At 41.7% G+C, this 288,358-nt stretch overlaps 11 protein-coding genes and 1 pseudogene across 31 annotated transcripts; 5 read left to right on the top strand and 7 right to left on the bottom strand.

Moving 5' to 3' along the window:
• The first annotated feature begins 56,722 nt into the window (after positions 1-56,722).
• prr35 (proline rich 35) lies at positions 56,723-61,610 on the top strand. The gene is made up of 3 exons (XM_034214332.1): positions 56,723-56,760; positions 58,795-60,276; positions 60,440-61,610. Exons 2-3 carry the CDS (start codon positions 58,940-58,942, stop codon positions 61,242-61,244), a joined length of 2,142 nt encoding a protein of 713 aa, XP_034070223.1. The 5' UTR covers positions 56,723-56,760; positions 58,795-58,939; the 3' UTR covers positions 61,245-61,610.
• A 1,310-nt stretch (positions 61,611-62,920) lies between these two features.
• LOC117545065 (toll-like receptor 13) lies at positions 62,921-67,725 on the top strand. The gene is made up of 7 exons (XM_034214731.1): positions 62,921-62,957; positions 63,688-64,535; positions 64,620-65,182; positions 65,263-65,410; positions 65,505-65,872; positions 66,278-66,371; positions 66,446-67,725. Exons 2-7 carry the CDS (start codon positions 63,714-63,716, stop codon positions 67,181-67,183), a joined length of 2,733 nt encoding a protein of 910 aa, XP_034070622.1. The 5' UTR covers positions 62,921-62,957; positions 63,688-63,713; the 3' UTR covers positions 67,184-67,725.
• A 109-nt stretch (positions 67,726-67,834) lies between these two features.
• si:ch73-103b11.2 (myosin phosphatase Rho-interacting protein) lies at positions 67,835-123,222 on the bottom strand. Of its 13 annotated transcripts, none has more exons than XR_004568764.1 (27): positions 122,431-123,221; positions 119,785-119,877; positions 117,767-117,832; positions 98,653-98,804; positions 96,240-96,324; positions 93,853-93,906; positions 92,776-92,998; positions 91,462-92,020; positions 89,035-89,176; positions 88,841-88,957; positions 87,582-87,638; positions 87,421-87,489; positions 87,239-87,328; positions 84,367-84,476; positions 84,175-84,213; positions 82,198-82,978; positions 81,989-82,105; positions 77,416-81,144; positions 76,222-76,369; positions 76,028-76,133; positions 75,536-75,695; positions 75,347-75,454; positions 75,181-75,267; positions 74,937-75,099; positions 74,371-74,456; positions 74,050-74,135; positions 67,835-69,201 (listed from the first exon to the last, which is right to left on the bottom strand). XR_004568764.1 is itself a non-coding variant. In XM_034214704.1 (27 exons), exons 1-26 carry the CDS (start codon positions 122,548-122,550, stop codon positions 74,103-74,105), a joined length of 7,494 nt encoding a protein of 2,497 aa, XP_034070595.1. In that variant the 5' UTR covers positions 122,551-123,221; the 3' UTR covers positions 67,835-69,201; positions 74,054-74,102. The 13 variants fall into 13 exon arrangements, 12 of the variants coding, with proteins under 12 accessions (XP_034070595.1, XP_034070593.1, XP_034070599.1 ...); XM_034214704.1 differs by having other exon boundaries at positions 74,054-74,135; XM_034214702.1 differs by lacking the exon at positions 74,050-74,135 and having other exon boundaries at positions 122,431-123,222.
• A 1,183-nt stretch (positions 123,223-124,405) lies between these two features.
• On the bottom strand, positions 124,406-138,798 carry LOC117545121 (annotated as a pseudogene).
• A 2,854-nt stretch (positions 138,799-141,652) lies between these two features.
• Positions 141,653-146,508, bottom strand: mfsd1l (major facilitator superfamily domain containing 1-like). 2 transcript variants are annotated; one of them, XM_034214758.1, is made up of 13 exons: positions 146,122-146,508; positions 145,294-145,394; positions 145,031-145,140; positions 144,884-144,939; positions 144,279-144,422; positions 144,027-144,185; positions 143,811-143,926; positions 143,607-143,707; positions 143,364-143,475; positions 143,144-143,281; positions 142,660-142,799; positions 142,460-142,571; positions 141,653-142,350 (listed from the first exon to the last, which is right to left on the bottom strand). In XM_034214758.1, the coding sequence occupies exons 1-13, from the start codon at positions 146,141-146,143 to the stop codon at positions 142,204-142,206; spliced, it is 1,458 nt and encodes a 485-aa protein (XP_034070649.1). In that variant the 5' UTR covers positions 146,144-146,508; the 3' UTR covers positions 141,653-142,203. The 2 variants fall into 2 exon arrangements, with proteins under 2 accessions (XP_034070649.1, XP_034070650.1); XM_034214759.1 differs by lacking the exon at positions 146,122-146,508 and adding an exon at positions 145,952-146,072.
• A 40-nt stretch (positions 146,509-146,548) lies between these two features.
• LOC117545081 (probable crossover junction endonuclease EME2) lies at positions 146,549-150,675 on the top strand. 3 transcript variants are annotated; one of them, XR_004568766.1, is made up of 8 exons: positions 146,549-147,762; positions 148,367-148,488; positions 148,568-148,657; positions 148,744-148,868; positions 149,023-149,095; positions 149,242-149,357; positions 149,438-149,715; positions 150,224-150,342. XR_004568766.1 is itself a non-coding variant. In XM_034214761.1 (8 exons), the coding sequence occupies exons 1-8, from the start codon at positions 147,309-147,311 to the stop codon at positions 150,377-150,379; spliced, it is 1,314 nt and encodes a 437-aa protein (XP_034070652.1). In that variant the 5' UTR covers positions 146,553-147,308; the 3' UTR covers positions 150,380-150,675. The 3 variants fall into 3 exon arrangements, 2 of the variants coding, with proteins under 2 accessions (XP_034070652.1, XP_034070651.1); XM_034214761.1 differs by having other exon boundaries at positions 146,553-147,762; positions 148,571-148,657; positions 149,438-149,618; positions 150,224-150,675; XM_034214760.1 differs by having other exon boundaries at positions 146,565-147,762; positions 149,438-149,618; positions 150,224-150,675.
• LOC117545086 (SPRY domain-containing SOCS box protein 3-like) lies at positions 150,669-156,951 on the bottom strand. 2 transcript variants are annotated; one of them, XM_034214766.1, is made up of 7 exons: positions 156,824-156,951; positions 154,347-154,490; positions 153,684-153,864; positions 152,860-153,047; positions 152,623-152,725; positions 152,209-152,334; positions 150,669-152,097 (listed from the first exon to the last, which is right to left on the bottom strand). In XM_034214766.1, the coding sequence occupies exons 2-7, from the start codon at positions 154,473-154,475 to the stop codon at positions 151,565-151,567; spliced, it is 1,260 nt and encodes a 419-aa protein (XP_034070657.1). In that variant the 5' UTR covers positions 154,476-154,490; positions 156,824-156,951; the 3' UTR covers positions 150,669-151,564. The 2 variants fall into 2 exon arrangements, with proteins under 2 accessions (XP_034070657.1, XP_034070658.1); XM_034214767.1 differs by lacking the exon at positions 156,824-156,951 and having other exon boundaries at positions 154,347-154,818.
• A 265-nt stretch (positions 156,952-157,216) lies between these two features.
• Positions 157,217-160,017, top strand: nubp2 (nucleotide binding protein 2 (MinD homolog, E. coli)). The gene is made up of 7 exons (XM_034214786.1): positions 157,217-157,300; positions 157,741-157,856; positions 158,088-158,286; positions 158,407-158,561; positions 158,820-158,930; positions 159,155-159,224; positions 159,725-160,017. The coding sequence occupies exons 1-7, from the start codon at positions 157,267-157,269 to the stop codon at positions 159,862-159,864; spliced, it is 825 nt and encodes a 274-aa protein (XP_034070677.1). The 5' UTR covers positions 157,217-157,266; the 3' UTR covers positions 159,865-160,017.
• Positions 160,018-160,700: 683 nt separating this feature from the next.
• On the bottom strand, positions 160,701-168,060 carry atp6v0cb (ATPase H+ transporting V0 subunit cb). The gene is made up of 3 exons (XM_034214799.1): positions 167,771-168,060; positions 162,585-162,768; positions 160,701-161,708 (listed from the first exon to the last, which is right to left on the bottom strand). The coding sequence occupies exons 1-3, from the start codon at positions 167,841-167,843 to the stop codon at positions 161,504-161,506; spliced, it is 462 nt and encodes a 153-aa protein (XP_034070690.1). The 5' UTR covers positions 167,844-168,060; the 3' UTR covers positions 160,701-161,503.
• On the bottom strand, positions 162,788-180,661 carry tbc1d24 (TBC1 domain family, member 24). Of its 4 annotated transcripts, none has more exons than XR_004568765.1 (9): positions 180,579-180,661; positions 177,160-178,269; positions 176,869-176,874; positions 176,442-176,600; positions 176,040-176,103; positions 175,527-175,622; positions 173,211-173,457; positions 172,252-172,457; positions 162,788-163,713 (listed from the first exon to the last, which is right to left on the bottom strand). XR_004568765.1 is itself a non-coding variant. In XM_034214752.1 (9 exons), the coding sequence occupies exons 3-9, from the start codon at positions 178,143-178,145 to the stop codon at positions 172,303-172,305; spliced, it is 1,713 nt and encodes a 570-aa protein (XP_034070643.1). In that variant the 5' UTR covers positions 178,146-178,269; positions 180,385-180,442; positions 180,579-180,635; the 3' UTR covers positions 171,198-172,302. The 4 variants fall into 4 exon arrangements, 3 of the variants coding, with proteins under 3 accessions (XP_034070643.1, XP_034070642.1, XP_034070644.1); XM_034214752.1 differs by lacking the exon at positions 162,788-163,713 and adding an exon at positions 180,385-180,442 and having other exon boundaries at positions 171,198-172,457; positions 180,579-180,635; XM_034214751.1 differs by lacking the exon at positions 162,788-163,713 and having other exon boundaries at positions 171,198-172,457.
• A 5,009-nt stretch (positions 180,662-185,670) lies between these two features.
• On the top strand, positions 185,671-205,434 carry LOC117545070 (alpha-1,6-mannosylglycoprotein 6-beta-N-acetylglucosaminyltransferase B-like). Its single transcript, XM_034214743.1, has 18 exons — positions 185,671-185,828; positions 186,263-186,318; positions 187,653-187,768; positions 191,431-191,560; positions 191,652-191,782; positions 198,140-198,204; positions 198,586-198,759; positions 199,061-199,228; positions 199,666-199,835; positions 199,925-200,056; positions 200,377-200,510; positions 201,886-202,025; positions 202,204-202,359; positions 202,442-202,588; positions 202,678-202,794; positions 202,913-202,987; positions 203,197-203,357; positions 203,632-205,434. The coding sequence occupies exons 2-18, from the start codon at positions 186,293-186,295 to the stop codon at positions 203,831-203,833; spliced, it is 2,244 nt and encodes a 747-aa protein (XP_034070634.1). The 5' UTR covers positions 185,671-185,828; positions 186,263-186,292; the 3' UTR covers positions 203,834-205,434.
• A 32,552-nt stretch (positions 205,435-237,986) lies between these two features.
• On the bottom strand, positions 237,987-281,573 carry ntn2 (netrin 2). Of its 2 annotated transcripts, none has more exons than XM_034214749.1 (7): positions 281,450-281,573; positions 267,280-268,544; positions 255,836-256,024; positions 249,708-249,857; positions 247,371-247,424; positions 242,711-242,785; positions 237,987-242,618 (listed from the first exon to the last, which is right to left on the bottom strand). In XM_034214749.1, the coding sequence occupies exons 2-7, from the start codon at positions 268,316-268,318 to the stop codon at positions 242,233-242,235; spliced, it is 1,893 nt and encodes a 630-aa protein (XP_034070640.1). In that variant the 5' UTR covers positions 268,319-268,544; positions 281,450-281,573; the 3' UTR covers positions 237,987-242,232. The 2 variants fall into 2 exon arrangements, with proteins under 2 accessions (XP_034070640.1, XP_034070639.1); XM_034214748.1 differs by lacking the exon at positions 281,450-281,573 and adding an exon at positions 278,662-278,953.
• Positions 281,574-288,358: the final 6,785 nt, after the last annotated feature.

Here is a 288,358-nt window from a genome sequence, read left to right as displayed (position 1 = left end):
TTTTACGACACATTTTTTTTTTGACTTGCAAAATTATCTTTTAAATTGACAAACATCATATGTGTAATTCGTGGCACAATTAGAATGGGATCGAAAGATAATCTTTCTCTCTCCATTGACTTCAATACATAATATTTTCGAAATAAGGTCCCATGGAGGTCCACCGGAAGGGGAGGGACTTCGCCAGTCTATAGAGATGTACCAAGCCCCCAGGAAGTGCGCCAGACTCTGAGGTAAATATTCGTTGTGGCCAAATGGCGGTACTACACTTCCTTTAGGTTGCTGGGCCCGGAAACACTTTTTCCCATTGACTTACATTGGGAAAGAGTGGTCTGTAAATCGTTGGATATTTTTTTTTAAACTAAATAAACTACCCAGTATGAACACTTGTATAGCCTTTATTAAAAACATTCGGTCTTCAAGTTGTAAAATGTGCTAATAACGTTATCCTGAGTTATTTTCCTCTGCATTATGAACGTGCATCTAACCCACGGGACCGCGCCGCCCGGCACGTTCATGTTACGTGTTCAGTACTACATGCGTTTTACCTTTTTGTGTGTGTGTGCCCAGGCTGAGTTCCGCCGTGTCTCGCTGTCTCGCCGACCCCACACCAGTGAGCCAGCTCACAGTGTCCCGCTCCTCGCAGCAGCGAGCCTCGCAACGTCCCGCCGAGTGTGTGTGTGAGGAAGTCCGCGGATTGGTCCAAACTTAACGTTAAGTCACTATACCCGAAATTTCTGGTATTTTCTGTGTTAGAGTTTTACTCAGGGTGTACTTTGAGGGTTTGTGACCGTTTACATGCACAAAAAGCTACATAAAACACAAGGGGACGGGTAATAACCAGAAAAGCATGACACAAGCTTAATGAAGGAAATAAAATTGCAAATACAAACATGCATATTTATAGCACTTGTTGTTTTATTATTTGGGTCACTTTTCAGTTTCTTCGTTACTCCAGTGGCCATTTCATTATGCATGGTATAGATGACTTTCCAAAAAGCTCAAAAAGAATATGCATGGAGTTCAACATATTGTTACCAGATACATGCTGGTAGTGTGATGCAAAGCCATTGATTGCCGGAGTCGCCACTTTTAGCTTCACAGCAGTTCCTCAGATCCTTATTTGGTTTGTGCAAAGAACCTTCTTTTGGTTTATAAGGCGTTAAAATTAATGCTGTCAAAATTATCACGTTAACGGCGGTAATTAATGTTTTGAATTAATTGCGTTAAAATATTTAACGCATTTAACGTGCAGAATGGCCCGCCTCATACATCCCACCAGCGCCAGGGTATGGCTGGGGTAGGCTACACCCATACCAAGAAATGGCTTAGCCCCACCATGAAAAAGGATGTTAAAGTAAGCAAAAATAAAGTCCGCCAACTCGCGCCGAGAATTGCACAGACGGCAGTTAGTAAGATTGATTTCAGTAGCCACTTGTCTGGAAATACCGAAGACCAGAAACGGTTTTGAAAACTTTTGTCACGTAGTGATCGTCTTCTCAATAGAACATCTTTGATAATGTCTTCTGGCCAATCAGAATCAAGATAACGGCGTGGTGTTGTTGCAGGAAGTCCCGACGGAGAATACTTTTGCTGTAGTACAGGGGTGCACATAACTGGTAGGTTATGTGCGTAATCTGAAATGCGTACCGTCACTTGTGTCACAAAGCGCATTTGCGTACCGACGTACTTGTGAAGCTTTTCCAGAAGGCGGTTAGATCACCGGACGACAGAGTCGGTCTCCGTGTGCACAGACGGGCTGCTGCTAACGTCGGTCTGTACAACGGAATTGTGCCAAAACTACGCCAACCGGCTGCGGAGCGAGACTCCCCCCCCTTCACTGGAGAACTGCGCAAAACAGCTGATCACAACGTTCACAGTCTGTGGTCACGAAGTACTCCACTTGCCCCCCCCCCCCCCCCCCCCCGACTTTCCTGAAGTACTCCCCCGTTGATAGAAATCAACACGTAATGTTTAAGACCCCACGGTTTGATGATTGATAGGTGTGTGGGCTGTCTTTCATTTTGACACACAGAAAAATGTTATAATTCATACATACTGTATATTAAATGGATATATCCGCCTTCTTTTATTTATCTTTCCATTCCCACAACAATATACATAAAGAAATGGCATATTTTGGACATAGTTCGAATGGTGATTAATCATGATTAATTAATTTTTAAGCTGTGATTAATCTGATTAAAAATTGTAATCGTTTGACAGCCCTAGTTAAAATACATCCCAAAAATTGCCATAGCAACTAAATGGCTCTGCTCTTTTTGGCCCTACTCCACACCCTTTCTGCTTTTCTGCTATAAAGAGAGACTTGGCCTTTATAATTTGGAATTGAAATTTGCCCGACAGTCTTTCTTCTCTGATATCATTGCCAAAAACAAAAACAACGCACGTGCCTTGTTCGCTACCGTCGACAGACTAACTAACCCCCCAGTGTCAGTAGCCTCTGAATTTCTATCCACCAGGGCGTGCAATGATTTTGCCTCCTTCTTCACTGTCACAATTCAGAAAATCAGACAAGCAGTCAGTGCCTCTGCATCAGGAACAGCAAATGTTTTGTCTCTGTGTCCACCTAATATCAATTCAGACATCATGACATCAGATTAATGATAAAAACCTAGAGGACATTATACAACTTCTGAAATCCTCCTCTTGCTGCCTTGATATTATTCCAACAGGATTTTTCAAAAATGTTTTTCCTTGCATGGCCTCAGATCTACTTCATATAGTAAACAAGTCTCTTCACTGTTTTTCCACAGGCCCTGAAAACTGCAGTCATTAAACCGCTCTTAAAAAAGCATAATCTAGACGCTTCAGTAATGAACAATTACAGGCCCATATCAAACCTGCCATTTCTAGGTAAAATCATTGAAAAAGTAGTCTTTCAACAGTTGAGTAATTTCTTGCATTTAAATAGCCGGTTGGATGTGTTCCAGTCAGGATTTCGTCCAAACCACAGCACTGAGACTGCTCTTGTAAAGGTCTTCAATGACATCCACGTAAACACAGACAGTGGCAGAACTTCAGTGTTAGTATTATTAGATCTCAGTGCTGCGTTTGACACTGTTGACCACAACATATTACTAGACCGACTAGAAAATTGGGTGGGACTTTCGGAAACAGTTCTAAATTGGTTTGAATCCTACTTAAAGGACAGAAACAACTTTGTTTCTATAGGTAAATACACATCTGAGTTGACAAATATGACATGTGGGGTTCCTCAAGGCTCCATCTTGGGGCCTCTTCTCTTTAACATCTACATGCTACCACTGGCTCCGATAATGAAAAACAACAAAATAAGTTACCATAGCTATGCGGATGACACACACATTTACATGACCATTTCACCAGGAGACTATTCTCCAGTTAAAACACTGAGTAAGTGCATTGAACAAATCAATGACTGGATGTGTCAGAACTTTCTCCAATTAAACAAAGACAAAACTGAGGTAATGGTCTTTGGAGCCAAGGCAGAACGTATAAAAGTTAGCGCTGAGCTTCAGTCTGCAATGTTCAAAACAACAGATAAAGCCAGAAATCTAGGTGTAGTCATGGACTCTGACCTTAGTTTCAACAGTCACATTAAAACAGTTACTAAATCAGCCTACTATCAACTAAAGAATATATCTAGGATTAAAAGACTAATGTCACAGCAGGATTTGGAAAAACTTGTCCATGCTTTTATCTTCAGTAGACTGGACTACTGTAATGGTGTCTTCACAGGTCTCACTAACAAATCTATTAGAAAGCTGCAGCTGATTCAAAACGCCGCTGCTCGAGTCCTCACTAACACTAAGAAAGTGGATCACATCACTCCTGTTCTGAAGTCTTTACACTAGTGCTGTAGCGACGCGTCGACGACGTCGACTTCAAAATATCGTCGACGACATATTTCCGCGTCGACGCGTCGCCACCATAGACTGTATATATGGTCGCCACACACACGTGGGTCACCCAAAGCAACAAGCAGTTCGCAATCGCACTTCTAACACAATGGAGACTGAAACGGCTATCACCTCCTCCTCACAGGATTGCGCACGAAGCCCCCAAACGAAAACATCTCGCCCTAGGTCTTCAAAAGCATGGGAATATTTTAAAGTTAGTCCAAAACGCAAATATATTTATATATTTATATCTCACTGAGACTGCTGCTTGACCGGAAGCAGCAGCTAGCTGTGGTGGCAACCATTAGCAGCTAGCATTTGCTCTCCGATTTTTACATAAAAATGGAATTATGGATTATAAATTCAATAATTTGTTTATACATAGACGTTAAAAACCTATGGATTAACCGATTCAGCCGCGTTTTTTCTCATTTTAATGCCATTGAACACATATTTTGATCAGATTGACAGCTACGGCGGTGAGACGATCTCCCTAGAAGCTCTGTGAAGGTACGTGTTGTGATGACTGTATTTGCTTCCCCTGTCGCGAGTCCGGATCACTCAGTGATGATACTATGTACCTACATAATCTGTGGAGTCTCAGCTTTAATCGGATATCTTGTATGTGCAGCTACGATAAGTAATAAGGGTACTTTTATCTTGAGTTCTGTGCCAATGTCCGTTAGCATTTTTCGCTCAGGGGTCATTTAGATAGCATTTTAGTTTGCTTCTTATGAGACTTGTGTTTTGTTTTGTGTTGGTAAACATGGTTTGTATCGTCAGTTAGCTGAGATTATTTCCGTTAATCTGGTATAACACATTAATAGGTTCTTAAATATTAAGATCCCCTGAGACACAGTATCGCGAAAAACATTTTTTTTACATTACGTTTTTTTTACATTACGTTTTTTATGAATTGAACAACAGAAAAATAATCGTTCGATTAGTCGACTAATCGATCAAATAATCGCCCGATTAATCGTTTTCAAAATAATCGTTTCCCCCCAGCACTACTTTACACTGGCTTCCTGTGTGTCAAAGAATAGATTTCAAAATACTACTGCTGGTTTATAAAGCACTGAATGTTTTAGGCCCAAAATACATTTCTGATTTTCTGCTAAATTATGAACCATCCAGATCTCTCAGGTCTTCAGGGACTGGTCAGCTTTCTGTCCCCAGAGTCAGAACTAAACATGGAAAAGCAGCGTTTAGTTACTATGCTCCAAATATCTGGAACAAACTCCCAGAAACCTGCAGGTCTGCTGCAACTCTGACTACTTTTAAATCCAGGCTGAAGACTTATCTATTTGTCGCTGCTTTTAATTGAAACTGAGCCGTTGTGTTCATCAGTAAAGTGGAACTTCTGTGTGAACTATTCATATCTTAAACTGCACTGTAACTTTTTATTCATGTACTTTTTATTCATGTATTTTTTATTTTAATGTTTCTTTTATTATCTTTTACTGTTTTTAAATGCCTTTGTCTGAATGTCTTTCATTTTTGTAAAGCACCTTGAATTGCCTTGTGTTGAAAGGTGCTATATAAATAAACTTGCCTTGCCTTTCTCTCCCCACCCTGTCACATTCTTCTAACATTCTGCCCCTTATTTCGCTACATTGTTTAAGATTTGTAATTGTTCTCTCTATGTACTATACATTTATATTCCTAAGCTATCTCCCCTACTTTCACAATACCCTTTCCAGATCCTCTGTGTCCAAGTTCCTCATAATTTTCTCATGCCTTTCATTTAGCTTCTCTTCTGCATACTCATTCTTTCTGAGCTCCCTTCGGTCAAATGCTGCATATCGTGGTACTTGGACATCCTGTGTGACCTTTTCCTCTGTCCCATCTGTCTGTCTTCACATTCTCCCACCTATCATTGCCTTTTTATTAATTGCCTGCTCTATAAACAGGGCTGCACATAACTGGTGTGCAGGTGCGCATGCGCACCTCCGCCAAAAAAAGAGCACCGGGTCATTTGAAAAAAGGCGCATTTGCGTACCAACATTGAGAGAGGGAGAGAGAGAAGAGAGAGAGATATTTGCGAGTTGCATATGAACTCAGGGCCGGCCCGTAGCACTGGCTAGATGTTCGCCTAGGGCGCCATATCTGGGGAGGCACTGCGCTGGCAGTTCTGGGAGGGAAAAAAACATTTTTGACCGTTGGTGCTCATCCTAATTTTCTGTCCTGATGTAACAATATTCACAATTAAGTAAATGTAACACCCTTTTCACCCCGGTTACACGTTTCATTTGCCCTGTACGATGGGCACTGTAAGTGATGAAAATGGGGGATGTTGGCTTATCTGGCGCCCGCAGCTCACAGCCAAAATGCGAGTGAGGGAGAGAGAGAAGGGCGCACCGCCCGGTACCGGCGCTGTTGTTATTAGAATCTGGTGCTAGCTGCTCTAACGGATATAAGAAGAAGATGTTTCTCCAATAATGTGGAGGGAGAGTCCTCTCCAGTCAGACTGATAACTACAGCTCAGTGAGGTAAAGGACTCTTAGTCTAAGTTCAATCGGTTTGGTCACAATGTATGTAAACACATATTTCCAAGGCACTCCTTTATAATTATTGGGATGAACAGGTTTTAAATCATTCCAATGTATACTATAGGACAGTAACCAAAAATATCCTTTAAAACTGGAGAGATAAAAAAAATGCATAAATAAATAAATGTTAAGGTAAAATAAGATATGAATGAACAACACAAATAAAATAAGTTACATTCATTTGTTATTGGCTATGGTAGGTTATTGGTTATGTTCACATACTTATTTGATTACATCCACTTGTCTAAGATGACAACAGAGACTTTCGACCCAAAACCAGCTGTTGACTTGTGGATGCAAGCAGCTAATCACAGACTCAACCAGAGAGAAAGTAGTAGGCCTACATCATCAGCTACCATGTCTGACAGAGAGGAAGACAGTGAGGAGAACAGTCAGGAGGGTAGTGATGACAGCTTGTAGGATTACTGGTCGTGCTAATGTTGTCTTGTGTTCACCTCTGCATGTGTGTTCTGTGTTCACCTCTGCATGTGTGTTCAGTGCCATGTGTCTGGCAAATAAAGTCAAGACCCCCTCAAAAGTTACGGTTTATTTCATTTTAAGGATGAGCACCAAGCAACATCTCCAGGTGCTCCTTTGAGAACCAGGGCAAAAAAGTGATGTGCACCCCTGTCTATAAACATATTTTACATCTTTCATGTGTGCTAGTATACACTTATTCCTCCAATTACTTCCTCTATAATCTGTGTGTGTGTACATGTGCAGGTATTGGTGTGTGTGTGTGTGTGTGTGTGTGTGTGTGTGTGTGTGTGTGTGTGTGTGTGTGTGTGTGTGTGTGTGTGTGTGTGTGTGTGTGTACATGTGCAGGTATTGGTGTGTGTGTGTGTGTGTGTATGTGTGTGTGACATTGACATGCTTGATATAAAAGGGGAAACTACATGTGTCCGGCTTGTTTTTCTAATGATGCCTCGTTCTGCTGATCTGACTTGTCGATTCTACTGTTTGTCTCGTATGTCTGACGTGTGTCTGTGCGTAATACTTGCATTTGTTTCTGTGAACACATCTCTTTGTTTGTTCTGTCTCTATTATTCCGAGTATCTTGTCATACTGTGCAATCTGAACAATGTGTTTGCCCAGCTACTTCCTGTAATTAAAAACCTCTATATCCTGGTGATTCATTTACATAGCACCTTAGTTAGAGGCAGTCAAATCAGCCAGAAATTGTTTTGGCCACAGACTGACAGTTTTCCATAAGCAGTGGCGGTGCCAGGGTATGGCTGGGGTAGGCTACAGCCATACCAAGAAATGGCTTAGCCCCACCATGAAAAGTTATGTTAAAGTAAGCTAAATAAAGTCGGCCAACTCGCGGAGTAAATTGCACAGACAGCAGTTAGTAAGATTGATTTCAGTAGCCACTTGTCTGGAAATACCAAAGACTAGAAACGGTTTTGAAAACTTTTGTCTCGTAGTGATCGTCTTCTCAATAGAACATCTTTGATAATGTCTTCTGGCCAATCAGAATCAAGATAACGGCGTGGTGTTGTTGCAGGAAGTCCCGACGGAGAATACTTTTGCTGTAGTACATCCAGTACGATTTAGCTTAGGAACCTTCCTAACGGAGTGAAATGACCCGGAAGTCCCTCAGTGGCAGCCATGATAAGTGCCGTTCGAATTCTCTAGATGATAGGAAAGGAGGTTTCAAACTTCCTTTATAACCTCCTTTAGCTTAGGAACCACTGGACCTCCCCAGAGCCATATGGCTCTGGACCTCCCTTGACGAAAGGAGAGGAGAAAATGCTGCCCCACAATGCCTTGCAGCCGCAGCATTTGCCGTCACGGAAACAACCGATTATGACCGAGAAATTATGTCATGAAAGTTACGGTGCTTATTAAGCTTTTTAAAACGTCTGTGGTAACTTACCAAAGTGCTTTGTTTTGAACGTTCATCAGTATTATAATCAAAAAGAGAAATATGAACAATAGTTTTTACTGAAATGATCAAATAAAGTCAACATTTCACAGTCTTTACTGAGCTGTGTGGGGGTTGTTCAACTTTTAAAAGATGTTTGAATGGTAGTGCTGGGGGGAAACGATTATTTTGAAAACGATTAATCGGGCGATTATTTTATCGATTAGTCGACTAATCTAACGATTATTTTTCTGTTGTTCGATTCATAAAAAACGTAATGTATCTCAAATAAATACCAAAAAATTCTTAATAATAGTTTTTTTTTTTTCAATGAGCGCCCCAAAAAACAACACAGCCGTTAGCTCTTAGCACTCAGAGCTCACAGCTCTTCATATCTGTTCAGAAACTAGACAAAAGTTAAACAAGTACAAACCACAGACTGCCTGTGTCATGGCGAATACAGTCGCTGGTTTGTTTATGTCTGTATAGGCTGTTGTTGTGAGTGTGGACGGTCGGAGCATATATAACGTTAGCTTAGCCAAGCTACATTTAGAAAACACGCATTTTAAAAAGGGTTTTTCGCCTGCCGTCTGTCTGCAGACTTGTCAACGCATTAATTCATGGTTTTTACTAACCGGTATCAGTATGTTGTTACTTCGGCATCATTTTGAAACGTGTATTACAATTAAATCACGGTCAAATATGTTCATCTTGTTGTAGTTGTTGCCCCCTTGCCATCGATTCTCTCTCTAGTTTAGCATAATCAGCCCGACTCAGCCTGGTTGTTCCTGGCCCTAGAACCACGATTTAGTCGGGCCAGAAAAAAGGTGAAAAAGTAGCCCCGGGCCAAAACTAGTCCAAGTGGAAGCGCAACCAAAAACGGGCCCCGCACGCTTAAAGCGAGCTACCCGCTGCAGTGGAAACGCGCCATTACTAACGCCGCTGACTAACGTTAGTCTAATGTTATGTTTGACTCGTAAATGACCCATGTTGCCAACTTGGCGATTTTCTCGTTAAATTTGGCAGCTTTCCAAACCCTCCGGCTACTTATTTGTGTCAAAAGCGACTAACGACTAATCTAACGATTTATAATGGTGTTATTAGGGACTTTTCTGGTGTTTGGAGACTCACGTATTGTTCTGCAGTTAACGAGCCGCGGGTGCTGCCGTGAGCCCCGCCTCCCTCCCATAGTACAGTTGCCTGGCCGCAGCAGAGCTGCTGCTGCAGTCAGAGCAGAGAGGAGACAACCACACTCCCCCGCGTCGAGACTACAAATGAATTGCGCATGCGCCAACTGCCAACCCGTCCTGGTTTTGAGCGGGATTTAAATGTAAAATGTAAATGTTTCTTCACTCACTTTCACACTATAATAAATAACTGCCTTTGCTTTGCTTTGCCTCACACAGCCTCAGTCACTCAATCACCTCGTCCACTGTGTGTGTGCCTCTCTGTGACAAGCTAAACATCATGGCACAGTCTAAATTGTATTCTCAAAAATACAGAAAGGAGTGGGAATCAAACCCTGAGTATAAAGGATGGTTGAAGCCATTTATTGGAGATGACACACGGGCATACTGCCTTTATTGTAAGGGGGATTTATATGCCAAACGGTCTGACATCAAGAAGCATGTTAAAACCCAAAAACATACTCAAAAGGCCTCTACCATTCCTGCCAATCACACACATATGTTTTGGTCATGCCCCAGCCTGAATGCCTTCTGGTCTAGTATTTTCAAAACCCTTGAGCAGGCCCTTAACACACCCATACCCCGTAACCCTCTAACTGCCTTGTTCGGCGTCCCCCCAACACAGAACATGCCCACCACGACTCAGCGGGTCATCGCCTTCACAACCCTGCTGGCCAGGCGTTCCATTCTTCTTAAGTGGAAGCACGTCTCCCCACCCACACATGACAGGTGGATACAGGAACTATTACAGTGTATTAATCTCGAAAATATACGATTTTCACTACAAGGATCCCTGACACTCTTTCATAAGACCTGGACTCCCTTACTACTGCTAATCAATGACCTTACAATCAACCCTGATGCTGATGAGGTGTGAGTGAACCCGGTGGGGGGGAGGAGAGACCTTCACTTCCCCCTTTCCTTATCTCCCTAATACATTGACCATTACTTTTTTTGTCTTCTCTGTTTCCTCATGTAACTTGCAGTACCGTTATTTCCCTGGTATTTATTTTTACTGACTATTAACATGAAGAAGCACCTGTATTTTTATGTAATTTTCAGTTATTGGTCTTTGTATTTCATGTAATTTCTACCCCTCTTCTTTTTTGTTATGCTGGTGTTTTATGTTTTGTAACTTTTTGATTTATGTCTTGTTTATAATGTGATCATAGCCCATAGGGGTGAGGGGTGGGAGGGAGGGGTGAGGTAACTATTTAATTTTCCTACAGACCATCTTCTATACATGTGTACCTACTGTATTGCCATTGTGATGTCTGTCAAAAAGCCAATAAAAAGATACAAAATAAATTAAAAAAAAGGCCTCTACCATGCTCTCTCCTACAGCCGCCATTACATTATATGCAAATTAGGCGATGACGTCATTTAGCGACTTCTGGAGTTGGCAACACTGAAAGGACCACAACATGAGTTAGCTCTCTGTGCAGTTAGTTCGTTCCGGGTTAGTAGTGGCTAGATAGCGGTGTACTGCAGACGTAAACTAGCTACCATTCCAGCCAACATTAAATGCTGACAAACGTTAACTAACACACAGCTGGCGCCGCTAGCTAGGTAGCTAACATGAACTACTAACCAACCAAGCACGAACAAACCGCACGGAGAGCTATAAGATAGTTAGCACTACCGAAGTGCACAGAACTCAAGCTGCACAACACACTACACAAACGTGGAATTAATTTAGCCAAAGTTAGTACTTACTTATCATTGTTCCCTTCACGAGAGACAAGGGGGTGCCTCCGCTTTAAATGCTCCAACATAGCTGTTGTGCTAGTGTGGTATGCCAACTCCATTTGGCAAAGACTGCAAACAGGGCCGCCCCTCCTACAGGCCAATCACGCAGGCTGCATGGGGCCCCGCCTTGCGCAGGGGGCCCCGCCCAGAGGGCCTCAGCTGCTGTGCGCAGTTCTCCGCTCAGTTCTCCGCGCACCTCCCGCGAGAGTGAGAGTGAGAGGTGACAAGAGGCGCATGTCTGTAACCCGACACCGTTGCAATGAATCGACATCTGACCAATCACGGCTTTGATACGGCCACTAGTGCAGGTGAAGAGATGTCGGTGAAAAGACAGTTTCAGTCCGGCGCAAAAAACAAAACATAAAGAAACTAGAGCATCACTCGAAGGTGGGTTATTGTATGAGTCAAATGTACAACTTACGAATGTTGTATAAGTCAAATTGCCAATTGCCATATTAAAACATCAACTGCAATTCACGACATGAAGAAGGCAGTCTCTGCAGAGCATATAGGCTAATGGAGATGCAGTTATTTCCAGTATTCTTTATTTACCATTCATTCATTATGTTATGCCTTTTATCTGCTAATGTACAGGAGGAAGAGTGATAAACTGTCTGTCTAGTTGGCTTACATAACAGTTAAAGTTTACAGCCTAAAAAACATGGAGCATTTGTTCCCCTTTTATTCATTTGTATGTCCATTTGCACATTTCATGGTGATGCTCAGCCTCTCCCCTTAACTCCTAACAGTCATCATCATGTCAACCACAACACAGAGAAATACTGATAGAAATGTGTGTGTAGTTGTTGATACATTGCTGACAGAGGGAACTATATACAGATTTAAGAAATATCAGTTTTTGAGCATGTCATAAGCATGTTTTGTCTTGACTATATTACAACTATATTATAATAAAACAATATAGTATTTTTATTATTGAATTGATTATCATTATTATTATTAGTAGAAGTATTTACTTGCATTAATTATGTTTTTATCTTTTTGAGGCTAGTATTTGGCAGGAAATGCAAAATTCACCTGTAAACCCATACTGAGCGACATACATGCACATTTACCATTTACCTCACTGTATAAAAAAGTAACCGTTGATAATAATAATAAACAGGAATTATATTTGCAAAGTAGCCTACTTTGTTTCCAAAAAAAAAATGTTCACTCCTGTCGGTTGGGGGGGGGGCCTCATCTCACAATGTCGCTTGGGGCCCCAAGTTGGCCAGGGGCGGCCCTGCTTGCGTCGTTTCCCTGCGACTAGTCCCTCCCACCAGGGAAGCATGGAGAGACGCAAGGAAACCACGAGAAGCAGGGAAATTAGTTTTAAGAGCAATGGGACGTCCTTTCTTCCAGAGCATCACGTGAAGCGACGTCCGTTTGAGATGACGTCGCACAGCTGATGTCTTACAGCAGGGTTGCGGTCGGATAATCCAAAAATCAGCTCCTAACGTCTAACCCTATCGTCTATTCCTTGACCTCTGAGTGAAACGTCACGGGGTTAAGGGATAGTGGATAGGAGAATTCAAAAGGACTTAGGAGAAGAGACTGCGGTACTTTAGAGAATCCGACTGCACTTTCACTATCCGACGTGTTTATGATGCGCCAGTGGAGGTCATAAATGTGCGTCTGCTGCTGTGGGGAAACTACAGTTTTCTATACAGCGGACTACAACATGGATGTACACTGAACAAAAATATAAATGCAACACTTTTGTTTTTGCTTCCATTTTTCATGAGATGAACTCAAAGATCTAAAACATTTTATACACAAAATAACCATTTCTCTCAAATATTGTTCACAAATCTGAAAACATCTGTGATAGTGAGCACTTCTCCTTTGCCGAGATAATCCATCCCACCTCACAGGTGTGGCATATCAAGATGCTGATTAGACAGCATGATTATTGCACAGGTGTGCCTTAGGCTGGCCACAATAAAAGGCCACTCTAAAATGTTCAGTTTTATCACACAGCACAATGCCACAGATGTCGCACGTTTTGAGGGAGCGTGCAATTGGCATGCTGACAGCAGGAATGTCCACCAGAGCTGTTGCCCGTGAATTGAATGTTAATTTCTCTACCATAAGCCGTCTCCAAAGACGTTTCAGAGAATTTGGCAGTACATCCAACCGGCCTCACAACCGCAGACCACGTGTAATCACACCAGCCCAGGACCTCCACATCCAGCATGTTCACCTCCAAGATCGTCTGAGACCAGCCACTCTGACAGCTGCTGCAACAATCGGTTTGCATAACCAAAGAATTTCTGCACAAACTGTCAGAAACCGTCTCAGGGAAGCTCATCTGCATGCTCGTCGTCCTCATCGGGGTCTTGACCTGACTCCGGTTCGTCGTCGTAACCGACTTGAGTGGGCAAATGCTCACATTTGATGGCGTCTGGCACGTTGGAGAGGTGTTCTCTTCACGGATGAATCCCGGTTTTCACTGTTCAGGGCAGATGGCAGACAGCGTGTGTGGCGTCGTGTGGGTGAGCGGTTTTCTGATGTCAATGTTGTGAATCGAGTGGCAGTAGTTATACACATACCACTTTCGTCTCATTAGTATGCATAGAAAGTGACAGGTCACACCTCTCCCTACTTATTAAGCCCCGCCCACTTCCGGCTAAACCCCGCCCACTTCCGGCTAAGCCCCGCCCACTTCCACCGGAAGTCCCGCCCACTTCCACCGGAAGTCCCGCCCCTCCATAAGCCCCCCCCCCTTCCGCCGGAAGTCCCGCCCCCACTTCCGGTTTTTCAAAAAATAAAATTAAAAAATATTTTAAAAATGATAAAAATAAAAATGCTGCCCCTACCGGTCACCCCCACTTCCGGTTTTTCAAAATAAAATTAAAAAATATTTTAAAAATAAAATTAAAAAATATTTTAAAAATGATAAAAATAAAAATGCTGCCCCTACCGGTCGCCCCCGCTTCCGGTTTTCAAAATAAAATAACATGAAATGTAACAACCATATATTTTAAAAGTAATGTCTCAACTCTAAAGAGCAAGGCCCCGCCACCTAACCACTTCCTGTGCCCCTGTATACAGCAGTATTGACTGTAACTTACAAATACTTGCAAATAACATGAAATATACAACCATATATTTTAAAAGTAATGTCTCAACTCTAAAGAGCAAGGCCCCGCCACCTAACCACTTCCTGTGCCCCTGTATACAGCAGTATTGACTGTAACTTACAAATACTTGCAATAACATGAAATATACAACCATATATTTGTAAAAGTACTGTCAATCTCACTAACTCTCTCTCTCTCTCTCTCTCTCTCTCTGCTATTCTCTGCCGTGAAAAGTTTGATGAACAGTCAAGACAGGTGTGGGGACCATAAAACCCCCAGACATCCTCTGCGGGGCAAATGGTGTGTGTGTGTGTGTGTGTGTGTGTGTGTGTGTGTGTGTGTGTGTGTGTGTGTGTGTGTGTGTGTGTGTGTGTGTGTGTGTGTGTGTGTGTGTGTGTGTGTGTGTGTGTGTGTGTGTGTGTGTGTGTGTGTGTGTGTGTGTGTGTGTGTGTGTGTGTGTGTGTGTGTGTGTGTGTGTGTGTGTGTGTGTGTGTGTGTGTGTGTGTGTGTGTGAGAGGAGACGGTCTGAGACTGCTAATTACAAAAGTCTCCGAATTCAGGACAGATGGTCAGAGCAAAACAGAGAAAGCAGTTACATTATTTTCTCATGTAACTATCTACATGTTTTTTTGTAATGTGTATGCGTATATATGTATATATATAAATATATATATATATATATATATATATATATACACGCATACATATATACAGGAGAATAGCCTAAAATAAAAAAGTATTTGCTCTACCATAAAAAACCAAATACAATATAATGCTAATTTGTTAAACAATCAGGAATAACCCCATTGGTTGTTTTTAGAATCATTTACATATAGCGGTCTATAAGTAACCCCGAAAACATCTAGGCAGCCTCTCTTCGCTTTTCCCCGTCAAGGCCCAGATATTTTGAAAATATATGGTAAGTACTTTTATTTGTTATGTTATAATAGCATATAGTTAGTTAATGCTGCTTGATGTGTGTGTGTGTGTGTGTGTGTGTGTGTGTGTGTGTGTGTGTGTGTGTGTGTGTGTGTGTGTGTGTGTGTGTGTTAAATAACCTCTATGCATCTGTGTTTTTCTATTATGTAATTATTTAGAAGCTTTAATGAAGTATCGTTCTAAGTACAAATAATGTGGTGTACATTTTTTTACTATAAGTGTATTTAGCTATATTTCTTAAAAATTAAATATGTTCTTTCAGGTGTAAGTATCCAGAATAACGTACTCACTTGTTCTAAAAAGGTGGTGAACCCCCTCCGGCGGCCTGCATGGTCTCAGCTCAGCGCAGATCTGTTCAACAAGTCATCTCAACACAGACGGTGTTTTTGACAATTCAAACCTACCAGGTAAAAAATGCTTTTTTAGGTGTGCTTATACAAAAGATGATAGCTAAATGATTTTGTTTTGGAGTATTTTAAAAAACATGCTTATACCCTCTTCTTTTCTTTTCTTTTATAGAGCAATTGAAGGGGAGGACCCCGTTATCAAAAGGACAAACGCTGTTTGTTAAGGTCTGCTTTAAGGCCACACCATCTGAATAAGCTACACGTAGATCACATGTAAAACTGTTATTGATGTATCCGCCAGGTATGTTGACTTTACGTCCATGAATGTAGAAGCAAAGTGAAATGTTTCTTCAGCGGTGCCACTGATTTTTTTTGTTTTTATGTTTTTTTTTTTTTTGCGGGGGTGATTTCTTAAAAACGGTCAAGCATGGATGATTTAAAAGACGACGAAAAGTCCTTCATCGAGGGTTTACCTGATGTAAATGAACTATGCAGTGGTGAGGGCTTTGTGTACGAAGACATGTCATTTCCACAGTGGTCAGACAGTAACAGTGAGCTAAATGACACAATAACAGATGTACGCGAGCCTACGCCCTTGACAGAAACAAGCCCCTATACAGATGGAGAAAGGTCCTTTCTGCATGTATTACCGGATGTAAACGAATTGTGCAGTGATGATGATGATGAATTCAGATATAGGGACCTGTCATTTCCGCAGTGTTCAGGCAGCAACAGTGAGTTAAATGACGAGGGGTCAGCTGTAAACGAGCCCGCGGCCTTGTCAGAAACAAATTCAAGCAGTCCAACAAAAACATTAGGCGGTGCCTTGGATTGGGTGATAGACTGCTATGCAGACCGAGGGCTTTTAGAGCAGCCTCTAGACAATGCCCGCCGTCTGGATGGACAAAATAGCGAAGCTTCGCCCCACGCCTGCCTCCCCGTTTCCAGCATGCAAGATGACGGGTGTGTTAATGACAGCTCGAATGACTCAGAATCACCCGCTTGCTCCATGCAAAGTAACAGACATGTTGATCAGAATGACACCCCGAATGCTTCGGAATCACCGGGCCCCCTGTCACAGTATGGAGGAGGAGGCACTAGCAGAGATGCCGAGCCAAGTGTTATCTCTCGACCTGTATTCGGTAACATAGAAATGAGACAGTCTCTAGTCCTACCGCCTATTGGGGGTGAAGCAGACTTTGGAGTCTATTTTCAGGGTCTGATGAACAATGTGCATAACATGCGTGCACATGCTTTGCACGGGCAGAAAGAGAAGATATCATACAAATTGAGTTACGTGGTGAAGAACTAAGGTTTAATGTATCAGCCATTTTAAATGGTCCCGATGATAATCTGGATGATTTTGAGGAGGGGCTGTTCAAAGCCATGCAATCGAATATCATGGTAATGGCAGAAGGCAACATGGAGCTCGTGGTTCAAATTGTTCAGGCCCCCCGTGGGGGGGTTCAGGGTAAACGGATGATTAGTAAAATGTTAGACAGTGAGATTGTTAAAAAGAAGGCGCGTTTTCTTTACGTTGTTCAGAACTCCTCCAACCAGCTGTGTTTTGCTATTAATTTAGCACTGTTGTTACACGATAACCTCACTGATAATGAGGGGGTCAAGCGCGGTAAAGAGATCCAGAATATGGCGGGTTTGACAGCTCATACAGCTGTGACATTCAGCGACATTGATAAATTCGAAGACAGCTTAAACTGTAAGATAGTGGTTTTTTACCCAAACGGTGACGACCGAACCCTTTGTAAATTTCAGACAGACGCCCCCAAACGAGACAAAACTGTGTTTCTGTTCCTCCTACACAACCATTACTATGGTGTGAAGAACTTGAAGGGGTTTTTAGGCTCTCCGTATGTCTGTGAGCATTGCTATACAGGGTACAGTTCTCAATGGAGTCACTCCTGTACTGGGCATTGCTATGTCTGCCTTGACCCTGCATGCACCCTGGCAGAGTTTAAACCCATCTTTTGTAAAGACTGCAACAAAACATGCCGTACAGTCGGCTGTCATTCTCGACATAAAGAGCAGAAACAGAGATCAACAGACATTGCCAGTAACTGTGATTTACACAAAAAGTGTGCAGATTGCCAACTTTCTTACTACACCCCCAAGAGTAAAGCAGATAAAACACACAAGTGTGTGACGAAAAAATGTAGGACATGCAAGGAAAAATTACCATCTACTTCTACGCTCGGGTGTGAAAAACATTTGTGTTACATAGGAGTGCAGCCTAAAGAGACAGAACACAATGACAACATTGTGTTTTATGATTTTGAAACAATGGCGGGGGCAGATGGGGTACATATACCTTTCTTGGTTTGTACAAAAACCTTGGGGGGTGAAATTTGGGTCGGCGAAGGAATCGACTGTGCACGGCAGTTTCTGGCACACTTTAGGAGCCCAAAGTTCAAGAATGCAACATTCATCGCGCACAATGCTAAGGGTTTTGACAGCTATTTCATTATCAACGCAATGGTTGCACAGGGGCTAAAGCCCCCGTTAACAATGCAGGGAAGTAAAGTGATCTCTTTTACTGACGAGGATTTCGGCCACAGGTACATAGACTCACTGTCTTATCTGTCTATGCGTTTAGCAGACATGCCAAAAGCTTTGGGGTTTGGAGATAAAATCAAGGGGTACTTCCCTCACGGTTTCAGCTCCGAGGCTAACCTGAGTTATATAGGCCCTTATCCACCCGCACGCTGTTATGGGGTTGAACGCATGACAACTGGTGAAAAGAGTGACTTTCTCACGTGGTATGAGACGGTACGCCGGGGCATTTTTGACTTTAGAGAGCAGGCATTGCTTTACTGCAAAAACGATGTGGCCATTCTTGCCCAGGGGGCCTCATTATTTCGGAAAGGTTTTCTCGGGGAGACAGGAGTTGATCCTTTTAGTCGTGCGACTATAGCTTCTGCCTGTATGAAAGTTTTTACCACAAACTTTCTAACGCCCAAAACATTGGCAATCCCCCCACCCGACGACTACCGCTGTGAAAACAAGACGTACTCAGACGCAGGTATTCAGTGGCTGGAGTGGGTAGCTCAGACTGCAGGTGTTTTTATTCAACATGCGTTGAATGAAGGAGAGAAACGAGTGGGACGTTTCGTCGTAGACGGGTTTGCCGAAGTTACCGGGGAAAAGATTGTCTGGGAATTTCTAGGTTGTTTCTATCACGGCTGCCCCTCTTGCTATAAGGGGCATGAGAAAAACCCCTTGATAGGTCACACATTTGAGCATCTCCATGCTGTTAGCGAGGCAAAACTGCATGAGCTAGAGGCTGTCCATGGGGCCAAAGTGAACGTTATGCGTGAGCATACATGGGTTGAGATGAAAAAATCCAATCAAGATTTGAAGGCTTTCCTCAAGGTATACAATGCACCAGAACCGCTGACCCCCCGCGATGCTTTATACGGGGGAAGGACATGTGCAGTAAAGTTGAGGCACACAGCAGCGGTGGATGAATCGGTTCATTACTGCGATTTCACCTCACTCTATCCTTTTGTAAACTGCACAGGCCTATATCCACTTGGACACCCTCAGATCATATTCCGAGATTTCAAAGACCCTCGCAGTTATTTCGGGTTAATCAAAGCCACAGTAGAACCTCCTAGAGGTCTGTACTTTCCTGTCCTGCCCTACCGAACTGCAGCTGGTAAACTGGTGTTCACTCTATGCCGCACATGCGCAGAGCTTAACAACCAACAGGGGGCCTGCTTGCATAGCAAAGAGGAAAGAGCATTAACAGGGGTTTGGGTGACCCCGGAATTCACCAAAGCTCTGGATATGGGTTACAAGATGACTCAGATCACAGAGGTGTGGCATTTTGAGAAGAAAAGTGACAGCATTTTTGTAGACTATATACACACCTTTTTGAAGGGTAAACAAGAAGCATCAGGTTACCCTTCAGAGGCCTCAGATGATGAGAGCAGACAAAAGTATGTGGCAGACTATCATGCTAAGCAGGGCATCTTGCTGGATGCAGATAAAATCAAATCAAACCCTGCCAAAAGACAAGTGGCAAAACTATGTCTCAACAGTTTCTGGGGTAAATTTGCCCAGAGAAGCAATCTGACTCAGACTAAGATTGTGACCAAAGCCGAAGAATTTCTTAACCTCTTGTTTTCAGCTAAACATAAGGTTACGTATTTCTCATTCCTCAACCCCCGAACGGCTCTAGTTCAGTGGTGCTACGGGGAAAATTGTTACTCTACTCCCAACAAGGTGGATAACATATTCATCGCCGCCTTTACCACAGCGTATGCCAGGCTGAAACTGTACAGTGAATTGGAGAAATTACAGCGCAGAGTATTCTACTACGACACAGATAGCATAATCTATGTGACAAGACAAGGAGAGAGCCCTCTACCTATGGGTGTGTATCTGGGGGACCTGACAGACGAGCTGGGGGGCGATACGATTAAAGAGTTTGTTTCAGCAGGCCCTAAAAGTTATGCTTATCAGACCAAAAATCAAAAAAAAGTTGTGATGCGCGTGAAAGGCATCACACAAACGCATGAATGTTGCAAACGAGTGAACTTTGACAGTCTGGCCGACCTGGTGGAGGGCTACGTTCAAAACTCTGAGAGGGGGAAGGGTAATTGAGGTCCCTCAGCACAGCATTGTAAGGAATAAAGAGGTTTTCGCTTTGAGAAATGTGTCATTCACCAAAAAGTTCCGAGTTGTGTTTGACAAGAGACGTTTGTTAGCCGGGGGAAATACTTTGCCTTTTGGGTATTGAGAAAATAATTGACGACATGTTTTCACCAAGTCAAATTGATTTTGACCCCCGACTGCGTGTTCCTTTTTCCTGTCTAGTAGTGGGCCCTAGTGGTTGTGGAAAAACTTTTTTTGTCAAGAATGTATTGCAAAATTGTATTCACGTAATGGATGTACAGCCTCAAAATATTGTGTGGATTTATACTTCTTTCCAGCCCATGTATGCTGAACTGCAGGAAAAGAATAAAAATATAAAATTCGTCAAGGGTCTGCCTGAATCATTTGAAGATGAATCGCTATTTCCTCCTGACCAAAGTCATCTGATTATATTAGACGATGTTATATTTCAGGCCTCTGAACATCCGGAAGTAGTCAGACTGTTCACCCAATACCGTCATCATAGAAATATGAGCGTTATCATGCTTACCCAAAATGTTTTTCACCAAGGAAAAAACAGTCGCACAATTAGTTTGAATACTAATTACATGGTCTTGTTTAAAAACCCCAGAGACAGACTACAAATGAACATACTTGCTCAACAAATACACCCTGGTAATAAATCATTTTTCCTACAAAGTTTTGAAGACGCCACCACGGAACCTCACGGTTACTTAATCGTAGACATGACCCCCACCTGTCCAGACATCTACAGGCTTAGATCGGGAGCACTACCTAATCAATGGCTAGTTGTTTATGTACCAAAAACGAAGACTTGAGAAAAAACAGTATGTCGGCCCGTTTAAAAAGAAACATGCCTCTGTTGAGGGCCTTATGTCAAGCCCCGCCTTCAAAGCGCAAGGATATTCTCGAGAACTGCTCCACGGATTTTCTTCAATCACTCTGTGAACTGTCTCTAAATCTTTTAAAAGGTAACATCCCCCTGTCAGGCATTCAGTATAAGAAGCTTAAGAAGCAAAAGAAATTTTTCAAACTCTTGGCCAATAAAAAGACCAACTTAAAAACTAAATTCAAGGCCTTAAGAAAGCAATCTGGAGGTTTCCTACTGCCGCTACTCGGCGCGTTGATCCCCATTTTAGGCCAACTTTTAGGAGGGCTAGCTCGACCATGAGTCAAAAGATGTTTCTGCTAACACCTCACCAGTTTAATCAGCTCAATCAGAATGGTGTAACTAACCCTCACAGTAAGGAAACAATTAGACGCACTGCAGAAGATGTTCTGGATGAAAAAATGAGAGCCACCTTAAACGAACCAGGATTACCCCCTTATGAAAAAATCATAAAATACAACACCTTGTTACAAAGATATCTCACCCTACTCAAACAAGACGGGCTTGAGGAGAGACATATTACTCTGACTCTACCTGAAGACACGGGGGTGGTAAAAGGAGCAGAAAATGATGGCACGTCCGATGATAAAATAAAAAACGATGTTCTACTGCACCTCCCTAAGCGTTACCACAAGAATGCCGAGTACATTATGAGGAAATTAACCACGAGTACAGCTGGATGGACACCAGCGGGGGAATTTATAGACAAGGGGGTTGCCGTTAAAGGCTCCCACGTTTTAGATTTATTTAAACATTTATCCTGCGCGTATAAAACAAATGTCCAGGAGCCTAAGGGCTGGCGGGGTTTTTTAAATAGTCTGAGTGAGATCAACATTCCCTTAACAGCTTTTCAAAACCTTCACGCTCGTGAACAATATCGCATAATCAAAGAGGGTAAACTAAATCGAGAAAATATCCCCCGAAAAAGAAGAAGAAAAACATCTCCCGTTACTACTGGGTGGGACACTTTAGGAACAGCTGTAGAACCTCAGAATGCCCTGCTTAAGAAGAAGAAGAAGAGGATAAGGCAAGACAGAGTATTAAGCCCCAGATGGTTACATTTAACCCCTTAAGTTGTATTATATTTCATGATTTCCTAATAAAGACAGAGTCACCTGAATTAATTTTGTCTTCAGACCTTTTTTATTTCTACATTTTATAACAATCTTTAAACATTTGTAGCGAACAGACACTGTGATTAAAATGAGTGTCTTTATGACGTCTCTCACACCTCTGGTATTTTTTCACAAAATTCGTTACAGCAGCATCATTTTTTATCACATCATCTTGGTATAAAGATAACACATTTTCGTAAGACAACCCGGACGCTCTTTTGCATAGATAAAAAACACAGTGTTGACCACAGGCTGTAGACATGACATTCTGAAGTTGCCGGTTATGGTATAAAATAGTTGCACATTGTGTTTCTAGAAATTGCAGGATGCTTTTAGGATAATGACTAAAATCGGGGGGAAATCCGAAAGAATCAAAAAAAGTTCCTTCCCCAGCCTCTAAAGTCACTGCTAGCCAGTGTTCTCCGGGCATGTGGGAGGGGTGGGTGTTGACAATCATGTATACAGGGCATCTAAATAATTGTTTTACTCGGGGTAGCTGGTCTGAGGCCCATACCCCCCCAAAAGAACCACCTAACATATTCTGCATGAGACTATCCAGTTGGTGATTATTCATGTTGTAGTCTTCTTCTTAGTAATAATCTACCAGCACTTGTCGTTTTGAATTAATCTCCAGAATCGAATCAAAACAAGAATATACGATTAAAGTGGTAGTCTGTGGCAGCGGTACTCTGAACCTCATTTCCAATCTTAAACTACCGCTGGTGATGGGGGATAAGGCATCGGCATCTTCAGCAGCAGTTAAATTAAACACAAATAAAGAGTATCCTTGTTCGAAATCATCTCTGTCTATACTTAGAGGCAAGTCTTTCATGTGTCTCCCTGTAGCAGTTAACATGTTGTAAAACTCTCTGACTGACGACCCCCGGTTAAATTGGGGTTGAAATGCTTTGGCTGGTACTTGTCTCCCGTCCTGACATAAAGCCAGGTACTCTATGTCGTTATGAATGAAATTAAACGGTGAAAGCTCTCTCCTGCCGGTGAAGGCTTCGTGATGTACCATACCCAATACTAGGTACTTGGGCATATTACCCAAAAAGAGATTTTCTTGGTTGCATATTCTAGAATTAACCGGTATACTATATGTCTTTAGATTCACCCGTGACAGGGGGTAGAGGGCGTTACCTCTCAGCAGAGCCGCAGCATGCCCCAAACGCACCGCAGGAGTGATTGTGGCTTTTTTGATAAAAAGTGAAGCCCCCAGTATTTTTAGACGGTATGTAGAGTCATTTGCACACATGAGAGTAAAGGCATCGTTAGATCTGGTGAGTTTGATTCTCAAATCTACAGAGTTCAGGAGAAGCCTCTCGCTGAAGAATATATCCGTGTGTAAAGCACCCATCAAATGGAGCTCCCTAGATTCTGCTGTGAATGAGGCCCTCTTTACCAGCCCCTTATTTGGTCCATTGGCTGTGACTATAGAGTCCATAGACCCCGCGGTGTCTTTATAAAATAAGCCGGCTGTGAACTGAGTTTTTAAAGTAGAATCAGAGTAATTCAATAGCGTTTCAATAATAGCCCTGTAAGGATGAGTCGAACTGGATTGAGAAATTAGTCTGTCCCCTAGAATAACGTCGCATTGACTAAAAATTGTATTCAGAGGGTAATTAACTAGGGCCACGGGGGCATCAGCTGCCAGATTAGTCCCATCTGCGTTGGTTATTTTGATCCTGAGATGTATCAAGGTGTCATTCATATCCAGGTATTTATCTCCGTCCCCGGGTATAAAAAATTCTATGGGTCCGTCCTCTGTAATGGCCGACAGTGGAAGGACCTCTGTGTAGTGTTTTTCGTCGATAGAGAGTTGTGTCATCGGAGCTGAAAATAAATCCAGCTCTGCCATGCTGCATTCAGCAGATTTGTGATGTAAAAGGGCCATATTTAACACGCTAAAATATATCTCTCCCCAATACGTTCCTTCTCCGAGGGTGTTTTTTCCCTAATGATTTTCTTTTGACTGTGTGTTTTCCTTTCTTGACACCCCTCGGAACCCGTTTGCCTGGAGGTCTCTTCCGGGGCCTTCTTGCCAAAACCATCAGACCACCTGATCCTTCTTGAGATCCGGGGTCTGATTGGGGGCCGAATCTATGGACAGCCTTACTGATAACATCTGATGCAATATTTTTGGCCGCCGATTTCAGATGAGGTTTAGCTATGGCGAACCCTTTTCTCACCAGGGGGGCGACAAAACGAAATAATCTGGAAAATATAGAGCCAATGCCTCGCCCGTACATTACCGGGGCACCATAAAAACCAGGCAGGGATCCCCCCGCTTGATTTTCATAGTAACTCACAAAACGTTGGGGGTCTTGATGAATCATCGTTTTGAGGGGCGGAAATGAAGTTTCACTACACTTTTTCCGTAGGTGAACTTTACTGGTTTGTTCTGGTCGTTTTTTATTTCTATCTGTATATTCTCGATGTGTGTTTTTGTTACCGGCAAGTAGTATGCAGGATTAAAATACTGAGTTACTGTATCGCCGAATGTTCCTCTTATATCTACGGTTCTCAAGAGAGGAGCAAAAGCGTCACCTACCCGCTGGTGACTGACCACATTGCTATAGCAGTATAGATGTGTTGAGCCAGCATTTATATCCGTTGGATAGGCAGCTGATTTATTATCAAATTTGAGCCACTGGTCTGGTTGTATTCCAAGCATATAGGCGACGGTTTTTGGAAAGCGGAAGCGATATTGAGCCCCTCCTAGAAATTCGATTTTCCTGTTAATTGGACTATAGTGTAAACTGACATCGGGGTCAATTTTTTTAAAACAGGACTCAAGTTCCTCTATGAGCTGAGTTATGCTACTATAGTAACCAGCTCTAAACATATGAAGCCTTAACTTGCTCGTTGGGGATGTGTCAGGGAGTTTTGCTTTCTTTATCCACTCAAAAAAGGCTGCTTCCGTAGGTACGTTATACCAGGTGTGGGGGTATGATATTTCTGTCAGGGCGACCTGCCACGAACCATCCAAGTGTAAAGGTTGTGCTAGGTTCACCTGATAGCTAGAGCTTGTATTGTTTTGAAATACCTCCAGGCTGGCATTAGACGGCAGCGTAATGTAGAACCCTTCATTTATCTCCATGGTTGTAATGAAGGACTGAGCTTGATTCTGATTGCTTTTATACATCTTGGATTTCGCCAGCATCAACCCAGCTGTTGAATTTTTCGGGCCAATTACGCCAAGATACAAACATTTGTTTTTTCCCCCTCACCACACGCCTTTTTAGAATTTTCTCGACTTGAAAAGCCTTGTCATTAGTTATCTTAACTTTTTGTAACTCTTTCTCATAAAAAGTACCCTTGATCTCTTCTCCATCATAATCTTTGAGCTTATAAACAGGTGGCTGTCGAGGTAAGCCTTCAGACACCGTAAATATTTCGTTCGTATAACTCTGCTCATATTTTTTATCGAATACTCCTCTCAATTTGGATATCCTTACAAGCTCCCCCTCCTTAAAGTTCATTTTGACAGCAGCTTTTTTACGAAGGCTGGAGGGGTTATATAGATTCCGAAACACTTGAGCCGCATTTTCCTTGGTTACCTGCATTGGCGTCATTTTAATACTTCGGTGATAACTATTATTGTAACTTTCAAGTAGTTCGGGTAAGACGTCTATATATCTATGAGTGTTTTTAGCTGTAAAATACCTCCACATTTTAGTTTTCAGCGTACGGTTAAATCTCTCTACCACGCATGCCTTCATATCACTGGCGGTTGCATAATGGGCTATACCTCTTTTCTTCAATAAGTTTTGAAAAACTTTATTAAAGAATTCTTTCCCCGCATCTGTTTGTATCTTTTTAGGGATCTCACTGTGTGTTAAAATTGTATCAAAGGCTTTGGCAACATCTATACCCGTCTTCTTCTTTAAGGCCTGAGCATAGGCTTTTTTCGAAAATACATCTACGACTGTTAACAAATAATTAAAACCATCATTATATTCGGACAGCGACTGCATATCGCAGAGATCTGCTTGAAATTGCTGCAGCGGTCTGAGTACGAAAACTCTGTTTCTTACAAAATGCACCCGAGCCGGCTTGTGCAAAGTATATGCGTCCTGCCCCGATAAATATTCCCTGACTTTCTCTACATTTATTTGTTTACCCATTTCATTCTGTACAGCTCTATGGAGTTTGTCCACACCTCCTAAACTCCCTGGATTAGAGGGTGTGTAATACACTTTATGCATCGCACGTTTCTCAGACATGTTTCCTGTTACACACCGTTGAGGTAATGAGTACAAAAGTTTTTCTTGCAAATCATTTTATTGATATGTCACACATGTATCAAAAAACATGTTAAAAGAAGTAAAATATAAAACATACTTTAACGAAAAAGTATCAAATTTGTTTTTGTTTGTCCTACTGCTGCCAAAAGACCCAGGCTGCTCTTATGGTCTTCAGACGGTTCTCGTCGTTGTCTATCAACTGGTCGTAAATTTTCTCCATTTTAGCTTCAAAGAGTCTGGTGTTTCTGAGATTGTGCAGAATCGCCTCGGTAGCTCCAAGGACTCTCCTCTCTGACACATGAAGCTGGCTTTTGTGCAGAGCATCCCGAATGGCTGGAATGAAACGAACGGTCCACAGTCTCTTTAACACCTCGTCATAATTGATGTTCAGAAAGTAATCTCGGGTCGGCAACAAACACTCGTGCTGCCTCTGACTGGGGTGAGCGATTTGACATCCATTGCATGTTTCCTCTTTATAGAGTTGCACGACCCTATCCAGCAGATGGGCTACAACAGCTTTTACCGTATTCAGGAATGATGAAGTCCTTCCACGTTCTGTATCAGGAACCACTGGAACACACGTATAGCATATGTCAACGCCTTCTGCTGCACATTCCCCTGGAGAGTCGGATGGAGGTTGAGGCATATCCATCCATCCCGTGATATCGATGCCCGCCATATAGTTGTCGAGATCTGGTGTCCAAATTGTTGGTGAGGATGGTGGTCCTGGAGGCGTCTGATCCAGGCTGCAGCTCGCGGTGATGGAGTTGTTGTTTTTCAGATCCATGGCTGTTGTTGATCACAGACCGTTCTTGATGGGTCCTTCGTTTTAAATGATCTGGTGAGGTGGGGGTGGGACTTGTTATGCTGTTTGGGGGGCGGGGTCGTCTGCATAAGCGAGGGTCCTTTTCAGCAGTATAATGTCGATCGATGTCTGACTCTGTTTAAAAAGTTCTTTAAGCTTTACAGATTTCTCATCAATCATTTTCAACCAAGCAGTCAGAGGCACACGTAGGGCTGTCTGGAAAACCCCGCATGTAGAGTTGAAATACTCCAAAACAAAATCATCCGAGGGGTGCTTACCCAACGTCACCACATGGCTTGAGCGGTAATACCAACGCCCAGAGGGTCCGCTTTTAGTTTCCCATACGGTGCTTGACAGGATTCTTTTCACTTCTGGCTGCGGGGAAATATCTCCTTCTGGCTGCGGGGAAATATCTCCTTCCTCTTCCTCCAGCTTGATGGGCAACGGTGCAACCTCTTTTTTGATCTCGCCTGCTGTCTGCGTTTCTTGACTTTTCACTGCAAAAATCTTGTACACCGCTGGTTCCCTTATGCTTTCTTGATGCACTCCTTCTGCCTTCAATCCAGTGGTGGGGTGGGGGAGCTCTCTGGCAGACACCAGAGTTAACACAGTCCAATCTGTCGAGGTTAGCGTCGCATTAGCACTCTGTGGTCCGTACATTTCCCCCTTCTTTAAGTTGTAGAAATGCAATTCATTCGCCACATAGTTGAAGGCATAACCCCAGACGTCGCCATTTTCCAGAGTCCATTCTCCCTGAAGTTCTTCTTCGGTTGGAGGCGTTTGGACACGGCATACAAACCGCAATCTTTTCTTGATTGGAGCACCCAGCGGATGGCTGTAGGTTGTCACAGGTGTCTCGCAGATTACACCCATATCAAGACGTCTCTTGGCCATTTCTCTCGACTTGAGAAAATATTGAAGAGTGAGAAAGACGAATGGCTCTTATTTATCTAACCCTAACGGAAGAGGGGTGAGTGGTGGGGGGTGTGTGTGTGTGTGTGTGTGTGTGTGTGTGTGTGTGTGTGTGTGTGTGTGTGTGTGTGTGTGTCCCCTCCCCATCGCCCCACCATTTGCCCCGCAGAGGATGTCGGGGGGTTTTATGGTCCCCACACCTGTCTTGACTGTTCATCAAACTTTTCACGGCAGAGAATAGCAGAGAGAGAGAGAGAGAGAGAGAGAGAGAGAGAGAGTTAGTGAGATTGACAGTACTTTTACAAATATATGGTTGTATATTTCATGTTATTTGCAAGTATTTGTAAGTTACAGTCAATACTGCTGTATACAGGGGCACAGGAAGTGGTTAGGTGGCGGGGCCTTGCTCTTTAGAGTTGAGACATTACTTTTAAAATATATGGTTGTTACATTTCATGTTATTTTATTTTGAAAACCGGAAGCGGGGGCGACCGGTAGGGGCAGCATTTTTATTTTTATCATTTTTAAAATATTTTTTAATTTTATTTTGAAAAACCGGAAGTGGGGGTGACCGGTAGGGGCAGCATTTTTATTTTTATCATTTTTAAAATATTTTTTAATTTTATTTTGAAAAACCGGAAGTGGGGGCGGGACTTCCGGCGGAAGGGGCGGGGCTTATGGAGGGGCGGGACTTCCGGTGGAAGTGGGCGGGACTTCCGGTGGAAGTGGGCGGGGCTTAGCCGGAAGTGGGCGGGGTTTAGCCGGAAGTGGGCGGGGCTTAATAAGTAGGGAGAGGTGTGACCTGTCACTTTCTATGCATACTAATGAGACGAAAGTGGTATGTGTATAACTACTAGTGGCCCATGGTGGTGGTGGGGTTATTGTATGGGCAGGCGTATGTTATGGACGACGAACACAGGTGCATTTTATTGATGGCATTGTGAATGCACAGAGATACCGTGACAAGATCCTGAGGCCCATTGTTGTGCCATTCATCCACGACCATCACCTCATGTTGCAGCATGATAATGCACGGCCCCATGTTGCAAGGATCTGTACACAATTCCTGGAGGCTGAAAACATCCCAGTTCTTGCATGGCCAGCATACTCACCGGACATGTCACCCATTGAGCATGTTTGGGATGCTCTGGATCGGCGTATACGACAGCGTGTTCCAGTTCCTGCCAATATCCAGCAACTTCGCACAGCCATTGAAGAGGAGTGGACCAACATTCCACAGGCCACAATCAACAACCTGATCAACTTTATGCGAAGGAGATGTGTTTCACTGCGTGAGGCAAATGGTGGTCACACCAGATACTGACTGGTTTTCGGACCCCCCCAGACCCCCCCCAATAAAGCAAAACTGCATGTTTCAGAGTGGCCTTTTATTGTGGCCAGCCTAAGGCACACCTGTGCAATAATCATGCTGTCTAATCAGCATCTTGATATGCCACACCTGTGAGGTGGGATGGATTATCTCGGCAAAGGAGAAGTGCTCACTATCACAGATTTTTTCAGATTTGTGAACAATATTTGAGAGAAATGGTTATTTTGTGTATATAGAAAATGTTTTAGATCTTTGAGTTCATCTCATGAAAAATGGGAGCAAAAACAAAAGTGTTGCATTTATATTTTTGTTCAGTGTATAATAAGAACGAGGGACTACTGTAAACTCATCTAGAGACTCTGCACCGTGCTCTGATGCTGTTGTTTTATGCTTTATGAATGTGGACAACAGAGAAACATATTCTTCATGACCAAAGTTGGAATTGAAATAAAAAAGGAAAGTGAAACGTATGCTCGTCACCCTCTCCCTCCGGTCCACATTAATACAAATGATCCCAATACGTATGATTGTATGAACTATGAAAAGATCTTAAAATAAATACAAATGTGTTTATTATAAACGTTAGTCCTTAACATATCACTGTGTATATCACCATTCATAGTGCTGTAGCGACGCGTCGACTTCAAAATCTCGTCGATGACAGATTTCCTCGTCGACGCATCGCCACACACACGTGGGTCACCCAAAGCAACAAGCAGTTCGCAATCACACTTCAAACACAATGGAGACTGAAACGGCTACCACCTCCTCCTCACAGGATTGCGCACGAAGCCCTGCAAAAAGCCCCCAAACAAAAACATCTCGCCCTAGGTCTTCAAAAGCATGGGAATACTTTAAATGTAGTCCAAAACGCAAAGGCATTGTTATTTGCAGTCAGGGCCGCCCCTGGCCAACTTGGGGCCCCAAGCGACATTGTGAGATGAGGCCCCCCCCCCCCAACCGACAGGAGTGAACTTTTTTTTTTTGGAAACAAAGTAGGCTACTTTGCAAATATAATTCCTGTTTATTATTATTATCAACGGTTACTTTTTTATACAGTGAGGTAAATGGTAAATGTGCATGTATGTCGCTCAGTATGGGTTTACAGGTGAATTTTGCATTTCCTGCCAAATACTAGCCTCAAAAAGATAAAAACATAATTAATGCAAATAAACTACTTCTACTAATAATAATAATGATAATCAATTCAATAATAAAAATACTATATTGTTTTATTATAATATAGTTGTAATATAGTCAAGACAAAACATGCTTATGACATGCTCAAAAACTGATATTTCTTAAATCTGTATATAGTTCCCTCTGTCAGCAATGTATCAACAACTACACACACATTTCTATCAGTATTTCTCTGTGTTGTGGTTGACATGATGATGACTGTTAGGAGTTAAGGGGAGAGGCTGAGCATCACCATGAAATGTGCAAATGGACATACAAATGAATAAAAGGGGAACAAATGCTCCATGTTTTTTAGGCTGTAAACTTTAACTGTTATGTAAGCCAACTAGACAGACAGTTTATCAATCTTCCTCCTGTACATTAGCAGATAAAAGGCATAACATAATGAATGAATGGTAAATAAAGAATACTGGAAATAACTGCATCTCCATTAGCCTATATGCTCTGCAGAGACTGCCTTCTTCATGTCGTGAATTGCAGTTGATGTTTTAATATGGCAATTGGCAATTTGACTTATACAACATTCGTAAGTTGTACATTTGACTCATACAATAACCCACCTTCGAGTGATGCTCTAGTTTCTCTATGTTTTGTTTTTTGCGCCGGACTGAAACTGTCTTTTCACCGACATCTCTTCACCTGCACTAGTGGCCGTATCAAAGCCGTGATTGGTCAGATGTCGATTCATTGCAATGGTGTCGGGTTACAGACATGCGCCTCTTGTCACCTCTCACTCTCACTCTCGCGGGGGGTGCGCGGAGAACTGAGCGGAGAACTGCGCACAGCAGCTGAGGCCCTCTGGGCGGGGCCCCCTGCGCAAGGCGGGGCCCCATGCAGCCTGCGTGATTGGCCTGTAGGGAGGGGCGGCCCTGGACGCAAGTGAGGGACGCAAGGAATCCATTTAACCGAAGTGAAACGCACCCATGGCCCAAACGCAGAGACGCGAGGTGACGCAACAGTCGGTTCCATCTGTGTCAGTTATTTGTTGTCAGATTTGTGTGCCCTGCGAAAGGAAATGATACAAAAATAATATTTGAGCAGGGTTTTAAACAAGCATTTGTCAATAATGACCTGCATATAAGGATAAAAGGATTCAGATCGGAACTATTTCCAGTGTGCTGGAGAGCTTCCAGGTAGTCTGTTCTCTGATCAGCTTCATTGTTCCTTTTATTTTCGATTTGTAATTATATCAGTAACAAAATTAACTAAATAAAGTATCACTTTACATTTCGGAATGGTAACAGCAAATGAATAATCGTATAATCCATCCATCCATCCATCTTCTTCCGCTTATCCGTGGTCGGGTCGCGGGGGTAGCAGTTCCAGCAGAGAGCCCCAAACTTTCTTTTCCCCTTTCGTATAATAGTATAAAATAAATTACCCAAAAATAGGTTGTAAGAACTGTATTTGCAGGTAGAAATGTGAGATAATCCTCAAGATTCTTGTATATATAGATATGCATAATTTAGTGAAAGAGAGAAAAACGTTTTATTTCAATTGTTAAAATAATGATATATAAATACTAATGTTTATGTTTATGTTACCAATTTTCTTTACCAATTTATCAATATAACATGTTGGTGGTCATCAGAGATGGGGTCGTTACTAAAAAAAAGTAATATATTACATATTACATATTACTTTTTAAAAAAGTAATATATTACACTACTTCGTTACTCTCTACATAAAGTAACTCGTTACTTTACTCGTTACTTTACTCGTTACTTTACTCGCAGGGCCGGTGTCAGTACCAGATATGTACGGGCTACCAGATATGTTCGGTTGTATTTCCGTCGCATCCGTCATCCGTCATATTCGTCATATTTTACGGCAACTCAAGAGGGCCATCACGGTCAAATTCCGAACATTTAAACATAGCCGACACTTCATTCTTTACTTTGTCCGTTATTATATGTAGAAGATTATACTTTTTCTCCGTCATGTTGTTTCCTTAGCAACAACTTCAAACAGGCATAGCCTACACTTCATTCTTTACTTTGTCCGTTATTATATGTAGAAGATATTAATTTTTTCTCCGTCATGTTGTTTCCATAGCAACAACTTCAAACAATAACAACTAACCGCTAGCCGCAAAGCTAGCTTCACAGCCACTGCTCCGTTTTCGGAGACTTTGCACACGTTTTTCACAAACATTTTCACACGCTAGGAGTACTTCCACTAGCTTCGTCTTGATCTGTAGATGTGATTTGATGTGTCGTGTGTCCCCCAACTCCTCTCCAAAGTTCAGATATTTAATAAAATACTCAGGGGAGTTTCCTGAATTGTCATGCCCAAAGCCAAGCACTAAGCCCTGGGTAATTAAGAGGCTGATCCCGGGCACTTTTGTCCACTTTCCCTGGTGGTCGAAACTCAAGCCAGACATCCCTGGAATCGTCTCAGAGAGTAGATGATCAGTGGGGCCTTGTTTTTACTGAATGATGTGTTTTTTTATGATGAATTCAAATATGAGCTTATTTTTAGGATTTTCGGAGACTTTGCACACGTTTTCACAAACATTTTCACGCTAGGAGTATGGGAGTACTTCCATTCGCTTCGCCTTGATCTGTAGATGTGATTTGATGTGTCGTGTGTCTCCCAACTCCTCTCCAAAGTTCAGATACTATATAAAAATACTAAAAGGTAAATAAAACATTAAACATAATGACAAAATAACAACCTGAAGTATATGTATTCTATCTACACATTTCGTAATTATCTAATCTAGTGGAGTACTTGTGACCACAGAGTGTGAACGTTGTGATCAGCTGTTTTAGCGCAGTTCTCCAGTGAAGGGGGGGAGTCTCCCTCCGCAGCCGGTTGGTGTAGTTTTGGCACAATTCCGTTGTACAGACCGACGTTAACAGCAGCCCTGTCTGTGCACATGGAGACCGACTCTGTCGTCCGGTGATCTAACCGCCTTCTGGAAAAGCTTCACAAGTACGTCGGTACGCAAATGCGCTTTGTGACACAAGTGCTGGTACGTATTTCAGATTACGCACATAACCTGCGTACAGTTGTGTGTTACCTGTACTACAGCAAAAGTATTCTCCGTCGGGACTTCCTGCAACAACCAGTAGCGTGGCGTGGGAAAAAAATTAGGGGAAGCCAATAATACGTCCTTTCTTTTGGGTCGGGGGTGTGGTGGTCAATGTAATAACGTAACCAGATCAGTGATTACAGCACCCAGTATCATTTTACACACATTTGTATCATACAGATGCAGGACTTACACATGCCTGTTATCTAACCGACAGGTCCGCACGCACTCTCCAGCCAAAACTCTAATAAGCATTCATTCACAAACAATACAATTATTTTTTTATTAAATACTCCACATCTCCACCCTCCATAATTGCACTTGCTTCAGTTGCTTGCTACTTTCTAACGGCGGTGAGAGTGGTGCAGTGACGCTATCTATCTTCTATCGATTAGATTTATGATTCGAAAATTATAAAAGTAGGGTAGACACATGTGGATATTATCCGACTGAACAAAACATGCATTTATCTAACAGGTTCGTTTTCCACAGACCTTATTTCGAGCTATTTTCCAAAATCCTATGGAGAAATCCCATTGCTTTTTTGTGGAGGGAAACCGAGCGCAGCTTACTTCCGGGTTTTAGGACGCATCACTGCAACACTAAATTGATGCGATTTGATTGGATTGTGAGGCAAGGGAAGCCAGCCGCCTCTGGCTTCCCTTGGCATGGCCCTGACTAATCACAGGTTGGCAGGGGCATGACGTGAGCCTTGTCTGATTGGTAAATCTCTCAAATTTTTTTCACCAAGGGAAGCCAATTTCGGTTGGCCTCCTCTCGCAACAGAGAGTGCAATCTACTGTTTCACCATAACATCTAGAGGGGCGCTGTTTAATCGGTGACCGATGTGGGTTCGGAGAAAAGGTTTTCAACCACTGTGTCAGAAGTTGACAGACAATTTTACTGTAAAGTCAGTAACAGATACGGAACCCAGAACTCATCCATCACTCAGATAGACGTACAATGTAAGTCTGATTCAAAAAACAGTCAGACAGATGATAAATAGTGACCAGCTATATTTAAAAATATATTTATTTTTGTTTTATTTAGTTCCTCCCAAGGAAACTACAATAATCATTGAGCCTAAATGTCCACTTTTGGAGGGCAGCTCTGTTTCTCTGCTTTGTAAAAGCCGGGCCAACCCACCTGTGACCAACTACACCTGGTACAATGTCGATGAAGAGGAAAAGGATGCTGGATCAATCTTGATTTTAAACAATGTCAAACCAAGCAACAGTGGTGACTACTACTGTGTAGCAAAAAATGAGCATGGGGACCAAAATTAAACACTGATTCGGCTGGACATTCAGTGTAAGTTGATTTTCACAGTAAATACATTGATTTACACTGTCAACAGACTGAATATTGCTCTGGTGAATCTGAAAACTGCAGACTTGATTATTTGCTGGAAAAAATGGACACCAACCACTTTTGAAATGTTTACTAACATTTAAAGTCATTTATGTGCTGACTTACTATAGTTTATTCTTATTCATATTATTTAAAGGGGATTTTCACATTTTGGCAACACAAAAGTTGGTAAGACTTGTTATTGATTCATGAAACCATCAAATTCCTTTAAAATGAACAACCTTAGTGTACACAAGAGGGTGTTTTTTACATTGGCATGTAGTATCTCTTTTTGACAAGTGCTAGTATGAGAAAATGAGTTTCCCTCTCACATTTGTCTATGAAAAATGTAACTACAGCCAGATGCTGGTTGGCGTAGCACAGCACAAAGACTGGCAACAAGTGAGAAAACTAGCCTGGCTCTGTCTAAAGGTAACAAAAACAGCTTACTAGATTTTCAATCATCTCTTCCAGATCCTCCAACAAACACATCAGTCAGCTACTCTGCTACAGTAAAAGAGGGCAGCTTGGTGAATCTGACCTGCAACGGCAATGCCAATCCAGCTATGTACACTTGGTACAAAGTGAATGGAGGTCAGGTGACCGATGTGGGTTCGGAGAAAAGGTTTTCAACCACTGTGTCAGAAGTTGACAGACAATTTTACTGTAAAGTCAGTAACAGATACGGAACCCAGAACTCATCCATCACTCAGATAGACGTACAATGTAAGTCGGATTCAAAAAACAGTCAGACAAATGATAAATAGTGACCAGCGATATTTAAAAATATATTTATTTTTGTTTTATTTAGTTCCTCCCAAGGAAACTACAATAATCATTGAGCCTAAATGTCCACTTTTGGAGGGCAGCTCTGTTTCTCTGCTTTTTAAAAGCCGGGCCAACCTACCTGTGACCAACTACACCTGGTACAATGTCGATGAAGAGGAAAAGGATGCTGGATCAATCTTGATTTTAAACAATGTCAAACCAAGCAACAGTGGTGACTACTACTGTATAGCAAAAAATGAGCATGGGGACCAAAATTCATCACTGATTCGGCTGGACATTCAGTGTAAGTTGATTTTCACAGTAAATACATTGATTTACCAGATAAGGTCAGAAGAGCTTTATTTAACAGCGGGTCTTATGTTTGTGACCCCTCCTGTTGTTAATTGATAAGCCTGAAACATGCACTTGTCAAGGTTCAGAGGCACATTTTGCAAATATGGCAGTAGCCATCGATCATCTTAAGATAAGATATACTTTATTGATCCCAAGTTGGAAACATTTGCGTTACTTCAGCATGTGTAACAGTTGTAAATATGCAGTGGTGTTTATTTGTAAATCATTTAGTATAATCACACAAATTCTGTATTTTATATTTAATAATTCTGTGTTCTTTATTTATTGATTGTTCAATACCTGACAAGATGAAAAACTTGAGTCGCAGGTTCCATTTCTTATACTATCTACATACATCTTATAAGAGTATAATACATATGTATAATATCAGTTAAAATAAGTGCTTCAACATACAGTTGCAAGAAAAAGTATGTGAACCCTTTGGAATTACCTGGATTTCTGCATAAGTTGGTCATAAAATGTGTTCTGATCTTCATCTAAGTCACAACAATAGACAAACACAGTCTGCTTAAACTAATACCACACAAACAATTATATGTTTTCATGTTTTCATTGAACACACCATGTAAACATTCACAGTGCAGGGTGGAAAAAGTATGTGAACCCCTAGGCTAAAGACTTCTTCAAGAGCTAATTGGAGTCAGGAGTCAGCCAACCTGGAGTCCAATCAATGAGACGAGATTGGAGGTGTTGGTTTAAAGCTGCCCTGCCCTATAAAAAATACACACCAGTTTTGAATTTGCTATTCTTAAGAAGCATTGCCAGATGTGAACCATGCCTCGCACAAAAGAGCTCTCAGAAGACCTACGATTAAGAATTGTTGACTTGCATAAAGCTGGAAAGGGTTACAAAAGTATCTCTAAAAGCCTTGATGGTCATCAGTCCACGGTAAGACAAATTGTCTATAAATGGAGAAAGTTCAGCACTGTTGCTACTCTCCCTAGGAGTGGCCGTCCTGTAAAGATGACTGCAAGAGCACAGCGCAGAATGCTCAATGAGGTGAAGAAGAATCCTAGAGTGTCAGCTAGAGACTTAAAGAAATCTCTGGCACATGCTAACATCTCTGTTGACGAATCTACGATACGTAAAACACTGAACAAGAATGGAGTTCATGGGAGGACACCACGGAGGAAGCCACTGCTGTCCAGAAAAAACATTGCTGCACGTTTGAAGTTTGCAAAAGAGCACCTGGATGTTCCACTACTGGCAAAATATTCTGTGGACAGATGAAACCAAAGTTGAGTTGTTTGGAAGGAACACACAACGCTATGTGTGGAGAATCCAAAGGGTTCACATACTTTTTCTTGCAACTGTAGGCTAGCCTAGATGAAGGTATGGAAACACACCATGACAAATGGACATAGTGGTTTTTACAATGTTTTAAAAACAAACTAAGAAAAAAACAAATGTGTTCCCCTTAACTCAACAATTAAAATGTGCAATCTTGAAAATGAAATGTAACACCCTGGGTGACTGATAATTAAATGGTGGTTACTGGTGATGGTGTTCGTTATATTTAACATGTTAACCTCAATACATATTGTGTATATGGTGATGGTTTCAGCTTGTGGTCCTGTTTGTTTCCAAGAGAAAAGCCTTTAAGAAAGCTCTAATGTCTACCTGGTCTAAGAATCTGGTATTGTGTGATTTCTAATTTTTCATTGGCTTGTTTCATATGTTTGATTCACTGTGTACTCCAATTGCAAAACATCAAATAAATGTTTCTTTTGAACTCCATTCACCACGGTTTTTCTTTCTCCAAAGAAAGGACACAAATCACTTGTTTGTCCAAATTCTCTTTTTTTAAATGGTTATCAATCAATAGACTTAAAAGCAAATACATCAAAAATGTGTATTCTGTCAAAAAAAATGTGGGGTACAGAATTTTTTACGGTTATGGCATTACGACCTGGTATTGGCATTGCGACTCAAGTGATCCAAATGCAAGACGGACTCTACATATTCTTCTTCTTCCTTTTTGTGATACATCATTAAAACATTTAAAGTACTTTGCTGTTATTGTCAATAGATGATGTTACATTTCAAAGACACACTGTTTTTCGTTAATTCTGGCTCATTAGACCTTTCGGTACCACTTTACAATAAGACTACCCTTATAAAGGGTTTACGAATAGTTTGTAATTCATTTATGAATTAGGTTGTGAACACTTTATAAATCATTAATACGATTTTATAAGACATGAGATAAACAGGGCAACTGTGACCAGTTGCTTGCATAGCCCACATTTATCTGTCCTGCTAAGCCTTATATTGGCTACCTATCATCAGCCAGCATCCTTGCTATCTGTTGTTCACTGATACACATGTATATTTAAACATACAAGCTTTTCTCAGACATAAATGAAAGACTTGGTAAGACATAATGGTACTCAGACTGGAAAGGCTTTGTGTATATCCTTGAACAAGCTGTCCATCAGGGTCTGGGGGTCTGGGGGTTCGCAAACCACCTGCTGTGGTTTATGGTGTAGTGGTTGTACCCCATGTTACTCAGCACTCTCCCGTATGCCCTCCACTCATCACTAATGCTACTTCCTGACTTAACATGCCGTCTAATCAGAGGGACAAGGTGGCATCTTGATCGTTTCTCCACTAGTTTCAACACTGTCTCCACCTTTTGTCTTTAACTCCCATCATTCCGAAGACCCATTTATTCCTTCTCCAGGTATGTCCAAAGCGTCCAGGTGCATACTAACAAAAAAATAAATCACAACATCATCTTAGTTAACAACAAAATGCACACAAATTACAGTAACAATTGTTGCACATCATGTTTCAAAATGCCATACTTGTTTATTAGGTGCATTGTATAACATAATTTAAGGATAATTATACAGTAATGGTCCATATTGATTTATTTATTTATTTTGTATTCTCTTGTACAATAAAACCCAGTCTATAACTGCCGAACATAGGAACTGGGTACAGTACCCCAGTACTCCCAAACACAAATACTCAAATAAAATAGTTTACTTTATCAGCATTGGTATTACCAATGCTTACTATTTATTTGATAGTGGAGCTAACTGCGCCGCATAAGCGCATAGGTGCGCCGCATTTGCGACCCAGTTGAGGCTCCCTCCGCGAGGTGAGGCCCCCTCCGCGAGGTGAGGCCCCACGCAGTCTGCGTGATCTGCCTGTAGGGAGGGGCGGCCCTGTACACACATCTTATTGTGAGGTTAATTTCTTCAACACTACTTTGACGTTAGCTTGTATACATAATCGAGCATAGCGAATTTAAATTAACCTTAGCAATGCATAAAGTAACCTACCTAATAAAATATGTCTCTAACTTACAAGGATGACCTTATTTTACCAACCTCAAACAGAAGCCGTTTATTCTACAGTATTATCCAACCCAGTCTCACGGCATTTCGTGTTATAGTCACGAAATATAATCTATTGATTCGTGCTCACCAACACGATTTTCCCCTTTTTTTCGTGTCACACAGAACGATTTCAATGTATTTCTATTGTCAGGTCATTGAAGACCGGAAGCTGTTTGGTTCATAAAAACATTTTCTTACTCAATATCAAGGATATGAGGAAAATAAATGGGGCTCAGAATAGCCTACTGAAAGCTGCATTTTTGTAATCTTTTTTTCCTTCTAATTTGTTATTCTTTTCTAAATAACACACTGTTATTTACTCAACAATGACACACAATTTTACTTGTTTTTATTTATTTGTTTAATTCTATAGTGTTGGGCTTTTTTGCCGTCCATCAGGAACTGAATTTCAAAATAAAGTCATTAATAAAATGATGTATGAAATTATTCTGTCTATTAACTAGAGTGCCGGGTCATGTTATGACCGTCTGTTCTATGTTGCTGTGGAGTTTTTCCATCGGTTTGGGCTTTTAAATATAAAAACAGTAATGACTAATAAGCCAATAACTACTTCTCCTTCCCAGAGCCAGTCCCTTCCTTCAGCTTCTTTGCAGTCAAGCAATAGGGTTTTGAGATATGTACCTTGACCCTGACCAAACATAACATGCTTTGTATGTGAAATTACATAAGCTGAATATTATACTTTATGCGAAACAATTGTAATCATTTGGACACGGTGCAGAAGCCAGGACAATAATTTGACTCATGTTCCAAAATGATTTCAGTTCTTGCTTTTTTAGGCATTCATGTTTTTGTATTTGAGCAAAGCTAAAATCTCGCCTAGGGCAGCAAATTGGTCAGAACCGGATCTCTGGTTTCAGACAGAGGGTGAAAAGAGGTGCTGTAGCACAGGCAGTATGAGAAAAATAAAGAGCTTTTTGAACATTAAAGCATGGAAAACAGTCACAGTAGAGGCACAAAATACAAATAGGAAACCTGATCATTAGCATAATAGGGCCCCTTTAAAATGTTTTTAGCAAATGTGCATGGTAAGCCGGACAGAGGGTGAGGAAGTGACCTGATTGCCAGGTTACTCCTCGCTCTGCTGCTCTCTTCCTCTCTCTCTCTTCGAGGTTATAATTTGCTAGTATGGCCGCTCGTCCTTCCCCTCTGGGCTGTATGAAAAATTCACCAGGCCTTCCCATTAGAGTCAGTCTGAATCAGGGAGCAGGCGTTACAATGGCCACACACATGACACATTTTTATCACTCGACACTTAGCAACGCAAATGTTATGTTTATGAAACACAAAATCACAGCAGCTGCCCTTTTTTTTTTTTTTTTGCTGCAGGTCAGGTCAAGTACATAGTGTATGTACTGTACACATAAATGCACTCACACAAGCATCTGCAGTCCAGAATTGTTAAAAACAGACGGACTCTACCCTTTTCAGGTCGGGCTTTTCACACTGATGGTGCGACACCTGACCTTTAACATGTGGGAGTGTGAGAGCAGCCGCTTTCTGGGGCTACACCTCCAGACAGGAGCACTAACGCTGCCCTATCTACCTCTGAGGAGACACCTTCTACTGTCCAAACGCCTCATACTGAAAAACAAAAGTAGTGAGGCTGTACAATGGCCAGAATAACAGGAACACCTGCAAAACAATAGCCTTGCAAAAACCTTTGTGAGAGATGAAATGTTAAGGTTTTGTTTATTTTCTGTCATTTAAAAATGTGTTACAATAATTGTAGTGCTCAAACAATAAGTAAACAAGTTGTATTACTCCTATAATTGTACATTTAAATTCAATTTATCATACAAAAAGTTCTGTAGTATTATATCATTTGTCAAGTGAAAAAAAGCAAGTTTATATTGTATATGAGAACAAACAAGCACTCAGTGGCATGATAAAAACACAACAAGGATTCTGCTCTGATCCTTCTGCTGCATATTTTCTGCATTCGACACATCCCCTTGGTTTTTTCTTGCAACCATTTCAGGAAACCTTGCATTGACATGTGACTTTTTCAATCAGAAACCCTGTGTCACAAACTGAGTTGTGGCATTTCAAAGTTGTTTTTGCAAGGCCTGCATCATTGAAACTGTAGGATCTGGTGTTTTTGGAGGTTTGCTCACATTAGGGACTTAAAGTCAGAATATCTCGGAATCTGCTGCATTGATTACACAGTTTTTCCAATAATCTGTCTCCTGTGAGACCCCCTTACTTAATGTAAGTGAAAAACAAGATTACTGGAGTGTGCCTTTCATTCGTTTTTAAGTGATTTATTAAGTACAATTGCCAAAGATTGTCTGGTTCCTGATTTTCTTTTCTTTTTTATTAACATGATAAATAATATCTCACATTTTTGAAATTTTTTAAGACAAAAAAGCCTTTTAAAGATGCCACTTTGGGCTCTGACAACAACAATAAATGTATACATAAAAATATCAAGTAACAAAATATATAAATTATCTGAATTAAAATGGAAATGGTTCGTGTTATTTTGTCAGTTCCCTGCAGGACCCTCTTATTTTGGATGTGATGTAGTATGATGTACAGTTGATTAATTTATAATGTCCATAATATATTCATAAGACAGCAATGCAATCAGCAGAGTCTTGACAGATGAGTGTCTGTCCAAACAGGGAAAGCAGACGAAATCTAAGCAGTAAACCTCTCAAAAACACTCCCAAACAGCTCAAATCCAAGCTCTTCACACCCTTCCAGTGCCGATCTATCTTGGTGCTTCCCTGTTTCCCCCAACCCAAAAGATCTTGGCCTCCAATAGTGGAGTAGAGGAGGGTCTGTGGTTGAATGCGTTGCGGCTTTTAGCAGCGAATTCCCCCCCGTTGCCTCTGGGCTGGCCTCTCCTGTGAACATATGAGCCGTGCCACAGCGTGGGGCGCTGGGAGACGTCCAGGGCCTCCTGATTAAATATTACAGCCCTCTAAATGGATGGAGATTAGCCTCTGTGGGAATGTTAGGGCTTAATTTACCCCCCGGCCAGATGTGAGTGTATGAGAGTGAGTGTGTGTGGATATGAAAGGGAAAGCAGGGAGGGAAAGGGTTGTTGTACATGTGCCCCGGTGTAAGTGGATTGCATGTTTCGGGGAGTAGGTCAGTGGAGGATGTTCTGTGGTTTCTCAGGGTGAGAGTTCTGCTGTACAGCATCAGCTCTGATGAAACTGTTTCATACTGTATTACACGTCAGCTGTTGGTAAATTCTGCTGTTATTAAAAAATAACTTGTGCTCAGAGAGAGAAGAGAAGGATTTACAGCTCATTGGATTTGTGTATTGAGCATGAATACCTTGTCTAACAGACTTGGTTCTAACCCGCACATATTACCTGTACTATAACTTCACTCAGTCCTTTTGTTTCTTAGTGTTTTCTGTATTATAATGCATGTGTTGGATGGAACAACAGATTTGATATCAAAAGAGAATTGCTAAAACCGTGTTATGTATTTAATCCTATCCAATCCAACTTTATTTATATAGCACATTTAAAAACAAGTGCCGAGGGGAATGGGGTAACAGAACATAGATTATATTTGTATTCTAGTCTTACATTCCAGCAGTATACATTCAAAACCAGTGATGGTTGTTTATTTCTTACTCTGACATTTTAATTTGTTAATAAATATAAAAGTAAAAATAATGCACTAATTCTGGAATGAATGGTCTACAAGTAATTACACATATTGAGAGTTAAACAAAAGTGAATAATCCATTGATAAGGTGATCATTCAAGCTATAGTGAAAGATATTTGTGTATGTGGAGTTTATACATGCAGGCCATACTGTATATTGTCTCGTTTAAAACCACAATTGCAATGTCAACTTATAGTATTATCACACTTAAATAACAATTAGATTTTCTCCAAAGCTTTATTAAAAGGTAAGATTTCTCTGCATTAAAGAGTCATTCTGGCTTCTTCATTTCAGGCGACTTTCAGTTTCCTTCCATAACCAAGTTGCAAAAAATATGTTCTAAATCCGCTCTGTGTGTCCGCAGGAGGTGTTAGCCGTAGTAAAGAAATGCTTTAATTCACACATATTGAACAAATGACCGTCATCTTAATTGCAGGCTGTTTTCTGTGTTCTGTTATGCCATCTCGACATCGGCTCTGAATTATTGATCGGTTGGTTTTGTAGTTCACCGCGTTTAAAATGCTTTTAAGGATGTGAGTGCGTGTTTTGAGGTCTTTGCATGAAAACCCTGAACTTTATTATTTATAAACACACATAACCATTATGAAAAGGGGAGGGGAATCTATTCAATCACACTCACCTTTATCGAGATGATGGTGTCTGATGAACATGTGTTCTCCTCTGTTTTCTGCAGAAGCGTGCATCAGATGTATCACTGCGAGGCCTTAATTCTCTGTTTATTCCCCTCGTAATGGACAAACACATCCATCAAACACACTCCACATATGTGTACAGCATCCGCAGACAATGACTGTTCAACATTAACACACACACACAGACAGCAAAACACCATCTCACACACGCACACGCACACGCACGCGCACACACACACACACACACACACACACAACACACACACACACACACACACACACACACACACACATGCACACACACACACACACACACACACACACACACACACACACACACACACACACACATGCACGCACGCACACACACACACACACACACACACACACACACACACACACACACACACACACACACACACACACACACACACACACAGCACTCTGCGCCACTGGGCAGGGACTAGCCTGAAAGATTGAAAGCAATTAAAACTATCATCTGCAGTGGCTCTGGCGGGCCTGTGGCTGCGGGGGGGAGCTGCCACACTGCATCAGCCTCTCAGTCTCAGCAACGCGCAGCGACATGAGAGGGAGACTCGCAACCCTCTCCCAAACACACAGGCACTGCCACGGCTCCCCTTGTTGCGTACACACATGTATTCTGGTACAGGGCTTTGTCATACAACTGCCATAATCCTGCTGCTGATCTCTCACCTGTGTTTCAGCGTCTTCCTCTGAGGGCTGAACACACGATGAGATCGAGCATCCCAACAAACTCTGGGTGAAGTTCTACAACTCTGTTATGAGCTTGTCGCGTCAACATTTAGGCAATATTGTTGAGAATTAGGGCAGGTACGCAGTGCGGGACTTCGTAATGGCCTGGCCTGAAGCACGGTGTGTCTCCAGAGGTGAAGCAACACAAACAGTGACGAGTGGAAAAGTTAGGATGCAGTGATAAGAGAAGATTGGGCAAGATGCCTTCGGTGCTCAGATACATGCTTGTTTTGTTTTCATGTGAATGTCTTACACAAAACGTCTGCCGACAGAGGAAATAGTTATTGTTCAAGTAAATACTTTTGTGGTTTTGGATGCTTCATTGGAACACACACACACACACACACACACACACACACACACACACACACACACACACACACACACACACACACACACACACACACACACACACACACACACACACACACACACACACACACACACACACACACACACACACACACACACACACACACACACACACACACACACACAGAGATAAGCCCTCTCAGACTCGGCTGCTCCACTATGGGTACATCATCAAACAAAACAGCGCACTCAGCAGCCACCTCTGTGACGACTGCAGTCATGGCTGTGAGTGGCAGGCGCAGTCATTAGATCCCTGGATCCCCCCACTGGCTGCTCTTTTTACCCTCTTTTGAGTGTGTGTCTGTGTGTGTGTGGGGGGGGGAGGGCGCAGTGACGGGTGTCAGTACTGAGGCTGGGTCCAGTCTGCTGTGGCCTGGTGTGACAGCACTCCTGCCTGACCGTCCCACCCCTGACCCCCTCTCCTCGGTCTGCATCGCCCCGAGAGACGTGGAGGGTGATGGGGACTGGCACCGCGGGGGCCACCCTGGCTGGTGCCTTTGCTGGTGGTCTCCGTGGCCTATTAGTGTCTTGCTATGGGCCTGTCAGACTGACAAAACAGGGGCCTGTCAAATTAAGTAGGGGCTGAATATCGGAGATATGTATTCAAACGCACCAAGGGGAGATGGTGGCAGGGAGGGGTGAAGAGGACCAGGATGAGGAAACCACCGGTGCTAATGTCGACGCTAAGTGAGAGTGACAGGTTGAGAGCTGATCGGAGGGAGAGGACGGAGAGAGAGAACAGTAACAGTGGTTGATAATGGTGGCGTGGGTGTCCTGAGGAGACTTGTTAAGGGCCGGTCCAGACAGAGCCAGACAGCCACCATTCCCCAGGATCTGATCGCAGGTAAACTGCTCCAAGTTTGTCCCAAACAGCTTGGAGATACAGCACTTCCACTTAATGAGATCAGACTGATGAGGCCTGTGTGTGCAGGTGTGTGTGTGTGTGTGTGTGTGTGTGTGTGTGTGTGTGTGTGTGTGTTTGTGTTTCCCTTTAGGCCGCCTGTCTCACTCATTGTGACCTGCTAAACTCTGATCATACTTAATTGGTGGCCAGTGGTGGGAGACCTCTGAATTTCGAGACAGTGGCTCTTCTTTTGTTTGTTTCAGAGACAGGTGAAGGGGGGAGTCCCAAATAGACTGATGCTGGTGGCCCCCGATGGCGATGTTGGTCTGTTGCCCTACCACTTTGGTTCAGACTGAAATATTTAAACAACTGTCGGATTGATTGTTGTCAATATGTGTACGAAGAGACAACACTAGTGCTTGTGTCCTAATATTTGTGTTCCAATACAAGAAACATTCATTGTCAATTATTTTTCGAAGGAACACTTTTTTGTTTTCCGCGTTTTCGTGGAAATCCAGTAAACTGCTGTTCGTGTCCCGTCTGAAAAGTCACTTTTTCGACTCTTTAAAAGGTATGTCCGTAAGATAAATAACGCAACAAACATACTTTTTTAAAAGCCAGATCATGATCTTTTTTCATAACCAACCAAGTAGATTTGTTGTGTTTTGTCTTGTTTTAATTCAATTACAATGCCAGCCACAAGTGTATGGATATGTTGTCCTTGAAATGTGAATTGAGCATGCAGTTTAGTTGTATGGGAATGTAACTTTCAAAGAGATCGAGCTTTCGAGGTTTTGTTTTCTGGGCAATCACGTGTTCAATGTAAACCATTCTGCAGAAGTGTCTTTTAAAAAAAATCGATTTGAACATCTACAAATCTATAACACAACTTGATGAAACTCCAGACAGCTAATAAATACACTTTGTGGTGAGGCTGTTTTCTGAACTACTGTCAAAACTCATTCAGTTCCAAATAAGAGGGAATCAATATATATCAAAAAATATATGATTAATGACATTTTAAATGTAAAGTATTTGTTATTGCAGACTTCCTGGAGGCACAAGGTCAAAGGATTAAAGAGAAAAAGTCCTAAATGATTTAGTCAGTAAGGAACATTCTGGATCTCCTTTTCTTTGATTCAGACTGTTAGCAGGCGCTGTGATATAAAGAGTGGTGGGACAGGAGCCAGAGAATTGGGGTCTGCTGGGGGACTCCCGGGGTCTTTGGTGTAGTGAATTATTAAGGTTTACTAATACTTCATAAATCTCCTCTTTGTCCTGTCCATTACCGGCCTGTCACATCCTCTCGCCACTCGTAGACTGACTCACTTGCTTCATCTGAATGACAGAAGTTAAACTGTGTTCCAGAGGAGATGGGGGGTGAGGGGGGGGGGGGGGGGGGGAAGGAGTTGAGGGGCCAACAGCACTCTGCAAGTAGGCCCCAGGGCTGGATGGATGGTGAGGGTGCACGTCAGTTCAGATTGTGCATGTGTGTGTGTGTGTGTGTGTGTGTGTGTGTGTGTGTGTGTGTGTGTGTGTGAGTGTGTGTGTGTGCGTGTGTGTGTGTTGCTACTCCTGCATGTGTGTTTTCTCCTTGAAATTAAAGTATAAATGTGCACTTGAAGACTGATCAAAAGAGGATGCCAGTGTGTATAATTTCTCAGATCCATGCTTCCTTATAATCTTCCCATGCATCCACACCACCAGCTCGCTCCCTGTCTCCCCCCCGCTCCTCCCCTCCTCCATCTCTCCTCCTCCATCTCTCCTCCTCCCAAAACAGCAAACCTTGCCTCAGTGCGTGCCTGGCGGACTCTCTCCGCGGTCTCGACAGCCGAGCTGGTCGTTGCCCCGAGCGCTGAGGAGCTGTCGCCTCTCGTTAGTGTCGCCGTGCCGACCCAGAGTCCTGCCTGCTCCTTGATTAGAGAGTGAGGTGGATGGAGAGTGTGTGTGTGTGTGTGTGTGTGTGTGTGTGTGTGTGTGTGTGTGTGTGTGTGTGTGTGTGTGTGTGTGTGTGTGTGTGTGGGGGGGGGGGGGGGGGTTTAGTAGAGGAGATGGGATGCTACTCAACCCCCCTCCTGCCCACAGAGCTACTTTTAAAGATCAGTGATTTGGTCAATTGGCCTGGCAACTCCAATCCCACGGAAGGTCATTGATGACTCAATGGACCAGTCAGTGAGGCAGGCTGTCATGTCACTACGCTGTTCAAGTGTGTGTGTGTGTGTGTGTGTGTGTGTTTGTGTGTGTGTTCATGTTTACAAGTTACCAAGCCCCTGACAAAATCAATGAGGACAAAATCTATAAAGATGGGATCATGAGGTCAGAAATTCCACAAGATCTTCCAGGCTTGTTCTAATTCAAAATCATTCTCAAAAGACTGTACCATGGACATTCATATGCTCATCTTTCTTCTTCCTGTTGCTGTTCACTTGTCTTATTTTGTTACAATGTTTTATTATATCGATTCATGAATAATAAGGTGCTTTATATGGAGTCCTGACTGTAACATGAAGCTGCAACATTACCGTTTTAAATCTGACCAAATACCTTTATTTGATTTATGTATTTGATATAGTCCACCATATCACTGAAACATTTTGAAACATTTGAAATTGATTTTCATGCAATGTAAAATGTGATAATGTTTGTCTGTGAATGTGGCTGTCTATGCTTGAACTATATGTGTATTTGTTTAATTTGTATTTCTGCATCTTGAACACAGGTCTTGTTGAGATCCCAGTGTCAGCAAGACAACATGTTTAAACATAGAATTAAATAAAAAACCTTCTTTTTATACGGTGAACTTTACAATAAAGGTAAAAATGCTCCTCAGAAGTGCCATAATGGCGCCATACAAATAAACAGTTCAGAGTGATATCAATGTAATATAACTAAAATAACATGTCACTGACACCGTCCACTACAGTATGTTTAGTACGGGAAGTGAGGAAAAGGAAGTGTAGATTTGTTAAACAGAACAATGCTTTTAGTCCTATCGAATTTTGTAACTTAAAACTGCGGTGGATGGTGGCTGACCTTGTGAAAACTTTGGACGGCCAACTGTCTGCCTGCCTGTCTGCGGCTGGATGGCCAGGTCAGTGAGTCTCTACCCCCCGAGGGAGCCATAAATACTGCGTGTGATTTCATTTCCTATATGCCCTGCCCTGGGCACAGCTGTCCATCTCTGGACATTTTCTCTGCCCAAAGGGAGGGCTGACTGGCTCCACGGCCTTGAACACAAGCAGCCCATCTGTTTGGGCCTGTCTTTCATTCACCCCCTGGAAAACCCAATCAGACAACTTGGTATATTTGGAATAAAAAAAAAAAAATGTAGTCATTGAGATTCAGTGTAACTGGAGGGACTGCAGAGGGTTACTTTCTCAAATTAGCATTATTTATCAAATTTATAATATGTCCCAAAAAAACATGATAAAAAAACTGTCATAGTATATATTTTCTGATATAGCCAGTCAGAAAATATATATATAACGTCATGGTATAATAGGTCCAACATATCAGAAAAAAGGTCATAGTACAGTATATGTCGAAATTACATTTTATAGCATAATATAGTTTAGTATAAACATTGGTTTTCAAAATCATTCACCAAAAATTGAAGCCTGAAAAAAGTATTTCTTTCTGTGTAAAAAAATGCAGAAATCCATAGAAAAGCAGGAACTCAAAAATAAAGACGCTTTACAATGACACAACAATAAATAACGTTTTGCTTCAAATTGTTGGATGTGGGAGCAGAGAGTCTGCAAGTGGCAGTAAGAATATGCGAAAACGACAGCCAGTGAGAGGGAAACAAGACTTCCCTCTAGCTATGGCTTCCTGACTTGTTTATTTGCTAACTGGGTGGGGGGGTTGGGTTGGGGAGAGGGTGAACATATGGTTTGCTAAAACATGGACTTGTAGTTGGGAGACCGAGGCCCCCTAAGGGATGGAGCTGACGGGCTTTGGTCCCTGTCTCCCTCAATTTCTCCCGCTTGGACAGTCAGAGCTGAACAGCCGTCCTCCAGGAGTTAGCAGCCTCTCGCTCCCTCTCTCTCCCTGCTGCTGCACACACCCCCACACCCATCCTCAGCTCAGTCAAACCCTGAGATGGTGAAGAAGGAAGGAGGGGGGGCACTGGCTTTGGGGTGTACATGGGGGTTGGCTGCAGCTGGGAAACTGACTGACACCATCATCTTGTCCCCGGTCCCCAGAGTGTGAGCCCTGTTGCTGAGGGAATAAAAGCTCTGGTCCCGGCATAAAGACATGCTGGTACTTTGGTCCCAACACATGGGTATTTCCTGAGCATCAGCTTTCAGATTTTGCACGCATTTGTCCTGTAACGGATACTGTCTTCTCTGGGAATTTGTTAGAAGTCAAAGTGAGGATACTGTGTAAGGTCAGGAGCTTTGGTTTTCAGGAGTGGAGCATGGTTGTCAACGACCTACCAGCTACTGCAGCTATCTTACACAGATCACTGCACTGAGATAGATGCACACACTCGTACACACACCCTCAAGGTCTATGTGTTTACGGACACACTCGCGATCAAGGCGCTAATGTACACACATGATCTCACATACCCTGCATTGATGAACAAACATATGCACACACTCACATAAACTCCCTGTGGGTCAGTGACTTAATATGCACTTACACACACACTGGGTCAGTTGTTGATAGACTTACACATGCACACACCCACACACACACCCTGAAGGTCAACAGAGTGATGGACAGCAGTCCTGATGTGCTCTGACAGACTCGGCTGCTTCCTTTCATTTCCACTTGCTTTTCCCCCATCAGGTGACACCCACAGGTGCCTTGGCGAGAGAGACCCGCCTCCTGCGGGTGCGTTTGGGGGCAGCTGGTGAAAACGGGAGGGCGGAGACCAAGACGGAAACCGAGGCACCAGCTGCTTCCTGTCAGTGACCCACAGCACGGTGTGAACTCCACTCACACTCTCAGATATGAGTGATATACAGTAAATGTGAGGCATCAGCTGCATCTCTTTCCAAATGAATGCCTCTGACAGACTGATAGTTAGGAGCTCCTCGCACCTACTGATACTGCTGCATTCCTATTTGAAGCTAAGACTGAGAGAAGGGCCTAAATATGTGCAGAGAAATATCCAGCGAGTCATATACATTCAGGGCTAATCTTGTCATCTGCCCTTTTCAGATATCAGCCCGGCTCACATTGACGGCTGAGTTTTCACCTTGGAAAATAGCCAGCGTTTGTCCGGCCTTCTTCTGTATGATTTTGTGTGTTCATTTAAGTGTGACGCTGAAAATGTCTCATTGTGTGCTCCCAGCGCTGTTCCCTGACATACTGTTGGGGCAGTTCACCTCTTAAAAGGACACTCGTCTGTCTTATCAGGATGTTGTTAAGCGGGTCTAATAGCTTAAAAAACATTAATGACCTTTGAAAAGACTTCCTACTTCCTTCTACTTTACTAAACAAGACACTTGGGTGTTTTTTTGTCAAAAGTTAGATAAGAAGATCAATACTAGGCATGTCTGTAGTTAAATATGAAGGTAGTCAGCAGCCCTTTAGCTTAGCTTAGCATAACGCCTACAAACAGGGGGGAACAGCTATAGCTCCAAAGGTAACATAAACCACCTTTCAGCACTTCTAAAGCTTGCCAACTTTTGAGGTGCTGAACCCACAATAAAATTACAATATAATTCACGTTACGCTTCGTTTTTTATACTTAAATTGCATTCTGAAAGTCGGCCAATGCCACCCACAATCCCGTGCGTCTCACAGAAATGAGCCATACTTTGGAGCGTTATTTTCAAGCTAGCAGGAAATGAAAAGTGCTTATTGATTGATTTCCCTGACTTTAAAGTTTCATATCATATAAGCATCCATCTACTAGCTTAAACTAATTACAGTCGGTGTAACGTGAGCTTTACTGGGGTGGGCAGGTGATCTTTTTCTACCACTGGTCTAAGCCAATTTAGCTGTTTCCATCATTTGACGTCGTTATGCTATAAGCTTAGCCATCCGCAAGAATACTAAGAGGCATATTTCCTTATAATCTTCAGATATTCCTCCTAAAATGTTTATGTTTGCAAGGCAATGATAGTCCATTATTATATAAGTTTCAAACAGGCCAAACTGTTTGAGAAACTGTTCCTAAGCCTCATTTGGTTAGTGTCTATCCTGAAGTGTCCTTGAGCGAAACACCGAAGCTCCACTTGGGAATTCTAAAGTGCCTCGAAGGAAAAGCAAAAACACAAAAAAAATTCTATTTATTCTCCAAGATTTTGAAATATTATCTCAATTACACATGGAGAAGCTGAGTGTGTACACTTTATTGTTGCAACAGTGATGTAAGACAGCTCTTAGCATGTTAAAGAATATTTTTTAGGATAATAATGGTAATTTGAATTCATAAACCAAACTCAAAGAAAGGAAGTCACTAAAGGCATGAGGTTATTTAGTCACTGTGGCTGTGTGTGGGTAAAGCTGCTGGAGATATTCTCCTTTGAAAACGAGGGGAAGCAGAGAAATGGGGAGGGGGATGGTGAATAATTGATAGTGGCTGAGAGCGATATGAGTTTAGTTAATGTGCCCAGCAGCACAGACTAAGAGAGGAGCTGTTAGCTATTCCACCTCAGGCCTAAAACTCAGGCAGCGGAAAGACCCACCCTGGGTTAGAGGTCGCTGTTTAGTCACCTATCTTCCCATCTTTCTATAACTCCATAGTCCATCTTGATTTTTTTTCTTTCTTAATTTGCATGGGCTGTGGTTGTGTGTGTGTGTGTGTGTGTGTGTGTGTGTGTGTGTGTTTGGAGGCATCGGCACAGCTGGATGGCGCTGGTAGCAGTGTTGTTGCAGCCCTCAGGTTCCTTTCTCTGAGTGGTAATAGAGTGCTCCTGTCAGCCTCCCCAGATGCGCTCCATAAGGACCCTCAACTCTCTTAACTCGCCAGGAGACTTCTGTGCTCACACTGCAAGTCTCCGCTTCTTCACATTCCTACTTTTTCCAATTGAAGGTACAACATTTTTTTTGTGTGTGAAGTATAAAAAGAAGTTAATGCAAGAAATGAATAACAGGTCTGATTAAATTAGAGCTCTGTGTAATACCCTCCTTCATACACAACTGCTTACAGAGAACATTAATCATTTGCCACAAAGTATTGATTAATTAAATCATTAAATGCATGGTTAAGTGCTTGGATTCCTCAGATAATAAATACCCTTTATACATAACTACATTAAGAAGAGTACCATTAACCAATAAACACAGACTTTTGTTCTAATTATTTTGTGTTAGTGGATTTTACAGAGAAGCAAAGAAGATTAAAACTCTCGGCCACAATGAACTCAATATTATTAAGTAAGAACCTAACATTTCTTTAGCTGAATGATACCCGAAGTGGGGAATGAAGGTCTATTATTGACTGTATAAGTATAGATCAACCCATTTAGATAAACTTTACAACGCAGGATGCACTTTTTCTCTCTTTATCACAAGCAATCCAGTAAAAATGTTATGTATTATCACTATATTGCTTAAGTGGGAAACCATCACACAACACTAACGTATCCCATTTAACTCTAACATTTCCTTTGCTTTGGATAAGTACTGTTAGTTTTATGTTCAAAACACACCTGGTGTCCTTGTACTAAGTTATCAAACCTTCACGCATAGCTGTATCAATCATATAAAAAAACATAAGCTCCTTTTACTCTGTATTGTATTTTATTCCTAGTGATTTCTGCATGACTTATGTGGTATACCTCTGTAAGAGTTTGAAAAAATCAATGTAGAGACACTGTGGGCTCCAATCAAGATTGTTAGACCGTGTACAGACTAAAGCATTTGGCATCTTTAATACCAAACATCTCCTAAAGAGGCTGAAGGAAGTGGCAGCACTGAAGGAGACAGTCCTCATGTAACACACATACACGTAACAGGAGACACTGCCTCCGAAGTATCTCTGGATAGTAGGAAAGAACCAGTGACTCTCTTTGAGAAACAACTGACATCACCTCTCATGTGACCGCGCTTTAAGAAGTGGAGGATGTTGCTTCTCTACTCCCTCCTCCATGTCATAGTGCAGTCCTGTCGTTCCTCCCGATTTACCAGACATCCTCTTTCCCCTGCTGTCACATTTGGTACAGATGGTTAGGCTCTATGGAGCGGCCTGTCAGTCTCCATTTAGCCGCCTCGGTGTGACAGCGGGTCTGATGGCTCGTGAAGGGCCCCCGACTTTCCCAGCACATGGACACTGACATTTCTCAAAGAGGGCTCGCATGCGCTCATCCCACCCAGCCAGAGGAGAGAAATTAAGAACCTGGAGTTGACCCAAAGCCCGCCACAGGCTAAGAGAGCAGATGGATAAAGAGGCAGGGAGAGGAAGTGGAGATTGAGAGGTTGGAGTTGATTTAGAAAAGAAGACAAATGAGGATTGAGACAGGGGGGTGAATAAGAAGGGCAGGTAAAGAAAGAGTTGAGAATGATTGCCACAAAATATCAAAAGGTGGCACAACACAATATGAAACGGAAAACAAACTCTAACGAAGGGTGGGATCATATGGAAAAAGAAATATACTTGACATTAGTTTGTGTTTTTAGTTGTTGGATGTATTGAGCCTTCAACCTAGTTATCTGAAGTGTCGAAGCAATCCTATTGATTGTTTCTTTGTCTTTTTTTTATCTAATGAGTGTTATTACTGTCATTTCATTTTAGTATTGTATTTGACTTTTTTAGATGGGAATGTCATCTTCCCCACACTGTTGTTGTGTAAAAAGTTTAAACTGTCAGAAGACACACATGTCAGTCATCGCCTGTGGTTGTGATCTTACAGCTCATGTCAGTAACCCATCCAGTGCCCTGTACCACTGCACTAATAACCCCCCCCCCCACACACACACACACACACACACACACACACACACACACACACACACACACACACACACACACACACACACACCACACACACACACACACACACACACACACACACACACACACACACACACACACACACACACACACACACACACAAACACCTTCAACTACATCCCTGTTGTTGGTGATGCAGGTGAAGTGAAGTGGAAAGCACCCCCAGCCTCCCCAAAAACACACTGATACTGACCGTGTGAGACAGTGGAGAGCACACACACATCACAGAAACACACGAGCACGGAAATGAACGGGTCTGTGTAGTTGCTATTAATATAATGCATTCAGAGAAAGTTCAGGAAAAAAACTGATGGTGTATAGGGTCATTTCAAATCCTTAAAAAAGTATTTCAGAGCAGAAGAAGCCATAGATGCACTCCCATATGAAAATGCAACGTAAACCTAAACAATAGTTGTGTTTTTATCTTTTTACCTGCTGGAAATTTGCTTTATCTGATATAATTACTGTCATGAGGTATTTTATTTTGAACAATTAAAACAAGAAATTGTTACAATAAATAAATAAATCGTTTTTGGTAATCTCCCAAATGTTGTGTGTGTCACTATTGTGTTCATTTTGCTTTTGATTGTTACAGTACTTTAAAAAAAATATATATATATAGGCTATATATATATATATATATATATAAAAGAGAATGAGAGCGGAAACAAATATTGTTTTTCAGACTTTTTTTCAGTTATGATTGTTGAGATTTTAACATAATAAGTCAGATTCAAGGTCTTGCATCTGCTAAATGATTTTCCCTGTATAATCTTTTTGTCTCCAAATGTAGTTCAAAATGGTTTAAATCATGTATAAAATCAGGTAACAGCGGACAATCAGACAACCACAAAACATATTTAAAACATGTAATAGTTTAATATTTCAGTGAAAAGCATTTGGTTTAAAAACACCCATGAAGCTACCTTAAAAAAGAAATACAAATTGAGAAATTCACCCAGACGCCAAATGGCACGTCACACTCCGTTTTAACGAGGAGCCATCACCAAACTGTAACCTTTGCCAATATTGTTTAAGTTGTTATGTTGCATCCTGGCTGCAAGGTAGAGACCACATTTGACAATCCATGGGGGAGAGGAGGGAGGGGGGAGCTGCTGTATTGTAGTGCCTGCGGGCAATGCTCCCAGTCAATATATATGAGCAGAGTCGCTGCTGCGCGCCTGTTAGCGCGCGCTGCCCTCTCAGTGCAGACAGACCGGGACGCTCTCCAGGTACGGTACATTCATTTCTTTATCACTCTAAAACAGCTTGTGACATGCAAGCAGGTTAGTTTAGAAGGATTAAGTTATCTTTTATAAAGTTACTTAGGCCTGGTGCATGGTGTTTTTGCACGCATTGAGAAAACGTTTTTAAAGTGCACGACTTTTATTTTGTAGTTTTAAGTGCGAGGTTTTAATACGAGATTCATTGACTGTTAATGGAGTTAGATGGTTCATTTTTAAGACGGAATTTGTCTATTTAAAAATTTAATTCCGTTTTTTAATTTCCGTGTATGCAAATGTTAAGTTAAAATAATGCAATGCATTGCCACTTCATTTTGAAATAATAAAACAATGATTATAAAATGTTATTTTAATGCATTTACTGTTGAAAAAGAATGATTAAAACCTTTGAAGTATAAATTCATTAAATATCTGCAGCATCATGTGAGGTTTTCCTATCAAATATACATTTCCCTTAATAATATGTGTCTATTAATACAATTATTTAATTTATTGTGTTTAAAAATATGATTTTTAAAAAAAAGTTTAATTGTAATTGTTAAATTGATCACAACAGTTGTTATTATATTGAAAAAGAAACTGAGATTCATATGATTTATGACAATTTTGTAATCTTTCTTCTTTTCCAGACAACCAACTCATCACTCTGACAACCCTTCAAGGTAAAGACTATAACTTAAAGTATGCATTTAAAGCTTTAAAAACTATTTCAGTTTGAGTCATGCATTTACTTATTGTACAAACAGCCCGTCCCATAGGCGGTCAGTGGTGTGGTTGCTGTTGCATGTCAAAGCTTTTAGTGTGGTGAACCTCTTTGATTGGAACAATAGATGTTGAAGCGGTTAGGCTTGTTTGATCAGCCCTAAAAGCTTAAAACAAGACCGCAGGGTTTGGATATGGGGCGGCGGGGGGCCAAAGTGCACATTCAGTGGAGAGGCGAGCGGATAGCAGTGGCCAGGAGAGGGGCAACAACTACTGTACAAATGATTTTTATTGATTGGATGCAGCAGCAGCTGTTAGGCCCCATTATGAGCTCAAAGCTCAGGTCAGAGCCCCGGGGCGGACAAGTGAGCCAATCAAATGGTCAGCCACAAAACGGGCCAATTCTTAGGGTCCAATTGGGAGAGCAGTTTGTAACCGCCTGCCATCCTGAGTTAGTCTCACGGTGTCTTCCATCATCAGCCTGCGTGCTGCGGCTTTATAGATGAGCTTGTCTGCTGTCTCTCAATATCACAGAGCATCCATCACCTGTGTTTGCTTCACTGGTCTTTATATCAAAACTTTGTCATGAGCCATGAGTTTATCTTTACTTCAGTTTGGACCCTGAACGTCACACAGACTTTCATCTTTAAATGACCTGGGGGAAAAAAAGACAAAATAAGAGCCTCAGAGAAAGAGTGTTTTAAAGTGAGGAGCACACTCCTCCTCACATCTTTTTCACCGCAGGGTTTACCCAACAGCCTGGCTTAAAGTATAAAAAGATCACAAAGTTTCTGTAATCTAACAGATGAAAACACATTTATTAAAATGTATTTTAGGGGGTGAGAAATGAATTAAAAGAATGCCAATAGATGACGAAGGAGAGAAGTTATGAAAAGAGAGATTATGAGTGTGAGACTTTCTGTTATGTATGTACTTAATTTAGTTTTATTGATATTGTAGATTGTCAAAAATATGATCTTTTAATGTCCTTTAAGAGGATCCTAAATAAAGTAATATATAAAATAAAGAGAGCCAGCGAACACTTAACATGAATCAATCTTAAGGTACAAATACTCGCTTTGTTTAAATCTCTGAATTTCAGATGAACAAGCTGTTTGCTTTACATTTCAAAGATGGAAGAAAGACAAAATAAAAGAATTTAATTAAAAGAATAAATGGAGAATGTCTGCATTAGATGTATCGCTGCTTGTACGACACAACAACTTTTAAAATAGTTACAATCACAATAACTAATGTTTTAAAATTGAAGTTGTCTACAATCTATATCTTATAATTAAATGGTATTCTCTTATAAAACATTTTAATATAGCTAATTGAGTATAATAAAGTATGACCCAACTTTACATGCAGAGTACAGGAGAGCAGTTGAACTTGTGCACCGTGTCCTGACCCAGATCCCCGTCCTGGCACTAATGACGCCCTTTAGGCACGACGCCAGGCTCTCATTAGGAACCAGGCCTCAAACCCCCGACTCCTCTCCCCTCCATACCTGCAGCCCCTCAGCCTGGCCACACTGCGCCTGTAGCCGGCCTCCGAGGGTCCGGCCTTAAGCTCAAGCGCGCCTGTTAGTGTTTTGAGGGCCCGACGCACAGGTGCAGAGACCCCCTGTTTTGCCCCCCAGCCCCGTACCCTGCTAGCGCCTGGTGCTGCACTGGAACTAATGAGTAGTGGCAGGTACAGTGAGAACGGAGCAGCTAGGCCTCCCTGCAGTTAGGTTAGTGGCAACGCTCAGCGCAGGCAGACAACAAATGTGCTCTCTTAATACACATATGTGCATAATGATATATAGCACCCTTCAGTGCACAAATAACTTTATTGTGGATATTTATATTCCTTACAAATCTGCATTCCTGCAAGCTGTTCCTTTTTCTCAGAACAAATACATAGGTTAACATGTTATTTTGGTGCTTCTGATCTGCTGATGTTTTTGAAATATCATTTTATTCATACAAAACTGTCTTATGTGTTCGCAGGTTCAAGAAATGCTCTTTTTCATCGACCCAACAGAAGGATAAACAATGAAATGAACCCTGGCACGAAAGACATACAATCGTAAAATCTGTCTTGAATCATCACCATTTTATTACAATTTAATCTTTAAAAAATCAAGACTCAATCATGTCCAAGGACGACGCTTGTAAAGTGACGTCCATCAGCAAACACAAGGAACGCAAGCCTAAGAAGCCTCACTACATTCCCCGGCCATGGGGCAAACCATACAACTACAAATGCTTCCAGTGCCCGTTCACCTGCATGGAGAAGTCCCACCTGTACAACCACATGAAGTACAGCCTGTGCAAGAACTCCCTGTCCCTGCTCATAGAGTCCGACTGGCCGTATAAAAAGGGCAACATCCTGCACCCAGAACAGCTACGACCCCTTCAGCAGGCACATGGCAAAAATGGCATAGAAATGACACACACTGAGGAACGAAAGTCCTTGGAGGAGGAAGGTGAGGACAGGGAAAGCCAGGGAGCAGAAGATGAGGAAGAAGGAGGACGAGGAGAGCGATTAGAGGTCACTGGGTTGAGGAAAGAGAGAGGAGACGCTGCAGAGTGCACTACCAAGAAAATCAAACAGCCAGAGTCTGAGCTTCTGATGGCCGACATGCTCTCCCTGGAAGATCAGCTTTTAAGAGCGCGCTCAGTAGAAGTAGAAGCCCAGCTGAAACACTACAAGCTATCCAAGGCATATCTGACTGCTCCCAGTCTGCTGTCGGAGCAGTGGCGGCTGTTGGCGTCCAGCCAAACGAAGGCCAAAGGGGAAGGTAGTTCAATCCCCTGTTACCCTCCTCCGCCAAACCTGATGGATTACCAGGATCCCACTGGACTCAACCTGTCATTGCTCGGGATGGGTTACCCGATCACCCCCAGCCTCTTCTCCTACATGAACTCCGCTATTCCCGCTGCCGCCACCGCCGCCCAGACCCACGCTCAGCTCGCCCAGCTTCCCTTCCTGGCGTCGGCCGCTCAGCTGATGCACCCGGCCTCGAGCACCCACACAGACAGAGCTCTTATCCCCCCTCGCCTCTACTACCCCTTCCTGTGTGAGCACGCGTTCGGACCGGTCTTGGGTCAAAGCGACGCCAGCAAAGCGCTCAAGACGTCCACAAACAGTCTAGAAGCGAGTCCCTCGTCTGGTTTTCAGCCTAAAGTAAATCTGTGGAAAGTGCCTGCTCTGCGGCCAGGGACAGCCGCTGTCTCCCCTGCTGGCTGGGTGTCGCCTCAGAGGGACTCCCACGAACACGGGTACAGGTTGGCCGATAAACTGCAGGCTACAGCCAAGGAGGGCAAAGCAAATTGGTGCCTCAAAAGGACAGGGGTCCCAATTGGGAACCATGAGGCACCTGTGGAGAAGAAGCCGAACATGGGTGGTTTTGCTTTGGACCTTCTGAAGAATATTCAGACTGCATCAAATCTGAACATGACAGCAGACAAACTTCTCTTCCATGGAAGGTAAGGATTTCAAGTCAATACAATTTCCTTATTTTATCAAGTCGCAGTACAAATGTCACTTTTATCCATCATTATCTAAAGTCAATAACGCAAATGGTTGATTTGTAGTTTTAAATGTTACATATCTAAAAATGCAAAAGTCCTAAACCTTTCGTATCCTCAGTTTACAGGATGCTCAGCTGCCGACCCGGCATACTGATCTGTGGTACAGCGAACATCTCACCAGTCCCAGCAGTGAAACATCCTCTCAGTCTACCTGTGGGGGTCCCAACAGACAGGACCCGAATGCTGCTAGAACAATAGGGGAGGGGGCTTCAGAGTCTGTGGCTGCGCTCCTCAGTGACCTCTCCAAGGCCTTGCAGGAGTACCAGGAGGCTGAGCGCAAGATCTCCCACCTGGAGAAAGAGGACATTCCCGCCCAGCGTCACCTCTGGGAACACCTGGGAAAAATACGCAGCGAGCTTTCCCACATCCACACGGCTCTGGAGAGGTCTTCTCGCCAGAGCGACGGACCCCTCGACCTGTCGGTGAAGAGGCACCAGACGGATGTGGTTGGAGATCGCAGCACAAGAGAGGACGGTAAAGACAACGCCACAGAGACAGAAGAGGAGGATGAGGAAATGGAAGAGAAAAAGGAGGAAGAAGAGAATGAGAGGAAGGCGATGAAGGCGTCGCTGGAGAGTCGTAAGCAGTCTTTGGACATGCTGATCAAGATGAGTCAGGCGTCGGCAGTGAACTCAGAGGATCTCTCTCCCGGTGGTCTCGGCATGAGGCCCAGTTCTGCTGAGGCTTTGTGGCCGAGCAGAACCACCAAGTGTGAGGCGGACTCCAGCGTATTGCTTTGCCCCGACGGACGATCAGTGGTGTTCACCGATATCCCTTCCTCCGCCAAAACCCCAAAGAGGCCCCTGTCTATACAGCGACTAGAAGCCCATCCTCCGAGCCCTTTGACGGCTACTGACAATTGAACTATTGATCCTCTGACTGTATTATAAGTGACTCGAATACAGATGTTTAAATGCCATTTATTACTGGCATGCCTTCACATTTCACTGGCTTTGAAAAGGACTGCCACTTATCCTCAGTTTAACGTCAAAAAGACCTCAAACATGTTGCACCTTATAAGACAAATCGGGAATGAATTTTGAAAAGAAGTCTTACAAAATGCACTACATTGATTGTTACAATAAGATTATCCTAAAAAATATTTTGAGGTAATGTCAGCACTTAACAGTAACTTCCATGAACTGTTAAGTGCATGAAAATCACTCTGAGAGACAATTCTTTGAATGAATGTGTAAATATTGTAATATAATAAATGTAAGTAAAATGTTAAAAAGGGTAAATGTTTTTTATATGGATGATGTCATGTTGGACTCCATTATTTCACTTCATGACACTAAATTGTATTATACACACTGTATTTCTTTGAATAAAATAAGTAAAAAAACAAAGGGTTTCATTATTTCTTATGAACAAATAAAGGAAAAATGGGAATGGAGTACATTGTATAAATGTATAGGCTATTTTAACCTTATTTATTTGACTATAAGGCTGTCATCACGATCGTTTAAAGTCTAAATAAGAGACTAACAGACTCATACTGGCAGCTCAGCCTGTGTGCTAAAGGTGAAGCAGCTCCTTTAGCTAAATCTCCATCAGTGGGGTCACCTGTGCCTCTGCTCGTGGATCAAGGAGCCTCGTTGGAAAGGTCAGGGCCCCTGGGCCAAGCTCCACGCGGACTAAACGGCGGACTACCTGTCGCCCCCAGGGCTGACCCACGTCCACTGGCCCCTTCCCCGCCCTCACACCCACTGCACAGAGGCAAAGGTCAGCCGCCAGGACCAGAGGAGCCCACGGTGGATGTTCAGCATGAAGAGGTCAACATGCCTGTCTCATCGAACAGTTATCTATTGAGTTTTTATATTGGTTGAATGTCTTGAATTAAATCTGTTTGTAATTTTACTGGCTATATTCTATAAAAACAAAGCCATTTTCCTAACAAATAGTACCAAAAAGTAATTTACGTCATGCATATATGTATTAAAAATATTCAAGCATCACATAGGACGACAAAACGCCCACGGGCAATTCGATTTAACAATTATCTTTATTCTCACCAAATAATAAAGTTAATGTTTTGTTTTCATTTGCCTACTTATCTGAAGTTGTACAGTAGTTGTGGGTAAAGGTGACACAACAGAACAGTTTAGTATCACTTAGGGTCTCTTAAAAGGTAAGTCTTCCCAAAACAATTACAATCTAAATGCTGGCACAGTGTCTCTGACTGGTTTAAGGGTTTTTGCTAAATGCCAATATGGACATTTTATACATTTAAAGTATTGACGCACCATGTTTGATGTGCCTTCACTAGATGCAGGATCCAGGTAGATAGCTCCCTCTTGTGGAAAACATGATTTAAAGCCTTTTCTTAGTTAATATGAAACAAAGACAGAATAATCAGTATATCTTTAAATAATATCTACAATGACTCACCATTTCACAACCTAGATGTGTGAAAATGCTGGGTATACACATAGACTGTGGTATACACATATCTAAACAATAACATCCTTCCTCAAAATGATTAGGGTTTATTTAGAGATGCAAAGAGAACTGAAGCCAGTTAAAATAGGAAGTGCAGTTAGGTAAAGTAAAGCAGCATAAGAAGAACGACAAGGGTACGTTTACATTTTCTAATTGTTTAGGCTGCAACATGCTGTATATTATTACATTTTGAAGGAAATCAAAGTTTATTTACATATTAAGATAGTAAGAAGAAGTAACCCTGTACTCTAAGTAAGAAGAACAACAAAGTAATAGAAGTAAAAAGGTATTTTAGATTGAACTTTAAAGTGTCACATGAATATTAGTGTTTTCTCCCCCATACAGAAATGAAGGGCATATTTTTTATGAAAAAATAATGTCACGGTAAAATGCCTATAGTTCGGGCTACAAATATTAATTATTTTCATGAAAACCTTTCTGCCATTCCAGTTTCTCAATGTCAAGTATTTGTCTTTAAATGTCTTGTTTTATCAGTCCAAAAACCCTTACCCTTCTACAATTAAGAAAGTCAATCGGGAAATCTCCAAACTTGAGGGGCTAAAAATCAGCATTTTTCCACATGTTTCATGCAACATGTATTTATAGATTTATCGATTTTAATAATATTTGCCAATTACTTGGCTGTTGCAGCAAAAAAAAACAAACACAAATCAAGAACTTACATATTACAATTTTTTTTTATGATTTCTCAAAATGTAAAGAACATTAATTGATTAAATCCACTCGTATTTAAGAGAGCGCATTTCGTTGTCCCCAACAAGCAAAGATTATGAGATTATGGTTTGTTTAACCCATGACGCATTTATGAACTAATATTTTTTATATTTCACATCCTTGTTGCAGTCAGCAAACAGAGCCTTCAGGGAAAGATGGTGCGAACTGCCCTCTTCCTTCTGCTGCTCAACACCTCGGGCTGCTGTGGTTTTGGCTTTAAAAGCTGCTTCATGTTCTACCCCGGGACTGGCAACATGTGGTGCCGCAACCAGAACATAGCTAACCTCACTGACGTCCTGAGCAAGATCCCAGATAACACAACCAAACTAAACCTGTCCAAGAACAAGATCATTGTCATCCCACCTGGATCATGGAGTCATCTGTCTGGGCTTAAATACCTGGACATGAGCCAGAACAAGCTGGCCTATCTGAAAGGAGGAGCATTCAGAGGCCTGGGTGTCCTGAAATTACTCAACCTTACCAGAAACAACATCTCACACATCAACTCTAGTAGCTTTGATGGGCTAAGTATGCTACAAACCCTGCTTCTGAATCGAAACAAACTTGGCACAATCTCTCCGGTTATCTTTAACTCCCTACCAGCGATTCAACATGTCGATCTGTCCAATAACATTCTCCAGAGTCTCAGCTGTGGAGACTCTGGTGGATCTTCTACTCTTCAGCGTCTTGATCTTTTCTCAAACAGCATCCGGATGATAAATCTGAGCTGTTTTCCTGCCCTGCAGCACATCACTCTGTCCTTCAACCCAAAGCTGGAGCTACAGTCTGACGTTTTTGCCTCCAACCCCGGGCTGAAAAATCTGCTTTGCGAGGGAGTAAAAGCCGAAGTGCTGATGGGACTCTCGGCAGAGACAAAAAGGAATCTCTCTTGGGTCTCATTTTCTCTGTCTTTGGAAGAATCTCCATTGACCATATGCAGGCTGCTGAAAGGAATGGAACAGCTTGATAGAGTTGAGGTTTGTGCTCTTGATTCTAATGAAAAATCTACATATTTGTTTAATGTCTTTAAAAAAACATTGTGTACATTTAAATGAATGCAGGTCGACTTGAAAAGATCCAGGTTACCAGAGACAAACTCCAGCCTCATGGACTGTAACACTCCAAGTATGGTGGTAATTAATAATGCAAACCTCGAACATGTTACCCAGTTATCATTGGGCAGGGGTAATACGAGCAAACTTTACCTAAACAACTGTGGTTTGAAGCAGATATCTCGTACTACATTTGATGGTTACCCAGGACTGAGAACACTGCAGCTAAATAGAAATGCACCCGACATTCAGCGAGATACATTCCTAGGACTGAACCACCTTACGAGTTTAGGCGTGGACAGCTGCAGAGTTCGTGACATTGACCCCAACTGGTTTGTCGCTCTGAAGAAGCTGACTCGCCTGTCTCTTATTAAAAATGATATCAGTTGGTTGAGAAAGAATGTATTCAGCAAACTTAATAAACTTGAGGAGCTCTACCTGCAGTTCAACATGCTGAAATACATCATCAATAAGCCCTTCAGTAAGTTGCGGAGGCTAATAAAGCTCAACCTCAGCTCGAACATCATTATTTTCATCAAACACCACACCTTTGAAGACCTTATCAACCTCAGGTAAGGAGTTTGCTTTTGTGTTCAACTTCTCTTAACTTTCCTCACTGTCCACTCATGTAACACATCCATCTGTACTTTAGATCTTTGAGCTTAAATGGGAACCGCATAAAGATGCTGTCAACAGATATTCTGTCTGGCCTGACAAATTTGAGGAAAATGGTTTTGTACAACAACCGCCTCCATTTTAAGCACAATGAAGCCCCTTTCATCAACCTTACTTCCCTTGAGGTATGACATTTTATTCAAGAGTAATATATTAAGAGTGTTTATTGTTCAATCTGATGATCTCTTTATCCGTCTAACTTCCATGTCAAATCTTTAGTTTCTGGACATGCGGTACCAGGGGCCCGGACGTGAATGCATTGGTGTCATTGGACCAAATTTCTTCAAAGGTCAAAGCCGACTTCTCGCATTCAAGATTGGACAAAGCAGAATGTTAGAATTCCACCCGGACGCCTTTGTTCCTCTGATCAATTTGCAAAACTTGTTCATAGTCGGAGTGGCTATGAAAAAGACCAACCTGAGCGCAGCATTCTCCCCTCTGAAAAGTCTGAAACAACTGACCCTCAGAGCAGACCTCGATGTTCTCCCCGCTAACCTGCTGCCTCCAGATAACTCACTGGAGTATATCAAAGTTTGGTCAAACCACCTTCACACTGTGGACAAAAACATGCTGGATGCTCTGCCAAGGTGATGAGATAATAAAATGTCAATGCAAGCAACTCATGAAAGGATATTTAAACATTTGTAACATAACCCTTATTTGTATTCTTGCCAAGAGTTGGAGCGAGGATGGCTCATTCAGTCTGAAGGCAAATCTGATAGATATATATGCTTTTCAAATGAGATTTTTCATAGTTGTTTTATTGATTTGAAAGGACTAGTATGTCCAGACATAACAAACCTATCTGCATGATAGCTTTCTACCAAAACAAATTCAATACAGTAAGGGTTTTAAACATGCAAGTGTGTAAGCAAACCATTTTAATGTAGGAACTGCTACTGTGTTCACTTATAGGCTAGGCGGAGAGGTACTTGGGGTAAATTCGAATTTAATAAAACTGTCAAACTTTGTGTTTACCCGTGTGTTTCCAGATTGCTTGTATTGGACATTTCAGATAACCCGATCAGCTGTAACTGTGATAATGCCTGGTTCAAGAACTGGGCCATCCACAACACTCAAACAAGGGTAAAAGAAGCTGCTGACATTCTCAAAAAAGTATTAATAAGCTGTAGATTTATTTTATTGTGTTCCCCTTGTAGGTGTCCTTCCTGTACGACCTTCGGTGTGACAAGGAAAGGAAATCTCCCTTTCTTTGGCAGTTTGACGAAAAGGCTTGCTCCTTTGAATATGTTTCCTTCATCCTCTTCATCGCCTGCTCTGTTGTGGACATTTTGTTTCTATGTGTGTGTCTGGCCTGGCACACACAGGGCCCCACTGTGCGCTACCTGCTGCTCGTCCTCAGGGCCAAACTACGTGGACGTAGAAGTGCCAAATTCCAGTATGATGCATTCATCTCCTACAGCTCTAAGGATGAGGCATGGGTGATGAAGCAGCTGGTTCCCAACCTGGAGAGGCCTGCTGCAGGTGCACCCCCCCTCCGACTGTGCCTCCACCACAGAGACTTCCGACCCGGCGCTGCTGTCCTGGAGAACATCGAGGCCGCCATTTACGGTTCTCGCCACACCATCTGTGTGGTGACGCGTAATTTCCTGCAAAGCGAGTGGTGCTCCGTGGAGTTTCAGCTGGCCAGTCTGAGGCTTTTATACGATGGCAGTGACGTCCTGCTGCTGGTGTTTCTGGAGGAGATACCTGAACGCTGCTTGTCTCCCTACACACGTTTATGCAAGATTGTTCGCAAGAAGACCTACCTGCTGTGGCCGGAGGAACCACAGGAGCAGGACACCTTCTGGGTCAGACTGGTCGATGCTTTGAAGGACAAAGAGGAGGAGGAGGGAGAAGGAGGTGGAGAACATGATATGGCACGTCTAATTGGCTAGAACGAATGCTACATATTCAACCTATCCCTAATTCAATGTTCACAGTCTGATGCATTGATGCAATCCAACATAATATGGCAATTTGTTGTTACTCGAGTTAAACGTTTTGTTTTCATTTAGTTGTGTGGCTCACTTCTTGTTGACATCATTGCTGCCTAGTAAAAAGTGGAACATGCTCACAGCAGGGTACTTTCCGGAGAAGATTATAATAGTCTGTTAATAATAGTGTGCATTAAGTCTTGATATATGAAGTTGGTTTCCACATAAAAAGTGAGGACTTGGAAAGTTCTATAATTTCACTGTAATTACCTCTTTTTTTTGGTTTTTAAAGTTTTGTGTGCGCTGTTTTTATGAAATGTTCTTAAACGTGTTTTGTTTTATGTATTTTCTCATGAGAAAAAGGAGAAATATGTAGCAAGAAAATTCACTGTAAGGGCAGTTAAGTCCATTTTACATTTCAAGCATTCTGTAGGCTGAACCAATCTGTTTAAACAAAAAAAGGATTAAAAGGTCATTTTATACCATAAAAGCTAGCATTAAAAATAAAAATATATTCATTTGTTCTATTGCTTTAACATTACTGTTGTGTTGGAAAAAATGCTAAATCTATGACAGTTGACTGTCTAAAAAATAAAGATATAACTCCAAAACTTCCAAACACTTCATTTATTTGACGTTATACATTCAAATGAAAATAAAAAATATTCATATATATTTAATATAGAGCTAGTGAGCAAGGTCCAAGTTTTAAACAACACACAGAAGTCTTCCGTGTAGCATATATATATATACAAGGCATGGTTTGAATACTATACAGTGTGTATCCATAGCTGCACAGGTTTCATGGATGTTTATATTCTTCACTCAGTTGAGGCACGACTAGATTTCAGTGAGAGGTCAGGGATTGGGCCGAGTGCTTCAAGACTGCCGCTTACAGTAAAACATTTCAATCTCAACACCTAAACAGTAGGACTTGCAAAGCAAAGCTTAGTAGTGTTAAAGAGTTCCACACTGAAGCAAAAAAGTAGGAAAAAGAGGCAACATGACCATTCTGCAATTCAAAAAGGTACTGTACAGTCATGCAACGTCCTAAACAGTTCCTGTTTTCTGAGATGATATTGTCACGCTAATCAAAACTGAGCAAACACAAATCCAGGTTCAAAGAAAAAAAAGTCCAGTCACGGTTTTCCACTAAATTTGACAGAAGTTAGGGTGTTTGGTTGCACTGCAATAAATGACTTGAAGTCACTACACCAGTTTGAGACAAATAAAACAAAGCTCCCTCAAGTAGTCAAGTGATAAGTGCAATCCCACCCCTCTATATCCCCCTTCACACACAGACACTCAATTTTTATAAAACTCTCATACATTAGCAAGTTAGCATCACATTGTTTTCCACTATCAATCAAACCATAGTTATAGTACAGCAGATGCCCCAACAATCAATAGCAAACCTTACTCTAACATATATCCAGTAGTTATGTACAACAGAACTGGTGCAACATTAAACACATACAAAATTATTAGATATAGAAACTGTAACAATAATAAAATACAGCAGATACTTAATTCATATTGGGAAATATATATTATTTATACTGTGTATTGCTGTCGTTTTGGCATTATAGAGGATCAATAAAAAGGCTGTCATGTATTCCTCTCACAGCTTATTTGACACATCTCCATGTTGGACAGATTATACGTCTATGGATTCTTAAAAAGAAAAATTACACAGGATTGATTCAATGAAAGTGTTTCACCTAAAAAAAAATCTAACAAAAATATGACCACTAATAAGAGGGATGGAAGCAGCAGGTCTTGGTTTTGACCATTACAGATTTTTTTCCATTTCCTATACAAGTCTTCAGCAAATGCTGGCATGGCCGTACCATCTGACCGAAAACTGAGGTCAGGAAGAAAAACTGAAACTGCAAATTCTTAAAAATTTAAATCTTTTTGGAATCTTTTGCCTCAAAAAGCTTCATACGCTCCTGCACCGTAAGTCCCTCTTTCAGGCTCTGTAGAAGAAGAGAAAAGAAGGTTATTTTATTCTTCATAGTTGACAAACGCATGTGTGCAGAAAACAAGACACATGCACAGACATCACAAAACAGTTGTGTTTGTCAACTTTTTCTGATATGGACAGCACACTATATTTTAATGTGCGATCTACGAAAAAAAGTGGTTATGCTGGAATAGGTTCACTCCACACAGAGTGCACACAATGCACACATACATTCAAAACTCACAAACAGACATAGACAACAATTACAGACAAGGTTTTCACAATAAAAGTGTCAGTTTGACAGTAAATACACAGGTTACATCATTAAATACAATATATATGTAACCTAAAACTCTATATCCTTAATAGTTCGATTTATAAAGTGACACCTAGGCCCTTTCTCATTTCATCAAATCCCCCTCCTCGACTCCTCTGGTAGTGACCCGGAAATGAATTTTAGCACGCCATGTTGAAGGACATCTAATTTCTCTAAATGCACTTCGAGGACCGAGGATCGAGCGTCGAGGAGGCTCTCTGGAGGAGCTCTAACCGAGGATACACTGATGGGTCCTCCACGGCTCCTTCGTGGATGCATTTCTGGGAACAGAGATGTTTCAAAGCGTCGTGACGCACGGCCGGACTTATCTCAGCCAATGACAGCTCTGCATGCATCCCCTGGATATTATTTTATTAACTGCTCTCATCGTTCGCAACACGATGTTTACAGAAGAACAGCTGTGAGATCCGTGCAGAAAGCAGAGCAGTGTGTAAAATATATCAGTAACAGGCCTACACTACTCTCTGTATTTGCTTTAGTTTAGTAGATATCTACAAACAAAGAGTTTAGTGCTTCACATAATAAAATACACAACGGCTGTAGCCTGATTATGCTTTAGGAGCTGTAGGTGCGTGTAGTACAGTGTGTAGGTGTGTGTGTGTGTGTGTTGTACCAACCCAGTCTCACGGCATTTCGTGTTCACCAACACGATTTTTAATCTATTGATTCGTGTTCACCAACACGATTTGCCCCTTTTTTTCGTGTTACACAGCACGATTTTAAAAGCAATGTATTTCTACTGCCTGCAGCACGTCTTTTTCTCCGGTCGAGGAAGACCGGAAGCTGTGTGGTTCATAAAAACATGTTCTTACTCAATATCAAGCCACAGTTATTGCTTTTATTTGAAATCGTATAATTTCGGACTTTTGTTGCCGTCTGTGAGGAAAATAAATGGGGCTCAGAGCCTCAGGATACTGAAATCTGTATTTTTTAAATCTTTTTTTCCTTCTAATTTGTTATTCTTTTCAAATAACACACTGTTATTTACTCACCAATAACACACAATTATCCTTGCTTTTATTTATTGGTTTAATTCCATAATCTCGGGCTTTTTTGGCGTCCGTCAGGAACTGAATTTCAAAATAAAAATAACCGGAAACAGACGTAGGCATTTCGAGCGATTACCCAAGATCCTCAGCTATGGTTTTAAGATCGCTTATTGGATGTTTTAGCCGCAATGCATGCTGGGATTTGGTGTTTATATGATATGAAATCCGGAAAACATTTTAAAATAATAAAATAATACTTAATTCCGAGCGCTCTTGCTTTTCTCTTTGAAAGTCATCACATAACGGCATTGTAATACACGGTTCGGCTGCATTGTATATTACAGATCTGCCGTAGTTCTTTATTTATAGAGCCCTGATGAGAAGACCTTTGGAAAAACTGAGAAAATGCCGCCGAAACTGAATACTTGACGTGGATCATAAATATATTCAACAATTAAACAACATCTTCAATTTCTCTTCAGACAATACGTCTCCTTGCAGTATCAACACTAATTCGGCTGACTTTTACATTTGATCTAATTCACAGATTCACAGTTATATTTACACCATAACGGTGCACAGCTGATATAAAAGGACTGTAGTTTTTAAAGATATTACTGATTTTCTTTGAATGTAAGAATGTAAATACTGAGTCTGAAATAGTATAGCAATATGCTGTAAAATTATGTGAAAGCATGCATAAAACTACACATCTTCAGATGTTGTACGAAAACAAAAGTGTCCTACACTAATAATACAAAGTTATTATGGCTGTGTGTACCTTGTGTGCACCTCCTAGTGGTTAAAGCACGTTATTGAATTATTGTGTTTTATTTGATTAAAAAAATATTAAGAGTACATACTTTCATAGGGGGAAAGTATAAATATATAATATAAAAAATCAAGAAGATACTATAAGTGATCTCTACAATAAAACAGTTTAGTGCAGAATGTACAAAGATATTAATAGGAGGAGGTGCAAAACAGAAAAACGAATGAACCTTTATTTAAACATTAAATAACAGATTAAGGTCTTCTTTTAAATAAGAAAAAAACTTTGGGAGTATCTATCTACAGATAAATATTAAGCTTGACAAAGTACTTAACGTCTAATATATTGCTTTCCTGCAATGTTAACTATGTTGAAGCACTTATTTTAACTGATATTATACATATGAATTATACTCTTATGTATGTAGATAGAATAAGAAATGTGCAGAATATGACAGTTTAATGGTGGAGGTACACACATATTGATAGATGTCTTGCAATGCACTGTTGAGGAACCTGTGACCCAAGTGTTTCATTCATTGCATAACTACACCGTAGTTGTGTATATGATATGTCAATACACCTTTGAACATCTTGAAAGGGATGTGCAAAATAGTCATAATATACAGTCTTTAATGAACTATTAGTAGAGAATAACGAGTAATGAATATACTTTATTACTCGTTTCCATTCATGTCAATTGCAGATACATGTTTAGTCTTCTCAAGCACCAACTATCAAATATCTCTCCTGATTGTTGGCACTTGACAATCACCTTACCTGAATTTTACTCAGGTGTAACTAAAGTCTGATTTAAGGGTTGTTTATATTTCACATAATTAATCAGAATCTGCAAAGTAACTAAAATAAATGCAGTGGAGTAAAAATACCAGGTTAACTTCTGAATTGTAGTGGAGTAGAATTACAAAGTAACAATGAGCTGTCATGTGGGTATTAATGCTGCGCATTATGGACACAAGCGATTTTCACCCATTTATTAATTAGATGTTTTACATTTGATAACACCAATGTGTTTAATACTGGCAACTTCTAATTGTGGGAAAAACGAAAACGTTCAGTAGAGACGTCCCATAGAACATTTTGCGAAACACAATAGCCAGCATGTGTAGTTCTGGGGGGCGTTCGATTCCAGTTTTGGATAGTCTGGCATGGTTTCGTTCCATTTCACACAGCTGTTTGACGCTCTGCGTAACCTTACGGGGACTGTAGTCCTAAACGATAGCTGGGGATTATGGGTAGTGTAGTGTCTTCGGCCATCCTAAACTCAGAAATGTTGACAATTGCAATGATGCTCGAAATGTCCCTTATAGGCCTACGTCTGTTTCCGGTTATTTTTATTTTGAAATTCAGTTCCTGACGGACGCCAAAAAAGACCGAGATTATGGAATTAAACCAATAAATAAAAGCAAGGATAATTGTGTGTTATTGGTGAGTAAATAACAGTGTGTTATTTTGAAAAGAATAACGAATTAGAAGGAAACAAATATTTAAAAATACAGATTTCAGTATTCTGAGGCTCTGAGCCCCATTTATTTTCCTGACAGACGGCAACAAAAGTCGAAATTATAGGATTTAAATTATAGGATTTAAAATAAAAGCAATAATTGTGGCTTGATATTGAGTAAGAACATGTTTTTATGAACCACACAGCTTCCGGTCTCCCACGACCCGACCGGAGAAAAAGACGTGCTGCAGGCAGTAGAAATACATTGCTTTTAAAATCGTGCTTTGCAACACGAAAAAAAGGGGCAAATCGTGTTGGTGAACACGAATCAATAGATTAAAAATCGTGTTGGTGAACACGAAATGCCGTGAGACTGGGTTGGTTGTACAGTGCGTAGATGCAGCGGACAGCCAGGTCTCAGTTGGTTTGGTGTCCTCTGCTTACTTTTAATACTTGTAAATAAAACGTTTGGCCCGTAATTTATTTCCCTCATTGTAGCGACCAGAGAGGGGGGGGATATATCCAGTCTCTGATAGTGTTACGTTATTATGAGAGTGCTCTGTTTGATTCTGAAATTGTATATATTTATATAAATATATACATATGTGTGTGTGTGTGTGTGTGTGTGTGTGTGTGTGTGTGTGTGTGTCCATCAGACAGAGGGCTGCAGTGCCTCCTGTCATCATTAATGGACGTCTCTTTAAAATGACCGCTCAGAGGAGAGGAGTTCTCATTTCTCTAACCGCCTGCTGCTTCCCCTCCTCTCTCCTCGGTTCCCCTCCTCGACTCCTCCGTTCGCATCTCCTGTGGGCGGGACTAAGTCTCGAGGATAGGAATCGAGGAGGGGAGTCGAGGAGGGGAGTTAGAGAAATGAGAAAGGGCCCTAGACTGGCTTGGTCCAAAAACAACAACACACAATCCGCCAACATGCCCCTTTAAAGCTCACTACCTAGCACAATTAGATTTTTTGTTTGATGTGTATGTTAAACTTCAGTGTGTGTACCAATTATACAAGTGAGATCATGTTTTCATTTGTGAGCTTTAAAAGGGGTTTGTCAGCATATTAGTTTTCACCTGGCTACAGAGGTTTCCCTTTCCCCCAGTCATTATGCTAAGCTAAGCTAATCAGCAGGCTGTAGCTTTACATTCACCTGATTTTGAGCAGTATCAAAAAGGTTTTTCAAAAACTTCTAGCTTGCTAATGCTCAAGGTCTGTGATACGGCGGGTTGGTTAAGGGGGAGGGAGGGGAGATCATGCGAGGGTGGTAGGGGCATGCTTTGGGCTACATCATGCTATACCTACAGAACATCTTGGGGCAGGGGTTGGGGGGAATCACCCCACAATGGGAGTGTCAGCTGTCCCATGATGCCTGTTCAATGACAGACTGATAGACAAAATAGACAAGATGACAAAACTTACAGGACAAGAGACTTTCAGTAAAAATGTCCTGAGCAACTGTGCAACACAGTGTGTGGTGGAACGATTGACAGTGATGAAGTCTACACAACAACTTTACAATACACAGCAACTCAAGTGGCAGCTTAAAAGTGTGTGGATTTACTGAATTTGGGACAGATGCCTGTAAATAAGGGACATTTTATATTGAACTTGACACTTACCTTTGACCTTAGGCCTCTTGATTGCTTGGCGGCGTTTGATCGTTCCTTTTTCAGGAATTCTGGATTACTTTTTGATTTCATGATATCTAAAAAAAAAAGCACTACAGTTTAGCCAAAATAGTTTAATATGAACCTTATAGAGGTTCAGTGCACCTGGGGTTCTCTATACAGGGATAGGAATGAAAAACATGCATTTAAGGGTTAATGATGCGGACCTCAAAATGAGCTTCACCTTTATGTCGTTGTAAAGTGTTTTTATTGTAAAGTGTTTTTATTGTGTCTTTTAAAAATGTGCTATATAAATAAAACTTGATTTGATTTGATATGTCAAATCCAAATATATCATAATAAATTACATGGAGCATGATACAGTTAACCATGTCCTGTATATGCACACCATTTTAAAATGTATATTTAAACATTGTTTACATTTCCCTATCTCGTGAAAAATTATAATACAGTATTTTCCCCCTGACTGGCTAAATTATTTATCAAGCTTTAGAAATGGTTAGAAATGTTTTGGTAAATCCAATGGGATGTAAAATAAGGTTAAACTTCGTATCTACCGTATCCAGGTGTGACTGTTCCATCGACGTTCCTCTCTCCTAAAGCTTCTGTTGCAATGAGCAGCTTCTCCTTCAGTTTGCTGATGTCACAGTCAGCCTTTGCTTTCACAATGCTGAGCTCTGTGTAGATGTCTTTATATTTTTCTGTGGCATACTTCTTGTCCTGTTGAAAAGTCATCAATGCAGCATTACTAAAATACACAAACATGAATATGTAATCTATCTAAAGATTGGTTTTGCTTACCCTTAAAGCAGACTGCAGTTCATCTTTCAAAGAGTGGATCTCCTGCTTAAGATACTGGATCTCTGACTCCTTAATTCGTAGCAACACCTACAAGATGGGCAGAACGGTCATACGGCAAAAGTTCCAATCCTTACTGCATGTGTGCATTGTTTGTGTTTAGACATACCTCAAGTTCATACACATCTTTTCCCTGGGTAAGTGGTGACATTGCTGTTTCTCCACTGAAGCAGGAGCGCATCCGAGTGATCTCTGTAGTCAGTCGGTTGTTTAGTTCCTGTTGGAGAGAATAAAGTTGAGTTTAAATCCATGGACAGAAATGATTTGTATAGGTACATGTGCATGTGTGCAATCCAACCTGGTTGTGAGCATTGAGCTCCTGGTTCTCTCTCTGACACTGCCTGAGGGCCTGCCTCTCGGCCTCCAGGGCCTGGGCCAGGTGAGCGTTCTCCAGACATTTCTGAGAGTACTGCTCCGACAGCACCTCCAGTTCTCTGTGGATCGACTGCAGCTCCTCCCTGGACAGGCACGTCATCACAATATTAACCACAGTTCTCATTTGATGTTGACCAAAGAAGTCTAGAATGAGGTGGACCTAATCATAAAAAAGGGATTTTCCTTAAAAGCTTTTATTTTCTCCAGTTTTTCAGCCGCTGACAAGCTGCCAAATTCTTATAATTGCCAATCCTGCAACAACATAAGGATTATCTAAAAATCCACCGAAGTAGTACTATTAACACAAACACTTGTTTAAACCTCAGGGCTCTAAAACCTAAATAGAGATTTAATTTTTTTTATATTTAACTCTTTAACATGGAATATCTTAATAGTTTTCGTATTCAAAACATACTCGTATTGTAAGCGCAGTTCATCAATGTCAGCGTTCAGTCCGCTCAGTTGGGAACGATGGGTCTTGTTCAGTTCCTCCTTGTGTGCATTCTTCATTGCTTCAATAGCTACATTTAAAAAGGAATCACATTTAATTATTGTACGCTGGTTTTGTTTAAAGTTTAGAAATCACGGGTGAAAAAACGGTTTAATTACCAGCAATTGTGGCAGCAGTCTCCTCAGCCAAAAGTCTCTCTCTCTCTTCCATAAGTTTTGCGATCTCCCTCTGATGCTGCCTCTGGAGGTCATTTATTACCTTGTGGTGTGTGTCTTCCATTGTTGCAAAGCCACGTTCACACGTAGCCTAGAGGAAGAACGGATAAAGAATATGTTATTGCAAAATGACCTTTGCATTTACCAGCTACAGTATAATCTAATGTGTGACTATTCATGAAGTCCAATACCTTTTATATATATTATATATAATATTAATCATTCACTAGGCTACATGGTGTCATGCAAAATCAGTGATAGCATCCATGCAAGCTTTAATGATGTGAAGCCCAGCTATGTAAGAGAGTGAGGTAAAGCTGTGACATTTTAATCCATCATAGACTGCATTTGTCATTAATAGACTGCACCTCCTTCTATAATTGAATGTAGGAAATAGTTTGTCTGTTAATGCCCAAATCAAGAAGCAATGTTTATGGCAATCGAGCCATGTTACAATTTTAATATTCAGGATTGTACTTAAGAAGAAACAACCTTCAACATATTTCCTTGCTTTATTATGTAAAACTACCAGGGATGTCCCACCCTGATCCAGCACTTTTGACGTGCATCGGTTTGGTCTATATAATGCCAAACTTGTATTTCCATGAGTTCTGCACCAACTACAGAGAGCATTAAAGCCTGCAGTTTCAAGTTAGTTTTGCAGGTATTTGGTCATAAAATGATGTGTTGGACAAATTGACAATTCATCCAAACGTTTATGAGACAACAGGATGATTCAGGGCGTCACCACAGTCATTCGGGTTCATCACCTGGGTACCATGGATGGCTGTGGAAAATGTCATACCAATCACAATAAAATGATGATACTCTTGACTGGCTATTGGCTGTAAATCTAAAGTCAGGGTAGCCAAATGGGTGGATAAAAGCGCCTAACCTTACAAACCCTAGAAACATGCAGCTAGTATGGCTCTAGCGATGTAAGCAAACTGATGCCATCTATGATGCAAGATTCAGAGATTTACAAACAATCTCGAAAGAAGCCAATTCAATCGCTCTGTGCATATTAGTAGATATGGACAAAAGCAGCTCGTTATTATGCTATCTTACCTTCAATCTAATACACTCACTTATGTACAACCAAAAAAAATCACTACAGTATAATGAAAGAGCAAAAACCTTAAGACTCTCAAAGTCTCTCTGGTATTTCTCTCTCAGGCTGGCCACATCTCCTTCTAGGTGCTTGTTCTCCAGTTCGTCCTTCATGGTGCTCATCTGAGCCTCCAGCTCCTGGATCCGGTCCTTCAGAACCAGCATGGAGTCCACCTCTGACCTGGTATGTGCATCCTCCCCCTTCCCCTGCTCCTCCTCATCCATTGGTGTAGGGGCCTCGTCACAAGGAGGCGAGTGGGAAACCTCAAGACCTTTATTGTGCTGTTGGATACATTGAACGTTTTCCATATACTGGGAATGTAACTTTTCAATCTCCTCTTTGTGGATTTGCTGGAGCTCACAGATCCGCTGTTCAAACTGCTCTTCCAGTTTCCTCACGTGACCCTCGTGCCGCCCCTCCATGGTTTCCATGTCCACCAGCAGGACTTCTAGCTTTTGCTGACTGTCAGCTGTAGTGTCCATGAGGGCCAGCTCTGTGGAGGCACGGCCTTTCTCAGCTTGGCTTAGCTCTTGCTTATGCCTCTGTTTTAGCTCTTCAGTGTCCTTCTGGAAACGTTCCTCCAGGAGAGCCAGTTGGTCCTGCTGCTGTGAAAGCTGGTTCACACGTTTGCTGATCTCACTCTTAAGCGTATGGTTCTCCTTCTTGAGAGTGGAAACTGCTTGTGTTAAATTCAGGCGCTCCTCCTTTAATGATGCTTCATAATTTTCTTGGATTGCGTTGACCTTTCGGGCGTGCTGTTGGACAAGAGCATCCATGTTTTGACCTGTCTGTTTGCACCAGCCCAAGTCTTGTTCATGCATGGCCTGTAACCTGCATGCCACATAAGCTACCTGAGCCTGGATTAGGGCGTCGCGCATACAGACAGAGGTACTTGTTAAACCATGTGAGGTTTGGTGGCCCAGAAGACCGTGGATCATTTTAGCCAGTCTAGGATGGTTTCCACCATTTTCTATCTCTTGAGCAAACTTATGGAGGATTTTTGCTTGTCTTTGAAGCTCAGTGGCCAAGTTGTCATGTGCATGTTGCAGCGATTCAATAGAATTAATACCACAAGATGGCATTTCTCTAGCCAAATGTCTGTCTACGACTTCCTCAGCCAAGTCTCTAGCCTCTTCCATTTCAATTTGCTCCATGTAGGGAGCTAGTTCAGGGGGGGAAATGTCTGCTAACTTTTGTTCACCAAACTCAAAGTTATTTTTGACTTCTTTTATTACATTTATCAAATCAGGCCTTTTGGAAGCTTCAATAATTGTTTTCAAGGCCATTTCCCTTTGATGCAGGTTATCATGAGCCTCAGTTATCTCCCTTTTCAGTATTTTGAATTTCTCTTCATAGCACATTTTAAGGTTTTGAATAGTGTAGGCTAGCTCAGCTTTAATTAAAGTGTTAAAGATAACTGTGGAATCAACATCAGCTGAAACACTTTCCTCTTTGGATTTAGCAACATCCGTCTCAGCTTTCTCCAATTCTTTCCAGAATGAACTTTCTAACATCAACTTCCTGGTCAAGACATCAGCATACACTATAGCCAAGCATTCTTTGTCACCTCTTTGAATGTTCTCCAAGTCTTCCCATATCTCGGCAAGAGATTGTAGGAGGTCAGACTTTGATGTCTGTAATAACAAGGCCATTTTATTCAGAACAACCGCCTCAAACGATAACGTTTTGGCAAAGAGGTGCAAAGCTTCTTTATCTAGAGTCTCTGGGGTTGTGTTTGCATGGACAACTGGTGATTGCTCCTCAGTCGTTTGTCCTTGTCTGATGAACAGTGATGCATTGAACAAATGGTTCTCTATCTCTGACAATGAGTGCAGCTGTGAACCGGTGGTAACATGAGAGCCATTAAGAATAGTCCTGACTTTCTCTCGACTGCTTTCCACACACAACAGGGCCTTGGCATAATGCTTATTGGCAGCACTACTCTGTGTCCCACTTCCATTACTAAACTCCTTATTGGGGTTAGGATTTGTGTCCGTCATCTTTAGATCATCCTTAGACGCATCTTCTGCTTGGTTGGATTGCTCTCCTACATTTTGTGTGAGGTTTCTGAGTGTATCCTCTGTGGCTAGCAGCTTAGTCTCTAGGGCGTGTATGATAGAAATGAACTTCTCTGGGTCACTACTGTGAGAGAAAGTAATATCAGAGATGTTCCCTTTACTAAAATCGGTATCTTCCTTAACATCCTCGTTTACATTTTGTGTTGTGTCTGCAAACGCAGTGCTCGCATTGATAGTGTCCATGCCCTCGAGACTTATGTATTTCTGGCACTGAATTGTGGAAAAACGTATCCTTGGTCTCTTAGCTTGAGACTCCTTATCATCTTGGGAGTTCTCCGTCTTGGATGAATTGTCATAGGTAAGTAAGAGATCTGTGTTTGCTGCTAAGGAGGCTGATGTTTGAAGCCTTGCCTTCTTGCTCTTGTCTGGGATTTGCTGCCTTTCCATACGTAGGTCAGCATAGCCCAGCTGCAGGGCATTAAGATGCTGCTCAAGTTCTGCTATGCGATCCTCTGCAACAACAAGCTTGGCCTGCAGATCCTTCTCAGCACTACAGGGTTCAACTTTATCCAAGAGATTTTGACTCATATGACAAAGAAGCTCCTCCTTAGCTTGCAACTTCTGTTCAGTTTCCTCCAAGCTGTTGCCAAGTGCAGCCATTTTAATAAGGGCTTCTTTCAAATCCTCTTCCTTGCGTACCATCAGCCTCTCATACATTTCCTTAGTCTGCCGGATCTCCTCCTCTTTTTCTCGTAGGAACTGGCTCATTTTCTGAAACTCTTGAGTAGCCCTCTCATATGAGTGCTCTAGGGTGTAGTAATCAGCTTCTTCTGTTTCGAGACGATTGCGAAGCTTGTTCACCTCACGGTCTGCTTCTGCTATCTGGTTAAGAAGCTCCTGACAGCGGCAGGTGAGATGGCCTTTCTCTTCTTCTAGCCTGCGCACACTCTCCCTTAGTGACTCCACCATGTCAGTCTTCTGGGCCAGTTCCTCTTGCAACTTCAGCATTTCCTCCCTGCTTTCTTTTGCCCCAGAAGCCTGCCTGCCTCTTAACAAGGCATCCACCTGCTGCTCAGCCTCTAGCACACGGACCTCCATCTCTTTCTGTGCAGTTTCAGCCTCAGCTAATTTTCTACACAGATTCTGTCTTTCCTTCTCATGACTCTCTTGCAGGCTATGCTGATCCTTCCTCAGGCGCTCTTCCTTTAGTGCTTGACCCTCTTCGGTCACATTTATCCTAGCAGTGACCTCTTGCAGCCGCTCCTGGAGCCGTTGAATCTCTCTAACATGGTCTCGTTGCAGGGCCTGCTGGCGCTCCAGGTGCCTGAGGGCCTGGTTTCTCTCCAAGAGGCTGGCTTCTACTTCACGGAGTCTATCTTCACTGTCCTTTAGCTGGGCACGTAGTGTGGCCTCACCGCGACCAAATTCATCTTCTTGTTCCTTTGAACGTTTCTGCTCTAGCTTGAGCTCATTGCGCATTCTGGCAACAGCCTGTTCACTTGCCCAGATTTCAGCCATTGCAGATGCTAGTTTAGTCTGCAGAGCCTGAATACCAGACTCATGGTGGTCTACCGCATCCTGTGCTTCTGTGTAGCTTCTCTTTAGTGTCCGAATCTGCTGCTGAGCAAGATCCTGCTTTTGCTTTTGGGTTTCCAACTCGCCCTGCAAATCTTCATTAAGCGCGTGCAGGCGCTGCCACGGCACTCTTTGCGGTGAAGAGGAAGGGGATGTTGCACTCTTGAAAAAGATTGATGAAACAATTTCATTAATGACATCCTTATTTCACCTACCATATACGGAGAACCACATCTCGGGGGGAACCAGGAAAATAAGTTTTCCTCTCTTGATTTGAAGCTTTCTTTTGAAGCTTTTCCCAAGCTTCCACTGTGCTTTTTCAGAGGTGACTTGAAAATGGAAAGGTGCGAATGAAACCCCCCCCTTCCAAAAAAACAAAAACCTTGCTGGGTCACTGCTATAATGATTTATAACAAATAAATAAAAAGCAGACCACCTACTTAACTTTCGCAAAGTTAAGTAGCTTTATTCAACAAAAAACGACATTCTGATTCTATGACAAATAGTAGTAACTTAAAAATGCACAATGTAAAAAAGCAGTTAAAGTATGCAATTCTGAAACACCAATAAGCATGCAGAAATCAAGCTTGGAAAGGGTGCACAGACAAAGAGAGAAAAAGCACAGCGCAAGGCTCCTTGATCAAGTTTCTTACCTCAAGCATATCGGATCAAATCAATTATTTCCCAGGAGATGTGAAACTCCGTAAAAGACAGTTAATGAAAACTCATGCTAAGAACACCTCAACCATGCGTATCAGTTTCAGAGATAAAAGCACCCACACCTGTTAGTAGAATATTATATAAGTTACAGTAGCCATACATAATACATCTGATATATCATGAGCTAGTATACCTTATAACAAAAATATAATCTATACAGGTTCAAACTTTTACTGTGCCACGTTTGACTCAGGATTGATTTCTCTTAATAAATGTTGGAATGCTATTTGTACATGTTGTCGATAAACCAATACTGATCCTGCAGTATGGATGGTGAGTGTAGTACCTGCAGCACATAGCCCTGTCTGGCACTGTGTTCCCTCCCAAGTGCATCCTCCAGGTGCTCTTTTAAAACATTGTTTTGCTTCTGCAGTCGGTCCAGCTCCTGCTGCTTCTCTCCCAACTGGGCAAAAAGAAAGAAATTGAAGAAACAATGAATGACAAGATGCTCCAATACCATTAAGATGTAAATATGACCATAGTGAAGAAACGCACCTCTTTGTCTAGCAGCACAGCAAGCTCATCAGCCGGCAATCTGTCAGAGTTACTAGAGTTTCCTGAAGCTGTGTTGATGGCAACTTGCTTCTCTTCTCTTAACGGCGTCGTCTCCACCTGATGCCACCGCTGCTCGATCTCTTGATGGACATCCGGGTTTTTATTTTTCTTCTTATCTTCACTAGCAGGATGCATCGCTGCTGGGTGGTCTACTTCCATCTTTCCTTGCTCATGGCATTCAGGTATCGATGGCGGTACTGGTGATGTCGTGTTAAGCGTGGAAGTCATAGTGACGGTAACAGTATTTGGCATGTGCGGGGCACTGGTTGTGCCATGTGGGAGGACGCCCCTCCTAACACTCTCCTTTTCTGCTTCTGGGGTCATAGAAGGTGGGTGAGCACCTGACAGAGAGGAGGTTTGGAGGGAGGAGGTAGAGATAGGAGAGGACGCTAATGAGGAAGGCGAAGAGGAGGTAGAGCAAAATGAGGACGTTGTAGAGAAAGATGAAGTGAGGTCCACTGTATCCGCTCGCTCCTTTGCTCGCTTTTCTGTCTGCTCCATTTTAAACTCGGACCAGTCAAAAGTCTTGGAGCGACCCTCTCGTCTGCGCTCACGGACTCGGCTTTTACGTTGCTCGGAGAGAGGGCCAGAGGCGTTGCTTCCAGATGTCTGTGTGTGGACGAAGGACTTTGGGGCTTCAGGACTTGTGCTCAGCTCAGGTGAGGACTGTGGACACGGCTCTAACATCACGTTGGCTTTTGCCTTCTCTTCAGGGAGGGATCTGTATGAACAAAGGAAAAATATACGTAAGAGGATGTTACCAGAAAAAGATGAGGAATTTTACACATATATCAGCTCAAGCTCCAATACACTTATATAAAGCTTTGCCGGACAGACAAAAATGCATATATTCGTTGCAGAGCAGCATCATTATGATTATATTATATGATTCTGTTTTCTTCAAGGTTGTGTCTTCCTGGTCGAATGTACTTATTGTAAGTCGCTTTGGATAAAAGCGTCAGCTAAATGCAATGTAATGTAATGTAATGTAATCATTAAATTGTGCATTAAAAGCATGGTAATCAGTAAAATGCCTCAAAGTCAAACCATTAACAACAAAATGCTTATATGGCACTCTGCAACAGACTGAAAGCAGCTTCGGTTTTAACAGTCATGATCTGGGGTAAGCCTGATGGCAGACGTCGCCTTTAGCTGCTATGCTAATGCTATTTGTATACAGTAGTGGCTTAATGTTAAGAATGTGTTGATGGGCACTTGGTGGTGTTGAGGGGCAAAGTGACCTGACGGAATAATCTATTTTTGCCACGTTGTGTGTGGAGGTGTCAGGGAGGTATGAGTAAGGGGAAAATGAGAAGGGACAGGGCTCAAGAATGAGAAAGAGGTGTCTCCGAGGCGTCTTTGCAAAAATACCAAAAATAACACACATTCTCCGCTTGGAGAGAGTTGCCTAAGATACACTGGCAGAATGTTTAAATCTGTGAAAGCGGGTCATAGTGTGTATTCAGTGTCTTGTGACGAGCCGTCTGAAAAGCAATACATGGCTTTTGAAAGCACAAACATAAATGCTTAGGTAGACACAAACATATCCTCAGGAGAACAGTTTTTGAGCAATTACAAGAAAAAAATAGACCCTCTTCTCCCTATTCACTAAAGGCCTTTTCTATCTCCTCTATATTGTTGTCGTTTTGTGATAATCTTCCAAAGATACCGAGTGGACCGTCACACTACAAGGATTATCAAACGCTCTGCTGTTGATCAACAGAAGGTCAGGTAGGTTATTCTTGTATGTTGATGTGATTGAAGTGTGTGTCTCTACAGTGGCACGACTGACAAGGAGACGTTACTCAACAATCACATGACATAGGGCGGGACGACAAACACGCTGGGACTGACATTGCCGAGCAATTACATCACTGTTCGAGGAGGGGGAGATATTCAACACACAAGCACTCCAACCTGGGCTTCAGAACGGACAGTTTCAGTGAGATGTTTTTCCTGGAAGCAGGTTGGAAATACCGGTTGAAGGGGGGGAGGAGAGAGAAGGGAAAGAGAGGGTGAGGAGGAGAGAGGGTTTTAAATAAAATGAGTGAGAAAAAGCAGTAGTTTTATCTCCCAGTGGTTTAAGGGTTAATCCTCTTTGGGTATTACCGAGTGACATCAGGGGCAATAGTGGGCCGCACATTCGTCATGATGGCCTGAATCCAGTTGCGACGGATTCCAGAGGTCATGGCAGACAGGGTGCACGCTCCCTCCTTACACTGAAAACAGAAAGGCATTTCATTTACATGAGTGACAGGGAAGTGACAACACGCCGATTAAAATACCTTTGAAACGAAGCCCTTGTTTTTGCACAAGCCTCAAATAGAAGAAATGTGGCGTTGCCTAGACGATGTAAGGCTTTTTTTGTTTCAGGGGCTAGACTCATTTGTTGCTACTGGTGGGTAGACAAATTATAATTACTGCATTAGATGACGTTCAGTAGCTTCTTACGAAGGATGATTTTTTAAAAAGCAGCTCTCATGCAGAACACTTCCTACTCTAAGGAGTACATCTAAACCTCTACGTTCTCTCTTGGTTCTCCGAACTCAGGTTCCCTGCTCATAGCTCAGTTCTTTTTAACAGTTTAACAAATGGCAAGAAAACTGCAAAAGAGAACAAAAACACTGGCCTCACTTCTCTTTTACTCTACATTGTTGTGCTGTTAGACTACACTGAGCTCATGTTTATGAAGCTTAAAGCAGAACATCACACTGACAGAAAGCTAAGAAAAGCATGTTTTTCTACTCTATCACTACACCATCTAGACTAGCGACAGAAGTAAAACGGGACGTTTTGATTATGTCATGTATGTTTGCCGCTCCCTTTCTTCAAAGTAATTGTAACAAATAGAGTTTTGAAAGTCCGAAAGAGGCCCACATATTGCACTAAAGACACAGTGCACCCTACCCTGCAGAGCTGTTGCTTTGTCATAAATTAAGGACACTTCTGGGCAGTTTAGGACGTGTGGGAAACTGCTTTATACAAAACTGCTGCTTATCTATTACAGTGACTGACATTGTAATCATTTATGGGCAACCTTTAGTTTTGGGGTTTTCTAATAATACCATATCATGTTAATAGTCTCTAGAATAAAAAAAATGAGCTGAGGCAAATAAAACACTGTTACATACAGTACAATTACACATAGTTGTTTCCCTGTGCCATTAAGCAAAGGATATCCACATTTAGAAAATGGATGAGGAAATATTCATTTAAACTGAGGAATCCTTTGCTTAATGGCTTTAGTTTTTCAGCATGACTTTGTATGTAATACATGTACAGGACCTCTAGTGGAAGTTAAGTGATTTCATTATATTCATTAAAGCTTCTAAGGACACAATAATGGGGTTTGAGAAACAGGGTACTTTATTTCACTGCTTTAACGGTAATGACAGAACAACAGCCTCTTCCAGTCTGACCGTGCAGCAGAGGCAGTGGACATAAATACTGAGGTTATTCATTTCTCGTCACCAAACCCATGTTGTTCTCAGCCAAAGAGACAACGATCCCTTCCACTTTTCTATTTCGGAATTCCCCCAGAGAAAAATAGCTGGGAAAGCTGCTTCAAGCAAAAGTAAACAAAATAAGTGACCTTGCAGCTCTCTGTTTCTCTATCTGATACAGTTTGAATCTATATGTAGCAGGAACAAAACCCACACTGACATCAAATGGATAACGATTCAACTGCATTGCAACTATATGCGTCTGGTTAGTATTTTGCCAGCAACAAGTGCTAAAAATGTTTAATGGCATGGTGAAACGATTATATGACGAAAGTGTTCTGTCCTAGGATTCACAGCAGCATCCTCAGAACTGCACAACAGTTGTGCAATTACACTTCAGAGTGAAATTACCAAACTGTTTTTAAAGCGTGAGTGTTGTTGAATAAATGTGGACAACGAGGAGGTCCCGCAGCCTGAGGTCGAGCACAACCAGACTAAAGAACAGTTTTTTACACCAGGCTGTCAGGAGGCTGAACTCTCTCCCCCCCTCCCCTCTCTCCCCCTCCTCCCCTCCCCTCTCTCCCCTGCCCCCACTGGACTATAACGGCCCGTCCACACAGCGGCTTTGGAAGCTTCTTCCAACGCTTCTGCCCATTCACTTTGAATGGGGTGACGTCACTTTTCACCAAACTGCATTGTGGGAAGCAGAGCGGAGCTTTCCTGGCGTTTCAGGCTGCAAAAGTTGAGCAATGTTCAACTTTTGAAGCTTCTGAAGCTTCGACGGAAGCGTCAGCCAATCAAATCGTATGCCAGTACAAGCTCTAGCTAATCAAACCGTTGCTTGTGTGTCAGGGGCGGGAGATTCATGTGATTGGTTGTTGGTCGAGCTTCAGACACGCCCGCCGGCAAGCTTTTTCCAAAGCCGCTGTGTGGACGGGCCGTAACTCCCCACACACACACACACACACTCAAATCCAGCACAATTGACACTTTATTTTATGCTGCTATGGACAATCTGCAGCAAATGCACATTTTATGGACAATCTTGCACCAAAGATATTGATATTGAAGTGACTGTTATTTGTATTTGTATATATTGTGTTTTTTTTTTATCTTAATGTGTGCATGTGTAAATGTGTCTGTTGATTGTGTATATAGGATATACATATTTTATACATATCTGTGTACTGTATAATTTTACATTCGGGATTGTTGGAAACGTCATTTCGATCTCTCTGTCTGTAAACACAAACTGAGTAAGATTGACATTGAAGTTGACTTTGACTTGAATGCAAGAGGAAGGTAAAAATATTGTGAAGGATGTGGATTTAGACCGCAATGATGTCAGCCTCTCGCAGAGATGACAAGTCAAGTGGCATCCGTCAAGCAAGACAAATAATCGTTTCGGAAAGACCAAACATGATACCTACATATGCCTCACATGTTGTCAAATGGCTGTTAATAGACTGGCTGGAGACAGCAGAGATGACGTGACAGAGATGTCCCGGCACAAGATGACGTGAAGAATCAAAACTCACCAGGATTTGGAAGCCGTAGTTCCTCTGGACCGGGAACTCTTTGACATCATAACAAGTGGAGAGGTCGATCTCACCATCCATTAATGAAGCCTAGGGAAAAAGACAAATTACAACAAAAAGCCTTTTTATTTGCATATTTATTCAAAAATAAAAGCACACAGTCTCTGGAAAATGTGTTTTACCTCCTCGGCTATTGAGTCCTTGTAGTATCGCAAATTCTGATCAGTCAGGACAAACCAGTGTTTCTTCCACTAAAGGGGAAAAGACAACATAAATTGGATGAGTATATGGTTTATCCAGTAGAAGCCAATGTAATTCAATCCCTCAAATAAAAGTAAAATACCATCCCATCTTCGTACAGCTTTGTCATCCATCCTTTTTTGAAGTTCAGCAGATCTGGCTGCAATGAAGACAGAATAGAGTGATGTGATATTATGTGATGCTACTACATGAACTCATTGAAAGTAAAAGGAAATTCAGCCACCACTTAGAAGCCATCTTTGATTAAATATCAACCACATTGATACAAAAAGGATTGAAATAAAGTATATTTTGCTTAAGCATTTTTGCACATTTAAGTTAAAGCCTTTTATTGTCATTATACACAGAGTATAACGAGTGTCACTATATTTAAAGTCCTTACTAAGAGCTTTTATCACTGATGTAACTAGAATACATAACCAACATCTCCATATGCACCACTGCAATTATATGCATTTGTTTACACATAGGTCACCACCTCAGCCTAAAGAAGAAAAAGTGCAGATACGTGGCTCCAGCTAAAAAGACCGACTGGCGGGAGCTGGACTTTCCCTGTGAAACACAAACTGCTGCACATTGAAACCAAGCTCAAGTCTGTTTATAGACTCTAAAGTCAAATCACTGGTCCAAAAGCCTGGCCTCTGCTCACTCAACAGTACCTTGTTTTTGCTGAGCTTCATCAGGTGTGGAGTCACAGCCTGGCAGAGAGTCATTCTGATGGCTAACTGCCTTCACTGCATATGTTGACAATCTGTGTCTTTCCTTCTGTCCCGGGGACATACACACGACTGAGGCTGCCTCTGTGTCGGCTATTTATAATTATCAATAGTGTGTGCGACCGTGGTGTGTACATGAATGTGTGTGTGTTTGAGTGGGCGGGGGTTCGGGCAGCTGCAGCTCGACCACACACTGACTGGATCACCCCTGCAGCACTGAGCAGACCTAGGATCAGTGTGTCAGACTGTGAGTCAGACGTCAAGAAGATACCAGAGCAACCTTAGGCAACTTTAGTTTTTTTTTAATCTCACTAGGGAAGACTTTGCTAATATAATATTATGTATGCGGACATGGACGATGTTTGAGGATATGGATACTTCAAGTTTCAAGTAACTACACGGACCATGTCAATAAAATACGATTAAGCAGTGCAGATGCAGAGAAAACAACCAAAAAAAGCTTCGTATTATGGGTTCAATCTTTGCTGCAGCACTTCTGATTGGCAGTTTCCATTGGGAAGGTATCTGTGCATCCCAAACTTTAAATCACAAAGCACTTTAAGGGGACCCTGACATGATTTCGTAGTCCCCTTGTTGACATTTGAGATGTGTGATCAGTACTTACAGTCATGGAGGACTCGGTGACTCTGCGGTCCAGGGACTTGGCTCTTCTTAAGTTAGCAAAAGTGGAGCTGGACACATCAGGGACTGAACGGTCCTTTCCTGCATCCAGGGACAGGTCCTTTAAAGATAAAATGTGTATTAGAAATGAGAAGCACTCACCATTCACCAAATTATTTTAAAAAGAGAAATGCATACATGTTTACTAGCCAGATAGCGCCTCTCGCTGCGCCCTTGTCTCTGGATTAGCGTGGGGTTAGCCGAGGGATCATTGGAGCCGCTTGTGTCCATGTGCTCTTCAGACTGACCTTCCTCGAATCGGCCAATGACTTGAGAACGTCTAAGAAACACAAAAGGACCATATTGTTACAAAGACTTACTCAAAACACAACAGTAAACAAAATCTTACTCAACATAAAAGTATTGTCGGGCAATAAGTGAAATATCATTACATAGTGCAGCATAAAAAAATAACAGTTCGTAAAAACCACAGCCAAATGGTGGCAGAATCAGCATAAGATCAAGACCATAAGCATGATAAAAAAGTTAATTTGAGTCAAAAACAATCTCCGCAATTGATCATTTTTTGTTAATTGTGCAGAATGAAATGCAGCCATTACTGCCAAACAGGTAGATACAACACGTAGGAAGTTTGGACATCATTTTAGACTCAAAGTCCCCTTCATATATTACAATGTGCAATGTAGAGATAACATTCCAAAAGAGAACAATCCAGAAATACATAAATGAATAAAGATTAGGTGTTATATGATGAGATTAAAAAAGGGAAAATGACTAGGATGGTAGATTAAACAAATTGCAGAAGTAGAAGCAGTGGCCACAAAGTCGGTGTTACCTTAAGACTCTGCACGTGTTATTATGTATGTTGAGTGTGTGTGTGTGCACCAGAAAGATAAAGATCAGACTGTATGTAAACCTGCAGTACCAACCACCAGTATGCTTGTGTACAGTATACATAAATCATATATATAAACAGTGTGTGTGTGCTCCCAGGCAGTGCAGAGATGAAATGATAGAAAGCAGGAATCAGCGGTGACCAGCAGGGAACAGCTGTGGGACAGGGGTGGAGGGGTTGGTTGAGCATTTGCTCTGAGAAGCTCAGTTCAGTAGCCTCCTGGAAAAGATTGAAACGACAAAAGAAACTAGGAAAGTAGCAAGAGCAGAAGGTAAAAGATCAATAGAAAATAAAATAAAACATGCATATGCATCCCTAAATCATTAATGGAAAACCACTGTTAAGCTAGTTGAAGCAGAGATAGCAAAAGATGCTCAAGATATAAGAAAGTCTCAAGGACAGCAGCCACAGGGTGGTGCTAAAAACTGAAACGCTGAATGCATGAGATTCAGATTATAAATTAAATGCTATCTAGATGTTTTAAAGGTCACCTATTATGCAAAATCCACTTCTCCATGTCTTTTATACATCAACATGTGTCCCCTCTGAAAGTTTCAGAAAAAAAGATTTGCTCTCTTTTTGTCCTGATCCATTTATATAAAATCCAGTCTGAAAATGAGCTGATCAGATTTTGGCCACTTTATGATGTCATAAGGTTTTTTGGGGGTTTTGTAACCATTAGCCAATCACCAACAAAGGTAACCCCGCCCACCTTATCACCTGAACCTCCTCCTAGAGCACCATTGTGTTATTTTTAACCAAATATCTCTCAGAGGGGCGTGGGGAGGGGCTCCTTATTTTCATCTAAAGCACATGTGTCAAACTCAAGGCCCGGGGGCCAAATCAGGCCCTTGGTGGATTTCATTTCGGCCCGCAGGATAATTTCTAATTACTATTAGATCTGGCCCGCCGGTACATTGCACGCACACCTTCACTCAATCCTGAGGGTTTCCTCAGCTCAGAGCCTGAGCCCAAACGTTGATGAACTTGCACCCAAGATGAGATGCCAAGTATCTGGCTTGAACTAGCATCACCGAGCAGCAAGCTGAGTTTAATGGATGTTTCCTTCTGCACTTTTTTTTCTCACAACAACAGGGCATGTTTGGTTTTTTCTTTGAGGGGAATTGTTTTTTTTGAAGCTGTTGTTGGCCTGTGGAAAAATGTAATCATAAGAAATGACTCCGGAAAAGCTGCAGATAGAGCCATAAGAAATGAATGCAACTGATTATTTAATGTTGTTTTTATAGGCAATAATTTAAGCTTTGTTAGTTCCAGGTTTAATATGTGCAATACGTTTATTTCAATATGTTTTGCAATAAACATTGAACCAGTCCGGCTCTCGACGAGTACCGATTTTTTTAATTTTGGCCCACTGTGTATTTGAGTTTGACACCCCTGATCTAAAGTAACAGACAGAGAATCAGCACTTTTGAAACAGGGCTGAAACAGAGGGGGATTATGGGTAATGCTGCAATGATCTGTTTGGTATTTCAGCCAAATACTTCAGAGACATGTTTTGTATATATCTGAGACCTATAATATATTGATGAAAAACAGTATAATAGGAGACCTTTAAGGCAACCAGTGGCTCATTAATGATTACTAATCATGATTCGCTGCCATTTTTATCACAAATGAATCTGCATATATGTTTTCCATGCTAAATGCAACTTATTGATTGTGCAGAGCATGACACTGATCCCTCTTACCTGCGCTCCTGCCCAAACAGCCGAGCCACCTCCTCTCTGCCGGGACTCCGTGTCCGTGCCCTCAGCTCTTGTCGCTTTTTCTCTGAGCGGAAAGCTTCACGGTAGCTCATTCTGCGAGCTCGAGGCACATCAGACAGCGCAGTGTACTCCCTGCCAGGCCGCCCCACTCTGCCTCCTCCACCACCCACACTCCCGGTGCTGCCTCCACCACCACAGCGTCCCTCCCAGGTGGGTATACTCCCGCTGGGCTCAGAGTCCAGCGAGCTCTGGGAGGAGCTGATGGTGGAGTAGCTGGGGGAAACAAGCGCACCTGGAGAAGGGAGAGGATCTTGGGAGGGAGGATAAGGGGATGTTAGGGAGTCTGACTCTGAGATGTACCTGGGACTGAGAGCTCCTAAAGAGGAGGACGAGGCTGAAGAGGACAGCGGCAGGTGCTGGGGCGGCTGCACAGACTGTGGGGACAGGGCAAACTGAGGGGAGGGCTCCGACTTGGTCTTCTCCAGGGAGAAGTAACCGCTCTCCACTCGTACCTTGCGTCCAGTGCTCATGGATCCGGTATCTGAAGTAAAGACACAGTTCAACTGATATGGATCACCCAGAACAGACACATATATGGTGTCAAAATGTGTTCATGCTTTAAAATATATCTGTTGTATACTGCAAAAGAGTAAGGCATGTCACTTTTTTCCCAAAACAATAAAGATCGAAAAAGAAAAGGCTGATGGTCAAGTTTTCCCTCTGACCTTTTGTGTCTTTTATTAATCTACATTTGTTTGGCGTAAATTGCCAAGTGTTGGAGATAAATACTACAGAGATGTCTGCTTTTTCTCTAATATTATGGAACAAGATGGCACTTTTTGTGGTGCTCAGAGCTCCTTAAAAATACATTTGAAAAACTCAACAGCAAAGTCTCTCTTCAGCAATCCTGACCAGCTACTTAACATACTCCACGGACCTTGCTTCGAGTTGTTTTATGTACAATACCTACATGAAACAGCTCACAACAAGGTCTGTGGATCTTTTTTGCTTAATAAGGTTATGTATTTTTGAAGAACAATTGATGTAAAGTTTTAATAAAGGTTATTTAGGCGATCATTTTGGGTTGAACTGTCCCTTAAAGCCCAGGTCTGCAGCTTTTACATCATGCTGAGCTGGTAACTAAAAGAGATACAGTATGTGCCAATGTCTTTATGTTAGTCGTGACCAGCACATTTTCAAACCTCCTTTTTGTTGACCTGTTTTTCATTATGTAAGTGAAACTATAACTGAAGCATAGGTGCAGGATGTTGAGGAATTTGTCATCGTTGCCCTCACCGTCCTGAGTATTGACACTGGACTCCGGTTGGCTCTGGCCCAGCTGGCTGAGGCAGGAGGCGCTGCGGCTGCAGGGGATGGAGGCGCGGCTCCAGCGGCTCTCCTCCTGCCACAGAGTGGTGCGGCTCATCGGGACCCTCACAGCGCCGGCGATGCTGCTGGGCAGGCAGGGGATGCTGCCCCCCCCGCTGCTTGTTACCGTCACCTTGGCAGGGCCGGGCTCCTGGGTGAGGGTTTGGGAGGGGAGGAGGGGGAGGGAAGAGGAAATTACATGATGGGAGGCAAGGTTACAGATAGACTACGGAAAAGGAATACGAGGAAGGAAAAGGATTGAAGAGAAATTAAACACTGGAAAGTAAATGCGAAAACTCAAAGCAAATATATTTTCTTTAAATCAAGGCTTAATTTAAAAAAAATATTTGGACATCAGCTCAATTTAATGCTTCATCTGAAGTGCACTAGGGTCCAATATTGAGCCAATTCAGACACTACTGTATCATTAAAGCAGTTAATGTCACTTATTAGTTATTATAAGTGATCTGCAAAGCCCAGTTACCTCCTATCCCCACACTTTTTCCATTTATTTCTCCTTTTGTAACCAATATCAAAGTGTCATTACAATACAAATGTAATTATAGGTAACAATAACAAATGCTCTGGAGCGAGAAGGAAGATATGTGGAGATAAAAAGTGATTGACAGCTTAACAAAGAAAATGGATTAATTCTGGCAAACACATCAGTATTATTGGAGAATTTCTGTCGATGCAGATTTGATTTAATAAGATTTCATTGCCTCAATTATTGTTAATTTCAAAGCTTGTACAAAAAAAGAGGCCCTTTTTGGAATCAGAATTTACAACAAGAGAAAGCAAGATTTCCAAAGAAAAGCGGCCCTCAAACATAGCCTACTTAAAATCACCATAAACATGCCGTTGTAACGAGAATCACCCGTTCAGTATTGGCGAGAGAATCATAAAAGCCTTTCCTTCACCTGGATTGATAGTGATTATAAAAGTAAAAATGTATTCGGGGATTCAAAAGAATGAAGCTAAAATGTTCGGCCGAGCTGAACTCACTGGGTGTCCATTCATGTCTTCAGAGGAAAAACACTGGCTTGCATTTCTTCCACCCTGCCAATCACAAAAGCCTTTGATGTTAATGCTACGTCCTGCTGATTTATTATCAATCCAAGAACAGCCAACAATACTTCTCTATTATTTTATAGTTTTTGTATTATTTGGACGATGGCGTTTCGTTTTATTGTGGTTTAGGGCCAAATTCATACATATTTAAGAGATAAAAACACATGTGTTTATTGAGAGTAACACAAGAAAGTAAAAACTCCTTTCAGTTACAATAGTATGTTTCCCATCATGGAATTTGTTTGAAAGGTCAGGTGCTTCAATTTAGGGGCACGACCCAGTAGGTAAACATTTTCTTTGCTAGTATTTACACCTAGCATTTGTCTCTAGTAACTTCAGTGGGAGGAAAGCTCTTATGCAGAAATGTGAGCCGTAAGTAAACTGTGGGTATTTATCCGTGACACGCTATATCACATTTCCACCCCCAAACAACCCCTGAGACGATGATAGAAACTGAAAAAGACAAGCAGTAATGGCATAATCACACTAGCAGCCCTAATTGTGTCACTTGGCCTTGACTGCTTGAGTGTTATTTCACAAAAGATAGAATATTTGGTTAAGAGCGTACAATTTATTGTTTTTTAAAGCTCATATCAGACGTTAATGGAGCTTGAATGCGATCCTAGTGTAGAGAGGGTATATTCATTTAAACAGAAAAAGTATTTTGGATGCCACATGGGAGTTAAGGTCATCCCTGTGTCACTTCGTCCCGCTGCAAATGAGCCCGTCAGTGTCCCAGCAAGGTCACAGTCGGATTCAGGGCGCCGTCATTAGAGGAGCCAGACAATGAACTTCAGAGAGAACTTTCTGTGCACCCACCACACATTTGGCCTTGCATCAGAAAGGAGGATGGGAAGGGGGGAGAGCTGTATCCGACCCACGGTAGGTGGTCTGAAACTCCTGTATTTCATCTCGCTATTAAAACTGTTTTCATAGTAATAGAGCTTTACCCTTGTCTAATATGGAGAAATCTGACTGAAGTTTGCATTGTGATTTCATAGAAAATTCTGAACTTTGTATTATTTACTTATTTATAGAATCCTTCTAGACACATTGTTCTTCGAGGGTAGCTGTCATTCAGGGTCCCTGCGCAGTGTGGTCAATAACGAACAGCACTACAGCAGATTCAAGTCCTAATGTCCAGCTTTACAGACACACAGACTTTGACATGAATTCTCAGGAAATGTGCAAGAGCTCAGGCTGTCGATGTGTAATCAGAACGTTTAGGATCCTCAATGAACATTTTTAGCTGATTTGAGGATTCTTCTAACAATTCACAGCATTGTAACGTTTGAAACAGGAGGGAAACAAGATCATCGGAATGTACTTCTATAAGGTATGGCAACAGAAATACCTTTTCTTCAGGTGAAGTGATCTAACAATATTTCACAATGGCACACAGGTGATGTAAAATAAAGAAAGGGCTTTAGACTGCATTGGTTTGGGCTTTTTGTACAGACCTCAACTTGTAAGTCTTGAATCGGACTAATAATGTCAAATGAAAATATGAGAACTGAGGAGGTAGGAGTCGGGGGTCTTGCAGATAAAAGAAAAGCTGATGGACACAACTTTGTAACAGCACAGAGCGCAAGGGAGAACTGAGAGGAGAGCGGATCATGGTCACATTGCTGAATGTTATTTTAGCAGGCAGCTGTCGTCCTCATCCTTGGATGTTTGCTCAGGAATATTTTGATAGCTCAACAATGTTTGCTGCCTTCTTACCAGGTGGCTCTATAAATTAAAAGTACGTCACCCGTTCTGCATCTTTATAAGAGATACATTGTTAAAGAACATAAATGCTGGTATAACTGGCAGAATTTGTACCACTGTGCTATGAACACAGTGGTACAAATTAATTTAAAGAGTATGTGGCACGCAGTGAGACGGCCGCATCACGGGACTCAAGAATGCAAATATGCAAAGCACAAACTGTTCATCATGTTGCCGGCAGAAAAACAATACATCTCTCTATCTCTGGAGGGAAAACAGCTGGTGTAGACTGAGTGGAATGAGGAGCCTCCATGCTGCATATTTCCCAGGCACATTGTCCTTAAATATGTTCTTTCTTAGCTGTAGGAATGGCACAATCACTCTATGTGGATGATTTATAATGCTCACTTTAGCTCAGTGCTGATGTATGGGGGTAGCCACCTTTAAAGTGTGAACAAGAAACACTTTAAAGTTTCTTTTTTACTGGGAGCCCGAATGTTGTCTTTTATTTAGAAATACTTGTACTTTTGTCTCAAACCCTTAGACCTAGTTTTTCAGTGACGCTACCTCAGTGTGAGCAAGATAAGTCACTTTGCCCAGGAGTGTGTTACCTGGTGACAGGGTGGGTCCACTTTGCGTTTCTTCTTCTGGTTCTGCTTGTTGGTCCGGGGGTAAACAGTCAGAGCCTCCTGCCACCTACGAATAGTGAAACAGTCAAGTATTGTTCCTGTGACAATGAATGCAGACTATACATACCCTGCACCTGTACTCGATCAAAATATGACACGGAAAAGTTCTCTGCAGGAAAAGGAAACCATTATAAAAGCAAAAACAAGCATTTGTACAACCTAATACTGAAATAGGAAAATATAAAACTACACTTCTACTTCTTAAACAAACACTGAGCTAAATGCAGAAAATAAAACATGTAGTAACTTTTAATCCTCTAGGTGGCAACACAACGCATCTTAAAGCTTGGTTACTCTACATCTGATTTGCCTTTATAATTTATGTCTGTTTTTTGGCACCGTTTGTGTGCTCTTTACTGAAAAGGCAATTCATAAGGAAACTATTATCTTATTAGCCGGGGTGGATTTAGTCAAGCATTGTATTTTAAAGCATAAATACATTATGTACTGCACAAATAATACTCCCACACTCAGAGATGCTCAATCCCCCTTCCACACAAGGTAATCAATGCGTATCCTCAGTAGAAATCATTTGAATAAATAACCCGGGAGCAGTCTGCTGAAGGTTTAGCATACTCAATTTAACAAAACAAAGAATGAAGGATAAAATATAACGGAAAAAACGAAATGTTCCCTATCTGCAATACAGAAAACCCTGGCTTTTTAATGATTAGAATAATCATGTTAAGTACTTTGGTAGGCAACAATCATGTATTATCAAATATCTTCGGCTGCACCCACTTTGTAAAGTGTGTCACACTGTGAATACAAACATGTGACTCTGTATGAGTAACAATGCAGCCTTGTTTTTATACTGTAATGTAATCAAATATCAAATGTAAGGAGATTGAAAACAATACAAATGTTTTTTAAATCCAGCTTGTTACATCGCTATCAGTGAACAGCAGCCTTGGCAAGGGTTAATATGATTGTGTGATAGCTCGGAACGAACACATGGGAGCCAGATGATAGCGGGTGGGAGGTGTGCAGAGATGGAGCAGGTAGCATAACGGAGAGTAGGTGTTGTGAGTCACAGTCCCCTCAGAATAGCCATATAATGTACGCTACATTCAGGGAGGGAGCGTACAGTGCAGAAACACACAGGAAAAGCAGACGATAGCAAACCGAATAAACCGAAGCTCGTGTGTTGGGCTCTGAGTCCAGGCATATGGGGGGGGGGAGGTTTGTGGACACAGGGAGAGAGAACAGTTCAAGAATGTGCACTGTCACTGCAGTGTGGATTACTAGGCTCTGAAACGCACAGTGCAACAGAGACAGCAGGGGGCAGAGCAGTTTGGCAGCAAAGGCAGCTGCGCACAAATACTCTCCCTTTCCCAAACCTCTGTCATCCCTGAACACTAAAACAAAATACAGAGCAACAAAAACCGTGCTGAGGCAGTTATAATGCCTTATAGGAAAATACAGCTGATTATACATTTGTATTTACTACACAGTGGGGCAAGAAGTACTCAGGTTCTTAACAAAGTAGAAATAATACAGTCTACTCGAATGTGAGTAAAAGGCCCAAATATAGAATGTTACTCAAGTAAAAGTACAGAAGTAAATAAGCTTAATTTACTTTTAGTAAAAGTCATGTGATGCAGAAAGGATCTTTCCACAGTAGTATTATATTATTTAGTTTTGATCAAATTCAGAGAGGCTGTATGGCATTACCCAATCAAAACACAGTATTTCTATAGCAAATTGTAAAAGACGGTGCAACAGCAAAACATTAAAAAACCATGTTAACAATATTATGTAATGTCAAATCAGCCAATGAAAGAAGATAACCATAAATGAAGGATATCATGAACAATATCAACATGTAATGATAATACAAACAAGAGTAATGTAATGTACATATGATTGTGTATACTGTGTTCTTTAGTAGTACAGTACTGAATCATATCAGCATAGCATGTAAGTAACTAGTAACTATTAGTGTTAATAAATGTAATGGAGGAAGAAGTGGGATATTTGACGTGGAAGTGTAAAGTAGCAGTACATTCAAGTACAAAGTTTGACAAAATAGTAATTAATTCCAGTACTTGAGTAAATGTACTTAGTAATGGGGGGCCATATTATGATTTTGGGGGTTTTCCCTTTCCTGTAGTGTGTTATTTAGGTTTGCGTGCATGTAAATGGTTCGCAAAGGCTAAAATCCCAAAGTTCAGACAGAGGGTGAAAAGAGGTGCTGCGACACAGGCAGTATGAGAAGACCTTTTTGAAGATTAAAGTCACAGTCACAGTAGTGAAACAAAATACAAATATGAGCCTGAAAATGAGCAGAATATGTCCTCTTTAACCGTTCAAAGTCCTGGTTATTATCTCTTACCCGTTGATAATTTCTTTGCACTCAGCGCGTATAAAGTGCTCTTTCTCCGGGGTCAGGATGCACAGCGAGTTCTTCTGCCCCGTCCTGGACTCTCCGTTGATGACGTCGGAGCACTGGTTCATATTGATCGTCCCCTGTGGCAGGGTGCTGGGCTGCATTACACAAGAGGGGCACACAGAGAAAGTGTTAAGTGGGGAAGAGAACAGACGTGCCCACGTATCCCTCCACATGGTCTATTCACACAACCCACCCCAGCATCAATTTTCCTGCCAAGCTTGGCACACCACGAGCTGATATAATCACAGTCTGTGCACATCGAATGTTCCTGTTAGCGCTCGTTGTGATATTTCTGTTTCTTGCGTTGTGTATTTCAGCACTTTAAAAAAGGACACCAATTACATAATGGCATCGCATATGCAGCTCTTTACTTTACAAGCTCCATTTGTAAAAGAAAGTGACACATAGGCTGATTTTAGATGGGGAAAATAGGTTGTTGTTTACAACTCTGATGGACGTGGCATTGCATTATAGCAGTTGTGTAATAGTCACTACACAATCTAGGATAAGTGCATAACAGTCATGCAGTTGTAGTAGCTTTTAAAGAATGGTTGTTTTTAGAACAAGCTGCATACAAAAACAGCATTAAATCACTCATTTACATTATTTAGAACATTAAATAGACCGTTTTACTTCGCATTGACCTTACAGTGTTGGTAATGCTCAAATCTTCACAGCGCTGTTGTATATTGCGGCGCTTTAAAGAGCCTGAAAGGACCTGTGAACAGGACTGTCTGTTCCATTTTTAAAACCGTGCTGGTTCATGGGTTCACCGAGAGGTTTTGAGATTAATCTGTCTGATGCTTAGCTGTGAGGTGTAAACCCGACTATGTACATGGATACCATTCGACCGCCATAAATAACATGACCACAGGACTTCCACACTAATACTACTTTGTTTAAAAAGGTTTTCACATGCAAGTTTATATAAGCACACAGTGGCTTTGTTTGTAAGCACGGCTCATTTACAATGAATGGAGACATGCTAGCTTAACTTTCAATAGATAAGATCATCTATTTATAGTCTATTGCACAGCAAGTGAACCTTTTGTGCTAATCATGCATTTTGGCAAATCAAATAAATACATTTCTACTTTTCTAAGTGTAAAATACTTGTGCAGATGAATTCTTTGAAAGACAGTAGCAATTTGCAGAAGGAAAGTATTTGCACACAAATATTGCTTTTTCAGAAAACTGACTTTTGCTTTGTCTGACCTCCAAATGACTTACACTAGCAACGGGAGAAGCCATGATAATCTTATGTTGACCAAGGGATTTATATTTGCTCAATGAAGTAAGCGAGTACTGCATAACTAAGCACAATGGGCATGTGTGGCTGTTTGAACAGCTTCAGGGCCCTACCTTCACTTCACTAAACATATAGGCAGAATTATAGACACCAAAATACCACGGTGGTTCCAAGCTTTAAGTACCAGGAAGCCACAGATGATAAATTACAGTCTGCTGCAAGATCGGAATATATTAGGGGACAGAGCTGGACACTAAATTAAAAAGGTATCACGTTCATGTTTGCTAGTGACCAGATACATCTAAGACAAGCACACCATTTGTGCAGCATAACCATAGCCTGCCAGCACTGGAAGGCTCTAATGTGGACAGAGAAATCAATAGTTAATAGTTAGTGGTAATCCAACCCTGAGGGCAGATGAGAGGCCTTGTTGACTTTGTTACTGTTAAATGTCACTTTACTCTTTTACCACAGTCTACAAGTTTGGCTAAGCATATTTTAAGCAAAAACAGTGATAGGGTTAAACTAAGTGTCAAAACGGAGGAAGCATGAAACAACATAACCTTTACATTCTTTGTGTTCTAGAGTCAAACAAATGTGCCACAGAGGCAGTAAGTCTACATCATTTGGTTCAACTTATGCTTTAAAAATGAAGGGCTCTTGACATTAAGGTGAGAGGCCAGGGCAACAGCCGGGCTTGACAGACAGAAAGACAGTCGGACAAATAGACCGTGGGACAGGACAGCTGGAAGAGGGCCCACGCCTGCTTCAGACTGACCAGAGAGACGGGTGTCAGCTTGACCTGAGACCCTGTCACACTCAGACATGGAGAGAGGAAGGACTTTTTGGGACAGAGGGGGAGAGAAAAAGGGAGATTAAGTCTCAAACTGGTGGTCAACAGGCACAGCAGTGCAGCAGGGGAAAAAAAGGGTTTTGTGGACTCTGACTTTGGACCGCAAGGCCATCTGTCTGAGTAAACAAATCTCCACACATGTCCTAGAGCTCGAGTCAGAGGAGGATAAACAGCAACATATTTCAAATTCTGGGAACAGTTGTACAAGCAGCTTAACCCCCCCCCACAGTTTTATAATCACATCGGATTCTCAGCAGATGATAAATCTGAGACTGACAACAGCTCTGATTGAAAAACCTATTTTCATAAAAGGGCTTCACATCTGAGAGAGATTGGAGTGCTTACACAAAGTAGGTGGACATGTGGGAGTTCAGTAAATGTACAGAAGCAGCACACGTGTGCACCCTCCCTGCCTCAGCACTTTCCGGGGACAAGCACCAATAGACGTCTCTAACTTGGACCTGGCCCCCAGACCCAGGCCCCCTGAACCCACACCTCTCTGTCACCTAGCCTGGACCCGGTCCCCTCTTCCCGGGCCACCGCTCTCCACAATGGGCCCTTTGTGAAGCAGCAGCAGTTCACACAATGTGGGATTGTCAGCCGCCACAGTCCACAGAGCCACTCCTCCCCTTAACCCTCAACAAGGAAATGACCGAGAGACAAGGGGCACAAACAAGTGTCCTTTTGTTGATCGGAGCATGGACATTTTGAAACGAGCATAAACTTATTCTAGTCTTTCAAGTTGTTCAGACAATAATATGAATACTGTCTGGATGGGAGACATGGAGCGGAGTCTCAAGGGGAGACGGGGACAAATCGGAAAGAGATTGGGTTTCTCTATGTCAGTGTGTGATAGATGGAGAGGCAGGTGGACGTCTTGGATCAGCACCAATATTTATGGGATATACATCTGTGAAAACACTAACTAAAAGGTAGAGGACATTTGTGTAATGTAAGCTGTCATACAATATATTGACCTGAATATTGCGTTTCTAACTAAGGCAGAAGTGTATTGAAAGGTTATAGAATTTAAATTTGAAATGTGTAAATAATCGTGTTGGATTTAATAGCAAACATCAAATAGAAATGTTTGAGTGCATGACAATGACTTAATTAAAAACACATCATTCATAAACTATTAAGATTCCTATAAGAACCTATAGTTCTGAGAATCGAAGCCAACACTAGAGTGCCAACAATACAAAATAAAAGCAATTTTAAAGCTACAACACAGCTTCATGGGATTTACTACTGCCTAAAGTAAAACAATGAAATGTCTTTCGCCATGCGATACCAGTAAACGAGACACTTTTCCTAGTTTTCCCACTGGGGAATATAACTGCTCGGTTTAGGCCCTTTTCTCCTCTCCTTACCATATAGTATTCATAGGTCTTGTGATCTTGGGTCATATGGTGTGTGTCATTACAACAGTGTTCATTAGGAACCAACTCTCTGTTTGGAAAATGGTAATTAGCATGCCTTTGCGCCGTTGGCTTCCTTCACTCTTGGCGATTCTGCAGCTAAGCAAAACATCCCATTCTCCCTCATGACACAGCGAGAGAAATATTTGCTTCTTTTGGCAGCCGGCAGATCGTTGACTCTCAATTTTGGTTGAGAAGCAAATTCTCTTCCTCTGCCATCAACATTTTTGGGTTTGACGGACTCATTTCTAGTCATGGAAATCCAGAGTTCAGATAAAATGACTCAGTTAAGAGGATCGTGAGGGAATGATATTGCAACATCTTGCAAAAGAAAGACATTCTCCCCATTATTCATTCACTTTCTATCAGTATGAACACACCTAAATGATTGCTCAATGTCAAAGTTTGTTATGAACACCTGTAAGTTGATCAGCAACATCTGTTGTTTGGTATTAGGTGCCTGTTTGTCTGCCAAAATGTGTGGTGACAAATTCAAAAGCTGAAACTTCCCTCGTTAAGTTACATTACTCTGTATTAAACGTGTAACAGCAGGATCTTTGAGTGTGTCACCCTGCATCCAAAGCTCTTTAACTTTGATCATTGAAGACATGGAAGCCCAAAGGAAAGCTGATGAACTGGCAGCGTCTCGACCTGACTCACCAACATGGCCTGGAATCAGGTCTCTTCAGGGTCCAACATCCTCTGCTCATTACCGATAACAGCCATTATGCAATACATCTTTCCTTAGCAACTTAAGACAACAGAGGTAAACACAAATTGTGATACCAATGAGCATGCCAACAACCAGCTGCGGGGGAAATATCCTCAGGTGCCAGACGGATGGAGTCACCTCTGGACTTGCTATGTAGAAGAATCAAACCACCATCTCTCTTTTCCTTCCACTAGATCATACATTGCAATCAGACCAGGAACTAGATTGGTCATGGACGAGATTACAATCATCACTGCTCCAGAGTCCTTACAGTCCTATAATTTGATCCCAATATTGAGACGTTAAGCCAGCACAATCACACGTGGTATTTACCTTAGCCTCCGTTATAATGCCAACCCTAACCCCTGTCTGTACTTTGTAACATAAAGAAATCAGACTAAACCATATGGTGGGTATCTGACATCTCTGTTGCAGGGCCAAGTACTGTACTTCAGGCATTTTCAGATACACCTCACTCCACTGGTATGCATTCAAGACGTTCAGATGAATGCTACGGTAAGGGCATCCGCTATAAGCCACAGCACCGCAGTGAAGGCTAACGGCAAAAGCAGGTTAAAGACGAGATATTTGAAAAGAAAAATATCCCAACACCACGCATCTCACACATTTTGTACCAGATATTTCAGAGAGGAGAGTGGGTGGAAGCAGCGCTGCTCCTCTTACGGAGACCGGTGAGAGGATGTGGGTGGTTTAATGCAGTGTTAGGAGGCCAGCAGCTGACAAATGCAGAGGAGGAGGAAGAGGAGGGAGAGTTGGAGGATGAAGATGGTTTGCTCTGCTATAGTACAGCAGGTCATTTTCCAATAAAGGGTAGAATCGTTCAATCTGATGCAACTGTACGAAAGCTAGAGATATTTGGCGAGCCCAGATAACTAAATCACTGAAAAAATACAACAATTTATCTGCGCGGTACATTATTTTGTAATCCTACTTCATAGAGCATTGTAATTAAAGCTTTATCGCGTATATGTGTGTGTGATGTATACAATGACAGTGTGAGAAGCAGTCAGTTTATGTCTGGGTGCTGACAGAGTAGATGGGCCGGCTGGAGAAACAGGTGCTCGGATCGAGTTGTGTCACGTTGCGTTGGCAGCTCAGATGCAGACCAAGGAGAATTATTGAGAGTGTGTGTGGCTTTCCAGACTGGAAACATTTTCCTTTCTCCGCTTTCCAACTCTCTGCACACTTATGACTTATAATAGACCGTCCCTAATTAAATTACTGTGTTTAAATGTGTGAACGTGCTTGTTCTTATGGTGGTTTTCTTTCCCCCTCATCTGTGATGAATGACAACTGTGTTATGTCTTTGCTTGTTGGTTCAGATGTTACACTACACAATATTCAGTATTAACTAGGGCTGAGCAATGTGTTTACTAATTGTATTAAATGAACTTAAATCTTTTTGTAGATGTATTTTAAATTGTTAAAACAGAGTTATTTCATAGTGATAGCTAAAGGTTTAAAGTCGGAGGATAAAGGGTTTTTCCAAATACTGTACTCCATTTAACTTTCAACTACATGAATGTAAAATTATATTTAATCCAATATTTTGTCTTGGCAAGAACTTTAAAAAAAAAAAAAAAAAAGGATACCCAGGATCCACAGAAGCGTCTTTAAGAGGCATGAATTGAGGCAGAAGTGATTTTTAACATCATAGTTGCTTAATTATACCAAAATTGTCAATCCAAAGGTAAATGGATTCAAGCTGCAACTTCTTAAATCAGTTATTACAGTTTATTGGTTGTTGATTGGCTATCTCTAAAGGGTTTAGACAGATTAGGTGTCACACATCCCAGTCAGGGTAGTGAACCATGGAGGAAGTGAAGTGTGACTTATCTCAATCCTTTGCCTTGGCGCAACATTCACAAATGCACGTTACACTGACAACATGATTAGGTCATAATAAAACACCTCCATTATCATATACATCAATATCCGCTCATTGAAACTGCTACTCTTCCAAGGCCAATAATGATGACATCTAGATAACCTGCACATTGGACTGTTCTTTATCAAGTGTCTTAATGTTCTTTACAATAAACCCCTGTTCAATCACTGACTTCTAGAGCAGTAAATCCTCGAGAGTTGTAGCTCTAGGATCAGCTTTTTGTTTCCACAGCAAAAAACAATTGCTGCAAGATCACAGAGTGCCCCAAAACAGCAGCGTCCCACACTGTGCTCTGACACAGCACCTTGCAAAGTAGGCCAGGATGACTAGGCACCAATTATATGCTGTTGTAAAGTTGTAGGGTCTAAATGAAAAGTGTTCTTATCAAAATAAAAGAGGCACAGAATTATATTTACTCCTTTAACTCAATTAACAAAGAACTCGTTTCTGCTACTCCGCCTACATTGTGTGAAGAAATTACATAAGACCTGCAGTCAGGCTTGAACTACCTCTTTGATTATGACTGCAAATCTGCCAAAGCTTTGCTAAGTCAACGCAAATTAGCCCATCAGGCAGAAAGGAAGGGGAAATGTGGGAGGGATTGGAAAAATGTTCCTTTGGGTATTCAGCTTATACCTCAGATTTGGAGCTAGACATTTTTCCACAGAGCTGAAGAGCAGATTCCTACAGTCACACGTCTGGTGGTTAACAGTTAACCTAAACATTACTGACAGCAGATAACTTCAGAGGATAAGAGAAGACTCATCAGGTAACAAAAGGCTTGCAGCAAATTACATTCCTAGATGTGTGGTATGTTCAAAGAATCGTTAAAATTCAAAATGTCAGTCAATACAGTATGTACGCTATAGCACTTACAGTTGCCACCGCTCCTTAGGATAAATATGTTTTCGACAAAGACATTTGATAGCTTTACAAAATAGGCCAAACCTTTTGTATAAATCATAACACGGACAACTAAAACTTTTCCAAATATAATACTGTAAGTTATTGAAAAATGTAAAGTTAAACCAGAAAATGTTTAACCAAACAATAATTAAACAAGACTAAAAAATTGTTTTATTTTAGATGATATAGATCAGGGGTGTCAAACTCAAGGCCCGGGGGCCAAATCTGGCCCGCGACCTAATTTTATGTGGCCCGCAAGAGCTTGCAAAGAACATAATATACAATACAATTGGTGTAATTGTTGAATATTTACTTTCAATTATTTGCCCTAGATTTCTGCTTTCAGACATAGTTATCTAGGAAGATATTACCAGAACTGATAATAATCCAATGCAGGGCCAACAATGTAATAGAATACATTATTTCATATATATTATATATTTACATATGTATATTTATATATCACCAACCCTATACAATTACAACCGGCCCTTTGAGTGCAACCATAATGCTGATGTGGCCCGGGATGAAATTGAGTTTGACACCCCTGATATAGATAATAAGGTTCTCCAATATATCAAAGTATCAGCCAATAGCTAGCTATACACGATAATATACTGAATATAGACAGACAAATAGCTTGCTTTTTAATTTGTATCTGTCTTTCCTATTGATCTTTTTTCTTTAAAAGTCTTTTTTTGGTAGTGCTTTATTTTAAAATTGCATAGAATATCAATGTTTCAGCATTTGTTCCTTTACTCAGAAGGTAGTAGTTTCTAAGACCTGTAGTTTTGTTTAGTTTTTCATAGGGGGGGCTGTTGTTGTTGTTGCTCTCTCTTTAAAGCCTTGGGAAAGCACAGAGGAGAGATCACTAAGCTGATTAGGTGCCGAGTCTGGAGGCAGGCCAGGGCTGCTTGAAATGGTAATTTCTGTCCAGTCCCGAGGAAGCTGGAGTGGTTTATTAAAGAGCGAGAGGCTCACCCAACAACAATTAACAACAAGCCAACATTTTGTGATGCAGGTTGTGTGGATTTCACAAGCAAGACCTACCAATGAAACAAGGCCCGGGAATTTTCTACTGGGAGTTATTTTGGCAGGATATCAAATATCTCTATCAACATTTGTCTACCATGACATATATGTTACATCCGCGTTTATTGTATTCACAAGAAACATCACCCGGCCTATCTCCAAGACCCCACTTTCTTTCTTGCTATAAATAGCTTGGCAGCAAAGCCCCAACCTTAACAGGTGGTTGGATTGGCAGGTCACCAAGCTGAGGTGAAAGGTCATCCAATACACCTGCACCTGTTGTAGATCGGAAAAACAGTCAACTGCAGCTGTGGCTTCTGCAGGCTGTCGTAAGGCAACAGTCTAATGAGGCTCTATTTGAGCATAAACGTTAGCATACTGGTTACTTCAAATGGGATTTTTTTATTTGATTGAGGATAAAAGCAGAACAAAGGTGGGAAACAAATGTGAAGGATACTTTTAAATATGGTTCAGCCAGACAAACTTTAAAAACAAACACTATTTTTAGGACTTTTGAGGTGTAAATTGCATGAAAGTGCTAAAATGTTAACTCACTTCCACGTTTTAGGACTCACTCCTGCAGCGCAGAGTGTCTTTCTAGGTTACACCTTCACTTTGTCCAACTAAGACTTAATGCTGCAGGGATGCAAATATCATCTCTGACATCAGTCCCCACAACCTAAAAACATCCCTACAAGTTTAAAATCACACATGTTTTTGCTTGTAAGTATAAATTGCGAAGTTGAATTTGAATTTATTTTTACCACAATAACCTTGTGGGCTACAGTAATGTGTGTCTGGTAATTCACAACAGCAGTATTTTTACTTTGATAAGTCCCATTGTCCAGAGATGTTCACAAGTCTTTTTTTGCAAGTCCAAGTCAAGTCTCAAGTCTTTGGTCACAAGTCCAAGTCAAGTCTCAAGTCTTTGTGGGGTGAGACTTGATCAAGTCTCAAGTCTTTGGTCACGAGTCCAAGTCAAGTCTCAAGTCTCTAAAAAATCAAAGTCTCATGTCTCTTCTGGTTGTAATAAGCCTTCTATTGTCTGCTGCTATCCAGTCTGTAAAGAATACTGCACAGCTATATCTAAGAAATTCAAAGCATTTACTGTATTATTATCACTCCTATATCTATTAGCATACAGTATCAGTACTGATTAGTTGTTATATGATCACTTTAAACAGGCTATTGCAATGCAATATGAGGACAAACATCACACTTTAGCTAAATGCAAACAACTTATAAGCAAAACACTTCAGAATCAGAAATCAGTATCACAAATACTTTATTAATCCCCCGCAGGGAAACTGTTAAAAGTACTTAAAAGTAAACATTTGTTCTGTGCCATTTGCAACTAAAAAACTATTGCTGCAATATTATCTGAAATATACTGAACTGGTGATATTAAAACATGACCTGTTCCAAAAGAGATATCTACCATTAACACCATTTACCAGCCAAATGCTGGTAAATCATGCAAGTGGCTGGTACTGTATGTTGCACGCACCAGCCACAAATAACAATGGCAATCTATTGAGTGGCTGGTAAAATGTCAACATTCACTAGGCTAGCCATTTGGCCAGTGGACAAACATGTTAAAATTTGACCTCTGCAACCGTATTGTTTAATTACACTGGGTCTCTAATGACATCTTTTAAGTCTACTATAAATACACATATTCCTCTATCCTCTCACTCAAACCCAGTGTAATGGTAACCTGATAAACCTGTAACATTAACGTTACGTGGTCAACAATAAACCTGTAACCTGCCTATAAACCGACAGATGTATTTATGTATGTAACTATGTATTTTTCTACGTTTAACGTTAGCCAGTAGATGGTGGCAGCGGAACGTAATGATTAACGTTACCGACCTTTTTTATGTCATGTCAAGAGTTGGATGTCAACGCCACTCAACGCAAACAAGTGTGACAAGCAAACATTCACTCATCTTTTCAAATATTCAGTTACAAAGCTAGTAGCAAGCTAAGTTAACATTACATAGCTGATGCTGAGCTAAACATGTTTGCTAACCGTCCATATGTGTTAATGTGACTGACCTCTCCGGGTGAGTTTTAAATTGCCTGATGACATTTGACGTTGTTGCACCAGCATCCTTGATTTTAATATTGCAGACTTTGCAGTGTGCGCTCCTTTTGTTGGTGCCGCCGGCGTTTTATTCGAAGTTGTTATAGTTGAACCTAATTACAAGTGGTACAGCTGCAGGTGTGCCGCCGGTCGCCATGGTGCTACCATAATGTTAATGTTAATGTTAAAGGTGGGGTAGGTAAGTTTGAGAAACCGGCTCGAGATACACTTTTTGTTATATTCCATGGAATGCTCTTAACATCCCGATCGCCGGCCCGGCTAAAATAACTGGATGGCCTACCTGCCTGTCAGCCTGCCATCGGGGCACAAACTTATCTCGTGCCCTCATTGGTCATGTGCGCGTTCGTGTGTGTTGGAGGAGGGGCTCTGTGAGGAAGTGGCAGATTTTCTCCGGTTGTGTATTTTCAAATTCTAGCGATCTCGAGCCGGTTTCTCAAACTTACCTACCCCACCTTTAATACGCCAAAAATAGAAAACACAATGATTGTTCACGAGTCCCAAAACTCGAGTCCAAGTCGAGTCCGAAGTCTTTTGAGCAGGAGTCCAAGTCAAGTCTGAAGTCTCTGTGTGTGCGACTTAAGTGCGACTCGAGTCCGAGTCACAGACTCGAGTCCCCATCTCTGCCATTGTCTCTACACCCCTATTGACGCACATGCAGACACCTACCCCACTGTTTTATTAGTGCTCGTCTCAGAGCTGGCTAACCTCTTGCCCTGATGCTTTAAATCAGGGATCTCAAACTCAAGGCCCGGGGGCCAAATCCGGCCCGCGACTACATTTTATGTGGCCCCGCAAGAGCTTGCAAAGAATATAATACGTTTATTATACGGTTACGTGCCACTTTACAGAAGCAGGTTGCCCATAAACTACATGGCCCACAATGCATCTCGTTTTGTGACATGTGCACTGAAGAGACTTGCAATTATTTACCCTGGACTTCTGCTTTCAGACGTAGTTAATTGCCAAGTTATTATCCTATCCGATAATAATCCAATTCAGAGGCAATAATGTAATATAATACATTATTTTATATATATATATATATATATATATATATATATATATATATATATTATATTTATATAGTTACAACCGGCCCTTTGAGTGCAACCTTTATGCGAATGTGGCCCGCGATGAAATTGAGTTTGACACCCCTGCTTTAAATGAAACCCTTTGTCAGGGTCCTGGTTTAGTGTTGAGAACAAACTGAGCGAGCAGTCAGTCCGGCCATGTTTGGTTTTATAGACAAGAGAGGGTTTGGAGGGAGAGAAGTTACACAATACTACTGGCTGCTCTCTACAACACAAATGATTTATTGGCCACGGAGAGCTGGAATGAAAGCCAGAGATGCGAGAGAGTGGCAGAATAGGAGAAAGTGAGGAGGTAAAGGGAAGGGAAAGTGAATTGAAATGAGTAATGGGAAAGTTAAAGTGGGGCCATGGAAGTGAGAGTGGACACCGATTTAGCCAAAGCCTCCTGGAACCAGCCTTTCTCTGGATAATGAATGGCTGGAAATCATTAAAAAAGAATACAAAAATGAAGGAGGTTACAAAGGAAAGGATGGTTGAAAGACATCCTTAATAAAAGAGTATTTTAAGCAATTCTCACCATGGTGCAACATTGGGCCGCCATCAAATAATTGGCTCAGATAAACAAGGCAATCAGATTCTCCAAGAACATTTTTAAAGAGAGTTCGCCATCAACTAGAGTCCCACAAAAACAGAAAATGGATACCTTATGAGAAACTATTTGCAAGGAGCAGCACTATTTTTCTAGAGGTGCTGATAGACCTAGTGCCCTGTGTTAAATGAACCTGTCCACAGGCTCATGCAACGGTGAACACCAATATAATATTAGACCACAGGGTTGAACACGAGGACTGTCTCCACAGTCTCCATGAGTTGAAGTCTAACATTTAGGTAGAACTTTATAATTAAATCTGCAGTAAAGAGTTAAACATAAAGCACCAAAATGTGGTTCATTGTTGTGCATAAGTTTAAATGTGTTGGTAAGAGAAGATAAAGGCATACTTAACGATGTGGTGTGACTTGCACCAATTTGTCTATGTGTTTCCAGGTCAATACATGTCAATGAATTCAGCCCCGTTTCAATAGGAGCACTTCTTGCTCATTCAATCAAAGAGGTACAGCTTAGCCCCTGTTTCTGTGTGTTTGAGGGAGCAAGCTAGAGAACAATGCTGTTGAACTATAATTTCAATTGAATCAGTAATTCAAAGCCACTATTTATAGCCTCATTAGGGCTTTTTGGCTAAAGCACACACATACACAAAGGCAACATGTAGGATGGGTAAGGGGGAGGTCAGTTGGAACGCTTGAAAATGTCTCCCTGTCTTTCACATTTAATCCTTGAGTGTTGTGAACATTTGAAAAATAACACACTTAAGTTTGGTCTCCAAGCAGGTTGTTTGGGTAATGCTTTGTGTGTGTCTGTACACTATTAACAATAAGTCACTTTTAAAGAAAAAAAAAATAACGGCCGAGCTTCAACGCTTCTGCCCATTCACTTTGAATGGGGTGACGTCACGTTTGGCCGAACTGCATTGTGGGAGCGAAGCGTAGCTTCAAAAGCGTTGCTCGCTGCAAAAGTTGAGCAATGTTCAACTTTTGAAGCTTCGGCGGAAGCGTCAGCCAATCGAATCATATGCCAGTACAAGCTCTAGCCAATCAAACCGCATGCTTGTGTGTCCGGGGCGGGAGATTCATGTGATTGGTTGTTGGTCGAGTTTCAGCCCCCCTCGCCGGCAAGCTTCAACGCACGCCGCTGTGCGGACGGGCCGTAAAAGTGACTAAAGTGTTGCCATATACAGTAGAACAGCATTTGCCATCCAGGCAAAACACAGGAGTTTAATGTTTATAGAGTAGATTTGGTCCTGAGCCAGACAGGGTTACTGTACGTCTGACTTAAGTAGTTCAAAGAGTGAAAAATTGGAGATAAGATTGTTATCTTTGCCGCATCCGGAATGATGTAGTGACTAAAGCCGAGGCAAAGACTAAAGAGCACAGATAAGACAACACTGGAAAGTCAAACCGAAAGGCCAACAGAGGGCCAGAATGGTCATTGATCAAGTGAAAATACAACTTAGCCCAATGTCTGTCAGACCTTTTTTTTTGTATTCATCTTAACCAGACTCTCCTGGTTTTGGTTAACTCATGTCTCTTCAGAAAGCATAGCACTTAGTTGGGAAGTGGAGATGTATTGCGGGTCAGCAAGGCCTTTGATAAGCAATCAATGTGAGCTGATGAATTCAAATCTCTGCTTAAGCAGGGATAATCAATCCTTTCATAGACTACCAAATGCTTTAGGTAGCTCTCTTGTAGTTTGTTGTTTGCCTTGTCAAGTTGATCAACTGTCATGAGATCAAAGTGAGAGTAAAGTGGACTACGAGGCTTGGATCTGACAGGAAGACTGAGGCTGAAATACATGTTGCTTTGTTTGGGTAGACAAAACCTAGCCAAGTTGTATAGACATGTAGGGAAAAAAGCTAAATATAGTCCTGTCTTAAGTTGCAAGGCTTCAAATGATAAGCACTTACGAGGATGACACTTCCACATAAAAGTGCCTGTTTCCTGATAAAAGTATCTATTTTAAACAGGAAAGCAGTGGGTGTGGTACAGTATTTTTGTTTCCATGAAATGATCTGTTCACACAGGATCTTCTCCGCATGAGGTGGCCTTGTGTATCAGCTCAGAGAACTGTCAAGAATCATCAAAATTGGGGATTTTATTTGTATTTTATTCCCAATTCCCTATGCACAGCAGTCCTTGTGACGGACAAATAGTTTCGAGGCCTGGAGTTGGTTTAGACTGAAACCCGGTAGTCACAGTCTTGCAACCTCCCCCAGTTTACTTTTTGAGTTCTAATAATAATAATGAAGTTAGGGAATTACAATCAGTCAATTAGACGTGGTTTGGTTTGCTCAACCATAACATTTACAAGACTTTTGTTTCAAAACAACAGCGTTTGTGGGCGGGAAAGCTGGTGAGGTTTCCCGCAATTGTCAATGCACTTTCGACTCCTACTAGTTGGATGTGCTACCTGCACAGTGGCTGCTCAAAACTGGAGAGGATAATGGCTTGCGTGTTGCAGACTCTTTGCGGTCAGCCTCCCCAGCCAGCAGCTTGGGATTTCCTGGGATAAAACAGCAACAAGAATCCACAAAAATTCCCTATTTCTGTACATGAAAACAAAAACATGGGAATGTTCTTTTATAAATATAGTTAACTGGACTACAGCTTTGGGACGTTGGGTTGAGTGGCAGTTACAGTGTTGTAGACCCTGATGATTACAAGCTGTATGAATGGCTGTTCCCAAGGTTTTTGTGGCTTTGTGCAATGGGAACAGTGACCCCACTGTAATCCATGGCTGTTTACATTCCAGCAGATCAGTTCCTACTAGAACCATGGGGAAGGAAGGGCAGGGGTTAAAGAAGACTCTTACACACCATATCTCTGCAAAACCAACATACGCCTTACCCTGGACCCACACTTAGTAAACAACGCACAATAATCCAATATGGAGGATTTACACAGTCACAAGCTTTGACTGACTTCTCATTTGTTATTTACCCTCTAAATCAGCTGCTTCTTTCGCTCTTGAACTGATCTTTCCTTAATGAACTGTAACACAAGTGTGTGTACTCCAAGCAGTCTATACTTCCCTCTCCACTCCGTTTCCCATGGCTTGCTGCGAGTACAAGACTTGGAGCTCCCCTATAAGTATCCCTAATTTGATGGGGTGGGGTGGTCAGCCTCCACTTATTCCCTGCATAGAGAGCCTGAAGGCAACAACACAGCAAAGAGGCCCTGCCCACTCATCCATTCCCTAGAAAGCTCCCCTCATTTTCAAACCAACTCAAGAGGAAAGCTACTCAAAATCAGTTACAAATAGTCCTGAATTTCATTTTTTCACTGAGAAGGCAGAGAGTTTATGCATGTTTCAGCATGAAAACTGTCTTACAAGCCTGACATGCCAACATTGCTCATTGGGTTGTATATGCTCATGTCTGGAAGATTCAGGGGAGAGGCAGCAGAATGGTGTGCCTCAAGTTAAAAGAATGCACAAATGTGTTGGAAATGAAGGAAAGTTTCTCAAAACTCGCAGTTCGTGGACAGTGCTACTGGGTCCACTACTTCAATTCCAGTAAACACAGGAAATTAATTGAGCTAAGATTAAATGAAAATGACTTGACAGCTAAGACGTCATGAGAACATCATGTTCTCCTTTTTACAAGGAATATGGCTGTGGTGCAGGCAGTCAACTGCACTCAATGCAGTCTAAAGGCAAAGTGCAATTCAAGGTTCTCTGAATGGGTCTTTTGTGCAGTGCAACTCAATAGGTAGCCTCACTTTATTTGCAGGTATACTCTGCTTCTACTATCTGGACTAAAATGCATTAATCGACAAGAATGTGAACAACAAAATGCACTTTCTTTCCTATGGCCTCATAATAATGAGGAAATATGGAACACAATGCACTGACAACAATAATAGAGTTTCATTGCAAAATAAACAGATCTTGAGACATTGCAAAGAAAAATATTTCAGCCGAGATCATATGATGTGGTGTGTGCGTCTGGTGTGTGTGTGTGTGTGTGTGTGTCAGTATGAAAAGGCTACAATTAGGTCAACACAAGGTCAATGGGAGCTAGGTGTTGTGTGGTGTATTTCTGACCACATAGCAAAGCAGTTATTAGAGTGTGGGTGTTGGATCGTTTTAACTTGCACTCATGTCATTAAAGTGTAGCTGGATAGTTCTTTACACCAACATAGCTGCCCTCACCACGACGTGATAATGGATTTTTTGTGTGTATGTGTGTTTCTTACATCACTTAAAACAGCTTATTCTCACCGTCGTGTTAAGGTGGCCTCTGTTCAGGTTGTACATCTGTCTTTTCCTTACCTATAAATTAGTACATGAGTCCAATTTCTCTCAACAGTGCTTAGTCTGATGGTTTCTCAAACCCTGCAACACCTGTTCATGACACGGCCTCTGCAGTCAAGCACCGTCATTCCCAGGTGCCGTCTGATCCAGCCTTGCACATTGGTTTCGATGATGTGTCTGATGATTTTTTTTTCCTACAGCAACTGTAGAAAGGCTTGCTCACCATAAGACTGAGCCTGGAGAAAACCTCAGCCCACACACTCGTGCTCTCATTCCAGAGCGTTCTGTCCTGTATCCCTACAGTCAGGATAGAGACAGCCAGAGCCCTCCACAAAACAGAGAATAACCCAGACCATGTCACACATGCCATGGTCAATGGTTGCTGGACAAAAGGGACAAAACCTGTTGCCTTGACAACGTTCCCTTTAAATAACTGCGTTGGGTTTTCTCTAGGAGAATCTAGCTTGTACATTCAGCAGATACTAGACCCTGTTTGACAGCAGACTTTGGGAGTAGAGTTATGTCATTTATTATTCAAAGTTAGTGAATTATCTTGGTCACAACAACCTTTAACTCCCTTCTTTGGAAGCCTACTGTATGCCAAGAATGAGCTATGAAAGCTGTACTAAAACATTAGCCTTGCATGGCTGCACATGTTCATTGCAGGCCAACATTTACAGCTATTCACCGTCTACATGCTTCCTCTCAGAAGACATTTTCTCACAATCTTGCTCTTACTGAAGCTACGTTTTCTACACCACTTGTCTCTTGCACATAACGGCTCTTCAAAGTCATAGCTGCTTTAGCATGAAATGATGGCAGTAGTGCATCGTGTTGGGTGTTCCACTTAGGTGGGCAACCCTAAATCGATGGCTGTAGGAACTATGATCTCTCCCAGGCCTCTGCTAACCCATTCCTTTCCCCCAGAGCCGTGCCACATCCTGCAAGTTGGGACCGCAGTGCATCTGGGTTTGGTTACAGCCAAGACACAAGAGTCATAAAACTGGGCTGGGAGGAAAACAGAGGGGCACCTCCTCATCTACAACCCCAACTAGTGCTCTCAGATGGAGGCTCTGATGTGGTCTGGAGCGATGTTATACTGGTGAAAGCTGGCAGTGTTTAGATTTGACCTAATGTCATTCATAATACACCATTTAAACCAATCTTAAAGTTGGTCTCTGTTATTGTATCGTATGTTGATTTTAACAATCTGAAGCATTAAATGGCATTTAACAAGTTAACTGTATGCATACTACATAGCTGGGTATCACATTTCTAATAGCCATCATCCAGAATGGACACTTGCACATCAATGCTGCAAAAAAGTGTTTCAAATGTTCGTATAAAATAAAATAAAAACAGTCACACACTCAAAGTGCTGCACCAAAGTATTTTACGTCATTAGGTTTAAAGTCCTTCAATAAAGGTATAGAGTTTATAAAAAACCATAAATGCCACTCACAGTTACTAACCATACCAATTCAATTCAGTTCACCTCTTTGTCCGTGGAAAACGAGTGCCGGATACGTATGCCCATTAGCCAACTTTGTGCATGCTGTATTCAACACTAAACAATTATTCTAATGCGTTTGGTTTGACAAGAGAGCTTCTATATTTAGTGTCACTTGATATTTCCAGCTCTAGACCCTTGCAACCCCCGTCTCCTTTTGATCCTGCATTCAGAGCGGGGATGAAAAGATGAAGAGTGACATGGAAGGAGCGAGATGAATGGAAGGAGGACATCCGCCACTTTCCTTTGTCCCCCTCAGTAAACAACCCATCATCCATGCTTCTTCTGCTGTCATTATTCCCCAGTGCATTCAGTTTGAAGCTGAAATTCAGGCCAGAACAGTATTTTAGCTTGTTACGTTCAATAATATCTTCAGATAAGAAAACACACCATTGGATGCACTGTGCAAATACTAACCTTGCCATTCAGATTACTTTAGGAGGGTGTAATGACCCTGAAGGTTGTGTAATGAATACAATCTACACGGCAGCCTATCTCCTGCTGCTTCTATAACATAAACCCTCTCAGCATCTCTCTCCTCTGCCAGAGAATGCCACATACAGTATGAAAGAGCCAAAAGCAACAAAGCAAGTGCTGCATCCACTACTCCTGCTTTCAGCTCATTATAAAGCACCATCCACATATAGAACAAAAAATGGAGAGGGTCAATCAATATCCAGCGTGCCTATATGCTGCAGTACATATAGAACCGACAAACTATATAGCCTAGTGTTTAAACCTACAAGAACAGTCAGTCATTTTACATATATAACTATTGATATCAGACTGCATTAATGTTCACTAAAGACATCCGTGTTCCTGACATCAAGTGGATTTTCCAGTTTTTCTGAACAGGAAGTAAGCACGGGGCTCTTACACAATAACAAAAACAAACACAAAAAGCTCAGCACATGACTTTTATTATCAACACCATATGGTGTCACTTCATTCCTTTTGACACCGCTGTGCTAGTTGGCTTAAAGTTTAACACATTCACAAAATTCTCTTTTGTATGAGAGAAAGCGTTGGTGTTAACGGTGTGGCCATCGCCTGGTGAGACCATCACATGCTCCAGGTATTCCTCAGAAAAACACCAAATGCTTAGTGACAAAATAACTACACTTTAACCATAACTATCAAACAATTCCAGTGTTTAAAGTATATCATGAAAAACGCTTTCACTTGGAGCAAAATCTGTTCATGAACAGACATTATGACATTGGGAATAATTATAAGTTTAATTGGTAAAAACTGTAGTTGTGCCAATGTGCCATTTAAGGCTGTGTAGATGCACGGGAATTGATGATGATTTGACCATTCAAACCATCATAGCCATCATTTACTAGACCAAGCCAACAGCTAGTATGTAAAAGCAGGCCATTATTCAAATTTCATTTTAAAATAAAAATTGTTTCAAAGCAAACCAAACTCAGGAGCTGTCAGGGTTCACTTACCATTTCGTCCAGAGCGTAGCGCAGTAAGCCATGCTCGTAAAGGATGAAGAACCTCCTCTGCCATTTCTGCATTACACAAAAAAATAAATGCTAGAATTACTCACATGATCACATCACAGATATCATAACAGCAAGCCACATCCAATTACATAAATAACAAAGCACTTAAGAAATGTGCAAACATTTAGCACTGTGTTTTAAAGCCGTTACTTATTATACATCAGATAATTCTAGCCAGGAAAGTTTGACAAAGTGTTACAAGAATGGACAGATATTTATAAAGCCAGGTGTTATTAATTGGATTAGTAAATTAATCTGTAAATGTTCCAATGAAGTTCTTGCAAATGACAATGCTAATGTTATATACTGTACTCCTCAGGGTATAAAGACTTGGCCGCTATACTGGTGCACACACAAACAGTAAATACATAAGTGCGGGTGAGCCTTTGAGAAACAGTTGCTATGCAGTGGCATCCAAGTTCTTGGCACACATTCAGCATTTACCACATCACATGCTTTTCAGGCTTTCTGGAACTCAAGATGAATCTTTCTTTAAAAATGTATGAGGAAATAAAAGACAATAGACAGAATACAGCAAGTAAAAGCCCCGTTTAGTTTTACTGTCTCAGCGGATTGAATCTGTCTTACAGGATGGTGTTAATGCAAACAACATTGAACTATTATCCGACTAGTATCAGTATCAGTGTTTGCCTAAAACACATTTAATGGAACCAATCTTACTGAGGTGAAGCCTGTTATATTGTGTAAACCACATACTCAAATTGACCAAATAAGGAGTCATTTTATTTCTTGGATACAATTCTGCTGATATTCGTGCCAATGATAAGATGTTATTGATCTCCTCTCCTTCTTTGGCTTGATGATCTCTCCACTGCTCCCCACTTATCCTAACTCACCGCTTTGTCTCAGTATTAAATATCCCTGGATCCGATTCCAACTGAGGCTAATCCATGAAATATTAAGAAGTGTTTTGTAACCTAAAAGGCATCTGAAGGTCTCAATAGGGCGGCTGATAGGCGCCACAAGGGATGTTAAAAGGGTCACTGCAGCCATTTCCAGTGATATATATGTGTCACACTGTGTTTTTCATAGACATTTACAACCACAGGCCCACAAACTGTGCTCCTAAAACATGACTCAGCCAACACGTCAGCTCTTTTTCCTCTGTTATTTGTTTGTTGGTCAGTCAAAACATGGTCCAGCCTGCTCACCTCAGCACAACAGGTCACCAATTATACACAGCGGGGAAAAGCTGATTGTAAGAATAGGCAGAACACATCAGTGGTATGTCAAAGCAGCGGCAGCCTGTTGACAGTAGTTGAGTGGAAGGGTCCAGAGGTGCTTTTCCCAAAACCCCATATGGAAGCCATCAGTGTGGCTGTGAGAACTGGGACCTCTCCTTCCTTCTCCTCCCCCACATTCCCACTACTCCTCTTTGGGATGCACCACCACAGTATAATCTGGGAGCTGATAAAGGAAGCAGTGCAACAGAGCACGTCTCCCATTACATGATGTTTGGGGGGGCCAAGGATTCATGAAATAAAGTCAATATAAGGCTCATTATTGCTGGATAGTGTGGATTCTTCTGATAGGGGGGGACGAGCCTCCCACAGGAAGCTGCTGAGACAGCTACAGGAGCCACAATAACCAGACCTCCCGTTTGTTGGATGTCAAAATAGTAGCAAAACGGATAACAGAATTAAAAGAAGGGCTGGAGAGCAGACTGCCTTTTTCCCCTTGTGTGGCCTTTTGAGAAGCCTTAATATTCTGAATATCAGGCATTTTGTACTAAAAGATGTACAACACAAAATCCTAAGTACTGAACTGAGCAAAAGCTATAGACATTGGGTCAAATAAGGTTGTTTTTCTTTTGAAGAATACTCTTTTGTTTTCCTGAAGCACCAAATGTTTATTATGATTAGGTCAAAAAGAGCTGATGAAACATTTTTTCCCTTCTAACCATAATCAATTTCAAGTCCAGCAAAGGCACCACTTACCCGAGATCTGTGTAACGGATTGTCAAAATTCGTTCCCTCTGGAGCCAGCAGCAACCATCCTCCATATATAGGTTTTGCCTGATGACAGAAAAACTTTAAAACAACACCAAAACAGCCACTTTAACATATTGATTATCTGTTTAATTGTGCACATTTGAACAGTTTGTAGCTGAAACTGGAGGATAATAGTTGAGGCTTTATATTGTGCCCAGTATCAGACAGGATTACACACACACAGAGATTTTAGTTCAACGAAGGTGTGTATTAGTCACTAGCTCTCTTAAGCAGGCTACATTCTCCAGCTGGCTTTATTCCAGAGCGCCATGCTTCCCTGGGAAGGAAAAAAAAGAAAGGAAAGGCTAACACATGATTTTCCCTCTGATCCTCTAAGTGGGTGGACTGGTGGGTGGAGGGGGCAGCGAAGAGGCAGAAGTTAGCAAGGAAAACAGTGGAGGAGAAACAGGAGAGAGAAGCAGAGCCTGAGAGCTTTTGTGGCTCCAGATTTGCAATTCAAACTGAGAAATGCAAGTTGGCCAGGTAGTCTTTCTTAAATTGTTCTGGTGCGTTCTTGAACACTCGCCATTGTAGTAGTCAGCATTTGTTTGTCTGCAACACCACTGCAGGGGTTTTGTTTACAGGGGCAATCCACTAAATATGTGTATGCACAAATCTCACCTACACCTAAAGAGCTTAACAAATTAAGTACCTTACGTAATCCAACTGCACACCCAAGTCTGTGGAACAACAGTCTATAAAATCAATTTGGAAAAGCTCTGACATTTACAGCCGCCTGGCACCTCTCTGTCGTTCTATCAGTGGTTTTGATTACAGTCATAACTCCATGCATGTAAAGCCAAGTATAATCCACCATTAAATCCCATTTCGCTTTGATTGTAGGAGGCACAGCACATTTCTCAGCTCAATGACTTTGTAAACAAAATGACATAATAGGAAATTTCAATCAGGAGTCTCAACCTGTAACCTTGGTGAGTCAAGAGTGTGTGCAGACTTGAAAGAGAAACAACATCTAACTTTTGGAAGACAACCAGAGGTGACGCACAATACAGGGATAACGATTCAATGTGTTACTGTAGGCAAGGGAATGTATTGCATTTTTTAACTCTAATTTTAGAAAAAGTGTCCTTATATATAGAACACACAACCATTTACGCCTCTTCGTTTCTCAGTGTGGAAGAGTCAAATGGATGGACTTCCTCTATCACTGGCATTTAGCAGATGGGGGTTTGAACACACCACAAAATAGGCCACTGTCTTCTCACTTCTTTGCATTTGGACCAATTATTAGAAATCTGGGATTGATATAGTATACATCACAAAACTCAATATTTCTTTGCACCCCTAAGAATCGCAGCTCATCGAATAGACTTAGATATGGGACAAGGAGAAAGAACAGTAAGTGTTCAAAGGGATTCACACAAATACTGGGACACTAGCTTCTTCAAAGTAGAAACTCTGAGACCAAGTGTCCCATCTCCCCTCACATGACCTGACAGCAACCCCAATGGAAAGTCCTCTCAAGAGAGAAAAGACAAGATGAATTTAGGTCATTTTTAACCCTTCAATGCTTCAGTGGGTTAAACGGAGCCATTTGAGTGTGTTCATTTGGAAATGACCCTTCAACGTCTTATTACCCCACATCATAAATGACTGTAAAACTGCACCAAAAGCAATGTGCATTGAGTGGTGTATTGGTGGGGAGAGGCAAAACTAATGCTGGAAATATGCAAAGGAAAAATGCACACGCCTTCAGTATCTTATCGACACTGAACACAAACGATGAATAACTTGGCTAAAACATCCTGGGTTTTCAGTGTCTGACCGCTGATGATAACCTTTCACTGGGTGCGGTCACCAAAGGATAAAGTTGATAGACAGTGGGTCAGAAATAACCCCCGAGAGTAATTCCATCCCAACAGAGGAACCATTAGTCACGAGGGAGGAAATTACGGGAAATGTAGTACAATGTCGGCTTGATGTTAGTCATCAACCAGCCAATTGAAGAAGCATCAGGGGTGTCATCACACAAACTGCCTGGATAATGGGGACTCTTGATCTGTCCCGTTAACAGCTTACCAAGAGGCAATAACCACAATAAAAGCCAACAGAGTTCAACTGCCCTGATGCCAACTTTCACAACCTGCCAATGTCAACAACGCATGCCAGTATATGAAGCATTACTGGAACAGCTTCATGTTGGATTAATAGTGCAAAGATTATATCAGCCTCATACTGGAGTCTCCAATTATATTTGAACTAGCATTGGACATTGGAAATTAGGATAATACACATAGGATTGGACATTATACGAACTTTAAAGAGGGAAATATAAAAACAACAACTGAGATATGATTGTAACTGAAACTAGTCAACAGAAGCAGCTGATAGAAGCTACTGTGTGGAAAGCATGGAGCTGGGTGGAGCCATATCGGCATGAATTGAGGTCAATATGCGCCCTTGGGCTGGAAACTAATTATGTCCAATTAACCTAACCTTTGCACTTCATGGTCACATGACAAACCATTTGAAATGTGCCCATCAAACGGAGTGATCCAAACAGGGTTTCACTGCATCACTAATATAGCTTACACAGACAGTAATTACAAGTATGACATGTTATTTGTTCACCTGATTTAAGTCTTCGTCGTTCAGCAAATGTGATTCTCTGGGCTTGAAGCAGTTCTGGCATTTGCTTTTGTTGAAAATGTTGGCTTGAAATTTCCGACAAGCATTGTCTTTGAGTGACATGGTTGACTCTTGGTGAGTAAAAAACACAACTTAAAAAAAAACCTGCTGAATTCTCGCAGTCAAATGAGTTGGTGTGACTTTTAAAAAGTGTGTAGTCCGTTTTAAAGAGTAACGTTGTTCACCTGTCCTGTGTTACCTGAGGCGGTGAGTAACCTCTCGCTAAGTGATATCTATGATAGTCATCTTGTGCAGGGGGGGTTCGCCTCCCGCAGCTAACTTTTGTTGTTGTGCTCACTAAGAACTTGTCTAGTAAGTCCTCGAAAGCGCAGACAGGTGTGCACGGTCTTGTCCTTAATTGCGTCCTGCAACGAGGTGTTTCTCAGGTGACCCTCCGGGCCTCGAACTCGCTGCAAAGGTCCCGTCAGCCTCCATCGGGCGGAAGGCATCTACCGAGGGAGGGATAGTCCACTTTGGCCCCTCTCTATCTTACAAGTGATACCGCATTCATTGCTGTTGAATCCTTTTAACGCCTCTAGACACCAACTTTAAAAAACGCCATGGAGTCGGCTGTCATGCTGTTGGGTCCATAGCGTCGGTTCTCCGTTCGTCGTAGCACCGTTTCCCCCCGGCTCTGGTACGCAGTCTGCAGTGGATGTTTTCGATGAAAATCCTCGCCTGGGCCAGTCGGTGGAGAGACGGGGAGGTGCTCAGGAGAGAGTGGAGTGGTGAGTGCCAGCAACGTCGACCAATCACAAACGCCCACAACCGGGCGTGTGCGTTAACTGACCAATAGAAAGCCTCGTAATCCTCCAATGCTTTCGCTCAAACTAGGTGGGCTTTAAAGAGCCCATGATAACAAAAACAACAACTTCAGTGTGAAACCGTGATGTTATCAAGGTTAGCCTGAGATAATATTGTTCAGTCCCCACTGAAAAGACATACATTTATTCAGGTTGCCTTTTTCAGGAGTAATAATGTTTTGTTTGCTGGTATTTTGCATGTTTTTTGCAACAGAACTAAAAAAGCAGAACAATTATTTGACAAAAAATGTATCTTTCTTTCACTTCCATACTGTACATTGGATACTGTTGCCTCAGATGAAAAGTATGCATTATGGATTGAGACTTTACTATTGACTTTTTTTTTAAATAAACATGATAACACTGTATGACTATGTTTATTTGATCTTTCTTGCGATGTGTGCATGCAAAAGTCTAAAGCCATAAAATACACATAGGCTAGTTGTCCTAGCCTACCAGCCTTTACATAAAATATTGTCTAAACTCTTAATATTTTTCCCTTTGAAATTGCACTTTAAAACCATTCGATTAGGACAGATGAGTAAATGACTGATAAAAAGCAGGAATGTAGTTCACTTTATGATGATTTAATCTGCTTTCATTATCCCATGTGTCCTGTTACTCATGGTTCTAGTAAGCTACTATGGAAGGGACTATGATTGAAGCCATTTTTACACTATAAACACTACATTTTGGTAGATGCAAGTAAAGAAAATAATTTCGCAAATATAATGCTTTAAAAAAAAAGCTTGACAAATGTTCATTATTAACATGCAAAGCAATGATGAAGTGGTGTTTTGATTTCAGGCTCCATGGCACCATCTGTTGGTTTAAGACTGAATAACATTAAGAGAAATAGAAAAAACAAATAGCTTTTATGAATACAAATGTAAAGTGCTCCGTAATTTTGTGATGTGATTTACATGGTATCATAATTTACCGTGCTTGATATCTTATTACGGATTTTGACTGTCTCTTCTTTTTTTTTTAAATTGGTGATCCAGACTGTTAGATTCTCCTGGGAGATGCTAAACAAAAAAAAAACTGAAATCATGTGCAAAAATATGGCCTCACCAACCTCATTCTGTCAATAAAGAAACATTCATTTGCTCAACTTAAGTAAGAAGGGCAAGACTTTATTTAGGGCGCTTGAGGTGGTGTGATGGGAGGTAACACATACAGTAAAAAGTCAGGGGAAAACATTAAAAAAAAAGTTTCAAATGACCCTAATCGTTCAAAGTCCGATTAGGCACATTTCAGTGAGCCTTTACTCACGCAAAACGGTTTATTTTAAGCTATAGCTAAGCAATTGTGTATTCAGGAGACAACCAAGTGTGAGTAAATAAATAAAAAGAACTAAAACAGTATATTTCTTCAGTATACATCAGGTATCATGACATGTTTTTCAGATAGGGTACAATAATGATCTACAAAGGCTTTTAATGAGGACAAGTTCACTTTAGCTAGCTTCACAGCCTGTAAATACCCTAGCCACTTTTTTTCTAAATGTATTGCTTGGTCTATACAAATTCAGAAAAAAGTGAAAATGCCAAACCCATACTTTAAAAATGTTGTCACTGATCATAAACCAGCGTAATGCACAATCAACACTAAATGAAATATGAGCAATTTGCTATCGAGTTGAACTCAACAACTGTACATTGTTTAAAGTTAAGTCAATGAAAATCTCAGAGGTTAAGATTAGGTTAGGTTGTCTGCATGGAAAAAAGTGTTGCTTTGAAACAATTACCTGTCTCTTCTTCCCATGTTTGCCACAAAAAAGCCACAATTCCTGTTGCATTTATGATAATTGGAGATTGTAAACAGCTGTATCGTTGAATATAAACATATTCCCTAATGAGCTGGGGCTGACTTTGAAAATATAAAATAATAATGGCTATTTATTAGCGAAGGCCTTATAGTAAGTTGAGTTCTCACGTTCATTTTTGATTTGAGTTATTATACATATGAACAATATTCAAAACAATAACCCACATAAAGTAACTGTGCCTAGTTTTTAGAAATACACTGAAGGGGTCTTCAGAACACAATATATACTGCATATTAACAATGAGTCAAAGCATGCATCAGGCAGCATTCAGAAGAGATTTGCCCGCTTCTTCATGTTGTTTCGCTTCCACAGTGGAAGCACGTTAAATTCTTGAAAGCCCATGCCAAAGACCTCAAAGAATGACTCCGGGGATAGGTGACGCTGCAAAGGAAAGCAGTAAAGAATAACATGGACTGTTGAAACGCTGCACAGATCATCTGTTTGGTGCATTTCTTATTCTAAAATAAAACTCTACTGTACGTTTAACTGAAACAACTAATGTCTTCAACTGGTTTTTCAGAAAAATATTTCAGCAGATGATGTGACTGTAGAGGAATGTATTAACATCTATGAAGGTGTAAGGCATGGTGTGTGTAGTATTGACACAAGGCCAGGCATTTATTAGAAGGTAAAATTAAGAATATTAAAGAGATATTTTGCCCTTTCGGCAAATGTGAAGGTCTTTTAATACAGATAACAAATAATGCTAAGCAGCATGTTTATCCACTTTAATAATAATAATAATGCTTCTCAAGTTACTTTACCTCGAGTTTTGTTCTGTCAACATCCTTGGGAAGCTTCACTCGGCCTCGACTACCAACTGAGAGCAGCTCATACGGGTAGACCTTGACAAAACAAAGGCTGGTTGAGAATCCTTTCATAGTCGATTCTTGCAGAAGCTACACCTAAACACAATCGTTTGTGTGGTTTCCCTACCAGCCATTGAGATACCAGATGGAGTTAGAACATCACGTCCCATGCAAATATGCATCCTGTATAACCACCGCACTGTTGTCATGCATAATAGTTAAATAGTACGGTGGCCCCTGAGTGTTAAAACACCATCCCAGAAATAAAACATATTGACAAAAATGAGATCATTTACTGAAATATTGTTGTGTTTTAGGCAATGTGTTTGTGTTTGGACCCTCATGGCCACCATTAACTAAAATTATTAAAAACAATTCCTAAAATGTTTTTTCTGAGATAGTGTTGTGTTTTCTATTATAATGTGTATTGTATATGTTGTTGTGTTCTGACCCTCAAGGCCACCGTCATATAGTATCTATAGTAACTATGCCTCAGTCTTTAGGGTGATGCTATTATAGTGAAAGGATAATAATAATGACGTTGTCCTTGAAACATGTATTCTGTTATCTGTATGTATTATTTTTACTGAAGGTGCAGAACATGATACATCGTTGCAGGGAAAACTCTTGTATAGCACACAAGAATATACAAACAATACTTGCTTTCAGTTCCAACAAATTAGGCATGGACACTCCTCTGTCCATTCGTGCTAATGGATGTTGACCGTCATGGATGAGCTACAGAATGAAGCAAACACGTGCAATGGGAAAATGTCATGATAGGATTAATCACTTCAATTATAAAACCCAAACGGCCAAATTACTGCTAGTAAGATATATTTGTAAAATGTGAGGTAAGAGTTAGTTATGTAATACGTGCAATATACATATTAATGAAGAGTTCTGCAAGATGTAGCCACTGCTATAGAATTACAGATTTGAATTCAATTGAGTTACTTGATAAAACATGCTCATGCAGACTGTGGTGAGGCCAGTACTTTAGACATGCAGAAAACAAAAAAGGAAAGCAAAGAAAGCAAAAGCAGGGATTTAAAGTATTTTCACGTACCTTAAAGTCTGGAAGGCGGGGGGGGGGGGGGGGGGGGGGGGGGGGGGGGGGGAAGAGACAAAGCCACACGAATTCATATTCCAAAATAATTATAGTGATTACTAAAGTCCATGATAAAATAAAGATGTCTAAATACTTACCTTTAAATCTGTCACTGCTGTAATGTGAGTAATCAGCTGACCGTGGCTTGTATTAGAAGAACCGACAGGGGGCAGACAGAGGAAACAACAATCATTCATTCATTTTAGTGAACTGCTATAAATTGGACATAAATTGTTTCTAGAGCTACCAATTCCCACCTACAGAATCAAAGGTCACCCAGTAGCCTTACGCAATAGTTTCAAACAGACGGATTACGTATCAGTGATGTTGCTCTTACCGGATTGAGGCCATTGCGACCATATCCAGGCAAGAGGCTGTTTGCGATTGTGGAGGAATTTGGCTCTATGTGAAAGTGAAACAGACAGATTAGCTCCTCATGAGACGATTTTTAGAACCAGACTCGGCTCTTTGTTGCAAATAAGATCCGATTTTACTCATTCAGATATACTTGCCCTGGTTCTGTTTTTAGCCTTTTGCTAATTGATCTGTAAAACACACTTCTCAGTACTGCTCTATTTTTAGATTTACAACTCAATTATATAATAAGGTATTGTCCAGGCGATTAAAATACCTCTATGTTGTGAAATGAAACACCACGAAGATTATAATCAGAGGCTTTAAAAGATTCAAGCAGCATTTTAACTGACTTTGAAAAAGGACAAAAAGATAAAAAGGGTCATATCATACCTTGCTGTTTATAAATTGGCGGGTCGTCTGTACATATTAAAGCCTTCGTCTGCTGATAGAAGAAAATGCAACGTTAGCAGATGATTCGTTGTTAAATATCACACAGTAGAACAAAAATAAATGAACATTGGAAGTAAGAACCTGCTGTAGTGCATTTTTCCTTTTTCAATGTCTAAATATGGTATGTATATGTATATTCTATGGTATGGTATGTATATGTAACTACTTGTAGTTTGGAGGACATTCTATGAAAAGGACTGGAACCAGAATTAGCATAATGTACATCTACAATCATTTTAATGACTTTTACAACATAAAAAGACGGCCAGAACTGCCAAAAGCTTAAGCAATAATGACATTTACATTTGCAAACAAAAACCTCTTTGTAGATGTTTCTTAAATGTAATTTCATGTTATTGTACAGATTCAGAAGACATCAACGAGAATATTTTAAGGATCTAATGTTTCTTATTACTGAATATAAAGACAATACACCGATCCTTATACAAAATCAAGGCCGTGTAGTTTGTGAGGGATTTTCATCTCCCACAAAAAACACATGCCAGCGATTAGCGGTCAGAGCTTGTCATATTTCATACACACACACATGATAAAACAGGCTTCACAGCACTTCTATAAATAGGCACGGCTTTAGAGGAATGTGTGAGTGATGTCGGGAACAGGCACAGGAATATTTACTTATTTAATCAATCAAACCAGTTTTATAAATACCTACTTTGATGTAGATTTGAAAGGATTCTTTCTTTCAGGGGAAGAAGTTAGAGAGGTGGCAGAACAGTATATTTATATATAAGTATAAGTAGGGTCAAGTCAAATATGCAAATTGGGAAAAAAAAGGGATGATCAGTGGGCGACCACTAGATGGCTCAGCCTTCCTAACAATAAAATACATCACATCTCTGTGCCATCCGTCCTAAAATAAATCCATCTTTGAACCTTGTTTTTAGAACTTTTGTCGTCTTAAATTATCGTTTTATCAAACGTACCATAGTCCCTTTAGAACATAAAATGGTGGGTTAGGTATTAAATACAAGTGTTTGATAGGAAATATAAAATAAAGCAAAAAGGTAAGGCAATACCAGGAGGGGGGAAGGGATGCAGTAAAGGTGGCAGAAGAGCAGGGGTTCTTACCTTTAGTGTGAGGGAGAAAGTTGTGACATAAAGGGGGAGTGGGGCATGTGTCATGGTTGCCAGGTAATAAAGAGGAAGAAAGCATCAATCCTGTGTGTTATTCCACGAAAGCAGCGGAAGGAGGAGTTGTGGAAGCAGAGCAGATAAGGGAAGGTGGTAAAACAAAAGAATACGTGAGCAGAGGTGGGCTAATATCTATGAAAAGGTGATAAGAAGATCCAGATCATTTTATTTGTGTGTGTTTTCCTCACCTGGCCGGTGGAAGTGCTGCGGTGATCTGGACAGAGTTGGAGTGTAGCTGTGACGATTGTGCAGTGAATGAACCCCGAACGATCCCTGGCTGGCAGATGTTGGCATGGACTTTCTGATTTCAAAACTCTCCTTGAAAGAAGATGGACACAAAACGAGTGTGAATGCACAACAAATCAACATTATTTTGTGTGTTAAATACGTCTGCTCTTATTAAAACAAATATTCACCTCTGTGTTTACAGATACGCTTCCTGGTGACTAAATCAAAACCAGAAATAAACATACACATTAGACACTTTAGATAAAAGCCTTGTATATCTAACAAGTCTGATATGAAAAAGGAAAAACACATATCATATACAGTATATAACAAATATACCCTAACCAACATGCATCTTTTAAATGCATCTTTTATATTATGTTCCTTTTCCCATTTCATAATTTGTGGCATGTTTTCATGTTTTACTGTTGAAAAAGCTCTTTATGGTTCTCATACTGCCTGTGCTGCAGCACCTCTTTTCACCCTCTGTCTGAAACCAGAGCCCAGTCTGCTCTGATTGGTTAGCTAGCCGGCTCTGTTGTGATTGGTCAACCACTTAGAGATCCCCCGCCTCTTAGCCTATCACGTACAATGTGTTGGAGTGCTAGCCAATAGAAGCGCAAGTGTTACATGATGCCACTATGTTACAGAAGTAAACAAAGGAGTCCATTTCAGGCGTTTCAGGCATACAAAAATCAGACACATTACAGAAAAGGGAAAACCCTAAAAAGCATAATAGGGTCTCTTTCAAATGTTTTATAAGAGGAAGTCATCAGTAAAATTATCAAATCAGGAATAAGAAAAATTACTAAAGGTTTGAATTCTTAGGTTTCCACATGAAACCAAGAAACCAACACCAAAACAATGAGACACAAACATCTGGCCGGTGAAAACGTTACCTCTGCACAGCTTTGCCTGTCCTGTCTGTTGCCTTTGTAGTCCAAAGCAGAGGAGTTGTCGTTCACATGTTCATAAGACATCATATCAGGATGCTCTATTTCATATATAGCCTTGACTCTGGGAATGGCTGCTAAATCTCGGTAATCAATGATCTCATTATCTACTTTTGCCTGGGACCAGGAAGAGGGAGGAGAGAGGAGGACGGGGGTGAGGGGAAGGAAGGACAAGGAAGGAGCAGACAGCATGGGTTACGTCAGGTGAAAGGTCAGAGGTGGCTTATTACAAGACTTCGAGGAATGAAACTTTAATCCCACCAAAACTGTTTTTGGCACATGAGCTGGACAGATTAACACTGTAATCTGTGACTAGGAGCTCTTTTGTTTTACACTCTATTTCTCTGTCTTTTAAATCTAAGTAAGGTAGGTTGTTTCTGGCTCATATCATGTTTTGATAGGGGGAAAGTTTATTCCTCACAAAGTAATTACAGTCTATGGAACATAATAAACTGGATGGAGGAAACTAAAGGATACCAAAAGCAACAAGTTGTTTTGTAATCAAATTCAGAATTGCCATTGAATTCAAATAGATTCTAAATTCCTTTTCAACATGTGGTTGATTTTTTGTCAACCACAATTGAAATCAATTTGTTTTCCTCTGGCATTAAAACTCTTTCCGATCAGTCAAGGTAAAATTGAAAAACTATGCTTAAATATTCTTTTTTCCACATTGGCTATTTTCCTAAAATGTTTGTCTTCATTGACATGAAGAAAAACCTTGCAAGAGAGACACCTTATCCACGCGACTCGCCTGTACAAATAAATGATAAATCAAATGTCAAATCAAGCCACGTGAATTGTGTAAAGCAGATGTCGTCACCAGAACTTACACAGATGGTTCGTCCAGGACTCCCGGGGTGCAGGAGCCCGGCCGGGAACTGGAGCTTTCTGATGAGGATCTAGTGGGCTAAAAAAAAAAAAATCGCTGTTAGTTTCACTCATAGGATGCTCAGGCAATTTCTCGAGTCGTCACACAACTTGGTCCTTAGATCTCAACTAGAAGCAGTGGGCCTGGCATCATGCAGTTTATGTGCAATGCTCCAAATTGTAATATGCTTAATAATAAAACACCTTTATCCGTGGCTAACATTATCAGACAGGATTTTCTTTTGCATATTACATAATCACATATTGGTGTATATTTATCAGGAAATAAAATAGCCAAGCATGCACCATTCTACAGCTAACATGGTTTTAAAATGTTTTGTATGAAATGTAATAAATATTGGACCAACGTTATACTTTACAGCTGCTACACATTTATAGGCTGAATTGACTAATAATAGTAGGCAAAAATGTAACTTTTAAGAAGTCATATTTTTGCTGCCTTGAACTAACACACTTGAAGCCTGGTGAGCAAAGTGATGCAAGTGAAACAAGCGAGTGCAGTTCATCTCAAAGCGTGAGACTACAGCCTGCTCACTCTAGAAAAGCATCGCTGCAAACGGCAGGTCTGCTCACGATATTAACCTTCATTTTTTGATGAGGGAAAAAGAAATCAAGACAAGGTGTTTTTGGTCTGCTGACCTGGGAAGGAAGAGAACATGTGAGGACAGCGACGTGGAAAGATATCACACTCGCTTCCTCCTTTTAACAGCAATTACACCTGCTGGGTATTATCCAGTATTCGGAGATATTTTTGATATGAGTTATATAACATGCTTCACTGTAGACGTGTTAAGTTAAGGTGGTTTTACCATGTAACTGTCATCTGTTCTGCTGTTGCTTCTGCAGTTTGGGTGCCAAACAGTTGATCCTGTGAAGGCAGGGACACAAAGGCAAAACAAATACAGTATTTCAAAATAAATTCACAGTTAGACACTGAAAATCTAGACTGCATTAGACAACCTTTTTTAATATATGTATCCATCACAGGCTTAAATCCCCATTCTCACGATAGAAACATGCACACCCACATCAGGTATTTCTCACACTGACCTTGCAGAAACATTTCTTCGCCTTCTCTGAACATTTTGTCACATCGACTGCATCTTGCACAGCTGGGGTGATAATGTTTCTCCCCTGCCTGTAGGTTGATGATGAGGAAGGCAAAAGCTTCAGACTTAGACATTATCACATAGACCAACAATGAACATACAACACTCTTAATCTTCTGAATGTACTTTAAAATATCTCCTCAAATCAAGTTGAAGATATACAAATTGTTTTCTAATAATTTGTCTGATATATTTGTTTCACATTGAACAGTTCAGAAACAATTTATAAGCAAAATAGGTTGGATAAAACATGTATTGAGTAGAAGGGGCCAACAAACAAATACACTCAAGATAAGATGTCATAATAAAAATAAGAATAAGTAAAAAAAAGTCAGTGTTTTGCAAAAAATGCCAATGTTATGTTAATCATGCAACCAGGAGAAACAATAAATAAATAAAGCTGTCTCACCTCTAGGACTTTTCCTGTGATAAACCTCTGACACGCGTCACATTGTACCCCAAACTGAATCTGGTAGTCCCTCTCACAATAGGCAACGCCATCTCTGAAAGAAAAGACGCTTGACATTAAAATCATATATTCTTTAATGTGTCTAAGTTATACATTTTGCTAACATATTTTCTAATTCCAACCTTATTTTGTTAGAAAAAATAAACTTCATTGAGAAAATATTTTTAAATGACATATTTGTATTTACTTGCTGATATATTCTCCGCTCAGCACCTTCCTGCAGGCTTTACACTTGAAGCAGCCGAGGTGCCACTGCCCCCCCAGCGCTAACAGAGCCTGGCCGTTCTTGATGGATCTGCCACAGCCAGAGCAGTCTGAAAACACATACAGGACATATCCAGTAAGAGTCCAAGGGATGGATGACAAGTGTTGCCGAATGATTATACATAGTTGGGGCAATACCATAGAGGAGGGTATTTATTAAATTATACCAAAGCAAATTCCTCGTATGTGTAAACCTACTTGGTAATAAAACCGATTGTGATTGTGATTTATGAGGGTATTTCCTATAGTAGATGGTGGTTAGCAAGCCCCAGGTAACTGTAATCTAGGATCCCTTCAAAGCAACCAGACTCCATGGCAGGAAACAGTCATTGTACAGGGGTTGCTGTTGTTATGGTGTTATTTTGGTGTTATAAAGGATGGTTCAGAATCACCAAAGTCACACAATAACAAAAACAAACTAACCGATCGAGGCATCAGAAGACTAGCAACTCCCATTATCCCTATGGTATATAAGTAGTCTACTATAGCTTTGAAAAGACCATAGATGACAGCTTCAGTCACCTGTCAAAAATGTGTCTGAAAGCAAGGTAAAGCAGTGTGAAGGTAAGTATAATTAATTACAGCAGACACTCTTATTGATATAGATATTTTTAGGTGGCTAGCACATGTTTTCTGATGCCTCCATCCACCGCAGTACATTCCTGAGCTTCCTTAGGTAATACACTTACTGGGAATAAGAGTCTCATATAATCCCACTTTAAAAAATCCCAACTATCCTTTTAACGCTTGACACCTAAATAGGCTCATGCGTTTTGTTTAAATTGAATTAAATGTACACATTGAACTTAATGGACTTAGTCTACTTGATCTGGGGAAACATTAGGAAACAACTCAGTTCTTTGATATGATTTCTGGATATACATGAATACAATTTGAGTGTCTATGTTGTTTCCTTTAGATTTGTTTTAATAAACCCCTTTATTTAAAGTATTTAAGAGAGAGCTACTTAATCCAAAGGTATTAAGAGTCTGAATCCTATTGATCTCTGCCCTATATATAGTTGTCAGCTAGATAAGGTCAAGTGAGTCATTCACCTTGCAGGATCCCAGGGGGATTGTGGGGATTTTTAAGGTAATGTAAACTCAGTGTTATGGCCACAGCGGACCATTGTTAAATACTTAATCCTCTGTCTGATTATGTCCACATGGGATCAGAGTCTCGGGTCTGTTTTAAAGCTTCGTTAATCAATATGTTTGATGTCAACACTGGATCAAATGGAATTAATGCTCAGAGAATCAATAGTTCAAAAGTTCACTTACTATTTGAAGAACTGACATCTTTAGCACTAAGAACTGGAGACACGGGTCGGATACAGCGCTGACAGAGGCAGTCCTTTCCACTGAAGGTGACGCAGTCCCCAGCAGGAAATGGCTGTCTAGGAAACAGAGAAAGAGACAAGTGTTTACCTCGCAAGAAAAATAATTGTTCTGCATCCAAACTCCCATGATTCTGTTTTCTTAATTACTTGCAACCGGTGCACACAAAGCAGGCTGGGTGATAGGTCTTCCCCAATACTGTGACCACCTGTCCCTCCACAAACTCCCCACAGTTGTTGCAGAGCGTGCCGTGAATCCTCTGGAAGTCCAGCGGGCAGTAGTAGTCACTGTTCTTCATGAAGAAGCCACTCTGGGCCAGGTCACAGCCACACACTGCACACAGACATACAGGGAGAGACAGATGACAACAGAAAACATTAAAGCTACATTCATTTTTCTTTTAATTATCTTTGGATCAATGGATTAATGTGAAAAATGCATTGTCCCTCTCCTACAGTTACGTATCAGACTACTTGGTCAGCTAATACTGCTAGATAAGACTAAACCACATATGTTTTTAACTTGTTTGTCTTTTATAAAAGGCAGAACTCCTTCTTGATTTGTTTTCCTATATGTATTGGTTTGCTCAGGTTGACTTTTGACTGACATTTTAATTTTGATGTGTTTAATTATTAAAAAAAGAAGAGCTTTGGGAATTGTATTAAATTAAATGCACGTTTTCATAGTTGTAAGTACACAGCAACTATGTAATCCATGAAAGATGTAATTTCGGCTGTCTGACCTAATCAATCAATCAATGTTTATTTATATAATGATTCTGCCAGAGTTTTTAAAGTGTTCATGTGTTTGGCATGTTATTGACAGTGAGGCAGTGTTTCCTCCGTGCTTTGTTTGGAGACATTTGATACCACGCAACCCAAATACGAAACTGTGCCTCTGAACCTGCCACCTCAGGAATGCCAAGGGCATTACTGCACAGCTCTATTCCTGTCCTGTAGCTATGCATTTACAACTTACATGTTTTGTTTTTCGTTTTATTTTTAAATACAATTTTGTATCTGCATAATACACACATGAATACACATGATGAAGCCCACTGAGCCCTAGACCGGTGCCCAGGTCTTCTCACTGTACACTACTACAGGACTCTCTGTTCTAAAAGTCTCTTTGTTTCCTCTGTGCTCTAAACACCGTCACATGGGATGAAAGGGCAACAACACAAGAAGCTTGTCAGGTTTAATTAATGGGGACAATAGCCTGATGAGAAAATATGTTTTCCACAAAACAAAGTAACTTTAATGAATCTGAGTCTGACAACCCAGTAGGTTCTCACAACAGCCATGCAGAATATTTTCTATGAAATTGAATTTGATGGCACAAAAAATTACATGCAAATTCAACTCAATTGAAAACTAACTTTCTGAAAATAAAAGGTTTTAATGCTAAAGGCTCAAATGACTATATTCCTAATCTGTGATTGCAGGACGTCAAATAGTGCACTTATTGATGGTACTCACCCTTGCAGGTAAAGCAGTTTATGTGGAAGTGGTTGTTCTGGACTCGCAGCACCTGTCCCTTGCATGAATCCCCACACCTGAAGCACGGGATGATCCGCTTCCCCCCCAGAGAGCCCGGGTCATCCTGAGCAGCTAGCCCTAAAAAAGAGGGAGGAATTCATGAAACATGAGAAATGCATTATCATTGTTACCTATCAGAAAGCTTAACATCTCATCTTACAGTCCCTAAAAATGCAAAATAGCCTATTGTTTTTAACCTCTTAAGCCCTGAGCCTGTTTTTAAGGTTTCAGGCTCGAAAATGCTATGCCCAAAACAAATGACTATAACTTAACTTCTAAAAGGGTTATATGAATAATTTCTTTTATCAAAGCAAGGTTACATCTGTGAGTTGGATGTAGAAGTGTCAGAATCAATATAGATATTTCTCAGTCAGAGTAAATTCAGATGGAACATAGTAAAAAAAGGTAAATTCTTACCCCCGCCTAAAAAAAAACCATTACTTATAGTGAAAACTACCCTTGAATGATGGGATAGTAGACTAAAAGCTTTAGGAATCCAAAGTATAACATATAATAAGTACCCTGTATCAAGATTGAGGCAAAACAAGTTAAATTTGACCTTTTTAGAGAGGTTTAGCTAAAAGTAGTCCAGGCGGACTGACCTTTGGGCACATTTGGGCACATTTGGATACCATCAGTGCCATTTGACCTTTTTCAGGTACCATACTGTAAAAAATATTTTATTATCACTACAGGTAATCATTCCATCCAAATACAAGTGTTATCCATGCTGTAGCGTTTTCTGAAATGCTGTTGAGTTTTGTGAAATGCTGTTGCGTTTTCTGAAATGCTGTAGCGTTTTGTGAAATGATGTGGCGTTTTGTGAAATGCTGTTGAGTTTTGTGAAATGCTGTGGTGTCTTGCACTTCAGAGCCACCATAGATTTGCTTTGGCCAAGAGCTACACAGAGCACTAAACTAGAGTGCTTTAAAATATAGACAGGAGTTCAGTTAGAAGCCATTACTTCTCCCAACAACATTAGCTTTATGAGGAGCTTGTGTGCCAAACGTAGTCTCTTACTTTTGCAAGAACCTCATTCCTTCTGCTTTTGTCTCTTTCATGTCTATAAGGCGGCAGAAGCAGTGGATGCCTGTAGAATCTAATCACAGCCCCACTTGAGAGGTCTTGAATGTGATTAGCAGAGGAGAGAGGGGAAAGAATGTGGCACGGTGAGAGCGCTGTGTGGACACCCAGCTACATAAACAGACACATGAGCTTCGTCTTCTCTTTTTACATATATCGTTTTTCCACATAAATCATAACAAGTTTATTTTTTAACCAGATAACAGGGACATCAGTTAATCTGCACTAACTCTGACATTCTTTCGACTACACCAAAAATATGTCCTTACACATAGCCTACAGCTAGAATTTGTTCCCAACTCAATATGAAGACAATTGAGTCAAGCACCATCGGTATGTGGCCCCATGACAGAGAGATTTGTCCCTATGGTAACAAGAATGAAGTAACAAACTAGATTAAGAGACCATGCTTCCCATAATTAATAAAAACCCACTGTAAGTGGCTATAATCTCCTGTTAAATCTAATAAATAATAAATGAATAAATATGTAAACAACTTGACCTTCAGCTTCAAAGAAGACTTGTGATATATGAAGTCAACAAAGGATACAAAACATACTGTGTCTTTTCATTAAACTAAAAAGTAGAGGACCTATCTGCAAATTTGGCATAATCCCATTGGGAATGTGACCCGTTCTTTTGACCATGGCACCCTAACAATGAATTCATCCAAACCAGCCTTTGTGCGATTACACCTCAGATATTTGTTAATGACAGAGCTGTGATGCCAACACAACAACAGGAAATACTCCTGATTAGAAATGTAGTTGTTTTTCTGCCAGTAGAACACATTGTATTGCGCTTATGTAACAGAATGATATACAGTATCTGTGGGGTATTATCCTATATATAAAGTATATCCTTTGTCTGCTTTTAGTTTTTACTCTTTCTTCATTTAGAAATATTTTAGGAGTCCAAAATGACGTCCGCTCTTTCTTGATCTCTTCCAGAATGTGAAGCTGATATGGTGTCAAGTATTAGCAAATGGTAGATTTAGAAAGACAGCAAATGGAGAGAAACCTGAGAACGACGGCTAATCACACAATCCACTATCTCCAGCTATGAAAATCTACATCCGTGTGCAAGGAGGTAGGGAGTTTCTATTTTCAGAATCTTTATAGATGTTTAAATATACCTCATTCTCATTCTACGTAAAGTACAAAGTACCAAAATACTAGCTAAGCCTAATACAGTACACTGTAGGTTATACAAATACTTTTGTATTGCAAACAAAATGTCTTTGAGTAATAGCATTGAGTGGTTACTGTGGTCACTTAATGATTAATGACATAATATGGAAATCAAAAGGAAAACAAGGCTCAATTCAGAGGTCATTCTAAAAATCACATGCTGGTTAACCCACCATGATGCTCTACGATAGCTATGCTTGCACTTTTCCCCACTTGGCAACAACAGTATTAAAGCTTTTACACAGCCAAACATCAGGATTGGTTAAAACATTGATAACAAAAACCATCCAAGAAAAGTCATCAGCAATTTTCGTTTTGACCTTTAACACAATTAAATGCCGCCTCAAGCAAAATCACAATAGTCAACTCAAAACAATCACATTTGTGAAGTAATTAAGTTAGCAAAGTAATGTGTCCCATTGACATTGTTAACTTTCTTGGAGACAAATGTAATTACTTAGCTGCAAGACTGTTTGATATGACCAAAATGCTAAATAACAAGTTTTAAACCAGTGACAAGTAGGAAAAGACTAACAGAAAACCCAAGCTGTCACACTCCCTTTTTTCACCTCCTTCAACACACACTCTCACACACACACATCCACAAACACACACACATAAAAATTTCTACCTTTCTCTTTCATGACAGTTGGTTTCTGCTCGTCAGTGGGAGCTCACTGCAGCGGATCAGAGTGAGGAGAGGAACTAACAGGACTGCTGGTGAAGGGGGTGGTCCAAAACACAGAGGGCAGGACTGTGTGTGTGTGTGTGTGTGTGTGTGTGTGTGTGTGTGTGTGTGTGTGTGTGTGTGTGTTTGACATTCAATCCTGGAAACATTATCAATTCTTTAAAATAACTTCAAGTGTTCTGTTACCTTCCACGTAGAACAAAAAAAAAGAGATTGAAGTCTGCAGTTAAAATGTTCCTATTTGATCAATTACAGGGCTGTCCAACTTGGAGTAAAATGTTTGCATTTTTTTTTTTTTCCTTTATTACATTACATTGCATTTAGCTGACGCTTTTATCCAAAGCGACTTACAATAAGTACATTCGACCAGGAAGACGGTTGTCTGTATTGTATCAGAAACATTTCAAATCCAGGCTCTAGTCTAAATCTCTTTTTCATTCTCTGTGTGCATTCACACTATTAGCTTATTTTCTCCTGGCTACAGCACCAGAGAAGAATACAAACAAAGGAACGTTTTTTTTTTTTTAAAGCAGCCGAATGTTTGAAAAATGCTCACTGCAGAAAATGTGATTGTTTCGTTGTTCACTTCAGATGATTCTGTGATTATAATACAAGTTGATATTTGTAGACATTATTTTGTGAATATTTGAGTTGCCTTCTTTACACACAGGCTTCTTTAATCTACATAGTGATTTCATTAACCAAATTAGATACATTGACGATACATGCAACTAAAAATGCTAGTTAATATGAAAAAGATCAAATGTTGTTGCAAAAATACATTTTGTACTTTTAATTTAACAGAGGCAGATGGTGTTTTGGACGCAAACAAAATGAATGTTTGTTTATGTACACGGAGCAGACAATGTCAAAGGGTTGAAACAAATGTTAACATGTGAAACTCACATGTCAATTTTGTAGACCAAAAACCTTCAATATAATATCATATAAAAGGATGAATGATGGTATATAAGCCTGTTAACAGCAACAATAATACAACCTGTGAGCAACATAGGGTTCATAATAACTTGACTTCTTTTAACAACATAAATGCATTAAGTAATAAGAAAAGACAGAAGATGTTCAATCTAATCATCATTTAGCATTTTCTGATGTAAATCAATGTCATATGATCCATAACAAACAATGGCCAAATTATATACTGTAATGACAAGTCAATAAAACAACAACTTATCAACATTACTACATAGGGAAGTAAACAATTCAATACCTGCCATATCTGCAGAACTAAACAATTTCTCACACAGGATGTAGTCGTCAGGGTTGATGAAGGGCAGCTGCTCCATCATGGACTGTTTAGGAATAAGGTAAAGGACCTCTGCAAGTTCACCATCTTCAATAATTGACATGCGCCTGACGGAGTTCTTCCTCTTGACCCTGTCCAGAACTACCATATCATTGCTGGATCCGCAGATCCGGCCCAGGCTGCGGAGGTTGAGGATGCCCGACATGCTGCTGTCGTCGAGGCCGTCGTCCGAACAGATCAGACTGCAGAGTGACACCAGGTGAGAAACCATAAAGCAGGTCTCAGGATGCTAAAGCCCCTTGTTTAAAGTCAGGCGTTATGTTGCTCTCTAAGACTCTGAGACTGACTCAGCGTGTGTGTGTAAGTTGTCCATCAGGCAGGCAAAGACGCAGGCCTGCCACACACTAAGCAGATTAAGTGAGGTGTATTTTTAGAGTTTATCTCCGTGGTAAACACGGGATGTGAGCTCAAGGACAGGTAAAAAAATATTCCGGTGACCTTTCAGATGCATTCTTCTAATAATCTGGTAATTGGGGCACAATTCTACGAAGATTATAAACTGTGTCAGATCATTCAGTTATGTAAACCTTTATCATTTCTTTACAAATCAGTGTTCTGTCTGATCCTTGGTCGAATTATGACTGAATAGAAGGACCAGCTGGACACAAATATTAATTTTCAGGTACATTTCATTACCCTGCGTCTGCAAGCATTTGATTGTTTTGTTTTCCTCCTCGGTAATCTACTGGAGTGCAGTCTTTAGGACGCTTACCACATTGAACCTGGAACAGGGTCAGGGCAGGAGGTGATGAACCCTGAACGGTGAACTTTAGAGTACTGAAGTATTTGCAGAGCACAACATGATTGAAGAGCAGACAGGGCAGTCTGGATCAGTTTAGGCAGTCTAATCTGCATTTAATCAAATTGTAATAATAAAACTCAGGCGCACAAGCTCTAACCGAAGCCTCTCTGTGTAAATATACTCGAATACCCCAACTATAGCTATACAGGCTACCGGATAAATGCTAGTGTTAAAATGACTAAAGTAGCGATTAACATCACCATAAATGATACAGCAATGAATCCGAATAGACATACAAAATAAAGGACAATTAGTGTACTGTACGTTTAAAATGATATTAACTTTTGGATATTTGCCTTTAGCTATTTTAAAACAGCCTACATTCTTGCAGTTGTTGACAGGATGAGGGATGTGATGTGAAGCATTGGTAACTTGACTAGCTCTCCCCCAAATAACCAACCTGGCTCACAAAAAGGTTACTGATAAACCAAATATTATCAATTCGGTTAACTTTGCTACTACATGAGCTTTAGTCTTTCCATAACAAACAGATATATGAAAACAGCTCCACCTACTGACCGTAATGTGAAATTACAATGCTGGTCAAGGCGATATAGCAAGATAAGAGCTAAAAGGGAAGAGCTCCATGATGTTCTAACTCTATCTGTCTTTTAGGGCTAAACAGGTATTACCATTTTTTTTTTTTTTAAACTTTTAAAATAAAAACAAAGCTATGAAAGTGAACCTAAAAACTTAAGTTGTTTCCAGAAAGCAAAACAATTAGCTGGAACTCCTTAAAAAGCCTTAGGGAAGCTGCACATGGTACCAAGCCAATTACACTTTTTGTTTTATTTTTATTAGACATGTAAAACAGATTTGGCTTTTAAAAAAATTGAACAGCCCTTTTGCTGTTTTGGTAGTGTAAAATAAATCAAACTCCCTTCTTTTAAGGACAAGGTAAAATCTATAACTATACAATTACAGAGAGGAGGTAGGTACAAATATTTTAATTTTCCATCAGAAAGTCATAAAAAAACTAAAAGTTACATATTGACATGCGTGGTAAATTGATATTAAAATTATTTAGTGATCTCTGTAACGTTGACATTTTCACTTATGGTTTTACAGTTGATAGCTATTGTTTGACTGTATAACTGAAAAATCCGCAATAGCTAGTTAACATTTAATAAAATGTATTGATACTATTTGGTTAAAGTAAATAATACTGTAAAAACAAGGTTTCATTTGTTGGCTATCATTAAAATGTTCATCATCCACTGTTACATGACACAGTGTGGAGAAGAAATATGGTTGTGCAATAAAACCATTATTAAAAGTGGTAAATTTTAATAACGCATATAAAAAAGAGAAATGTTCAAATTTAAGAGTTGATAGAAGGAGATCTAACCGCCTCGCCTCCCTCTTCCTCCTCCTCTCCTTGCTCCTCCTCTCCCTGGGTGAGGGGCTCTCTGTCCGACTCCCCCTCCGCCTGCTGCGACTTCTTGGTTGTCTTGTTCAGGGTCCCGCCCTGCAGGTAAACAAATTTTTACTGAGCACATTGTATCCTGTGGTGAAGATGGCTGGCAATATACACACACAGTACAAATAGAGACCGATGAACAGGCTGTGTGTCTGACCTGTCTGCGGTCGACAACGTTGAGCACCACTGAGGTGACGATGCAGCCGATGGTGTTGGCCAACATGAAGATCATCATCCTCTGCCAGCGCCACAGAGGTATTTTAGTTTCACTGGAAAGGAAAAGAGCAGCTAAGTTAAAATGCAGAAAGGACAATGAAGTGGTCTACCAATATGTTCCTGATCTCAAGTAATTCCTACCTCGACTTGGAGCCCAAAATCTGCCCAACGACCAGATTGGATACACCGATCCCGACCATCTGTACGGAGGTGGCCAGACCCATGGCTGTTCCCAGAGTCGCCTGAGGCACCACGAGGGGGATCGACGGCCACATGCTGGCCTGGAAAACAGCACAGATTGTCATTTAATTTTTGTTGGATTTATTTCTAGGTTTTGTTGTTAGCTTAGTCCTTTCTTATTACTGTTTTGTTCTTTTCTGTTTTGTCCTTAAGTTGAGGAAAGTCCATTGTTTAAACCAGTGGCTCCCGATACATTTCTTCTTTGTTTTCTTGGGATTGGATATGGTCATGTGTGCTCAAAAAATAAACAAAACCTGAGAAACAAAATGTTTTTCACAAGAAAAATCTCTGCTTTGAGAAGATTAAGCTTTGAGAAGACAATCAATTACTAACATAAACTGGCCGCCACTATAATTTGCAATAATTTCTTTTGAGGTAAACTCACAGCAGCGAATGAGTAGGTGACTCCGAGCCATATAGTGGAGACCAGAGGAGGGACAAAGGTGAAGGCCAGCAGTCCGAACACAGGCAGCGTGAAGATGGCACAGGCCAGAGCAAAAATGCCCCGCAGACCCACAAAATCCTGGAAGAAAAACACAAGAGCCTCTTGTTTTATGTTGCTTTTTATGACAGACTTGTACCAGGCTAAGGTTACAGATACTTACTATGAGGATGCCCACGCTGGCTGAGAGGACCAGTGAGCTGTCATAAACAGCGCCGGCGATATAAGCCGCCTCCTTCTGACTGTAGCCATCGTACTTATCCTGAATGAATTTACTGGACAGGTAGAAAAACAGCTGTTTGTTAAATTAGTTTACAGCATACTGGCATTCAAAACCCATTTTAAATCTGAGAAACATGCATGTGTGTGTGTGTGTGTGTGTGTGTGTGTGTGTTGACATCTCTACCTGGCATCTGCAATGAACGGGAAGATGCCGTTATAGAAGAACATGATGGTGAGAACCAGCAGCCAATATCTTAGAGACAGGAGCTTCACATCCTGAATCCTCTACACATACACAGAAACACACATTACTTAGGAGTTAATGAACATTCAAAATGTGTACTTGGTGTGGAAAGCACGTTTTTTTGTTAAAATATATTGTTCGTACCACTTTGCGGGACTCCTCTTGGATGGCGCCATCAAGTCCCAGCTGCTTCATTCCTATCTTATCCAGGGCGCTGACAAGGATGGCGGAAACAAAGCCCAGCACACACAGGAGTGTACCTAGAAAGCATGAGAAAAATACTCTTACTTAAGCACTGTGTTATTATTCACTCAGGTCATAAACATGGTGTTTATATCCCCTTGTTTTATTAGTACCTACCACCCCAGAGTGTCCACTGCATGCCATATTGTTCCTCAAACTTCTGTGTGAGGAAGAAGTTCAGGACTGAGCCGAGGCGAGAGAAAGCCAGCGTCAGACCGAACGCCAGGGCCAGCTCCTTCCCTCTGAACCAGAACGCTGTGATGCGGTTCTGAACAACTGATGAAGACAAGAAGAGCAGTTTAATAGGAACAGTCCTCTGAGTTGAAATCCAGAAAGAGTATGATTGTGACTTTAGGAAATTGGCCTTACTGGTCAGAGATCCATTTCCTGATCCAAACAGCAGTCGGCCTGTGAGCATCAGTGGCAGCAGATAGGGGGTTCCCTTGAAGTGGGAACCCAATGCAAACAGTGAAGAGCCCAAAACACACAGGAAGGAGAACAGAAATACTCCAACTGCAGAGAGGACGAAAAGGGAATGAATTCACCGTGAGTTACCATAAAGTTATATCATTATCAGTTATAGATTTAGCAGATATTTGTTGATGTAATGGCAATTGTAATGGTCCAATGTCCTATATCCTTTTGCCATTACTTCACAGGAGGGCTGGAGAGTGATCCAGACGCAGACACAAAAGGATTTCCGGTCCTTTGGTGCAGTTGATAATGATGTTTATTTAGCGTTTTACACACCAAGGTTTAATTATACAGTTTAATGGTTGTGGTGAGCATCTGCCGGGCTGGTGGAATCGGTATGCTCTTTCCTCCTGTGTCCTCGTCACCTATGACCCTTTTTATACACCCAGTGCAGCTAACCCCCGCCACCAAGTGTCCAAAATAATATTGCAGTATAAATATAAATAAAGTAAACTGACACACCAACAACACCCATACAATGGCTCCTACAGTTGACTTACAGCGGTTTCCTAGTTTGTCAATCAGGAAGCCGGCCATGATCACAACGACTGCATTCCTGTTGATAGGAGACAAAATAATCCATTGTAGTTTTCTGATAAGCCACTCAGCAGTGTAATACAGTAGGGTCAATGTGCATGTGAACTTACGTCCAAGCGTAGATGGCGTAAAGAAGATTGTACTGCTGAGGGTTCATCCCCAGTCCCTCCACACAGTCCACTGTGCCGTTGATCACCGTCGCATTGGAACATGTCAGGTTCTGTCAGATGAGTGGAAGCCAGTGATTTAGTTATAATCATACTAGCCACAAACGAAGGACAGACTTCGTCATTAGTACTACAATGATCCTGTTGAGTTCATTTGGGGAAATCATCCTTTAATACTGATTATATCTTTTAGACCTATTGCTTACCCCCTGGAACTGATCCTGTAAAACACTGGGGATGTCGAAGCAGAAGTAGGAGCCAAATGTCAGCAGACAGTTGAAAAACAGCACCAAAAAGCGGTAATACGCTGTAAAGAAATAACAAGAATAATGTATTATTGTTTATTTTAACGTAAGAGTCAAACTTCAATTGCAATGAACGCAAATGCAACATCCTAGTTTACTACTGCTTCTTTTTTTAATCTCACCTGAAATTAATATACAATATATATATTCCAACCAAGCTTCAATACATCTCTTATTAATTGTGTTTTTTGAAGACAGTGCTTTTGAAGATTAAAGCTACCCTCCAAACATATTTAAAAAGTATTCTGCTTCGAATAATAACTAGTTCAAGTATTTCGCACAGAAAAAGGGGAATCCTCCAGGTAGTTTAAGAATCTATTAATGATGTATAGTGATTGAAGGACACACATTCAAGTGAAGCAACAATAAGAAGTGCATTTAGTGGAAGGAGGCTTTAGGAAAAATCTGGTATTGTACATTTCCTTTAACTCAGCCCAATGGGGATTTGGTGTTTACTTCACTGAGAAAACAAACTGTGTAAAACAACTGCAGCATTAGCTTGAATTAGCTTCAAATTGTTTGTAGTATGCCCATGAGGAAGCAAAACGTTTTTGCTGACCTCACGGTTTTGGCAACTTCCAGATGAATCACATGCGTTTTAGCAGAAAGTGCTGAGTTGTTGTTCCAGTGGCCCAGATTTTCATTAGGGAGGGTTACGACAGAAGTCTGGTCACTGGGTTATGCTGAATGTGGCTATTCTTTGGAAAGTAAAACTATAGACAGACGTACCTTTCTCCGCCGGCTGCGCCATGGTGAGCAAAAAGTGAAATGGTTATAAAATAAAACTTCCAAATCACATTCTTCAGTGTTGTTTACATGAGCAGCTGGTTAGAAAGCTTTAAAACTCTTCTTCGTGGAATTCAGCAGACTAGACGCTGTAATGGCGCCCTCTAACGTTACTGTTAGTTATCCTAAAGTCCAAAATATAGTCCACAACTTTGCAGATATTAGGTCAGTTTTCTTATTTGTAGTCCAGTTTTCCAGGTTTTGTAATGTTCAAAGAGTAAAAACAATTTCTCCAGTTACTTCCAGGTCTCTGCTCAACCTCCTCTGAAGAGAGTCATTCTTGCACAGGATGAGATAAGTCTCCTCTACACATCAGGGTGTTTCCCTATCAGAGCCAGCCCCCTCTAACATACAATGCCCCCTCCTAAAGTACTGTGAACCTTTGCATATCCCTTTGTAAATATTGCACGTTTTTGCCCACCAACATTACTATTCAGAATGCACAGCTCTCCCACTTTTAATTCGATATTGAGTGAATTGTCCAACACTTTTTTTGCTGATTGTAATGTTTCACTTTCTTGAACACAATTTCTGATTTCTATGTACTTTATCAAATTATTTTGGATGCACAAATAACATCAATTCAGTATTTTTCTTTGTAAAACAAAATCCCTCTTTCGACCTCCCTAATTAAAATGTCCAATTGTTCCAATCATAAACCTTAATGGAATACAAATTATAAACCTCAAGCATCAAATTAACTACTATTGGCTACAACTGTAGTCTGAATTTGCATATATATTATAAAACAACAACTGCATCCATTATATATTCAGGTTATATATATTAAATAAATATTTTAGCCAAATAATAGCCAACTGTGCTACAAAACTGTCATCCCGATCATTCACTCAGTGTTTTATCTTTGGGTTATGAGATTTAATCCAATCAAACGAATAACGTTAAATGTATCAACCATAGACAGCTAGTGCCTCTCCTGTCTTTCGTTGTTTTCGACCAAAGACAAAACACTTTCCCCAATAATTTATTCATAAAAACTCGAATATAGGAAGCGCGTTTTCTCTCTTTTGTCCCTCAGCGCACACCGTCGAGTTTATACTCGCTGAAAGGGGTTACATAATGCGTTCAAGGAATTTAGCAGATTTTTGATTATGTTTTAAACATGCGAAATGTCTGTGTTGCGCAGAGCTAAAACATGGGAAGTATCTGACTCCGAGGACAGCGACGCTGAGAAAAAAACATTGAAAAAACATGATTCAAACCTCGATGAGAGAAGTCAAACAATAACAGTGAGCGAAGAAGATGAGGCTCCAGACAACAAAGTCAACACCCTCCAATCTTCACCCATACAAACAGAGCCCCGTCAGACTTCAGCTTTGTCTCCTCCACGACAACATGCAACCCCGAGTCCTGCAAGAAAACGCCGCAACAAAGAGGAGGTGGAGGCGGACAGAGAGGCAGCTAGGGAGAGGAGGGAGGAGAGGGAGAGGGTGAGGACAGCCAGGACCCGGGAGAAGGAGGAGAGGAAGCAGGAGCAGCAGAGGAGGAGAGAGGCGGCAGAGAACCTGAAGAGTCTCCGGCCCGAAAACTGCCTCAAGAGTCTGACAGTGCGCATAGATCCAGGTACACCGTGCTGCCTTCAGGTGCTGTGGGAATTCATTTTTCCGTCGATTATATTGGGACTGCTGTTCAACAGTGAAGACAGTTTGATAACTTTTTTATAATTGATGCTTCAAAATACATATAGGCCTATAGCAATACTGATATATATATAAACAAATAATTATATTATGATTACAATTATTACTAAACTTTTTTGCTAAAAGTCAGTCCAAATACCACATACATATTGCAATATAAAGGTATTTTATTATGCTGAAATGTTTGTTTGTTTCAATAAATATAAAAGTGCAGTCTGTCTTTAATTCAAAAATAAATGTATTAAGGAAAAATGTGCTTTATTTAGTGCTATTTCTTTATTTGTTTTCTTTTAATCAGTTCCATTATCAAATATTGTGCATTTTGTTGTTCTCAGTTTAGCTTTTTATCATCTACTTCTGTGGGTACTCTTAGTAATCTAATAATAATAATAATATGTATTTACAACCTACAAGCATCAAGGTGGAAGCCAACAAGGACCAAGCATTGGACCATGTTGTTATTTTCACAAAGAGAACAGGCTAAAATGCTGATATACCTATAACCTTGTGTGTGTGCTATATTCCAGCTCTTCTGCAAGACGGTGGCTCAGACATCTTGCTGGACACCCTGGCTACCTTTGATTGGAGGTTCAGCATTGAGAGCCATCAGCTCCCACACAGCATCACCTGGACGAGAGATTTACCTCAGGTTACCCCCCTCTCTCTGTACTTAAATATTCTTACAATCTCTGCTTTCTGCAGTGTGATCATTACTGCTCTGTCTATAGCAGGGAGAAGACAGCTTACTGGAGGAGGAGCAAGTGGTTCTGGTGCTGGGTCTGACAGACTTCATGGACACGGTGGTCTCTGTGAAGAAAGTGAGCAACCTTTGAAGTTGAAATATTTAACTTTGATGGCAACATACATGCTGACCCTCCTCTATATTATTTTGTTGTCACGGCAGATGCTTGACAGTAACGAGGAGCAGACAGGGGCAGGGTCTTTCCTCTCTCCAATTTTGGAGTGTCTCAACAGGGATGCCAAAAAGGTGGTCACCCTCTTAGTGACAGACCCTCAGCAGGATTACAGGTAAGTGTACGTCAATAGGACCTCTTATAGACAGACACAATCATTAACTTTCTTATATGCTAATTGTATTACTCTCTGGTGAGATAACACACATATTCTGTGTTGGCTTTCATGCCCACATTGTGACTTGAATTGTTGGTTTGCTTACCAATAGGGCTGATGCAGTCCCTTTACTGGATGAGACTCTACAATCCAAACTGGGGATGGAGAACTTGGACGTGGAGGAGGTCAATTTACTTTAAATCTGATGAAGTCAATCTTGCATGTTCTTTTTGCAACCTAGTTGTATAGTTTAGAAGGTAAAAATCAGCAAAAATGTACATATAACTGATTTGCACACTGCACACTTAATACTGCTGTTATTTTTCTCCAGGTTCTCGTGTACCTGCAACTCTGCAAGAATATCTCTCTGGTCTTCCTTGATGGCTGGCAGGAAGTCACCAACCATGTGTGTGCCGTCACTAAGGCCTTATCAAAACGCCCTTTCAAGTAGGCAGCCACTCGAGTCATTTCCATAATAAAAGAGAAGGAACATTCCCCTGTTAAGATGTCTTTCCATGTCTTTCCAGACTGCTGACGGAGCTGCCCTTCTGTGTGGACGGTTCCTGGGCCAGCGGGGTCCGGGTGGAGAGGGACGGCTCGGGGCTGATCCAGGTGTGGAGCAGGCAGGTCCAGCAGCTGAACAGAGTCAGCCCCACCGTGGCCTCCACTGTGATCGCTGCCTACCCGTCTCCTCAGCTGCTGCTGCAGGTACAGCTGCCTCAGGGTGGTGCTGTAGAGCTCAGTGCATAGAGGACACTGCTGCCAGCGTTCTATTGCTTTGACAATATACTTTTAGCATTCACTGGTAGGTTTTGAACCGATTTAAGTTAATGAATGCAATAAGATCATAGACTTTAAACCAATACTTCATCCACAAAGCCATTATTTGTAAATGTAATTATCACCTTGTGGAATTGTTGAAGATGCTGTTTCTTGCATGGTGAACAAAGAATTCAAAAACAGAGAAAAATCTTGATGATTTGAAGTAAATACGGTCTGCTGTTAACGACAGCAAAACTATATCAAAACCTCTGTTTGCAAACCTCTCACAAAAGTTGTACAGCCTAATCCAAGACTCATTTATCCAGTTGTTTGCTCACTTTGTTCCAAACACATAGCATTTAAAATGTACAGTCTTACGCTGTGTGGCCCAAGTGTTTTAAATAGCAAGGATTTTAGCTAAATGTGCTGAGAGGATGACTGGATAAATGAGACTTAGATTATACTCCACAAGTTGCGTATATATTTTATACTAAAATTGAGTTCAGGAAATTACAAATACAAACATGTACATTCTCTATGTTGTTTTTTAGGCGTACCAGAGCTTGGATTCAGAGGAGGACAGAAAGAGTCTGCTGGCTGGTCTCTTGGTGAAGAGCGGAGGTAAAGAGAGACGTATCGGCCCAGAGATATCGGCCAGAGTTTACCGCTGCCTCACAGCCCAGAACCCCCAGCTGGTCCTGGACTGATCTACTTGAAAACGTTAGCGAGGATTAAATCCGGCTCTGATTTCACGTTGTCACCACTTGGCTGCTAATGTGTTCATGTTGATGTTTACAAGCTACAAATATGCCTTAGATATCATGTGCACCTTATTATTTATACTTCAACAGATTTAAGCAGCATTATGTTTCGTAAAATATGGAAGAAAATCATGTGTAAACATTATTCTGTTTACATGCAAGATGTAATGTCAAAGGGACATTATACTACATGATATGTTTTGTTTGTGTGAAATGGCTTATAAAAAATTGTGGCAACCAAACTTCATTTGTTATAGTTTTAAATAATTTCTTGAGTAATGGACTGTACTTATATAGCGCTTTATCCAGTCTTTAAGACCCCTCAAAGCGCTTTACATACTACATGTCGTTCACCCATCCACACAGAGCAGTGTATGTTACTCTAGGAACTAACATTCACACACCGTTGGCCATCGGGAACAACTGAGGGTTAAGTATCTTGCCCAAGGATACATCGATATGTTGACTGCATGGGCTGAGATCGAACCCACAACCTTCTGGTTGAAAGACGACCGCACTCCCTCGCAGCCACAGTCGTGAGTAAGAAAGTTAATAAACAAACTGTAAATAGAAAAGCAAATTCTCTTGTAAAGCAAAAACACATCCACCGTTGATATTCAATCAAAATGCTGATACAAAACACATTTACAAAAAGTCATTTCCACAGTATCAAAAAGCCGTTTCCCCGGAGTATTCCCCAGAGAACAACAAGTGTACACTTTCACATTATTCTTAGTCAGATGGTAAAACATTGGGCCTTCCATAAAGTAATTTAAGATTATTATTATAAATGTGTATTATTAATGATTATTATTCTGATAATTATTCAGAATATACTTATTATTAATCCAGGTATTATTATTAAAACATTGGCTAAAATGCAGTTGAATGACCCATATGTCACTATCAAATCTCCACTTCTCACATTCACATTGACAAAGTTGTTGATTCAGTAGCTGAATTGGTGTTGAATGTCACATACTCTTAATAAAGAGAAGTACAAATCCCCTCAAAAAGTAGAAATATTGGCTCAAAGATGAGGTTGCACTTATAATTTCCAACAGGAGATGTTGATGGCAATCGTAGAATAGCTGTTCGCCAAACACTTACAGACACGTTTTGGCTAACGGGTCATGTCCAGCGGCATCTTTTGCTTTGGTAATCCTCAGGTTCAGAGCAGCAGCTGTCGTATTCGCTGCTGGGAGGAGTGGGAGGGCAGTGGCAAGTGCATGGCTGAGTTTGAGGTGATGTTGGACAGGAGCACTGGTAGGGGACCGTGTCGAGGAAGGGGCTGGTGCAGGGGCTGGGGGAGGGGCAGGCACTCAGGGTGGAGACTGGGCTCGGGATGGGGCTGGAAGGCAGACTAATTTCTTCTTGGAAATCATCAAACAAGTCCTCGTTCTGCTCCGAGGCTTCGGGGCTGCTGCTGAGCGTGAAGACCCAGCCGAGCTGCAGGTGGAGCTGGGAGCGGAGGCCGGGGGGCAGATCCACAGCACCGACGACGTCCGGGCAGTCGGGCAATATTTGGCGGAGCCGGGTGCAGCAAAGGTACTGCAGGGAGGTGGGGGTGTAGCAGGCACGGATCACCTTCATACTGCTTTTAGCTGCCGTGGAGCAAACCATGGGGTAGAACTTCTTGTTCTGCAGCCTTGTGGAAGCAACACCTGTAAAAGAGAAGAAGAACATATCAGGGTGAAAAACAAGGCAGTCATAGCTACATTGAAATGTTCCTGGGTATTATGGCGCTCACTCCTGAATTAGAGAGAAACTCTCACCTATGCAGTGCCGGTTCTTGTAGAAAGTCAGGGTGCCATGCCAGGTGTCGAGGTGCACTCCTATGATGGAGCCCTGGCCAAACCGAGAGGAGAACCTCACTTTGTCCCCTTTGTGCTGGAGGAAACCTTCAAACAATTGTGATAGTAACTAGTATTTAATTTGTATTCTCTGTGGTGTAACAAGTTCTCAGAATTGCTTATAATACAATTATTTTAAAAGCATTGACTTAAATCCTAGGGGAAGTTCAAAGAGGGAATGTCTCTTTGGTGGAAATGCTCACTACTCAAATTTCACAACTCGTATGTAACAACCGGTAACAACAAGGGTCCAATCTGGAACACTTCAAAATACTCAAGTAAAAGCACCTCAACATTGTATTTAAGCACAGAGCTTTCCTGTATTAACCCTCTCACCTGTGTAGGAGAGCCCCCAGCTATCTTCATCATTTCCCAGCAGGCTGCCAAAGCTGAATTTGAACTTCTCCAGGTTCACCTCTGAAGTCCCAATGCCCACCATCTACACAGACAAAATGATCAAAACAGAATCAAACAGGTTGACTAGTTCTATCTCTTCACTAGAAGATGTGAAGAGAGCATCTCCAGGCCACTTATCATATGACTTCCAGAATTTGTAAAATGTTTGCTACCCACCATATCAGTTCCATAGATGGGAGAGGTCATCTTCACTTCCCAGAAGTGTTGTCCCTCTGCGAGCTCCTTGGTGCCGCGGATAGCCGCTGTGCCGCAGCTGTAGTCTGTGTGAAAGCTCACCTTCCTGTTGTCACAGCTGAGGAAGGCTCCGGATGAGTTGAAGCGCTCGTCCCACTCCCAGTCAAAACCTGGGAACAAAAACGTATATATATATATATATATATTAGCTGGATGATTAAGATTTGAACTTTTTACAATCTAACTATTGTATTCAGCCAAGCCTTTAATGCAAATTATTTGTAGACATTTCTTACATAATTTATTCACTTATTTCATTTAAGTTGTAAAATTGTATTCTATTTCATTGTTGTTTTATTCAATACTTTTTAAAAGTTTTTTAAAAAAAATCTATTTCATTGTGCTTTTATTTAATACCTATTTTGTTTTAAAAGTGTATTCTATTTTATACTAAATGTTTCTATTTATTTAGTAGTTTATTCCACACCGATTTACTGCTAAAACAATTATCATGGATTCAAATGGATTTTATTACATTCATATCGTCTATCATGCATTGGTATCAAATAGTTAAATAGTTAAAGTAATTTATAACCGTGTCTTTATATTCCACTAGTGTTCTGTCTTTTTTTGACTTTCCAGTCAGCTGTGAAGTAGGAACATCTCGTGAAATAATCACAAAAAGCAAATAATAGTATTTGTATTTTATACTTAGTGAGAAAAGCCATATCTGCCCAGATTCAACACTACTCTAATAAACAGTATACTCTGCTTTGTTCATTAGTTTAGTACTGTGATTTGCTCACCCTGATCCTCCTCCCCACAGAGGCAGTCAGCGCTGACGCTGAGGCCCAGGCTGAGCTCTTCCTGTCGGTCACACTGGCAGAAAGACTCCCCGATCACCGGTTCTGTACCAGGCAAGGCCACCACCTCAGACATGGCCTGAGAACTCTCCAGGTAATCCACTTCAAGCTCCATGTTGCTGATCTGATTGAGACAAACAGCATCTTGTAAGTCTGAACACATGGCCATGGTCCAGGGCTTGGTAGCGGGAGAAGGAATTAGATCTCTATGAAGAGCGAAATGAGAAGCATGTTTGAAAGACTGAAAAGTATTTTCCCTAAAAGCTGTTCCTATTGGTTACACAAGTCATGTGTGCCTGTAAGTAAAATGAGACCCCCTTCCAAAAATACTAAACTTGCTTTCCTTGCCTTTGAAGAGCTGACTGTCTTACACACAGCCCTTTCAGAGAGGGGACAGTCCCAGTGGAAAACTACTGGCCCTCAGGCTGAAATAGCATCTGTCATAAAGTCACACCAAACTATATATTTAATATCCCCTGGAAAGCGTCTCTCTCTATTCAGTAATATACATAGATTTGATCTCCAACACCTTTAAAATGCAATCTTTTCAGCCCACACTTTGATCCACTTTCTTTTTGTTACACTCTATATTCCCTAATGTCTCACCTGTGTCGTTACCTGGCCTTCCAACCCCCCTCTGTCTGACGTCTGGATCACTGCCATGGCATCTGTTTCTTTCCGTGTTTCACTCCAGGCTGAATGGCGAGCCCGTCCGCTCCTGCTTCTTCTCAGCATGGCAGCTCTGTGGATCTAACAACTCCTCAATCAGCTGCCTTGTGTACAGTAAGCTATGGACCGTGCTGAACTCCTGGTTCCTCGGTTAATTTCCAAATACTTTACACTTCTTTTAGCTGACACTTGTATCCAAAGCAACTTACAATAAGTGCATTCAACCATGAATGCAGACTCTCTGATGTCCTGATATCAATTGGGAGCTCGTTCCACCATTTTGGAGCCAGGATAGCAAACAGGGGTGTATTTGTTTTTTGAGTTCAAATATTGTCTTGACACATGTAGAGTATGTACAGGCTGTGTTTGAAGAACAAAGACAGACATGACTCCCTATTTCGGACTGAATAGCGCATTCGTGGAATAACAGCTTATAGATGGAATCTACAACGAAGAATAATTGTTGTTGTTGACTAGTGTGTTAATGATTTCCTCTACTAAACACTACGTTTTTTGGTATATATAAATTCAGAATATGGTAAAGATGTGTTAATCAGTGTTTCTCAAAGCGTAAGATGACATCCTCAGATGTCTTGATTTGTCCAGAACTCATATTAAGTTGACTGTCTTAAAGAAAGCAGAATAAATTCACGTTAAAAAGCAGGAATCAGAAAATATTTGCTTTTCTTTAAAAAAAATATATCTGTCAAACCCTTTGATCAATTATTCAAATATTTGATGATTAATTTTGACAGCCATCTATTATATTAGATAATTCATCTTTGAATATGCTGAATATGAGTTTGACCGCAACATAAGGGACTAAAGAGATGAAAACATTAGTTCAATTATTTTACATGTTTATGCTGCTGTGGTATTACTCATAAATTGGTGGAATGTGTTTTTCTCTTGTATTTCAATAATCTTTCTTTCAATGTTTCACAAACTAGTGGGACACCTACATTTGAAAGATCAAACATCCTCTCTCAGCTTCCCTCAGTTCAGCAGTTTGTTAACTAACCTTTACTCTCCTTACAGTCGGTGTAAACCTGCATAATATTTAGAAAAGGAAACAGGTCTGGTCCCGTACTGACTGGTGCGCTACAGCTCACCTATTTCTATCCAGCCCATATGCCGCAGTTGGCCGCAGGAAGTGTTTCCACGCACTTGTTTAACCTTTAAACCAAGCCCTCTGTTTTGCCACTGTAGCAGCACGCAGCTACCTTTCTCTGCAGATAGGTCACCTCAACCTTGGGACTACAATGTGTACCAGTCATAAATCAGTGATCACAGATTGTAATATCCTTGTGTTTTCACGGATGCTACAGTATTGACTTTTACAAAATGATGCAGCACTTCAATTAACAATATTAGAGAAGTGTAGATGCAAAGCTAATAGCATTACATTTGGAACTGACTTATATTTACGGATAGAAGAAGACAAATTAAAATGCAGCATAACCTCCACTTTTGAGGAAACCCAAAGTTTGATCCAGCGTGCAACAGAACTAACATCGAAAACTGATTCAATTCCAATGACAAAAACATTATTCTGCCTCTCTCCAGTGTGTATTCATGAAGATAGGTATGGCACATGCATACTTTTTGAGTGATAACTTATAACTTTACCGGTTCATGTTTCCAGATGTATTGAACCCCAAACAACAATGACTGATATGTTTGTAAAATGTTTTTATACCCAGTAATCATAAATGTAATTTCCTCAATTGCAGTGTTTTGGTTTTTCTGAGTAGTATCCTTGTTTACATTACCCACATTTTAATGTATCCTCTTTTATAGGTGCTCATTTTTTATTGTATTACAAAGTATTTTTTTCTATACCATGATAACATTTACACCAAGAGTGTTTTTTTTTAACTAAACGCAGTAGCCAAACCTGATAGCATGTTGCGGTCCATGCCACCACTGAACACAGCAGCTGGTGACTGCTTTGGAAGCAGGTGCAGGAGATAACTGCCATTAATTTAGATTAGTTAGTCTGGAGCTAGTCTCACTTTAATTGGGCTTTACCCTACTTATGCACATGTAATGACATTCCAGAGAAGACAACCCACAGTAGCTTTCAGGGCAAGTGTTTGACTGAGGACAGGGACAAGTTTGCATGTTTCAGATATTAAAATGACTGAAAACCACACCACTGTCCATGTCCTGCCAATACTTCCTGTTCAGACACAGCAATCCACTCCAAATCAGTGCACCAAGAGTATCTCAGATTGAGATTCTCACTGCAAGTCAAGATAATAGCATCTGCTGGATGTTTAAATCAAAGCACAAACTGTTGTTGTATTCTGTACCACTACATCTGATGTTTTGCTGTTATGTATCTTCATCTGAACTCAGATACTAAACAAAGTAAACCACAATACAGCCTGAATACATTTTAGCATTCTTACCTTACAGTAGTCGTCCTATTCACCGTCTTGCAGTGGCTCATGTGAATGCCAGTGTGTTTCTCAGTATGCTACAGTGTGACAGGTGCAATTTACACTCTGTCCCACTTCGCAGCAAGCCAGAAGTAAACATTACTTCTCCACGCCCTCATCGTGTACTTATTGGATAAGAGGGAGGAGTTTATTTACATGTTCTTATCTAACTGTATATTCGCATCCAATGCAAATAGTTCTCACTTTATCACGACATCTAAACATTCTGCTGACAGAAACACTAAAACTCGTTATTCCATATATTGAGAGCTCTTGCAGTGTGAGTAAATGCTCCATGCTGCGCACCAACAGCCCATTGGTGGTGGTGGAAAAGGGGCTGGACTTATCTGTAACAGGGGCTGTGTGATTGGCTAGGTGGCACGGGGTTATACGGAAGTAGTTGAATTCGGTACATGCATCAAATCCAAAACATGGAACAAAATAATGGTAAGTCAAAGTTACCCGTCAACAAAGTTCATCAGAAGGTTACATTCCTATATTTAGGTCGTAACATTGTTCTTTATTGATAGCAGCTGTTATAAACTGCCGACTGTTGTATATTAGTTACGCATTTATAGCTTAGCTAACCGGCTAGCGGGAGCTAATTAGAAATAGGCTTACGTTTGAAAGATTCAGCTCTTTGAGCTGCTAAATAGGAGCTTACCAAAATACTTCTATATCCTCGGAGAAGCTAAACTTAATACAAAAAGTTATTATATAGTTTATAATGTTATGCATATCGAACTCTCACCAACTTTACGTTGAACTTCTGAACTCAGGTGATGAAACGTGCTCCCTTTCATAACTGCGACATAACTTTAGTACTAACTTTACATGTATCTGCTGCGTTCATGACGTAATAAACCTAATTTTCCTTTTCATGTGAGACGGGGGCATGTCCCAGGTCCGGCATGTTGTGTTGGTGCTGTCGGGGAAAGGAGGAGTGGGAAAGAGCACCATCACCACAGAGTTAGCCCTGGCTCTCAGGCATGCTGGCAACAAGGTGAGTTCAAAGACCTGTTGAGTGTATGTGCAGCAGAGTGTCATTTAACACTGTACACGTGGTTGTAATGCATGCAAGAACACATAATAAACTGTCAGTATGTTGCTCCCCATTATTTAATTGCAATGTGACTACCAGTAATAATCAGTTTATACCTGTACGCAATACATAGTTTTAGGGAAAAGTAAGCATAAGTAAATGGACTTACTAATATTACTCTGTGTTCATCAGGTTGGCATCCTGGATATTGACCTCTGTGGCCCCAGTATCCCCCGCATGCTGAATGTGGGACGGACTGACGTGCACCAGTGTGACTCAGGATGGGTGCCGGTCTACACTGATGCAGAGAAGAGCCTCGCCCTCATGTCCATCGGCTTCCTGCTGGAGGACCCAGACGAAGCAGTGGTGTGGAGGGGGCCCAAGAAAACAGGTAAACTATAATCCTATTCTTCTGTGTCTCAAGAAAAAACGTGTGGGGCATGGTTTAAACACGGTTCTAACACCTTCCTCTTCCAATATCCTCTCCTTCTCTGAATGCCCCGTCTCACAGCTTTGATTGGCCAGTTTGTGTCGGATGTAGCGTGGGGAGAGCTGGATGTGCTGCTCATCGACACCCCGCCAGGCACGTCTGACGAGCATTTGGCGGTGTTGGACAACCTTAAAAAACACAGATTGGATGGAGCTGTTTTGGTCACCACACCTCAGGTATATGCAGAGATCTTACAGTCCATAATAGGAGTTAGAAGACCAACTAAAACTGGCAAATGTAACTGTGCAACAACATACAATTATATGGTTTTACATGTCTGTTTAAAAGTCAATTTAAAGAGTAGCGTGAAGGGCACTGTGGCTCACTTGTCTATGTGAGCCAGTTGAGCAGCTTTGTTCAAGATTTATTGAACTATAAACAAGACCCTATGATATCCAATGATGATTGTTCTTCCTGTTATGTGTTGGTTACAGGCAGTTTCTACAGGAGATGTGAGGAGAGAGATCACCTTCTGTAAGAAAACAGGGGTACGGATCCTGGGCATCATTGAGAACATGAGCGGGTTTGTTTGTCCACACTGCTCAGTAAGTAAACCTTTGTACAGTTCAGAAATGAAATATCAATAATTCCTAATGAAGTTGTAGTTACAGTAATGTGCATCAAAGTCAGACAATGAAGGACAGAAAAAACCTCTAGAATAAATTGCTGTATTACCTGTTTTAAATATGTACTCAATTTAGATCTCCCAAGAAATACTTGAATCATTTCGTTTTTTCTGTCATTTTTAACAAATATTCTCTCTTTTCAGGAGTGCAGCAACATATTCTCAAAAGGTGGAGGTGAAGAGTTGGCCAAACTGACCGGGTCAAAATTCCTCGGTGAGTCCAGTGGGGTTGAATCAAATGTAATGCTAGCTTCCAGCCACAGGGTGTCGCACCACACTGTGACATCCCCCTCACCCTCCATTCATGATTTCGAAAGCATTTTACATCACTGTCATGTCTGCTAAAATGGTCGATCGGGATCTCAGATTTTCACAGCAGGTTTAAAAATACCTCAGTGAGGGCTTGATGCATACTCATCAATAGGTCTGGGTCAAATTAATAGATCATTTAATGGTTGCCCTAAGGGATTATCGGCCTTGTATGCAGATCAATCTCTTGAGTAATGATGCAGCTAATTCAGATCACCCTGTGGCAAGCCAGCTGTGTCTGTGCTGCTTTACACAGGGAAGTATTTGATTAGTGAATATCCCTTAACATCCACTTGACTCTCGCTATTTATCATGAATTACTGAATCCCTTGGGAGTGGTACTTTTAAGGCATAACGTCGTGTGGTTAATCAACAGTTATCAACATCATGTTTTGTCCATTTCAGGCTCTGTGCCCTTGGATCCTCTGCTCAGCACCAGCCTAGAGGAGGGCAAAGACTTCATGCAGTTGTTTCCCGACAGTGCCACCTTCAGTGCCATCAGCAGCATCGCTCAGACTCTGCTCAGCAGCCTCCAAACATCTTGAACCAAGATTATATTTGCTCAAAATGGTTTACGTTTGAACAGAGGCTCTGTAAAATGTACATTGTAATACATAAATGTTAGTGATTGTTCGGATGATTTCCATGTTGCATTTTTGTCCTGTACAGTTTAACAATATTAAACTATTTGCTAATTATCTGCTTTTTAACTATTTTCTTAAACCTTTTATACCTAATGTCAGTATCTGCCAAATGTACAGAGCAGGCTTTGTGTGAACTAATGTCAGTGTTAAGTCACATCTGTTGATGTGTTAACCACATTTACAAGTGTAACAGGAAGACATGAAACTAATGATACTACTAAAAGTGCAAGTCATGCTTCCTGTGTAAGTGTCACTGTAGAATATACATGCATTATGCGTTTGAAGCCAGTCACATCTAAGTTGGAATCTTCTTTAATTCGATTGTGACACGTCGACACATCAGGATAACTTCAATATCAGTGGTAATACAGGATTGTAGATTGGCTCTTTAGTTAAAGCGTCAGCAGCAGTTCCACTTTCAGAAAACAAACCCCAGATCAAATTGGACCGGCTCTGAGTGAAACTAGGCCAAACTTTGAACACCCATCTCACTGGGTTCTGCCGCATGCTACAAACACCAAGTCTTTGTGTCATTTAAACTTGATTATTTTTTATAAAACAGGAAGTAGTTTCTTTTATTTTTGATCTGGATTAAATCTTCTGAAACTAGCCTGCTCTTCCGCTTCATATCCAACAGCAACAAAACACTGAAACCCATGCAGGATCTTAATGGCTGGAATGTGGAAGAGATGGAGTTACAGCCACAGATGAGGGAGGTGAATAAGATGGAGATGACATTTGGAAATTACACATTGTGAGACCCATCACGGGGCACACACACCTTTAATGCAAACAGCAGTACTACAGGAAAACACTGACGTTTGAGAATGTTTGCGTAATGATTAGAATACAGCTACACAGAAAACCCCAACATACTAAAGGCAATCTTAATTATTAAACCATGAGTTACATCCAGAAGGAATTCCAACCACTTATCACAATTAACCCAGAGTGCATTAAATCTATGTAGATATTTATATATGTCTGTATATATGTATAATATCTCCTGGGGAATTAAAGACTTTTGCTGCATTAAACAGTTCAATGAACAATTTCTTATAAATAAAATCAGTTGAAAAATTTTTTCGTAAGTCCATATACATTTCTCTTTACAAATAGATCCTCAAGATTAATGCAGAAATTGTGTCAACTCCCAGGTGTGTGGGGAGGAGGAGAAGCTGTGCGGCCTGTGGTCAGCTCTCTGAGACCAGACAAGCTGCCTTGGCTTGTCTCAAGGCCTGAAATAAGTGGAGGGAAAAAAGGAATCTTCATCATACAGTTTTGAAACACACACACACACTCACACACAACAGACGAATCACTACATTGCGCATTTACAAGTTGACTATCAAATTGGGACAACTGTACACATTGTTGAGATAAGACCATATTTATGGAGCCATTTTAATTCATTTTTTCCCCGCCTTCACTTCTTTCATCTCGAGCGGCAGACTTTTTTACAATTTTTTCCCCCATTTTACACTTATTCTCCAACAGCAACATAAAGGACAGATCTTTGTAGTAGAGATGTTTGGGTTGTTTATTTCGTGGAGAGGATCAGGGCGACGATGAGACCGTAGAGACCCAAGACCTCTGCGAAAATCAAGATGAGGATCATGCCCACGAAGAGCCTCGGCTGCTGAGCTGTTCCCCTCACGCCCGCGTCGCCCACGATGCCGATTGCGAAGCCTGCTGCCAGCCCGCTGAGGCCCACGCTCAGCCCCGCGCCCAGGTGGAGGAAACTCCTGAACACACAGAAAAGAGTCAGTCAGCATGAGGGACGTTGGTGATCTGAGATAACACTTGGAGCGATTGAAGACATTTTGACTCAGAGCCTGATATGCATTCTTGGAGCAAAAGGCAGTACAGAAAACACTGTTTAGTTGATAAGGTGTTAAAGGTTCGTGTTAGGTAGAAAATAATGCGTCTGCTGCTGAAATAATCGAACCCAACAGGCTTTTCTTGTTTTACTGTTCCTACCTTGCAAGTTTTTAAAATGATCAAACAAACAAAAAAGCCTGTGAAGAATAAATACATCAATCTTTCTCCAAAATATGAAAATGAGAGCACAGACAACTCATTGTAGATTTGCTCAAATATTTATAAAATAAATACAATTTAAAGGATTAAGCTGGAGTTATTGTCTTTTTAAAATCATGCCATATTTTACTTTCCATATCATGAAAAGGATAAATGTCAAAAATATAGCACGTTTATGGATTTCAATGAAAATATATCATCAAATCTATATTAAATAACCCCATGGTAACCCCTATGTTTTGACTGCAGTGTGAAGAGTTGTACGGCTGCATTGGGAGGAACTGTTTCAATTGTAGTCATACTTGTTTAATACCCTGGCTGTGTAAGAATGTTATTGGTGCAACAATTTGGCTTGTATGCATCAAATATGAATAATATGTAGAGCTATAATACAATGTTAGGATCAGTGTTATATTTGACTGTTTATGACAAGAAGCAGAGCCACATCAGTATTGCCTTATAGACTTAATGAGACCTTCCTAGTATATTTTGCCTTAGAATGAAACAAATGTATTTTTGACATCTCCCAAATAATGGAGAAATGGAGACAACACAAAGTATGACTGTTCAGCTGCACTCACTTGTAGAGGGTGACCTTCTCTGAGATGTTGTTGGCAATCAGCACCGCCACTACCAGGCCGTAGATGGCTATGATACCCGCCATGACCACTGGGATGATGGACTTCATGATGAGCTCCGGCCTCATCACGGACATGGCGGCGATGCCTGTCCCACTCTTGGCTGTTCCATAGGCTGCTCCCAGGGCTGGACGGGAAGAGAGGGGGGGAAATGATTTTAGCTAAACAAACAAGATGGCGCACACTCCAAAGCAAGTGACTAAAGGTTAGTGTATGGATGACGGCAACCAGAGGGAACAGCTGAATATTAAAACAGAAGTGAAATCAGAAATGGATAAGCATTATGAAAATCTTTTAGTTTCTGTTCCCCTTAAAAATCCAACATGGCTCCATGAGGGGAATTTTTACAATTGTTTTAAAACGGGAAATAACCAATCACTGTCGCAGAAATATGAAACTGAACATCTGCTTTTCGTCTCATCTCCTCGTGCTTCAGCTCTTGTAATTTCGGAATGGACCCTGACACACTGCTGCAGAGTCGTAAATCACTCTCTGAATGAAAAGGCTGAGGGAATTGCTGCCATTATAAGAGAAGCAGGATGCCTCATCCCCAGAGAGAGAGCATCAGTACAGGAGAGGAAACCAGCAGGACACACACTGACATCTGCAGTGTGGCGTCTCCAGTCCACACTCTGGCAAACATCACTGTATTGTATCGGGGAGGGGGGGAGAACAAAAAGCTCCATCAGCAAATTATCTACGTCAGACTGTGACTGAGGAGGAAGCATTTACGTCACAACTGGGGCTGACTGCAGAAAATCAATAATCTTTTAAATCAAATGAGAAATATATAGAACCGCAAGCACCCAATACAAACAAAGAAGAATGAAAAAGCTTCCAGGTGAGAGAAGTCAGTCAATTGAATTTGCATATATCACAGATTTGTCTCTATCCTTAGCTTCAATAAGGATTAGAAAAACAAATCTTAGAAATAAAGCAACAGAAGGCCAGGAGGGACGGACAATGAATGTGAATCTAACAAAGCCTGTCGGAGCAGGGCAGTGTCAGAGACAGGCTGGTTGGACAAGATTTCCCACGTCACACAGGAGAGTGTGTGTGTGTGTGTGTGTGTCCTCATACACAGCAGAAGCAAGATAAACAGCACTGACCAGCTGTGTTCGACATATTTCCATGTAATTATTGCGAAACATGTTTGTAATCTTTATTGATGCCCTCTGTGGGTTCTCTTGACTCAACAAAACAAGCCAGTTGTTGCCTGAATGCAATTAGCAAACAGATGTCAAAATGGCTGCCAGTAAATATGATGTGACTTGGTAAAACATCAACTATGGTGCAATGCTATATCATGAAGTAAGCAAACATGCTTTATTATTGTGCTAACCTTGTTATAATGTTGGTGTACAACAAGGACCTGGCAAAGTAATGGTTTTTCCATTTCCAACACACTGATGATGACATATGAAAAGGCTCTGGAGATATAATCTTGGACAGCCTTGTAATGTGCCCGGCTCTCTGTTAAATTATTTTCTTAAGTCGGTGTTGAGCAAGCATGGAGATAGTTTGGTTAACTCGGAGACTAGCTGCGAGGCTTTCTGGCAAATGGATTTAGAAAGGCAGACGGGAAGATGACGCTTGACAATCTTCAAATGAGCACATAGCAGCCGGCCACTGCCTCGACACATCACCAGAATGATGCTGTCGATACAAGGTTAAATCACTCATGGCCGTCTATATAGATTTGTCTGATTATAACTGGACACTGTTGTTGCAAGCAGTCAGAGAAACACAAGAAATATTTGGATTTCTGGCCAAAGTCTCTTGCTGGTGGACTAGGTTTTCTAACTAACGCCATCACAAATGATATAGCACATCACATCAAACAAAGGACACAAGCCAAGCTCCACATTTCAAATGTAAAAGCTGACCAAGATAGAAGATCCCATTTTCTAAATAAGCCATATCAAAAGATCTATAGAACAATGTTCCAAAAAAGGCCTAAACCATCCTCTGAACAGCTGATTCTCTTAGTTATTCAACCATCAACTACCGGCGTAACACGTTACCGTCTGTAACGTTATCCCCCGACTCCACTCTTTCTCTGTAAGCTTGGCGTCACTGAGGTGTGACCGGTGAGGGTTGGTAGAGAAACACCGGAGACCTCAAACACTGCCATTCTGTCCTGATGATTAAAGGTTTGCTGGGTGGCAGGAGCAGCTTCGGCATCGATGTGGAGGCACAACCACTGGGTTTTAATCCTAATCCCTTCAGTTTAGGTGAGAGCTTTTTCCCACATTTTCTTTTTTCCTCCCTGCAGAATATTTCACGTATGGGATGCCTCGTGACGTCTTGTGATGTCAGAGCAGGAGGTGCCTCACAGCTAGGGATGATCTTGCATGCAATGTGCCCACGCAAAAGACAGCAGAGCGCTCTGCTCTGAACAGCGAGTGAAGGGGAGATACTATGCATAGCAAAATCAGGAAGGTCATATTGGAAAATACTTTCTAAGAAAACTGCGTGCTTGCTGTAGCACACGGTGTAAAGAAATGTATGAGGCAAGCAGAAATTATTAGACTTGCTGACCAATCTATTGCATCAGAGGCTGAGGGATGTCTACAGCATATATGCTTCTATCAACAATTATAACTTCTATTGAAGAGCGAATGTTCAACAGAGATAGGGATATGTAATATAAAAGGTCAAGTAACTGAAAGCATAACAGAAACCTACTCTGCGACAAATTATGTGTCACTGGGCCATCAAAGAACTGCACAGGAAATTGAAAAAAGGTTTTCACTGCAAATGTAAAACACACCGGTTTAAGATTTTTAACAAACATGCATCTTAAACTGTTGTCAGAGGAAAGTGAAACATGTGGACTATAAGCTAAGATAATACTGAAAGAGGTGGGGGGAAACAGAATAACTGCAGCAAAGCTATAATGGGAGGGGTGGTACCGTCATGGATGACAGCACCTTGTGATTGTCACCTGTTCTGAGTGAGGCATCAGTCCTAAAGACAGCAGGAAGCCATCACTAGGCTACGGAATTGATCACCTGACACCAAAACGTCACCGCAAATTATAACCAGTTCCATTTAATTAGGATGAATCGAATGCATTTTAAAAAGTGTGAGATTTTGGCCATCCACAGAATTTCTTACTTAAATTAGTCCTCATTATCAATCTCTTACTGACAGATTAGGATGTTAATTGCAGCCATTGGCCTTCACTAAAGTGAACATCACAGCGCTATGATTTTCTATCAATGACTCCATAAGACACTAAGATCCTTAATGGGGAAGTCGGACTGATCACGTGTCCCCGTCCTGCCTACATTCTTCTTTGTGCCAGAATGATCCCCTCACTACTAGCTAATTCCCCAGCTGTCACTCCTTCACCACCACAGACTAGTACTACTGCTAGCTAGCCAGCCTCAGGGGGCAAAAAATGCCAGGCTGCCCTTGCCCATCACTACACGTTAAACTTGAGTTATGACAGGGTTGGTTTGGCATGGAGCTGGTTATCATTTCGTTTTAGAAAGAAAACACAAGATGTTTCTAGTAAGAATTAAATTGTGATTCCCTACCAACGTTAACACTACAAACACCAGTTACTAAATCAGCTTTTTTGTGTGTGGAAAAGACATGTAAAAACGTTGCTTTCACTGATTATTAAATAGGCATATCGATGAATAAATCTGTGATGACACAAAAAGAGGTGGGAACACTATCCAATATTTCACTCCAGCAGAAAAAGTATATATATATATTATATATTGTCTAATTTTCTTACACCGAAGCCATTCTCTGGTGATGTTCCCTAATGAAAACCTATAAACTATTACCACCATAAATGAGTGTTGCCAAAAGGCCTGGAGCTACAGCAGGTCAAGCCCTCTGCAACATGGTCAATTAGCAGATTGTTGATTTCCCATTGGAGCTTCACCAATACCACCAGTCACGTGAGGGCATCTGCTGTGGTACAGTTTACCATTGGCATATTATGTAGCTATAGAGTTATATTAAAAGAGAAACAAATAAAAATCAGAAGATATAAAAAAGTATGAGCAATAATAAAACAAGATTGATTCAAAGTTCACTTTGTGTCACTAAACACTTCCTATCCAAACACACTGATACAATTTAAAGTCAAAACGTCCTTTTTTTATATTCAAATGCGTCCTATTTTCTTTAACAAGTTGAATTCTCAATTATTAACTTTCTAGTAAGTTTTCACATGTTCAGGTGGCAAGTCAGAAGTATCATCATGTGATTATCATGTGACCTTGTGTCATTCCTGTGAGCAATAAGGAAGTTAACCAGCTGATTCATGTATCCAATCGCTATTTGAGTTGTACAATAGAGCAGTTTTTCAGGTTAAAATAATTTTCACTAAATTAAATGCGACACAACAGAATTGACAAATTGTAACAGAATGACGAACAGTTTATGCAGATCGACGTCACTCCGAATATTTTACTCCATTGCTTAACGAATATTACTTTATTGTATTAAATCATATTGTATAAAACTAAATCCCTATTGCTTTTAACACCCTTAAGCCTTGCATGCAGTAGTGTGGCATGTGGCAAAAGGTGGGATTTAACCTCACCTTTAAACCTCCTGCTAAATGCAGAAAGCTAGCAAGTGCAACCAAATGTATTAGGAACACATTCAATACATTATGACTGTTAACCATTCGTATTGAAGCCGTGCCTATTCGTTAACATGTTTGTTCAGTATTATTCACCATGTTGTCCTGTCTGAATCAGTTCAAAAATCTAAAACGTACAAAACCGATGTATGCTAACATCAAAGCTAACATGTATTCGTCATCAGCTAGCTTGTCAACTAGCCGTCTGTTGTTGAAGAAGAAAAGCTAGCAGCGATAATAGCATTAACCAACTAACACTAACAAAACATTGGCAGGTTAAGAAAAAACCAAAGTCAATGGCTTTTCCCAGCTAGCTGTTATCTAAGGCTAAAATAAACGACAGCTCAAGATTAGCATTGCGACGTTAGCAAGGCTAGCGGGTGGCTTTAACAAGAAGCGTCCAAGACACGCACTATGGAAGACAATTCAGAGCTGGGTAAGGTGCAAAAAGCAACAATGGGTTAGCATATTGTGTAACAAACAACCAGGTTTAAGTGTAAAATGTAAGGATAATTACCGCTGAACACCATAGCCGCAGAGGCTCCCATCACTGCGAAGAACGGAGCGTATTCGGGACTTTCGGTCGACATTCTTACTCACTAAGTATATAAAACTAAATGTACAAAATCTATTATTAATGTCGACAAAAAAATGCGCAGAACCAAACGAAGGCCACAGTCTTGAAATGAGACACAGACTACAGTACCAGGAGAGCCTAACTAGCAGTGTGTAAACGGGATAGTCACGACTCTTCTGATAAATACCCGGCGCAGCAGCACAAAATGGCGAGGCGGAAAGTATCACCTGACTTGGCCGTACGGATAAAACCTAACATCGACTGGGTGTGGGGGGGGGACAACCAAAACAAACAAATGTATTTGCGTTCATGATGTCACACAACGCCTTTAGGAAATAAGAAATAAGGGTTTAAACCTTTAATTGATTTATTTTGTACAAAGAAAGCGTTTTATATTTGTGTTTCTTTTTATTTTGTTATGAAGGTCACCCCTATCAGGCATCACTTTGGTTTGCTCCGCTGCAGGCTTCCCCTTTGATATCTACGCATTCACCCTTCAGGAGCAGGAGGATGAAATGATGGGGAAAATCAAGAGGGTGTGGAGAGACTGTTAAGTTAATGAAAAAAATGATGCTTGATTTATCATATCAATCAGGGGGAAAACAAAGAAAATACATAATTTATAGTACATGCCTTTTATATATTAGAAATCAGATTATATGTCAAATAAATGTCATGCACCAAGAGTCACAGTTGAGTGACATCTCCAAGAACTGAAATTCCTAATATTGCATTAGGTTAAAACATATTTTCTGCATTTTGCACCAGGACTCTACCATACAACTGAGGGTGGTTTACAGTCAGCTGTGATATTCAGCAATGTGAGAGTGAGAGAATTTGAGGCTCAGTGTGTAAGGTTTGTGGTGGGGGGAGGGAAACGAGAATTCCCATTTCACTGTGTAGCTCCCAGCAAGAGCAGGCTCAGGGATCCAGAAAGAGGATGGGGGGGGGGGGGGGGGGGGGGGCGGGGGGGGGACATCATGGGAGATATGAAATGTGTGTATGTGTGAGTCACAGAGAGCTTGTGCCGTCCCCATGCATCCTCCTCCTTCTCTTCCTCCATCCATCCCTCCATTCTGCTCCATCTGCATTGCCTTGTCTAGTCAGCACCAGAGAAGGACCCCTCCCCCTTTATCACTGTAAAGCTCCTTCACTCGTGATGCAATTTCTACACAGGCTTCTTTCCTTTCAAACACTTGACTCGGCCAACGTCTTACTTTGGCTACCATCTGCAAGGTGGCGTTATGCAATGAGAAAAGATCATTTTGATGCACGGATGATGTGCAGTGATGCATGAATGACAAAAAGGTCACAATGATTGAGATGGTTTTTACTCTCTCTTTCTTGATTGACTGAGCTATCATTGATCCAGGACAGACTCTTTTAGATGCAAGAGGATGTAAGCTTTTCTGTTGTTGAGGTTGGATTATGATCCTGCCTGAGGGATTCATGCTTAGCAGACATTTGCAACCCTCTCATTTGACAACATGCAGCAATATGATAACCCATGTATTTACACTCTGTTGTTTCCTGTTTGTTTTGGTTGGATGAACATACAGATTAGGTGAGTGCTCCTGTCCTTGGAGCACTGATCAATAGGTTGTAAAAGAGAGTGATAAGAACACAGAATATTCTGATGGATGGTCTTTGAGATGCTGTTTTGAGGAAGGGAAACAGGGTGAGAAATTCTCACAAGGCCATGATTCAGTCAAGATATCATTCAAGATGCACCATAAAGCATTCAACACCATTTTAATCAACACTATACTGTGATTCTGGATATAGAACCTTAATCAATATGTGGTTTTTGTTCTTTAATACATGATCAGACCAGGATATAATTCTACAGAGTCTTGTGCTCGCCAAGGATCTAAATAAAGAAAGTATCTGAGCTAAGCAATTCTCACATCTGGCCTTTTTCCTGTTTTCAGCATGTGACCAAAAACACAACTCTGTCTTTCATTTTCACTGGGATAGAACCTCAATCCAATCCGTGTGTTTTCAAAACACTAATGCTGCGGAATAAGTATTAATCATGCAATAAATGACATAATCATTAATATATAATGGTAATTATTCAAACGAGAGGTGTACAGCCTATTATATTAGGCAGCTTGTGACATGTAATCAATAACAGACCAGAGTCCACCCTCCCTATCAATACCACATTACAACATTCTGTCTGTAAATCAAAACAACTTTAGCTGGGACCGCCTTAGACTACCTCTTAATCCCCCCTGCCGTCCACAGCCCCTTGTCATCTGAGGGGCGGGGGCCGGTCGAGGAGAGACCCATCTCAGTGTACAGTTAAATACATAAGCATCTTACTCCTTCAGGCTGGAAAGCATGTTTTTCAGGAGATGCGCCAGACCAACACCCAAAGGAGCCGCTAAAAATAGAAGTGCATGTGCGATAAGCTGAGTGTGAATCCTGAATGAACGGCTCTGGCAAGACAGCGTCAATGCCACTTACTGTAAAGAAGGAATTACACCAACACTAAAAATACTACAGTTCTGCAGATGCATTAGGGCTGTGCCACACCCACTGCAAATGAATTGAGCATTTATTTTAATCAAGCTTTCATGTACAATATTGAAATGATATGCTCCCATACTGAAGCGTTAAGTGAAATGGCACTATGTAACAATATGGTTGTTAAATGTGTACGGTCTATAGTAACAACAATGCATTTAAGGTAGTTCTTTTGCGATTACATTCTAACAACGACTTAATTGAACTGCATTTTCGAATATAGCTGAGTACAAAAGGAGAAGGCCTTTAAAGATATATTTGTAGGTATATCTGACTCATCTAAGCTAAATGTTTTCCAGTCATGCAGCTTCCACAAAAGCAGACAAAGAAAAAATAGAAACATCAAAACGTGTGTATGAGTGATTTAGGAGTCATACAGTTTGTGGTTTAGAACCAGAACTATACATCTACAATGTCCTTTGCAACAGTGTCATTTCTCTCCATTTTGTCAAATGAGGTATTGAGTTTGAACTAGGATGTTTTCCCAACCACTTTAATATTGCAGCTATAAGTTTCATTAAAAAAAAGAAAATGTTTTAAAATCGGTAACAGTTTGCTTTGGTATTAAAAATGTGAGTAAAACATCAAATAAACAATAAATATTGTACGGCAAGTATTTTGACTTCTATTTGTGTAATTGTTTAACAGTAATGTGTATAAACAGGCATACTAGCTGCATATACTAGAGTAGAACAGGATTAGTGTGTGTGTAGATTTATGGTCAGCTGACCTTAAGGCATCTGACACACTTCTGTGACAGTCTGAAGAAATGTCCCCGTCTCTTTGCAGAGACAGAGATGTGAGAAGACAAAGACAAAGCAGCAAAACAAGTCTCTTACTGTACTGAAATCATGTATTTTCACAAGATACATTTGTATTCACTCAATTGATATTTCACTGAAGCACATGTTTGAACATATACATAAAAACAGCGTTTATAATTACCCCAACAACACTTTGCCAACACGGCACACATTTGGACTTCTTGTGTTACTATCTTCACCAGGGAAAGGACGGAAGAAGCAGGGTACGACTTAGAGATTGATCAGCAAACTGCATGATCTCCGTTACTTGTAAACCAAAAAACACCTTGAGTATCTTCTCTTATTCACACAAATATTCATATACAACACAAAGGAGAAACTGCCACTCACTCAAATGAAAGCTTTGACATATGATACAAAATGGAAACACTCAAATAAACCATTGATTCACAAACATTTACCACATTCGCAGATCTCCCAAATATTTACAGCAAATCAAAATGGGGGGAAATGCGTCAGGACTTAATTCAAACTTAGCTGACCTCACTCCACTAACACTATATTTAAATCTTTGCTTTTGACATTTAAAAACATCTCACCAACTTCACACATCATTTCTAATATCTAATGGCCTGGTACATTTTTTTTTAAGGACTTTAGATAGCCAAACAGACAATTTGGCAGATTGAAATGAACCACAGATCATAAAACACTGACTTCACATTAAGAAAATGTAATGTTAAGCTCATGAACATGAACGAACCACACCCGACGGGATACAACTAACTTCCTTATCTAGATTTGATCCTGACTTCCTTCATACTGTATAACCAGACACTTTAACATAATGAGCACACCATAAAAAAAAAAATCTGTAAATACAAAAATAAACAGAAAACAAATAAAAATGTCACATTTGTTTTCAAATCTGGATTAACTTCATTAATAAATACAAAATTGTTAATCATATATTATGCATTTGCAGGACGGATGTAGATCTGTTTGCATACCTGTGTTTCCCACCTCGAAACACTTTGCTGGACATTTTATATCTAAATGTTTAAATGTTAAATTATGTCTACATGAATGTGTCTGTATGGATCTAATCTATATGCATGCGTGCGCGTGTGTGTGTGTGTGTGTGTGTGTGTGTGTGTGTGTGTGTTATGTACAGCACTATGAGGCCATGGCATCCTGGAAGCCCCACGTTTCGAGCAGTGCAACCTGGAAGCTCTCGGCACACAGCGGGGGGTTGTCGAAGGTGGCGCAGCGGCCAGCGCGACCGTGGTTGAGCTCAGAGTCGATGTACAGAGCGTTGCCGTCCCCCCCGCCTGATCAGAGACAAGAGCACACCGTTTTATTAGCTGGAAGTCCAAAGTGTCTATGTAACTTGAAGAAACACTCAGAAACACACAAAGGCCGTTTCTCGAGTATACCTGCTGCAGAGCCACTATTTCAAGTATACTACGTCATCGAGTGGCGCCGTATGACGATGACTCGATGACGTAGTATACTTGAAATAGTGGCTCTGCAGCAGGTATACTCGACATTGAGAAACGGCCAAATTGTCATCAAAACGCGGTGTTCATTATGATGAATGGTTGACAATAAAATACCACATTTGATACGATTCCACATGTTTTAAGAAAGGAAAAAAAATAATAATCGGGTAGCTGAAAAACATATAACTTTGGCCAGCTACCACAAGGAGAAAAAAACACCACAAATCACAATCCGAAAACTTGAAATTGGGTTTTGTGATAGTTGCTTTATTTTTAGAATAATACAAAAGATTGAAAAAAAAGAAAAATAAGTAAAAGTCAAAATGTTCAAAAAACATTGTAAAATAATGATATTTATATTAACATAAAGTATACAATTGAAGCAAAAAGTCCAATACAAATTCAAATAGAATGTAATAAACCTATTATATAAACACAAGGAGTTCAAGTAAGTAAGTAATGAAATGTGGACATTGTTACAAAACATACATATATTTTTAATAATATTGAATGTTGCAACGTTTGAAAAGGGGACCAGAATGACTAAATACACACCAATACCATACAGTATTTTCCACTCACCCACTATGATGGAGTCAAAGTTGCCGGCCATGAACATGGAAGTGTTCTTGGAGGTCAGGTTGAAGTGGCGGGCGGAGAGGAAGGGCGACAGGTCTCCAGCAGGTTTCTCTGGCTGCTGTAAGCCGTTGTTCTCAGAGTTCTGACCCTCAGAGGAGGCCGGCTCTTCCTGGCTTTGAGCGTTGCTGGAGGACGCCAACTCAGGGTGGCGGATCACCACCCACTCAAAGTGCTCCATCTCTGGCTTCATCTAGCAAGAGAGACAGACATTCATTATTGATTACTCACCTGAGCATCACACATTTCATTGGTGTAGTACTGCATTTATTAACATTGAAATACATGTATCCTTCTTTACAGCAACACACGTGCAAAAGGTGACAAAAGAAAGCTTTAAAATAATAATGCTTAAAGAAAGGGATACTTCATGTATGCCTTTAATTCCTTCCTTAACTACACACGTTCAATCAACATATAAAACCAAACAAGTGTTTGGCCACAGTTACCAAAACACACATTCAATAGTAGGCTTGTGAACTATGTAATGTGTGTTTTGGTAACTGTGGCCAAACACTTGTTTGGTTTTATGGAGGGGGGTGTTACGTGCCGTAGTGGGTGCTGGTGTTTGGGGGGGGTGTGTGTGTGTCTTTCTCTCTCTCCCTCTATATGGTCTCCAGGTGCAGCCTCTCCCTCCAGGTGCAGCTTCTCCTCCAGGTGCTCCCAATCACCAATCAGGGCCTCCATAAAGGACCTGAGAAAAGCTGCAGTCGCTCTCCCCTTCTTCTCTGGCTGCTGCATGGTGTCTATGTCTCTGTGTGGGACCTGATTATATTTGTATCTTAATTTGCTTTGCAAGTTGGCTGGTGAGCCCGTTTTCTGCTTGTCCATCATTGGTAATTAAACCTCCCTTTGTGGCTTCAGAAGATCAGTTTCCGCACTTTTTTCTCGTGCCTGGTCATTTCTGTGCTTTGTTACTTCCCTTCGTACACATAGGAGTTGCATTGCATGTTTTTTCTACAGTAGCTGCCTTGTAACCTTTGCTCTCTGGTCTATAAATAATTACACTATCAAGTCACAGGATATTGTAACTTTAGCTGTGCTGCATGTTTAAACTGATCCTAGGGGAACTGGTTTCAAATGATATGCTCCCCACGATCAAATTAGCTTAAACAAAACTAAAACCTCTCATTTCAAGAATATCCACAAGTATTTGCAATTCCACTTGTAATTTATTTTCTTCATGTGAAGCCAGTGTCAAATATGTATGATATTTGTGTCTAGCAAACTTAAACTGTATATGTATCTCTGTACACACCTTTGACAATCTCAATGAGACACCTTGTTTGAGTTGAGCATTAAAGGTGGGGTAGGTAAGTTTCAGAAACCGGCTCAAGATACACTTTTTGTTATATTCCATGGAATGCTCTTAACATCCCGATAGCAATGAATATCTGAACTGCTTTGACAAAAAATCCATAAAAAACGTCATCTGTGGAAGCCGTAGTACTGTAAAAAGCACGACCAATTATTTTAGCCGGCCAGGCTAAAATAACTGGATGGCCTACCTGCCTGTCAGCCTTCCATCTGTGCACAAACTTATCTCGTGCCCTCATTGGTCATGTGTGTGTTGGAGGAGGGGCTCTGCAAGGAAGTGGCAGATATTTTCCGGCTATGTATTTTCAAATTCTAGTGCACTCGAGCCGGTTTCTGAAACTTACCTACCCCACCTTTAAATAAAAAAATAAAATCATCAGACAGACATTTGGTCGTCGCTAATTGTCCCTTCTGGTGTCAGGTGAGAGCCAGACCAGTTACTACTGTATCTGGTTACAGGAGTTTCCGATCTGAAGTATTAGTGTGCAAGACGACGGTGTTTTCTAGCCTAGACAGTCCACAGCTGTGCATCAACACGGATAACCAGTAAATAATTCATACAGCAGACGTTAGAGAGCCGGTCTGTTCTGGTATTTGTAGCCAGGTGTTATTATAACTCAAAGCACAAATTATATTTGTTATTATAACTCAAAGCACAAATGATTGTTTCTGCAGACATGGCAATGCTACTGTAATGAATTGTGACCTACTAAGCAGGCGTTTCCAAATGGCAGCCTGACGAGCCAAGTGAGGCCAGTGACAATGAAATCAAGTGAAAACAGAGTGGATGGTTCCCTCTGGTGGCTATAGTGTGGTATTGCTCAAAATGAAAAACCTCCCCTTAATTGATCACTAGAAAAGCTTCTTCAGATAACCTAAATACTCAAATAAAGACGCATTTTCTGAAAGGAAAGCCAAACGTAAATATACTATAAGTAAACTCACCCTGAAGACAAAGCACTCCCCTGTCCCAAAGAAGCTCAATTTGTTGCCTCCTCTCTTCCGCTCCTGCCAGTCTGTGGACAGGAAGGCTCCACATACCTGAGGCAAAAACAGAAATTGAATGAAACATTGGGGTTCATTTCTTGGTCTTCAAAATTCACAATAGTGGAATATTGTTTTCTACAAACTGATACTGTATTGCTGGGATGTGTTCGTAGGACTGTAATCTAATCATAAGACACATATGTAGTCATGACCTATGACACCAATTAAAAGAAAAATACTACAACTGAATTCTATTGTAAAATGCAGGAAGCTCATGTGGACCTTTTTATTAAGTTAAATTAATTGTTGTTTAGGTAAGTACAGAAATATCAAGTTTTGCTAGTGTGGATTTTGGTAACTTAAATCTAATAATATGTTATCATGATGTCTACAAATGTACCCATTTGATCATTACAATGCACATCTGTGTGTGTGTGTGTGTGTGTGTGTGTGTGTGTGTGTGTTCCTTACATCGCCATCTGTGGTCCGGATGAGGAGCAGAGTGGGTTCGTAGCCTTCACAATGCTGGTAGAACCTGGAGGAAATTGTGCAAGTTTAATTAAGGATTAACCTTTAGGTTGGTATACTGTATTTACTTAACTATATGTGAATGTACAGATAAGAAAGTTGCTGTTAAAGTAAATGGCAGGTCTGCTGGTTACTGCAGAGACATTGTGTTCTGTTCAGAAATCTCTGCACCTTTTTTGTATCTCTTGCTTTGTTTCATATCTTTTTTGGCTTCTGTGTTCACATTTAATCCCCCTTTTAGACTTTCCGCCATCATTTCAAAGACTAAATGCTAAACAGGGCGGGAAATTTAGATCTGAAGTCAAAAGCTTGATGATGTGTTGAGGTGAGCCCTGGACCATGTACCTGTTCAGGCTGCACCCGTGGTTAGAAGTGGTGAAGAGCAGCTGTGGTTGGCACAGGGCAAAGCGCTCAGGGATCCACGACCAGATGTCCCGCATCTCCTTGGCGCTGACGATCTCCGAGGAGAAGGTGTCGGGGTTCAGAGCCAGCTGCACGTTCCGCCTGGAGACGCCCAGAAAACAGACACAAAGAAAATGTAACTATTTGCACAGTATTGATGCATAAACCTTTAATAGAAAAGTCAGTCAAAGCAGATTATGATGTATTCAAGGTAAATATGGATTTATTTGAGAGTTTTGGGGTATTTACTAATCATAGTGTCTGACAACTTAGGTGCCATTGTAACAACACATCTATTTAAAGAGTAAATAAGCATTATTTGAACAATTTAAAGATGGATTTTGAGAGGAGCATATAGAAGAGAACCCACCTAGGACTGTGAAAAAGCCAATGAAGGAAACACAGGAGTGAAGCGCAGATGAGATAGAAGATGGTGGATGGGATGTAAAGAAATGCAGAAACCAAAGACAAAGGGAACAAGAACATAAAATGAGACAAGGGAGGAGCAACTTAAACCATTCACCAAAGCATGCCAGAGAAGAAAACTAACAGGACCTTCTTGCCAGTTTTTGAACATTTGATAAGAAAAATGTTATATCATTTGTCCTCAATGACTAAAACATATCCCTGTGATAGATTATGACCTCATTATTCACTATACCGCTTCTGTTTGACAGTGATTCCTTTCTGCTGCAGGGACTTCTCATTGGTGAGCTGCAGCAGGGTGATCTCCTTACGGCTAAACATGCGGATGGAGAAGGCTTTCTCGAGCAACTTTTCGGGGGTGACGGTTGAGGCGATGCCCTTGATGAAAACTTGAATGTCCGCCCTGACTTTCCCTGAATCCTGCGGCTGGCTGCCCTCTCCTCCCTGGGCCTCTGCTTTATGTTTGCGGTAGAACTTGAGCAGTGCTATAGCCATACGGAAGAGAACCTTGTAGCCCTCCACTAGGTAGACGTCCAGGACCCTGACCATGTGGCTGAAAGGCAGGTCAAACAGTACCCAGCGCTGCCAGTCTGTGTAGACTTCCAGTGCGTCCTGGGCTGTGGCCACGATCAGTTTGTGGCTGGCAGGGCAGTACTTGATGGCCAAGTCACCAAAAGTCATGCAGCTGGACTCAAAGGCCAGGAAAGTCTGGTCAAGCAGCCGTTTGCCGGGCTCGTTGCAGGCTAATATGCGGCTGACGAGCTCAAAACACTGAGCTTCATCTTTGCTGAAGTGCAGGAGCATGGAAGTGATAGCAGGTAGAGACGGGCAGTGGGAGATATCTGGAAACTGTCCAGCCACGCAGTTTATAATCTGATGTGCTGAGGTTACTGCCTCCGCTTTCAGGCAGTACAGAGGCAGAGCATTTCCATCCACAAACTCTGGAAGTGGGATGTTGGAGGAGGGCTTCTTAGTGCCTGCATTTCCCATAATGTCTCGATATACTTCTGCATCTGGGGTAACTGTACGACAGGGGATAGTTTTGATGAGCTGCTCGTAGACTTGAGCCCGTAGTTTGTGGTTTTTGGCCCAGTAACCCTGCCGAGCCATCTTTTTGAACTCCTTCAGGTCTTGACAGTCCACCTTGGTGGGCCCGCTGCTCTTGGCCAGATCTCCCATCTGGTTCCAGTCCACAAAGCTGCCATATTCTTCCTCAGCCATGGTGCTGGAAACTTGCTGGACGGCCTGAGTGTGAAGAGAGGATGGACGCTCAGAGTATTGCTAACCTTCTGTCCTCCAAACAGCAGATAACTGGCCTGTTTTTCTCAACTGCCCATGATGGTTACTGGAAGAGACAAAGAAGGGAAAAATAGATTAATGGGCATTCCCGTGCAAAATGTTTTATGATTAATAAATGCAAAACAAGTTATTCTGTCAGAGGCACCAAAGCATGATGAGAAGTGAAGACTAAACTTGTTAGATACCTTTGAAACCCAGTTTTAGGGGAATTCCCTCAAGCCTAGAGTTCCTACATATCTAACCACATCCGAGTCTGTGATATCAATTTGTTGAGGAGAATACATACTCTAGACTTAGACTAAGGAGAGATGCTAATGAATATTAGTTTGGTAAGAGGTTATTTGCCACAAGTTGCAATTACAAGGGAAAATGGCCACAGAAAAACTGTACTGTAAAACAACATACAAACAAATGTCACTAATCAGATTTATCAAAGATCTTCAAATGGAAAAGGGCATGTTCATCATGCATTCCATCTGAAGCGAAAAACAAATTAAGTAAACCCGTAGCTTGATCGGAATGCAGAACAAGACTATCTTAGGGATAAGATGCGACACAATCAAAGAGCTCGAGATGTGAGGTAGACAGATTTAATTGGCGAGGCATAGCATGATATTAAAGCAAATGTAATTGTGAATTATCGTGGTGGGCGAAATCAAAACTTTGGGAATTTTATTACTGTCAATGCAATTTAAATCGACTCTCATATAATAATCTGATCTTTTCCTGCAACGCACACAAGAAACATGAACATTCATGTCCAAAGACCACACACTGAAGCGCAGTATACCGAGAACCGTTGTTGTAAAATCATGTCTTTTTTTCAACACAGGTCACATGGAGATGCGTGTCCAAAGATCAGTAGCAATATACTGAGAATAACATAATGTCATACCATCCTCAGATCATTTCACATTGCTACTGACAAGTCACATGGAGGTGCATTAAATACATTACTGCGTGTACAACTGGAAACCTTATGGTGAGTCTGTAGAGAGGTTAGCTGTCCTTTAGAGGGTGTGTTACCTAAATGTTGCCAATTTACCTTAGACACCAGATCTATTTTTTTCTGAGGCAGACTTGAATCAGACTTAACAACTTAAACTGAAATGGCAAAAGGCTTCTCTGACTATAAAGTGAATACCTTAGTCTTAAAAAATCAATAGCAAAGTACACTCAAACCATTATGCATACAAAAAGGGAGGCATGGCAGCATTCAAGCTACAGTAACTTAAAATCAGGTTGCGTAGACGTAGATGACAAACCAACAAGCTTCGGTTCTTTTAGGATCGTTTGGCGAGCCTTAAAATAATAGTGCTGATAATTGAAACAGGTGTCACTTACCCATAGAATGACAAATACAAATAAAACATACTTCCTTTGCACAATGCATAAGCAGAAAGATCCACACACACTGATGTCTGTGCAATAGATGAAATATGTCATGGAGTAGGCAACTACCATCTTTGCATTTTACATTGAATAAGCACTTCCCATCAATGTCTTCATTCATTTGGTTACATTAATTAAAACAAATCTGATAACATGCTACAATCCAAGACTATTCAAATGATGAGATTCTAGAGCAAACTAAATATGAATGCTTAAGGGACTGAATGGAGGAGGAAGCTCCATACAAGCCTTAAGAAAGCTCTGCCTCCTCTACTTCTGCAAAACTGGACAGACAGGTGTAGGCTAAATATATGCAGATAAAAAGACATTAGCACATAAATGGCTAACGTTACATATTCTGATACCTTACCCCTGAGCTGTGGGTAACACTACAGTGTCAGTGTGTACAGTTGTCTCCACACACTGGATTGACAGCTGCAAATACACGCAAAGCTTCGTATATTCAGTCAAATAACCTATTAGCCTTAGCTAGCCACCATACGTGATAGCAGCCTGTGCATACGGGTCATTTAATATTACCGCCCGAGCAAATCTGATACACCCTTTTTCATTCACACTTGCGGTGGTTAGCATTGCTAGCGTTAGCAAGCTGCTCCTGTCAGTGCATGTAAGCAGCTAACCTTCACCAGACAAACTAGCAGCGAGAAAACACAACACGAAGCCATGCAAATATCGACCGACAAAACAAACAGCCCATTACAATATATCTGCTAACGTTGCTGCACCAGCTAGCATGAATGTCACTAACCACAAATGAATTTGGTCCGCAGGCTGTCTTGGAGTTTGTTGATGTGGGGAGGTTTCAGCTTCAATTTGTGGAAAAGCGATGCATTGAAACACAGAACCGGCGACAGGAATACATAATACTTCAACCAAAAATGACCGACGACTGGTAAATAAATGATAAATCACTGACAACAAGTAAACTGTCCTTATCCTTACCTGGAAGTGAGATGTCTTGAGACGTGAAGCAGTAGTCATATTAAGTTGCCTCACGCATGCGCAGTGCCTCCCTCCTCGGTGACAGTCCTGCTGCAGAGGGGCTCAGGTGGGCTGGGTAAATATAGCAGCCACTGCTCTGGTTAATTCATAAAAACTTCTCAAAGAAAACAGTTTTATAATTTTAAGATTTTCAATGAAGATAAACAACTAGAGTATAGTCACAGTATAACACAGTATAACACTATTATGTTACATTTTCCATACACAAAAGGTAACATCATTCAAAACCCCAAAACACTAAATAATGATAAAGGACAACACACCTCCCAGGTTATAATCAGAGCAACACTAAAATGTGTGTAAATCAAACACTTAATATCAACAGAGGTCAATTAGCAGGACTGAATAAAACAAGAACAAACACAAATAAATTCAAAGCCAAATAAAAAAGGTGGGTCTTTAGTTAGCCCCGTAAGTAATAATAATAATCCTTATATTTATTATAGCGCTTTATCAATGACTCTCAAAGCGCTTTACAAATACACATACATGTAATGGTCATCTACTGTAGACAATACCCACAGGAGCAAATTTGGGTGAAGTGTCTTGCCCAAGGACACAACGGCCTGACGCAGTGGGGCGGGAGCGGGTTTCGAACTTGAGTTCCCCAACGCCCCCTTGATCTGATGATCAAACGCACAGACCACTGCGCCACCCGTAAGTAGAAGAATTGTAATACATTTTACAGTACTATGGTTTTAGTGAGTATTATAGGAATGCCACAAGATAATCAAACCACCAAGAGTATGATAACGTCCCGTTTTACAGTCTGGTCCTTTTATCGTTTACCTCTAGGAGTTATCTTACAGTGCTGTGAGAATGAGGTTGCATGGCAGATCCCAGTAACTGATTTTTCTTGTTTACTTGCAGACATGCTCTGTCTCACTGGGAGAGGACAGGAAGTATAGCAAGACCAACAAACGCATCCTTTGTCCCGCACTCAAAGCAACCGTCAACACACAACCGCCAAACACATGACACTTATTACCGGTGATTAAATTGTAGAGCCACTGTTGCCTTCCACAACAACAAAATGTGTATCGGCCTATCCAGTGCCTCTTAAACACGGCTGATGTTTTTCATATTCTCGTTAGTACTGCAAAAGTGATACAAATGTTGTGTTTTATATGCTAGTGTGTGAGAGACATGTGATCGTGCCGAGGGCACCGAGCATTCGCAGCGGCTGGCCCTAGGCTCTGGAACACTCTGCCCCTCCATGTGAGGTCGGCCCAGACCCTAGGGGTTTTTAAATCAACACTTAAAACTCACTTCTTCTTTCTGGCCTTCTAGCCTTTTCTTATCTAAGCCTGTCCCTTACTTCTTCTCTCCACCTCTGTCCCTTACTTCTTACTTGCAACCCCTTATCCCTCAACCTATCCGGGAATGCATGTACGTAGACACGTTAGTTTAGCTGATATAGGCTCGGACTGTCGGGGGACGCCTTGCTTCTTCCTTCTGTCTGTCTGTTCAATTCAATTCAATTCAAAATCTTTATTTATACAGATAAAACCCATTGAGATCATAGACCTCTTTTACAATGGTGACCTGCTTCAATTAGTTCCAAACATTAATACAAACATGACAGAAAACAAAAGACATTATATGATACTACAGTTTGTATACTAGTAGCATTTACAGACACCAATATTTTCTGATTTGTACCTGTGTACTCTCACGTTCCGATTAACCCAGCCTCCCCCAAATTTCTGTTTTTTTTGTGTCTATATCTACGCCGGGATCCTGAGTCGAGGCTGATCCTGTTGCTGTGGTCCTGTGTCCTGGATCCTCTATCCTGAGTACTGGATTGAGTCCTGGACTTCGAGTGGTGACTGAACCTGTCTCTGCGGTCCTGCCAGACTCTCACCATACTACTTCCCTGATGGCTCCCAAAGGATTGCTGACATCCTCGTGGATTCATCTTCTTATTATAGACACATGCATTTCCAAACATTTGGTCTACCTACGCTGTAAAATGTATTATCTCTTCGATTTACACACGGCATCTATTGCACGTCTGTCCGTCCTGGGAGAGGGATCCCTCCTCTGTTGCTCTCCCTGAGGTTTCTCCCATGTTCCCCTTAAACTGTGGGTTTTCTCTGGAAGTTTTTCCTTGTACGATGTGAGGGTCTAAGGACAGATGGTGTCATTTTCTCATACTGATATTCTGTACAAACTGTGCTGTTGTATTTGTTGTAAAGTGTCCTTATTGTAAAGTATTTTTACTCTATGTACAGCACTTTGGCTCGACCAAAAATCGTTTTAAAAATCTGCTATATGAATAAAACTTGATTTGATAATCTATCAGCTTGAGCCAAAGATTTAGCAAAATTTAGATTGAAGGTATTTCCCAACCTACAGTAACAAAAACATATCTCACAATATTGCACAGTATTCTTCATTTTAATTATTGTGTTACGTTGAAGAGCCTCTCCTCATAGCTACCATCAACCACTTTAAACAGCCAACTGACTCTTCAGGCCATAAAGTGTGTTGGAATGAAAATAACAAGCATGTCACATGATTATGATAACAATCATAAAGTAATGGATTGTCAGTGTGTGTGTGTGTGTGTGTGTGTGTGTGTGTGTGTGTGTGTGTGTGTGTGTGTGTGTGTGTGTGTGTGTGTGTGTGTGTGTGTGTGTGTGTGTGTGTGTGTGTGTGTGTGTGTGTGTGTGTGTGTGTGTGTGTGTGTGTGTGTGTGTGTGTGTGTGTGTGACAGTGAAAAAGAGAAAGAGACAGATGGGTGTAAAGCCAGTAAGCCTTTAGGTCGCTTACCAAGGTTTATGCTCATCAAATCTTTCCGCTCACACACGCTGCGTGACATCACTCCAGTAACTCCACCCCATCATGCTATCTCACATGTACACACACACACACAATTGTGCACACATGCATATAGGTTAGGTTGTGCACACCGACCTGTTTACACACACACACACACACACACACACACACACACACACACACACACACACACACACACACACACACACACACACATACCATGTATACATCACTTCAGGGGACATTACATTGACTTACATGCATTTCCTGGAGACTTATCCTAACCTTAACCATAATCAACACATGCCTAACCCTTACCCTAACCCTAATCCTAAACCTAACCAAGTCTTCACCCTAAAATTAATGATTCCCATGAGGTCCCCTCATGGGGACCTCCAATTTGTCCCCATAAGGGAAGCCAGTCCCCACACGTGACTATGTAAACAGATTTAGGTCCCCACAAGTATAGTAATGCTAGACCACACACACACACACACACACACACACACACACACACACACACACACACACACACACACACACACACACACACACACACACTAGATGTCACAAGACAACACAGAACAAAGATCTGAAACACTGTCATATTAGATGTAACCTGTGAGATCTGAGGAAACCTGTATATCACATGGCTTAGACCAGTGAGTCCAGCGGTTTTGTGTATAAGAAAGAATAAGGATGAACACAACTCAATCAGGGTGTTACACAATTTGAGTGTTGTATGTCTTGTGATAATGGACCAAGAGTCTCTTTAAATAAAGATGATGATGATGATGATGAATACATTGGACTATGTACAATACAATTAACAGGTAACATTTCCACATTAAGATGTCTAAAGACAATTAAATTATATATATAGACAGTATATGTGTGCGTTGCCATTATTTGGTCGCCTGTAATGGCATCGTATCTCCTTTGCAAATACCTAGTTGTGTTTGTCTGTTATTAAATGAATTTAAATCTAGTTTTAAGTTAAAAAAGAAAATATGTAGTAATTGATTATTTTATTCCTTAAAAATAATACAAATATATTTATTAATTAAAAGAAGTCTTTAGTTGAAGCACTTAAAGTCATAGGTACCTCTTCATAAACCTATACAAGGTTTATAAAATGAGTTTAACTGCAGTTTAATGACTTCATGTAGCCTCAGCAGGTTAACCTCAACTCACACACAGGAGCTGTTGCTGTCAGCCAATCAGGATTCAATATTGTAGCTGCGTACTTGTTTATTGGGGTTAAATTAGAGCACTTCTTGGTAGCATCATGTCAGCTGATTGAATGACGTGTGTGTGCTATCAATCTGTATCCAAACGGGATGTTGTTAATTAGATTAAGTGGTGTGGAAACTTTTGGCGTGCTGTATGGCACTGTGATCTGAGGTCCTCCTAATTACTGTTGCACGTTGGTTCTCATGATCTCCCTTTTCAGAAGCAAATAGATCACAATGCAATTATTGTTTGTTGTATTTGCTTTGATTTGAGTAACCAGAGTTGTATTTTTTCAGTGCTTCAAGAAAGCATTGTGGTTAAGCTGTATTTCCTTTGCTAATGAAGAATTCCAGCAGTTTCTGGTCTGCAAAAACAACTCGGCACGTTGGCGCCCTCCTCAGGTACCTGGGAGACTTGCTCCAATGTAAGTGCATTGTCACCAAAAGTGGAAGCTTCATAGTTTTGCATGATTTAAAAAACAAGAATTGTGACTGATAATAAAATATTATGGCTCAGTAAAACCTACTTGTCATTCAAAGAGGTGAAAGCCTCTCAGTTTCTCTTGCATACATTTCAATTCAAGCACTTAAAACTAGAATAAACCCCCCATAGTAATAAATGACTCCCTAATTAACATATTTGACAACTGTGATATATCACAGTAAGTCAGAATTACAACTTAACTTAATTTTCTGTAAAGTTTCCATTGGGTAATTTCTTGGGTCTATTATTATGTTTACCATTACATTTGTACTGTCTGTTGTCTCTTTTGTGCCGTTTAGTGCAAAGGTTTGAACCATTTGAGCTATTTAAATCTGCTCCCTGCTTGAGTATCAATTCAACGGCCGAGGCTTAAGTCTAGCCGGCGGGACTGAAAGAAACTGTGTCACCCAATGGCGTGGGCTCCATTGTATCTAAAAGGCCTGAGCAGCACTCTGGGTATTGTTTCTTTTAAAGGGGAGTCAGGTTACCTTGGCAACGGCAGGATGCCTACCCATAGGCCGTGAGACAGAGAAAAGGCACGGCCAGAGAAGGAGGGAAAGAAAAGCGAAAAGAGACAAAAAAAAGAGGCAAGATACTTCCCAGCCCAGACTTTATTTGCTTTTTTTCAGTTTGTGTGTTTTGAGAAAGGGCTGGATGGCTGCAAGTGGGTTGGGACGGAGACCCAAGGAGGTGAGAATGTGTGTGTGTGTATTTGTGTGTGTGTGTGTGTGTGTGTGTGTGTGTGTGTCCTGTGCTGGTTTGTTTTGTGCGCCAAGCTATTGACATCTCTCTATCTGCCATACATTGACACTGAGAGCAAATTTGGTTTTGTTGAGGTTCAGTATTACTGTCAGTCTAATGAACTTGTTTTACACACTGGCTGAAAAGGCTTTTATGGCCAGTCATGCTGGCAATAGCATTCCTTGAAATCTATTTATTCCTTCAGACATTGTTACAATTCATGTGGAAAGTGTGACCATTCATTTGCAATTTAAAGGAACTTCCTTTGGTGCTTAAAGCCAACCCAACTAGAGGCAATGTACTTGTGTAACAATAGAGCAATTGTGTCACAATCACTGAGTATTTTGACCTTACAGGAGTTTGCAATGTCCTTGTTTTGACAGTGAGATCCAGCATCCTGTAAACAGAGGGCCATGCATGTTGCACTGCGGCCTCGCAGGTAAGCCTTTGTCATTGGATCAGCGGCCAGGAAGTAGTACAAATGTTTAGAGTGACTGATCCATGTCCCATCCAAACCTTTCCCTGCAGCTTGCACTGACACTTAGCTTTATTTAGCCTATTTAAAAAAATACAAATGTCATTCTCATTTTGAAAGCTTTGTAAACCGTTGCATATGAGTACATGATTATATTCGTTATCACCTGCTTAACTTCCCAAGCATGTGACCTCACAAAGTAAAGTAAAAATATGATTTCCTGTGATATGATGTTGTGATGAGTGCTCTGACAACTTTGATGAAATGCAGACATATACATTGAAATGAAAATAATTGGTTTGGATCTGAATCTGGAGCTTTATAGGCTCTTGGAGATACTTGAATGTTTTAGTGCTCGTTCTTGAGCTTGGCCACACCGTGTTTCTTTGGTTGAGGGTTGGTGGTTTTACTGGCCTGATGAAAGCGAGAGCAAAGTGACGGCTCTCTCTGCCCCAGTTACACTGAAGCAGGGAGCAGACGCATGATATAACGTCCCATCACGCTTCAGATATTTGTTTTGACACACCAGGGTCCTCACGTGGAGTCATGGAACAACTCAGTTCCCCACATTCTCAATGTATTTGGCAAAAGGCAATGTCAGGCTGTCAGATTTTATTATATCAGATCCGCTCTTAAAGTCAAATATATGATGTTTAAAGGAGATTTATCAAGTTGGTTATGACACATATTATCAGAAGGTGGTCTTTTATGTCATCTCCAATTTGTGGCCAATAAACATAAGAAAATAAAATGATGGAGTCGTTTAACTCTACTGAAAATCCTTATTTTTTTTATTTAAATAAATACGATGCAAAAGATTGGGCACTTCGGAAGAATGTAGATTAACTAATTTAATAACAAATAAATAAATCCACATATTAAGACAGTTGTTCTTCATTTTGGATGTTTTGAGAAATGAGCTGTAAGCAGACAACTTAAATGTCAAAGTTCAAAAATAATTGATCATTGATTGAAACTTAAAGTAAAAAGAAATGAGCAGATAGTTCAAAAAAGCAGGGAATTAAATGTAATGGATGAAAAGTTGAGTTAGCTAAAAGTTACATAAATAGCTATTGGATATATGGTCGGAATGGCTAGCTTAAAGTACAAAATGAATGGATACATATTTGAAATTATTAGCTTGATTACAACAAAAAATGACAAAATCCAGTTGTAAATTGTGCGAAACATGGAGTACTTACGTTTGTCAGAAGCTATGGCGAGCCACTGATGTGCTGTAGCCTATGCTGTTTGCTGCAGCATGTGACGTGATTTATCTGTGTTTTGTTTCCCTCTAGTGGATGCCTGGTGCTCTGTCTGTGCCTCTCTGCCTTCACCCTGCTGCTGCAGAGCCTCTGGGTGCCTGCAGAGATAACCAGTGAGGAACCTGCAGGGAGGTCACCGGAGGAACAAGGTAACACACACACACACACACACACACACAGTTTAGGTTTAAAGGTGGATTAAGCTAGAAAAATCATGCAGGAAACATGTAATAACATGTATTGCACCAAAGCCATGGAGTTGGAGCAGCACTGATAATGAATAATAAACACATTGCATATCCTGTGTGATATCTGTACACTAAACATTGATTTTGGAAATAGAGCAGCCGTATGCATATTTTGAAGAGATTTACTGTATTTGCAGTGGATAAGAGCTGATCAAACTATATTTGCAAGTGTTTGATGAAGCTTTGTACACAATCCGCGGAGGGTCCTCTCATGTGTGTGACAGTTGTGGGTTGCGGTCAAAAGACTCCTGTCCAACAATTGTCTGGCTAAACTGTTTCCCCTAAAGGAGGGAATATAAGGGGGCAGGAGACAAGCTTTGTTCCTGGTTTACAAGGAAGAGACACATGTTGTCAACAATCTCCTGCAGAGTAGGTTTTTCTGTCAAATTAGCATTCTGAGGATCACATTAGCACATTCTGGAGCCAAAACTCCTCCAGGCTTCTTGATCAACAAGTTATTTTTAAACATGATGAGGAGCATTTTGGAAAAAACATGCAGCAAGATCCACTCTGGCTGAGGAGATCTCATTAATGTTCAATGGTCTATTTGTTACTTTTGTCAGGAATCTTGATTTAGGCCCTTTCTTGAGAGTCTTTGCACAATTTAAATATTTTCTTTTTCACTTCAATTTAGATGGCTGGCTGAATACTGACATATAAACCATTGTATGGATTTAGTTAAATGCATCCATGGTTTTCTTTGTGTCAAAGACTTAGATCAGATATATCAATTGTATCACATGAAAGGACTTTTTATCCAAACATCCTGATCCTTTTCTTCTCAAATTGTAGAAACATTGTTTTTAGCTGACAATATAAACCCAGTCCCACAATAGCGCTGTGCTTTGAGGGACCCACCACGAGTTGTTGTGTACAAAGAGCCACCCAGCAGTAGTTGTGTTGGAAATTGACTGCATGGGGGAAGCGGTTGGTCAGCTCACAGTTTATCTAGCTCAAACTGACCAAATGCTTATTTCCAAGCATTCTGCGGGAAACATTATCCGTCTGACCGAGCCATTACATGTTATATTCAATCTTAAAATCAACCCTTTTCACCACAACCCTGGAAGTGACATGATATAATTCAAGTTTAATTGGTGTGCTTGCTTCAGGAAAAAAGGATGCTGTCCGAAAATAGAGTTTCACCCACATTTCAGGTTTCAAGTTCCCTTAATTGTCATGTCCACAACATACAGATACGCAGTTGGTAAGGAATATCATAGATTTCAGGCTCCCTCCAACACAAACAAATATGTATAAAAAGAAAAACACATAAGTAAATATTGGAAACATAAAAAGGAGCTTTACACACATCTACTCACAGCCTCCCACACACATTGTTTTATAAGCTACTCATACCTTTATACGTTTTTAAATGATGTGATCATATATTTATCTCACACAACTGGCATTAAGTTGTTACAGGATCCCGCCTCTTCTCCCCCATTCATCTTTCATTACGTCTGTGCCCATAGGGTCCCGGTGCGTTTAAGTAGTGATATGCTGAGAGTCAGCTGAGCAAACAGAGACAAAGTGACATCACCAGTCTGGTGGATTTTACTGTGTATCACAAGTTAAAGCTCAATCCCCAAGGAAACCCAAACTCTAACCTCAAATCAACCCTAACATCACCAGCAACCCCCCAAATATAACACTCAATGTTCCTCATTCACTGCCAATGTAAGTCTTTTAACAGTCCTCCTTGCCTCATACAAATATTTCAATCAAGCCACCCTTGATCTGCCATCTCATATGGTTTATTGAAGACCCTCCGGCAGGCCTTAAAATGCACATTCACTGTTTTTAGTGTTATGTCTGGTAACAGAGTAGAAGGCTGGCAACTAGCTGGCTAACAGAACACTAACACTAGATGGCATATCAGAGCTAAACCAAGACAAACAAGAGCTACTGTCAACTTTTAATTTAACATTGCTTGTTGAATTAGTTACAATGAGTAGAAACAACAGGTGGGTTATTTGTTATGGCCTTGGAAAACCGCTTTGCGAATGAGTCTTGTAACATTTGGAAGCCCTTGTCTCTGAATGCACCTTAGATGCAAGTGAGATATTTTTTGCCATGGATAATCGTTCTCAGTTACTTTACATCAGTAAAAACAGGTGGAAAAAAAGTCTTGGCAGGTGAGTGTTTAATTTGTTATACTCACAACAACAGGCTTAAAGGTCACCTATTATGCAAAAAACTTTTTCATGTATTTTCTACATCAACATGTGTCCCCCCCCTCTGTGTAAAGAGATTCTGAAAGTTTCAGGAAAATATATTCGCTCTCTTTTTGTACTTACTGATCCATTTAAATAAAAACTTGAGCTGATCAGATTTTGGCCACTTTATGATGTCATAACGATTTGTTGGCTTGTGTAACCATTAGCCAATCACCAACCAAGGTACCCCCCCCCCCACCCACCTTATCACCTGAATCTCCTCCTAGAGCACCATTGTGTTCTTTTAAACCAGATATCTCTCAGGGGGCGTGGGGAGGGGCTCCTTATTTTCATCTAAAGTAACAGACAGAGAATCAGCACTTTTGAAACAGGGCTGAAACAGAGGGGATTATGGGATGCTACAATGCATGATCTGTTTGGTATATCTGAGACCTATAATATATTGATGAAAAACAGTATAATAGGGGACCTTCAACACTACATTGTGTTCTGCATGAAGTAAAGCTAATATATAGGAAGGAACTTTTTTTTTTTTACCTAGTCCTATGTGATAAACACACACAAAAATAGAACAGAAAACAAAGTTCAGACTTGGAAAATGTATCCCCACAACTGTTATTGCTTGAGGCAAAAATAGTTAATCTGAATGAAAAAATACATATTTCTCTCACATTAAGCTACTTTATCATTTATTATAGTAAATATTGTCTTATTTTCCTTGTAAAATATTGGACACTACTTCAGGGCAAGGAAAACTGAACTGCTTACGTCTCAGTTCTGCTTCGAGGTAATTCCCTCTGACAAGGGGCTGCAAAGAGATGTCGCATCGTTTTAAGGGTGCACAAACTCTTAGGAAAATCTATGTAAATGTGCTGTTAGTGAATAGGAGGCCAGCTATTTTAGCTCAAGCTTTCAACCATCTATTTCTATGGTAACATTCACAAAAACAAATGCATACTGTATGAGTTTGTCTCTGTGTGTGTGTGTGTGTGTGTGTGTGTGTGTGTGTGTGTGTGTGTGTGTGTGTGTGTGTGTGTGTGTGTGTGTGTGTGGGCTGTCTCTAAAACCACAAAGCAACATGAGATGACCATAAAGCTCCAGTTCAAATTTCATTAAAACGTTTTTTAATAAAATTCCCTATATGTGACTATATGCCATTACCCCCTGCATGGAACATGGAAAATACACATAACCATAATTGCTGTGTGGTTTTTCAGCAGATCAGGCTAAGAAAACGGCATTACATAACCCTGCTGTTTAATGATGCTCAGAACACGATTTGCCATGACATAATACACAATATTACTGCTTAAACATTATGATAATGATAATTCGATACTGTACATACATGACAGGCCATGTTGTATGTACTTTATGTCACAGGTAATCGCGGTCTTGGTTTTCGCCGCCTCGCTCTCCGTTTGGAGGCTCTGAGTACTCAGGTGCAGCGGCTGAGCAGAGAGAGGGATGTCCCCCAGCTGACCAGAGATGATCTCAGCCTGTTACTGCAGAGGTATTCAACAACATCTGCAGCCTATATACACAGATAATAAAGCTTATAGTGTTTGTGTAGTAGTGTGACTACATGTGGGTTTGTTTTCCAGCTTTAGAAAAGACCAATTAGGCTTAGCCCGCTTGATGGAGAAGGAGCTGAAGAGAGTCTCTATGAGGCTGGAGCAGCTCAGCCGTCACCAGCACAATACACCACCCCCACCTGAAGCCCTTATACACACAGGTAAAGCTCAGCACAGAACCTTATCAAATTATAATTTTTTTTTTCCTATAAGGGTTTTTTGATTGTGACTAATGTCTGCATACATAGCCTTGATGTTGAAAGACACCTTTAGTTGCTTTCCATGACTTGCTATACTTGTACATTACAGACTGTAGGCCTACTATAGATCAGTGGTTCCCAAACGGTGTGCCGCGGCACACTGGTGTGCCGTGAGGCAAGTCCGGGTGTGCCGTGGGATTTTGTGACAACCATACCTTATTATTGCAATATACAACTACACAAAAATAATTATTTTTTAATTTACTATATCAGTACTTTGTAGTTTATATGTAAGTAATCTGCGCGACTTGCGCGTCCACATCTCCACGTGCAGTGCTGCATAAACATGGCTGAGTCAGCGATAACTTTCGAGGGGTGGAGGTATGCCCATTATTTTGAGTTTGTCCGAAGAATAGACAGGAATGTGACGGTGAGGTGCAAACTGTGTCCAGGCCAGAAGCTGTTATCCACTGCTGTAAACACCACGTCAAACCTCAACAAACACCTGCAAAGAACACATGCTAAGGTGAAGCTAATGCACACGCTATTTGTTGTTTGTTTATATCACGTAGTCTGTTCTTCTTCTCTGTCTTCCGGTTGTTGCCTGTTTTGAATGACAAATACACACTACCGCCGCCTGCTGGTAAGGAAAGTTATTGCCACTCACGCATGCGCAGTTCGTACGTGCTCGGCGAGTAAAGTAACGAGTAAAGTAACGAGTTACTTTATATAGATAGTAACAAAGTAGTGTAATATATTACTTTTTTAAAAAGTAATATGTAATATATTACATTTTTTTAGTAACGACCCCATCTCTGGAGTTGGCGTTCTCTACTCTGGTTTACATGAAGAACAACAGGAGGTCACAGCTCTCTGTTGAACAGGACTTGCGAGTGGCCCTCTCCTCAGTGCCACCAAGGATTAAAAAATACTGTGCGCCCCGACAGGCACATGTATCTCACTAATTTGTAAGTCGGCAAAATATTTACAATAGCACATGTTTCAATGCTGATTGCTGAAATGTTACATTTATAATTTGTAGTTCAGGACCATGGACAATGCAGCTTCCTTGCATTGACAGTTCTCTGTGCTGAATTTCTGCTGAGTTTCCTTTGCCTCATTTTTTATTTTGTGACCTGTCTGGTTTAAATGAGTGTGTTGCTGCTTTGATGAAGCCTAATTTGATAAAGTTTCAAATTAATTTCTGAAATATTTCGTTAATAAATATTTCACGAGTAATATAGTTGTCTTTGTCACATTTTATTTAGCATTAGTAAATAATTATGCACATTTACAGATATTTTACATGATATGAGTGATAACACGTGTTATAAGGGCTATTTTGCACAATAGGTGTGCCTTGAGATTTTTACTAGTCCTTTGGTGTGCCTTGGGCACAAAAAGTTTGGGAACCACTGCTATAGATTACTAAACTGTGTAACTTCTACAATACTTACAATCTAACCTATAGTTTTATGTCACCTCATTATGTTGATTTATAATACATTTTTGCAGAAAGAACCATTATATCCATTATATCTCCCGCTGTCCAAATACACTTATACTACATATACACTTATACTACACTTATACTACATATAAGCAGAGTTGGGTGTAACGCGTTACAAAGTAACGGAGTAGTGTAACGTGCTACTTTTATAATTCAGTAATCACACTACAGTTACTAACATTGCCCCGACACGCGTTACTTCGTTACTTACTAAAATCAGTCATAATAAAACCTCAACAAACACCTGCAAAGAACACATGCTAAGGTGAAGCTAACGCACAGCTATTTGTTGTTTGTTTATATCACGTAGTCTGTTCTTCTTCTCTGTTTTCCGGTTGTTGCCTGTTTTGAATGATGAATACACACTACCGCCGCCTGCTGGTAAGGAGAGTTATTGCCACTCACGCATGCGCAGTTCGTACGTGCTCGGCTGAAGTCTTTGCGGTGTCTGGTTCCAGTGCAACACATGGCCAACACGCAGGAGAACACGCCGACGCAACAGCTTGAGCAGAGATAGACTGCGCAAAATATACAGATAGCAGGAGACAGAGGACAGCCATGGTCAGATAGGAAAACATTCATGCGACAATGGAAACTGAACTAAAGAGAACATTTGAAACTTTAGCAGTCTGCATGATCTGCCTGCAGGGAGGGGCGGGCCGGCCCTGCGAGTAAAGTAACGAGTTACTTTATGTAGAGAGTAACGAAGTAGTGTAATATATTACTTTTTAAAAAAGTAATATGTAATATATTACTTTTTTTTAGTAACGATCCCATCTCTGCATATAAGTGTGTTATGTAACCAATCATCAAAATACTAACTGGATAATTGTGGCGTGGCATACTCATGTACCCGTTACGACCCGCCCTCTACTTAATGGTAGAGACTCGTTGGGGAGACCCGCAACAAAGAAAACACAGCAAACACGCAGCAGTTAACGGTGTTCATTTATTGATACATCCGTACTTACATGGCCAATCGGCAAATAACAATGCACTGGAGGACAGGAAACAAACAAAAGGATAAAGGGGCGCCTGGGCCTGCCACACCACGGGCCGTAGGAACAGGGCCGCCCCTCCCTACAGGCCAATCACGCAGGCTGCATGGGGCCCCGCCTTGCGCAGGGGGCCCCGCCCAGAGGGCCTCAGCTGCTGTGCGCAGTTCTCCGCTCAGTTCTCCACGCACAGCGAGAGAGAGTGAGAGGTGAGAAGGGGTGAGCACGTCTGTAACCCGACACCGTTGCGATGAATTGACATCTGACCAATCACGGCTTTGATACGGCCACTAGTGCAGGTGAAGAGATGTCGGTGAAAAGACAGTTTCAGTCCGGCACAAGGAAGAGGGGATAAAAACAAAACATGAAGAAACTAGAGCATCACTCGAAGGTGGGTTATTGTATGAGTCAAATGTACAACTTGCGAATGTTGTATAAGTCAAATTGCCAATTGCCATATTAAAACATCAGCTGCAATTCACGACATGAAGAAGGCAGTCTCTGCAGAGCATATAGGCTAATGGAGATGCAGTTATTTCCAGCATTCTTTATTTAACATTCATTCAAGTATGTTATGCCTTTTATCTGCTAATGTACAGGAGGAAGAGTGATACACTGTCCGTCTAGTTGCCTTAAATAACAGTTAAAGTTTACAGCCTAAAAAACATGGAGCATTGTTTCCCCTTTTATTCATTTTTATGTCAATTTGCACATTTCATGGTGATGCTCAGCCTCTCCCCTTAACTCCTAACAGTCATCATCATGTCAACCACAACACAGAGAAATACTGATAGAAATGTGTGTGTAGTTGTTGATACATTGCTGACAGAGAGAACTAGAATACAGATTTAAGAAATATCAGTTTTTGAGCATGTCATAAGCATGTTTTGTCTTGAATATATTACAACTAAATTATAATAAAATAATATAGTATTTATATTATTGAATTGATTATGATTATGATTATTATTATTAGTAGAAGTAGTTTATTTGCATTCATTATATTTTAAACTTTTTGAGGCTAGTATTTGGCAGGAAATGCAGACGTACATGCACATTTACCATTTACCCCACTGTATACAAAAGTAACTGTGTTGATACTAATAATAAACAGGAATTATATTTATATAAGTAGCCTACTTTGTTTCCAAAAAAATGTGTTTCACTCCTGTCGGTTGGGGGGGGGCCTCATCTCACAATGTCGCTTGGGGCCCCAAGTTGGCCAGGGGCGGCCCTGCGTAGGACCCAGAGCTTCCCTCCGCTACCCAGAAACCTAACAAATCCCTGCGGGAGAAAACAAAGCCGCGAAAACCTAGACTACCTGTTCCACCAGAGTACATAAGATACAAACACTAGGAATCTACAGATCCTGAAGCAGAAGAAGGAGGAAGACCACGGACAACCTCCTCTGGCGTTAAGATTGGGGAAGAGAAATCTTCTCATCCAGCTTCTGCTTTTCAAGTCCCCAGCTGAACGTAATTAGGACACCTGGGGGAGGCGGAGCCAGGGGCGGACCAGGTGTGTCTGTGCAGCAGGGAGACAGAGACAAACAGGAGAGGAGCACGTAACAGTACCATATATTACAAGTCTTTCAAAACAAAGCCAAAAAAAACATATTCGCTCAAACAACTCAGTGCTTCTCAAAGTGTGGTCCGCGGACCACTGGTGGTCCGTGAGCGCCCCTTAGTGGTCCGTGAGTATATTGGTAACATTTCACATTTGAAATAAATGAATAAATGTAAGTTTTCCGCACTCTCGCGGGAATATCTCCGCAATGGAGCGAGCTTAAGTTTCACTTTCGATTGCTTAATATAGCCCAGTGCAACACCTTCGTCACACATGTAGCCGCCTGTTTGTACCATTTTCAGGCGATTTGTAATCTGTTCTAGAAAAACGATGTGTTTTGGATATTTGTGGAGTTAGGTGGTCCGCGAGTGTTTTTTTATTGGTTAAGTGGTCCTTGGTACGAAAAAGTTTGAGAAACACTGCCCTATATGCAAAACATACATTTTCTACAGTGTCAGAGATGCTTTGAACACATATTTTCAATTAGAAAAATCTTATTTTAATAAAAATGCAAGAACGGAGGGTGCTAAAAGGATTAGACAGGCAAAGAGTCTGCTTCTCGTACACCTACTTTTCTCTGTATGTATGAAGAGTTCAGGAGACAGTTTTGTATCCAACTGTTTAGTTTGGATTTGTCATGTCTTGATTGTCATGTCCAAATAATTAGATTTGAGCAGATATGGAAGATCTATGTGGTTTAAATAAGCCTGACTTGGTCCAAGGAGTGACATTTAGACTTAGAAAGCAGGCGTTTCCACAAATATAGCCAAATGTAGCTTTTATGATATGGTGCACTGCAAAAAGCAGTGTGTTGCCCGATCTAAATTAGAGACTTAAGGGTTAATTCCAGCTATAATATGCTTTAACATACTGACTACACCAAATATATACACTCTCCCCTCCCTGCATGTTGGCAGCTTTAGTAATTGCAAGCTTTTCCGTGGTTTACTGCGCTGGTAGCGTGATACTCGGAGCCAAATGCACGGTTCATAGCCTCAATGGAGGGTTAACCACACAGTGAAATTAACAAGCTGTGATAATGGAGGGTGTGAATGGGGGGGTTAAAGGGCAGTGGGTGCAGGTGGTTATGGGGGATGAAGTCCTTGAATAGAAGTTTAACAAGTCCCACAGAGCCAGTGTCGATCAACTGGCCGTGGGGAGAAGAAAAAAAAGTTTACATCTACACTACGACCCTCCGGAGAGGTGTCAGGTGAGAGCTGGGTTACGCACCCTGGTTGGCATGCGAGGGGAAGTGTGTGTGTGTGTGTGTGTGTGTGTGTGTGTGTGTGTGTGTGTGTGTGTGTGTGTGTGTGTGTGTGTGTGTGTGTGTGTGTGTGTGTGTGTGTGTGTGTGTGTGGTGTGTGTGTGTGTGTGTGTGTGTGTGTGTGTGTGTGTGTGTGTGTGTGTGTGTGTGTGTGTGTGTGTGTGTGTGTGTGTGTGTGTGTGTGTGTGTGTGTGGTTGAGAGTCTGCATGCTTACATCCTTTCCCAAAAAGGTAACTCATATGGGCCACACAGACACCATGCCGTGCAAATGAGGGAACACACTTGTCGACATGCACACACACACCACCCGCATGCACACAAACACACGCTTCCCCATCATCAGTCTTTTCCCCCCCTTACCCTCCACCTCTCACATTACCTCACACCCATAAAATAGGACCAAATTACCCAGGAGTCCTTTCACCAACTTGTCTACTCGTACTCTTGTTTTTGCAGAGCGAGCACTTTTTTATACAGCCTATCACTGTTTTTAGGCTTTCACACCTCGGCTGTGCCTCCGAGTTTTCTTATCTTTTTTTTCGGTTTTACTACGTTGTTTTACAAAGTTAAGGACTGTGTATTTTGGCCTTGGCTGGCATTGTAAAAGGTTATGTTTGGTAGGAGGCAGGTTGGTCAGGTGTGTGTGAGCGTGTGTGTTCATTCCAGTTGATTGACATTGGCTAGAGATGGTGGGGGGCTTACGGGAAAGGGCCTCTGAGAACACACTGCCTCTACTCTCATGCCTCTTACATGCATGGCAGCACTATACGTCGTGCTGTGTGATGGCTGCTATTCACTGTGAACATTTCTGTATAGAGGTTGTATATCAAAGTTATTATCCACTGTTCTTCATTACCCACGTTGATTCAACTCCACAATGTGCTTTCTGTTACTAAAGCCAGGATGGTGGAATAATGATGCATTGAAAATGAAAAACTGAACAGAAACACTGTGTGTGTGACGGCTAATATCTCACCCGTAGGGCCCAAGGAGAAGTGTGAGGTGCCAACGGATCGTGCATATCCGGTGTGTGCGGAGAAAGTGGAGGTGAGAAAGTGTGGTAGCATGAACTTAATGGCTCTGTGTGTGCACTGTTAAGATAAGATAAAATAAGATGAACCTTTATTAATCCCTGAGGGGAAATTCAGTTGTACAAAGCAGCAACAGGGTAAGCGTGAAAAAACAGGACAGCAAAGATTCAGACAGATTAATAAAAAATAAAAATCTAGAAAAAAAAAAATAATAATAATAATAATAAAAGACTATGAAATAGGAGATGAGTCGTATTGAAGTGTTTACCTCTAGAGTTTAATATTTAGTCCCCAGTATATGAGCTGGATTTGAAAATAATGGGTAGATGTAAATATTGTATGGTGTTAAAAGTGTGCCTTGTTATTTTGGCTGATTTAACATCCGTCTCTCTGTCAGTTCCTGCGGGCCCGATGGCAGTCAGACCCCTGTTATGCCTTTTATGGGGTGAATGGCACCACCTGTTCCATATTGACATACCTCAGCCAAATAGAAGACTTTTGTCCCCCTCGTCTTGGAAGAAACCACTCTGCGCTGCCATGGCACCAGAAAAATCACTCCTATACAAAGAAGGTAAAACCACAGCGTGTTTATGCAACTGTACAATTCATGTAGAATAAGGCAAGACACTATGGGCTAAAATTGTTGATTTTCTCAAGCTTTAGTCAATTTTGAGATTACGGGCTATGTGGCTTTTAAAACATTTTCTTTCCATACATTTCTTTGCCTTATTGTACCTATTGTATCGTACCTACACTACCAACTAGCGTCTCCTCTCATTTTTCTCCACTGAAAAACTAAAACACTACTATTATTTCTAAGAGATGTACACACTTTGCAGTACCTCACCGTTCTACACTATGATTGCACACAGGCTGAGATACGTACAACTCTGAACCCGCTGCATGCGGCCATCAGGAACAACAGCAGCCCTGCCGTAACCTTCATCCGGTCCAGAGTGGAGAGGATGTCTGAGCGATGGAAACAGGCTGCTGTGAGGATGAGACAGAGCAACAACCAGACTGACTCCACCCAGATGAAGGTATAACCTGCAAGACATTACCACAACATATGTTTAGCGTCTGTGCTCAAAATATGTAAAAGCCTTGTTTGTAGATACTGATTTCTAATAAAATGTTCTAAAAAAAAATACTTTTCACACTTAGTTGAAACTCACTTCACGTCAATATAGTAAGAAGTGGTTACCCTTTCTTCCACTTGACTGTTTTTTTAGGGGGTATTTCCAAATATTGAATTACAGCAAAATACATAAGAATACAATAAATAGTTTGGAGGACAAGAATGTCTTATGAAATGAGCTATTAGATATCAATAGTCATGCTTAAAAAACAAAAAGGATGAAAACATGCAAACCTACATTTTTCTAAGCAGTATTACAAGCATAATTAACGAAACAATTTATGTTTACAAGTTTATGTTGGCTTGGCACTAAAAAGGCCCTTACCTCCCATCCTCCAGGTGCTGCTTTATCCCGGGGCCCTGGCGGGGAGTGCTGGCCAGCGTTTCGAGGCTCTAGTGGAGAGGGGGGGTCCTCTGGGGGAGCTGGTCCAGTGGGCCGACCTCAGCGCCTCCCTGACAATCCTGGGACACAACCTAACCTTCAGCACCTCACAGCAACAACTCCACAGGTCGGCACCACTGTCATATACAAATACTTTGACAAAAAATACGATGTAGTGCTTAGCGCTGTGATGTGTGTTTATTGTGGCTGTTTCAGTCTCATAGGGGCTGCGCCAGGCCGAGGCAGTTGTCCAATCCAGAGGCCTCTGACCTTTGACCTGATCTACACTGACTACCATGGCCTCGCTCACCTTCAAGGCGCCATGGGACTGGCTTTCCTGCATTACCAGTACGACCACCATTTTCTATAATCAATCATGTTAATCAGTATCTATTCTCTAAATAAAATGTCATCTTTAGTTTACAGTGGCACGGTTAGAACATGTACAATGAGCTACACATGTGTGTCAAAGTATTTGGGATAAAGACATTTAATGGTGGATAAAGACTTAAATAAATATCACCACATCCTTGTAGGCCGCTGAATATATATCCTGCCAAAAGTGAAAGAGGTTACATTTGAAATTGTTAACGCAACTGTAGAAAACTGGTGTTTATCAATGTAAGAATACATTTTGTGATTTACAAATTATTTAAAATTATCTTTAGATGTCGCTTCAGAATCCTGGACTCTTTTGGCACTGAACCAGCCTTTAACCTGGGGAGTTATGCACGCAGTCATGGATATAAAACCCTGTGGGGCAGCTGGGATCTGCAGCCCCTGCAGTACATGACCATGTTCCGTAAGTCTGCATGTGTATTTGTGTGTGAGACCACAATCAATTCAGATATGCACTACCTAATACACACATTTGCAGCTCTGATCTTTCACATACACCCTTCCAAGCATCTTCACAGTGAGAGGAGGATTAATAGCTGGGGTCAAATAAACTTGGTGCCCAGACAGAGCTTTCATTCCAACACCTCTCCATGTCATCTTTCCCACCCTGCCAGAGAGGGACACAAGCTGGACACACTGGGCCAAGAGCCTGAAACACTGTTTATTTGTCCTGCTGAGGCGGAGACAGGGATGGATGTCAGCTGATGGCGGGGAAGGGGCAGAAAGAGAGAAACAAAGACATGAGAAAAAAGGAAAAAAGCTTGAGAAAAGAAGGGGTGTGTTTATGCTTCTGTTTTGAAATGGAGGAGAGGAAGATAGTCAATTGGAGACAAGCAGTTGAAGCAGAACGGTAAACAGGCAGCACAAACATTGAAAGCAAAAGAAACGATTCCTTCTCAGCTTCCTGTCAAACCCCCACATATTGCGTGAGTTTGATCGTATCAGAGTGCCGATGCATGGCTCTGCTAATCTGATAGTGAGACCAGACAGGTGTTAGAGACAAGTGGGGAGAAATGGAGCTGAAAAAGAACGAGGAGGAAATAATGTACGGGTGAACGAGGGGAGACTTGGCTCTTTAAACGTTGAGAAAGGAGAGAATGACTTATCCCGCACACCTCCCCAACACACACACGTTTTACAACTCAATGTGATGCTTGCACACACACACCTTTGCCAGCACATTCCTAGTAAAGTAAATACTCATCTTTCACACCTTCCTTAGTGTGTCAGGTGTCAGCTGCCTGTTCAAACAGCCAGACATATGTCGACTTCTCATTTCCTTTAACAGCTGATTTATACACTTCACAGCATGTTTTTCCTCTCGCACAGAATTTGAATCTTAACCATTTTTCAACTGTTGTGTTTTGTCTTTAATGTTGCTGATACTCTTTCCACACTGCTGCTTAGGGTGCAAAGGCATTCATTGTTTTTAATTAGGTTTTTCTGCAAAATAAGGACACTTTTAAGACAATAACTCACAAGTAAAGTTATACTATGCTACTATTGGAAAACTGTGTGCACTAGCTAGCTTTAATTTTGTGATTGGGGTTTTAAATGTGTGCATGGGTTCAGACAATAGACGTTGAGTATAAATCAAATCAAGTTTTATTTATATAGCACATTTATAAACGATTTTTGGTCGAGCCAAAGTGCTGTACATATAATAAAATTAGCCTACAGTGGAGACACTTTACAGCAAATACAACAGCACAGATTGTTCAGAATATCAGTATGAGAAATAAAAACGTATAATGTCCTCTATCTTTCTGTCTGTTTAGCTCATACTCCTGATAATTCCTTCCTGGGTTTTGTGAGTGAAGAGGCAGTGAAGGATGTGAAGGAGGAAGAGCTGGAGTCAGACTCCAACAGGAAAAACAGGATAGCAGTCGTCTACGGCAAACAGGACTACATGTGGAAGGTACAATGAACAGTATGGAAAGCATCTGTATGGAGAAAATCAGTTGTAAGCATGTCAAGAAGCCAGGTTCTTCACCGTTTTAGTGCAGATTTCAACAAGACATATTTTGTCATTTTGTACATGCTGTTGTTAAGATACTTTGTGTCCTGTATGTTATGTATGTGTGTGTATATACCAGGGTAAATCTGAGTATGTGGAGGTGATCAGTGAAGAGCTGGAGACCCACGCAACAGTCTATCAGCCTCCAGGACTCACATCAAATCTGCCCAGCTTCATCAGAAACCACGGCCTACTGACTCAGGAACACTTCCTACGACTTCTCCGTGGAGCCAAGGTCAGATAAGAGAACATATATAAAAAGGTGAAGCAACTAAATCTGAACATTATTTGAAGGTTATCTGCTGCTTCTCTCTCAGGTGTTTGTAGGTCTTGGGTTCCCCTATGAGGGTCCAGCTCCAATTGAGGCAATAGCTCTGGGGTGTGTCTTCCTTCAGCCCCGATTTGACCCGCCACACTCATCAGAAAACAATGACTTCTACAAAGGCAAGCCCACCACAAGACAGGTAGGTTACTCCTCAAACTCTAGATTTGAATACACATATGGCACATCCAATATTTAAATCTAAAGAGAGTAATTCACTTTGGATTACAGATCTCCTCCCAGCACCCTTATGCCGAGAAATTAATCGGCAAACCCCACGTGTGGACTGTGGATGTGTCCAACAAGACTGAAGTTCGGGAGGCCGTCAGAGCCATTTTACGCACAGAGGTGGTGACCTGAAAATAAGCAGTTTTACTGTTTACACATGTATTCAACCCCACACCTTATAATCCTATACATTTCAGTGGCAGTAGCAGGGTAAAAGGGCATGTGTATGTTTTTGCAGGTGAAGCCATTCACTCCCCGAGAGTTCACATGTGAAGGAATGCTGGAGAGGGTTCGTGATTACATTGCACACCAGGTACAGAGATTTAGCAGTGTAGGATAGACCTGTTGCAGTTTTTTTGGTGCTCTTTTTTCCTCGATAGATTCCTGACACGGCTTAATACAAATCTGTACGATAGCTGAACTTCAAGAGAGAGTTTTTGTGACATTAGAAGATGTTTTCAGAAACCATTTAGTTGTAAATTGATTCAAATGTTCAACTTTCTTCCTCTCAAATACCTCCAGGATTTTTGCAGTAAATCTCTTCCTACTTGGCCACCAGAATGTGCTCTAAGGGTGCACCTGGGTCCCCTGGGTCAGTCATGCGAAAGTGTGTGTCAACGGTCCTCCCTCGTGTGTGAGCCGGCTCTGTTTCACTACCTAAACACTCCTGCTGCACTCGCCCGGTAAGGAATCTGCCCACTGTACAGGTTGGGAAAAAAGACAGTTTAATAGAAGCTAAGAGCTGAAAAATAACCAACGTAAGGGACTTTGTATGTGAGGTGACTGTAAAACACATGCAAGTGCGTTATATCGTGCTCGATACAGCTGTCAGTCAACTTATTTTAGCATTCAGCATTGATGCTCCTCAATCAGAATATCAGACCAAATTAATAGCAACTCGATAACTAAAATGCTTTAATTACACCAATATATATGCTTTCATTTCCCATGTTATAGACTCAAGATAGGCTGCTCCAGCACCAGACAGGAAGTCAACCACCTGTTTCCTGCCTACAGCCCTTGGGGTCAACAGTGTGGCCTTCAGCAGGATCCTCTGTTGTTCAGTTGTGCCGGCTCCGACCTCTCTCAGCGCAGACTGTGTCCCTGTAGAGCTCACCTGCCTGGACAGGTGGCACTGAGCCCTGACTGCCTCTCATAAACACTATGAAAGAACTTAGGATAAAGCAGAAAGCGAAGAGGATGATGATGGAGAAAGTACCAAAGAGTCATCTGCAATAAAAACTGTACAGGAAAGAACTGATCTCGACCAAAGATAGCTTGCTGTCCTGCCAATGGTTTTGGAAGCTTTGAGGTATGTTAATTGATATCAAATCGTGATTTTCTTTGTATTACTCAGGAACCAAAAAACAATTGAAAGTGTTTTTAAAGAGTTGAATGATTAAATTCAAGGCCTGGTGTCTCATGGAGAATAAAAAACCTCTTTGTAGCTTTTCCTTGATCCCTTAAGCAAATAGTCTTTAAATGAACGCAAGCTGCACAAGGAAAAAGTGTTTATTTTTAATGGATATAAGTTAGAAGTGGCCCTTATGACTCTAAAGCCATTTAATTATCTCCACTTGCTCCAGATCTTACACAGTACAGTGCACTTCAATATTATGCTGAATAAGTATCTAATCATTCATATGCTTACAGTAATGTATCATGGTGGTCGGCGTTGCATGGGATTACTGCTCATGTAACGCTCAATGCATTGCTGGCTGCAGATATTAGCCCGGGCCTCGGAGGAGAGCGGGTGACAGCTTAAGTGATGAGGCTCATTATCTGAGTGAATCATGGATAACCTCTGGATGCCTTTGGGAGGTCATAGCCATATGACCATGATTATATTGTCATATAAACCATTGGTTCCCAACTGTCTTTGGCTTAGGAAACCCCCTCAGCTCTATTTAAATCCATGCCCCCCGCCAGTAAAGGCAGAACCTCATTGTTTGTCTTTCAAACACATATTTAGCGTAATTTAGACTGGGAAAAAAGTCACAGAAGGCAGGATTAATTATGTTTTCTTGAGTTATTTTACTAGAAATTATGATTTTGCTCATAACAGATGACTCATGTTGTCCCATGTTCTTGCATTTGCTACAGTATTATTCCTTCCCCGCCTCATGACCCACAGATACTTAAAGCCCCTCAAGGGTATTTTGCAGGTTGATATGAGCAAACGTGGAAACTTTACATAGTATGATTTGGCTACATGCAAAGAGAGGTAAGCCTGAACGTTTCCATTTCAAAAGCCTTAAATGGTCACACAGACTTATCCCATCATCTCTGCCTGCAAAACAGCCAGTGAAAGAAACAGATGATAACAACTAAAGGCCAAACTACAGTGTTGTAAGTGATGGGGTGCTGGATTTACATGGCACAGCTGTTAGCAAAGATGGCTCCAACAATGGCAACACCCGGTTGATGTGAGCTGTTTCTTGGAAAGCACGCACCCATGAATGTTAATTGGCAGAACAAAATAGCTTTTCCTCCTTGGTGCACTTCATGTGACCAGAACATAATTGTCTTTCAGGGATCAGACCTCTCAGGACTGGTCGACTATGAGATTGACCAGTAAATGCCTGTGAAAACGGGGGATGAAAACAACATTTTTGATGACTTTGGTAGAATAAATTGGACCTGTCAAATGTAACTTGTGCTTAATCAGCTGAACGGTCCAAAGATGATGGAAATGAACTTGTGTTCATGTCAAAAGGCTGCTTGGATTAAAGGAAAAATAAAAGTTGCTTTTGACTCAGAGGGAAGTCTCAAGAGGGAATTTCTGGTAAGTGATGTGTCATTTCTCGATGAGTCATGTTAATTCATATCAGTTACATGTGTTATGCCATATAAAATCTGTCACTCACCTCCCAGGGGGCTGATAGCAGAGGGTTCAAACTAAGGGTTCAAAAACAGAGTAGATATGAAGCTAATGCGTACATACACAAAGGTTCTAGTGTTCCACAACGCTGCCTACTTACCTCATGATGAATGGGACTGTATTAGAGTGCAAAACTGATAAAACCCATAGAAATAATCCTTAACAAATTGTAATCTCATTAAAAAAAAGAGTCTACCCAATGCTAGCATGTATGCTTGACACTTGTAGGCTACTTAGGCACCGTGCTTTGAGCTAATTGTTTTGTCGCTAACAGCGACAATGCTAACTTTGTATCATTTTTTACATGTTAACTATTCTAGTTTATTATCTTAGCATGCTAACATTGGCTAACTATCAGTAAACACAATTTACAGCTGAAGTTGTTGAGAATTGAAGAATACGTTAACCTGTTGATGATGTCTAAGGTGCGGAGGTTACTAAGGTAATTGAAATGTATCCCACGAGGGACACAAATCCAATGGTTGTTTAGATATATGACTGCTACAAAAGTGAGAGACTGACATTGCCCTCCATACAGACCGGACTCCTGCCGCATCTGCACGTTGAAATAACGATTAGAAAGTTTGAAAATAAGGGGATGATTGATGGAGGAGAAAAAAAAAAAACCCTCGAGGGAGGAACCAAGAGAGGAAACTTGAACCTGTGTCAGGATCAGCCAGACATCATGGAACGTTCACGCTCCAGCAAAGGTTCAATAATGTTTGTCCGAGTGCTTTTTAATTTTACATGAGAGACAGGAACTCCTTTGGCCACATAGGGACTCTTTGCTCCTATACCTTTCAACTGTGGAATGTGGTGCAAATCACACTTCACTGCCAAGAAAAATGAGAGATCTTGTTGAAGAAAGCAATACATGGAGAGTTTCGCCTAGATTCAGACTTTCAACCTGTGTAATTTCTGTCCTTTTATACACAAATAAAGATGTATTTGTTAGAAACCGCATGCTATAGTGAAGTAAGATCACTTTATTTCAGATTGTTATGTTGTTTAACAAACATCAACAACTTAATCACAAGTGATGGATGAAAAAAGGACAACAAATTCACTTTTTCTTTTGAAATACTGCTTTTTAGTTAATTCGAGATCCTTGACAGTAGCTGGTTAGTTCTTAGAAAAAGAGACACATGTTGTTTAGATTAAAAACAATCTATATAAAAGATAGTGTTTCAAAAAGGATCAAAACATAGTAGTAGTAATATAAATGTAAGTTTTTTTAAACAATGGCAGTTTGCACATACTGATTTGTTCACCTCTGTAAATACTCGTAATTCTGAAATGGCCTGAACCAATTAACTTTAAATTAATTAATTTATAACCCATATACTATACTAGCCCAGTCCTGATGAACCTCTGCCTCTTTGCTTCTCCAGCTTTGTTGATTTGCAACAGCAGGTTGTTCCCTAAAGGGGGCAGTGTGGTCAAGCTAAACCAGCTAGCATTGCTCACAGCATACCAGTTAAAACCTCAGCAACCTGCTAAGGAAATGTAACATGAAAACAGAGAAACATAAAAAGCATCCGAGTGATTTTTTTTGTGCACAGAAGAAAGAGTTCAGAAGTTCTGTAGATGTAAGACACTGTATTTCAGACACAGTATTTTCTACAGGTAGCTCCTAGTGTAGTCCAACTATCACACTTGCAAAAAGGGGGAAGGATGGCAGGAGAGCGGCTTAACTGCCATAAGAAAGCAGCTGCTTTTATTGAAACCTTCTTATTGGCGTGCCAAGATTACACTGAAAAACAACAACCCTCCTCCCTGGAAGCCAATAAAATGCCGACAACAAACACTTGGCTTGCCTACAGCGCTGTTAGAAGCCACAGAGGTTGGCCTTAATGATACTTGGTAACTATTACAGACTATTAAACCAAAGGAATAAAGGGGGAAACAACGGAGAGAGAAAAAGGGGAGAGGAGCGATTCGTTCAGAAAGTTATTTCCAGGCATGATGTAGATAGCTAACTCATTGTTGGGCAACCTTGAAGAAATGCACTGTTGGTTTAGTTGTTGAAGGAAGAAAGGTCTGCCTGGACAGATAAAAAGTCCTCTGCCTGAAGTCCTGTTACATCCATCAGCAACACACTACAGTCCAGAGAGCTGTTGTGTATGCTTGAATGGTCAGGGCATGGCGCAGGCCTTTTTGTGTGTGTGTGTGTGTGTGTGTGTGTGTGTGTGTGTGTGTGTGTGTGTGTGTGTGTGTGTGTGTGTGTGTGTGTGTGTGTGTGTGTGTGTGTGTGTGTGTGTGTGTGTGTGTGTGTGTGTGTGTGTGTGTGTGTGTGTGTGTGTGTGTGTGTGTGTGTGTGTGTGTGTGTGTGTGTGTGTGTGTGTGTGTGTGTGTGTGTGTGTGTGTGTGTGTGTGTGTGTGTGTGTGTGTGTGTGTGTGTGTGTGTGTGTGTGTGCGTGCGTGTGCGTGCGCATGTCCAGATAGCTGCTAATCCCATTGTCTTTATGTATGTATTCAACTGAAAGCATTTTATGACCTGGGGAACAGGAGAGGTCATCCGTGCAGACGGACATCTTAGAAACCACAAGTGATTTCTAAAGGTGTGGTAAAATTATAACACATGATGCTCTTGCATAGGCAAGAAGGAATCCTGCTGAGCAATTTTGCAAGGAAAGCTTGGTATAGGAAGTAAAATCTATTATTTTGTGCTGAAGTCCTCCTTAGTAGAAAGTAGTGAAGAAAGACAGAGCTAGCTCCAAGAAAGCCCTCGTCATCTTTCATCCTACACCTTCGAATTGCCTTCATTTTCTTGGGCTCTTATTGTCACATAAATGGCTCCTTTTGGGGTGGGATTTATAGTGAGGGGTGGCAATGGGGTGTGCGGGGGGGGGGGGGTTTAACCCACCTTTTGATGTCCCCTCTGCTTAACAGGCAATGCAGACGCGCCTGCCCATATGCTGCACTGAGCCTTTGCCACACACTGCTAGCGTGCGACTCTCTCACACACAGGCACATTAAAAGATATTAAACTACTTTTCTGCTTTCATTCAGAGTCATGGGATGTAACAGCCAAGCAGGGTGGTTCGCGTTAAGCTGCGCCACTTCCTCAGCTGTAATTAAAGCCGCCCATGCAGGGGGTCTCTAACAGTCTTGTTTTGCTACACCCCTGATCCTGACCTTATAAAAGGAGACTGCAGGGCTTTTTTTTTCTTTCTTACACTGCGCAATAGGTTGAAATAATACAGTCTGGAGTTTATTTCTTGGTGGTGATGTGGTTTTTCCTGTAGTTTTAATAAATGTCCCCCAAGCATGTGACAGGTAGTGACCAAATTCATCAACCAAAACAAACAATATAGCCCCGTAGAAAGGTACGAAAAGCATGTGATAACAGCTTCAGACATTTCAGCCAATAAAATGGAAATACTTCAGATCTGATGTCACAGAATTAAAGTTGTACCTCATACTTTGGTACTGCAGTTCACACTAGATCACATATCTGGTACCTAAGGGCATGTGTCATAAAAAAACACTTAACAAAAGGCTGACAAATTAAGGGTGAAATGTAGATAAAGTGTCTCAAAGGTGTAAGGGGGGTTAACACCTGGGAATTTGCACTCCAAGCCAGTAGTGGGCATCTGGTAATGGTGGTGGTCCAATATTAGATGATTTAATGCACATATGCAGATCGCATGTTGCAAAATAGTCAAATACAACTTCAGGTCAACTTTGCTTCAAGTTGCAAGTTAATAATAAAATACATTTTCAGACATAAGTCTTTTCAGACATCAGTCAATACTGAAACATCTTCATCAGCTTTGAAAACTTGGATTTTCTGCAGTTTTCAAAGTATGGAGGTTATTGAGACATTTAATTCAGCAGAAACCTTTTGTAGCCTTCCCCAGATCTGTGCCTCAACATGATCTTGTCTCTGATATCTGCAAGCTGTGCCTTCGACTTCATGGTGTTGTTTTTGCTTTGCTATGCATTGTCAGCTTTTTACCTCATATAGACTTTCCAACTCATGTCCAATCAATTGATTTGAACACAGGTGGAGTCCAATCAGAGTGCAGAATTGGAGGCACCTGAGCCTGTCACTTTGAACATTTGTGTCAATGTCATATTTCTGTAGTATACTTTTCAATGCATTTTCAGAAACGTCTCACATCCTTACTTTAGGGGGTATTCATTGTAGATTAAACAAATGTAACAAAGCCCAATCACTTTTTAAGATAGTCCTTCACTCTGTCCCTCATTTTTTTCTATTCTCTGTGTCTGTAGTAAGAATACCCCCCCCCTTCACTTTATCTCACTCACAAACACCTTCGCTCTCTTTTCAATCTCTCTTCTCTTTTCTGCCCACTTCTCTCTCTTTCTCTTTCTCTCTCAGAGGCTGAGCCAGGTGATAGTAACACAGCCAGCTGTGTGCCAGTTACCACGGTGATGACAGCTGCCAGCCCAGGTGCACAGGCAGCTGGGAAGGCAAGGAATGTGTGTGTGTGTGTGTGTGTGTGTGAGAGAGAGAGAGAGAGAGAGAGAGAGAGAGAGAGAGAGAGAGAGAGAGAGAGAGAGAGAGAGAGAGAGAGCGAGAAGAGAGAGAGAGAGATGAGAGAGAGCGAGACATCTCGATTTAGTAGAGAGAGCGATAGATAAGTAGATGCCCTATTATCTCCTCGTATCTGACTTATCTAGAGAGATATCTCTATCTGGAGAATGTCTGTGACACTGGTACCTGTGTGTATGCATGCTGCTGTGTGTATGTGACAGAGATAGCGGGGGAAAGGGACCCGGTTGCTAGTGAGGACACAGGTGTGTTCGTGATGGTGGGAGCGTGGGAGAAAAGGAGCGGTGTCGGGGGATTTACTGACCTTTGACCCTTTCATCGTCTGGGCATTTCCCAAGATCCATCTGCAGCGACTCGGATGTTTCTCCAGGTCTAGACGTTTGTCCGTCACTCAGTGCTCGGCGACCGTGTCTCGGCGAGCGTAATTGAGCCAAGACATGAAATATAGCAGGAAGCACGCAGCGGGGCTAGTTAGTGCTCGGATGACATCAGCTTGTTAAATTGGGTCAAATAAAACAAGGATATGAGATGAACAAGAAAGATAAAGAGTGGAATCACGATCATTCCCACACCGTTGATTTTTTTTGCTTATTTCATTGATGATTCAAGTGCTATTGAGTCATCGCAGCAGAGCACATTCCTCCTGTGGTGCACCTGTGAGACAAGCACAGATGATACAACTAACATCTCTTTCAAACAGCCTCTTCTGGGAACATTCCAATCTTCTCCTCTCGTGCACCCTCTCCTCTTCACCTCCTCCCCTCCCTGTTCCCTCTCCTGAGAGCGGGAGGCCTGCGGCGCCATCACTCACCACCTGGTGATAACCGGCACAAAGGGGGCCTTGGTGGCCCCGGCTGCGGCCGCTTGGGGTGCACCGCCACTGGGGAGAGAGTAGAGGGAAGTCGCCCGCCTCTGCCGATTCCCTCCAGTCCTCCATCGTCCCCACCTCCTCAGATGATGAAAACTCTGTCAGTGCGGATTAGGAAGGAGCGGTGAGTGTCGGTGGAGGGAATAACCGGGATGAAAGCCGTGCCGCCGCACCTCTGTACGTCCATCACTCTTTCAACTGGCTCACTTTGTCACTTTATACCACTTTTGTGATTCCAAGTCTTTTCATGTTGCTTGTCAAGCTGTTCTTAAGCTTCCATTTTTTTATGTGGACTTTAATGGGTTTCTATTTGGCCTTGCTAATGCATTTTTATGATCAAAGGAAAGCTTTTATTGTATAGCTAAGTAAGTCTTTGAATTTTACACAGCTACTTCACACATACAGGTGGTAGGAAAACAGCATGATCAAGGTGAAAATCAAACATAGTCAGTGTGTGGTCTCAACAATCACTGTGAGTCACATTTTAATATACACTATGCAATTATATTACATGTACAGTCCAACATCAGGGATATATGGCAGAAAGATGGGTCCTCATGAGACATTTTGAACAGTGGGTGAGGGCGAGGAAGAAAGGGAGACAGGATGACGATGTTGGGCGCCACTAGGACACAAGCCTGAAGGATTCTGGGACGGGGATGTGGGCATTAAGTTGGGAGGGGGGGAGTATTCTCAGGCTGGCACAGCAACAGTCTCGCTTCATGGTGAGAGAAAATGGGCGCTGGAGAAGGGTGGTGGGAGGGTGCAGGCTCTGAAATTGATTTCATGCCGGAGTCAGACACAGCCCCAAGGAAGGGATAATATATGTGTGTGTGTTTGTCTGTGTGTGAGGAAGAGTAAGGGAGTCCAGTGTGGATTCTGGGGGAAGCACAATGGTAGAAGCAGAGAGGGAGAGACAGGAAAAGAGAGGGGCCGACCTGCATCAAAGAGGCTGGATCTGCATGAGAGAAATCATGTTGCTATTTCGCTGTTGACATCAGAAGCAGACAGTGCCCACTAACAGTTGGTGTTTTGTAGTTTTCCCATTATTTCAGTTCCACAGATTCCTGAACTACATTTCTGATGACATTACGACCACTCACTGTGTTCGTTAGCATAAAGCAGGTCGATAAAAGGATTGGTAAACTCTTGAATTTTTATGACAAAAAAGTTGAAATAATAAGATTCTTATCCCTTAAAGGATTGTTAATGTTCCTTAAGGATCCAGACAGAGTGAAGGGCAGCTACAACATTACACATGAGAAATCTCATCAGTGCACATTGTCATTTATGTAAAACATATGCAGCAGACCAGCAGGGATTTCCATACACTGTAAATTATCGAGACCTTGAGGAATGGATTAGAACATTAGGGGTACGTGCCATTTACAATTCAGGCTGTTTCCTCCTTTTAATGTCTCTTCCACACACACATTCATGTGCACAATTGCACACTCAGAATCTACGAATTCTCACACACGCTTAAGTATACATGTAGAGATGCTCAGAGAGTGCATACCTTTAAAGCGTGTTTTGAATCGGTCTGCTCCACAGACCCGCACAGATGCCTTTATTCAGACTCATTACACCTATCATACACTTTCTTCCTTCCTTTCTTGAGGTTTTGTCCTCTTTACCCTCACTTTCCGTCTTCCTCTTACATTAAGTCCATCTTTCCCTTGATCTCTCCTTCCTTCCCTTCCTCAGTCCCTCTCCATTCTCTCTCTCCTCTGTCCTTTCCCCCCTTTCTTGGCATCGGTGGCAGCATCTCTTTTAAGGCACATGTCAAGAGAACTGTCTGCCGCTTTCAAAGGCCTTTGTGTCCGGCCTTTCTTCCCCTTAATTTGGTTTCCCCAAAACACTTTCCCATAGCATGGCCGTCTCGCCCCCTTTTCTCCAAGCTACCCCTCTCCTCTCATCTCTCCCTCCCTCTCACTCTTTCCACTGTCCTAAATACGTTTTTACTGAAGATCAAATGCACAACGTAGCGATATCTCAGACTCTTGTTGTGACACAATTCATAAACTGCAAATGCTCTCACTTTATGTTAACGGCTCAAAATGTAATGTATGCATATTCAAACACACAAATTAGTCAGTTCTCCTTTAGACCGATTTTGACAAATATATTTTCATGAGAGAGTCGCGAGATGAAGACGATATGATCAAAATCGTAGCAATACAATTCGCCAGCATGGTAGACATAATTTGTAGAACCGGGCCCTCCATTGCGTCCCTTGCATCCGGTTTCCCCGCTGCCCTCTTCCCATGACTTCTCCGACCGCATAGGTTTCTTCAGGGAGCTTCTTGTCATGGCAACGCTCTCCAAAGTATTGTTCAGTTAGCAAGCCTGAGTAAGTGGTAAGATGACCTTGGAATAAAAGGAGTGTATTTATTTATTTGCTTTGCGAGACGAAAGAGATGACATGTTAAAAGTTTTAGCGAGCGGCAGAAAGTTGGCAGGAGATTAAACTCTGCCGTGCCGTGGTGGGTGAAAGTGACGGCATTCTTCCTCGCATGTGTGTGCAGCGTTGCGGTGTCCTCACCTTCAGGCAGACACATGTGGTTTTAATCCACCTTGTACATACAAATCCCCTCTGTCTGCATCTTCTCCCCCTACAAACTTCTCTTGTGTCTGTTCTTCTATCCCATCAGTCCTTTCTTTGCTCCCATTTCTGTTTCTTTGACAGCAGTCTTCCTTTCTTCCACAATGTATATTCCCTTTTCATTTCCCTTGCCAACGTATTTTCTAGTTTTCACCTTCTGCTGAAGTCCTTACTTTCTTCTTTCCTTTTTAGTCCATCCTAAACCCATCAGGTATCTATGTACCTGTCATTCAGTCTTCTCTAAAATCTTTGAAATATTTCCCTTCGAGAGCGTCGCAACTGTATCACTGAAGGCTGTACTACTTACCTCTCATATCCCCCTGCTTTGAGAGCGTCATGCCAAAAACATCTCTCTTAGATGTCAGATTGTGTGCGTTTCATCAATGGTTGGAGCTGTATCCTAAACCACGAGGGGTCAGACATACTGAATGTTTTATAACTGTCCAGGGAGTTAACAAGTCCAAATCTGGAGTAGATAATCTTTGCTTTGAGGTGTGTGTGTGTGTGTGTGTGTGTGTGTGTGTGTGTGTGTGTGTGTGTGTGTGTGTGTGTGTGTGTGTGTGTGTGCGTATGTATGTGTGTGTGTGTGTGTGCGTGTGGCCGTGAGTAACTGCCTTTCCAACAGTGTTATAACCATAATTGTGTCCAAGTGTGAAGTAGACGTGGTCTCTTGGTGCTGAGAGCTTTTCGGATGATAAAAGGACGTGGTTGAAAAGGAGATGTCTGTATTGACTCAATACCGGATGTTTCCCCAGCTCTGAAGGGAAATCACATCTTAAAGTTGGGCCATTTTTTAAAAGTGTTTTCAATTTTGACAGCCAGAATAGGGCCAATGCAAACCATCTTCATACCTCTTTCAAAGATTGAGGGGCCTTGGGTTGAGTTAAACTTTCTCTATCGCAGGATCAACAATGGGATTGCATTACCGAGACGACAGGAATTCTGTGGAAGCAATGAGACATAAGATGCTTTTAAAAAATGGTTTACCCGACTTTAAGGCCTTTTTCAGATGGATGATGGTTATTGAGAGTGATATGGAATGAGAGTGATACGGCCAGGGTCAGATCAAGTCCTCCCGCGCGCAACAAAACATGAGAGAGGCCTACTACAATGGAGCGATCATGATGGAGGACATTTGCTTCTAATTGACCTCCAGCCTCTCGACTGGGCCCCCCAGTCAGGCGTGGCCGGTCGCCCTGAGTAACCCCACGCAGCATCTCCACATCCCAGAGTGGTGAATAGGAGCTCTCCCTCCTTCTATTGACACACATAGCCTTGTACCTTTGGCCTGAGAAGCAGGGGAGAGGTTGTTTTTGCTGACTGAACTCAACCAACCATCAAACCGCTCACAGCTGGGACCCAGAACCCTGACCTGCGACCAGAACTGCGGGGAAACTTCCTCCGATTTGCCTCCTCCAGAGCAACATCAGTGCAGTGGGGATATATCGAGACACTGCTTCAGCGATGGTTGCTAAAATGTGCTGAAAGGGTTTATTTTTCATAACAATTTCGAAGCTTTGGTTGCAGTCTCACCAGCAAAGACAGTTCGGACACAGGAAACAAAGAGAGGCACTTGATATGATACGACATGACATAAAAAGTTAAAATCATGGCCCTATTTTCCACGATCCATTAACCTGATGTCAAACAACTCAGTGGAATTGCCCATTTATTTGGTTTCCAAATGAGACAGGCCACCACTTCAAAGAGATTGATTACCGCTGCCAAGCATGCATGAAATCACAAGATATATTTTCAGTTGCGCCTAAATTATTCCAAGCGCTGCAGTCGGGAGGTTAGACCTTTCCTGATGGCTCCAGACAATGAATACATGCACACAACAATACAGGCAGCGACGCACATGCTTGAAAACACACACACACCACAGCTCAGACAGCCAGTACACCCCCCTTTCTTTCTCTGACTGTTTGTGTAAGTGAAGACTGAAAGTGGAAGGAGAGCGAAGGGTTAGGGGGGGGGGGGGGGGGGGTAGAAGACACTGAGAACGAACTGGTGATCTGACAGCGTTTTGATGGCCGCAGGCTGGAAACTATTTTGGGGAGGGGGGGGTTGTTGAATTTAATACAAATTCCTCCCAGCACAGCCATGTGTCCCGGTCGACCTGAGCTGCCCCAGCACACCTCTCTGGAAACTCACACCCTCTGCACACCTCCCTCCTCACCCACCTCCAATCTCTCCAGCATATGCTTAGCTGTCACTCATATCCTCCTGTCACATTCTCCTCACGCCTGATGTGTCCGTGTTTGTGTGCATAAGAAATGTGATGTTTGAAGAGAGAGGTATTCTGGGAGTCAACCATATCACGGCAGAGAGTGACAGTTGATGGGCCCGCAGGAGGAATTTAGTTTCACAGTACCTGAAAGTACGATGAAACGATGTATTGACTTAAAACAGAAATCTGGATTATAGAGTAAAAATAAAACAAGTTGTAGTTGACGTTCAGAAAGACGGCCTCATACTGTTTCAACCTGTCTGCCATTAGTGCATCATTTGTTCTCCTTTTGATCAAATAGGTCATTTGTGGTGAGGATTAGACACAGTTTATACTTAGCAATCATTGTTCGGACGCAGAGCGTCCTGCTCCAACTTCATCATCCACTCTTCTTGTAAAAGGATACCCTTCACTTTTCTGCACCATTTGCAAGCATGATTGACCACAATTAGGCCAATTGCAGACCATTTTAATGACTAGGACAAATTGATGACAGGGTTTATGAGAGCAGCTGTCCTCATTTTAACCATATTGCTCTCATCAGCCTGGACATCACTGAATAAACGGAGAGGCATTGAAAAAGATGGGGGAAGTTGCAGAGTGGAATGTCCCGTACGTGTGTGGAAGCGTAGGCGAGTGCTGGAGTACTTTTTCTGTGTGAATGCAAGTGTTAGGGTGTGTGTGTGAGCATCTGTGTGTTCGGGTCGGTTGTTGAGTCACGTCCAGCGCTGATCTGTAGTCGCCGCTGCGCCAGAGCTGCAGGTGTCCCTCTGCCCCGTCGATTGTGAGCCGCCTCTTTTTCCCAGGAAAATGCTTTCAACCGGAGTTGGGTTACTGCAAAGCAGCACAGACATCTGAGAGATGCCTGGAATGTCCTTCCCCATCAAAGGGGCAGCATTTGGCCATTTTTATATCTGCAATTAAAAAAGGAACAATAAGAAGAGAGAGGGAGTGAGTTTGTGGATAGACCGAGGACAGACAGAAAAAGAGTTTGAATAGAGGGAAGAAGTGGAGAAGGAATGTCAGCACCTGGAATGGCTGCATGCGCTGCCAAAGAAAAAACAGCCCCAAAAAGACTGATGAAGTATGATTCTACCCGCCGCCTGTATAATGTTTAATAAACCCTTTCATAAAAGGGAATGCCCCCTCTTGACCTCAACTTGTTGGGGGAAGAACCTTTCCAAGTTCAAAAAAGAACCACGGAGCTGTGAGGGTAATGTCCACTATATACTTCCCCTAATGCACCAAGTTTGCACTAAAAAAACAGCTTCTAGGAGGATTATTATTGGACTAGCTGGACGAATGATTAATTCTAACCTGCTGAATGTAAAAAATAACATGGTTTTCTAGCTTTGAGCAGCAGTAACCTGCTTGTCTGAAAAGTGAAGCCAATGCATACTTAGGATTGGCCAGCAAGATGCGACCCACTGCAAAAAGAAGTCTGATTGTATAAAAGTCTATGACAAAATGACCCTAAGTTTTCCTAACAAGCTTATGGTAAGTCAAATAGCATTGCTAGCATTGTTCAGCATTTGGTTGACCTATTAGACAACCTTAGGATTTGGTTCTTACAGTACATTTTGTTTTTAAACACATTTTTTGTTAGTCAAAATTAGAATCCCAATACATATCACAGTTCAGGTGAATTATGCACATTGCTGACCAAGCTAAGTAGCTGACAATTTTGTTTCCTATGCCCTGTTGGCAGAGCCTCACTTCACACTATTTTACAAATAGGTCACTTCTGGGCTTCTCTGGCTTCGAAATGGAAGGCCAAAATCAATGGGTAACGTCATGGTGACTTTGTCCACTTCTTTTATAGCTACAGTTTAGTGTATATCAATTATTGTAGGTTCAAGCTTTATGCGTTTCCTCTGGAGGAAATAAGGCTCAATTGCACTATAGTGTTTTTACCATTATGTTATTGCTGCTTCCTCTAAAGGTCAATAATGATCATCGTAAAGAAGATGACCCAGGTTGTTTTCACTTGGAGTTGAGGAAACCATATATTTTATGGATTTTCATTTTTAAAAGTGCTGAAGTGCCTTAAAAATCTCTGTGCTTCACTTGTTTCCTGAATTATGCTTGTTTTAATGGGCCAGGAAAACAGTCCAACACAGCCCAGAATGAGGCACAACACCCACCTTGGGGTTTTGGAGGCTTGTAAAAATGGGTGTTCATTGCCCTTTCTCTCTGTAAGCCACCTGTGCACACTACCTTTGCTTTCACTTTGCAAAATGTAAGCTGTATATTTAGACCAAAACAGAACAGAGTTTTAACAAAATGTTCTCTTGGATTTTCCAAGAGGATTTCAATTTTGATCCATGAAATTAATTTTTTGGCAGCAGACAAGTGGTGGAACTTAGTCGATCCTTTGAGTTGGGTGTGACTGTGTTTGGCAGAGCTAGACGAGTCACTTAATGGTCTTTTTTTTCATACTCTATGTCTAAATCCTTTGCATGCTCCCTCTGTCGCTCCCTCCCACTTTGGCTCCCCCTCTCTCTCTGTGACTTGGGGAGCTTTCAGTCGGCACATTGCGTGCGACAGCGGAGCTACAGGCTGTAAAGGCACAGTCCAGGAGCAATAACATGACATTGTGCAACGTCGAGGAGTGTAACCGTGTGTTTTCTGAGACAGTGGATGCACCTGTAACCTTGGAGTGTTTTTAAGTGTCAGTCTCTATGTGTTCTTAAAAGACTTAAACATCTGGCAAACGCCACTATAGATCCAGCAAATCGCAGCTTTGCCCGTGACACGGACTTCCATGGCCAGCTCCAACAGGCAGCTGTGTTCTGGCGCCCCATAAACAGAATTCCTGCCTGATTTTACAGTTATTTCCCTTTCCTTCAAGAAAATATGGATTAGGAGTTATGCCTTATAGGGGTTTGAGCTGTCAAGCCCCCTAACTCTTTAAGTTGCTTGATCAATGCCACTATTCAAAAATGTGAGATTAACTAAAAGGCAACATTGTTCCAGTAACCTTTCCAATTCACATGGCACCTGTGTGACACAATGCAAAAAAGGGAGACGTATACCAGCTCTGGGCACGCTGCTCATGAAAAAATCCATATCGTGAGTGATGGTGGTTGGTCACTGATTGAACCACCACACACACACTGCTGTGATAAATCGGAGAGGCACTATTACTCTCTGTTTTACTTTTCAATTTACAAATTAGTCCAAATGAATGGAATATCCCTTAAAAATCAGTCTGGTGAACATGGGGCTCTGAGGAAAGACATTGATTGGCTGGTGCCCTGCTGAGATGCTACAGAGGTGGATTTTTATTGGAGGTTTTTTTGGGGGGGAAGCAGGAAGTCCCTTCGGACGCTATAAAGCTTGCTCATATAAAGGGGTAATCCCCAGATAATTACAGGTGGAGTGCTCTATGTACAGACTTATACTGAGAGGGAGGCACCACTACCCCAAGGTCAACCCCCAACCAAACTCCCTTACCTCAAACCATGAAGGATAAAACACTAATAGGCTGAGGCTAACACACACTATTGCCAGCAGTTTATTTCCTGGCTATGGAGGAAGAAACTGAGCCTTAACAGGTGGATTCAAAGTGTTTTTCACCAACTGTTTCTAATTAAAAATCATCTAAGAATCAGGACAGCCAATGTACATTTGAAAAAGCCCTACTTTTTAAAATGTATCTTACAGGATTTGGGGTTATGAAAAGACTTCAGAGTGTTGGACATCAAGCTGATGCTTGTGGTCTGACCCACAGCGGCTGTAGATAGAGTTTCCACATCCAGCGGTTTAACCTCTTCCACTAATGGTAACGCTTCTGCTGCATTCTGTCATACCAGACGTGCTGACATGGTCACGGCTAGAGTTACAAACCATCCCGCATAAAACAACACAGTCGGCCGATAATTAAAGGGAAAAACATTACGTTAGTTAATACATTAATTCAGAATGTGGTTTATTTTGCCAAGATGATTTAATTGAGAAAAAGGCCGGTTTAATTATTGACTTGAGATTCTTAAACAGATCACGCTAGAATAAATATCAGAGCGAAGGAGAGAGATGAAAAACAGACAAGCTCTCCTGAACGTGTGTGTGTGTGTGTCTTTGTGTGAGCGTGTGTGAGAGGGGTCCATGTTTTATAAGACCCTTCCATTGAAAAATACATGTTAAACCTTTTTTAACTAGTCTACATGGTGTTTTGTTAAATATGCAACACATGTATGTATGTACTGTATGTGTGTGTACTTTTGATGGACAAGAAAAATAAATATCTATGATTGCTGCTACATATTTAAAGAACATAGCAGAGTTTCCCTGGGAAAGACCTGCAGCATTGGTTGTTTTAAATATATAAATAAATATAAAATATTTCATTACCTGCCCATCGCTTGTACAACAGTTTTGCTCTATCGAAGGTACCCAAGTGTCAAAATTGATATTGTTATTTGAGTTTTGTATATTACTTTAGAGGCTCCGGCTGAGGCCCTGTTATTATAATATATTTGAAGATACTACAGCTAACTCTTGTTGTCTTGGCTTCCCTCTGTCTCTGCAAGTTGATTTACAGGCGGCAGCGGTCTGTGACAACAACTGTGACCGTTCCTCAAAAATACCACCGCTCTAGTGGACACTAACATCCAATACTATACAAATATGTGGCTTTAGGCTCCCCAAAGTATGCAAACTATGGCAGATACGACATTGTGCATAGCAGTTGCTGTGCTGGCTGCCAGGTGGGATGTCATTCTGTGTTATTGGACAACATTTATTATATATTTACATCTTTTCAAGTAGGCTTTGCCCATTATCTAAGAAAGAAGTCTTTACCTTTTAGCAGCTTCAGATGGAGACCAGGGTGATGAATCAAAGCAGGGTGTTCAATTCCCTGCACAACCACTGCTGCATTGAAACCTTTCAGAAAGACAAACAATTAGATTTAGTCATTCAATTTTGAAATAACAAAATACAATATCAGTGAAGATATGATGTTCAGTGAGCAGCATGTTCTCTATGCAAACATAAAAAAGGGGGGAAGAATAGGGGCAGTTGTGGGAGCAAGGTATTCCCTAAAAACACTGGAGGCCAAGTGAAATTGAGCCTAATTCCCTGGAATGCCGCTTCCGTCTGGACATGTCGATAAAAATAAAGCTTATTGTGATAGTGGGGGGTTCAACCCTCAGGTAGAGTAATGAAAAGAAAACTGGCAGAGCTCCCAATGGGAAAAGCTCACCTTCCACCCTGCTGGCCATGATCTTGATATTCAGGTGGATGCAAACCAACAGGAGGGAAGTGTGTGTTTCTTTGTGCCTTCATTGTGTGTTGGTGTGCATGTTTATGTGAGTTCAGAATGTTAAGCTGCACACAAACATGCACTTATCCAGTGTCGATGGAAGGAGAAGCTGAGGGAAAGTGAATGAAGGGGTTTGGAACCACAACATGTATTTAAATGACTGTGCAGGTGTTTGTGGCAGTGAAACAGGAAATGGGGCTGAATCCTATAAGAAAGTCTGACATGAATGAACACTGGAGGAATTAACTTCCTCATACTGTACATACAAGGAAAAAGCAATGATCAAGAACTACAGGAGGAGGTGAGTGATGCATGACCAGGGGCCTCATTTATAACGCCGTGCGTAGGATTCACGTGGGAAGGTTGCTTACGTAGTAGAAATAAAAAAAATAGGTACAGAAATGTTCCGACATTTTCCGATTCACCAAACATTGCGTATCGGCGAGGAAAGTGCGTACAGCACTTCCTACGTCGGTTTCCCTTTATAAATCACAATCGACTCGAAATGCGGTGGAGCTTTTGCGGGCTTCACGTAACGCCCATATTTGCCTATAAATAGTCAAAGAAACGCCCATTCATTCATTTTGACTGACTTTATGAAGAAGATCGCAGGAAATAACGACAGAACAGCTAAAAAAGACATCTCACACCGTGTCAGATTTTGGTTATTTTGGGGAGGTGGAGATAAATCATATTGTTTGGTGGATGCAGTTTGAACAGAGTAGCAGCATGGAGGTCGGATCGTCACCAATAAATAAATAAGTGGTCCGAAAAAGGTTCATGACAAAAAAAATAGACATAAGGCTTGTTTGAGACAAGCGAGACCTGCGCAGTTGCGATCAACGTCTTGCTAGTGCGTTGCATGATGGTTAGTCATTTTGTCCGACTTGCTCTGGAGGCTCGCCTACATGAGACGTTGAAATCTCGCGGGACAAAGACGCCCGCAGCCTTGAGAGCGAGGCGTGGCGAGGCGGCGCAGTTCCTCTCCACGGGCTGCGGAAGCGAAATGCTTGATGGGAAACGACTCGCTGGTATCTCGAGCTGAGCGCTCATTGGTGGTTTTTACCACGTGCTGCTGATGAAACTCTCCAATTGGCTCAGCAAAAGTTTGTTGTTGTTTTGTGTCAGTTTTACGTCGCCACATCCATTCCCATTTTTCATCATTGTTCCACAATGTTTATCATCATGACATTAATATCTATATATTTTATACTATACTTGCATTGCTTACCGTTTTCATACTTTATATATCTTAGCATATTCATACACACTGTTCATACTGCTCACAGGCTGATATCTAGTGTATTCATACCCCTCACTGTTTATTCATCATTCTATATTTTATTCTATAGATTGTGTAAATTACTTTTCACTTCACTGCTTGTTGCACCTGGTTAGAAGCTAAACTGCATTTCGTTGTCTCAGTACCTGTAATATGTGCAATAACAATAAAGTTGAATCTAATCTTGAGCAGGAACAAATGTATTTACTTATACATATCTGACATTAACGATTAAACACATGTGTGCATTCTTTATAAATGCAAACCGAGTCAAACCGACTTCGGAGGTGGCGGTATGCACGGTGCACCTTAAAGTTGTTTGCAATCCGCCAAAAAACCGAGAGAAGAAGAAGAAGAAGACGAAGCCGACTCCGAGCTGTCCGACTTCAGGCGAGCTTTTTGAGACCTCCCCGGCTGCGATCGGCTACTCTCGTCTACTTTCGAGGCGAGCCGCAACGCGTCTCAAACAAGCCTACCGTCTTCTTGTTTGTACCGGGGACAGGAGACACCCCCTTGATGAGAAACTGTAAGAAATGATCGGGGAATCCCTCCGGAGGGGAGTCATGACGACTGGATCTGAATTATGTTTTCGTATTTGGTGGTTTGTGTCCCAGCTGTCGATCAGCTGTGCGCAGCGTCTCCACTGCAGCAACTCTATATCCACCAGTTAAAGGAAATACAACTAATGTGTTGTGTTATATTAGCTGTACAATTGACCACATATGGTGTTCTTAGTTTCCATACCTCCTGTGTTTTATGAGCGACTTATCAAGTCTTAGCAAACGGCATAAAACATGATTAAACATGGTAGTATAAAACCATGCTCGTACAACCTATATAAATGCAAAACCGCATCATTTATGAGAAAACATTTCATAACATTAACACAACATATTCGAGGTGGTTTTAAATAACATATCTATATATCATATTTATTTATTTCTCCAAGTTATGTGTTTGTGTGCACTGAGGAGTCTCAAACAGGCGTTTGTTTAATCATTTTAAGATTGGCTTTAATCAATGTTTGAAAATGAATTCTTCATATGATAAATGAGAGGTAACATTTTGTTTATGGTATTATTTCCACATATTTCTCTCCATTCTTCCTTCTGCCAACGGTGTCGCAGTTTCTCGTCTCTCCCGTTTTTGTGCTTAGTGCGTAGCATGGGTTAGAGTTTGCGTGGAGGACCGCACGTTTTCCCGTCAAGTTAGTATTTTATAAATCGCAAACAGTGCGTAGAAACTGGCCTACGCCATTTTTTGAGCGTATATCCCTTTATAAATGAGGCCCCAGGTAATTAGTTAGTTGTGAAAGTATGGGAAGTGAAACAGGTAGCTAACAGCCAGCGAGCAGGACAGGCAGACAGCTGCAGGTCGCTCCGGCTGCTTTACGAGCCGGCTCAGGTGTGCCTCTGAAGGGCCTTTACAACCAGAGGATGCATTTAATGAGACTGGCTGCTGGTTCTGATATTCATACACATGCACACTAATGCATTTGAACACAGACATACGAAACAATTATATTTTCTGTCAAACAATAGATATTTATGCCAAAACTAATCAGTGATTAATCAAAGTCATCACACCCACATGTTTCTTAACATGCTGAGTCCGCTAAGCCTTATGCTAAGCTACAGTAAACCAACGAAGTTTTGGCTGTAGCTCACAGACTTTATAGAAGATGAAGGTGAGATGTTACATATTGGTTTGTGGACTATTGTTTTAAAGCCACAAATTCAAGCCGCAGCCTTATTTTAAAACCAGATGTGACATGAGAGGTTGGAGCTAAGGGCAATATAAAACAAGTATGGGAATTGCAGCCAACCAAAGTGTAACAATATGGACACATTAAAAACAAACTGTGGATAGGTTAAAATTGTGGGATTAGCACACAGACCAAATCCAATTGGACGCCTGGTAGTGACCAGAGAATCCCACGGTTACCCTTAGCATCTGTTTTACTCAAATAGTGATCATAATTGAACACAATGCTGTATTGATGAAGGCTTCAAACTAGCAGACAATAACTTTGTTAGGAAAATGTTTATGGTAATAAATCAAGTGAGAAGTTGGGTGATTTTCTCATAGACTTTTATGCAATAAGACTTTAACAACCTGTGAAATCACCCCCTGATTCAGGCATTGCAAAACATGGACATTTAGGATAATTGGCATTCAAGTCTGACACTTAGAATTCTTAAGCAATATCAAGTTGAGCATGCAGTGATATAAACTTCCATCCTACATCTGCTCCCTGATCTCACGGCGAATTGTAAGTGGCTACTGCCTGAGATCGCATGCTGTATAGTTTTATTAAATGTGCCAACTGCTAGGACTGTTTTAGGGAAGATAGCTTTTAGATGTGCAGCTCCTCTGTCTTGGAATAGTCTGCAATTGAAATGGAAACTGAGAACTGGTGCCACTAAATGTTTTTAAAGCTCGGTTGGATGCTACTCAATCGGAAGCTGTTGGTACCTGCTCATGTGGATAGTTATTGTAAATTGTAATCCCTGTAATGATGCTGTAAAATGTCCTATTTGTTGTTCTGTTTATGTTTTTATGTTTCATGTGGAACTACTTGAGCAGGTCTCCCTTGAAAAAGAGATCAATGATCTCAATGGGATACACCTGGGTAAATAAAGGTTTGAAATTAAATGAAAGGCAAAGGTGTGTGGTTATTATTCAGATTAAAAATCTTCAATATTATGAAATAAAAAATATGGAAAAGGTTTCAAACCCTATGGAAACCAAATGGAATAAAAGAGTTTACTTTACAACATGAGCAGTGTTTACACAACAAGACTTTTCTATGTCACCTGGAAGAGATCCATGCTTTTAGTTTAAGCAAATGATAAATGCCGGGCAGACAGAGCTTTGTTTGTTAAACGGATCCAACATTCATTTTGTTTTACAGGTTGAGTCAGGTCTGATAGAAAAGCTCTGAGAAATATTTTTACTTTGGACATTTTGTTGCAAAGCCGTGAACTCCTCTGTTCTTTTGTGTCTTTAAGAGTCTTTGTTCCTTTTGTAGTTTTCACTTTTAACATTTGGAGAAGCAATTACCATATTTTTTACAATGACTGACAAAAATCTGTATAAAAAATATGGTTTATGATATAAAATATGCATACTGGGTTGACGTGATGTAACTCCTAATATGATCAGGATCCTTTGCTACAGTATATGACTGAAGGGTTGGCTGACTCTCTGCATGCTGCCTGGGCATCATTTAAACATCATCTAACATTACACTAACATTGCTACAACATTATAGTAGCAGTTCAGCCAGAAGGGTTGATGCTAAGCAGACAGGCAGGCCAAAGGGTGTATAGGAATGCAAGCTTTCTGTATGTTTGTACTGCCGCAGCTGGGCTTGGCCGCAGGTATGTACAAGGTTGTGAGGTGGAGTACTGACAGTGGGCGGAGGTCCATGCCATCTGCAGCACCGACTGCGCACTGTACCGTGGGAGAAAAGCTGGAGCTAGCATGGCGGTAAGAGATGTCAAGACAAATAGACAGAGGAGGGAGAGAGTGAGGGGAATCCTTGTGCTGCACCAAGGCTGAAGGAGGGGATGTGGGGAGGCAGCTGGTAGGGATGTAGCTATAAGGGTTGGCAGACAACACCAATGACTGACTCTGGGTGTTGACAGTAACACTAAAAGTATCGTTTGGACATTTGGCAACGGATTGAGGCAATTCGCAAATGTATAATTTATTTGCAAGATGGAGATGTTGGTTAATCTTGATCTACTGGCAAATGCTTTTTTTGTTTTCGTCCTTAAGCAAAGCTGGTCGTTATAAGAAGTTTTTTTTGTTGGTTGTGGATTAAAAGTTGGACTGAAGACTAGAGACTACTGGTTAGTCTTGAAGAATTTTCACAAACTCGCCATTTTTAAATAGCCAAGCGAACGTGATTAGCGACCGCAATTTTGATTATTCACTCGACGCATATTTAAAGGGGACCTATCATGCAAAATGCACTTTTTTATGTATTTTATACGTAAATATGTGTCCCCGGTGTGTCAGGGAACTCACGCAGCGTCAGAAAATAAAACCCTCTCTCTTTTCCTCCGTACCCAAATCTCTAAAAACGGGGCTACAACGGAGCTGATCCAGATGTATGTCCGATATGACGTAATATCGGAAATGTAGGCTGGCTTTACACCCACGGCCCTATCAGAAACGTTTCTATCAGAAACAATGCCCGACTGTTTTGGACGTAATATGGTCGGCGCATGTTTACATTAGCATCGCTAACACTCAGAGCTAACCTGCCTACAGGAGAGAGCATGTGTGTGAAGAAGCAGGAAATAAAAAGGAACTCACCTTGTGGTATAACCGGCAAGAGAGAAAGCCTTTGAGCTCCATACTGTTTCAGAAATAATCCTTGATAATCCATAATATGGCGTTTCATCACGGCAGTATTTGCCGGTAGAATCTCCCGCATGAGCTCAGCCCCCTCCTTTTGTTTTTTACAATCTTTTTTTTTTTAAAGCTTTATACCCAAAATTAGCACTTTTGAAACAGGAAGTGAAATAGAGGGATATGAGGCATGGCTAGAATGGGTGATCTGTTTGGTATTTTGAGCAAAACACTTCATAGACATGTTTTTTTATATATTTGCATATATCTGAGACCTATGCTATTGCCTAGAAATAGCATGATAGGTGCACTTTAAAGCAAAACTGCCACCATAGGGGATTTGATCGAATCTATTTAACTATATCTCCTCTTGTGGCAAATTCTAGGACATGGTATTCTCTAGACTCTTTTTAAACAGTTTATTTTATTTAGACGTCAAGCAATTATGAAGCAACTATATTATTCACCTGGAGTTGATGTGTTAATTGTGTTTTTAGCTCTGTTTTGGGTCCCTACCAACTTGCTAGTTTACAAGGGTCAAATTCCTCCCTGAAGAATAACAGTTTTGCTGACATCAACAGTAGCTTATTAATCAATGTTTATTGCATACACATTTCTTAAAATGCTTATTCATTTGGACATATTCTATAATGTGTAGCCACCCTTATTCTCTGAAAGAGCTCACCTCTCAGGTATAAAAGTGAGCGCTGCACACATGTTTAACTTTCCATCTTTTGAGGGGATGGGGCGTATGAGGTGGGGGTATCCAGATGGCCCCTTAATTAAAAGCAGATGGTGGCAGTTAAAAAAAGAATGAACAAATGAAAGGATGCATGCATTACACTGAGAAGTATAAATATAGTAATCTGGAAAATGACAGTGAGTGTACAGATCATCTTATGTTTGGAATCAAAAGTGTGCATCAATAACAAACAGGAAGAAGTCATATCAAAGTTTTACATACACAAATAAAGTAGTACTGTAGGAGTACTTTACTCTTCTGGAGTTCTCCTTAATTTAACATTAATGGGAATTCAGAGGGAATACATTCTCAGTTTTTAACTGTTTAACAACGCAACATTTATTTTGCCTTGAAAAAGCAATAAAAGTAAGATTGTGAAATTCTCAAACACACATTTTCTCATTCTCTAAACTCCCTTTACTCTTGTTTTGGCTAAACCTCAGAGCAAAACAAACATGCATGTCAGAGAAAATCTTTCAGATGAGACATGTCACAAATCTGCTTCAAATTATCCACCCACAAATAACGATTCAGGTCCATATATTTTCGAAGTAAACTCCAAATGGCTCCAAGTCAACATGAATTCACTCCAAAGCGCTTGAGTCGATCAAACTCCACAGTAGGCCGTGCTAACCGCCGCTGAAAAGTCATAACCACAGTGATTATTGTAGGGCTGGTGTTAGCCATATTGTAGCTCAACACCTTCTAATGACCGTCAGCTTATTGCAGCGCACTTTAAATGTGTAACGCGATACCGCTGTTCACACCACAAACCAACAGGTCTTCAGGGACTTTTCAGAAGGTGTATTGTAATTGACTCCCAACTAACGCCACCCTCGACTGACTGACTAAGATTTGTTGAAAGAGAAAAAAGGAATGAAGAGGAGTTTTGGCTGGAGATTAAAACAGGCAAGGGCTGCCAGAGATTGATGGTGGCGTAAAACAAACACATTTTGTTTAAAATAGTAAGTTTGCCTTGTGACCGTCTGCACTCAACTACAAATTTGGCATTTTCGTGAACGTCAAGTATGGTGTTTACAACAAGAAGACAAACAAAATCCCATTTATATTCTTGCTCGCTTTTAATCCCGTTTTTTATATTTGCAATCACATAGAGCTTCAGGAGTCGTTTGCATTCCAGCGAGCTTACGAAGCCCTCTCACCTGGTTGTTATTATGCATGCTTTTTGTGTGGTACGGCGGCCCCACTCCCTTTCCCCCAATAACCCTATCCTCACCTCAACCTTGAAATAATAATCATAACTTTGTCATGGCACCATGGCACACACAGCCCCACTGCCTCCTGACCTTCGACCCCAGAGATAACTGTCATTTGTAGGTTTCTAGTGCTGCAGCAGAGCGGATATGGTTGGATTCAGGAGTTAAGTGCTTCTTCATGATGCTGCGTTCAGGTCTGCTGTGTTTTTGATTGTGCTCAAAGCTGCTTTATCTCTCTGCAAAATGGCCTGCTTTTGTCAGTGGGCTATGTAAACATCCTATCCTTCATATATGAACATCAGTGTTGACTTTTCAAAGCATGAGAAATGAGAGAAAATATATATAGAGTTCACAGGAGAGTGCATGATGTTTCAGGGAGGGTTATCAAGCATTGAAAGAGGTCTTCATTTTACAACAAGAGTGTAGAATAACGATGTCTCGCTGCTTAAAAGATGATGTGTTGAGCAGACAAAAACACACAAAAGTCTGTTGAAATATATACAAAAACTCCACACATCTGGCTCTTTCACAATCACTTCGGTGGGGTTTTCCCTGCCCCCATCCCAATCTCGGGTTTCTTGGATCGCTAGGACAGGTGCACATTCAGGTGGAGCATTACTCAAAGATCCTCTCTATTGCTCCTTACTGACAGTCCCATATCTCACAATATCATTGCTCGTGTTGTGTGGAACGGTTTGAACACCTGCCTTTCATACAAAAAGAATGTACAAATGTAGTTTTTGCCGGTCCTTTGGACGGAAACTTCAAAGCCAACATTTTCATCCCATCTTAATTTCAGTTATAAATTGCTTTAGTCAGGCTAAATACGTTTACATTCCTAGACGAATTTCATCAAGACAAGCTCATATGGTATGATTATCCAAATATGACATTCTTACATAATGGAAACTGTAAGGTAAAAATAACCATAATCTGTTAAAAAAGTTATAAACAGGTTCACTGAACATTATGATGGAAATAATTTGTGTAATACTTTTCAGTCCGGTTTCCCTGAGGCTGAAATGTACTGTATTTTAAAAAGGAAAGGATTTATGTCTGGTTATGCAGCGAGTGGTTATAATTATCTGGCCAATTTCACTGGTATGGATTGTTTTTCCATTCACTTGTTTCTGCCACAAATGCTCGCAAAAACAACGACTTACCAACACGTCGCAACACTCCAAAGCTCATCAACATTCAAACCAATAGGACAGTTCTTCCTGTCAAGATAAAAATAAATAAAATAGGGTTAGGGTTAGTAATTTAGTTAATGCCAGGATGACCCTTACCTAAAATGTCGCCTGTGTCTTTGAGCGCCTAAGGGTCTCAGTCGGCTTGGTAATTCTGAGGTTGGTGTGCCAAAGTAAATCGTGATTTCTTTCTGGTTATACCACATGAAGCGATGCTTGTGTTGCCCTGGCCGTAGCTTTGGCATCAGCCATAACCGCTCAAGAAACAGGAGTAGAGGACGGGAAGTGTGGTTTCCTCTGGTTTTACACAACCATGTCAAGCCCTGGGTCCTACACAGCTCAGCAAGCCACTGAACTGTGACACACACTCATAGGAATTCCGCCTTTATAAAAATGACTGCCTCTGTTGCTCCTTCTATGTGTAGTTTGATGTTTTGCAACTGCTGAGGTTGTTATTCCTAGAATAGTCTCTATATGCTTTTTTTTGCAGATCAGAACCTTCCACACAGTTTAACCTTTGTTTGCCATTCATTTGTGCTTCAACCAGAATTTATAAGCACGCAATGTTACACAAATGAAGCCTCTATGGCACGAAAACCAGATCTAGTCCTCAGCCCTACCATCACGCTAGCGAGGTGTTTTATTGGCCTGCGGGCGTGGCTGCCGAGTGGCATCTGTCATCAGAGCGTGCCCTTGCTCCACGCCAAGGTGAGTTTATTTGGTTTGATACGTGGTGTGCTGCCCATATTTTCACAGGTGCCTGTGTTGTTGAACCAAGAGCCTGATTCCTGCTTTCCCTGGCAGACACAAGGCCCTGGTTGTCCAGAACTTCCTCTGGTGGACGGGGGGGGGGGGGAAGGGTGCCTCTCTCCCCCTTAGGAAGCCTTCCTTTTCAAAATATCCTTCCTCGAAATCCAACCACACTATCTCCCTTAATCGATCATTTGGGGTTGAGGTGGTGTTTGTGTAATTGAACATAATTTGTTTTATTTTGAAGACTTATTTGGAATGAATTGAAACTCATTTAGTGCGAGTGCTCTGAAGTGACGGGGCACTATTTTCTCCGGGGAAGCAGCACAGTTTGACATTGGTTTTTAAGAGTTACCAAGTCTGTAAATGACAAGTATTTATTGGGCCATTGAGTGATTGAATGTCAAAAAGCAATAGAAAAAGCACCATGGTTCAAGTCTTTCACTTTCTGACTATTTTTAATACTACATCAACACATTTAAGTTCAAATATCCATGGCCGATTTAGACATGTTGGAGGAATAATGATGGAGGAGCTGTCGTTACCTGTGATGGGTCTCGGGGAAGGGGGTCTTCCTGGCAGAATCACGTCCTGGTGAGCAGCTGCAGTCGAGTCACGCATCAGCTGAGGCTTCGAAAGAGAAGCCAAGAGCAGGTTGACTCTGGTGAAGATATGGAAAGTCTGTCACATGCCTGTTGATGTCAATCTGGAGTCATATGGATATATCTTTGCCTATGGAACATAGGGAGAAGAAGGTGTCTAGTCATGGCTTCATTCAACTCTGGAGAGAATACATTTACTGTTAAGTTTGAAATGAAGTTATTTTTAAAGTATTGGCAATCATCGATTCAATTCTTTGTCCCATCCTAAACCCTGATGACGATTAGCCCATGGGAAAAACTGCCAATATATTTCAGGGTTTCCACAGTAGGGGATATCTGGCCAAAGTCTTCCTCCTATGTGCGTTGCTCATTGATGACAACAAGAAGCCAACTTAATAGCATTTTTAGGAAAATAATGTAATGAATTGTTGTCAAACTATGCTCAATGGGTTCTGACGTTGCATTAGTGTTTTGCCTCCTTTGCTTTTGACACAGATTGTTTTTCTCAATTCAACAAAAGCCAGGTCCAATGTGATTGGTTAACACTATTCGGGCTAGAACCACTACAACCTACAGTACACTACCTTGTAGTCCTGTTGCCTAGAGATTCTGCATTCATAAAGTGATTTCTAATTATACAGAATAATATTTACACAAAAAAGTCAAATGTGATTTGTCAATACTATTCGGACTAACACTAACATGCCAATTCCAAAAGTTGTTCTCTGTTCTAATTAGCAAATGTTAGCATGCTAATTTAGAAATGTAAAATGGTTTCTCTCAGAACGTTATTGACAATGCAGTTTTGTAATCATCGTAATTTTAAGGAGACCAGTCAGCTCCATGACAAGAAGAAGCTCCTCAAGCCCTGTCCAAGCACTGTAGATCTTCACTTGTCTAACTGTCACAATGCTGACAACGACCACAATCCCCGCAAGCTTGCAGAATTGCTGGTCCTTTACATGAGAAGTGGACTCAGAGGAAAATGAAAAGTCTCAGAATGGAATCTTTTTTATTTTCACTGGGGGATAATGTGGGCCTGCATCAAAGCTTGACAACTGAAGTCCCGCTGAACTGTGGGGCTTGATGACATCTCACTCTGGACTCTTCAATGTCGTCTCTGGGGGGGAAAGCTACTGTCTCCACAAAACCACAAAGTTAACTTTTAACACATTTCATGAGTCGTCTCAACCGCTAACCCATCCAGCGTTCCCATGCTGTCATGTGGTCTCTGTTCTCCATGTCATTCTCTAATCACTTTCCTTTCTTCTCTCAACCTCTTTCCCTAACCTTGCTTGCCCCTTTCCTTTTTAAACCCCCACTTTCCTCATTCTCTCTGTCCGTCTTCACAGATAAGTAGGCATCCCTCACCTTTCACATAGCATCATATGGTAGCAATCAGAGTGGGCTTTGGCAGACAAATTAGGGCAGTTAATGTGGACCGGAGATCAGTGCAGAGGCGGGGAAGCTGGTGCTAAATGCCACCAGATGGGGCCTGAAGTGGATCGGCCCGGGCCTGACGCAGTACGGTACAGTATGGCCTGGGGTGAGGAGCTGAAAGAGGGCCTGAGCCTAGAGGAAAGAGAAGCATTATTACTAAATCAATTTTTTTTATTACCGAGTAATGGACCGTTTCCAGAGATGGTACACACATCCTTTACTCAAGTAGAAGTACAGCTACTCGTGTTTAAAAATACTCTGGTAAAAGTAGAAGTACTGACTAAACTTATTTTCTCAAGAGAAAGAAGAAGTATGGGCTTCGGAATGTACTTATCGTACCCATAACTACCATCTGTTACAAGCATTTTCTTCCACAAGTGCGAGGAAACGGCTTGGAGCTGCCACATTTTTGCCGCTCTTGGACTACGGGGATGTTGCGTACATGAACGCCTTAGCTCACTCCCTTCATCTGCTGGACGCTGTTTACCATGGGGCTCTGAGGTTCATAACCAACTCTAAACCCCTCACACACCATTGCACGCTGTACGCTTTAGTCAACTGGACATCATTATCAATGCGCAGATCACTGCACTGGTACAAACTCATCTATACCGCTATGCTTGGACTGCTGCTCCTCTACATATCCACTTACATATCACACAAACAGTACAGCTATAGACTACGATCTCAAAATTACATCACTCTGTCCGTCCCCTCAGTACGCACGGTGCTTGGGAAAAAAGCCATATCATACTCTGCTCCCTCGACCTGGAACACACTTCAGCAGGAACTTAAGCTGACCAGTTTGATACCCATCACGGATTTTAAACTCATTTTAAAAAAGCTGGAGAAATCCTCTGTGGGTGTTTGCACCTGCTATATCTGACTGTATATGGATTTCAATGACTACTTTTTTTACGATGTTGTATTTGAGTGTTGCCTCTGTGTTTAGTGTCCTGTCTGTCTGTAACTTTTTGTGGTAGTGTTACCACTGAACAGGTCTCTCTTGAAAATGAGACCTTGTGTCTCAATGAAATCTACACCTGTATAAATAAAGGCTAAATAAAATAAATAAATGAATAAAATCTGTTTTAAAGAGTGACCTCCCTTTATATTAATAGAACAATCATGTCATTGTTAGCTAATGAATGTTTCCATGCTGAACAATGGCAACATGACAACGTTTCCATTGGTCCCTCTTCTTTAGAGAAGACCAGTGATGGATACACGGATCGTGTTCAAATCAATAGGCACGCAATGACTCTAAATAATAATGATCACGCCACCAAACACACATTCAAACTAAAGTAACAAACCTGTTTTGAAAATGTAAGAAGTAGAAAGTACAGGTATTTGTGTTAAAAATGTAAGAAGTAAAAGTAAAAAGTCGTAGTGGAGTAAAGTACTGATACCAGATAAATCTACTTAAGTACAGTAACAAAGTATTTGTACTCCACTACTTCCCACTTCTGACTGCTGCATAGAGAAAAGATACATTCGAAGCTAGTTTTGGTTAAAAATGACAGTTTTTCATTGGAAATCTATTAAACCTGGGTCTGATCTGAGATTTCTTTTGAGAAATTCTGTCTAGAACCACAGTTTTTGGAATAAATGCTTACAGACATATCGTCAACATCATTGCTGCCTTGCTCGATAGGACTTTGCAACATGTATTTTCTCTGTCGCTTTAGAAACTGTGTATATGTATTCCAAACAATGAGTCAGAATTATTTTAAACACAGCCCCCAGTTCACCTCTGAATTATGCATATTTAATCAAATGTTTGGCTGACACGGCCGATTGGACTCAAAGCCAATTCAGAATGGATACTCCTCAAATTGCACATTTTCCCCAATCAGTCTGTCGTCACTTGTAAAAATGTAAATGAATAATGCTTTCGGAAATCTATTAATTCAAAAATACTTTTCTCCTATAAAATGTGAGACTCATCATACGTTGCTCTGTCAGCTGTCCTCGTTTGATGAAGCGTTCCTCCTGTATAGATGATACATTGACTCTTTACATCGGATCCAACCAGTGACCTTAAAGTCCTCTCCATCCGTCATCCAGGCCAGCTTTTGAAGAGTGCAAGGTGAATTATCTTTTAGACATACCTCTCTCCTAAGACTTTGGCCAAATCAAAGCCAAGACGTTTTCGGTATCCAACCTTTATCCTGAACCGTAATGCGTGCCCCAGGCCTGATCCCACAGTAGCCCACCATGATCCGATTGGACGATTCTTTGCCAAATACAACCCTGCAACATATTGAAAGGGTGTTTTTCAATACATTCATTAAAAGTGTTTGAGCCCACATTGAAGTGAATGTTTAATAATGACTTACCCCTAAAGCCAGGATTGTAAGTCTTGAAGGAAAGCTATTAAAATGCGCCGTAATAAGTGAGACGACTCATAAAGGGGCTTAAGCAAAATCTAACGGTATCATTTCTATTTGTCCATCTGCACACAATCTGCTTTTTGTGATCACCTTAATACATGGGCAGCGCGCGCGCGCGCGCGCGCACACACACACACACACACACACACACACACACACACACACCACACACAACACCACACACACACACACACACAACACACACACACACACACACACACACACACACACACACACACACACACACACACACACACACACACACACACACACACACACACACCACACACACACACACACACACACACACCACACACACACACACACACACACACACACACACACACACACACACACACACACACACACACACACACACACACACACACACACACACACACACACACACATTCCTCTTATGTTACAGGCTTTGAAGAGGCAGACTCATCCCCATTTTCAACAGTACCCAATCAAACACAAAGCTGAGGGGCGGATTAGGAGCGGCTTGTGCTGCACAATGCTCCTATCAGGGACCACACTGGTTTTAAATTACCCCCCTATTCCTCACTCATTCTCAATCACTCACTGGCCCAATAAAGTGTGTTTCTCCAATAAAAAAGAGCAACAAAGGAACACTGAGTCCCAGTTTTGTGTGACAGCATCCCCTTACAATTCTCGACACTGTGTGTTTGTGTCTGGAAAATTGACCATGATTGTTATTGGCCTATTTGTGGGTTAGAAGATTGGATGGGTTTGAAAGGGAAAAGAAGACATTTCCTTTTGGAGGAACATGTGCTATTTTAAGGTTAGATGGAAAAATGTAAAAGATTGAAGGATGACAGATGTGCGAGCAGAGGTGTGGTCATTGTCACGCATGTTGTCAGTTCCAGAGGGAGTGGTGTCTCTCCAGTCGACAGCTGGTTTCACTCAGAGAAAAGACATGCAGCAGAGAGAGAGAGATCAGACCTTCACCACTGAATATTTATGATCTGGGTCCACACAGATTTCTCGCCACATTTTTTTGCGGTTTTCAGTGGGGGTTAGAGCTTGGTGACCCACACACTCACAGACTCACAGACAAGCATACATGAGTGTTCACAGATACATTCAGATATTCACACATGCACTCGCTGTCTCCAAGGGGGAAAATAAAAAGAAGAAATAAAAATAGAGGAAATTAGTCATAGAGATCATTAAAATGAAAAGTGAAAAAGAGAAGATTTAAGAAACAGACCTACACACACACACACACCGAGACCCCATGCTGGAAAATGCCGTTGTTGAGCTTTGAAGCACGGTGGTAATGAGGCTCCATTTAAAGCCAATGAAGCCGCTTTGGCAGCTTATGAAAGCACGATTGGTAAGCCCCCCCTCGCCTGCCGCTGGGTGGTGTGGATGTGTGATTGTCAGTAAGATGGGGAGGGGGAAGAATGGACAGTATTTGGCCAGATCCGCTTGGCTCTTTTCTAAGAAGCAGCTTTTCCCCCAGACGAGTCACTAGGCTCAACTTTTCTCTTCAAACAGGGAAGTCGTTTTCCAAACACACTTGAACTTCACACAGGAAGCCGACAATAATCAATATGATTCTCTCTTGCCATTTGTTGTTATTATAGATATCTCTGATAACAATCACAGTTAGTCTTTGTGGAGCCTACAATTACACATTTATAAAAGGTGGATTAGGGAGAAAGCCACGTTGTTGGCAGGGACAGAAAGAGAAACAAAAGAGATAAAGTTAAAAGGTGTGAAAAAACGGTTTTCAAAGGCTGTTGTTGATATTAATATACCGGTGCAGAGGCGTAATTCCAATCGTAAAGCAAGTAAATGCTGTTTAATATATCCTTTAATACATAGAGTGTGGGAAAAGGCCTCTTAATGGATGGAAAGGTAACCTACTGGATTGAGAGACTTTGGGGATAGAAAGACCAGCCAAGGTTCACTTAAATGTGGCTAGGCATGATAAACAGAGGCAACTACATTTACAAAATAGTTATTTGTTTGGTTACAACTTGATAACGCTGGCAGAAGTTTTCATATCTCTTTATCCTACAATCTTAAAACTCAAGGGACAGGTATTAATGGAAATATCTTTTGGTGAGTATTTGAGTTAAGATAAGTCAGATAATGCAGAACAATGCTGAAGGTGATGATTGTATAGGGACAATGTACAGTTACACTTTCCATGGTTTGTATCTGGGTTCAGGTGAGGGGCTTGACTTCATAAAAGTCAAGAAAGAAAAAGAAACCTTGCTTTGCGTTGGAGAAGTCTTGAAGGGCAGAGTGCATAATTGGCCTCTTTACTTTGTCCAATTTCCCAGCCTTGTCACAAGCAATAAGGGAAGAAAAACATAGAAAGAGGAAGAAAGACAGGCAAGCTAATGGCAAAGATGCTCTGGATGGATGTGGTTGATGCAAATACATGTCATGGTGCATGTGTGTGTGTGTGTGTGTGTGTGTGTGTGTGTGTGTGTGTGTATCTCCTGACAATTTCAGCTACCTCTATTCTCAAAGCCTTGATGGCCATGCCTGGGGAGAGAGATGATAAATGGTCGCTTTCCTGTAAATGACCTTCAGCAGGATGGATGGAGCTGGCCTGTTTGGTTAGAGGGTGGAAGAGAGGAGACTGTAGGTGAGGGAGAAGGGGGAGAAAACGAGAGGAAGGAGTTTCCTGCTTTGGACCTGACTCTGGAGTTGGGTTTCCCTCAGAGGCGAGGTACACGCTGTTTATTTACAGAGCTTGGCCCTTGCTCTGTTACTGTAGGGGAGCCGCTCTCCCTGGTCCTCTCCCCCTCCAGACCCCAGTCTCCCCCCTGTGAGTGGAAACACACTGAAGCATGCCCACTGTATGCGAACATACTTTCCAATGGGAAACACACACATATCAATCTGACATTATTTCCACAGCTCAGTCTAACGACTGCAATTATAGAGACAGATGATCAACACAACACACAGCTCATTAACTAATAATTTATTTTTGTATCATTTAGATTAAAAAGTCAGTGGTTCATTGCCTCAGAGGAAAAATGTACAAGGAATACTTTGATATAGCAGAAGAGCAGGACTGCACTGAGGGAAGAATCCCTTTGTTCCCAAAGAGTGATAGGTGGACGGTTTATGTGTGAGTGAAGCAATTTTCCCGGGAGACTAATGAAAGTGGTGGGTTGTTGTGTCAGATCCTGTCCGTGACTCTATGGGAAAAGCAGAGGGTCGGATTAACCCGTGTCACATTTGCACTAAATTCTCCGCAAAGTCATTAGCGAGTTGTTGTCTAGAAACAACATAAAACCATAAAAATAATACATTGTGTAATATCCAAACCACATCTTCTGGCCGTGATCACAAAAGCATATGTTTCTGGTTTCCACATCCATATAACATCATCTGGTTTGTACATCCATACAGTGAGTCATCCGGGGCCAAGTGACGCTTTCACAACAGACAAACATGAATGGCAGAGGCAGTTCAGTACATATTTACAACATTTAAAATGTGTCAAGACTCATTAACCAAGACATGATGGAAGTGAACCAAAACAAAACAATTGGGAATCAGGCCAGGGGAAAAGTAAATTATATTTCTTCATCATAAGCTGTTCAGACTCGTCAAACATTAAACAGTGGCCAAGATGAGGAGCTCTGCGCTCCTTCAACTGAGAGCTCTCTCACCTCCAGTTCATCACTTGTTTACTCGTGTAAGGTTAATTAGACACACACACATATACACACATACACTCACACACACACCTGTGAATGCTATAAATGCTGCGAAGAGGGGGGGAAACAAAGCAAAGACGTTATGGCCTCAGTTCCACTGCCAAGCTGCTGGGCTTGTTAACGTGAAACAACAGGACGGCTCTCCCTATGAGTCTCACAAAAAAAAAACGTTCACAAGACTTTGCTTCCACCCCCCGAACAACATCTGGCTCACTTTTTACTTCTTATCTTTATTCCAACATTCAGGGTGGGCACTTGAGAAAATGAAAACAGAGCCAATAGAAAAAGGAAAGAAGGATTTTGTGCATGAAAGAAAGTCCAGATTCGAGGACACCGCGGTTTCTTTGCAAGTGTGTTGGGCGCTGGAGAGCCAGAGAGGCCTCCTGGGCACGCACTCTGACCATCAATCATAAAGTGTCACGCCGAACTCGCATACCGGGGCGAGGAGACTGGTGCTACTGTAACACCACCTGTCTGACGGCCCACTGCGGACAGCCAACACACAAATAATTGACTGTTTGGTTCTGCATTTTTGCAAAATTCCAACGGTGGGAATTGTGCCCTGCATGGGCATAGTGCTGTCAGAGCTTTTGGTAACACTTTCTGACTCCCACATCTATAATGCATTAAAAACATGCTTTATAATCTGCTAATAGCACTGTTTCATTATCGTTTTAAGCACTCAGAAATATATATATGATATATTTTTATAATAATCTATATGTCAACCATCATAACACTTAATAATATAATGCATATGAGGAGATAACACGTTTCTGTAGGTGGTCATTATTTCCTTTAGGTAAGAAATATAATTAATATAAGAAATGTTGTTTGTTGTTCTTGTCTATGTTTAATTATCTTGTTTCATCTTTACTTTAAGTTAACCTTAAGAGTAACCTATAACATTTAAAAAGCATACAAAAGGTATGTATTACATAAATGGGAATTATAATATATTAGGAAAATGAATACAGAAATGTCAGTGAGTGACCAGCTATTATAAAGCATTATGATAGTTGACTATCAGTCATGACTTATTAGGTCATAAATGATGGTAATTGTTTAACTCACTATCCATTTTACGAGTGCTTATAACCAAAAGTATACAGTGGTATATAAACATATAACACATTGCAAGTGTGGATATAATGTTGTTGTTTTTAGATAAGTGTTACCAAACCTTTTGTCTTTTTGTGTTCTTTGCTCTTTTGTCCCACCACACAATCACTGTGGGTGATAATTCATTTTGGTTAAGGGTTTTGTTTTTGGATTAGATGAAATGTGTCATTATAAAAACAGACAGATAAGCATAAAGATCCACAATCCTTGAGCAACACCCCGTTCAAAGTGTATAATAGCATTGACTGTCATGGCGTCCACATTCTTGGTAGCATACATTTCATAAACACTTCACAATCAGACCGTACACGAGTGAGCGTGTTCTTCACAGTTTGACATACATTCTCGGAAGACGTGAAAACAAGAGCTACAGCGCGGTACAGTAAACCACTGAGGGGGGAGGAGGGGTTTGGCAGCCTCGTTCTGCGCTGTCACTTATCTGAGACACTGAATACACAGCATGCAAAATGGGTTTTTAAAAAAAAGAGTTTGGGGGGCTGACACAGAAGAGAGAAGAGACACTTTTGGCAGAATCACAAACCAAACATACGGCCGCAGCCAGAGGAGCGTAACCACTCGCTAGCATGACAGGCCTGTCCGCACACTCACTGCTACGCTAGCTTGATGTGCCCCTCAAAACTGTGTTTATCTTGTACTCTATTTAAATAAATTCTAATGTGCTTTACAAAATGAAATAACAGCAAAAGACAGATAAAAAGCTTGAGAGCAACCAGACGGTCTCTCTGTGGTTTTCGTTGGTCCTGACATCTATAGCCTCTTAATTGAATTTAAAAGCTGACTACGCTTATTTGGCAAAAGATGACAGGGACTGTGTAAGGGTAGGCAAGTGGGGGGAAGATGACTAGGGAAGTTTTCCTTTGGATGCTCATTTTTAGTTTAGGTCTTGCTTGGCTCACTGTAAGGTTTTGATGGACCAGCACAAACCACAAACATGCAAACATAACAAAGCACATGAGGAATGAAATATGATCCTCACATGTCATAATACAATCAGTGAGCACTAAAACCTTTCCAGCCTCATTCATTTTGTCAAAATACACTAGAGAAAAACACGATTATGTTGTTTATCCAACTTTGTTTTCTTTTTACTGCATGAAAAGGAACTCTCGTTTCAATCTCTTATTTCGGCAAACAAGAGCCTGCCAGTCCAAATGTCCAGACATTTAAATACAAATAAATGACAATGGTTACACAACAACATCTGGAAGGCCACTACCGGGCGGATGACATTATCCATAAAGCAAAGAAAAAGTCTCCTTGGAAATATTGGGATTGTTCTGAAATTCCAGCCATTTGTCCACACCACTTAATCTTTCTTCCAGAAAAATGTGACAAGCTATGAGTCATGATGGTGATGCATGACTTTATAAACCACTCATGAGAGGGACTAGTGGTGAAGAGGCACAGCCCCGGAGGCCTGGAATGTGACTCACACATGCAAACAGGGTTTGTTCTGCTTAAATGAAACAAAAGGATATATCTCAAACAAGGATATGGCTGTGATATGGATGGATGAGATACAAGTAGCCACACGAAGAATATAAACTCTACTATGAGCTGTGGCGTTGAATACTTGCAGATACAAGAGCCTACACGAGCAGTTCGCTCTGTGAGGGCTGTCTGGTTGCAGCAGCAGTGGTGGTGCGACTGAGGTTTGCTTTGGGTAACGTCCCTGCAAAGGGAGCCCTTGGTTCCTCGCGGGACAACAGTTTCATAGTTACAGTCTGTAGAAGTTACTGCAGAGACCTTTAGCAAGTAGGTCTAACATTTTAACAGCAAAACGTTGGAAGGTTGTCAGGTGATCCAGCTCGAACTGATCCGAGTTGTTCCAACAATGAACCGTGAGGAGGCCAAGCTGAGGATATGCAGCCTGTTTTGTTGCTGAGATCAGTCAGTGACAAACACTTGAATAAAATCCTCAGTGTGAAATGTGGTATTTTCATACGTCAAACAAAGTGGCAGGAGACAGTCGGGTCTTGACAGGAAGCGGAGGCTGAGGGTCAGAGGGTCGTCGTCGGGGGACGAGTGGACATTTCCGCTGTCGTCGTCGAGGGAGGGAATAGCGTCTGTTTTTGTCTACACTTCATACCCTTTTTAATGGTCCCTTTTGAAGGCAAACCAATTAGACAAAAAAAGACACAACAAAGACATACCTTGAAAAATAAAAAGGAAAATAATTATACAATATACACAAAACGTGGTCCTTAAAAACAGGAAGGGTACATGCAGTCTTTCTAATGTGCAGTGTTCCCGTGATGATGGGAGACGGGGGAGGAGACATAGTTGCTGGGTAAGGGTTCATGAAGGTGGGTGATGGAGGTAGGGATGAACACTTCTGTCCCATCATGCTTTGCTGCACTTCCCCTTCTTCTCTTTGCGCTGGAACTTCCTCAGGCGTCTCGTCCAAACGTCCCTCCACTGGATCACCAGGCTGTTCTTATCAGCCATTAGGCCAATGCGCTCCCCCCCTGGACTGGTGGCCCCGCCCCCAGGCCCGACCCCGGGACCCGTCCCTGTGCCCGTCCCGCCCTCGCTGCCGCCCATCACCAAGAACCGTTTGCTCATCTGGATCTTGGGACACTTGCAGGCCAGGTCCTTCATGTGGACCCACAGGATGTTGTCGCCTCGCTTCAGGGGCTCTCCGCGGCTCTTGTACACAGACACCAGGTTAACTGAGAACTTGGCCCAGTCCCCGACCGTCTCCATGTCCAGCACGTTCACCTGCACCGCTAAGGACACATTCATAAAAGACACCCTCAGGTCAACAGTCCCAACACAGTATGTCTCTTAATTATGGCTGTGTTAAATTACATTTTCTTACCATAATCCTTTTTGCAATATTTCTTCATGTTGATCTTCAGGTTGCCCTTCACTGGTTTACAATACGACTCACAATCTGAAAAAAGACAAGGACAAAACATCTTTACTCTAGCAGGCTGTAAGAATACTTACTGACACTCAAATTACACACATAACGGGACACTTACACACTTGAAATTGGAATCGTTGGCTGTCATAAAGCATTATGTGATGCTTTTGTAGCAGCATCAATTCAGCACATGTGTAAAGTTAGTTTGAAAAAACACTGTAAACTGTTACGTGCTGTGAAACCACCAAGAAACAATACAGTTATAACAACAAAAATCACCAAGTGGCTTTCACATGGACAAGTTTGTGAAATAAACACATTATGTGCACTGTAAGAAGATTATTGTCAAATTAACAGTATTTTAACAAAAAGGATATAGTAATTGCTGTATTTCATACCACCGTTATATTACCATTACACCTCTTACAGTACTGTGTCATTCCGTAAAATTCAGTATTATCAGTATTATATTATATGCGACCGTAGCCTTAATCTCCTTGAGTCTAACATTTAAGTCACAAGCAATATTTTCTAAACGCTGATGTTAAAACTTACAATACAACAAAAGATAGAGATTTGCACTTTTTTTTTGGCCAGCTGTTAGATTTATTGTAGAACAATAAACAGTTCTGCAAACACATTGAAAATGTACAGTGGCATTCTGTACACAGTTAATATAGTAAGAAACTTAGAATGCATTATTACTATGAAAACACAAAATAATTTGCACCGGATGTAAAAAAGCTACTTTTTGGATTAAATGTCTACTTGACTCGAGCACGCTTATATCCCCACTTGCCCTCACAATAATCACTGACAGGGCTAAAGGTTGGATAATGTTGAGCTTGGTTTGGTTGTTGTGTGCTAAAATAAAACTTCTGACGAATCACACATCAAACTGCTGCAGCAGCCGGTGCCGGGACGCAAGTTGAAACACACCAGAGTAGTAAAGTGTTCGGTTTGACAGGTTTTCGGGGGTCTGAGAAAAGACAGAGCGTGGTGGAGGCAGGTCATGGTTGGATGCATGTGAATAGACCTTGGCTGCCAGCGGGACGACGGAGACCACACACTGGACAGATGACCTCCACTGACCAATCAGGGAGGAGCCGCCGTGACGAGGTGTTATAATTACCATCGTGACAGACCTCAAATAGACCTCTTGGCTCAGGGAACAATCTCCGATCTTTTCTTGACTGTCTTAAAACAGCCTTGGTTTGGTTGTCATGCATCTTTTTGAGGTTGACTTCTTTAAACCGTCACGTGAATATGGAAACTGCAGTGGAAACAGTAACGCTCAGATTTTTCAGGCAAGCCAAGGTCAGGAAGCTACTACTTCACATTATTTTACAAGTTGGCCGAAGTTTACTTTCTACCTGAATAACAAATGACAACCTTTCCTTTAGACCAAGAAAGTTGGAGAAAGGTTTAGTCAGAAAGATCATCTGCAAGCATCTTTCCCCATGTTTTTTTTCAAGCAATCTTGAAATATTAATTTTGTCATCGTCAAGCTTTGCTCTGTGATCTCGAAATGCATTTTCCATGAGCTTAAAGCAAAGAGAATGCAGAACTAAGAAGACAGGCCAAACTTAATGAACTTTAAAAAGCAGATGTTATTGTTATAAATCAATAACAAGCGTTTTTAAATTGTGCTCATGGTAACTAGTAACTGCTACTGGAGATGTGACAAGAAAAAGAAATAGACCCTTTTAATCATTAGCCAGGCTCTACTGCACATGACATTAGGTTTTATGAACCGTAGAACATTAGACCCACTTATTTCAATTGCAAAACTATGAGGAGGACACACAAATATTAAAACAATTGCCAAGATAGTCAACATGGTTTTTGTCCCTTTAAGGGGTACAAAAACCTGACTATTCTGCTGGCTGGGAATGTGGGGGCATACAACTGAAAAACCACATGCTGGACTGGTATCTGCGGCCAGGCCGCTCATTGCCTTCAAGAGGAAAACCATTCAGTCATGTTGCTTCCCAAAGCAAACCAAATAAAATAGCTTAAACTGAAATGCCCCAATTAGAAAAAAAAGCAGCCGTGAGAGAGAGGAATTACATTTTTGGGGTTGCATGAGAGTCGGGGTGTTTCATCGTTCATTTTCTGGGGGGGGGGAGGACGGATGGAGCAATGGAAGGAGTTCAGCAGGAGAAAGAAACAGGGGACCAAGGAGCCCATAAAAATGTCCAGGAGGCTTGGCTGTATATCAGAGTGCTGGAGATTTTATTAGCCAGAGAGAGAGGAGAGACAAGGAAGGAAAGGGAGAAAGAGAGAGCAGATGGCAGCTTCCAATAACTCCGAAACAGGGTGGCTTTAAAAAAACGACGATTGGAGGTGTAGATGTGGACGGGTTCAGAGGTGTAGGTGTGGATGGATTTGTGATGCTCACATACTTTAAATAGATGATGTTAAATAGCATAGCATGCTTAGGGTCTTTTTCATTATAAGTGAGCGTGTGGTTTCATGTGCAGATCATTATCATGTAAGTGTGCATGCAACTGTGACAGGCATGCATTTGTATGAGTTGTGCATGGATTTCATTAGTGTACAGCCAATGTGTGTGTGTGTGTGTGTGTGTGTGTGTGTGTGTGTGTGTGTGTGTGTGTGTGTGTGTGTGTGTGTGTGTGTGTTATACAGTGGCTTGCCTGAAGGTATCAGTGGCTGGGAGACAGTGTGTGTTTTCCCATGAATGAAGAGCCACTTACTGCTGGCTGTTCACCTGGAAAAGCACTCGGTGAATCGCCCGCTGACCCAGAAGAGCGGCCCACTGAAAACACTCACTATAGGCTGTGGGGCTCTCGATGCCCTCGTTCCCTTCAGCCCCTCTCACTGTGCCATGACAAGGACAAATTGCACCCACCGCCCCCAACACAAAAACTTTTTTGGGGCCTTGGGTTTGGACAAGGATTGGGGGAAATGCTCTGGGGTGTTTGGTGGCACCTGAGGTGAATTGGTGATCAAGAACTCTTGTGTTTCAGGACCCTGTAACATTTTCCCAGGGAAGAAGTACACACAAGAAAAGACTGTTTATGTTTTTTTGAAAAAGTTCAAAGGCCCAAACAATGAGCGGAAACAGAATGTGAGAAGTCTAAAATAAGTAACTAGTATTACTTCCTCACAGTATGCCTCTGACACACAGTAGTGCAGCTTACATTGATGTGTGTTCTTACTTAAATTATGCTCTGGTGCTTTTATGACTTCTTAACATGTGGGTTCATTGATCATTGTACGCCTCCTATATGGATGTCTTATTGTTTTGTCAAGCACTTTGTGACTTTGTCTGTGAAAATCGCTTTATAAATAAACTTTACTTACTTATCGCTTCATAATCTGTCCTATTAGATTACATGTAAATTATTCAGTTATGGCCAAAAATGCATTTTGTGAGGTCACATTGTACTGGGCCTATTACATCAAAATGGTATAAGTTCATAGGGTTGAGGCTGATAAAAAAAATCTGAAAATATTATATAAAAAGTTATTATTGAAATATAGTATTATTAAACGCTGTGGTTATATTGCATGTGCTGTAACTGCTCGCCTATCAAGGTTCTCCTCCTGGGTTTTTCCTGTTTCCAGTCTTTGTGTTTAACTGATTCAAGCTCATTTAAATAAGCCAATTTATTATATTTATTTATGCACATGAGAAGGGTAAAAATACTCACATTCAACTCTTGGCAGTAGTAAAATAGGCATATTTTCTGAACTGTCAAACTAATGTTCAGTATAAATTCTATATCAATTTAATAGGGTTTTCTCTTTATAATATAGGCCTATGTAATGTGCAGCAACTGTGACCAAGTTTGGCATTCAACTTCAATATTCTCCAGTACATTTAAGTTTGTATCAGCCATTATAGACCTCATTACCCTATAACTCAAACTGTATATGAAATGTAGGAAGTTAAGAGTGTTATGAGCAGAGATCTACTGACAAAATAAACTTTGGAGAAGAGAGAAGATACAAGAATAATAAAATGACATGCTGATGCTGTAAAGTGTGTGTATGCGGGTGTGTGTGTGTGTGTGTGTGTGTGTGTGTGTGTTAGATGATCTGCAGCCTGAGTGATGATATATTTTATAAACTCACTAATGAATCAACATTTCCAAATCAACACCACCCTTCAAATCAAATAGCCACAGAAGGAAAAACAAGGGCAGGGTAATTGACCGGAGCACAAATTGGACAGTTCAAGGGAGAGACTGAACACATTTCCGCCCAGCCTCTTGCCAACACTTTTTCACGCCTCAAAACTCCCCCTTCCAATATATCTCCCAGCTAAACTTTAACTAATCACCTCTGCTGCCTATCTAGCGGCCTTGGCTTTTAGCTGCAGTTACAGAGAGAGCACAGCGAGGCTCCACTAACTTGAGGTTAGCGGTTTTGGGGGAAACTGTGCCAAGGACACAGGATTTTAAGACAATGGAAAAAGTCTGCAGGTCCCAGTGCACTCGTTCTCTTTGCCGAACTTCAAAAGCGGAGACCCACCCTTCATTAATATTTATTCCACACCTTAAAACTCGGTTCCAGAAAAATATGTTTTTGTTCCTCTCATAAAGCAGTGGTGCTCATGGGCGAGGTGCAGAGAGTGAATACTAACCTGCTGGTTCCTCTGTGCTGCTCACCACAACTGTGGGGTTGACCACCGGGATTTCTGAAACACACACACAAAGAAATTTGCTGCTGAAATGTACATTCATGCCTTTGGTTGTTTAGATTCTGCTCAATGCCTGCTTTAAAGTGCATGTGTGATTAAAGAAGTAAAACTGAAATCATTAAAAAGTTGCTCCGAAGTGTTGGCATGGAAAACCTTTTTGAAAATATCAATACGCCCACAAAATAGGGAGAAATGAGTGTTGAGAAGAAGTAAAAGGTGTATGAGTTCACCAAGGTCAACAGGACTAAATACCGAGGTTGTCATACAGTAGGTAGGTTTGTATTGTGACAACTACATGCATGAAAACACATGGGACAGTGCAGATAGACATGCCAGATAAGCACTGGCAGACTGATGGGGATACTTATTGGTGGTGAGAGGGAAGACAGGCTTAAATAAACCATGCATTCCACAGACTAACATGGTGGTTTCACTGTCATTTTTAAAGAATATGTTTGAAAATCCTGAGAAAGTGGAAGACCTAATGGAGATCAGAGGAGCAAATGTAAGTTTAAGAGCCAAACTCAGAGGATGCATCACAAATTCTCCCAGTAATCCAGTTTGGAGAAGTCAATCCATTCAAAGTCGGCACACATCTGAGGCAGGGGTTGATTCTTTGAGGTTGAAATAGAAAGGTGGCTGCACTAGATTAGTCTCGTCCTCCCCTAACAGATGTGGGGTTAACACAGCTATGTAATCTCCATACAAGACAGATGGACGGATGGCAAGGGGGCAATTTTGGTTGGATCGTCTTGAGACAGATGCAGCCCGCCCTCGCTGTGCCCGCTGGCTCCTCTCCTGCCTTGTGGAATTCCTCCAGGACTTCAATTTTAATCGTATGCAACTTTCCAATACAAATGCTAATGCTAACAACGGGCCCTCTGCTTTTACCGTAAACAGAGTTACTGGAACGCCGGCTTAGCATCCACCCAGAGGATCTGCTTTTGATTGGATTTGGAGGTTGAAGGTTTGAACCAAGCGAGTGGGAGTGTGTTGGCAGGAGGAGGGGGGGTTTGTTGGAAAGCTGTTTTGAGGGAAAAGCAGCAGTTGTCTCTCTGAAATTATGGACACCCCGCCAACAAAAACAAACAAGGGCACAGAGCTTTGTGAAGGAAGGCGCAGCTGCTAGAAGCCACTTTGAGGCCGCGTGCCCCCATGGCCACATCTTGTGAAGACAGACAGATGATGAAAGGATCATTCAGATGAGGGTTGCTGCCATCATACTAATTGGCTGCTTAATGGGCTTGTCTTCTGTCTTGGGGTCCGGGAGCCTCAAAGGAAGTAAGATTGCCCACCGTGAGGCCATATTGACACACACAGTTGTCATTAACTCTATTCATAATGGATCCAAATGTGCGCATGTACTTAAAACGCACATACACAATTCTTCTTGTTCTCACTGGGATGGTTCAGTGGCACTCAGCTGAGTGGGGTCTGCCATGCATGACCACAGTTGTTTTCGTCTTCTCGCCCGTCCGCCATCTGCTCTGGAGCGGCATGTGAGAGAAGCAGCACGGCAGCATGGGGCACAGTGTGGCGGAGATTGGTGCGGTGCTGGGCGGCGCTTTGCTTTGGTGGAGCCTTTTCTTGTGAGTGTGTGCAGCCTGTGCCCGCATCGCCTGGCACACAGTGTGGTGGAAAGTTGCCCTCGATTACACATGCCCGCATGTGCCGGGCCACTGGCAAATGTCTTAACCCCCACACGCACACATTCGCGTTTGTCACAGGAAATTAAAAAGCTGATGTAGTTGACATGCAAACTACACACACTATATCATCGACAGCAAGTGAAACAGCTATAACCAACTCATGAGTTCTCACACTACCAGCTCTCCACAAAGACCTGACTTTGTCTCTAGGCCCGTTGCACACATGTTTTGGGCTGCTCTAAATGACATTAGAGCATTTCAGTGGCTATGCAAACCCACAGTGTACTGTATACAGGGATTGTGTGGGTTGGGTGTGCCTTTCATGAAGCCAGAATGAGGGACGTGTGCTTTCAATTATGATCTGTAATCTTACTGCTTTGAGTATGTTCTGCTCTATGCCTATTTCTCTAATCTTTTGTAACAATCCATTATGCCTCTTCTGTTATGTTCTTTAAAAAGGGGTGTGCCAGTGTTTTGCAGTTTTATGCATTGACTCACTGCCAGGATGATTACATTATGAAGCTGAATGCAGTGTGTGTGTGTGTGTGGTGTGTGTGTGTGTGTGTGTGTGTGTGTGTGTGTGTGTGTGTGTGTGTGTGTGTGTGTGTGTGTGTGTGTGTGAGTCACTCACTGATGCAAGGGGCCACAGGCGAGCGGCTCTGCTGGTAGCCCTTGGCGCAGCGGTTGCAGGTGATGCCGGTGACGCCGTCCTTGCAGGGGCACTGACCGGTGGTCTGGTTGCACGTCTTGCCGGCTGCGCCCACAGGGTGGCAGTCACAGGCTGGGGGGGGGGGGGGGGGGGGCAGGTGTGAGGAAGAGAGGGGGGTGTGATACAAGAAGGAAGGGAGAGAGAACATACATTAGATGTTGATTTTTTAAAACATTTTCACAAAATGACTCACTCTTATGACTATTTCTCGGTTATGAAAGAAGATATGCATGTTACTGGGTAAAAAGGAATACTTAGGCCAAAAATTGGCAACAAAAACATTTTCTTCCAAGGTGACACAAAGTTTGAAGCATTGCTTTAAATGTTGTCTAATGATTTTGCAGCAGACAACAGATAAGCGGTATGGCGGTATGTTTGCTTCAGCATCTGTTTCGATGCTTTGGGTTCCTTGAAACTGTGAACATTTGTTTGTTTATGCGAAAAGAGAAATTCATTAAAAAAAAGCGTGTTTGAAATTGTCAGGAGACTGAGAGGAGATCACTGTGCCCTCCTCTCTCCTCTCTGCTCATTTCCGCTCCCTAACCGCTGTCTGGTTCCTGCCAGGTGACACATGCTGCCGTTCATCACTTCCCAAAAGTTCAGTCGATGCCCAGCGAAAGCCAACAGCAACAAAAAATGCTCCGGTCACCTCGCATTTTATGACTTTTGCTGGTTCTGGGCAATTTATTAAATTCCCCTTGAGCAAGGTGAGGTTTTTTTAATTTAAAGAGGTGTTAAATAAAAGAGCTAGCGTGTTGGTGAAGCCTAAGAGAGCTTTACTAGATGATAGATAGGATGAAGCAACACATTGGAGAGTGAAATGTGAAGTGGAGGATCTGAGAGGAACAGGGATAGAGTAGTCAGTGTAGTCCAAACAGAGCCTCTGGTGTGCTGAGCAGCATAAACAACAGTGAATCTAACCAAACTGTGTCTACTCCGACTCCACTAAATAAACACACATTTGTTCTTTGAGTAATAAACGCATACTTAACATTTCACAGCAGTCCAGCCAGACAAACACATCAGTGACATATCAAAACAAATGTAAGACTTTTACATCTCGCTGAGTGGTCTGCAGGGGTGTGACTGATTAGTTTTCACTTCGAATTTGTGCAAAACAAAACAAGTCCGAGTACAGAAAAGTATCCTCTCATATCTTATCTACCTTGCTGCCAGAAATAAAACAAAGCAGGAAATGCAAGGGGAACATTCTGCCTTGTTTGCAATGTTAGTGTTTGGAAAACAAGCGCAGGCTAGTGCAAAATGAATGAAGAGAGTGACTCAAACGTAACACGATAGCTTTAATTGTCCAAACGTATCAAGAAAAAGACAAGAAAGGCCAAAATTACACTTTGGGGAAAAACCCTGTAACCCAACAGTTTGTTACAGGGCTTGCCAGAGGAAGGCAGCTGCTAACATGTCACGCTTTTTCTTCCCACCACTTGATGGAACTGTGAATGTGTTTATTTGTGCCGGAAAATGTTCGCTGCTACAACAGAGGAGAGGCTAAAGACCCTACCACCTGTTGACTGGGCAAAGGGAGGGTTTCAATGGCTGAAACTGACCCAGGAGTGATCGTGTGTGTCTGGCTGCGGGGTGGGAAGGGGATTAACGGCGGCTCAGATCTTCAGAAACACGTTTGCCTTTTTTCCGGAAAGGCCAAGCGGTCCACAGGTGTCAGAGTGCCTGCGCTCTGTTTGAAGCTGTGCACAGAGACGTAAATCTGATGCTTCAGCGTCCGTGCAAAACTCAAGCTTTGAGGAAACTCAAGCTTTGATGGCACTTGGTAAGAGTTCCTGTCTGACTTAAAGGGAATACACATCTGCATATGGCAGGATGTCAGAGGTCAAATCAACAAGAGTCCCCCTGCTGTGTGTCTGATGCTCTGTGTCAACCACATAATCTCATCCACAAGAGCTGTTAACAGGTACTAATCTCAGAGTACATTGTGTTAACAAAAAAGGTCACAATCTCAGATTTTAGCTTACTAAATGTGAATACTTTCTGGTTTCTTTACTTCTCTTGGAAACACTGATCAACATATCAATTTTCTGGCATTTTATGAACTACTAATCTGTCATTCCTGTAGTTTGTTCCCCTCTCCTTTTCTGTTAAATAATTTGTCCAAAACTCATGTGGGACTAACCCCCCCGTCTGTCATGCCTGCATAGACATGATGACGAACAGCACAAGCTATCAACTCAATCCTCTGACTACGAACAAGATGTGAGTAATGTTAGGAGTTCTCACTTGCCGTCTAAACAATCATAGACTGTTAAGACATCGTAGTTTATTGTCCGTGTACATTGTTCTGTAAACAGCCAGCAAGTGCCAGATCTGAACGGGCTGTAAGAGGCAGGATGGGGACGGGGGTGCTGGTCTCCACCCCCAGATCTTCTCCTTGAACTGCTTTTCTGAAGTTTTTATGTGCAGGGGCTCGGGCCAGTTTAGAAGCAGTAAAAAGCGTCCTCAGAGGTTGTTGATGACTTTTCAAGCCTTTGCGACTGCTAGACGTGACAGGCAGTGCGTAGGGATTTGTGGTCCTTTGACAGGCTCAGTTTAACTGATTCGCGTTGCTCTGTGCCTGTGCGTGCATATGGGATAAAGCACTGTTGAGGACTGCTTTTGGTCTGCTGTTATTGACAGTAGCATTGCACATTCAAACAGGGGTGTTATTTGTGCCCTTTGTTGGACATTTGTATCAGTAAGATATGTTCCGTGGCTTTTTAACTGTGAAGATACATAAAAATGTCAAAATTGTGCATTTCATGGGCAAAAAGAAAAATCGAGATAATAAGGATCACATGTTTATGCTGCTATAGGCCAGGTACCATATTCCTAACTTAAAATGACCCTAAGGTTAGGTTGTGTAACACTTTCTGTTCGCAGTGTTTTCTAGATCCTCATGCCCTGCTTTAAAAAGATATTCGACATAATATGACAAACTGCCAATGTGGTTTATGTTGGCCCGTGCTGCTTCAAATGGACCTTGGCCTCGTTTTGAATGCCTTTTATCAATGCTCCTTGTGGTCAAACGGATAACAGCTGTACGGCTTGGACTCACATAAAAACCTTGTACTTTTGAGGAGCTCATATACTGCAGCCAGGCCATGTGGGGATTGCCATGTTTCTTTCATTGTGATGACTGCTAATGCTCGTGACACTGTAAAGGGCCCGTGGAGAGGCTGGTTCCTGGGCATTTGAACTGGAGAGCTGGCACCCTGCAGCTTTCTGTGTGTGGGTGGTGATGGAGGCAGTTACACCTCCTCATATACTCCACAGAGTGTGTATAGACACCCGTCCACAGAACACGTCTCATTAGAAACAGACACGGCCTGTTTGTCATCTCAGAGCCTGCGCGGCCCCCACTCCTGTCTCGCCTTTTAGAAAAACACCTGTATTTTATTGCTCAGCCGCACCGCACCTCTGACCTCTGACCTCTTTCTTGACCCTGACACATGGAGATAAAACACAGAGGAGGGCAAAAATCAGGGACTCTGCGGTAAAAGAAAAAGACAAAGGTTTGAAGGCTCCTAGTGAGTCATGGTGAGATAAATTGGAGTTCTGGAGGAAGAGAAGATGGCGGTTATATAAAATCATGGGAGATGGAGATCAAATAAGTGAACAAGGCCTGATTTGAAGCAAAATGACAGCTCCTAGAAGGCTGTGGAATTGCTCCGATCAATCATGGAGCCAGACGCTCAGCGGAGGCTTTTCGGACGTTAACTTTCATTTCCGTCACATCTGGGGCCTTTGAGAGGGAGGGAGATAAACTGTTTACCACCTGATCGTGAGCTTTGATAAGGACAAATTGCACTGTCAGGGTGGTTTGTGTGTGTGGGTGTGTGGGTGTGTGTGTGTGTGAGAACATCACACAGCAAGATATTGCAGGAAATGGAAGATGAGGAAACAATTTGCACACGTGGACGCACATCTCAGGACTGATCTCCTGTCAGATCTCCTTCTGTCAGCGCTTTGGTGCAGCAGCAGGTCGAATTACTTCAGTTTTAAGGAATGTGACCAAGTCGCTGTGAAGTATTGCCATTATGTGATGTATGGCTCGACATCTTAGCGCAACTAACATGGACAAGTGTGCCATGATATCGTGCCATTTCTAACCTCTTGGTGTTTGGTTTCAGCTTGGGTCGGCTGCAGAAGGAAAACTGAGCGGCGGCCAGCGGGAGATTTTCGGCATGACATTTTAACCAAAAGATCTTCACGGCTATGAGCGTTGGCAGCTCTGTCTGATGCCGTTTTTTTATTATCTGGAAGTGATTCTTTACCTTCTTCAGGATCAAAAGGATAAGAAACACTTTCTCTCCGCTATTGATTTGAATATTTGCCTGAACAACAAGTAAAGGGAACTGGTGTTATTTTAACAATGAGTCCAGTAAGGCTTCCAGTAAAATATCAGCCTAAAAGATATTCACTGCAAAAGTGGTAAAAGATATGTGTCCAAGAGAAATGCCTCGGTCAAGTGATTATATTATGTGGTGTGTGGCTTTGGGCAAATCATATATTTGTTTCTCTTTGCTTTTGTATGGCAAGCTAGACATGCTGATATTTCTTATTAAAAGTTACCATGAACGTGCATGTCTCTAATCATAACTTTTCAGATGTGATTACATAAGTATTAGCGGGGTTAGAACGTCTCAATTAGCTTTTGTTTGAGCATTTTCTAAATATTTAGCACAGCATTTTGCCAAAAGAAAAGTCAAACTGACCTTAAATTAATAATCCGTGACATTTTCATATAAATAACCGTTCATTTCTGCTACTCGATTACTGATGGATACAACAGAAAAGTGATTCTTGTTCATGAGAACTTTTCCATTAATAGTTATAAACATAGGGTTGGTAATTCTTTCCTAGAAACATTCTTGTGTTTTTGGTTTCTGACAGCAGAAGAAGAACTGGGTATTAAGTTTTGTATAAGCACTGATCAGCACCATGTATGAATAGAGCAAGAAAAGCGTGCCACGCAAACCTTATAAGCAGAAAGTGGAAGAGGAAATAGAGCTTTGTTACTGCTTGATTGACAAATTGTGTGTAGAAAAACGTGAAGCTATTAGCACCAAGGAAAATATCATGGAAACCAACTTGTAAAAGATCTATTACAGACAAATAAACTCAAAGCATTAAAGAAATACGTTACCCCTAAAATGATCACATTATTTAATTACACCATGTTACCTGGAATTTGGGAATAAAGCTGTGTTTATACATGTGCCTCCAAAAACAGAGAACATTTTAGATGAATGCATGTAAATTGGGGCCGAGTTTAACAGCGAAACTACTTAAACTCGAACATTGACAAACTAACACAATTGATGCAGTATAATCTCTCTTTACATAGTTGTATGGTTCCTGCTTCCCAAAAGCGTGCATTTTCCTTTGCTAAAACCTTACTATTACCGTATACCTTACTAACCTAGCAATAACTGAAATTCATTATAGATGTCATCCTCTGCTTTTGGACTCTTTCTTAACAATTAAATAAGGTTTCCTCCAACAATTCAGAGACTCAGTAATTGATATACAATTAAATGTTTTGAGAAAGAAGTAGCCCTTTAAAGGTCACCTATTATGCAAAATCGACTTTTTCATGTGTGTTACACATCAACATGTGTCCCCTCTGTGTAAAGAGATTCTGAACGTTTCGGGAAAAAAGCTTCTCTCACTTTTTGTCCTGATCCATTTATATATATATATATATATAATAATAAAAAAATATCTGAAAATGAGCTGATCAGATTTTGGCCACTTTATGATATCATAACGATTTGTTGTCTTGTGTAACCATTAGCCAATAACCAACCAAGGTAACCCCCCCCCCCTATCACCAGCATCTCCTCCTTGAGCACCATTGTGTTCTTTTTAACCAATTATCTCGCAGAGGGGCGTGGGAGTGTCACCTTGGTATTTCGAACCAAACACTTCAGACACATGCTTTGTATACATCTGAGACCTATAATATATTGATGAAAAACAGTAAAATAGGGGACCTTTAACTAGTATGCATTCTACAACAGTTTTTTGTTGGACTTTACCTTTGCAGGCCCGTCGGTGGGTGATGGGTCGGGCCATGTCTCTGTAGAAGCCCTCCTTGCAGTAGTGGCAGTGGCGGCCTGCGGTGTTGTGGCGGCAGTTCATGCAGACGCCGCCGCTCTTCCTCCCCGACAGCTTGTACAGCTCCATGTTGAACCGACAGCGCCGAGCGTGGAGGTTGCAGTTGCACGCTGCAGAGGGAAGAAGAATGCCGTCAGTAATGTGATAACATCAGCAAATGTCGGTAAAACTAACAGTATCTTCAAAGTTAGAGGAAATGTTCCCATGGAGCGTGCATTGCAGTTTAACTTGTGCTCACTTCCGTGTATATCACCAAGAGAGCTGGCGGAGACTTTCCAGTAACAGCGAGTGCTTTATAATCCACACTGCGGCTGTGTGCTTGGCTGCTATTCAAGAACTCATCAATCAAAAGTGATATTTGCAGAGCTCATTTTCTCCATTTCATAATTAATGAATTCAGCTTTTCTCAGTCCATTAGGTATTAATCACTGCAAAGAGAGACATCACTGATGATTAAAGGCTCCTAAGATCTATTAAAAGCTAGAAATTCTCAGATAAAGAAGTGGGCCGGAGCTAGCTGTCTTCTAAATGAGGCGAGTCGCAATATATGGGCCATAAGAAGTTCCTCGCAGTTCCACTTGAAATCCAGCAGATTCCTTTATGTCTTTTCACCTCACCAGTCTTTCCATTATTTCCTCCACATTAGGCCTCGTTCACCAGCTCCGACATACCCACTCTCTACATGTGGGGTTTGCATTTGAGCAGCATCATGAGAAACCTTGCCTTCTTGTTGGTGTAACAGAGTTTGATTCATACCCTCTGCTGCTAAATCAGAGTCAGACCTGAGACATGAAGACTTGGCCGTGGCTTCAAAGACGAGCTAAGCTCCGGTTCAAAGTGATCCGCAGATAAATTAGAAAGAAGTAAACAACAGCAGAGATGTTTGACTAGAAATGTCAACAGTTATGGCAAACAAGGATTATTAGGGCATCACAACAGAAGGTGATATTAATTATTCTGGTGGGAACGGATTGTGAAAAATGCACAAACAATGGATGTTTTGAAGAGAATAAAGATACAATAATGGGGAATAAGTGAAGACAGACTGTCTGAAGTAATAGGAGGCCCTTTATGCGAGTGGCTTTGCGTGCATTACAGTGACTAGTGAAAAGACAGAAATTAATCTAAAACTGAGAAAACAAGAGCAGCAATGATAGGTTTTGAGAATATATTAACCTTTAAAGTAATTTGCAATGCAAAAAGATTCGGGAAAGTTGGTTAAGCTTCCCAAAAATGAAGATTGACATGTTTTCTCAGTTTAATTTATCTCGTTAAACTTAAATAATTGCCAGACTAATCAAAAATCATTGACATATTTTAAATTCTGACATCCTTTGGATCCTTTTCTGTCTCCTTTCCGTGTGTGAGTTGGGAGCGTGTGTGAAAATGCAACAAATATAAGTGAACATATCATTTTAAAGTCTCATCATCCCTAGCTGACACTGCTGTTGCAGCCAAGGTCCGTGCAGCGGTTACACTGAGCTCCATGATGTGTATAATGTTAAATGAGCTCCTCTAGATGATCAAATATCACTTGTAATGACAGTCGTGGCTCTTTCAGATAAGGACAATGACTTGGATAGGATACATGTGATTTGTGAGCAGTGAAGGCTGTGCACCTCCATCCAAACTGAAGGGGAAGCCTGGCACCAGATTGGGAAAGAGGCCCAGTTTTCCCTGGTCGCAGACCCTGGAAAAAAAGGGGGAGCACATTCCCAGACTGTTTCCCAATTCCATCTGGTTATTACGCAGCCCAATTTGTATGGAATTCTGCAGTTAATGAAATGCTGCTTCTCGATGGATCAATATTGAGGCAGCGCTGTTTGTGTAGAGACGCTGCTGCTGCTCTGGTGCGCTCTCAAGATCTCGTAGGCTCAAGATGTGGATTGACCTTTGACCTTGGGGAATTGTCCAAAGGGGATACAGAGGGCAGATTGCACGTTGCACAAAGCTTTTTTATCTTAAGTGATATGGTCCGTGTTTAAGCTTTAATAAAACCACCAAATTCATGATTATCTGTGTGAACTAAACAGCCTGTCGGACTTCTTCTAAAGGCAATGTGACAAAAAACACACCCGCTCCGGTGAGTGTCTGGGCTGTTGGTGGGGAGAACAAGGTGGGGGACTGTGATTATGATCAAGCGTCTCAAACACACACACAGCTGTGAGCACTTGTGACCATTAACACCTTGTAGCAGCACATGAAAGCCACGGATCACATTCTCTCCCCGGCTGGAGCACCGACGGTACCTCTGATGGCATCTTCTCGACTCACAGCTGTGCAACAAGGTCGGCCGACACAGTCTGAAGTAGGAGAGGATATGTGGAAGCGTGGAGAATGTAAAGAAAGCTCCAATTGAATGGTTTAGCATGTGTGGCAGTGATGGCTTTAACACCTTTTGTGACAGTTGTGACGGAGAAGGAGGGAATGGTAGTTCATTGGAAAAAAGGAGAATGAAATTGAAGTCCAAAAAGGTAATTGCTTTGAAAAAACAATCAGGCAAAAAGCATTCAATTAGGTGTTTGTATGGTTTGTATGGTTTTCATGCTTTGTGGACTTCACTTAAGCTTGGAGCTGCAGCTGCCCAAGGATCCTGGAATGTTTATGGGTTTGTTTTGAAGTGCTACACACACATACACTCACACACACACTCTCTGAGACCCCACTTTCCCCCCAACCTGCCGTCCCTCTCCACCGCAGTAGCCCCCCTCATGCAAATTAGGCTCCGCGGGGATAACCGAACACTGTTGAAGGCCGTTTTTCAAAGCCTCACAAGTGCCACGCACTCACTAACTCATATCTGTCAGAAGGAATAAGCAGACACTTTTTTGTTGTTCTGCATTCTGTCGGTGGTGGAAAGTCAGCAAAGAAACTGAGATACTCCAGTGAAGCGTGGCTCCTCTATGGGTCAGTGTCCAATTCAAGGATGCAACAATCTGGTTCCTCGCGTTGTCGTGGAAATCACACAACAAACACAAGCTAGGCAAACAGAGAGATGCTGCAACAAAGACAGGAATCGAGGCAAAGGAGTAAAAAGCCCCTAGGAAAATATTAGTGGAGAATAGTTGCACCACTTTGTCATCACAATGAATCGTGCCAAATGCAAATGTAGATGGAATAACGGCTAAGAGTAAATGTTTTGTTTTTATCCAATATCTTCAGTTTGTGATCTAAGTTGAGCTTACTTTTTTAAACACATGCAAAAATAGGTATATTTCAGGTCGACTGGCAGAAGAACAAATAACTGTTACATTTCAGCCTTTATTACAGGTGCCTCAACACGTAATAATGCTCTGAACAAGCTCTTGGTCTGGTGTGTCATGTGTGCTGTGACAAGTTGGCCCGTAGAGACTGAGACTCATGCTCATCAAGTGTGTTCGTGGAGTGCCTCGCCTCACTCGTCCTCTTCATATGTCAGCGATAAATCTAACCTTATTTTCCCTTCAGCTTCACCAAAAGCCAAGCCAATAAGCACAGCCAATTGATTTTGGAAGCCTGTGCAAAACTCAAATCCCATGGCTAAAATTGGTCCTTGAAAATTGGAGGACTGCTCTCCCACCATCACCTCTCCCCTCTTGGCCCAGGCCTGTAGTGCAGACCTGCTGCAGCCCCCTTGGGTTCCTTCTCCGCCTGGCCAAACAGGCTCTGCTATATGGGATCCTGCCATGATGTGTGTGTGTGTGTGTGTGTGTGTGTGTGTGTGTGTGTGTGTGTGTGTGTGTGTGTGTGTGTGTGTGTTTGGGCTGAGTTACGCCTGGCTGCTCCAGCCACCTGCTCAGGGCACCGGGGGGAACACCCGGTTAATTAGCTCCTCATTAGAGCCAAGGCAGTGTACAGTGTGGGCACACACACACACACACACACACACACACACACACACACACACACACACACACACACACACACACACACACACACACACACACACACACACACACACACACACACACACACACACACACACACACACACACACACACACACACACACACACACACACACACACACACACACACACACACACACACACACACACACACACACACACACACACACACACACACACACACAACACACACACACACACACACACACACACACACACACACACACACACACACACACACACACCACACACACACACACACACACACACACACACACACACACACACACCACACACACACACTGCTTCAAGGGTTAGTAACCGCTCACAAAATGACATGGATCAAGTGACAAATGCTGAAAAAAAGTCAAACAGAAGTGAGACTTGCACGGATGTAAACACCGCTGAGAGTGGACTCTAATGAGCTGTGGACCAAGATTTAAGAGCTCCGAGCTGAAGACTAACAGGAAACTACAAATGCTAGTCCTGTTGTGTTAAAGTAGCTTCTCCCTCTTTGCAACAAAGCCACTTGCTCTTTCCATCTCCTCCACACAGCCATATCGTTCTCCTCTGGCTCTGACACCCCCCCCCCCCCCAACCCCCCCAACCCCCCCCCCCTCCACTGGTTTCTGCGGTTAGCCTCGCACCATGGGCTTAAGAGCCGGCTCTTGGGAGCCCTTTTGAACTGAGAGTCCCCTTAATTCCTCTCCCACCCCTCCCCTAAGCTTCCCTTCCTCGCTGCTCTTACTTGCATGAGACACCATCCCAAATACTCTCACTCGTTGCCTCTCCCTCTTTTCTTTCTCTTGTCCATCCTTTCCTCTGTCTCCCTTTCCTCTCTCTCTGGATGGCATCAGGCGGGGAGAGATTTGAACAAGATTAGGCTGGACGGTTGCCATGTTGGGGGGCCGTGTGTCAGCGGAGAGTTGAGTCCTTAGCTCTACTCCCTCTTTCTGGTCTACTTCACTTCCCCACATCTAAACATTGTTATCTGTGTCCCGCCTTTTCCTTCACTCTCTGTCTGTCTCGGTTGCTTTTATTTTGTTTCCCACCGGCAACATCCTGAAGTCCTGAGCGCAGGAGTAGACGTCTGCTGTCAAATTATCATGGTGAATCAGTAAAAACCGAGGTAAAAACAGATGTACTTTTGACATGACTCTTGGCATTCACAACCATGAGGTCCAGTCAGGGGGATGCATGCCATGCCTGGGCTGGTTTAGAAATAGAAAGTGACAGATGGAGCCTACTGTGGAAATTCACCAATGTGGCCAGAGATGATAGTAGAGATGCTGAGGGAAACCATAATGGTTTTAGTTTTTCTCTGATCAGGTTGAGACGCAGCAAGGAAAGCAGATGAGTCCTGGCCTGAAGATTGATGGCTGACAAAATCCATTGCAACAACCACCATGTAGTTTTCTATTTGAAATGAGATTACTATTAGTTTTAATGAGATTTTATAGTAGACAAGTTTTCGTCCAACAAATGTTTTCTGAAGACTGAAACTACTTGGTTAGGTTTAGGCAACACACTTATTTGATGAGGGTGAGATAAAAGATAGAATGCTTGATTCGCTATGGAGGTAATGTTAAGTGACATAGCATCGTTTGACCTAATGCTGTCAGTACAAAAAAATCACTTTTGCTCTTATTCATTCTATGAAGACATACAATAACAGACAATATCTATTTCATATGCATGAATGCAGTCCATTCATATGATATCAAATATGTCAGCCACAGTCAGACCAAACCATAGTTTAAATGAGCTGAGCGATTATTGCATACTCATTGTTAAAAACAGAACATTTTCTCTCAATCCCCTCCGAATCTTGCTGCCACCAGCAACACCACAGCCAAAAATCACATATTTTAACCAACTTCAGCGGCATAAATAGAGGCAAACTGTTACCCACACAGAGGGGATTCAATGAGAGAAGAGTTAAGAGCTTATATCAGCAAAAAATACATATGAAATAAAAGAAGAGGTAGAAGAGAGGGGAACACGCAGAGAGTTAATCTTTGACAAGAGTCAGTTACACCAGGATGGAGAGGAAGAGAGCGCCGGCGGAGGTGATTGCTACCATCTGTGGGGAGAGTCGATGGGGGCCTGGAGAGCAGGGTGGGCACGCTGCAGCTCCACCAGTTTGCTTTGGCACGGGGATGAAACGCTACATCACACTAGAATAGTACATGTGGCTCTCACACATGCACTAAAGATGCACATGCACACACTATTACACACACTTGGCCTCAGAGCATATCCGAAAAATCCAGAGTTTTAACCCGGCTGACGTTAATGTTGTTATTTGACACTTTGCTGTCCTTAACGTTTGTTTCACCATGTTCCCTGTTTGCCAGAGAGCCTTTATGGGTGTCTTGATGGAACGAGAAAAGCATCAATCCCTTCTCTTGTGGGTTGGCCGAGGACCAGAGTTGCAATACTGACAGAGGGAATACAAGCAAAGAGCAAAGCTATGGGACAAACCAATCAAATGGACCAAATCCTGTTGTCTCATTCAGATGGAGGTTACTCTTGCCACACACACACACACACACACACACACACACACACACACACACACACACACACACACACACACACACACACACACACACACACACACACACACACACACACACACACACACCACACACACACACACACACACACACACACACACATCACACACACACACACACACACACACACACACACACACACACACACACACACACACACACACACACACACACACACACCACACACACACACACACACACACACACACACACACACACACACACACACACACAACACACACAACACACACACAACACACACACACACACACACACACACACACACACACACACACACACACACACACACACACACACACACACACACACACAAGCCTCATGTTTGTAGCCTCTGCGTCTCACGCTAACCACCCCAGAGGCATCATTTCATAGGGCTGTTGATTTTAGAACAACATTCCTAGCCTGTGTAATTATTTGAACGCACAGGAGGTTTCTTTTTCAAAATGACTTTCTTTCGCTCAGCACCCAGCACCCCCACCTACACACAAACATCTCTTGCTCATTTGTGTGTCGCGCTGTAAGTAATTGAAGTGTCGGTTCCTTGTTAGCCTCCAGCGACAGGCGGCAGAGGAGGGAAGGGAGGGGGGGCCGGTCTTTAAGTCAATTAGCGAAAGTAGGAACATGGCACATACATGTAGTAATATCGAGGCAGCTCTGGCTTTTTTCATCCCTACCCGTCTATATTGGGCATCTCACTGACTTCATATCATGTCGACCATTGAGGACAATTTCAGGCTGCAGGATTCTCAGAGTTAAATCGGACTTTGAGCAAGCAAAAATAATGTTGCAAGAAAAAGAGCACACAAGTTTAAGAAACAGGGAGTTGATGGTGTTATCCAATATCATGTAAACCCACAATTGTTTATGTGTGTTTGAGAGTGAGGTCATTTCTTGATCACCGGGCATAAAAAGTGTCTAGGTGACTGGATCAACGGTCTTACCTCTGGAGGGGGGAAAAGCCCATTTTGAAATCAGCATATAAAAAAGAAAAAACATCTTCCTCTTGTCGGGAAGGGAAACTAAAAGAGAAAAAAGTGAGTTTGTTCTTCTGTGGTCTTTGGAGTTTCCACTGATCTGTGCAGATCAGAGGGCTTATTCTGAGCCATGTTCATGTGTTTCTGGCCTCTTCCTCTGACACACACACACCTCTACTCGGTGTACTCTGCTCCCTAAGAAACACATCTGTCGAATTCCCCCTAATAGTTTCCCAAAAAAAAGCTCAGCCCAAGTAATAACTAATTTGTGGGAATTTCCTTCAGATGATGACATGATGTATAATGAGAGTCTGCAGTGAATACTTATTTAGTAGATTAATTTCATTTGAAAGGAAGCTTCTTGTGCAGAATATCATATCACTAATTTCCCACTGGACTCAATTTGTCAAAGCCTAGTATTACAAATATTCAACAACCCCACACCCAGACGCTGAAGCAGAGCAGGAACACCCGGATCTGCTACTAACCGCAGGTCACCTGCATTTCTGGCAAATCAAGCAAAAAGGCTTTTCAAACAGCCTTCATGTGACCTCTGTGTTTAATGCTATGAATGCATAACAGTGTGCCTGGCGCAACACTGGGAGCAGACCTGCTTTAAGGGTCCATTAGGGATGGATTATGTCTGGCCCTGGACTCTTAGCGTCCCAAAGCAGGACTCTGGACTTCCTGCAGTCCAAAATGAGGGAAAGGAAGGGCTGGAGAAAATAAAAAGGTGCTGCAGCCAAACGGGACCAATATGGCTGCAGACACAGCCAAAAGCAGAGCGCTCCTACACCGCCATAAATTATCATCTACTCAGGATGTCACATTGTCGTTGACTCCACGAGAGGCCTCTTCCACTTCTACAGTGACTCTGGCAGGCTCTATTATGGCATGATACAGCGTCTCACATGTTTAAGTCAACATAAAGGTATTTACATAACGGCATCGACCATGCCAGCAGAAAAGCCAATACTCCATCACAACCAGCAACCAAATAGCTTTTATCCATCTGTTTCCTGATTCTGTCCTGTGGGCAGATAAATCACAGCTTTTTCCATCATGTCTCCCTCAATACAAACAGACACGCTCCTTTACGAGGCTGCCCTCTCTGACTACTAGAGCAGGGATTTGTAAACCCATGTCTTGAGGCAGGATTCATAGCGAGGGAGGAGGCAGATGGGGCGTGTGTGTGCATGGCTTGTGTCTGCAGACAGTACACGAGCTTGCCAAGAGCACAGACAGTAATCTTGGTGCAGTGCATGTCAAACATTTAGTAAGACTGGCGAACAATCAAACCAGCCTGTTGGAGACAATGTTCTTGTCCTGCTGGGGGAAGATTTAAGTCGGGACGGTTACGAGTGAGAGCAAAGCATGGCAACATCTGTAAAAGCATCTTAACAATTGTGAAATAGGTAACCAGGCACTCGATTTCCCAAGGACTGACAGATTCAGAGTGTGCAACAACTATTGATTTGGCTCTGCTCTGAATTCCTCATTATCCACAAACCATCTCCCCAGTCAGCTTAACCTTGTCACCACCTCGCAAAGGATCGTGACCTCAGCCTGCCCCCCTCAGACCCTAACTCCAACCCAAACACCCGGCAGGCCTCATGCAGGCTCTGGTGACACCTAAGGGACTCCTTGGCTCCGTAACATGCCACTCTTACACACTTGCCCGGGTTAAATACTTACACCTCGCGGCCACCGTGGCTCGCACTGTAGCCCACCGCCCTTTTGTGCACCGCGTCAGGAAGAAAAGCATGCAGAGAAAAATCAACAAGGCGCGGGCGCATTTTAAGAATGGATTTAAATATACATTGGAGAGGCCTTTTAAAGGCTACTCAGAGGATATGTTGGAACCAGTTCTACCGGACTAAGCTGTAAAGAGGCTTTTGGAACATGAAATTATGGACGTCTGGGACTTACTTTTTGGCGTGTCCGGATGTATGATCAGGTATAGCGTGCAAATTGCAATAGGCTTTAACTGCCCTGTATCAACACTAGATTAGGTCATCAGAGTTGGCCTGTGCAGCGGGGCTGTTTAGTCCAGAAGTCATGGATGGAAGTGACATATCAACCCCGCTGAGAAGAGCCCTACGGGAAGCGGGTGTAACCTTTCGGAAACAACTACGGGCCATTTCAAAGAAGACGTGTGCAAAAGTTTAAGCGAGAAAACACTAAGGGATTCACAGGATATTGTTGTAGAAGGGGCTAGGTGTGTAACGTGTGTGCCTGTATCTTGGAGAAGAAAAAGTGAGGGTGTAAAAGCCAAAGTAAGGTAGTGTTGGCGTAGGAAGTTTATGGTGCTAAAAAGGCCAAAATGCTGCTCTGGCTCTGTCACTCTCTGACCCGTTTAAACAGATCTGGCACTGTTCAACGCTGAATATGATCTCAGGCCAGCTCACCGGGCAATTATAACATGCTAGAAAAATATACACTGCTTTTCAATGTGTTGCTCCTGGTTTTTTTTTCTCTGGCTGTAATTTCATGTCATTATGGGGAAAGGTTAAAATGGGGACTGTGGGTGCTAATACGGTTTCATTTTTCTACGCTCACACATTTTTATGACAAACAAAATTGACTTGAATGAGGTCCCACCTATTTCTATTTATACTAAGAGTAATGCTGTTAAAATGACCACCAAAGAAACAGCCACATGTTTGAGAACGTTTTCCAGAGTGAGGGGGAAAATACATGGCTAACATGGCATGTGTCTTAAATCTTTGTACAGCCATGAAATTAATATATGTTCTAAATATTACATAAAAGCCTAATCCAATATAAATATAACCCATTTACATTAACAACAATTGCCACAGAAATTGCTATAATGTTTACTTGGCAAGCTTTCAGAGCACGTCTGGATGGCTTTTACAGAGCATGTCTTGAGGTACAGGCAAACACTGCCAAAAAACATTCTTGGAAGACTTAGCTGTAGCGCTGCGCCAATTACTCGAGCTGTTGTCATCCACTGTTTAGACTTGCTCGTGAAAAAGAGACAAGTCCAGAAAACATGAATTTTGTTACAAGTAGGGTTGTTTTTTTCCCTGTAGAGGGGCGGCACATAGAAAGGACTGATGGGAAATGCAAGGAACAGGTTAGGTTCATGTTTTCGGACCCGGTGCCCACATTTATAAGTTCAACCACTATGTGCTACCAGAACTCCTCACCTGCACAAACACAAAGCTATCCGGTATGCTCTGGCAGCTCTCTTAATTACCGCTGTGACAGTCAAACACAGGTCATCACAGTTAAATCATTGCTGTCATATCCTGAGTGGGTGGTGAAAAGGTCATAACTCCGAACAACATGGATTTTTTTAAAGTGTCCTAATTTTCAGAAACGCTTTGAACTAAAAATGGAGCAGCTGTAGAAAGAGCGGGTTTCAACACATTACATTTCCATGCTACTTTATAATGGCCACTAAATTAAACACAGCTAAATGATATCCTTTAAGAACAACCCTGTCTCCACACTCAAACACATAACACAATCAAATGACTTGTTTGCTGTAGATTTTATCCATACAACTCTTTGGTTAGGTTTAGTAAAACATCATGGTTTGGCTTTAAATGTTGTTATGTCGTTTTAAGTTAAGGACGTACATTTAAAAAAGGACTTGGTTTGGTGAAATTCCTGTGTTTGTTTAACCTATCCAGCCCAGCTTCATCCTTTTTGCAGACTTTGTTTACTATTACTAAGTATCAACATTTCATTTGTTTACATTTTTTTTCATTTTACATCTAATGTAAAACAAATGCTTCCCAGAACACCTCTTGCAGTTCTCATAAATGATCTGTAATGATTTCAGGCAAAAAGTAATCTGCAGTATGTCCCACAGCAGAACAACTGAAACATGTTAAAAAGCATATAAAGAATGACAAATGGTGAGAAAAACGTACCCAGACACTCATTGGCCTCGCGAGCATTGGCCCTCTGCCACGGCCGGTCGTAGTGAAAGGGCTTGCAGCGGTCACATTCAGGGCCCTCTGTATTGTGCTTGCAGTCACACACCAGTTTCCCTTCCTTGTCTTTCAGACAGCGGGAGCCATGTCCGTTGCATTTACACCTCCCGCCCACCTGGAAGTCTCCCACTGCATAGAAATAAGTTGGCAGCGACGATGTCACCGCCATGGGGTCGTCGCTGTTGCTCGCAGCCCCCAGTCCCTGCTCCCGGGGAAGCTGGGGCCGGCTGAAGACCACGCGGATGTCGGTGACAGTCACCCAGTCCTGGAGGACGGGGCTGTTGTCAAAGTCTTTGCCAGAGGGCCGTCCGTCCAGAGTGCTGAACGCGATGAGTCCTCCAGACAGCGGGTAGAGGTCGGTGTGGCCATCTGTGCATAAAGCCTCCTGCTCGTTCTGCTTGGTAATGGATGCTTTGTTTGGCCGATTGTACAAACGACGGCACTGCGAGGAGTAGAACTGGTAGGGCATCCAGGTCTTGCCGTAGTCCATGCTCTTGTAAATGGCCAGGGACTCGGGTCGAGGTGAACAGAACTGCAGGCTGACATAGGTGATCTCAAACTTTTTACCCAGTGAAAGGGTGAGACTCACGTTGTGCGGCGAGGTGTTCAGATTCTCCGACTGCCAGCAGGTGAGGTTGTGCGCTGAGTTGAGGTCAGTGAGGTAGGAAGCTGGGTGGGCACGGCGAGGGTCCGCGGCGTCACAGATTTGGCACGAGCGCACAGATGGCCGATCGTCGCCCCGCTCCACAACGCTGCAGGACCGGGATGCAGGCCGGCCGCAGACGCTGGACACCATCACCTCCTTGCCAAAGGCAGCGTTGATAAACTCGGGGATACAGCGGCGGGCTGCGCCTTGGTCGTCATAGCAAGGGTCCGGAGGGGTCTGCTGCCCTGAGAAGGGGTTGATGGCGCTGTGGGTGAAGGCTGAGCATGTCAGGAGGATCAGGACCAGCAGGCACCTCCAGGGTTCCCCCATCCTGCTCAGAGGGCCTGAGTGTGTGTGTGTGTGTGTGTCTTCGTTAATGCAGAGTCTACGGCACCCCTTTGTGTGTACCCCAAAAGTCTGTGAGTGTAAATGTGGATGTCGTGGTGCAGATGTGTCTGTGTGTGTGACTTTTCCCCTAGGTGTGTATAATTGTGAGTCAGTGGAAGCGAAGTGTCTGAGCTCAGTGACCCTTCACTTCAGGCTGACCAGAGCCTTCCTGCAAGAAAAAGAAACAAACAGAAAAGGTCAATGTCATGGACATATTTTTACCATAATAGGATATCCAATAGAATGTAACGCTGGTCTAATCCGACTGTATGAAAACAACTTTGACCATCTTCCAAGCTAAATTACATTTGCCCTTAGGAAGGAAATTCAATTGTATCTTGTACTGTACATTTGCAAGTGCATATTTTCATTGACTAAAAGCCTGTCAAAGGATAAGACAGTTAGACGGGGGCCCCAAGAGAAAGGATTTGACCATTTAAAGAGAGACATTAGTTGCTGCAAGTGACTGCATCCTGAATTGTAATGCCGGCCTCTCATTCAGGACTTCCATTCAGGTCAAAAGTGGACCAAAGCTTTATGGTCATGCTTCAGCAGCATGGCAGAAGCCACCCCATAATCCCTGGCTATTCTGCAAAGCAGTGGACCGTGTGTGACCCTGGTCATGGCTCTGCTTCAGGGTTATGTTTTGAAAAAAAGGGAACTATTTTTATATATGAAGACATGGCTTTACTTTTCAAGTTCTTACGAATTTGATGGGAAATCAACCGTTGCAGTACTATTGTTACACAGTGCTGATCCTAGAGAAGGAAGCATTATCTTCATTCACTGAAGCAGCACATTCTCCAAAAGTGATAGCTGTTTAGGATTATACTGAGGCTCTGAGACTCCATTCAAGCCTTTCACAATCTCTGGGTCAAGATAGATACCTGGATGACATCATTCATACGCTCACAGCTAGACGAGGGGCCGCTCTGTCCCAAAAAGAGAAAGATTGAAGGAGGGGGGGGGGGGGGGGGGGGGGGGGGGGGGGGTAAAGCCTTTTGGCAAAGAAAAGGACAGAGAAAGAGATATATATAGCCTGAGGCTTTCCTTCCTTAATCCCCTTTTTACTTCCCTGGGTGTCAAATCCAGAAGAGCCCCATTTCAAAACAGACAGCTGAGGGGGTGAGAAGGCACCCCAGCCCTCTGAGCGAGGTATTTATTAAATGACAATGAATCCCACCCACCTCCTCTTACCCTCACTCTCCCTCTTATACTACAGCATCCCTCTTCATCTCCGTAGAACAAAAGGCCGCCTCTGTATCTACTTCAGTCAAGCGGGGAAGGCAGACAGACGGTTTAAGGGGAGACAGAAAAACAAAAGTTTCGTTCTTTTCTTATGTGAGGGGTCCAAAGCTAGCAACCCCTCAAAAAAGGGCCCAGTGGCCTGGTAAATAGGAGCAGTCTTCTGTGTTCAAGTGCTTAAACCCAGCCATTTGGCCCCTTCTCAAGGGTGTTAAGGGAAAATAGTGTGAGGGAATTATACCGAGCATAAGACTTTGGAGAAGAAATAGCGGAGGCACAGCTGTTTCTTATGGCAATGATAGAAATGTGAACATAATGCAAAAAGAAAAATTCAAACTTCTGGAGGTTATTTTGAACTAAAGGGATAAGTGTGCATTTCCTGTAATGCTGAGGTAGCCCAAGAAGTTTGAACACGAAAAAGAGCTATGCTGTTACAATATTCATCATGGAGTGCATGGAAATGGGCCTACTCATAAAGGATTGGAGTAAGTGGGCTTTGCCAGGACGGATCAGGCCATTGATCAATGACATGTGTCTGAGGACGAGGAGGTTAAAGTGGGCACACAGGCGGGAGTTCATCAGCCAAGGCACTCCATCAAAAGGCTGGCCGCGGTAAAGCTGGCGGGCCCGACACCCACCGGGGGGGGGCACGGGAGCCGGCTGATAGAATTAGCAACTCATTAGCATCCGGGCCCAGCTTCCATTAGCAGCATGTTCATCCGAGAAGAGAGGCAGTGGGGAGGCTATGAAGGGGAAGAAGGGGGGTGTGAGGGAGCGGGAGGAAGGAGTAGACGTTATGACAGGTGAGGGAAATATATGGAAAGAGGGAATTATTCAGACAGTATTTGATGGGTATGCTGTTGAGGGAGTGAGAGGAAGTTTAATGAAAAGCAGGCAGGAAACATGCTTACAGACTTAAGACTGAAAGAGAGGACAAACAGGCACAAGGAAGAGTTTCAGTAGATAAGAGCCAAAAGAGGGGGAGAGAAACAGCGAGGGACGCGACAGTGATAAAGCAGAAATGACTCGAGGGCGAGCGAGGACAGATATGAATGGAAGCAGTATGAGAGAGAGGGAAAGTGACAGAGATGGAGGGAGGGAGTCAAAGGAAGGACATTTAAAACGAGAAGGGGAAAGATGGAGAGAGAAAGAGACTGGAGGCAGATTAAGGTGCAGGACAGCGTTGGTCTGTGTCTGGACTTCGGATGACTAAATATGGTGCGGTCCGTGTGCCGCCGGGCCTGCTGAGAGATTCTCCCAGAGTCTGGTGCTGTCAGGCGCGTCTGGCAGATGAGCTTGTAGGTTAAACAGAGAGAGAACAGTGACACGGCTGTTTAATTCAACTCTGTACGCCCTTTGAAATAGATGCTAGCCTCGCAGCAAGTGTTAGGGCTTCTCGGAGGCGCTCCAGCAACACTATGCTCTGGCAAAGAGCTGCTCTTTATTAGAAACGTCTTCCACATTGCTATAAACACTGAGCCAGTTCCACAAAATCTTGCTGGATCCGTGAAGCTTTGCCAGGATGTCACAGTGGTGTAGCTGGCTGACCTTTAGATACTTAGAATCTGTTTCAGCAAGAACCATTTTTTGCTTTCAGCATTGACAGTGTGTTTAACAAGCAACGATCTTCCCTCAGTGGGGGCAGACATTGTTTTTCATTAAATGTGGTTGAAGTAGCAACAGCTGCAGGCCCCTCTTTCTGAAGGAGACAATGAATACCACACTGAAGTGCTGCTGGTTGGAGCTTCATATTAGGTTTACAAACATGTATCGATCTTCTCATCTAATTCAGCACAGAAGCTAATAAGCCTATTTGTCAAATGTCAGACTGTTGCTTGTATAAATCAAGAATTAATCCATGAATTAAAACCCGTGTCAACTTTTCTAAGATATAAGCTTCTCAGGCCGTTCTTGCCAAAATAAATTCTTAGTTGGCTCTGTTGACTTATCGTTTGGTTGATTTAATCGACCAAGTAAGCAACACAGATGAAGCAACCTATCAGTTTTCAATCTGTGTTTTTAATACTAAAAACCTGCAACAGCATAATATGTTAAAAGCAACTTATTATGCAGTAGTTTGTCTGATGTTACAACACGTTTTCCCTCATATTTTGTGCATTAACCTTTGAATGTCCATTTTCCCTCGCTACAACATGCATAATCGGTTCAACATAAAAGTTGTCTTCAAAGCACACAAGTTAGTTACATGTAGGCAACAAAACTGCTCTCTACTAACAGCGGTCTCCTGACCCAAACCATCTCCCTTGCTTTTGATGCTTCCTGATTCACAATAACATGGAATATACACACATTATAGCACATAAAGTGTCATAGGTATCAGAGTATGAGAACAAGCTAAAAGACAAACTGTTCCTGCAGCAGCTCAGACATTTCTAAGTGAATGGCTGCTGGGAGTGTGGTGATAAATACAAACAGTATAGCCAATTCATCACTGCAGCATTCCTCTGTGGATTAATGGCGAGAAAAATGTACTTGTGCCGACGTGCTACAACCCCCTTTGGCTAAGCTACTGCAGTGTTACTCTAGATGACTTGCCCATTAGTGTTATGGACACAGTATGTGAATGGATGAAAACATATGGGACTTTTAGAGTGGAAGCCCCCCTGCATAAGAAGTCGTGTCTCACCTAAAAAGGCTACCATTTGGCTATTGGAACGTATTCAAGGGATTTAATCAAACTGAGACAGTGCAATTAGAGAAGGTAGATGATGGAGGGCAGAAGGAAGGGAAATTAGAGGTGGGTGAGGAATAGAGAGAGAAAGAGAGACAGGAACAGGAAGATGACCGGGTGGTCCGGTGGTTTCAGCAACGTTTTTTCAGCTTCTCTCTGTCACCGGGAGATCATCCCATGTTGAGTTGTCTCTCTTTCAAGCGTGGGCTCCTCTGTCAGAGTTCACAGATTAGGAAAACAGAAGTCGCTGAGAGGCTTTATTTGGCTTGGGTGTAGAGGGGAGGGCGCAGTGGGAGGTGAGGATAGGAGAGGGACAGCTGAGCCACTTTGTATCCCAAGTGGGAACCTTTCACGCTGCTCCAGAGTTGGCGTGGTGGCCCCACTAAGACTGGGAGTGAATGGGGGTCTATGGGGTCGCCTCTCTTGGTTGACAGCAAGCCGGGGCCCAAACTGGTGCCCTGCTGTCCTCCAGCCTGCTGTACAGTAATCCCTGGTGGGGTTATTAGTGGCTGCTCAGAACCATGGAGGACTTTTTAATAGGCTAACAACAGGACCACCTCCATTCTCATTATCATCATGGAAAGATGCATTGTATTCATATAAAAGAACACAGTGAGAGCGCCAGCAGTCAAAAATCCCCCTGAACGCAACATTTTCAGTTTGTCTTTGATGCATTACACGGGAACATCATATCGGCTAATATGGGTTTTATTATTAGGTCACATTTCGGATCATTTTAATTAAAGATGAATCATTTTGACTCAAGAAACATGTTTTTTTCTTGAACAAATTACTTAAAACAAAGTAAGATTGTCAAACGTTTTGGGGATTCATTTTCTGTCAATGACCACATCGATAAATAGAATAATTTGTTCAGCCCCAATCACATCATCACCATCGGTATCCTCGCCCACACACTAATTTAATTGGTAAATAAACATGTCCAGATGAATCAACATGACTGACAGGCCTCAGGTAACAGGGGTCAGATATTGGTGGCCTGAATTCCACTTGACGATGGGCGTCTCCGCAGAGGTGACGGCAATCCTACTGTTGTTGTGTGTGTGTGTGTGTGTGTGTGTGTGTGTGTGTGTGTGTGTGTGTGTGTGTGTGTGGTGTGTGTGTGTGTGTGTGTGTGTGTGTGTGTGTGTGTGTGTGTGTGTGAGGGGGGGGTATAGGGTGATCAGAGTTCCTTGCTGGCATTCATTAGGGATTTAGGAGAAGGGGAGGAGGAGCAGGGAGAGCCGAGGGCAGGAGGGGGTCAGCTCTCACAGCTGAGAGCGTCATTAGCAGAGGGATCACTGACAAATTTGAAAAGTCTGCTTATGTCTGCTCACAGGCGCTGTGTGAGTGTCTCTGGAAGGCTTCATCTGATAAATCACCAGAGTTTTTACGCTTACGGCAACCTTCAAAATCACTTCAAACTGCGGCACCTGAACTTGTGGCCATACCTGAACTAGTTTTCTGTCACCAGGATAATAAATATGAGGCTCTAGAGTGCAAGGGCTAATCACAAAGCAGGAGTATCTAAAAAGCATCATAAAACATACATGATATAATCTCTGCCTTTCCATCTCTGCATCTGGCAGAAAGAGACACTGCAAGAGAAACGGCTGAACGCCCAGCGGAGGAATGCAGCAGCTTCTGTGGCCGAGCCCACACGGCGGTTCTCTGGATCAACAGAACCTGATCCAGAACCGAACCAGAGGAGAGGAGACAGAGAGCAAGAGGTGGAATATGAGGGTCGGGATAATTCACACAGACGGGAAGCGGTGCTCAGCTACCGCCTTCATTTGCACATATACATGTTGGTATTTGAAAAGCAAAAGTAAAATGCTGATAGGACCCTTTCTGATAATGAAGTGTTCGGTGAGGTCAGGGTTTTTGGTGAGAAAATGGGAGGCTTAGGGAGGAACAAGGACATGAGCAGGCAGAGAGTTCTGGGTAATAGTGACTCAGGGTTTAGTGGGGGTTAATTTATGAGAAACATGACACGCACAAATAAAAATATCTAGAATATAAGGGCTCTTTGTTTCATTTTCACATGGAATTCAACCCCAACATATCCAAATGCTTAAATGCTGCTAAGATGACCTAAGAGTAACTTACTTGTTTTTCAGTAATAAAAAGTCAAGAGTAAGTCGGAATATTTCAAGTAAATATTAATAGCAATACACGGTTCAAAGATTAAGTGATTGAACTTCAAATAGTATTTTGAACATTTGATTTAAAAATGTATAGCTACCGTTTTTACTATATGCCGAACACAACACGTTTGTTAGATTTAGATGACACTACAAAGTATACTAGTTGAGTTTTAAACTAACATAAGCATCGAACTATCCATTTGTTTTGGGTCAAATGTGTGGATTAAAACATTATATTTGGGTGTCATTAAAAGATAATAAAAATACCACGTTGTTCTGCAACCAGGGGCATAATTGCTTTGAAAATAAAACATCAAAGAAGGGGTAACATTTAAAAGTGTGGTATAAATGTCCAACGAGGCTTCAGTCCTGAATAAATTCTCAAATGAAAAATATAGCTGTCAACTTGAGGGAAGGAAAAAGCTGTTCTCTGTCTTGGATGTTTAACTGGCAGAGCTATGGACTTGTGAGAAAAGGGACAAGAGTTCAAAGATTTACGGCCTTCCATGTCAAACTATGATCTGCCTTCAAATACATGAAATATTTCCTCTACATGTGCTGTCAAGATGCGCGGAGAGAAGGATGACACCCTCCGCCCTGCGATGCTGGGCCGAGGCAGATTTCTTCCTCTTGTTTGTCCCTGGATGAAGAACACGCAGCAGCGTTACAGAGATGATCGAGACATTGGGGGGGGGGAAAGCTGAGTGTTCTGTTTTTAGAGTGTGTGGGTGGACTGAGGGCTCCTTGATTGAACATTTCCCATGGACCTGAGCTTAACCCTGACCGCAGCGGTGAGGTTGGACGGGGAGCAGCAGGTGAGGTGTTCCTGAGAGGAAGTAGCTTGTTTAGCGGCAGGGAAGGATTTAAGGAGAGGTGAGCACTCCTTCAAAGCCCTTTGAAGGCTGGCTGCGGTAGGCAGAGCCGCGGTTTTCCCAAAAAGCCCCCCTAACAGGAAAACAGCCACTTTTTTTTCCATTGCACAAGAGCAACCTCTACCCCAAAGCCAAAAGCAAGGACCCGCTTTGAACTCGCAGGGGAAAAAAAACCCACAAATCATTTGATTAAGTGCTTGGAATACTCGCACGGTTGCGTACATTACACTTAAACACACACGTTGTTGACGGACAAACACATGCTCTACGCTAGTTCTCATTCTCAATACGTGCCCTCGCTCTCACAGGAAGACACACTGAAGAATTGCCAAAGCTGGTGACTCATCAGAAAACTCCCTTTGCCTTCTTCCCTTGTTTCTCTTCCATTATTCTATCTTAACTTTGTTAAAACGCACCGTTTGTCTAAAGGTCAGGGGTCAGCAGCCTCCCTGTGAAAACGGAAAGAAGCCCCATGTCTGTCTTTTGTCTTTACCTCCAAATCAAACAACAAATACGTATCTTATCATTGCCCTCTAATGACAATTTCGGACCCAACAACCCTTTTTGCAGGCCGACACCATGTCTACTGTAACTGTAACAAATCACCATCAACGTTTATGAAGAGACACGCTATGGTTAAGGTTTAGGCACGCCAATCTATAGCCTGGAGTCATTGGGGGGGGGGGGGGGGGGGGGAAGAGTTATATCCCCTCGTATTGAGTTCTGGGATCCCTTATGATATTTCTTGCATTTCAGCTGACTCCTAAAAGAAAACGCTCTGCAGGTTAGGAGAGATTTGTTATCAATGTTAAAAAGGGTTTAAGAAATTATTGTGGTGCTAAATAAAATAAGTTTTTAAAAAAAGTACTAAATAGCTGTCTTCCATGTCAGATGTTGACCATCCACACCTTCCTCCCTGCATGCAGTTCCTCCTTTGCTCGCCTGATAATTATTATGGCTGATTATTATGTCTTTGTGACTTGGTCAGGAACATTTGTCATTTTGGGGCACTTGTTAAAACAACCGACTCCTGTTGGAAACTCTCCGTTAACAGGTTAGCATACTATCAAAAAAGTGGTCCAACTATATTATCTGTATACCAATACATTGCTCTTCCCTCTGAAATGCCAAATTAATGTTGACAATATGAGCATAATTGAGCATGGCCCATCCGCAAAAACAAAACAATTTAGTTCCTTTGGCAAGATCACCATGTCTGACAGTGTGCCAATAACCCAGAAGATGTATACTGTGTGTTTCCAAGTCAGATACAGATACTGATAGGTACTAAGTGGGCACAGACACACTTGCGGACCTCACACACTCTTATCCCTTGTGCATCTGGAGGAAATGTGCGGTTGACACATGCTGGCCTAGCAGGGCGTGGGAGCGGCAGGATGAATCATGGGAATCTTTGCCGCTGGATGCTCTTCACACGGTGAAAGACATCTTGGGTGTCACGCTGATGAATGACAGGTATTTTAACAGGAAACGTAACACCCAATTTGTCACTCAAAGAGAAAACACACGGCCACTTAAGTCAGCAAGACAGCACTCTCACCTCTGGAGTGGAGACAACGAATGTGTGAGTGTGAGACTGTGTGAAAAGAGTTGACTTTATCACCACATCCATCTGCAGATCTAAATGTTGATTCATATCTGGGGTGGGAATGATCCAGGAAGGAAAGAACATCTCTACATGTGAAATTCCAAGTGCAGTCCAATCAAAATATTAAACTGCCATTCAGGAAAACTAAAGAGCGTTTTATTCTTGGTGCCAGAGCCTGATATGGTGGCTGCAGAGAAGCAGCTGAACAATGAAAGAGGATCATTCTGATCTCACTGACAGCTTCATACGCGAGGTCATGGTTGAGATAATTGTATTAAGGGCCTCAAGGTAATTTGTTAAAAGTGACAAAAGATAGACTCAAAGATGAGATTGATGCTTACATTCAGTCAAATACTGAACATGAAGGACTGACAGAACGAAAGATCAGTTCACCCCATTTTAAACCCAAAGGAGAAAAACACATTTGATGTGTTTACTTAACTCGCTCAGGTGGACGGAGCCAACAGTTCTGAAGAATCCTGCTTTTCCAAGCACAAGAAAACAATCCACTTATGTTACTGCAGCTTTCTCCATCTTCATCCGTACGCTTTTCTCGGGGGTCCATAAATACCACATACACACACTCCCAGGAGTGAATCAAATCTGCACTATGTTGCCTTGGATTAGCTTCCACGTCACGTGCCCTCAGCTGCTCCTGGCTCTACCTCCCTCAGTTTGTTATTGATGGAAAGAGGGTGTGATGCAATCAAATATAGATTATTAAATGGACAAAAACAGAGAAACATTAGCCACGTTGGAGATAAACATCACATCTCTTCACCACAGGCATTAAACTCAAGCGTTTTACACTTCACATTCCCTCTGACCTCAGTGAACGCTGAGGATTCAGAGGCCCTCTTTATGGACTGATTCCAGTCATTTGTGGTGAGAGTGAGAAGTAGGTCAAGTGGCTGACACGGTTTCAGTGTGTAACAGGGGCATACTTTAAGTCTATTGAAGCAGGGAAGATAAGCAATCTGTATGGACTCTCGCTTTCACTTCCAGGCTTGTTGCTGCTTGTGAGTAGAGTTAGAGTTAGAGAGCTCATCATTTCTGTGGAGGCGGTTTCCTCTGACACCTTCACTGTCAAATCAAGCTCATCATCACTATAATGCTCAATGAACCCCAGATAAGACAACTTAAAAGACAACTGATTTTCTCTTGAAAGTGGCTTTACAGAATCTAGAAATGTGTTTTTAACATGCCAGTGGTGGTGTTAAAGCAAAAAGGGAAGATATTAGAAGTGACAAACGCATTGCGAGCCTTGGCCAGGGCAGTGTTGAGGAAGGGGAACCGAGGAGCGCGCTGCTTGCTTTGGCATCCGCACTTGGCTCTGAATCCAAGTCGCTACTAAAGCTCATGGCTGCGTATAGTCCACCTCTTGTACCTCGAATTCAATCCCCGGCGCGGGCTGATTTCCTCGCTAAGACGGGCTCGTTGTAAACCGAGGAGACACCTGTCTGTGGTCCGCAGCTCTGATACAGCGCGCCCCGCTGATTCAGCGACCCTCACACCTCAGTCACACTACCTCAGCCTTTCATGAAGTAATAACAGTCATTGCCTTTATTTAAAACAAATTGCAAGTAATGGACAGCATGTCATGACAAGAGCTGCGAGTCACTTATTCTCTGAGAGAACAAGTGGTGCGTAAAATTAAAGTCTGTTCCCATCACACACAGGCAGCATGTCAGATAAACAGACACCGAGAATTATAAACTTACCCCCGGTGTCAAGTCGTGAATGTTGCCGTGTCTGAATTTAAAAGGACGTCCCCCGAAATCCACACCAATTAGCCTTTGGGTTGTCTTCCGTCAGAAAAGGTCCCCTCCAAACGCAAAAAGTGTCTCGTGTTTCTCACACTCGCATAGTAAAAAATGAAAAAGGACAAGAGAGACGCGTGCAACACAGTCAAAAGTGAGGGGACAACGAGAGGAGGACCGCTGCATCCGCGCCCGAAGCTCAAACAGACTGGAATCCCTCCAGTACATCCATAGGTTGTAAAGCTAGCCCGTGGTAGGCTACTCCCCATTAAAATCAAACCCAGATTTTCCCAACCATGTATGAGAGAGAGGGAGGAGAGAGAGGCAGTGTGTGTGTGTGTGTGTGTGTGTGTGTGTGTGTGTGTGTGTGTGTGTGTGTGTGTGTGTGTGTGTGTGTGTGTGTGTGTGAGGGGTTTCAATATTCCGAAATCCCGCTGTGTTCTGTGTTTTGTTAACTTAAATTTCATTTTACCTGCAATTTGGCGATGCGTGTAATTTACTATAGCCAAAAATAATGTGCACACGAACATAAACACTTGACCAAGCGACCACTTGCTTCAAGATTATTTTACCTCTAACAACACAACTGGTCTCACTTTTACAACAAATACCTCCGCCGCTTTACGGACTGATTCTCACTGTGCTGCCAGCTCCAAATGCCCCATGGCTCGCTGTGTTCACAGGCAGCCATATGGAGGTCGTAATGAGAACACAACGTTGAACCTGTTGGAAAAGAGTAGGGGCTCCAGGGCTCACAGAAACAAGAGGCAGATGCAGAATGCTATAACTTATTAATCACAAATAAGAGCCCAACACATGCTGGATGTATTAGCGTAGGCCTGTGCGTCAAAGCAGCAACAAGGTTGACGTTTAGATGGCTTATTAATACGCGATAATTAAGCATCACATGAAATGTATCATGGCATTGACTCGTTGTTGCATCATGAAGATGGGGTAGTGTGTGCGAGTGTGTGTGTGGAGAGAGAGAGAGAGAGAGAGAGAGGAGAGAGAGAGGAGAGAGAGGAGAGGAGAGAGAGAGAGAGAGGAGAGAGAGAGAGAGAGAGAGAGAGAGGAGAGAGAGAGAGGAGAGAGAGAGAGAGAGAGAGAGAGGTTCGTTTTGGCACAGAAAATGTGCCATCGGCCATGACAGCAGTACATTAACGTATTAACTGCATTCACATACTTCTCTCAGTGTGTAGGTTAAATAGCAACAGCTAAATGTGGTTTGCCATGATGAGAGTTTTCAATTTTATGTAGGCTATCCGGGGAGAGCGTGCATAAAAGCGCACTGGAGAGGTCACTGGTTCACATTGGACAGTGTTTAATTGCAGCCAATAGTAATGAATATATTTAAACGGATACACAAAGCGGCGAATTAACATAAAGGGGATGATATTTGCATAGATATACATTTTCAAATGGTTTCAGCCAATAACATCAGAGCATTAGAAGTCTAAATTCATGTAGACAAATATTTGAAAAACCAGTCCACACGAGCAAATTTATAATTCCAGGTCATGGCAAAAGCGTGCGTGCTGCTCCGTGTTTTTGCAGGTGCAGCCTTCATACCGGGCGAGCATTATTCGAGCATCGTCCGATCACATCCCAGCACGTCCCGGCCCCCTGTAAGCTGATCAACATTCCTCCTGTATTTGGCCCACTGCACCATCCTCTGGGGGATCAGCCCAGCCCGGGACCGAGCTACGGTCAGGAACCTCTATTGCAGTAATTCATCTTTAAACAAAGAGCGTTAAAATACGTTTTCAAACCACCGGACAATTTAAAATAATACGCATTAACCCCAATGGTAGTTTAACGCCTACATGAACACACACCTGAAGAAGCCAATACTACAATTTAATGATGCCAGTGAAGCAACAAGACAGGAACATATCAAGGAGACACTGCCAATTAATGGGTTTAAACCCAAAAGGTAAAAGTGGTGCCAGCTTCATCCAAAACAGGCTTAAATCAATTACATGTAAATCAAACTCTAACTGATTAAAGAATTAGAGCAATTTTAGTATGAAGTGATGCCAGGAAACATACATTCTCTGCTATCGATATAAGCCTATACAGGCTAGGCCTACTTATTCTCCTGTTTGGCTTAGATCCATGTTCATTTATCTCCTCCCTTTCTTGTGATTTTCTCACGTGAATCAGACCCTAAAATTACTTTTTTCCCCCCTATCAGTATTACAAGAGTCGATTAGCTTCATAATGAATCTTCATTATTCCTTTTAATTGCTTTTTCCCCAGTGATCCGTGTTCCTTATTTTGTAACTCTGTGAAATGTGTGTGGGAATGATTCTGTAGACACACTTTTATAATTTACTCTACTATGTTTTTAATTAAAATGCTTGAGTTCAAACTGAGCCATTTGAGAAAGTAGGCCAGTAAATAGAGAAACTGGAACAATCACTACAGGCTTGTTATAATTTGGTCCTACAGAGTTTCTTGGAATTGAACACAACTGCAAGGAGTTCAGTAATAAAACAATAGAGTGAAGCATTCTGCTGTGAGGTATGAGCTTCACTTAGTTCTTATACACACTACGATGTCTATTTACACTGACAGTCCATGTTCACGCATTTCCCATACGTGCTAATTTTGAAGCATTTCTGTGGAATAAAAGAGCTCCACCAGCCAGACACTAATCTAGTTGGATTATCTTTCTAATTACAAATGGGAGACATTACAATGCTTTAAAAAGACAGAATGAAAGAAAGCAAGACAACAGGCAACTCACTTGCTGTCAGATGGGATTCAAGAGGGGAGCTCTCCTCGGTCCTTTAGAGTGGTTGCACTTGGATCAGTCTACTGATTTGTGTCTGCAAAACAAGCCTCGGTGGTGTGTCTGCTCAAAGCCCGGGGCTCTCAGCGCTGGGTTCCCTGCGGCGGACACCCTGGAGAAAAATGTCAGCCTCCGGCTTTTTCCTCACTTCATTTTTTTGGCGCCCCTGCTGTTTGGCGCCCCTGCTGTTGGCGCAAGGAGAGATGCTTACTGTTGTCCCGGGGGGAAATCACAAACCTGGCTATAGTGGAGGAATGGCGCCCTCTAGTGGCTAAGCACGTGTAAAGCTAGGCTTCTAGATCCACCAGCAGAACATTTTAGATAATAAACTCTAATTTCTGTAACGTTGAAGTCGTCGAATTCTGTATCTTTGTAGACCTCATAAAACCAGAATCTTATCAATAATTTAAGATTTAGCAACGTAGTTTAGAAGCCGGTTTCGTTAATGCAGGCATTTAGACTTGTCCTTGCAAGAGAGGCACAGGTGTTGCTAATAACGTTAATGAAGCCCTGCTCCATTTAATTGTCCCAGAAAGCCCTGCGACTGAGCCAGCATACACAACAGAGCACTGACCAACACAAAACACCTACATGGAATGCAGCCATCATTAATGCTATTAGTTGCACCTGTGCATGATTCTTTGCTTTGGGAAAGGTCATGTAAAAAAAAGACATATTTAAAAAATATATATAAATAAATAATACATGACATTGCACTACATTAAATCAAATAAAAGCATAATTCAGATCCATTGTACAACTTCAGAATTTAAACGACACATTGAGTCAGACATTTAAAAAAAAATAGACATTCAAAAACGGGTTAGGGTTAGCGTCAACATTACATTACATGTTACTTGTTAGACGCTTTTATCCAAAGCGACTTACATATCCAATACTGTAGGCAATCCTCACAGGAGCAATTTGGGGTGAAGTGTCTTTTTTTATCGTTTATTTGAACCGGGACAATGCACGTTAATGAACATTTTAAACAAAATAATGCTTTCAAATGTAAATGAGCCGGATTTTAGCTTTGAGCTAATTTCCATCCGTAGTCCCGTCACATACAACATTTATGAACATAACATTTATAATATCTTACCCAGGGACACAACGACATGCTGACTGCAGTGGGGTTTGAACCTAGGGTTAGGGTTAGGGCAGTGGTTCTCAAAGTGGGGGGCGCAGAGGCATGCCAGGGGGGGGCGTGAGAGACCAGGAGGAAAAATGGCTATAAAATAAAAAAATTTAAAAAAGATTTTTAAAAAAAAATCATAAATTGAAAAATTATTGATTCGAAAATAATATGATGCAGTACTATTACGTCTGGGTCTCTGTGTTTCAATAAAGCTCGGCTCTGCGTGTGTGTGGAACGAGCCATTGTGTGTGCGCGAGCGAGAGAGAGAGCGCACCGGTACCGGAGATCGTTGTTGTTAGCTTCTGGTGCTAGCGAGCTACGCTAACGGATATAAGGAGTTTTTTCAACAACAAGGTGGAGAGTCCTCTCCTGTCAGACTGAGAGGCTCAGTGAACTAAAGGACAGTGTTATCTCACAGGGTCTCAAACGTTTTGGTCACCATTAATGTAAACAATTATTTCCGAGGCACACGTTTATATGATCATTAGAGTTATAAAAAAATAAGAGAATAAATGAAAAACAGGTATGAAATACTATGACAGTAAAACAAGAATAAAGTTTAAAAGGGTGATTTGTAAAATATCCATAAAGAAAAAGTAAATATGTTCTGTTTCAAATGGGTGTTGAGAGATGGAGAGATAGATCTCTTCATTTTGCTCTCAAAGTGCACCAGATTGATGCTTTTAACTTCAATATTTAAAAATAAATCTTCCCGGGGGAGTTTGCCCCCGGACCCCCCTATGTGAGGTCCACACACCACCTATAAAAATAGTACTTTACCCCTGCTTACACCTATATGCGGCGAGCTGATTATCGAGCCTTCATTGTAACAGTTACGGGTACGTTGTGTATTTACGTGGGGAGTGTTGCAGTAGAGAATTCCACTGTAGCGCCCGGTACCTTAATGGGAAACCCTAAATGTTTGAGCACCCTCTATGAAACGTCAAGCTACCCCACAGCACCCCCAAAAGAAATCTCTGGCGCCGCCACTGAGCCTGACTTGTGTTGGGGGGACCCGACTTTTTTTTTTCTCCAAAGGGGGGGCCTGACAGAAAAAGTTTGAGAACCACTGGGTTAGGGTAATGTTGTGAATCGAGTGGCCTGTGTTCGTCGTCCATAACATACGCCTGCCCATACCATAACCCCACCACCACCATGGGCCACTCGATTCACAACATTACCCTAACCCTAATCCTAATCCTACCCCTCACACCAGATACTGACTGGTTTTCAGACCCCCCCCAATAAAGCAAAAATGCACGTTTCAGAGTGGCCTTTTATTGTGGCCAGCCTAAGGCACACCTGTGCAATAATCATGCTGTCTAATCAGCATCTTGATATGCCACACCTGTGAGGTGGGATGGATTATCTCGGCAAAGGAGAAGTGCTCACTATCACAGATTTTTTCAGATTTGTGAACAATATTTGAGATAAATGGTTATTTTGTGTATATAGAATTTTTTTTAGATCTTTGAGTTCATCTCATGAAAAATGGGAGCAAAAATAAAAGTGTTGCGTTTATATTTTTGTTCAGTGTATATAGAATATAACTGAACTTACTCTTGTGAGTAAAGTATCCAATATGTGTAAATCGATTATTTGAGCAGTAATTGTATAATAATATAATGATACTGCCAATATTGTGATATATGCTAATAATGGCGCAATGATAGTGTTTTTGAATGAGTTTAACTTGAACCCATACGAGGCTTCGGATGTCATCAATTACCTCATTGGTTTAAAACGATACAAGCCTTTACGCGGGTCACTGAACACTTCCTGGATTACTCGATCCACGTTTAGGCCTCGCCAGAGCACGGACCTTTACTTACAAACACAAACAGTATTATTATCAGAGCCTGATCTGAGTCCACTCTTTCAGGCAGAGCAGATAACCCATGACTGTGCCTGACAGACGACAACACAATAGATTGAGTAGTACAACATGTGACATTATAATGCAAAGTGGAACATGTATTGTGCAAACTTTTAAATAGTGCATATAGTGCCATTATTAAAGTGCATAGTTACGTTTTTGTTCAGTATCAAAACGATTAATTATGCAGAATGATCCATCAGGAATAATATATATTTTATAAATGGATTGTAATTATTGATACATTTACTTGTAGAGCATTACTTCAACGTTGCAGCTGGTGTAGCTATATAAAACAAATACTGGCATGCTTTAGCCCTCAAGTCCCATCTGTTTGCCAAGGCCTTTGGCCTCTAATCTATTTGTTGTTTTGTCTGTCTGACTGTTTGTCTGACTGCCTTTTGTTTTTGCTATGTTTGTTTCTACTCCTGTTCTTCTTTGTAAAGCGACCTTGGGTCTCATGAAAGGCGCTATATAAATCCAAGCTATTATTATCCTTAATTATACACATAAGTGAATTTGTAAATTACATTTTGTAAAATGTAGCTTAAACTGTCACATAAATGTAGTAGAGCACTCAAGTCAAAACACAAGTAAATTAAGTACTTTTCCCCACTGCAAATTGTTATTTATTTATGAGTATGTTGTACGGTTATATGCTATGAACAAGTAAAGAAGTATCTACTGTTTCCATGCATCTCACCCGAACACAAACACCTGACTCCCACTGTTCTGCCCCCCCCCCCCCCCTGCTGATGCCCTTCAGCTCAGCACTGAGGCTCTGTGTCACACACTGCACCCCCGTACACCTCTACAGTCAGCGGTAGAGCAGTGGGCCAAACACAGGGGCACAGAAACCAACCGACTGATAATTAGCTGCTGCTGGCAAGAACCCCAGAGAGGATGGGTGGGTGGGTGTAAAGGTGGGGAGAGGGAGGGAGGTTATGGCAAGGTTTTGGGGGGAAATGGGAAAAGAAGGTCAAAAGAAAGAGAGGGACAACTGAGGGCACTTCAAACGGCACTGAGGTCCCATGTAAAAATAAACAGCTTGAGCCCCTCTCAGCACACTCCCTGTTTATAACGACAGCCTCTTGGGGAACCCCGCCTGTTTACTTTCCCTCTGCCGACTCATCTTAAGTCAGGACGGCGTGTTGGCGTTATTGTATACATCCTCTCACACACACACTCACTCGCTCAGGGCTCAGCTGCCACTCCACTTCAAAGAACCAGGGCCTGAGTGGGAACGGAAGAGATATTAATGGCTATAATACCAGCATGTCCTTGTGCAATGTGTGTGTGTGTGTGTGTGTGTGTGTGTGTGTAGTTCTGCCTCTGTGTGTCACACTCACACTTCCATGGCTCGGGGTGTGCGGTATCAACATGTCAACATTAAGGAAAGAGAGCTATCAATAGCTCTTCTGCTAGTATTATTGTCCCATCCATCATTTTGACATCACACCACGGAAGGTGGTCTCTTCCCAACTCACACTGATGACTCAACCGCAGAGAGTTTTTAAATGAGGATACCTTGAGGCCGCAGAGAGGAATCTGCAGTAACCCAATCTGCCGTCCCGAAGACTCGGAGGATGTGTGCAGGCCTCAGTGTGTACGTGTACGTGTGTGTGTGTGTGTGTGTGTGTGTGTGTGTGTGTGTGTGTGTGTGTGTGTGTGTGTGTGTGTGTGTGTGTGTGTGTGGATACTGTTGACTTGCTGTGGGATTATTTTTGGGTTAGCTGCTTACATTTGACAGCAACGACCGTCCAGGATGACGGTGGGAAATTGGCTTTCCCACTTGGTGTGTAGTGCATGTGTGATTAACCCACAGAGGGGAAAAAAAGAGTACTTGGAAGTATGTGTGTGTTTTAACATACATGTATGCATGTCTGTGCATTGAGGAGGGGGTTCAGGTGCCTCTCTGGTGGTATTTAGACCCTTCATTTGTGTGGAATCCAGCATCATTATCCCAAAGTGTTGCCAGCTGGAAGCGCTTGGGAGTTCCCATTTGAACTCGATGTGTGTTCTGAAGATGTAGAAAGACCAAGAGAGCCGAAACGCTCTAATGAACGCGCATGTTCTGGTTCTCATTCCGCCTTGATATTCATGAGCGGCAGAATCTGGCACTGTCTTGTCGATTAGCTAATAAATTGTGCGGCCACAACAATGCCACCCAAGGCTACACAGCCTCTCTATATGAATCAGTTGTAATCCAGTGAGCTGGAAGTGGATGATGGCGGATGTTCAATTCAAACAGACTGATAGTATATAACAGCTAATAAATCTGTAATCTATTAGAGGAACACTTCAAATGCTTCAGATTTTCCCACTTGTCGAAGTTCATCAACATCAAAAATGGAAATGTTCTACAGTTATGAATAGTGGGTGTTCATTCAGTTGATATGTTTGGGGAGAGAGTGGACACACTGTGGCTGTCATCATTAACCCCTAGGCAACCCCTTAGCTCTTGGGATGTGCAAGTGGCTATCGTCAATTGTGTCACCACTTCAGTCCAGATTCAAATATCTCAACTACACTCATAGTCTCCAGAGGATAAACATCTCCTTTGATTCCCTGACTTTTTTTCTTTTCCCTCCAACAGCAGTTAACATTTTTCTATTATCGTGTAAAATTGATGGATTGGGACACATTTTGGGACAGATATGTACAAACGCTGATCCCCCGACGTTTTCTCCAGTGCCATCATGAGTTTGACATGTGTACTTATCAGTAAAATGTCCCAACAGCTGTTTGATTGCCATGACATTTCTAAGATATCCAATTTGAATGACCCACTGTTAAAAAGTTAAATTGAGGATGGGTGGATACATTCTTTTTGAAATTAGTAAGATAACAGTCCCTTTATCTGCTTAGAAAACACCATGTGATCCCTGCCTATGCCAGATAAATGATGTTCAAGTTAAAATCCTTGTCAACAGGTTAGCGTCTTATCTCTTATCTATATATATGATAATCTCAGTGTAGTTCTAGGGCTTTTCAATAAAATTGACAGTAAGAGGTAGCATCATATTTGACCACTAGATGGTAGTATTGGTTTAGTTTGCCATTTTCTTCCACCTGTTTCAGGGTTTGCTAAGCAGGTCAAAGTATGAGACCATGGACCAGAACTATATGAATACAATTTCTCAAATAGGAATCAATAAAGTAAATCTATAGTAGTCTAATCTCAGACAGTCAAACCTGCTCAAAGTTGTCATGTGTAGTACAGGAAATCTTGCACACTGACCCCAGGTTGTTCCTGTAGCTGCTGGGATCAAACAAAAAAAACTTTAGGCTGTGATTTAGGGCGTCTGTCATCAATATAGCACTCTTCAGGTCTAAATCCTTAAAGATAGCTATAACTTTCTTTGGATTTACCAAGAGGAATTCTATTTTTTACATGTAAACATTTGTGGTAAGAAACAGGAAAACAGATGTTGGTATATAAGAAGTCCTGGGCATGTTCCAAGGATGTTTTTATCCAGCTTCAGCAGGTATATTGGTATTTTTTCTAAATCAATCATCTTAAATATAGTCTTCGGCCAATGCGGTGTTCATGTTTTCTAGGGTTTAAGTCTCAATAGTCTAGCAGGAAGGGCCGTCAGATTTTGAGATACCCCTACCCGAGGTAGAACAAATGACAACAATGATTTTTCTTATCTTTAGGGTCTCCCATTAATGAAATTGATTGTTGTCAAATTTTATTTTGGGGGAAAAAATGTTTTTTTGGTTGTTCTTTAGAACTACCCCAATCCCTGAAAAAGAAGGCCGAATGTGGGAAAGGTGACAAAAAAGCCCATAACTTGAGAATGACCACTCTTTTCCTCTTCAGATTTGCTGAGGTATGAATCAGGTG

Source organism: Gymnodraco acuticeps, unplaced genomic scaffold (genome assembly GCF_902827175.1).
Source record: "Gymnodraco acuticeps unplaced genomic scaffold, fGymAcu1.1, whole genome shotgun sequence".
NCBI lineage: Eukaryota > Metazoa > Chordata > Actinopteri > Perciformes > Bathydraconidae > Gymnodraco > Gymnodraco acuticeps.
This window is presented reverse-complemented; position numbering and strand designations above follow the sequence as displayed.

Coding starts and splice junctions, on each gene's coding strand:
- prr35 (XM_034214332.1), top strand. CDS start 58,940: ATGTCCAAGGACGACGCTTGTAAAGTGACGTCCATCAGCAAACACAAG. Junction 60,277..60,439: donor AAACTTCTCTTCCATGGAAG/GTAAGGATTTCA, acceptor TCGTATCCTCAG/TTTACAGGATGCTCAGCTGC.
- LOC117545065 (XM_034214731.1), top strand. CDS start 63,714: ATGGTGCGAACTGCCCTCTTCCTTCTGCTGCTCAACACCTCGGGCTGC. Junction 64,536..64,619: donor AACAGCTTGATAGAGTTGAG/GTTTGTGCTCTT, acceptor AAATGAATGCAG/GTCGACTTGAAAAGATCCAG. Junction 65,183..65,262: donor GAAGACCTTATCAACCTCAG/GTAAGGAGTTTG, acceptor TCTGTACTTTAG/ATCTTTGAGCTTAAATGGGA.
- si:ch73-103b11.2 (XM_034214702.1), bottom strand. CDS start 122,550: ATGTCACTCAAAGACAATGCTTGTCGGAAATTTCAAGCCAACATTTTC. Junction 75,100..75,180: donor AACTGCAGTCTGCTTTAAGG/GTAAGCAAAACC, acceptor ACTTTTCAACAG/GACAAGAAGTATGCCACAGA. Junction 74,457..74,936: donor AACAGTCACACCTGGATACG/GTAGATACGAAG, acceptor TTTTTTTTTTAG/ATATCATGAAATCAAAAAGT.
- mfsd1l (XM_034214758.1), bottom strand. CDS start 146,143: ATGGCGCAGCCGGCGGAGAAAG. Junction 144,940..145,030: donor TACGCCATCTACGCTTGGAC/GTAAGTTCACAT, acceptor TCCTATCAACAG/GAATGCAGTCGTTGTGATCA. Junction 142,351..142,459: donor ACGTTGTCGACCGCAGACAG/GTCAGACACACA, acceptor GTTTACCTGCAG/GGCGGGACCCTGAACAAGAC.
- LOC117545081 (XM_034214760.1), top strand. CDS start 147,309: ATGTCTGTGTTGCGCAGAGCTAAAACATGGGAAGTATCTGACTCCGAG. Junction 147,763..148,366: donor GACAGTGCGCATAGATCCAG/GTACACCGTGCT, acceptor GCTATATTCCAG/CTCTTCTGCAAGACGGTGGC. Junction 149,358..149,437: donor TTATCAAAACGCCCTTTCAA/GTAGGCAGCCAC, acceptor ATGTCTTTCCAG/ACTGCTGACGGAGCTGCCCT.
- LOC117545086 (XM_034214766.1), bottom strand. CDS start 154,475: ATGCTGAGAAGAAGCAGGAGCGGACGGGCTCGCCATTCAGCCTGGAGT. Junction 153,048..153,683: donor CTGTGGGGAGGAGGATCAGG/GTGAGCAAATCA, acceptor TTTTGTTCCCAG/GTTTTGACTGGGAGTGGGAC. Junction 152,335..152,622: donor CTGGGGGCTCTCCTACACAG/GTGAGAGGGTTA, acceptor AATTGTTTGAAG/GTTTCCTCCAGCACAAAGGG.
- nubp2 (XM_034214786.1), top strand. CDS start 157,267: ATGCATCAAATCCAAAACATGGAACAAAATAATG. Junction 157,857..158,087: donor TCAGGCATGCTGGCAACAAG/GTGAGTTCAAAG, acceptor TGTGTTCATCAG/GTTGGCATCCTGGATATTGA. Junction 158,562..158,819: donor TTTTGGTCACCACACCTCAG/GTATATGCAGAG, acceptor TGTTGGTTACAG/GCAGTTTCTACAGGAGATGT.
- atp6v0cb (XM_034214799.1), bottom strand. CDS start 167,843: ATGTCGACCGAAAGTCCCGAATACGCTCCGTTCTTCGCAGTGATGGGA. Junction 162,769..167,770: donor TGCGGCTATGGTGTTCAGCG/GTAATTATCCTT, acceptor CTTCCCGTCCAG/CCCTGGGAGCAGCCTATGGA. Junction 161,709..162,584: donor GAGAAGGTCACCCTCTACAA/GTGAGTGCAGCT, acceptor CTGTGTGTTCAG/GAGTTTCCTCCACCTGGGCG.
- tbc1d24 (XM_034214751.1), bottom strand. CDS start 178,145: ATGGCTGAGGAAGAATATGGCAGCTTTGTGGACTGGAACCAGATGGGA. Junction 176,104..176,441: donor CACGGGTGCAGCCTGAACAG/GTACATGGTCCA, acceptor AATTTCCTCCAG/GTTCTACCAGCATTGTGAAG. Junction 175,623..176,039: donor TCCGGACCACAGATGGCGAT/GTAAGGAACACA, acceptor TTTTTGCCTCAG/GTATGTGGAGCCTTCCTGTC.
- LOC117545070 (XM_034214743.1), top strand. CDS start 186,293: ATGCATGTTGCACTGCGGCCTCGCAG. Junction 200,057..200,376: donor CTGGCTTTCCTGCATTACCA/GTACGACCACCA, acceptor AATTATCTTTAG/ATGTCGCTTCAGAATCCTGG. Junction 202,589..202,677: donor GCAAGCCCACCACAAGACAG/GTAGGTTACTCC, acceptor TTTGGATTACAG/ATCTCCTCCCAGCACCCTTA.
- ntn2 (XM_034214749.1), bottom strand. CDS start 268,318: ATGGGGGAACCCTGGAGGTGCCTGCTGGTCCTGATCCTCCTGACATGC. Junction 249,858..255,835: donor CCACCGACGGGCCTGCAAAG/GTAAAGTCCAAC, acceptor CCCCCCCCCCAG/CCTGTGACTGCCACCCTGTG. Junction 242,786..247,370: donor CAGCACAGAGGAACCAGCAG/GTTAGTATTCAC, acceptor GTCTTTTTTCAG/ATTGTGAGTCGTATTGTAAA.